This window comes from Anser cygnoides, chromosome Z, assembly GCF_040182565.1.
Source record: "Anser cygnoides isolate HZ-2024a breed goose chromosome Z, Taihu_goose_T2T_genome, whole genome shotgun sequence".
Lineage (NCBI taxonomy): Eukaryota > Metazoa > Chordata > Aves > Anseriformes > Anatidae > Anser > Anser cygnoides.
In genome coordinates, this window is record NC_089912.1 from 11412019 (window position 1) to 11634984 (window position 222966).

A 222966-nucleotide genomic window follows, 5' to 3' on the forward strand; every position below is an offset into this window, starting at 1 on the left:
TGTCAGAATTGCCAGTTGCTCAGACTACAGTTAGTGTATGTTAATAAAATCTTGTGGGTACCAACAGTAACACATACATCAGAAGAACCCACTGGACCTTTTCCTCAAATCAGTCTGTCCTTCTGTGAGGTACCTGTAGAGTTTATTTCCTATATGTTAATAACTTTTTTTTTTTCTTAGACAAATTGAACCCTTTGCCTTTAGATTTTATAGACCAACATAAACTGGAGTCACTGGTGTTTACCAAGATCTGTTAAAGATCACAATTTGGAAAATGTTTTACTTAACATTTACAGTTTCAGTGATACTACACTTCAGTAAACAATGGAGGGCAGTTTTTCAGTAATCTTTCATGGTACTTTCATGTCAGTCCAAAACAAAGCCACCCTCTGTGCTCAGTCAGGTGTGGAACAAGAAACCAAACAGATGACTAACTAAAGTCAGAAGAAAGTTAGTGTAAAGATGCCCACAGACCCAAAGATATTTTGAAACATGAGATTCCTAGATTAAACACTGTTATATTCAGCCCAGTCTCACACCTGCTCCAGCAGTGACCAGCATTCATTGTTTCTGAGGAGGGAATAAACACCTGGCTGGTGTGGAAACACTTAATGGAAGGTGAAAGGTGAAGGAAAGAGGGATAATCTGTCATTATTGGTGTATGTGAGGCTTGCTGACCACAACATTTCCTTTCACCACCACTGTCTGCTGGACGGACAGTTAGCCAGGTGCAGCGGAAATGCCATCAGCACAGCCCTGCAGCAGGCCGTTTGACATGGACATGTGCTGAGTGCAGCTAAGCTCTGATCCTGATCCATACATCAGAGCTTCTGTCTTGTTAGAAGAACAGAGCTCTCCTCTGAGTCACCACTGCTACTATAAAGCTTCGAAGTATTTAATTACAGAGCTTTACTCACTACATCTCCATAAAAATTACATTTTGCAAGGCTTATTCTTTAAAGATCCTTCCCTATATCTAAGGACTTCACAGTTCCAGAGCGCAAACCAAATAGCCTTTAGTGTGCTGCCTGTTGTATTAAGCCACAGGCCTCACAAAAATCTGCATTTGTTTTGGATTATAAAGTCCAAGAGAGGTTGTCAACACCTCATCATTCTGGAAGCGTTCAGTGTATATCTAAGCCTATTGAAAAGAATTCACAACAGGCTGCTAGTCCTCAGATCACGACGTGAGTCACTGCTATGCTGCCCACTGTAGTATCAAATGGGACACTTACTCCATTTACAGAGGATTTCACACAGCAGTTGCTCCATTCTTCAGCCTGTCCAGTTAAGAAAAGGTAACCCAGATATTGAGTTCTAGGTTTGCACTGACCACATGAAGATCTGTTGAATACCTTTTCTGGCTAATACTAGATGCATTCATGCAACTGAAGAAGGCCCTCCTTCTGGATAGATGTATACAACATCCATCCAACGTTCAAAGCCTCCTTCTGCTTGTCTCCTCCTGCCTCTGTTTCTGAAGAACATCAGTGTTTCCAGCTTCCTGGCCACTCTGTTCTTTGGGAGTGAATTTTCAGGACATCACATTCTCCTGAGCCAACTGCTCCCCTCATTCCTTACAGCTTTGCTCTATTTGTTCAAGGTCATCCATCCTAATGATCACAGGAGGCTGCTGACTCCTTTTGCAGAGGGAAAGATCACTCTCCTGTGCTTTTGTTTGTTTGTTTGTTTTCTCATTATTATCCAAAGGACTTGATGGAGAACAGCAGGGGATCTTCGCAGCAGAGATGGGGTTATTCAATATTCAAACTAACTCATTCTGCTCACCGATTTGTAAGTCATTCCAAACCACAATGGAAATTTCTAAGATGATACCTGAATTACAGTGCTGTTGCAAAGCTGGCAGTAATATGTTTTTCTTGTCTTCTGAGGTGGATGAAGATAATACCTGTCAAACCCAGCACACTGCAGAACGTCAAACAGTTGGCTTCATTTCAGATCAGATCAGAAGTTGAGTCTGACTGTGGTAAGAAAGCATACTGAGGAACTGTCAAAAGTCTCTGACAGCCCCATCTATCAAGGGAAACTGCTCAGCCATAATTACAAAAGCCTATTAAGTTCAGACACTGGCTAGATACACTGGTGTTTCTCTTCCTCAAAGAACAGAAATATCTTTCTCTGGTTCCTGCACAGACAAAATTGTTATCTCTTTTCCATGATGGAATGCACATCTCTATCATTCAAGCCACTTAGAGAAGACTACAGCAGGTCAGGAGATATATGAAAACTTCATCTGGTACAGTATGATGCTTCCCACCACTGTTAGCGTCTCCTTGTCTCTGTTACAGTTTTCCGTCCTGGTGAATGTAGCTTGCCATGCATAACTGAAGTGGTACTGTGACAAAATACTAAACAATGGCTACGTTCAGCTAGAAAAGATCTCAATACATAAGCCTCACAAATAGAAAGGATCATATATAAACCAAGCAAACAGACTTTTACTAAGCCTTTACATTAGAATGCAATAGTTCATAATTTATGTAAGCCACACAGGTTTGCCTCAGCATCTTATTTGCACCCTTATCTATCAAAGGTAAATACTGAAATGACTTTCAGAGGGACTTCATGTTTTTGCTTTGGCAGAGAGATGTATAATAAATATATCAAAAATTATTTTACATTACAATTGATCTTTTTGGCTGTATTACTCTAAACTTGTTCTCTTGCTAGTTGTGGAAAGCCTGGCCACATCAGCAATTAATATTGTGGCCAGTGCTGAAGCACTTAGCTGCTCCACACCCAGCTCCCGAGACAGCTGAGACTGGCAGCCCAGGATGGATGAGCAATTTCATCCAATCGCAGACACATCCAGAAGAGGCAGTATTCAAGCTATTCACAAATATCCACTGAAGCCAAGAGAACAAAAACTGCAGCTAAGTAACCTCAGGTCAATATTAAAGCTGGCTTATCAGAGAGCTGTTGCCTAAAAGATCCTGGCAAAAGCTTCAGAGGCTGCTTTGATGACATTGAAGACAGGGATGGCAGCATAACAACAGCAAGCCAATATGATGAGGCAGATATGGGTGTTGAATTGACACTGTTTCTGATGGCAGATGCTCTCTGCAGAATGGTCTTTCTAAGCCAGAAATGCAACCTAGAACTGCTGAGAGTATCAGCTTCATCTAACCTTACACTTTGCACGTCTGAGTTAGGAGATAGCTTTGACAGCTACGAGGAAGAGTGACACTCCTCCCCAGGACTATTCAGAATACTGAAATACAGAGCATACTTCCGTCATTGACTAGTGAGCCCAGCTCTAAATACATGGAATTAAATTATATATGTGTCACCCTTGTAATTGAGAATGGATGATGACCACTGGCAAGACCATAATTTGGTAACTTTCATACCTTTGCAGCACAACAGGGGCTTGTCATTCCTATTCTGCTGCTTTGACTTCAGATTCAGATTAACATCGCTGACCTTACATGTCCTGGCATTGTCTGGTACATCAAATATTGCTGTAGTTGTTCAAAAGAAGAAAATGAAAAGGTATCCCAGGTTTCTTCATTTTTCTTCCTGGTCTGTATAGCTGTGACAAAGATAGAACTTTTTTTTTCCCTCAGAAAAATGCTAGTATACTAGTACCTTGTTCTTAGTCACCACACTCCTGCCTGAACTGAATAAAATGTCTTTTCAAATAATTTATACTGAAGCAAGCAAGCAATAGAGAACATAGCAACAATGACTAAACTCCCCCCCTTTTTTTTAAGCTGCTGAAAAATTACAAGCTATTAAGATGCTCCAGACACTTAGTTGAAATCGTACTTAGATTATCTCTTACCATGTTAGAACTATTTTTTGTGTCTGTGACAGAATAATAACTGTGAATAGAGAGAATTGCCATTGAAATTAAATTCTTAGTGAGGAAAACCTCATACAGGCTAGGGTGATGACTGACTGAAAAGTGGTTTTCCATCAGACCTCCAAAGTGGACAGAAAGGGGAGATCAACGAATAATTGTCTACTATATTAATCACAGCATGTCCTAACACATGAGCAGTTTGGGATGCTAGTGAGCATTTCCAAATAAAGTTTTATGGCAACTTATACTTTGCCTGGGATATGGCAGCAAGACTTAAGATTTTAAAATCAAATATGTGCACATGAAGGGAAGATACTGTTGTAAAGATTACTTGTAAACAGCTGGTCTGATTTTTTTCTCCGTATACTGTTTGAACACCATTTTGAATAGGATGATCCAAAGAGGAGTGCTATAGAAAAAATCTCTCAACATGAAAGCTTAAAGCCCACCCAAAATTTATAACAAAGTTGACACTGCTTGTATTACCTGCCTGAGGTACTGAGGCTTCTGCAGCATCTCCAGTGTAGGAATGCTCCTGTTTTGGGTGTCCTGTTGAGTCACAAGAGAGAACAATCGCATAAATTAAGGCTAAGCTCTTTCCTAAGACCATATGATTTCTTAAACTCCATGCCTTCCTCTTCTAAGGTTTACAGTACCCTCGCAAGCTGTCACATGAAGATACATACCCGTGCCAGCTCCACAGATATGAAGAGTAAACAATGTCCCATGAGCTATCACAAGAAGGCTGCAAAACAATCACAGTTTTCATACCAATGTCTTTATGGCAAAAACAGATGCTTCAGAATTGCCCTTCAGTTCCAAGATTAAAATTGTTAATTAAAATTGTTAATACACTCACCGTGTACTGCATGTGTATGGCAACAGAATGAAATTAAACTTTGATGGAAAAAAGACCAGTGAAGGCAAAGGGTAAAAGTATGTATCAGAGGCAACACACCCCAAAAGCCAAGAGATGCATAAAAAGTCTATGAAATAGAGCTTTGCCAGAGAGAGAGAGAACACCAGTTTATAAGGTGGTCTTTGAACTGTGGGAGAAGCATCTCTGAAGCTGTTCGTGGTGTCTTTTGTGTTTCATAAGTTAGCTCAGTGAACAAACTGAAGTATTTAAGTAACGACCAACCTTATCTGCAAATTTTAAAAGTTCAACCTGTTCCTCCCATATGATCTCACTGAGAATTTCAAACAAATCCAGCTCTTTTCCCCTGAGGCTTTCTCTGAAACCACATTTATGTCAGCAGAAAGACTTAGTCTCACTTAGCAAAAATGTAAATATTCTCTGAGGTAGTGCTTTACTTTCTCACAAAGTTTCCATAGTTAATATAACTGTGGCATGTTACAATACCTCATCACCATCCCACAGAAAGTCCTAGTTCAGTTTGTAAAATGAACCATAATAAAACTCCAATTTTAAAGAAATCAGTGGATTAAAACCTCTTCTTTCATATTGCTAATGATTTTATGTGTCTCCAGGGACGTCTGGATTTAGCAAATCTTCATAGGTTTAGTGACTTTCCAGTGGGTCTCCTCCACCATGTAGATGGCTCAGGACTGGCGTCATCCTCTGTTAGTATATGATGAAGTTTACAGACATACTTCAGAAAGCATTTTTAGTATTAGAGTGACGGTATTCAATTATTTGAACTTCTTTCAGGGCTTAGTTGAGACACCCATGACAGAATTATTTTTTGTACCAAAAGAATTATTTAAAAATATTACATGATACTTTCTCCTCAATAATCTGCAAAAACAAAGCAAAAATCTTTAGTGTTATATGTGAACAACCACATATCCTACAGACAGTTTTTCACAGATGACACTAGTTTGCAGTACTCATAAAATGTAACAACAAAAATGTTGAAGTTCACAAAGATTTTGTCGCAGCAACAATGATCTAGTTGTCGTTGATGTCCATTTCTTTCTGATTTGGAAGCAAATACCTCAAACAGCAAAGAAAATATGTAGGAACCCCATAAAGGCATTGCACTTATATTTCAGGGAATCTGGCCAAAGCAGATTCCCCTTTGGAGCTTCCTCCGTTCTGACAGAGGAGCTGTTTTGTTAGGTCAGTGGAAAGATCCCTTGCTTGGGAGGCACCTGGAGGGCTGAGGCTCTTCTGTTTCACTCCCTGTGGTGTTTTTCTGCCTACACTTTGTTCTTGCAAGTGGAAGCTGTGCACCTAGATGTGTGACAATAACAGCCCCTAGTGGAGCACAATTACTTCCACAGCAGCTTTTCACAAAACCTCTTCAGCAAACACTGCAGAATTTGCTTTACTTGGACGTGTATTTTTCTACAAATCCTGCTGGTGAATGAATACAACCACAAAGTTTCTTCATTTTTCATCCACTCTAACTTGATAACAGCTTCAACGTCCCGCTTCATCAAGTTTTTTTGTATTTTCCTCCATTTATCATTTCTAGACTTACCAATTATTTTACCATTACTCTTTTCCTGAAGTTAAAGTGAATATAGAGTTTTATTGCTTTTCTCATTATTCTGATTCATAAATAAAAACATTATTTAGCATTTGTTCTTACTTGCGGTAGCACAGCACTACTACTTACTACCAGATATATTTAATATCTTCTGTTTTCCTGTGCCGTCTTCATGTATCTTGCCTGAAAGCAGGATTTTTGTGTTTCTCTCCCTCATGAAACTGTTTGCCAATGTCAAGTGATTTCCTGCCAATATGCAGGAACTTCATGTAAAGGCTACTATTATCACTGTTATGATGAAATTAGGCTATTCTGGGTGAGATGTTATGACAAGAGGCAGTCTCTTAGTGACTAAAACAAGCTAACGCATGATAAGATCAACTCTGATATTATCTATTTCAAAGTACCTATTACAAAGTAAACACTGAAATAAATTATAGGTGTGAGCCATGTTGCAAAATGAAGGCCAATTTAACAATCCATAACAAATTTTAAAATAGAGAATACGATTACTAGTGAGATAAACATAATCTCATTGAGATGTATTTGTTCACACAGAGGCATTCATTTTAGAGGTCCATTACATAGCTGTTGCAACTAGAGTAGGTGAGACTGTAAAAATCCAAAGACTCCACAGTTCTTGTTCATCACTTAAACTCTTCCCATTTCCTCAGTGAATCACAACTCTGAAATAATCTAAGTTTCTCTAGGAGCAAGGAGATTCAATGCTTAAAATCACTGTTCTTTTTGTTTGGGCAATGATTTACAGTGGTGGTTTTCCAGAGCCAAATATTTCATCATTAGGGAAATGACACCACAGCCTTGTACAAACCAGACCACCAACTTAATCAGTTCTCCAGTCACAATGGATCATTTTTAAGCTTTTTGATCCTTGCTAACTTTAAAATAAAATGTATCTAGTACTAAGTTTGACCAACCCTTTTCATGTCTCTTCTCCCTACTCTTCAAAGGAGAATGCCATAAATACACAGGCTAACATACAGACATACAATAATATATCTTAGAAAAGAAGAGGATAAACTGGTTCATTTTCATAATTGGATGAATTGTGTAGTATGCATTCTGTGAGGAAGGACATATCATTCCTTGTTTTATCTTTATCTTTTAAACTAATTGCAAATAAGCCTCAAGTAAAAAGAAAAGTAAAACGTATGCTGAAATGTAGTTACCATGCCATCATGGTGCCTCCATTAGCATTATAACAACATCTGTATACCTATAAATCAGAAGGGAAACTGCAGAAAAGAACTAAGTATAATCAGTGTAAAATCAGAAGGAAAGGACTATCAGCTGAATAACAAGTTATTGAAAGACAGCATGCCTCTGAGATGACAAGTCCAGGAAATGCAGTAGTCAGTCTTTAGAGGTGCTGAAGGCCTATGAAAAGCCATTCTTGAGCGACCTCCAGAGGGGGCAAGTATAAAGAGATTGAAGTATTCTGGATAGACAGATTTTTGTGCTGCAATGACTACATCAATTGGTTTAATTTGAAACCTAGCATTTTTATTGAAAGATGCTTGGATACCAACACCTAGATTCATTCACCCCCTTGTGCTTATAGTTGTATTCCAAACTTCTAATACATCTGTAATATATGACATGGATAATTATTTTTTTTAATTTGTTAGACTATACATCAACTACAAAGCCCCCTCAGAGTTGTGCATTATATAGCAGGCCCACTGTAACTCAGCTGTTAAAAGCTAAGTATTGCAAAAATAAGTCACTGAGACAGGAAAGGTGTCAGATTTATGTGATGTCCTAATCTCTGACTGCCAGCTGACTTGAAGGCTTATGTGTTAAATAGGCATTTTAGCATATTCTATTGACTGCCAGAATTTTGCGTATGTGGTAGTAGTGAAGTAGGACTACCAGCAGTGGACATTGCCTAGGCAACTGCTAAAATAAGCCTAACAAAAGGCAAAAATGGCAAGAGATTTCAGAATAACAAAGAACTATTCTTCTAAGATAAAAGACTGCAGTAGAGGCAGGCATATACATTTACTAAATGACAGGGGAAAAAAAGGCAAAAATCCTTTCCACTGAGATTGTTAAGAAAAACCCCATTGCCTTCTAGAATGCCACTTCACCATATGCATTTATATGGATTTTGTTTCTACCTGGAGAATACTTTGATTGATCAAGGTTGTCTTGCTGAGATTAGTACTTCAGGGTTAGCTTCTGCTGCCAGTATCTTCTAGCTGAGAGGCAAAATACCTGAGTTACATTTTTAAGCAAAAATATCAGGAGTGGGATAGTTTTTCAGAGATGTCAATTACGAAAGCAGATCACTGGCAAGTCTTCAGACCATCAGCTGGGTAAGACTGCTTCAGCATGCTGACCTAGAATTGTGACAGACAATTTTCCCTGTTTTATGTTTTTTCAATCTAAGAGTGCTAGCCATTACCAGCTAAACATATATCCATCATGCCAGCAACAGAAAACTTGAGCTATGTGATTAAATTGTGGAAGACCACCTGGCTTTATTTCTTCTAAAAAAATTAATGAATGGGCAGCTGGATAAGTGCTCTAAGAATCATATTTATCCTCTGGACAGCTTTTTCCACACAATTATCTTTACCTCCAGGTGGTTAGGGCAAACCAACAACTGTAAATATTAACCAAAGAAGCAGTATTCAGAAACCATTGCGATGAAGAGAAAGGGTCTCATTTTCATGTACTCTTTCCTCGCAACCTGTATCTGCAAGCTTGATTTGTAAAGACTTTAAGCATGAAAATAAATATTTAATGACTGTTGGGTATATGCTAAATATTAACAAAAAGTGCCCTTTTTCTGATAAAAATGACGGCCAGTTAAATAATGTAGTGTAACATAAAACACAATACAACTGTGGTTAAGTTAATAAATGCACACAGTGAGATTCTCATTTGGGAAAGAAAGATTGGAAAGTTTGTATGGCCTTACCAGTTTGACCATTTAAGTGGGTAACAACATACGTAGAAATCAATGTGCTTGTTCTGGTGGAAATTTTATCTAATGTCTTTTCTTCCCCAAAATATGTATTTAATTAGTATGTAACTTATCAAGCTGGCAATGTGCATAAAGATCTGAATTTAATATTAATGTGGTTTAGGTTAAATAAAATTAGGCACATTAGGCGCCTCACTACTGAGGTGATCAAAAAATACAGCAAGTGAATGAGTGTTACTTGGTAAACACGTGCAATGAAATGCAGTGAAATGCAAAGACAGCTCTTGCCGTCAACAGAGTCTGTGGAAGACAGAGAAAGGTTTCTTCTCTCCGGTTTCTTCAGCTACCATAGAACAGTGAGCAGCTCCTAGAAAACTAAGGAGTTCAAAGAGCAGAATTACTTTTTCTGTTACGAATAATAAATTGAGACTAGGTATGAATAGTACTAGTTCTGATACTTTGAAGAACTTAGTAATTGTAGAAGATCAATTCACAATAAGTCCCTTATTTTAACATGTAAACATCAAATGATAAGTTATTTTGCATGAAAAAAAATGCAAAAATAGCTCTTGTACAATTTATTGAAATTCAGTCTTAACCAAAATAGACACTGAGATAACAAGAAAATCTGAGTCACACATTTTAACAAGTATTGCTTACTATTTCTAAACAAAATAAACTAGATCCAAGTGAAGAATCTAAACAAGATCACTCAAATCTATTTACTTAAATAATGTCCCTATAAATGTTTTCTACTAGCTGGGAAAAGGGAATACCAAGCATAGTAAACTAACTGTGTTTAGTTGGAAATGAACTGGAAAAAAATAATAATGGCCAATAAAGATCAACTTTTCTTTTTTAAAAGATCATGTTTAAAATTGGAAGAAAAACTATTTAATTGTTAGTAGAAGAAGAAACAAGGTGCAGGTAATGCTGTCTGCCTTATGCACATTTTGAAGAGAGCTCCAAATACTCCCTCATTTAATGCTTTGCCTTTAGCTCCCTGACCCTGTTAGTCTTGCCCCATTGGGATCTGTTTTTTTGTTGTTTTTTTTTTTTTAAGTACAGTGTTTCTCGTTTCTGTCATTTTTTAAGTAGTCATCTTGTCACAGTGTCCACTGGTGAAGGATGGCCAGCTGCATATGTATTATTACCCTTTTTATATCTGTAATGACCTGTAATTTCTCATATTCTCAGCTTTTTCACAGAGCCAAAGCAAAGGGATGGCCACCTGCATATCTCACCATGATTTAGTTTATTTTAATTCTGTTTTCTTGTTAGCTGATTTAACTCTCAATCAAAACTGATTAGCAATCACTTCAATGCTTTACTCTAACCTGCATGTCTACTTTATGATTTGTACCATATGCTGTTTAATTCCATTTTTATAGAATCACAGCAGAAGACCTATAAATACCTTGTTTTCTGATGCATTCCCTACAGCATTTGAAAAAAATAGTATCACAGTTTGCTGTTAGGATATCTGCTCCAAATTCTTCCCATTAATTCTGTGAATTTTCAAAGCAGCTACAGGCCTTGAACCAAACAGCATTTAAAATTCAGTAGGAACACTGATTTTGCTGACTTTTTGAAAGCAGACCTGCAAAAGCAACTGTGACACCGTACGCATATATTAAAGCTGTGAGTGACTTTGCATTCAGACACTCATCTGTGATGAATTCAGGTTCCCTTAAGTGGAACTGAATACACATCGGCACCATTTTCTCCCTTAGTAGTCCAGTAATGGAGTCATACACAGCTCAGATGTATTTACCACAGACAGAAACCCTTAACTCACATGAATCAACTGATTCAAACTCACTGATCTCACTGATGCAAACAGTTTTGCACAGTCACAAGGCAGTGAGGCTACACACAGGGACTGCTCACGCAGTCATGGGTCAGGTGGTGCAGCACTCTTACTCACCCTGCTGTTGAGGAAGAAAGGCACTTCCACTGAAGTCAGTGGGGTTTGCAAGATGAGTGAAAGAAAAACAGCAGGATGTCAGGGCTGAGGCTCTGAGCAGGTTTCATTCTGAAACAGATGTTTACCCACGATTCTCACCACTTTCAAAATGCTGTGACATGGACCGCTTGGTAATGATTCTAAGGTCTCCTCCTTTTCTCCTTCATTCCTCCTCCTGAACAGAGCGGTGTTTTACCTTACAATTAATTTAATTGCTGCACTCACAAGGAAACATACAGCTCAGCAAGGACTCAGTTGTATAATTTACAGAGCCAGTCCTAAGTCGGATGTGGGAGGCAATTAGACCACTACAGAGACATTTGAAGGAGCTGCATCTGTTCATTCATATCAGTTGTTTTTCCTGCCTATTTTTCTTCTGCTAGATGAGCATATATATACATAAACAAGATTTTCCCAGGTGCTGTTCCACCTCTAAAAACTTACACAACTGATCATATTTATATAACTATATGTACAAGTATGAGACAGAATGATTCTACCAACAACACTCATGATCTTGCAACGGATAGCCTAAGAACAGAGCCAACAATGGTTAGGAATAAGTTGGTTTAAAAGTTTCCTAGGTCAAGAGGAGACAGTAGTCATTTATTAGTCTTCACAAGTCTGCATAATTATTTGATTTGATAGCCGTTGGGGGAAAAAACAAAACTAAACAAAACAAACTGACCATTTGCTTGTCCTCTTCTTTTACAACACTGCTCAGAAAGAATTTGACATAAGTGGATGTTGATGCTTCTCTGTTGTGAAAAGAAACAAAACAAACCAACAAACCAAAAGTCTGGATCTGTAGTTTGAAAAGGAGAGCTTTAGTTTGAATGGGTGAATAAAAAGATGGGTAAAAATTCCTTGGATGATCAGACTCGGAAGGTGGTGGTTAATTGGTCATATTCAGCCTGGAGGCAGGTAACAAGTTTGGTACCCCAAGGATCTGTGCTGCAAGCCATGCTGTCTAAGACCTCTGTCAGTGACCTGAACAAGGCAAGGGGGTGCAATCACCCCACATGTGAAGATGACACCAAGTTATGGGGACCAGTCAATACCCACAAGGGCTGGTTTGCTGTCCAGAGGGGTCTGAGAAAGCGGGTGGAGTGGTCTGACATCAACCCCAGGAGATGCTGCCAGGACAAAAGCCCATGGAGCAGCTCCTGAGACGCAGCAGGTGGTGAGCTGAGCAGGGGCCAGCAACACACGGGGTAGAAACAGGAGGCATAGGCTCAAACAGCAGAGGTTCAGACTGCAGGGAAGGAAAAGTGTTTGCCTGCAAAGACAGCCAGGCAATGGAGCCAGAACACAGTAAGGTTATCCCACCTCCATCCCTGGAGATTTCCAAACCTCCACTGGGTAAATCCCTGAGCAAGCTCACCTGATCTCACATCTGAGCCTGCTAGAGCAGAGTGTTAGTCTAGAGACCTCCTGGTGTCCCTTCCAGTTAGATTATCCTGTGATCCTATAACGCTTTCCTCATTAACAAACTATGTATTGAATGCACAAAAATCAAAGCTGTCACTTCCAACTATCAGACCTGAAACATCTTATTTTATATATGCCCTCAGCATAATTTAAAACAAGTTGTCTAGATTTCCTTACTCTGACTCTTCTTTTTCTTCCCCACATTCTACAATAGAATGAAAGAATTCTTCCAGACCCTGAGCAGCCACCTGGAAGGCTAAGAAGGCTAACTCATCCACAGCCTCTACATCCAACCACATTTACACAAAATGCAAGGCAAATGAAACAGCAATATATTCTGTTCAGTTTCTTATATCTCTGTCTTTTCAGTATCTGAGCATCACAGGTGAAGTAGAAGCCAACGCAGGACCCAAGGACACACTACACAGCTGCACTGCCGGTCCCCATACTTTTCTCTCTGAAACTGTTTTCTCGCATCCTTCACAGAATTTTCCAGCCTTCCACTCAAGGCTGAGGCAGAAAAGCATGTCTCTTTCAACACTCATTTTCCATATGGATATAATTACATGTCACAATGCAGTCACTGATACAAAGCAGCAACTTGATTAGAAGACATTATACGAAGCTAGGCTTCTGAATTGATGACTGTGGTACACTTAAGTATTTTATTAACTATACTGTGTAGCTATCCTTTTTCTCTGTGTCTCGTGTCTCTGGATGCCTGATCTCATTATGCTGTCTTCAAACTGTACTCTACATTTGTTTTGTTCATTTAAGCTGGCTTATAAAAATTCTTGATGAATAAAATGGAAAATATTTGTACCATTTACATCTCTATGGAGGTTTTGAACAACTCACACTGGAGGAATACAAATTCTGAGAGAACAAATCAGGCCATTATGTGTTACCTGATGAGATAAATCCTCTGAAAGAGAGTGAATTGATCCCTCTAGTAAAAATAAAATTAAAAAAAAATAAAACAAAGCACATATTCATACATATTCAATATTTTATGTTTTCAAAGCAATACATAGCAAAGTATTTATTTTCTGCAAATCACAAGTAGTTCTTTATATGTTTACTTCTTTCTTTCCTTCGTGATATTTTTACATTCAGTTGTGATTTTTATGACTAGTACAGAATGAAATGAGACAAGAAAAGAAGACATAAAGGTACACAGCCAAATTCTCAATTAAAATGAGTTGGTGCAGCTTATATAATATAACAGTGAATGGCACCAGCTATGATCCAGCTCATGATGGACTATTTTCTGAAGAACAATGAACTATAGTCAAGATTATGACTTCATTCACAGTAATCTTGTGCCCAACCCTCCAGTATCTATTAAAAAAGGTCTTTCTGGAGTTCAATAAACACTTTTATGGGTGCTGAGGAGAGAGCACAGCAGCAGACTCCATAGCACAGTTGAGAACTAAAATTAAACATCTCATGACCATTTCTTGCAATACAAAAAAATAGCCCTGCTGACAAAGATGAGGATGAGAAACACAAGCACCGGATATATTTCATCTTTATTCTCCCCACAATCCTTACCCAGATCAACTGCTAGCTGGCATCTATCTCTTCCATGGAATTCTCAGCAGCCCTCACAAGGGATCAAACTAAGATGCAGGATGTAGTTTTATCAGGAAAAATGTGTTTGCCCAGTGAGTGCCCAGGCTATCACTTTGATTTCACATATTCCCTGAAGTCCTCCTTCACGGACGAAGGCTTTTTCCGGGTTAGATAGTGAGCTGGAAAGGCTTCTTCCACTATTGATCTCACTCATATCAGTACTAGTATTCCTAGTATGCCACTTACTGGATTTTATCAGCCAAACAGTCTCCAACCACCTGTTTAAAAGTTGTTTGTACAGACACACAGATCTATGGGTTTATAGAGTCAAGGAGATAAGTTTCAACTGCTGGCACTCTTCTTCTGCAGGATGTGTACACCAGTAACTCTTCAATCTGATGAAGAAAATCTGTAGATAGCATAGTCTTCATGGGACATCCTTACCTCCACATGCACATGCATCCACCTGCATCTTTACCTCCTCACAGTATGTGCTGTTGCCTTGTTTCTTGGAGTAGATGCAGACCATATATTATGCAGTGGCATACTGTATGTAATTTGGCAAGTGTGTGCTTGGCTGATGTAGCTGCCAAGCCTTTATCCATCGTATTTGAAAAGACCTGTCAGTCAGGTGAAGCTCCGGTGACTGGAAAAAGGGAAATATCACTCCTATTTTTAAAAAGAGTAGGAAGGGAACTACAGACCAGTAAGCCTCACCTCTGTGTCTGGCAAGATCATGGAAAAAATCCTCCTGGAAGCAATATCAAGGCACATGCAGGACAAGGAGGGGATCCAGGACAGCCAGCATGGCTTCACCAAGGGCAAATTGTGCCTGACCAGTCTGGTGGCCTTCTACAATGCAGTGACTGCACCATTTGACAGAGGAAGACAGACTGATGTCATCTACCTGGACTTCTGCAAAGCCTTCAACACGGTCCCATATGACAATCTAGTCTACGAATTGGGGAGAGATGGACTTGATGGCTGGACCATTCAGTGGATGAAGAATTGGCTTGAAGGTCACACCCAGAGAGTGGTGGTCAATGGCTCTATGTCCAAGCAGAGGCCGGTGACTAGTGGTGTCCCTCACGGGTCTGTCCTGGGACCGGTACTATTTAATATCTTTACCAACGACATAGACAGTGGGATCAAGTGCACCCTCAGCAAGTTAGCAGATGACACCAAGCTGAGTGGTGCAGTCACACAACAGAAGGAAGGGATGCCATCCAGAGGGACCTGGACAGGCTGGAGAAGTGGGTGAAGGGAATGAGGTTCAACAAGTCCAAGTGCAAGGTGCTGCACCTGGGCCAGGGCAATCCCAGCCAGGTCGAGGGAGGTGATTGTCCCCTTCTGCTCTGCTGTCATGAGCCCCCACCTGGAGTGCTGTGTCCAGGTCTGGGGCTCCCAGCACAAGAAGGATGTGGGGCTGTTAGAACAAGTCCATAGGAGGGCCATGAAGATGACCAGAGGGCTGGAGCACCTCTCCTATGAAGAAAGGCTGAGAGAGCTGGGGCTGTTCAGCCTGGAGAAGAGAGGACTCTGGGGTCACCTTATTGCAGCTTTTCAATATGTAAAGGGGGCTTATAAAAAAGATGGAGAGCAACTTTTTGCTTGGTTTTAAACTAAAAGAGGGGAGATTTAGATTAAAAGTTAGGAGGAAATTCTTCAGTCAGAGGGTGGTGAGGCACTGGAAAGGTTGCCCAGAGAAGCTGTGGATGCCCCATCGCTGGAGGTGTTAAAGGTCAGGTTGGACAAGGCCCTGAGCAGCCTGATCTAGGGAGTGACAGCCCTGCCTATGGCAGTGTGGTTGGAACTAGATGAACTTAAAAGTCCCTTCCAACCTCAGCCATTCTGCAATTCTATGATTAGGCAGTACTTGATCTAACTACTGACTGTCATTACTTTTACATTTTCCAGGTACTTCAAGGGCTTTGCTGCTGAGGGGCATTTCTCTGCAGTAATATGCTGTTCAATTACCCATTTCTCTGCAAGTTAGAATCAAAATATTCCATAAATAATTTTGGCTTAAACTGTAATCTTCAGAAGTCTCCAGAGCTACATGTGATGACAGAGTTCTTGATTTAACAGTATAAGAATAATATACTGTTCTTTCATTTCCTGGTCTGGGGTAAAAACATGTATTTATCTGTATTCCAGCTGGGAGAGCAGCACTTCTGAAATATATTTTTTTGAAGTTCCTGTATTTTGTGTATTATCCCTACAGGGCCCAAGGATTTCTCTGAAAAACGTCTTCTGGCATACTAGAATATAAAAATATTCTAAAAAATATGAATACTCAGATATCAATCAAGTACTACCATCTGCACTTTTCATAGGACCTACTCTGGATAGAGGCTATAGAGTACTCTCCCCTTCCATCTCCAGCAGGACCATGTAACTGCAACAGCTAGAAGACTCCAACTGTATTCACTCTATCCATTACTTTGCAGGCCTCACAGCAGTTTTCCAAAGGCAGTAATTTTCTGATGAAGGAGCCATTACTCCTTAAGGAGCCATGTGCTCTTTGCACTACAGTTGCTGTGAATGGAAGAACCAACTTGGGAAATATCTGCAATGTACCTGCATTTTGAAAAACTCTATGTGAATGCTAGGCTAAACCCATGGTCTCAGGTGGAAAAAAAAAAAAAAAAAAAACAGTATTTCTTAGTGATAAAGACATCATCTGTCCATATAATTTTTACTTAACTTTTTTGCTTTTTCTGAAGTACAAAAGCTAGTATAGCTCTTAAAACCAGAGTGATAAGTGTCAGATTTATTTTCCCCAAAAAGATCTATCCCCACAAAGCACTAAACCTTTACGGAGTTTTTGGAGGAACCATGTTTCCTGGACTCCCTGAGTAGTGTAATGGCATCTGCTGCAGCATTACTGGAGTTTCTGCACTTGTGGCGCACCTCCACTTCTCAGGTAACAGGAGGAGGCAAGGACATGCAACGTCACAGCCCTGCTGGTGACAACCATGGTAAGAAGTCACCATTCCAGCAAGCAGATAATTGCAGCTGGGACTTGTGAAAAATATGGGAGGTGAGGGGGCAATGGGGTGATTCTTGCAGCAAGCCTTCAGCTTTCTGCCAATCCAGGGAATTGTCTGAGCCCAGACCACAAGAGACATTAAATGCTCAACTGGCTGCTGTGAAACTCAATTTGTTCAACAGATGTCAGCCTGAAGGCTGCAGAGCAATTTAGGCAGCCAATTAAAAGCAAAAAGAAAGCCTTTCCCTCAAAGTTGACAGCTATTTGTAGAAACTCATATTTCACATGCTTGCTGAGCATATGAAATGGAAGCATTTCTGGATATTAAATTCCGACTTCCTACTGTTTCTATTCCCAAGGCAACAGACAGTAGATCAGCAGAAGTGTAAATTTACATAATATCACTTTAAACACTAACATTATTATTTTTGTTTGTTTCCTTAGGTTCTTCTCCCATACAAGCTGCTACCAGCAGACATAAGATGAAACTTACTTAGTTATATTTATCACATTCAAAGTATTTACATCTCTGCTTTTTAAGACCACAAGTTTTCCAATCTGCTCCTCCCAAGAACATGAATCAGAAGCTTTTCTTTCACATAGATTAGGGACAGCCTGCTTCTGACCCCTTGGAGCAACAGATGCACGGGTTCTTTGGATTGCCAGTGATAAATTCACTCTCTGCAAAGCACATGCAAACACCAAAAGTATGAGTAATACAGCCTGGCGATAAATGTGTTAAAATGTATAAAGCAACTCTATAGAGATTTCTAGGTTTCGTGGGGAGGCACTTGGCATAACCAAGTGTCCAAATCTTACCCAAAGGTGTCCCAATGTGGGGGAAGAGAGGCTCAGCCCATTGACTGATCCCAGAATTCAGAAAGTATCTTTTATTACATGATGGTATCATCCCTAACATCCTCTCTCCCTTAAGCTAATTTATATTATTTTCTATCTTTTAGGTGGAGCTTGAGTGACTCTAATCATTCATATCTTTGTTACATTTGGTGTGATATTTTCTCACTTTGCTTTTAGAAGTATTGACTAGAAAAAAATTAAAGTGTAAGCTCAATGAGGTATGCTTACACTTTGGAGGTGAGTACCCTTTGGGATGGAGGTATGTTTTGATATTATCATGATATTATAACAGGCAAAGTTCACCAAAAGGACAGCATTTTGTCAAAACCATGACAGGCCATTGGCTCGGGGTAGTAAATGTGAAGCTTATCAGTTCCAGTGTGCACAAGAACAATTAAGTTCCCATCTTATCACAGAGCCTGTCCACAGTGTCTCCACTCCGCCCCACCCTCCGTACAGTTCCTCACAGAGTCATCACTCTAAGTTCCCCCGGTGTGGCCAACATCTAAGGTTGGAGGCCTAGGGAACTTCTACGGAGCACAGCTACAATCCACCCTGGAAGCTTCTTCAATGCTGTACCTTTTCTGTAAAATACGAATATAAGCTTAATTTCCAAGCCACCTCGGGCAATTATTCAATAAGAGGGGAGGTGGTGAACTGCTTTGTAGTGCTGTTAAAAGGGTTAAACCACAGCAGCCTTTTTGGTGCCCAGCATAGGGTACAAAGGTTGAGATGACAAGTGCTGAGTAGTGTGTGCAGTTTTGGGTGCCACAGTATAAGAAAGATGTAAAACTGTTAGAAAGTGTCCAAAGGTGGGCAAAAAATATGGTAAAGGGTCTTGGGGGGAAGACCTATTAGGAGTGGCTGAGGTCCCTGGGTTTGCTCAGCCCAGAGCAGAGCAGGCCGAGGGGAGGCCTCATGGCGGCCTGCAGCTCCCTCACGAGGGGAGCGGAGGGGCAGGCGCTGAGCTCTGCTCTCTGGGGACAGCGACAGGACCCGAGGGAACGGCATGGAGCTGGGACAGGGGAGGGTCAGGCTGGGGGTTAGGGAAAGGTTCTGCACCCAGAGGTGGTCGGGCACTGGGACAGGCTCCCCAGGGCAGTGGGCACGGCACCGAGCTGCCAGAGATCAAGATGTGTTTGGACAGCGCTGTCAGACATTTGGGTCAGATTTTTTAATTTATTATTTTATTTTTGGTGGTCCTTTGGGTACCCAGGAGTTGGACTCGATAATCCCTATGGGTCCCTTCCAGTTTCGATTTCCTATCATTCAGCCCTCCCCTCAGCGCCCCCCCCCCAGCGCCCGCCCCCCTCAGCCCGCCCCCAGCGCCGGCGCGGGCACGCGCCCCGCCGCACGTAGGCACGGCCGCGAGGGCAGACCGTTGGCGGCCGGGGGGGCGGGGCCTCCCCGCCAGCAGCCAATCAGAGGCGCGGAGCGCGCTTCCCGCGCGGCAGAGGCCGGGGCTCCACCTCAGCCCGCCCGCGCTGGCGCCCAGGGGCGAACCCTGAGGGGATCCGTGAGGGGAAGGGAGGGCGATGCAGGGTTGTGTTCTCCTACAGTGTTATTATTTCTCTTTGAAATCTTACGAGGTTTTAAATAAGTTTAGAGCTCCTCGTTCCCTCACAGACTAAGCCCTGCTTTATCTGGTTAAATTGGTGACTACAGCATACCCGATTGAGATGGTTATGATGTTGGTTGTTTGGCACACCCTTAAGCCAGTCATAACTAAAGTGGCTGTTAAGCGCTCTCCTACTTTGCAGCATTAATTCACAGGCAGTGCAAGTGATAGTCGTAATCCTATGGCTTAGTATTTAGTTGATGCACAGTTACATTGCTACAGAGAATTCTTAGTAAACAATACACGTTAGTACCCAAAGCTGCACTTCCACTGCGTGTCCTTCTGCTGTTAGTATTAAGGTACAAATCTGTCCCCCCCTTCAAGTTCATTCCCTCTCACTTCACCCGCCCACACCAAGTCTTTTGGACTTGATGGAGGGTCCAGCAGGCTGTCTGGAGGTTTCCTCAGCATCTCCAAGGTTTTGGTACACTGGTCTGCTTTCCACTGTCTCTGGGCATCCATTTTCCTTCCACCAGAAGATTCCCCTCTGCTTCCTCTCACATCTGATTTTATGCCTTATTCCTTGTTTGTGTTGTGTGTGTTTTTTTTCCTTCTCCTGAAACCAGCCTTTTGCCTTCCCTGCACTTCTTTTCACTGTCCTGACTGCTTTCAAGTAAGCAGCCAGCCCTTAATTACTTTTCCTCATTGCTCCCAATTCTGTTACATCCATACCCAAATTTGCTCTTTCTGACACCATTATTGAGGCAATTTTAGCCTAATACCATATCTACTGGCAACCTTGCATCCCAGGTCTCCCTTATGGCCTTACAATTCATGTTTGTTATGTTTCATTTACATCATTCACTTTTTGGATAGACTTATCTTACTTTACCCTTAACTCTGCTACCTAATTTTAATTTAGAACACATACTCTTACCTAATAAACACCTGAGCACTCACAGCATATCTGCGTCTTGGTGTAGTTTTCATCTGACTCCTGGCTGCCATCAGAAGCATTGGTTAATCTAGAGCCCTGCTGTTCTGTCAGGACCTCTTGCTCACAGCTAGCCCATATGATGAGCACTTGTAAAACTGAAGGAGAGAAAAACAGTCCCCTCATATCTACAGGAATCAGTGAAAAGTTAGCAATTTAGATAGGTGAACTACATTCTTTTAATTAAAATCCACAAAAATTTCATAGAATCATTTCAGTTCTCATAATTGTTGGCTAGGGGAGAGAATCTTTATTGGTGACATTCACTTGAAGGGTTGTAAGGTTTTCTGTGAAATGCACACACAGCAAGAGGTATAGCTTAAAAGAAAAAAAAAAAAAAGCCCAGCTTCTTTGGATTAAAATCAAGTGTCTTTGGAAGTGTCAAGGAAGCTATTCTTGTTGAACCTTAATTCCAACATTCTCTTTCAACACTTTGGTATAAGAACTTTTTAACCCATCTTCTATATTTGTTTTAGACAACTGAAGTGCTGAAAGCATCACAAAACAAGAAAGATGTTCACAGCTTTAAAGTATCACTCAACAGACTATTTATATGAGGTACATTTTTACTATTTCTCTTAATATTTTGAAAGAAAAAGAGCAGTAATCGAAGAAAAGATTTAATATACATTAAAAATGTAGAGAACTAACTTCTTAGAAATTGTGTTTCAGTGAAGTTGTTTTACTGCATTGTTACTGGAATAACAGTGATTACAGTTTTTTAATAGAAATTTAAAGTACAATTTTGCCAAAACTGAAAAGAATCAATTTTTTGATTGTCTGTTGCATTTACAGTTGTGTTTCCTAGCCAGTTTTCCTGCTCAGAGCTTTCTTTGCAGCGCACACTGTGCTTTTAATGCATTAAATTAAATTAATTACCTTTTGGGGAGCTAATCCAGTTTTTCAGCTACTTTAATATGCATTAGGGTAATGCTACAAAACACTGTGTTTCCTACTGATGGTAGGGAAGAGTATTTCTTTGTAATGTTTTAGATTAAATTTAAATTTCATGGAAAGCAGATGTTTTTGACATATGCAATGAATCTTTTGGCTATAAAAACATTGATTCTTTAATAACATACAAGCATTATGAAGTGCTGTTTTCCTTCCTGTCTACATCCATGCGGTGTTACCAAGTGCTTATCAATTGGTGCAATGTCTTACCTAATTGAGTTTTTACTTATTTACATTTTCAAAGAAAAGATATGTGCCCTTTTAAAGATGTCTCCAGCAGAGTGGTGCTTTGCCTGGAGGGGATATTTCTAGTGTGTGAGAAGAATGAAGTAGCAAGACATGATGTCTTCAAGCGTTCAGGGAGAGTGCAACTACATTCACAAGTAGTCCTTGCACATAGCTGGAGAAATGCAACCCAGAATTGGTCCGGGATACTATTTGTGGGTAAACTGAGATCCATGTTATGAAATACCTTGCCCACATCCCTTTTCACAGAGTGCAGAAACTGTTCCATATAGTACCTCTGCACGTTCTTAGTGTTTTCTTAGGATGTAGCATCTGTCTTTCAACATTTGTGTGAAAACCTTCCTGCAGTAGTTCCATTCAGTTTGAACTTAAGGTGTTTCTGTGGTATATGTAACTATAAAAAGGAGGTATGTTAGCAAAACGTGTAAAAGACCATTGTGGAAAACAGAAGAATTAGATTCATGCCTTTTCTTGCCTGAATTTTGAGGAGTCAGGCAGTGCAGACAGCAGGACAAGTGAGAAGAGGTAGAAGATAAATGTTTAGTGACCTGCTGAATGGCTGCTAGCTCTTTAATACCACCAGAAGGGGTTAATGGTTGTGGTCATACTTTTTGAGGTATTAAGGATCTGACTGCGCAAGGGCTGTGATGTGTTAAAACTGCAGCTTCTCGTTCCACTCTTGTACTTAGCTTCTCCCGTCCTCCTAGAGGGTACCTGATAGTTAAATGGACTTTTCAGACATCTGTTACATGAAGTGCAGTTGCCTAATGGTTCCAATTTTAGGAAATGCTGGAATTTGATAGGAGTATCAAACTGATTGCTGCACATGTTTAGCTGAGCTGGGTGTGGAGTCCTGCTCTTAATATTATTGTTGCACATTTTTATAAATCCCGGACAAACTTTTTCCAACCGCCCAGTTTAAATATTTTTTTGAAGAAATAGGTTGTTTCTGGAAGGGGTCTCAGGCTGGGTGTTAGGAAAAGGTTCTTCACCGAGAGGGTGGTCAGGCACTGGGACAGGCTCCCCAGGGCAGTGGTCACAGCACCAGGCCTGCTGGAGCTGAATAAGCCTTTGGACAGTGCTGTCAGATATATGGTCTTGTTTTTGGGTGGTCCTGTTTGAGGCCTGGGTTTGGACTCAAGGATCCTTGTGTTTCTCTCCCAACTCGGGATATTCTGTGATTTTCAGTCATTACAGGCACAAGGGTTAGATTCCTCATGCTGCTGAGTTTTGTAGGTGTAATTACAAAGTAATTTAGCAGTTCAGCATTCCCTTGTGTCTTAAACTGACAGTATAGGCAAACCGAATGGAACTATAAAAATGCACATATTGTCTTTTGGTAAAACAGAAATTTACAGGGAACTGTACATTAAGAAATATGAATAAATACACATTGATTAAATGATATATCCATTAATGCTGTCTTTTAAAAGCACTTTTATATATTTAAGACAGGCAAGAAAAGCTAAGTAGTAGCAGAATCTATAAAGGAAACTAATTCAGGTTAACCTTTACACTCAGAACATTCATTTAACATATTCCGTAAAATGCACAGTTTGCATGTTACAAGGCCACCATCTGTGAAGATAGCCCTAGGATATACTTGTTTTACTTACCAAACATCAGTGAGTGAAAACAAACTTAATTATAGGCTATTAAGTTAAAGTTATCCTCAGTAAAACTACACACTGGTCTTTACAATTTCTTTCTAATCCCCATCATTTATTGCTTGCATTTACTTGTTTAGTAATTTCTACTTAAACTCCAGCAGCTGATTTTTCTATAACCTCAGAGTTCTTCGGAAGCTGTTGTGTCACAATCCTTATAGCTTGTTTTGATGAAGAGGAAGGTTATCATCAGCTCTGTTCTGTGATCTGTGGCAGGAACTGCATTAGCTGTACTTTATTTGACAACAAAGGCAGTTTTAGCAGTAACTTCAATACATATTATTCAAGATGGTGTATGGCCACTGGCATGTAGCATGTAGGTCCAATTGTCTGGTTCTGTTTTCTTCATTCAGAATTAGTAGAGGAGATCCCTAAATTAACATCACCTTTTGCCTTAAGCAAAAGGGAATACACTGGATGAATATGGTTTTCATTGAATTTTTACAATAGCCTTCTAAAGAAAAGATAGTATAATGGCAGTGGGTTTTTGCCTTTTTGTTAAAATTAATTGCCATTAACAGTTCTGGGAACTGTAAGTATCCCACAGATGATTAAACTGAAAAGGAAAAAGGGTTGGTAATGCTGACCTTTGACAGAAGTGACTTGAGTTTGTTCATGTTGCTTCCCAGGCCTTTTTTGTTTTGTTTTGTTTTGTTTTTCCACTTACTCTCTAACTATGCAAAAAGGTTTCAGAAAGTGTGGCTGAGAGCACAGTTCTTCTGACAGTAATCCAAGTCAGTGAACTATCTTTAGTTTATCATCTGAAACGTCTGACTGTACAAACTGTAACTGGCTTGGCAGCATATGCTGAAGTGGGTGGACATCTCTACGACTGAAGCAACACAGCTAAAGTCAGGCTGTGGACTTAGAAGTAGAGAGGGGCTTCTAGTCTCACTCATGACACTCTACATGCTTCTACAGCTATTTATCTTTTCCAATATGCCCTTATACCCCAGAATTTTGGACACTACTTATTCCTAAACAATATACTTAATAAATTCAACCCCCTATATAAGAATTATTTTTCTCTGCTTCCTAAACTCACTGATTATTCTGGAACTCAGTGTTATTCATACAGTACTGCACGTGGGCATTTGTGACAAAAGAACTGTTGGTCGGTTTATTGAAGGTGGTGTGGAATGAAAAGTCACTGAAATTGCCGTGTTGACTATTTAATTCTAGAATTCAGCTAATTACTGCCAAGTTCCCCTGTTATTTTTAATGAAGATAAAATGATTTGTATAGGCCTTTTTTTACTTGATAATGTCACATGAAAACTGAGAGGCTTTAGAATACTTGAGCACTTACACCAGCAATAGTAGGAGTCACTGTAAATTGGTGCTAGCCAGCTTACACACATGTGCCTGTTCAGGAGGCCAATACAAGTGTGATGATAAGCACCTGTAACTGCACAAGATATGTTTAGGTAAGTGTAGCTAAACTTATGCCAAGTTTTGCATGTGCAGAAGTGTAGATTAAAAGTTAAATATCAGGTCTGGTAAATGTTAATATCTTCTCTTAGTTTGGACTGTATGTCAGTTTTACCAAAAAAAAAAGAACTTAAATATAAAATGTTATGTTTTAGTAGTAAACACTTGGATACAGTGGGACTAAAGAGCAAGTGCACCAAAAGAAGAATAGAAGTATGTTTCATAATCTTACCACATGCCTTCTTTTTGTGCAGAGCATGGCAAGGCAGAAGTTTTCCATCTGTAGATTATCACTATGCTTTCCTCCCTGTTTGCAACAACATGAAAAGTGTCATCTGACTGGACTCTTTGCTGATGATAAGTATAGGAAGCCATGGACTAGAGGTATGTTATATAATTTTTAGTTTAAATTCTCTGTGGATTAGAAAAAATCTTGTGTTTGGGCATAATATGCTGAAGTCTGGTAGGAGGAAAATATACTTCCAGACATATCAGTATACCAGGTCACATAACATTTGAAGGTAGCATTCGTTAGTTGTCTAAGTAGGAACAGATGGGTATTGGATATTTATTTGTGTATGGTACCATAAATGAGGGTAATGTTTGTTTAGTTTGTGGGAATATCTGTAAAGCTGCTGAATTAATCAAATACAGTATAGCATGTCATGGGACAGGCTGTTATGGAAGAAAAATATTGCTTGTAGATAAGTAACTAAAATCCGATTGATTGGGAGAAGCTCGAAAGATGATGTTGAAATTTCAAGATACGGGAAAAGGTGGGGATTTCCAAGCACAGAGGGAAAGATGTATGATTATAGACTTAAGTACTTGCATCTTTCTGGCTTATTTTCATTTACTGTTGCTAATGAAAAATATTGTTTCTTCTGTGCATAGGAGCTATAGTTTAGCCATTCCAATCTATATGTATAGATAAAAAAATAATATTTTGTGTGATTTTTTTCTCTGTTTATGTCTCAGTTACATCAACACAGAACACAATTGCTATTTCAGTGCTGGATCAGTGGAAGAAAAGTTTATCTGTGGAGGATTTCCTGGAAAAGTCAGTAACCTTAACTTGCAAAGATATATGACTCCTTTGATGTCATTCAGGTGCTTTGTGAATCATAAGCTAATGAGGATAATAGAATATGAAAATGTTTTCTAATGGTAGCAAGCGAATAGCGCACTGAAGCTCTGTTAACAGACAGCTTAAAGATATCTTTTTCGCTAAAAGTAGTACTATATTTTTATGGAGTTCTGTGCTTCCTTGTCTCATTTTTGTAATTGCTTTGTAACCTATTTCTGACATTGAAGAAAGTCCCTGAAGTCTGTGTATGACCGTGAAAGTAAACCACGAGGACATTTTCCACACCCCTGCTTGAAGAAGGCAGGTATCTCTCATAAATGGAGATAGAGCTATCCAAAGAACACTATTTATAGACTTTTGAAAAGAAGCAAAAAGCAACAGAAAAAAATCCAGCTTATATCATACCAATAAAAGATAGAAGATAGAATAGAAATAGAGTTCATTTTGAAAACAGGTTTCCAACGTGGCGTGTACAGCATACATAAGACATGAAAGAAAATATTTTTTCTGTGAAACCAGTAAATTGTGTATAGTTCTGCTCGCAAATGTTTGTCAATATGAAAGACATAGAGAAATTACACTAGCGGTTTTACAGGCCAATCTAAAATCTATGTTATCTTCAAGTCTGTAGATAAATAAAGAAAGGGAAAAAAAAAGGTGTGAAGAAAAGTTGTGGTTACGTAATTAAGCAATCATATATACAGACAAAATGCTAGCACCAGGCTTGCCAGTACCTTACAGTGTCATTTTCTGTGATTTCACTATGTTACAGTCTTCAATTGTATTGCTACATACTATTTTTATTTTATTTTTTGTACGTAAACCTCTGCTTATTCACAGTACAGAAATGATCATGCTCACAGAATGCATCAGGGCTGTACATTGGTTTATGTGGTTGTCTATGCAATTCTGCCTCTGTTGCAGCAATGGAGAGATGCTTTTTGTAGATGTGGTACTATCTGAAGGGGAAGTTCATAGTTTTTTAAAACAATAGTTACTACAAGAGAAGAAAACTAGAATAAAGAGCACATACATGGGAGGTTTTCTGGGAAAAAAAAATATCTTTACCCCTAATTTAAAAGGGCAGTTAACTGCCTTAGTGTTTATCTGTATAATCCTTAAATCATTTGTTAATGATCATAAAAGACTGGATATTTTCCCAATAATGTAATTTCTCATGTAATTCATGGACCTTGGTTAAAGAAATCAAATGCTGCCTAGGGAACTGATTCTATTTTTGCTGTTGCCAAAAAATCAGTGTGATTTTGGGCAAGGCACTCGAACTAAGAAGTCTGCAGTTACCCATTGAATGTGCTTCTCTTACTTTCTTGCAGACCTAAAGAAGATGATGGGTGCTCATAAGATGGTTGGAGAGTACTAGTGCTTGAACAATGTAAAAATGCCAAATAGCTTCCAAGACTAGGGAGTTTAATATCTTAAATTGACACCTAGCATGAGTGTCTTGGTTCTGTTCTAGAGAACTGAGCTTTTATTGCCATTTTTGTGGGAATCTCATAAATATTAATTACTTTCTGTTTTTCTTACAATGCTATTGGAAATATCCAAAATAGCATAACTGTATTAATTTGGATTTTGTTAAAGGGCCTACAGCTATATGCTGAATAGCGAAGATAATAGCATTGAACAATTTTCATTATTCAGTCAGCCACTTCAGAAATGTTAGCGCTATCAGTCAGAGTCATTTATTGTTCAATCAATTCATATGGATAATGGAGCATTAACAGGGGCATATTTTAAATAGCAGTTACACATATTTTATCCAAATGTATAATTAGCATAGAACAACGACTTTCTGTTGTCAAATAATTTTGCTATTTATTTGGTAACCTTTTTTCTCCCTGACAGATAGCAGTAATAATGAAATTGGTGTGAAAAGTGACAGGAAAATGAAATGGTTTTGTTTCTTCATTTATCCCATATTTCACCTCCTGCAGTTCCTACTATGCTTGCAATTTCTGCATGTGAAACATGAATATACTTTTAACGCATCAGATTCTTGGTCATAAGTGTTATGACATCAATAGGTTTGATGATTTATTTTTCAAACATTACCCTTTGTTCAGTTCCACGCTGAGGGTGAATTTAAAGGGCTTTTTCTTGTGGAAGTTTTAAAACTAATTTGAGAGTAGAGAGGTTGAACTTTGGATTTATATTTCAGTAGTGGTAATAACTTGTAATTTCCAATCTTTCTCACCAAATACAGTGACTATCAAAATTCTTAGAGTATATTTCTGAGTGCCATCGATTCACTTGGGAAGCAAGGAAGTTATGAAAGTGTTCTTACAGCAGCTCAAGTATCAGATTTTTTTCTTCTTTTTAGGAAACCTATCACTTCTCTGGAGTTCCATAGTAATAATGAATTGATAGAAGTTATTCCAAGTTCAAATCCCTTCTCTCAGACTGACACAGAAGAACTTTATTTACTCAATAAGAATATCTGTATGGAAGAATCAACTCAAGACAAATATTTGAAGGCTGACTGTGCCTCTGAACTTAAAGAACAATGGCAAGGTAAAGTATTTGATTCACTGTCTTATAACTGTTTACAGAGTAAGCCTGTTAACTTCTAAAAGTTTTTTGTGTGTTTCGCATTTTGTTCATTTGAAGAGATCATTTGAGTGATCACATTCTTTGCCATTTAATAGAGATTTATTTGCTAGAGAAGCAGGGCTTAACAGTTCAAGATAGATACAAGCCAAAAGAAGTTTCAGGCCGATCAAGCATATGGCAAAAGTTGTACCAAAAGTATCACAACAAACAGATCCTGTTAGGCATTGGTCAAAATGCTAATGATCCTTTGTACTTCAATAAAATTATATTCCTGAGGCATGTTCTTTTGCCATAGCAAGAAGAGAAAGAAGTAAGCAGTTTCTGCTTTGTTGCTTGGATGAAGGTGTTTCAAACTGGATAGTGTTCCTTAGTGTTTTTGACTATTTTCTGGTTGGTAGTGCCCAAATAGATACACTATGAACTATCCGGGTTTATTTTACATAGTTTGTCCACCACTAATTAGATTTGTTTAGGAAAAGAAAGTAACTTAATCAATTACTAAGGCCTTTGCTCCACAGTGGCACAGAGGATGCAAGTGGTTCTTAATGCAATATTGTACAAGATAACATTTACTTTGAACACAGTATCAATAATGAATCTGTATTGCAGTTAATAATTGAAACTAATCTTAGTTCATCTCATTAAGCAATTACCTGATTTTTTTCCAGAGCTAGGTGGTATATTACAAAATATTTTCATAATTAATAAAGCTGTCTATATTATGTGTTTACAAAGAGAATAAAAAGAATTCAGATGCTTTCCCATGTCTTAGCTCTTGCTTTTTAGAAACAACCTCAAGAGAGCTAAATTTCCATGGACTGAAAGAAAAAAATAAGAAAATTCATAAAACTTTTTTTTCTCTGAGGTTACAGATCATTATTTTGTTTAAGAAAAAGTAGGCAAAATAAAGAGAGTAGATTTTCCTTTTATAAGAGAACATCAAGCTATTCACTATTCTGTTGACAGGTTTATTAAATTAACAGTTCAATAATAATCTATCAGTGTAACCACTGCATTACCGCAACCCATTTTTCTAACTTACTGTTGCATTAAAGAAGGAAATGGTAGCAAAAGGCTCATCTTTGTGGAAAATGTTTATTCTAACATTTTTTAAAGCCATGATTTTGAAAGGTTTCAAAGCTATTTTGGGTCACTGAGAATCTGTTAGTTAATGCTAACTAGTCTGCTGACAGCATAAAACTAGCTAATTTTCAGTAAAGGCATGAAGTGAATACTAAACATACAGTGAATACTAAAACATAGGAATTTACTGATAGGTAAAAGTTATTAGAAGTGGAATATTATGTGTGATGTGACATACCTTCTTGACAACCTGTAATGAAAAAAGAGGATAATATCAACTTAATAAAGAACATGATACAAAATTTGAAATGATAATTTAAAATATGTATTTCCTAGAGATAGGTAATATTTTAATTCAAAATAGCTTCTTTTATTAGTGCAAGGTGGTATTTTTTTCTACCAGCCTGTGCATATTAAAGTGTTTCATAGTTATTCCTGTTAATGTTAAATTCAAAATAAATTGAGTTCCATAATTTCATCTTTCTTGAAATCATAATCATTTATATTTTTGTCTGTTTCTTTTTTCAATAAATTTATCATTGTTGCAGAACTAGAGAATCCACATTCGCATTTAGATGTCTATGAAGAGACTGCTTCACTGCGTTTTGAAATATATGAACCTGTCCAGAATTTCTCTGAATTAAGTTACTCAGCCAAAACCTACCTTAAAAGTTCCTTTATAATACTTGGTAGTGCAAACAAGAAAATGAAAAGAATGTAGCTTTTCTTTTTAACAGGTGTTACATAAAACAAAAGAAAAAAAAATAAAGAAAACCAAAGCTTATCAGGTGAACAAATGGAAATCTAAACTGGGTTCCATATAAAACTTAAAAATCCTAAAATATTTGAACTGAGAAATAGTTATTGTTTTGCTAATATTTATAGCATTTGGACAGCTGCTTCACAGTTCTGTTTATTCTGATCATTGTAATTATTTTTATACTGTTTGACAATGTATTTTTTCTTTTTTTTTTTTCTTCAGATTTACATGTTGGAGACGAACTTATTTTTGTTGATAATCTTGAAAACTACCATAAAAAGCTTCCACATTCATCTGCACTTCTGGACAGACTAAAATTTTTTTTAGTGAGAGATCCTCTTTCAGATTCTGAAGGTCAGAATTTAAGAGAAGAGAACATTTTTAGGTATCTACAAATTATATAATATTAAACATAACTAATAGCTTGTGAGTTAGCAGTTTAACACCTCATATGCTTTTTAACTAATTTAACAATTAAAGACTTCAGCTTTTCTTCTTTCATAGGAAAAAATGAATAGGATAGCATTTATATGTACTATTTAAGAAAAGTGAATAAATGAAATAAAGTCATTTTTATATTCTGCAAGTATTAAATATGCTCAGGATTTTAGTTTTGGAATTCTGAAAAAATGTCTGTCTTTAGGAGACCTGGTACTCACTGACTGATTTCCTGTCAGTAAAATGGCACTAAATTTACTTGGGCCAGGATTTTACACATGCTTCTGTGTTCCTTTTTCTCCTCCTCTCTGTTGTGCAGTCAGTAAATCCATTCTTTTAGCCCACTGTTCTTCAAGGTCAAATATTAATTATTTTTCTGTCTTTCCTTATTTTCATATTGTCAGTTTGATTGAATTTAATTGAATGGCGTCTTACGTCAGGGATTTGAACAAAATGGATCATCAAAATATATGTCATATTCAGAATGTACCCAGTATTTTGTAATACATTAATCTGTGTATATATATTCATAAAGTCTGGCTAAATTTTCTGCTGATTTACTCCATGTCTGGATGACTTGTATAACTTCCTTTGCACTTGACAGGGTTGCATGATTCACAAGCAAGGCAAAACAGAATTCAAATGACTTAACTGTACCTACATAATAATAGAACAAGGAGGACTGTGACTATTTTCCTGTTTTTTTTTTTTTTCAAACATGAGCTTTGATCTTCCAGTGAGTTCTGATCATAAGACTCTGCGCACATGTAGAGTTTCGTAAATGTCATAGAATCATATAGGTTGGAAAAGACCTCTAAGATCATCTAGTCTAACCTGTATATATATATCCTACGAAGAGAACATGCTTCAAATTCCACAATAACTTTTAAGAAATACCAATCAATGTGAGAAAAAATGCTAGTGTGGACTTTGACAGAAATAGATGTGATCTGCTGATGCACAGCCAGCAAAGCCACCAGACCTCTTATGGTGGGAGCCTAAATCACCTACAGAGCACACAGGGAGATGCATATACACAAAGGGATACAATTAGACAAATTTCTATTGAATATAAAGTCTTAGATTTCAGTCTTAGATTTGAAGTAATCACTTGCTTTGTTTTCTGATCTTCTAAAGGGAACTCTTGACTTTTCACAATGAAATGGAGATGCAGGAGAGTAAAAAAGAATTGCAGGCAATTAAAGAGACCTTCTGTACAATAACTTTAAATGATAAAGAGGTATCATGATGTTGTTTCTTGCCAATTATTGTGTTAGCGGTCAGTTTGTGTGTCATCTGCAAGTCATTTCACTAATTTTTTTTTTCATACTTGCTAAATATTTGAACCTCACCTGTTTCTGAGATTAGAAAAACACTAGTATTATTTGTATATTTTTAACTTTTGAATACCATTGTTAAGAATCTCCACTCTAATCATCTGTTTCTACTGGAACCTGATGTGTTGATAGTTTTATGTAGGCAATGCTACACTAAGAATAAAAAGGAACCAGAACAGAATGCCACAATATGCCCATAGAAAATGGGAAGTTCTAATATGTGTTTTGGGATTTGGCTTCTTTTTTAAAAAAAAAAAAAATTCTCCATTTTACAACATTCTATCAAAATAATCTTTCAATTAAATAAATGAGGATTTTACTTGATTTGTAACTGTAAGTTTAGATCTACTCTTCTTATTCCACTGGCTCTTTTTGAAATTCTGTATGCTATCATTTTTCTGTATATTGAGCAAAGCTTTGTGTATGCTGTATACATGTCATATGACTTCCTTCCTGAAAGCTCTTAGATCAGGCTAGAAATAATTTAATTTAATTAACTATTTCAAGATTTTTAAAAAGTTTAGACTGTACAATAATATCAAAAGAAACTTAAAATTTACTTAGCATTTTATGGTGATTAATATTTTTCAGTATTTCATGTTGCCTGTTGAGTTAGAATTCTGCAAAAACAGCAACAGCAGATCAGATTCCATTAAGACTCCATCGTATTTGGAACTGAAAGAGCTGTTAAATGTAGCTCCAGAAACTGTGGCTGATGAAGGCATGTGTGAAGAGGTGATCAAAGAAGGTGAGTACTGGTTTTCTTATATGCTCGACCCAATTTTCCTATTGTTTTCACAGATTTAATACAATATAGCTCTTTTACAATCAGTTCACTTAGAATTTATTTATTAATTTATTTTAATTTATTTATTGGAGTGTATCAGATGAGAATTTTGATACATGAAATCATGAACTGTGCTATATGCATATTTCAAAGTATTAGAAATGTTTTCTCAAATAGCCAAGGGGAAATGACCTATTTGCCCTTAGGTTCAATCGTCGGTTATGTGGCAATCTTGGAAATAAATGTAAAATGAGCCATGATATCTGTTCCTCCATGATTACGGTAATTTAATGTTACGTTTTATTATCTGTAACTAAATTTGATTTCAGAGACATCCCCAAGAGATTATATGTAGTATGTTCATTCCATATACATTCTTTGTATTACGTTGTAATTGCATATGCAAAAGCAGATTTCTGGAAAAAAAAAAAAAGGGTTAAATACGCCCATGGCCAACAGAAATATTCTAAATAGCAGTAGTAACTTCTCCAAAGGAATTTAATAAAAGTTACCATATTCTTTTACACTGCAGATAAGTACAACTTTAAAGACAGTTATTAGCCTGGATTGATGCCTGTGAAAGTATTCTGTATAGCTAAGAGAAGACAGTGTCTGATACTTTTAATTTTGATTTAAAAAAAAAAAAAGTTTGCATTGTTTTTGGCAAACAAGCGAGGAAAACTACTTCTTTGTTGGGGCAAAAAGTTAAGAGTAATCTTAACTTAAAGAGTAAAGCTTAAAAAATTACTTGTATATTTAACATGGACAGTTCCATGTTCATTCCTCTGATACATATAGTACATCACAACATATATGCCATGTTTATAGTACCAAGCTGAATGACACAGCCTCCACTACAGAGGTTTGAGGATTTTGTACATAACTGTTGGTCTATTCTTTTTTATTCTGTTTTAGTGCTCTTTAGTTGCAAGAAAACCTACATACAAAGATACTTAGTAAACTACATTGATGCTACCTACTTGTTCCAGACATCACATCACTGTGGTCACAAGAATGTTGAGTAGTTCAGATGCTGACTACCCTACCCTGCAATTTTTTTTTGTCACCTTTAAGAGTCAAGACTGGGCACTGCTCTGATCAGTCACAACATTTGGTGTTACTAAGCGTAACTTTAATTTTTCATAATGATAAATTTTGGAGATCCACTAAGTATTTTTTTTAATTGCTTTGACAGTAAAAAGAAATAAATGGTTTATTTATGGCACCTTTTAAAATCTGTTTTCAGATCTTAAAGCAGAAATTTCAAACAAAATTGAAGTTTCCAAATACTGTCCTATACCAGGAGAGCTTTGCTCCAGTAACAGCACAAGTATGTTGGAATCCTGTGAGTCAGGTAGGAAGACCTACACCCGGTGCTGATACTTAAAATAATTTTTCAAGCGATTGTCCCCAAATTCTGTTCTTCACACTTCGTATCAACTCAAAGTGTCTGTGTTATGGTGGTTTTGTCTTGAGCTTTTGCGTTGTTCCACCTAAACAAAGTTGTATCTAGTTTCCATCTGGAGATTTTTTCCTTGCAGGATTAACTTTAGTCTGAACCTATTCAGCTAGCTGCCTGCTCTTTACTTCTAATGCTTCTGATATGCAGGAGGAGCTCAAGCGCAGTAGGTTTGGACAGCTTGGGACTCGCCTGTATAGAGAAGTAACAAGTTGGCCATGGGCATGTCTAGGATCTTGTCCATTCTTTCAGTGTAGATGAGTGCTCAAACCATCTTGAACTGTTTTTACAATAACGTAAGAGCATTAATCTTTGTTTCCAGTTTGCTGGCTTAGCTCCGCTATTGGATCAGGCAAGATTCAGTCACCGGGGCACAAGCAGCTACTATATCTGTAGGACAGAGACCTGCAAAACTGGATGTTCATTGCTAAGACTCTTTTCTAATAGAAGTTAATGCAGGCATCACGTGTCAAATTTCAACAAAGATACCTTGCAGTCTTCTCCTCCTTCTTAATTTTGATATCTATGAGTTACCAGAAGTGCAATATGTTTGCCTGGACTCAGAGAATAAACAGTAATAAAATAATGGCATTTTTGATAAACGTTTCATTGTTTACCTACCTTTCCTGCTAGCTATGGAGATTGTTTATTGAAAAAGGAGCTGAGGCACAAGAGAAATCACTCAGTCTTTTTTGTTTTAAAGAGGGGAATGGCACCTTTAGTGCAGGCAGAGTTTAGCTGATGTAGTAGGTCAGAACAGTCCAGTCTCAAAGGCAAAATAACTAGATGAAAACAAATATGAGCAGTATTGCTAAAAAAGAAATAATTGTTCTTTTTAGTTGTGGAAGGAATTTTTCCATCCTGAGATCAGCTCCTGTTCTGTTCAAATAAAAATGCTAAATTTTTCTCACCACAAAAATTAAAATAAAATAAAAATAAAATAAAATGTGAAACTGCAGCTGAAGTTCACTAAGCATCTTTTGTTTCTAAGTGAATGGGAAAGAAATTACATTGATTGGAAGTCTGTTTCTTTCTTTTGTAACAGCTGTAGTTTCTTTTGTTTTCGATGTGTAGTATATATTATTTGGCTTACTAACACTGTCTTGTATCCTTCCTGCCATACAATCTGCTTGTTAAGTTGGCAAGGAGCAGCTGTAAGCAGCTGGGCAGGTAGCTAATTCACAGCCTGCTGTGTGCCAGTTGGCCAAACAATGTGCATATGGTCATTGCAGCTGCTTACTGCCTGTTGGAATGAGTAGGGAATTTGTTACAAGTGTGTTTTTTTTTTCCCTATGGGAGCACTAATTTACTTCAATTTTTTCTGGCTGTTAGCTTTCCCAGAACATAGAGAAAATGTTTGTTTGTGACCTTTACTTTATGGTCAAACATAACTAGCAATATTATTAGAAGAATGCCAGAGAGGCAATCATGTAAATATATAAATACCAAGGCAATCGTGTAAACTCCCAATTTTTATCGAATGACAGCAAAAATCCACCAATTCACGATTTCCATATTAGATTTTAATCAAAAGATACAATCCATTAAAATATCCACATTTAATATGATTAGCAATAAAAGGGTTAATGAAAGTGACTTGCAGGTACTTGTAACGTGCCAGATAATACTGTGTTTTAAAAATGGTGTTGTGATTCATTTCAGTGGTCACACCTATAAATTACAATGAGGACTAATTCTACATGAAAGAGTAATTGCATCTTCAAAACCTTGAACTGTTTCTAAATGTCCTGGGTCTATTCAGCTGCATGTGTGCTGTTACAGCCACCACAAGGCTGTCTGAAGTATCTCTAACATCTAAGTAGCTTAGTGGGAACTAGCTAAGGATGCCAACAATGGTCATTGCTTAATACAAAACCTTAGCTGCAATACCTGGTGATTTAATCATAAAAATCGTCTTACATGGGAAGAGTAAGTAGTCAGAATTACATCACAGAAGGAGTAAGGAAATGAAATATACATATTATTATCCCCAAACTGTCAGGAAATTAGATGTGAAGTATGTCAGTTTGGTTTTTATTGCTGAAGTAGTGAATTGTCCCATTAAAATATTTTGGATTGTAATGCAATCTTTGCTAGTGTAAAATTTCTGAGTATGTGTGTTTCATTCACATGTAGCTTTGTGAACTGTACTAGATTTTTGTTTGTTTTGGGTGGGGCTTTATGCATTTCCTAGCTACACACGTTTCATATCTGCAAGATGAAATGGAAATACCTTTAACTCCTCTGTGCAGACAACAAAGATCACAGGTGAACTGTATGTGTGTAGGACTTCAAGAAGAACCTATTCCTCTTTCTGGTAACAGGTAATGAAAACTTTGTAGTGATAAATCCTATCATAGATCCTCTAAATCATATATCCTCAAAATCAGTGCAAAAATAGCTTTAGTCTGTTTGTGAATTGGCAGTCATGTGCTTTGAGACAGCTGCGTATATTTTCTGTTTTGTCTTAAAGAGTAAACAGAGCAAAGGATCCATATCTTATGTCCAAAGAACGGCAACAAAGCTGGTGAGAGGTCTAGAGAACAAGTCTTAGGAGGAGCAGCTGAGGGAGCTGGGGTTGTTTGGCCTGGAGAAAAGGAGGCTCAGGGAAGACCTCATTGTACTTTACTACTGCCTTAAAGGAGGTTGTAGTGAGGTGGGGGATTGGGCTCTTCTCCCAAGCATCAAGTGATAAGATGAGGGGAAATGGCCTCAGGTTGCACCAGGGGAGGTTCAGGTTGGATATGAGGAGAAATTACCTTACTGAAAGGGTCGTGCGGCATTGGAACGGGCTGCCCAGGGAAGTGGTTGAGTCACCATCCCTGGAGGTCTTCAAGAAATGTGTAGATGTGGAGCTTAGCAGCAGGGTTTAGTGGTAGACTTGTCAGTACTAGGTTAAAGGTTGGGCTAGATGATCTTTGAGGTCTTTTCCAACCTGAATGAGTCTATGACTCTGTATTTGTGGCCTTTTCCAGAGAGCCTGAGAGAGGAAACCGCAGTTTCTGTTATAGACATCTTTCTCCTGGGATACTTGATAGCCTGAAAATCCAATCTCATTTTTGGAACAGGCAACAGTTTATATTTAGCAAGTATGTGTGGGTGTTGATATGTATATTTATACAAATAATAAGTATATATGTTTATTAAGTATCACCTATGTAAATCTCCAGAAGAGATTCTAGAGGAAGTAAGAAAGTATTGTCTTTGTTCTGGGGATACCCCAAAACAGAGGAATTTCATGCTGACATAGAATCAGGGTTGCTTCATCCTTTCCTTCTCATCTCGTTTGCAAGACTAGCATGTTTTTTTTATCTCACTGCCTCTCTTGCATACACAGGAAGTATTTAAATACCTTTCTGGGGAGGGAATCACAGTCTAGAGAGAATTCTTGTTCAGTGCCACTTAGTTCATGAAGCAGTCTTGATGGTTCTCTCACTCCCTCCTTCTTAGAGTGGTGTTGCATTAAGTGACCTTGTATATGCACGAGAAAAAAATGCAGTGAATGAATGAATGAATGAATGAACATGAAATTTGGAGAGAAGGTGGATCTTTAAAAACTTTTCTATAAATCAAATAGTTTCAGAATTCAACAGATAATGCTGTTAAACTTCACAACCTCAAGTCTTGTTCTATGTTCTTAGCATTTTTATTACAGAGTCCTCTAGGGAATACTTAGAATGCCTGGTATGGCAATCAGAGAAATACCGGGACAATGTGAGCTCTCTTTTGCTTGTCGGTAAGGACGTATTGAATTTCTAATTGATGTTGAAGAGTTCCACGTATGTATGGAGAAAATACAGTGAAAAAGATAATGTTACCTTACAGAGCACATCTTTTGAGCCCCTGGAGTTTACCCTGTTAATGTAACTCTGTTTTGGTTTATTTGATTTTTTTATTCTTTTTTTAGAACATGTAAAAAATGACATAGAATTACATGTGGCAACATAAAAGTTAGTATTTTATCTTCTATGGAGGTAATTTGAATGAAGTAGGAGTTTTATTTCATCATAAAAATGAAATATTTAAATAATAAAATATAAATAATAATAAAGCAATGAAATATTTAAATAAAATAAATTGAATATTTGTATATAAATTATAAAAATATCAATTATATTTAATGAAGGTAGTAATTTAATATAGTAATAAAATTTGTTGAAGTAACTCTTTTCTTGGTGCTGTTTTTCCTTAAATAATGTTTCAAAATGTGTATCAAGCAATCAAAGAATACTGTTAATGTAAAATAATGTTACAATTTGACCAGAGTAGAGTTCATGTTAGGGGGCAAAACACACATAACCAAAATAAGCTGCAGGTGATTTCTGACAGCATCAGATTACTTGTTACCAATGTTCTTTCATTTCTTTTACTTTTCTTTATTTTGCAAGTCTCAGGATTGAGCAAAAACCTGTTATGTTGTCCAGTTCATTTATACATTCATTTTTGGTTGACAGTTACTTATAGTGGGCTCATTGTTATTTAATCTCATTATTTTTTCCTGTTAAAGATTAAATTACATCTTTGTAAGCATGACAGATAAATTCACATGTAATTGGGTCATCTGTAACTTTAGTGATGTAGCTACACATTAATAGAGCTGAACAAATTTACACCACCCACCCCCAGCTAAAAAGCACACTTGCTCTTACAGTTCTAGCTACTTTGCTTTTCAGCCTATCAATGGATACTGTGTTGCAAAGTAAAATACAAGCAAGGGGTATGTGTAGTAGGTCATGAGTTCCTGGGATTTTTCTTTTCCAAAGTGACATTCTGTTTTCAAGTTTCTTGATTATTAATATTACTTGTTGATTTCTGCTTTTGTAGAACATCAGACCTTTAAACTTGCATATCAGCATCATTCGCTCGCGGAACTGAAGAAAGTGCTATCAATTGATATAGAAGCACCGATGCTTATCTCACTGGAGGAGGACTGGTGGATTCATATGGGATTAAGTCCAGCCTGTGTTGATACGTTGGAGCAATTAAATATCGATTCCAGTAATACAAACAGTTTGCTTCCTACAGAAGTAGAAACATTCACACAATTTAAATCGTATCAACTAGAAAGTAAGTATCTTCCTTAAAAAAAGAAAATGGTAAAAAGGCAAAGATAGGTACCTTAACAGAGAATCACTCAGGGACAGTTACATACCTCCATCAGGGAAGGAAATGGAAGATTTCTTGTTCTAAAGAACAAAATATTTTGCACTATGAAGCAGAAAAATGACCATAGTATAGATGTACGTGCACAAACTCTCAGTAACAAGTTTTTAACTACACAGTTATTTTTTCTAATAATGTGCAAATGAAAAGTAGCCTTTACCAGCGATAGTACTTTTTAATAAAATAGTTTAATGCAGGAGAATTTCTTTGGAAATAGTAATTTTGGACTGGATTATTTTGGTAAAGCAGAGATCATATAATCCTTTCTGCACAATATCAGTGGGAGGGTATGTTACAGTGAAAATTCTTTTTTGTGATGTTATTCGGAAAACTTTTTTTATTCTGACTATGGCTTCAAACACGCTGCTGATAAATACTAGAATTTCTAACAGAGCACTTTGCATACTTAGAATCAAACAGAAAATGCAAAAAGTTATTTAGAATTATGTATATAACCATGGCCTGACTTCAGGGCTGTCAGTGTGGTTGTAGAACACCAAAGAATGCTAGAAACATAACATGTTGTGATACAAATAGGCACAACTCATGAAGAAGTGTTGTCACTTAACTTCTTTTTAGATATTGGAAAGTATTTAGTTACTGTGTTTAACGTGGATGTGCTGCAGCAATGCAAAAATTACAGTTCTAGTGAAGCACTTCTTTCAGAAGGTGGTAATTACCTGCTTTATTTCTTTTTTTCCTCATATAAAGAATTCTGTTAAGCTTTTGATCTTTTTTCCTAATCAAATGTGTTGCATCCCACTTTTTAGAAATCTAACACCAGGAAGCACCATGCAGATGATGATAACTTAATAAGACAGTAGCACAGCCTTCTGTTTCTCAGCATTATACCTTTTGAGTAAAGACTAATCAGTACAGATTTCCTAAAATCAGATTCTAACAATATGGGAATGCAGAGGGATAAAATACAAAAATGCTTTCTCTATAATTAAACCAAAACAGTTTACATCAACCAGGAGGAAGAAAAAAACATTCTGCATTACAGTGGAGAAATCAAATCTTATTTTTTAGGATGGCTTGAAGAGAAGAATTCCATGACAAATCAGGAGCTGTTTTCTGCCAAAAGACATCAGTTGGACCAAGTAACTAATGGGACCCTGCCTACAAATGCTGCATCTTCTGTCAAAATTGACAGTACAACTACCTTTGTAGAAGAGTTTGATGGAAGAAGCATACAAAAGAGTAAGGTAGAAGAGAAGATTTATTTCTTAAACCAAGGAAAGAAGACACCTAAATCACTTGATTCAGTCAGCCCTAAAGATGTATCTTTTAAAGAAGACAACTCTTCTGAGGCTCAGAAGCCTGCATCATTCACACCTGCTACAAAATGGGACAATGATGATTCTGATCTGAGCAACTTTATCATGCTGAGATCTAAACACACGGTCACCCAAAGAGAGGAAGAGAATGACATAGATAGTCCTGAAAAAGGTATGTGAACCAATTTATTGTGCCATTATTCCAGGTTTAGTTTTGCTTTCTAATACCAGTTACAATAGATGCTGGTAGTTCACATTGGTAACATTTTTAAGATCTTTAATGTAGTTAAATTTTCATCTAAGGTTATTGAGTTTATTATTCTTTAGATATCTTTGGGTTGGTTTTGTTATGTTTGCTTGTTTTTTAATAAAATATATATGACTTTAATCCTATTCTGACAAGTAACTTTAAATGGTACTTACTCCAGAAGATCTGAACACCAGGAAGCACTTCTTTACCGTGTGGGTGATGGAGCAGTGTCAGAGGTTGCCCACAGGGGTGGTGGAGTGTCCTCCTTGGAGATCTTCAAAAGCTGCCTGGACATGGGCCTGGGCAGCCTGCTATGGATGTCCCTGCTTGAGCAGGGGTTGGACCAGGTGACCTCCAGAGGTACCTTCCAACGTCAGCCGTTCTGTGGTTCTGTTTTGTCTGTATGTCCTGAATCAGATCTCCTGGCCTCTGTGGATAAATCATTAGAATTAGCATAGCCTAGACAATAAACAAGAGTTAAAGTTCTGCTCACAAAGCAGCTGTTGGAGCCAGTTACCTTGATGCAAATCCCAGAAAACAATGAGGCAGATCAGAAGTTAGGGAAAACAGACAGTTATTGACAGCCCTGTTCTCTCTGATGATAGCACTTATGAGACAAGCTCAGGCTCAAGGGTGAGCATTGCAGGAATGGAATATAGGAGAGAGGGAAAAGAAGTAGAAGAAAGTCCTTGTGAGTTTTTTTTGTTGTTGTTCATGTTTTGTTTTAAGGTACGCTGGGAGACAGTGACATATTTCCAAACTCACTTTTCATTATAAAACTGTATTAAAAAAAGAATATTTTTCATTGTTTGGACCTGTATAATGGAGTCCTGACAACAACTTTTATCTGTGTTTCAGTTATATGTCCCAACATTTTAAAAAATAATCGGTAAATAAAACCTTTAAGCAATAATTCCTATAGAAGCAAATCCGTACATTTACTTAACCATCAGTTTATATAATCTTATGGAGCAAATTATTTCTCAGTCAAATTCATTGGTAGCTTTTTCTGGTAGATGTGCAAAAACCCATTTTCATACCATCAGAAAGGAACAATCCCACCTTTAAAAGTTCTAGAGCAGGGTATCTAACAGGAGACTTCTGCTACCATCTAGTGAACTCTGACTAGAACTACATCTCCTAAGAAGATAAATGCAAAAGTTTTGAAAAGCAAACCGTCTATGTTGTACTTTCAAGCAGGGAGCAGTAAGCCTGCAGAGGTTTAAGTTAAATGCCATGTAGAAACATATAAGTTTACAGGTAGACCACAGTATAGTAGATCTGTTATGTCTGATAAAACAAGAACATGTTAAAATATATAATCTTAGCACATTGATATAGAAAACATGTAAATTATTGTACTCTTTCTGTGCAGATTAATGTCTTACTAAAGGTCATTCTAAATTTAGCTGAAGATAAGAAATGCTAGCACTGCTCGTAGGGCTGTTTCTCTTTTGGTTTTCTTGGTTAGCTTATTTATTAAAGATGCCACTGTGTATAGTATTTAGGTTAGAAAATACACAAGAGGAAAGTAGTAGAATAAATTTATTGATCCAATTTTGAGCCCTGTATTGCTTTTCAAAACCAGAAGACTTTTTAAACTTAACTAGAGAAGTAGGTTTTTTAATCTTTTCTTTTTATCTCTATATGATCAGTTTGCTTTTTGAGGAAACTGAAATTCTTAACTAAAAATAATCAGCACTATTTAGGAAACACCTATCCAGCCAGAATCCCTTTCAGAAGTAGATAGACCTGTCAAAGGAAGTTTTGTGTGCAGAAGTACATGTAGCTCATGTATTAGTATTTATCAGGAACAAAGGAAGGAGACTTTAAAATGATAACAACTTGCAATAGATTGCTGTAAGATATGGGGAAAAGTCATTTTCAATAAGCAGTTTTTCTTTCATTTTTCTTCTGCCATTTGCAGCTTCCACATTCTTTCTGGGTCACTTATGTTATCTAACCCTTTCTAATCACACTCACTCTGTTACCTAAGGTTTTCCACACTGGCTGAGGTATTTTTTGTTGTTGGAGCTACTTACGGTCAGCAGCTTCTTTGCTCTCATGCATGTTTTTTCTCCATACAAATTTATATGAGCTTTGCTATAGAATTATATTATTACAGAACCATAATAAAAGCTCCTGATTTTTCCCAACACTGCATTTCTGCCCTAAGGAAAAGGAACCTGATAGAACCTGACTTCATGGGAAGTGCAGGCTGACAGTGCCACATCTCACTCTGTCTCGAAGCTTTGTCCATAGTATACGAGTCCATGAAAAGAAAAAAGATGTTTGTGAAAATAAAAAGTTGTATGTGTCATACACACTACTTAATCTGAAAATTTATTTATATGTAGAATCACTTACAAAAAGTTTTCTTCATCACTGAGATGGTCGCGTGATATTCATATCTACATCTTTTCTGTGGTTTGATGATTTAGTGCTACAACCCAAAGAACAGCACTTGCCTGATCACAAAGAGGACAGTTCTGTGTGTGAGTCTGTAACAGCAGAGAAAGAAGAGAATGAGAGCAGCATCACAGTCAAAATTCAAGCATCAGGTTTAGTATTTTGGGATATGCTTTATTTTATATAGCATTGCAATATAATATCTCACACTGAATAGTGCCACTCAGACAAACGTGAAAATTCTTAGGCTTATTATCTCCTGATTGTGCCTGAGAGCATTCCGAATAGATGGATATTTATGTGGACACAGGTGTGAGAGCAAGCAGTGGAATTCTGTCTTATGACTTAGGCAAATCTCACGCAAACTGAAACATACAAGTTATGAGTTATGTCAGATATAAGTCAGCTGACATGAAATTTCTTCATGCTAATCAGTACTCTCAAACTACAAATCTGCATTTTTCTTCTGACAGGGTAAGTGGGAGAGAACTGGAGGCAGAATGGATTAGCAATACTTTTGTAGGAGATGTCTGTAGCAAAAGTACAGTCTAACAAAGTAACTGTGCTGCTTTAACGCAGTAGCAATCCACCATAGGCTTAGGGTTTATCTGATAAATTATTGAGCCTTACTCAGTGAACTCATGCTGTTGTACTTTTCAAGACATTAATCAAAGAACACGCACTGAGAACAATTTCTTCATACAGTAGAAATGGTGGGGAAGAACTACCATTTGTCTGGAAGTGTATATAGATATGTATATATATAATATAGATTATATAGAGATACTATATTTTTATAAATACTATAAGGATATTTACCCTTATATATCTAAGATTATAGATATATTTAGATAAAGATATTTTTCCAAGATATTTTACAGCCTCAAAGCAAACACACCCAACCCCATCTGAGATGGGTTTATGAAGTATCAGGTATTAGCTTTAAGCTTATTTTTAATGCTTTTTTTTTTTTTGTATATAACTTTGGAACAAGATTTCTTAATATACTCAGAAAAAAAATCTCTTCAACAGTTAAAAAAATATATATATCATTTTGCAGCCTGGAACTGAATGTCTTGTTACAGTCCTTGAAATGCAGTGTGTATTAAACCATGGTTCAATAAGGCCAAGTGCAAGGCGCTGCATGGATTGAGAGCAGCCCTGCAGAGAAGGACTGGGGGATACTGGTGGGTGAAAAATTAGACATGAGCTGGAAATGTGTGCTTGCATCCCAGAAGGCCATCCATGTCCCAGGCCGCATCAAAAGGAACGTGGCCAGCAGGGCAAGGGAGTTGATTGTCCCCCTCTACTCCACCTTTGTGAGACCCCATTTGGAGCACCACATCCTGCTCTGGGGCCCCCTGCACAAGAAAGTGAAGATCTATTAGAGCGGCTCCAGAGGAGGGCCACGAGGATGATCAAGGGGCTGGAGCACCTCTCCTATGAAGACAGGCTGAGGGAGTTGGGGTTGTTCAGCCTGCAGAAGAGAAGGCTCCAGGGTGACTTTACAGCGGCCTTCCAGTACCTAAAGGGGGCCTGCATGAAAGCTGGGGAGGGACTCTTTGTCAGGGAGTGTAGTGGTAGGACAAGGGGGAATGGTCTTAATCTAAAAGAGGGGAGATTTAGATTAGATATATGGAAGAAGTTCTTCACTCAGAGGGTGGTGAGGCCCTGGCACAGGCTGCCCAGAGAAGCTGTGGGTGCCCCATCCCTGGAGATGTTCAAGGCCGGGCTGGATGGGGCTTTGGGCAACCTGGTCTGGTGGGAGGTGTCCCTGCCCATGGCAGGGGGCCTGGACAAGGTGATCTCTAAAGGTCCCTTCCAAACCCAAGCCATTCTATGGTGGCCTTGCACGTGAAGGAAAGGAATCTTTCTCAAAAACAAGCTATAGTCAAAACATAGATTAGAAAAATTCACACAAACATTTTCCTAAACAGTGGAACAGTGATGAGACGTGACTAGAAATATGTTTTAAAAAGAAAATGACACATAACTGCAGGAATGTCTGAATTAAATCAAACAATGTGCATCCAAAATACCACAGTATCTGACCTATATCCATACAGGATGAAGAACCGGTCATAATAATATACCTTTCTTTTAGAATGCTTAAAAATATGAGGTTGTTAACTGTTGGGAGATAATGAACTGTACAGATAAACTTAAGTCAACTGCTAGTCAAATCAGATTATTCATATAGGTCAGTTGAAAATATTTTTGAAAAATAATAATAAATCCTTGAAAGTGAAGACTCACAGAAATCTCATCTTGTTGACAAGGTAAACTCAACTGTAATGATGAACATGTTAAAAACGGATAGTAAAGAATTTCAACTTCTTCCCCATGGAAAAGATCGACCTTTTGACGCATTGAGCATTTAGCAGCTCATCCTGCATTCTAATAGAAAAGAACTTGGTTGTAATTCAGAGGGAATTATAGCATAGCCACAGAGAACCCATGAAATTATGAAGGCACTGAGAGATTGACCTGTTTAGGTTTGCTAGACAAAGACATCTGAAGTTAAATGCCAAGAAAGGAGAAGGTCTGTTTAAGTTGCAGTTGTAGTAACAAATGGATATACATGGACTAAGTCTAAGTTCAGACTACTGAGTGGAAGAAGGTAGCTAAACAATGGAGCAGTAGCAGTGGAGTCGCAAAATTCCTATCCATCATGGAGTTTGATCACTTTGCAAAGCGGATGGAATAATACAGTTATTATTCCTCCTGCTGGGAGGAGCAACTTAATTCTGCGACCCAGCAGATATGCTCAGCACCATGCTGAGCATTTGCTTTTCTATTAATGTTACAGCTTTCATGGAGAAGACAGTGTTCTTTGTGCTTTACTAGGTCTCTTGAATATTCTTGTCCAGTATATGAAACCAAGCTTTATTACTGTTTTCTTTATTATCCAGAAAGCCAATACCAGGCATACCGTCTGTTGGAAGGAGCAGCCACCCCTATTTTAAAGGATTTGGCACATCTAGGTGTTCTTGCTTCTATAAGTTGGAGCTTTGACAGCATAAAATTTGATCATACAAGGTTTTTCTTAAAGCAGCAGGAGAAAGTGATATGTGATCATTTTAAAGAAGGTATGTCTTTAAAAAGTCAATGTTTTTCATCTGCAATACTAATATGGGCATAATTGATGACACACAGTTCAAGGTGTTTGATAAATTAATGATCAAACTTTCAGCAGTTTATCTCATATGGTTACTATAGTTGATTTCCTTGTTTATTTACAAAATGGTATCATAGTTTTTCATCATCACATTTATCAACATAAATATTGTAATACAAGAAGTATTTTAATTGAATTTAATTTTAAAATGTGTTGTGTTCATAAGTATTCTTTTTCCTTCCTAAGCATTTAACTTGTGTATTTGAACTAAAAGCTATGTTGACCCTAGTACACAGAACTAGCTAATTATTTCCCTCAACCTTTTTTTTAGTATCTTTAAGTCTGCTTTTCATTCATTAGTCCACTTACTCTGCAACACTCACATCTTTCCTTTCTTGAGATAATGAACTACACTGCTTCCTGTGTGCAATTCTCAAAAACGCATTCCTTCTTTTAGACTATTAATTCCTCCCTGTTCAGTTTTATTGAAGATTTATTCAAAGTGGGTATAGAATACAGAATATGTATCCCATAAATCGTTTGATTTACTCTGTGGGTTGAAAAAGATGTCCTCCAAACCATAACCATTTTTTAAGGAGTCTTATCAGGAAAGGTTAATTAGATGTGGATAAGGTAATATCAGGAGTTTAGACTCTAAATGGATCTTTACTGGAAGTCAGTGGGAACTTTTCTTATGATATATGCGATGACTTGCAGGGTGATAATAATTTCTCATAAAGAATGTGACTTTTATGGTCTAGGATTTGTTGAAAGGGTTCTATGAAATGCTCAATTTGAGGTTATCACTGATTTAAAATTGTTTATTGATTAATGGATAATCTGTCATTTTGATTTCTTGGAAAAAGTTCCAAAATGTTTGGAAAATGAATTAGATGGAGTTATAGTTGTATTGAAAATTTTAGTAATTTGACTAGTCAGATGAGGAAATAGTAAGATCAATACCTGTGCTTGTATGAAGGAACAAAAGATAGGGAATTTATTAGTTTCTGTGTGCGTTTGAAGATTGCCTGCATAAAATCAGCAAGGCAGTGTGAATCTGATGGCAGACCTGGGGGAACTGTTATACCCTCCTCCAGCAAACACCATCTATGCCTACACAGCCTTCAAAAATCACAGCTTCCGTGTGTGCCACTTGCTTTTGATCAGATGTCATGGGAAAAATTATGCTGTGCCATATCTATTTCAATCACCATTATTAGCCTTTCAAGGTTATGTCAGTTCAATTGTTTTTAATGAAAATTCTGAGATATTGAGATCTTTTAAATTATTTTCATACATATAGTGTGATTTCTGAAATGTAATATAGACCACACCTATGTCTTCTATTTGTAAAGGTAAAGTAGATGAGAAAGAGATCACACTGTTCAGACACGCTGCTCTGGTGCATCTATTGGTGACAGTTCGAGACCTTCTATTAACATGTGGCTTGGACACAGCGCTAGGTTTGTTTTAAATAGTGAACCATGATACCCAGAATCCCTATGTTCTGCATGTATTCTGCAGTCCTTTCTTCATGTCTGTAAGTTGTGCGAGTTCACCATCAGTAAACCTCCACCATAGCTTCAATGTCATTTTCGTCTCCCTTTGCTTCCTTATTTCTGTTCCATCATGAGTTATGAATTCACAACAGATTGGACTTTGGTGGTGTGTATGCACTGCTTATATTATTACATGGATTTGCCTAAGAAACTTTTGTATGAAATTTCACATACATAATGTGTTTACTGGTCTCTCAGAATGACAATTTTTCTTTGGAATCTCTGTGTGGAAACTGAGGGACATGCAAAAATGACAGATCCTGTGTTGTTTACAATCCACCTTCTGAGAAGGTGGAATGATTTCCGTTTAGAAATATTCTTAGGCTCATGGAAAATGAGGTACTTCAAACCGGGTGCATTTTAAGCAAAATCTTAAATACTATCTAACAAGCATATAACAAAGCAGGAAGTTTGAAGTTACAGTCCAGTTCTTAGCACTGGACTCAGGCTGCTTTTTGTGCTTTTCTGCTATTATGCTATTTCAGTTTGGAATATGAAAATTCTTAGTAACCTAATTTTATGTCTGAAGTCATAATGTTATGCTTTTCAAGTTCCCATAGCTGTGTATTGTGAATTTTCAGAAAGATCTGTCAGGGTAGATTCATAAGTGGCCTTTTGAATGCCCTAATGTCAGCCTCCCTGTTTATTGAAGGAGATAAACAGTTCAGAGTTTCTAACTTAAGTTACTCAGAATTATCCATTAACGGTGGGTTTTCCTTAAAATTGACTTAAAATGAAAACATCAGCTATAAATTGAGCTGCTGGGAAAATAAATGATTTTGTATTTGCTTACATACTTCTTAGCCCTAAAAAAGCGGGAAGAAAATACAGAATGAATACATGAGTTCTAAGAAGTTATTTTCTGTGTTTATTACAATCAAAAGGAGGAGGAGGAGGGAAACGGGAGGATTAGCAGAAGCACTCATACATGGCATTTCAGAATTACACAGTACCTGACCATCCAGAGCCCAGTAACACCTGCCACAGGAAACTGCACAAGTAAAACAGATCTTAGAAAATTGAGACATGTACTAAATAGGCCCTGTGGTTCTCAGTACTGTTGTGATCTGGTGCTGTGATGTCTGATTCATCACATAGGTTTCTTAGATCTATTTTTTCTTTATGCATTTTCGAATAAGCCTGGTGTTGTTCACGATTTATATGCAAAGGGCATCATTCAGGGATGAGAAGTAATTGTGATAACACAAACAGAGTGATGAAAACATGGGAGAAGTAAAGCTTTAGAGAGTGGGAGTTTTTTAGTATAAACCATACAGACTGATTAAATGTAACGAGACAGTTCTGGTATTTGCAGCTATAGAATGCTGTGTTCTTTAGCTGAAATCATATAGAAGACATTATGGGATGATTAGCAGATCTATAAAGGGCACTTATATACCCGATTAGTCAGAATAGTATTCTTCCATATTGGTCAGCCATTAAATTTTCAGCATTTTTGTGCAAGGAAGGTACCATCATATTTTAAACATATGTGTAGATTAAATGCAAACCTTGGCAAATATCTTTTGTCTCTTTCTTTTCAATTACATTCCTTCTTGGTTTAGGATATTTGTCTAAAGCAAAGGATATCTATAAAAACATCTTAGAATCCTGTTTGGATAATATCTGGAGGCAGCTGAAGGTTGTACAGTACAGCAGCCAGAAAAAGCATGAAATCAGTCCCAGAATAACAGAACTTCAGCGTCAAATGTTAAATTGGATGCAAAGTTATGGAGAGGAACGCAGTGCTAAGGTTAGCAATGTAAATGACCTCTCTACACAAATGAAACTGGTTAAAATATATTAACTGTTATAAAACCATCTTTCAATGAGAGTTGATTTATGGAAGGAAGTCTTATACATTTTACCTTTCCAATTCACGGTATCTGCTAAGTAAGGATAACATAAAGTTTAAGACCTCTATCAGAAGCAGTGCAGATTTGTGTTTCACCAGATCTCCCCTTGCTGCAAGAGTGAAATAACATGCATGGAAGTTTTCATATTGGATGGGCTTCATTTTATTGCAGGTGGTTTTGTTCCTCTGGTAAATACATGTATTACATCACTTACTGAAAATTGCGTTATAACTTTTTATTTGACAGCTCCAATCTTCTTCTGGTGCAGACAGTCACATCACAAGTAAGAATGGGGTACTTGTACAGTGATGTTCAGAGCACAGGTACCCTGCAGTGTATGGATATTGTTATCCACAGCCTCTGCTTGACCCCTGTATCAGGCCAGTCTCCTGGGATTGTATTTACATGAGCCAAATATCTATATGGCACAGTTATTGCATTGAGGATGGAGTTGTGCAAAAAGTTCAAGTTATCCAGAGATATTTTTTTTTCTAAATGTGAATATTTTGGGTGATACCATGCAGGGTATACCCTCTTTTAGTTTGAAACCATGACTCCTTGTCCTATCACTCCACTCCCTGACAAAGAGTCCCTCCCTATCTTTCCTGTCGGTCCCCTTTAGGTAATGGAAGGCCACAATAAGGTGGCTTAAGAGAACCTTCTCTTCTCCAGACTGAAACAACATCAGATCTCTCCTCTTTTCTTCACGGGAGAGGTGCTCCAGCCCTCTGATCGTCTTCGTGGCCCTCCTCTGGACCCTCTCAAACAGACCCACAACCTTCTTGTGCTGGGGGCCCCAGAGCTGAATGTGGTGCTCTATGTGGGGTCTCACAAGGGCAGAGCAGAAGGGGACAATCCCCTCCCTCACCCTGCTGGCCATGCTTCTTTTAATGTAGCCCAGGACACAATTGCCTTTCTGAGCTGCAAGCCTGCGCTGCTGGCTTGTGCTCAGTTTTTCATCCACCAACACCACCAAGTCCTTCTCCGCAGGGCTGCCCTCATCCATTCATCTCCCCACCTGTTTTTGTCATTGGGATTGCCCCTCACACAGGTGCATTCCAAAGGGGTGTGCAATAAGCTGTTGCAATGGAATGTAAAGTGGAAATGAAACAACCAAAACATCAACAACATTGATTGTCTCGATGCCTGTCATTCAGTATTCCCTCTAAGCTGATTTCAGCATCATTTTCTTGTTCGTAATAGTAACGCACTTTGCTTTCTGGTAGTAGGATTACGCTGTACTAGGAGACGTTTCACAACTTCTTCATCTTAGTGTCAGCTCAGTGACGATTTTGACTTTCTTCTGAACTCCACTAGATGTGATTTTTAAATATAACTCTCCCGAGTGTTGACTTGCTTGCTTGACTTCAACTTGAGGTTGTGCATATGGACCTGTGAAATTTAAGGGTATATATGATTTTATTCACAATTATAAGATGCATACATTAATGCATACGTTATTCACTGACATTCAGTGTCAGTCAAACAGAATAGGAGGAGTATTCCAGCTTTAATGAGAAATGAAAGCTCTATTACATAAACCATTTCCTCCTCTGTCACATGACATCAGCGTCAGTTAATACGATGTGAAATATGATAATTGGTTATTCTTTTATTAAAGAAAATTATTATTGATACAGGATTATAATACAAAATTTTCTTTGTAAGCAAGAAGTTGGTAACAAAATAGAAGAAACTAATTTGAAATGAGCTTCTGATCTGTTTGTTTCATTTTGTTTCGTGTCCATATAGGATATCACTAACAATGTCATGTAGCTCACAACAAGATGTGATGTTATTGGGTGGTGTAGGAAAAAAAAAAAACAAAAGAACAGGCCATCATTTTAAAATGTAGCTGTCCAAAACTGCTTCAAAACAGGCCAGTGTGTTGTCAGGTGACTGCACCAACATGTGGAAACAGATGTCTACTTAAAGCTTGTCAGGCAGACTGATATCTTTTCTGACAAGATCTATCACAGTGTCAACATTTACATATGTAATTACCTTGTGCCTTTAGGTCTTAGAGTCGGATGTGCCATGTGTCTTCTTAAAAGTCTTATCTTGTGTATACCGTGAAAAGTGCCTATAAAATGACATTCTCATTTAGAGATGATGCTACGTGAAGCTCAAAGTCTTGTATGTGTGTACACGTTCTTCTTTAAATACTTTGATTGTGTAACACAAGTTCAGTCTGTATCATTTGAAATAGTGGACAAAGTAAAGCACCTTTTCCAGTAGTGATTTTTTAAAAAATATGGCAGTTTGGTAGATTGTAATCCTTATCAGTGTTTTCATCCTCAGCAGTATTTAATGAGTCTCACACATAAGGTATCTTTGGCAGGAAGACTTCAATACACTCTGTTTTCAGTCTGAAAAATCTTTCTAACTAGTTCAGCAGTACATCCAGTGCCTCCCAGTACATCACCACCTTGCAGGCTGAATTCTAAATATCTTCAGTTTAAGTCCATAAGATGTGACAGTATGTAGTCCTCTAATGTGACAGTAATAATCTGTCTAGTGCAACAGTAATATTGTGGCATAATGTCTTTAAATAATATCATTAAATAGCATTTCTACTTTGAATTACAAGTTGATGGTTGAGATTTCTACTAGAAGAGCTTGGTTTGTAAAACTGAATTATGGTCTTCTGTAGGATAATTTCTCCAACTCTTCTAATAATATGCATGTACACTCATCATTCTGGAAAATTCTGAGGTTTCCATCTGTTTCACCTGCCTAGTCAATCTCATGGGTTATGTGCAAAGGAGAAAGGAAGATGTATGTAGGCAGAAAGCACATTTTTACAGTACCAGAACTACTTTTATTTGTCTTCTTCCAGATACTAATCATAACAAGAATGGACTCTGAGAGAGAAAAAGCTGCTCTCGTTCACACTTTATCTAGAGTAGAAGGTAAATAGTTATCATAATCTATTTTTGAAAGAAAAAAAGGCTGTTGCTCTGTGCTTAATTACTTTTCTTTTTGTGTGCCTTGTTTTTTTTTATGTCTCCTTTTTTCTCCTCATCAGGGACCTTTCGATATACTTTTCTCACTGTTTTCTGTTTCCAAACTCTTCTGTAAACCTTTTTTTTCTTTCTTGTCATTGTATTTTCCCCTGATTAAGTGTTCTCTTGTGATGTTTTTTGTTGCAAGAGAATGAGAGCTCCTCTGTCAAGTCAAAGATTTGTTTAACAGAACACAAAGGAGATGTGGGCACCCCATTTCCTAATAATAATTGTATCAATTGTCTCAGTCAAATTGTCTCTGTTTTTATCTGATCGAGGGACAGAAGTTTTCCTCCTTGCATGTCTCTTAAGAGTAGTTTAAGGACAATTTACAAGTCTTAGCTAAGCTCCCTAATGTAAAACTTCAAATGAGTATTTAGGTGATTCCCTTTCACCACCTTTTTGCTGCCTTGTTTGTTAATTTGTTAAATATATGGGCATAAGCTGTAGCAAACTATTACAGTCAAGAAAAAAGTATTTGTTTTCTATTTCCAAGCCCCCCTGATACAAGTAGCACTGTCATTATTTTACCCATGAGTAATTTTTGTACGAGCTCTTTCAACATCAGAGATTCAACTGGTAAAACAAATCTGTTTCAGGAAGATTGTTATTTGAGCCTGTACTTATGTTTAGGGCAAGCCACTGATTCCTTTCATATTGCTTTTTAAAACTCACTTTTGTAATTCCTTCTTGCTTGAACCTTATCAACAGTGTCATGTATTGTATTGTTCTTTTGCCTTTCAAAATAAAGTTAAGTTTCCTGTGCTCTTAAAAGAAGAAAGCCTATCTTTTATAATGTTTTGAAAGGGAGGAGGCATGTTCACGATGCTTTTACTAATTATAATGATATTTAATGGAAAGTATTTGATTTGTTTTAACATGTTAAAGCTTGGTTGCAAACACAAGTCAATCCAGCTAGGTAAACTTTTCAAGAGAAGCATTTATGTTATACAAATATCCATTTTTAGCTACATCTTCCAGTCATATCTGCAAGATTTGAAGCATACAGAATGCATAAAGGAGTTTAAAAGCTAAATGGACAAAAAATGTTGCCTTTTATACTAGCTCTTAATTTTTCATTTGAAAGTAATCAGAAATAATACTTCAGTTATGAGACAGAATCTAGTTCACATTACTTCTGCTTTCAGTTCAAAAATGGAAGCCTCCAAATGATTATATTTACCACTGCAATACAAACCGAAATTATGTAGGACTTAATGAAGACAGACAATGTAATACAAAAATGTTAATAGCCTGTGTTGTTCCACTTTACTGCTTTGCTTACTGCTGTGCATACCAGCAGAAGCTCATTTATTTGATTAAGGCTTTAACTCTTTCTATGCAGGTTTAAAAGCTGTCGATTTGAATTACAAGAAAAATGGAACCTTCCTAGGTTGTAAAGATGTAGTAAGCAAGTAAGTTAAATTCTGGATGTTTAAGAGCGTAGCCTGAACTCCCTACTCAGGACTAGCTTTAGTGAAACCTTTGTTCGTTTTTACGGAAGTATCCTGTCAGGGTAAAAAAATTCAGAATATGGATCTACAGCTTCATTCTGAGAGGAGAGAAGTTTGCCAAAACTCTAGTAAAATGCTTAGTTGTAAGACTCAGAGGAATTTCCCCTGCAATTGCTAACGAGTGTTTTAGGAAAATCTCTTCAGTGGGTGGAAAAAAAAAAGCATAATGTTCAAATATGACAAATTATGAAGTTGGAAAATATAAATAATTTAGGCAAGTAATTGGAGGGGGGTGTAGTCTTTAATTTTAAAATGAATTTTTGAAAAATTACAGTTTTTAAATTCAGGAAGGGTAAGATCTTTTTGTAAACAAACTTTAACCAACCATAATTCTTCAAAGTAAAAATGTGTTTATTTTGTTCTGAGTGTAGTTCTACCTGAACAAATTTTTAATATTTGTCGTTGTTGTGTTTTCTTAAGCCTCAGTAGATATTCCTGTGTTATTGTACAAAATCAGCAAATTGGAGCTGACTTCCCTTGGACTCACTTCTCATTAGTGATAGAATATGATTATTCTGAAAATTCTTGCTGGAAAAATCGGTGTGAAAATCTAAATATCAATTACATGACTTTTAAAACCACCCTCCCTGAAACAAGACAAATGGGTAAGCACTCTCCGGACTTATAGTAAACAATTGGGCTGGCATATTAAAGGAAAGCATTTTCAGTTCTCAGAAATACTGCATTCAGGTGTTTGTGGAAGAGAACAAGTCATAAGTTATGAAGAGTAAAGCTAAGCAAATAGTGCTGGTTTATCTGTACAGAAGGTTAGGAAGGTGTTTGTCTTAGGATGTGAGCTTAGTTTTGGTCAGGATGTGGTAGTAAATGTTGATCTCTTATAAAAGACTTCTGCCAAGTTTACAAGTTGTTTACTGTTGATACAAGCTGTATCCACCCTTCCTCATCCTAAGGGAATGTTGCTGTAGATCTAAAAGAATATAAGCTACAGATTAATTTGAAAGGGATTCAGAAGAGTTTAATTTTTGAGAAAGAAGAAAAAGCATATAATGGAAGTATTTTAATGGGGATGAATAAAAGCAGCATTTTTAAAAGATACATCCATTTAAATAATGAAACGTTTTTTTTTTTAGTTATGAAACTATTTTCTTATGTATGCGAACTGTTTCAGGAAATCACTGTGGTTCCCTTCTTCTGGAAGTACAGATTCCCTATGTGTTTCTCACAACTGAAGGTCTTCTTAATATGCCTGATTTTCTTCAGCTGTTGGAATCCAAGTGAGTGAAAATGACTTATTTACTAATGACTAATTACTTTCAGTTTTCCAGGATATATATAATCTACATAGCTATAAAGCATATACTACTGCAGTTAGTGAATTAGCACTGCAAGAGACAAAAAGGTAAGTTTTCTGCTGAAGCCCATGCCTTAATTCTGTATATTCACACAGATGTCAACCAGAGCAAAATTGGCTGATTTGTTAATTTTAATGATGAGCTGGAACTTTTGATCAAAACAACTTTTTAAGTTGTCTGCTTTTCCCTGAAAGTCATGCTGTTATCCCAAAACATTTTTTGCTTCTCTACTTCTTTGTGCTTTAAAGAGTTTGTATTTAATTCTCCATAAAAACTGCATTGGGATTTTGTGGGGAGCTAAGTACCAGAGCTATAAAAAAAGTAAAACGTTCATTTTCTGATGTATCACAGTTTTTGGAACAAATTAAGTTTTAAAAAAGTATTTGTAAAAATTAAGACTTAATATTCGCTAAATCTTGAGTAACCTGTGCAAAAATTTGCATGCATTGTTCTCTTGGACATAATTTTCTTGTGTTTTGCTTTTCTCATAAAAAGTACCTATTAAAAGTATCTTCTATCGTGAGGGGGGAAAAAAAAAAGAAGGAAGAAAGAAATAAGAGACATAGCAGTGTCAACTCTTAAACCAAGTGCCAGAGATACAGATGATTTCACCTTGCTGCTGAAGAGTCTTGCCAGTTTGGATCCTAGAGTCAGCTGTGAAGGCATTTTAGAGCTCTAATTGCAGTTCAACAGGCAAAGAATAATAAAATAAAATGTTTGATATTTAAAATTTGAATATTCAATGTGACATACGCTTTTTGACGTACACTGACCTATTCAAATTCACTGTTCAGCCTGACCATAAGCTAATAGTAAGAGCTGCTATTCAGTATTTCCCCACTAGATCTTCTTAGCACCAGTGAAGTAATTAAACAGAATTAAACAAAGATCTATGTAGTTTCAGAGATGCTTACAGGTCACTTCTTTTGTTGTTGTTCGGGACTGAATACACTGTCCATACAAGTCTCTAGGAGACTTACTGCTGGCAGATTCAAGTTTAGGTCCCTTGTGTTTCCCAGGGATGAGACCAAGTAGTGTGGCTATTGTTCTCAACTTCTCCCTTAGTCAGCCAAGACTCTTCTAAAGCTCTAAGCATGTGATACTAATTCAGTGAGTCTCTCCAAGCACAGCTGATGAAAGGATGCTGTGCTGCTGGCAGTTTCACTTAGAAAAAAGTAGGATAATTCAAATGGCAGTCAGGGATCTTTCATTTAGTGTGCTTTCCCTGTGCTGCACAATTGTGGAAGAAAGAAAAGAAAAGCGATATACACTTAATTACTCCAAAAGAAGATAAGGAGTTTTTAATTGTTATTCCAGAAACTTCAATGTAAGTATATTTGCTTGTTTTTTTTTTTATCTTAGTTTCTGTATTATATAGTTCTTGACAAATTCAAGGTCTTTGTATTAAGGTCGTATTCCGTGCAGTTAACAATGCAATTGAATTAATCTAGTAGTATTTCAATATGTCACTGCTACATTTATTCTTTGAATGTGTCTCAAAGTTAACTTGAGCATATCAAAAAGGTCATGGTATGTAAAAAAAAAAAAACCACATAATTATAAAAAATTGTACTAATAAATTTATGTTATTCATTTCCTTTAAGAAAATCTCATTATTTTACTTAACCAAGATTTAACAACAGATTTTGACTTACTCAGTTACAGCATTACCTTTGTTGAAAGAAGCTGCAGTCACTCCTTAAGGCTATTTGGAGACACAGATCGATACGTTGTGTTGACAATAGATGAATGCACTGCTATCTTTTTGCAGGTACAAAAGGAAACTAATATGTCCAAATTCTTTAATGTGCTATATTGCTTCTAGGCCATGTCTGCACCTTTCTCAAATATACTTTGTTCCTCTTAATCATATCAAATTCATGCATTGTCTCATGACACAAGTTACTTCCCATTTCATTAACTCCAAAATTCTGTGTGTGCCAGTCTGACTGGTTTAAAATGTTCCCGTCTGTACCTACGTTTTTTCTTTCTTTATTTTTTTTTTCCACAGAAGTGTCACACTACACCTCAGATTGGATTGTACTAGATAGGGTTAAAAGATACATAGTTCATAATAAGGTTGTATACAGGAATATTGTAACAACCAATTAAATATATCTGTGTGACTTTATCCTCCTACCACATTGCATGTTAATTTCTCCCATTTCGAATAGTTATCTGAATGAGTCTAATTTGCTCTACTTTTTATAAAAAAAGAAATAGTTTAGATGACAGCACAGTAAGTACATCAATTCTATTACATAGAAAGACAGGTGACTTTACAGGTAGAAGAACTGTTAGTGATAAAGAATAAAATAATCAAAATGGACTCCAAGCACAATACAGATAGACGTTCCTACATGCTACTACTGCAAATGCTTCTGTAACTAGCAATGCTGTACCATATAAATTAAGTGCAGGTATAATATGATTTATATAGGTCAAGTAAGTATCTCAGTGGTTTATGACAGTATTTTGCAAGTTTTGTATTTGCAGCTTTGTTAAAACTCCCAAAAATCTTAGAACACCCTAAAAAATTAGTAGTAGTGTCTCCTTTTTACAGGAGGGAAATAAGGCATGAAGCAGTGAATCAGCTTTTCAAACACAAAATGAAAGCTGGGAATATAACCTAGTTTTTTTGACTGACAGATATGTCATTGATACTTATATTATTTACCTGTAACCATGTTTGATTTCACTTCTGCATAATATAGCAATGCATACTAAAAGCTTGTGACAGCCATGGTAGTGTGTTTGTTTATGTTTTACTTTTTATGTTAATTTTATGGTAGAATATGGATGAATTAAATTACGAGAAATCCTGTGACAATATAATATTGAAGCTGACGGCGTTATCACTCCAATATACATGCTGCTGGGTTGTTTTCTATTCCAGAGAAAGACTGAGTTTAGAGTAAGTTAATACATTATTTTGCTATCTTGGTATCTTTAAAAGAAAGTTATCATTAAAGAAAGGTGAATACTAGAACAAGCTAGCAATCTTTGTTTTTGAATTAGTCTGTGGGGACACCCTTCTCTTAAGAGAATATGAATATTTTAAGTTTGTATTTCTAATGTGCTTTAGTTGCTTTGTTACAGTGTTGTCATGCTCTCTAGTAAAAAGCTCAGTAGAGGCCCTAAAAAAGTCAGCAAAGATGGTTCTTCATATGTTGTTTTTAGTCCTACACAAGAGGTAAAGAAATTGAAGAAATGTTTGTAATAAAATAAGAGATTTTGATGCAGGTAATGCTAACATGAAGCCTTATTTTAATAAATATTTAAAATCAATAGGTCCAAAAATTTCACAGGATTAAGGATATTTGAATACTGGAACTATTCTTTTTAAGTGTTTGAAGTAAATTAATACCTATAAGTACATCACTTCCAACAGGGAGACATTCTTCAGATGTACTTCCAATCCATCAGTAGCTTTTTTGCTCTGGAAGCGCTACTTTTATCAATATAGTTCATAAGCGGTCCTTCATTAACTATTGTGAGACTTTTTCTTTGAGCACGTGGTAAATTTTCCTTGCATCACCTTTCCTCTCTGTATGATTTTTCTCTGGCGACTGACCCTGGTTCAGTTCTTTGCTTCAGGCCAGGCTTTCTTTTCTGTAAGCTGACTCTGTTTTTTATCTTACAACGCATCCTTCAGTACTCAGTCATTTAATATGTCCTAGTTATCTTTTCACAGATAATGTTCAAGGAACTGTACTCTGAATTCCAGGAAATGAGACATTTATTAACACAGCAAACAAATATTTTGCAGCTATTACATGTGCATATTAAATATTAATGGTCCAATTAACTGTTTTTACAGGTACAGTTTCAGGGGAGATACTCTGCTTAACCTGGTAATAATTTATGCCACTCTGATTGAATTAACACAGAAGTCAGAAGACTTTGAAGTGAAGGTATTTTTTCTGGTAGCAACTCCTCTATTTTAATTTTCACTGTGTGATATTTCCAAAGTGTTTAGCAAAGTATGCATTCTACATCAAAAGCATATAATAATTCAATATTAAGAAAATAATATAGAGGAGTTTATTTCAGTACTCCTGAAGTCAGTGAAAAAAACACTCTGATTGACTCCAGTAAAAGCTGAATCACATTCAAATAGAATCTGGATAGTATTTTTACTGCTAGGAGTGAAGAAGTAAAGTTGTAACTTTAATTTTATGAATATTTAGAATGTTTATTAGTCCTGTTTATGCCTTAATTTGAAGTTTCAGATTAATGTTTTTATTAATGTAGTAGAAAAGAAAGCTTTCATTTATACTGCTGTGTCAGCTTTCTTGCCTCTTTTCTCTATTATGTGACAATATCAATTACCTTTTTTTTTCTTTATGGATCAAAAAATGAAGTATCTGGAATAATTCACATTTTTTAAAAATGTGGCAAAAGTTTCATGTCATACCAAGTTGTTGTCTGTAACCTGATTCTTTTGCACGAAATAACATCGTCTTTGATAATTTTTTAGAATGTGTTTGCATATTAATGTTAGTTTCAAAATTATCTGGTTAAATGAAAGTTCAAGGGAAGACAAAACTTCTTTCAATCCATGTACAGTAATACAGAATACAGTTCATTTGAAAATTAGATACACCTTCAAAAGGTTGTATACCCCTATCTTCTTAAACTATTTTAAGCATCTCAAAATTACCTGTTTTATTAGGAACTTGTACCCATAAATGTAATAACGTATAATATACTTACAGAGGTAACTAAAGAAGTAATAGAGACCTAGAGAAGTAACTAAATCTCACTTACATAGGATTTGTAAGTGTAGTTTGGAACCGGGTTTGTGGTCAGAGGTTGAACTTCCACCATGTGATGAGCATGGATCAGGTTTCATTACTCCACATTACATTACATTACATTATTAGCTATTGTGCTGAGGGTCACCTTTAAACTTTCCCATTTGCTAACTGTTGTCGTCAATTAAGACATTTGGAGTTTCTCAGTACAAGTTTTAACCAAAAATATTATGTATCATTTCTAGGTGTGTCTTACGCCAGGGATTGAAGAGGCAGCATTGTTAATTCGTCTGATTGCTGACCACGTTTTAATGGCATCTAGTGTCAGTCCTCTTGAGTGGTTGGACAAATCCTGGCTTTCTGTTTTGCCTTCTGAGGTTTGCTTATCTTTCTGTTAAACTACACAGTTTTCTTCCTGTTTTTCAGACTAATTTCTAGGTGGGATTTTTGTGTTGTTTTGTTAAAATACATTATTAAAATAAGCATTTTATGTTATGTATCTATGTATATGCATTGTCGATAGATGGATAGACACACTATTTATTTATGTATGTAATGTTTCAGTCATCCTTGTCAGCACAATTACAGGGAAACTTGGACTTTCCCTGTGCCTTCGTAATTAACCATTGGAGATGTTTACCTTCCACATCTGTAGATTAATGTGTACAGCTGTACAGCTCAAGGCACTAAATTTGAAAAACTACCCAAACTGTGAAAGATGATGATACAGTGGCTCGCTTGGACAGGAGGCCATATTCATCAATGCTGTCCTTTACTGACATCAGTGAAGTTGCTTCAGACTTGCTTTAGCACAAGATAGTAGAAATATGCTTAATTTATTCTGCAGTAGTTGATTTAAATAATTATACAGTAAATGCTGGACCATGTCCATTGATCACATTTAAATACTGATGTTCTTTAACATGTATATTAAGGTTTTCAAATTAATTAGTTTGGCTAAATAGATTTAGCCATTTTATATGGAAGCTTTGAACTCAAGATACTTTTAGCTTTTGAAAAAATCTGAAGCATTTTGAATCAGGTATTGACATGGCCTTTCAAGTGTTTAATAAAAAAAAAAAACTAAGAGGAGTCATTTATTATATTTCATCTCTCTTAAAGGCATTAGATCCTGATCTGTTGAGTGTAGAGCTTTACAAATGTCAGAAACTGGAAGCTGACATTCTTAAAATGTTACAGCTTTCAATTTTCTGCCCTGAGTGTCACATTCAACCTCCACCTAGTAATTCCTGCTTTTGGCACCTGCCTCATTGCTCTTTACAAATGTATCTTTTGTAGAAAACAAAATCTTTGTCACTTTATTTTGACCCAAGTAATAGTCTTCAAAACAGAATAAACAGTAAATCTGATAATGTGTTTTGAAATGTAGTTTACATTATTCAGTGGTTTCATCTTAATTATAGAAACATCTTTTGACTGTTCTTCCTTTTTATCAATCTCCTGTGCAAAACTTAACTCTTTTACAAGAATTATACACTGTTATATCTATAGAAAAAATAATAAAAATCATGTAGTAGGTGTTAAACACCTATCTAAAATTGCACTGGTTCAGAGCTCTAGTTCTGTGATACACCGTATGACCTATTCACAGGGATGTTATTCTGTAAAGACAGAAAAAAAATTAAAAAGTTTGAGATATTAATCTGACAAAATTATTTCCATTTTCAGATGGAGAAATGCCTGCTTACTTTTCCATGTATCAACCCTCTGGTTGCTCAGTTTATGTTAAAGAAGGGATCTTCTTTGAGAAGGCTGTTTCTTGCAAGTTTTGTTCAACTTCAGGAGCTCCTGCCAGAGGTTCCAAAAAAAGTTTTAAAGGTTAGTCAAAATTAATGTATGTATTAGCTCAGTCTATTTTCACTGTTAAAATACCTTTTTTTTTTTAACCTGAAGCTACATGCCTATTTGCTGGTTTTATTTAAAAATTAATGAAATAGCATTTTATTACTCTCACAACTTTAGTGTATTGCTTATATCTAAATTGTCACATCTGCAAATTCTCAGCAGATTTTGTTGAGTCATGTTAGTGTGAAGACTATTAGAACTGGAAAAATTCCTTAACTGAAAAAGTACTCTGGAAAATAAAGTGGAAAAAAATTAATCCACTTTCTTTCTAAGCTTTCTCATATCAAGTATCCTGTGAGCATAAAAGCCTATATGTTTCCCTAAAATAAGAAATGTTTTCCAATTAAGTGTTTTCAGGACAGTTTTCCTTCCTTCCTCCCTTCCTCAGTTGGAATTGTTTATTCCTACTGTTTCAGTTGGGCCAAGTCTAGAAGAATTATAGAACAGCTATAGTCAGCTAATTAGATTAGAAATGCACAGCTTTTATCCGTCAAGAAAAAGGGAGGACAGGCTTGCTTCCTGAATCAGGAACATTCAGTTAAGGTGAAAGAGCAGGCAAACAGATATTTGGGCACTGAATATCAACTTACGCATGTTACTGTAATAACAGTGTATGTGTAAAGCAGTGTTTCCTGACTGAAAAACTTCTTGTCAGTTTAATTTTGTCCATGATGTATGATAGGCAGCAATCCATCGCAGACAATACCTCTTGCAGTCCTGGACTGATGAAAGAGAGTACAGTATACTAAGATATTGATTTTGTTGTGTTTCAAGTGACATGCTGTTTATTACTTAGTCTGTTTATAGATTTAAGATTGGTGGCTCATTGTTTGCCTTAAGTGCCTTTCCTTCTGTACTCGAGTCTTTTTTCTTTCTTTCCAGTAAACAACACATTATACATAAACCTTAGAATCCTGACAACAGATTTGTGTGTGTGTTTTTTTCCCCATATTTGACAGTGTGGACATGCACTATAAACACTACTTGAATATCTTTTTTTTTCATTTCAGCATTTTAGTGACATGACATCTATGTACAGCCTAAATGCTGCTGGTCCACTAAAAACAGCAGTGAAAGGTGCATCACCCCCAGAAAACTGGAACAACATTAACAGACTCTATCCAGATTGTAAGCAAAATTATCAGTCTTTAGAGCTGCTGGCTAAGGCACAAACTAGCACAGGTAACATCTTGAATTCCTACCAAGATGTATCATACTTGAAACCAAGTGAATGTCTAGGTATATTAAAATTTTTATATTCTAACTACTGAATGGTGAGTTGTTCTGAGAAGACAGACTGTATTTTAATGCTCAATGGATTCATATTTTTCTGAAAAATTCAGAGAGGTAAGCTAATTTTTCATTTCTTTCCACTAGGACCACCTCATGTGAATTCTGAAGCCGTAGTTCCTCCACCAAACCATCATCATGGTCTTATTGACTCTGACCTTTCAAGCTATATGCAAAAGAAACCATGTTCTTCTGAAGTAGTTACAGGGAGAAAACAGAATTCCTTTGTTGTGCCAAAGGACTGTGAAGGTTTTACTCATCCAGGTGCTATGAATTCTTTATTTGTTCAAAGACAGCCCTGCAGGATTAACTGCAGCTCTGATCATTCCTCAAAAAAACCTGAACAAGAGGATTTCTTTGCAACTTTCATTGACTGTGCACCTCAGAAGAACTCTAAGGGCCTTCTAGAAGAATTTAGAGAAATGACATTTAAGAGCCCAGAAATTGTGATTGATGAGACCCCATGGAATGGCTTTTCATCTACCTGCACATATGATTCATTTGCACCTAATTCTTTTCTCTCTGATTCCCTTGCTGATCCAGATGAGCCTCAAAGTCTGCATTTTCATCAGCTAGGTAGAGAATCTTCAGGAAAGAGAAAGCAAAGTCCACCATACTTATGGACAAAAGGAAAAACATTAACAGGTATGGACAAAGCAAGCAAAATGTGATGAAATTCTGTTTGAAACTTGACTGGAAACGAGTATCAGTAAAACTGATCGTATTTTCTTTAAATGGTTATTACATCCAATCTAGCATTGATGTGTTTCCTTTACTAAAAAACAACTTAGTAGCACATATATTTTTGAGTAATAAAACATCTCTAAACATTTCTGTTCAGTTTTGAGCATTAAGAAATGAAAAGATAGAATCATAGACTGGTTTGGGTTGGAAGGAACCTTAAAGAGCACCTAATTCCAGCCCTCCCCTGCCATTGGCAGGGACCCCTCCCACCAGACCAGGCTACCCAAAGCCCCATCCAGCCTGGCCTTGGGCACCTCCAGGGATGGGGCAGCCACAGCTCCTCTGGGCAGCCTGTGCTAGGGCCTCACCACCCTCTGAGTGAAGAACTTCCGTATATCTAATCTAAATCTGTCTTCTTTCTGTTTAAAACCACTACCCCTTTTCCTATTGCTACATGCCCTTGTAAGGAGTCTCTCTCCATCTTTCCTGTAAGCCCCCTGATAAAACTGAGAGGCCTCAATAAGGTCTCCCTGGCGTCTTCTCTTCTTCAGGTGAAACAACCCCAGATCTCTCCACCTTTCTTCATAGGAGAGATGCTCCAGCCCTCTGGTCATCCTCGTGGCCCTCTTCTGGACGCGCTCTAGCAGATCCTCATCTTTCTTGTGCTTGATGCCCCAGAGCTGGATGTGAAGCTCCATGTGGGGTCTCACAAAGGTGGAGCAGAGGGGGACAATCACCTCCCTTGCCCTGCTGGCCACACTTTTGATTCCACCCAGGAGTCAATTGACTTTCTGGGCTGCAGGTGCATGTATTTAATTGTGTCACTGCCACTAATTTTTCTTGGTAAAATACTGAAAATTGTAATTCTGCAATTTTGTATGCTTCAGATTCTTCTGTCTTTGAAAGTGTCTGAAATGTGCATAATAACCTTACTATAGTAATTTTAAAAGATATAGGAATTATTCTGTAAAAATAGTTTTGGACAAAAGGGAAAAAAAAGACTAGTATTTTCTCACAGGGACAAAATTAGATTTAGACATTTGGATACTACTAAAGGCTGTGTTTTGCTTTTGGCTTTACTCTGGCACTCTTCTAAGCTTGTTGCATGCAATTACCTTATTCTTGGAATTATTTTTCACAGCTAATGTCTCCAGGGCTCTACTCTCTATCCTGAAATCTTTACCAAGCATATTTCTTCAGACAGATAGTTTAGTGTGTACTTCTAAACTTTGTTTACCCTGAGGGCGTGTACACTCCTTACATGCAAAATTCAGTTGGTGGGTTTTTTCTTTGCTGTTTTCTTTTGTTTGGGGTGGGGGTTTGGTTTTCCTTTTCTTTTCTCATCTTTGGCTTGTGTTCTCAAATATAGCTAGCCTGGAATATTTTGGATAAGGTATAGTATATATCTATGGAGCTTTAAAAGTAAGAAACCATCATTAGTCCCTATCATACTGAGTGTTTGTTTGTTTATATATATATATATATATATATATTAGTTCTTTTTAAAATTCTGCTGCTTCTTTAAAGGTGAGATGCTATATGTCTCAGAAATATAAAGTTAAGTTTCTTAAACAAAGCGTCTAACGCATAGTGCAGGTAATTTAATCTATGTTTTCTCTGTTGCTGCCTTAAGTTAAATTTCTTGGTGGTAGAGCAGTATCAGTGCAGTACTAAATACTTTCACTGGTTAGATGAGATCATTCATGAAAGCAGAAGTAACTAATCAGTACCACTATGTTTCATGGCTGCTTACAGCATTTCTGGTAGTAAACAGAGGAAAAGTCAATTGGATATGGTGAACTGGTTTTAATTTTCAGCCTATGAAAATTAAATACTCATACAGAAATTGCGAACAGACCTGTTGCCTCTCCCTTGGGATGAAAACTGTGACCTGAAGTGTTGCTAGATAGTTAGTAATCTGTAAATGGCACTCAAAACTGAAAATTCTAATTACAATAGTTTCAGCAGAGATCAGAACAGGCTCTTCTGGCACCATGTTACAGTATTCTGAAAACACTGGGTTCTCTGACTGATTCATTTTCTGTAATACTCTCACCTGATAGAGCAAATATATATTTAACATTGAATCAAATCAAAAAAGGGTAAGTGGTTTTTAAATTAGCTTTTGGGAGTAGTGTTTTACTTTACTATTCATTAACCAAGAGAAATATAGGAATGCTAATTAGCCGTGCATGGTGATGCAAAAAAACCACCTCAATACAATGAAAGCTTTCTGAAATCCAAAATTTAAGAAATGTGTGCCGAGTCAAGTTAAGAAAGATACATTGGGAATTGTCAGGGATTTATGTAGGCTTCAAATAAAGTGTTTATTATACCACAAACAATTAATACCAGTATGCTAAGCCAGTATTTCCACTAAAGCAGATGAAATTCTTAGATCAGTGCTAAAGTTTTCTTGCAATACTTTTTGCAAAGGCTAAACAGAATTTTCTTCCATTAATTTATTTTGAATACGTAACTTTCTAAATATTTTATTATAAAAAATACTTGAATCTTAAGAATGTAGGAAGCTTTCTTAAACTAACTTAGAAACAGGAATAATTTCTATCTCTGGTTAAAAAGAATTAACTTTTACTATTACTGGATAGGACTGGGTGTCATATTAGTGAAATAGAAGTAAGTATGAAAATCTGTACTGAAATAGTGTGGTTAAGCATAGTGCAGGTTGATTTTGTATAAGTGGTCCTGTATTACCATGACAGGATAATATGCATTAAATTGGTCAGTAATAGTAAGCAGTAGTTAATATTACTCCACATGTATTTAATTTGATATTTGATATTTTTTTCCTACGAAAAAAAGTCTGTTACTGCTTCTGAAAAACAGTTAAGTTTGCATAACTGTTGTATTCATAGCTTATCATACCTGTACTTTCTTTCCACTTCTTTACCAGATTCAGGATTTGAAGAAGTACCAGGGATCAAGAAAAGGAAATTGATGTATGAAAGAGTCCCTGGAAGAAGTGATGGACAAACACGTCTTAAATTCTTTTGACTGGAGTAGGGAATTGTGTACTACACCTGGTTTTTCAAATTTGTAAACTCTTTGAAGAGAAATAGATTAAATTCATTTTGTTGTCGTTGTCATTTTTAGAGAGAAATTAGGGTTTAGGAATCTTTACTAATTAAAGAATTTTTTCTATGCTTTTTTAAGTCTTAGACAAACTAGCTCCCTGAACCTGGAGAATTACTGCTTCTCTGCTTGTTTATATAAATCTTATAAAGGTACTTTAACGTTATTTATACAAAAATTAAGAATGAAAACAAACAGATGCTGAAGAACACAGACTTTTCAAGGGACTTATGTTTGTTTCCTGAACATGTAGGCTTCCACACTTACAGCTGGACTAGACCTGCCAGAATCTCAAAACTGCTCATGAAATTTTAAAGCTTCCTTGCACATAAAGCAGGGACTCTGTATTTGTCCTTTGGGTTCATGTTCCACTTTTTTCCTTCTGACAGCTCCTCTGGAGCCATGTGATGTTACAAGTTCCTTTGTAGCCTGAGAATGGCTATAGTTGTAACCAAGCTTCAGAAATAACGCACTTGTTTTATGGCCTGCACATGAAAGATACGTTGAAATTTATGATTCTCATAATTCAATTCAGAGAACAACTCTGTGACCCTAGTGCCTGGTGGAGGCCATTTGTTGGCATACATGTTTCTCGGTCTGCTACAGCGCATCTGTGAGTAGGGAGAAGAGAATCCTCTGTGTCAGAAATTGTAGGCTACAACTAGAAGGGGTAAGAGATTACAAAAAGTCATCTCATTTGCAAGCTATAGAAGACAGAGGGTAAAAAGAGCACTCAGCCCCTCACTTTCCATCAAAAGATTTCACAATGAAACTGGAAATATGTGTGGGAGCAGTAGAAGAAAGTATCTCTGTGGTGCTGCAGGAATGCATACACGGTTCACAGAGGAATGTCTGCTAGCTCCAGAATGTCACTGTCTGTTCAGTGGCTCTCAGTTCCGATGATTCAGTTTTCAAGTTTCCATGATTCAAATTCACATGCTGTTTGTGTGTTTTTTTTAAGTTTTAATTCAGTAAAAGAATATATATATATATATATTTGTGGTTTAGGCTTGCAGTAAAATACTTCCTTGATACAGAGTTTTCATTAAGTGCATATTCACTCTTCGAATAAATACAGCCAGATGTTAGGGGAGCAGCTTTGACTTATCAGAGAAAAGGGGGTGCTGGTTGCTAACTGAGAACTAAAAGCTATGATGACAGCACTAGGAGCAATTGTCGTTCGGAGTAATATCCCCAAATTAATTGTATCCAAGCTGTTTACAAGGTCTTAAAAAACATCTTTCATGTGTAGCATAAAGACCTTTCTGTAGAATTGCAAACAAGCCAGTTTCCCTATTTGCCCAGAATAAGAGAAAGACTTAAATAAAAGTTGCAGTTTGCTCACTATTTCTGGCCCGTTTTTGTGGTCACTTGACCTAACCATTTTCTGTCTCTTTCCATCATGGATTTGGCTCTGTTTTTCAGAACTGTCTCCCAGATTGCCAGGCCCAGGAATCTGTTCTTTTAAGAGTGCAGCTCTGCAAAAATCTCAGTCATGGATGACCACAGTGGAGAAAATTATAGCAGCCACTCCCTAGCTGTGTATTTATGTCCTCCTTTCACATAGACAGAGGCTGACACCAGAACTTCAATGTGAATGTTCATTACAGGCTTGCTCAGATAATCTGTGGATCATTTCAAAAACAAAGGTAAACTGTGTGCTGCCTACATTTGATTAGTGAAGAAAATTCAAGTGCTATCTGCAATCAGTTTCCATCAGGTAGCAAAGCGTTATTGAACACTTAGATACTAACAATATTGTGGAAAATAAGGAAAAGGGCTTGCAATGGCCATTTGGTTTGTATTGTGTTTGTGACTCTCAGTCATTCACAGATTATGTACACGGTGACAGATTTGTCACGTGTAAGGTGTGTCCCCCTCCCCCCTGCCCAGTCCAATTTGTTTCATGTAGAGGAAAAATGGTATTGTACTACATAAATGCTCTTTTTTTTTTTTTTTCCCCTAAAACATATGTAACTGAGAGATCCACATTAATGGAGTATCAAGAGAATTTCATCCTGGAAAGTGAGATGGTGGTGACAAACCAGATTGACTGTTGTTCTTATTTTCCCAGTTGGCAGTGGGAGGGGAACATTACAGAATTTTTGTGTTGCAGCTTTTTGCCTGAGAATGAGTGATTTCCTAATCACCAGTCCTCCATGAGCAGTAGGTATGCTCATTGCCTGGGTCAAATTGTGAATGGCTTGTTAACCTGGCAGGTGTCACCTCAAGAGGGAGAAGAGCCTTGCTGATGGGCCGTGAGGGATGAGGATGAGAAACCATGGCCTTATGGCTCATGTTAGGCCCTGCATAGCACAGATCTGTGCATTCGCTTAATTTGCTTTATTGTGGGCATCCTGTGCATCCTCCTTCAGCTGTGAGACAGCTATGAAGGCCTTCACGCAGCGTGTGGAGAGCTGAGACCGTCTTGGCTGGTGTTAGAGGAAGCTGCTGTTGTCCACCCCGCTGCAGATGATGCCTGTTACAGCCAGGGAAGAAAAACACAACGCATGGCCTTGTCTGAGCTGTGTATCATGCTCAGCAGAGCAGTGCAGACCTCTGGACGCCTGCAGCTGGAGACAAGGCTCTGTTGACCAAGGAGCTCAGAGATGCCCTGTTCTGCTGCCCACAGCAGCAGGCAGCTGCCTGGGCTCCTCTAAGCTTCCTTGGCTGCCTCAAAAAGAAGCTTGGCACACACCAAACACCTGCTCCTCCATCACAGGCTGGCACCAACACAAATGTTGGTGCTGGGGGTACGTTTTATTGCGGGGGGTAAAAGAAACCAGAGGGGTTTCTTTCATCCCACTCATCTCTCTCCCCCCAAGCTGAGTGTTTTGACCCCAGCCTGAGCCTCTGGTCACCTCTCTGCAAATGAGAATAGCAATATTTCCTCCAGCTTTCCGCAGTACATGCCTGTGTCAAGTGCGAAAAGAAAAACTGCCAGCCACGGTCAAATAGCCTGCAATGAGAAGGAAGCCAGAGCGAAAAAAGGCACTCGAGGAAGGACACTTGCTTCTGTTCTTGGAGGCACAATTCATATTGGCAGTGTTCCTACTCTCATTTCAGCATGTCCCTGCCAGACAGTAAGTCTGAGAGTCTTTCATCAAAGACTGAACTGCCAGGAGGGAATGGGTTGTCCCACTTCTGTTAGTATTAATGAAAATTAAATGCTCGGATCACTTAAAGCCCCATTCATCTTCTTCCTTACAGCTTCAAAATGTGTAAGTGGGCCTGATAATGTAGTTACTATTTACCACAAAAATTATAAATAGGTATAAATTCGATTTTTCTAATAACAAGGCACATTTCCTAAAATTCCAGAAGTGACTTTCTCCTCCCCAAAACGCTAATAGCCTGAAGCCTCCCCTCCCACTGCAAAATCCAAGTGTCCTCTTCAAAGTTCACTAGAGAATTTGGTATCCCTTGCAATTAAACAATGAGATCAAAGCCAGTAGGGAAAGGAATTTTATTTCCAAACTTCTAGAAGATTAATACAAACAATAGAAAGTAAACAAAATGAAAAACCTAGTAAAAAAATTAGTTGTCCTTGTAAAAGTGCTCTATAAAAACCAAAGGCAGATGACCAAGCGTATTTTACTTGCTGAACTTGGTAATTTTGTGTACTTCAAAACTTGAAAATTAGGCATGCAACTGTCTTTGGATACTAATGTGCTTTTAGGGTTAGTTTGGCTACATTTTAAACATGTCAATGAGATTCCAGCAAGGCAGTATGTTTATGAATACAAGTTATGAGAAGTACCAAACACATCAGGACTTTTACGAGATCCACAGCTTAGAAATCAAGCCTGCACCACATACTGTGTTAAGCAGTTCCTAAGAGGTGACATTTATGGACTTAGATGCACTTGAAGGAAAACAGCTGATCTCAGGTCTTGGTAATTAAAAATTCCATCTGAGAGCATTTCTTTAACACTGGCGGCATTTACTCTTACGTTTTAACAGTTCATTTTTTTTGATGTTTGATTTTGGAAAATACAAATAGTTTTTTACCATCACTGCAGCATAAGAACCTACCAAGACAGAAATAAGAAATTTGGTAAAAATTCACGTTTGTCTTTTTTGAAATGTAAACTTCTCAAGTAATATTTGTATAGTTAGTATAGTGTAGTAACAACGGTGACTTTTACGAAAAGAATGCTAGTTACATTAAAAAACTGTAAAAACATTAGCAAAAGGTAGTGAGGTACGGGTGCACAAGAACAAACATAAATATGTAAGAGATTGTTTTAACCACACAAAAGTAAGGGCACGGAGATACTTTTCTTGAGAAGGAAAGGCAGTTATTCATGTCATGCTTGAAGGCAGCTCTCCGATGACCTTCCCTATAAAAGGAAAAAGGGTTTATTAAATGCTGTCTTCCTAATCTGATGCACCTCTCTTAGAGATTATAACATGATAGCTTCTTTGCACTGAGAGAAAAAGAATAACCACTTTCCTTCGTTGGGTGTTGGCATCCTTGAATATTATAAAATTTCTGCATTGGCTTTTTCAATTTTGTTCTCTTTGTTAGGATCCTAATGTAACTAAATTCCTACCTAGACTTTTGATCAATTAGCAGAAAAGGATAAAGTGGTATCTTGGGCTCAGCTATCCATTTCTAAAACCAGCATAAATCAACCATCAACGTCAAACTTGAGAAAGTATGTCATATCCTGCCTGGATGATGCAATCAAAATTGAACCCTAGAAATTACCAAAAATAAGAAATAAAATAAATAATAAAGTAGAAAGGCTGCTTTAACAACAGATGAAGATGTGCAACAGTCACCATCAACTTTATCTCATTTGCAGGAGGAATTAAGGGCAGCACCTAAATTAAGGATATCTGCTTGTGCTTTTTCCTTCTCCAGTTTTTCTGCAAGAATAGTTCATGCTCAGTTGCTCCCTTTCTTCCGGTCCGCTTCTGCTTTATCAAAGCTATGTAGCAACAATCAAAACCATGCTATTAATGAGGCCAAAAGCAACTGCACGCTCAGGAACCCTGGCAGTGGGAAGGGAAACATCCTACAAGTACTCTGCATTCTAGTTCATATTCTGATGTTAGAGAAAACATTCAATTTCACTTTGATAGCATTCTTAAAGAAATAACAGCATTCAGTGTTTTTTCCTCTCCCAGTAGCTTTTTCAGCTCTTTAGGAGGACCTGTTTTAATTTTAAAGAGGAGCACCCCCTTCTGAATATCCTACTGCCACACTTGTTTGCCATGCGGAACAACGGAAGTCACGATGTGATCCTGCCCAAGACTACTAGCACACACAACATTTCTTCCTCCCGTGATCACCACATCCCTGTGTCAGACAGGAGAGACAAGAGAGAGAACTGCAGAGCTGGAAACCAAAAGGGTGCAGGTGTTGGAAGGTCACCCACCCTTCGGTTGTTGCGCAGGCACAAGCAATGCAGAGCACTAAGGCAGACAGAGTGCCAGGAGTACCTTATCTTTTAGACCTGCGCTGAAAATGGTTACAAAGAACACAATTACGGATTGTCTGAGCTCCCCTCTGCTTCCAGCAGCTTTGGTGCTGCATCAACAACAGCAACAGAAGAAGCCTAAGGACAGACACAACCAAAGGAAGTGCGGTACGACACAGGAGACCAAATGTATTTTTAATGAGGCTCTTGCCTACGCTATCACCTTGTCATCACAGCACATGAAAGTAGCACAGCTCTGTCTTACTTCTCCAAGCTAGGTGCGGGACTGTTTTTCTGTCTGGCTATGTCGGACACACATGGGCAGTTTTTATTATTTTGGATGCTGCTAATGACCCTAGAGATGCTCAAATGAAAAAAAAAATAAAAAATAAAAAATTGAAATTTCTGGAACCTGACACTGAAACAACTCCCACGATGCCCCTTTGTCACTGCTGGGGCTTGAATTTCCAATCAGAGCCGTGGTGGCACCGCGATGCTGTTACCTGGTCTCAGAGCAGGGCGCAGGACCGGGGCTCCCGGAAGGGATTGCTCCCCGCAGGCACCCCCACCAGCAGGGCGTCCTTGCAGGCGTTCTGCATGCAGTACTGCTGGAGCTCTGCAGCTGCCTGGGAGACCTGTGCGGAGGGAAAGAAAAAAAAAAAAAACAAATAACAAAAAAACAACAATCCGGAGAGGAAACTAATTTGTTCGCAAGCATCTATTAGGCATTTCCTCTCAAAGAAACACTGTCAAGCGGAGCTGGGGAGCAGCCAAGTCAGCACTTGAATTCTAAAACACTGAATAAATCAGCACAGACATCTACAACGCTCTGATGAAACACGCACGAAATGCCGTGTCCGTCCTGAGCCAGGGGAGTACACAGGGCTGAGGTGCCTGTGCCGTGGAGTTCATCCTCATTGTAAAAAACAGGACCGTGGCCGCAGGATTTTCCATTCCATCGTACAGCTTTGGGTTTATGTTTCAACTCTTACAACCTCAGATCATTTATTAAAATGACTTTTGTTTCCAAACTGTTAAGCAGCACAGAGCATAATAAGAAAGGAAGAAGACGAGGATGAAAAGCTTTTGGTGCAAATCGTCACCTTCCCCTGGCAGTGAGGTCAGGCCTCTGAACCCACCCAGGGGGCAGCCGGGGGTGCAGAGCAAGCCCAGGGACCTGACGGCAGGGCGGCTGCTCTCCCTGAGAGCACCCACGCCAACTGCTGCTGCACGGATGATGCACGGCAGAGCTGCCACCCGCCGGCACTGCCCAGGCCAGGGCTGCACAGAGCTTTTTTTTTTTTTTTTTTCCTGGGAAAATGGGCAGAGAGTTGTTCGGGGCACAGAGCAGGGATCACAGCTCCTTGCTGCATCTCCTCGCACCTCACTGCCACAACGTGCACCCAGCTCAAGGTGCCCTGCTGCTCCCGGAAAGATGCAAACCTGGCATCCGTGTCAGAACAGGACAGCTCTGCCCACCCTTTGGTGTGCGTGCCCCTGCTCACACGTACGGTGCGAGGGTTTCTGCCACATTTCGTCACGGGGGAGCAGCCTCCCGCATGCAAGGCGTGTGGGGGCACTTCTTTCCTACACGGTTTCCTCTTTCTGAAAATACTGTTCCTGTCTGCTTTTTTAGCTGTCAGGGTAAACAAAATCACCATTGGAACTGGATGGGATGTATTTTTAAAACTCCTTTCATATTCAGCTTCCTTCTGAAAGCGCATTGTGTATTCAAAGCAGCCAAAACAATGTTTTCTCCCACCGCAGAGGCTGCTGAAACCGATCCATGCGGCTTGGGCCAGCTGAGTGTATTCCTCCCTGTTTTTACTCTGCGCACCAAGAAACCCAGATGACGCATTTTTGACCACGCATCATTTCGTCCGTGGCTGTAAGAAGACACAGGCAGGTCCACAGAGCAGAGCGAGATGTGAGGAAGAGGAGACGGGCACCTCACCAAGGCCAGGCCGCCCCGCAGCACAAGCAAACCCACAATAAACACCTAACCCTGAGGAGCCCGACTCCGAAGTATCAGGTACCTACACAGAGTAACCCCGGATAAAGTACAAACTGTCTGACCCCCTCAAGGCAGGGGGGCATGTTGTGCCTCAGAAGGAGCAGCAACAGAGACAGAGGGTATTGCTCGTGGTATAAAGCGACACAAGCGTTCAGTCAGTCATTTCTGCTTGGGACAATACCCCTCTTGCCACAGAGAGACTGCATTTCTATTCGGCATTGTGTCACTTCTCATGGATTCCTGCGCATCGCTGCAACGATAAGCCACGCTCTCTTAGTGCATCAAACACCTGCCAGCTCAGTGTTCCCCAATAAAATTTACCAACACCAATAAATCGCTCAGGACGACGTCCAAAACCCACAGCGGTCCCACCTTGCAACGGGCACTCTGAATTTTGACCAGCCCAGAGGAGCAGCGCTGAGAAAAGACACGATAAAACCATCCGTAAACCCACCGGCCAAGCTCCCGCGGCCCCAGCCCGAGGAAGCCAGCCTTCTGCGACCGGCTGGAGAAAAATGGCGAGTGCACCGGGCGATGGGAGAGGAGGGGAGCCGAGGATGCACATTAATTTCGCCTTTGCCACTTCCACAGCCCGTGCTGGATTTCGTGCGGGGCTGCCCGGGGGAGCATCACCGCGGTGGGTTGCGCTCCCCTCCACCTGCCGGGGGCCTCGGCGGGGCTGCTCGGGTGGGTTTGGATGGGAAAATTGAAAATATATATATATATATAGAAAAATAAGAGCCCAGGAGGTGGTGGCGGGGCTGCCTGTCTTTGTCTGGGAGCGTGCGGGCAGGAGCAGGCCCCCCTACAACCCAACCGGGGCAGCCCCGGGTCCCCGAGGGCCGGGGAGGGGTCTCAGGGGGTCTCAGCCCCCCCCCCCCAAATCCCCCCCCCAAACCCTCCGGACCCCCCCCTGCCCTGCTCACCTTGATCCTCTCCACGGCAGCCTCCAGCTTCAGCTGCTCCACCAGGCGCTGCATGCTGCTCAGGCTGCCGGCCGACGACATGCCGCGGGGGGTGAGGACGGCTCGGCACGGCTCGGATCTGCTCGGCACGGCTCGGATCCGCCTGGCACGGCTCGGATCCGCTCGGATCAGCCCGGCTCGGCCCTGCCAGGCTCCGCGGGAGCCGCCCCGAGGAGGGGCCGCGGCCGGGGCCGCTCCGCCCCCCCGGTTGGAGAGCCCCAGCTGGCGGCCGCCGTCTTGGTAGCGGCGCCAAAAGTCATCTTAATTTATTCCGTTTTTCTTTTTATTTATTTATTTTTTAGGTATTGTAGCCCGGTGCAGGCGGCACGGGAAGGTGATACCCGGAGGAGGGTGCGATGGACACAGGAACATCCAGCCCTGAGCTGGGTCTGGTCCCTCCAGCACTGAGCATCCCCGGGCTCTGCAGTCCTGCAGCAGCAGGCAACGCCTCGGTGCTGTCATTTGGAAGGCTTGGCATGACTGTGAGAGGCCCTGACTCTGAGCATCTCTTGCATATTGAGTAATTGCACATTTTACCTTATATATATATATATATGTATAAGCATTTTACCTTATATATATATATATATATAAGAACATATGTGCTATAAACCACATCTAGTTCTTCAGGGGAAAAAAAAATGGTTTATAGGAGACGTGAGGTGAGGTGTTTCTTCTTCAAGATCCCATTACAACAGTCTCTGCTCCCTGGTCACTGATGGCAGGACACACAGGAACAGCACAGAGCTGGGCCAGGGGAGGCTCAGGCTGGGCATCAGGGAAGATTTCTTCACCGTGAGGGTGGTCGGGCACTGGGACAGGTTCCCTGGAGAGGTGGTTGGTGCCGCAAGCCTGTCAGTGTTCAAGAGGCATTTGGCTGATGCCCTCAACCAAAAGCTGCCCATGGCAAGCCCACAGCTTTTGGGACATACACATGTTTTTTCTAGCCTTCTGTGACTGCAGCATAGCCCAGCAAATTCTGCCTGCAGCCCATGAGCTAATAATGCCGATGTCGGTATTTTCAAGGGGCTTGTGTGTCAGGAAAAGTGGAAACTGAGTCAAGGCTGTAGAACAGCTCATTTCCACCCAGAGCAAAGTACCTGCTGATTTTCCCTTCTGCACCTGCTATCAGGCCGTTGTTCCACAAAGACAAGACACCACCGCTGCTGAAAGACACAGCTCCATGCTCCCCACGGACTGCCCTATTTGTTGCTACAGAGTCAGGTCAGGAAACTAATCTTGATCAAAACTAACCCAAAAAAAGGGGAAGACAGATGCGTGGCTTGGGTCTTGCCTGCTTATTTGTACAACCTAGCTTATCACACAAATTCAGGAGGGGAAGGATGGTACAAAACGAGGCACTGGTGCAAACTTTTAGCTGTTAGCCTATGAAACTGTGGCCACAGATACAATCGCTCTTGCATGCACTTCTCTGCTTCTTTTCTAGATATTACTGCCCTACCTAATTTCTAGATATAACAACCCTGCTTAGTAAGCAACACTATTTTATTCATCCTTACCCTTATTCCCTGCATATCTGCTGCAGAAACTTCTGTTTTCCCCCCTCCGCTCTTGCTGGAAGATGTGTTTTGGTGGATGAGGAAGCAATACACCCAAGCTGTGAAGGTGTCTCACCTCACAAACATCTTTGCGGTGTCCCTGGATCATCACTACAAGGTCACAGAATCACAGGACGGTTTGGGTTGGAAGGGACCTTGAGGATCACCCAGTTCCAACCCCCTGCCATGGGCTGGGACACCTCCCACCAGATCAGGTCCATAAGATTACTTCTTGAAAATAAGCACAACTTATTCTAGATATGTTCTTTAACACATTTTAGATCTGATTTGACCTTTAAATCGAAAGTGAATTAAGTTTATAGCAGCACTACAGAGCAGCAGGGATTAATGACAAATCTAGCAGCTCCTCCTGAATTTTAGAAAAGCACACAGAAGTTAGCCATCCAGTATAATACTTCCAACATACCTTTGAATATGTGTTAATTATTTCCAACAGAAAACTGAGATCACTTTCTAAGAGCTACTGAAAGCTAAACTAACAAAAGAGGCATAGAGAACTGAAGCTGTTCCTCAAAGAATGATACAGGACAACTGAGTAAGTTTGCAGATGACACAAAGTGGGGTGCAAGCGTTGACCTGCTTGAGGGTTGGAAGACTCTGCAGAGGGACCTGGACAGGCTTGATCAATGAGCCAAGTCCAACCACACAGCATTCAACAGGGTCTCAGCTAAGTGCTGGGTGCTGCACTTGCGTCACAGCAACCCCATGCAGCGATACAGGCTCAGGGAAGAATGGCTGTAAAGTTGCCCACCAGAAAAGGACCTGGGGGTGCTGGTTGACAGCTGGCTGAACATGAGCCGGCAGTGTGCCCAGGTGGCCAAGAAGGCCAACAGCATCCTGGCTTGTGTCAGGAACAGTGCAGCCAGCAGGACCAGGGAGGTGATCGTCCCCCTGTACTCTGCTCTGGTGAGGCCGCACCTCGAGTGCTGTGTTCAGCTTTGGGCCCCTCACTACAAGAAGGACACCAAGGCCCTTGAGCATGTCCAGAGAAGGGCAATAAAGATGGTGAAGGGACTAGAAACTGTGGCTAAGGGGAGACCTCATTGCCCTCTACAACTACCGAAAGGAAGCTGTAGTGAGGAGGACATCCCTCTCTTTTCTCGGGCGGCAACAGGACTCAGGGAATCAGACTCAAGGTGCACCACACAACATTTAGATTGGACATTAGGAAGAATTTCTACAAGCATTGAAACAGATTGCTTAGGGAAGTAGTTGAGTCACCATCCCTGGAGGTATTCAAGGACATGTAGACTTGGCTCTAAGAAACATCGTTTACTGGTGGGACTCAGTAGGTAAGGCTGATGGTTGGACTTAAAGAAGGTCTTTTCCAACACAGATGATTTTATGATAGGTCACTTTTGCAGTATCATAAACGTCTTACTTCAAACATTAATAGAAGCATTTCAGAACTAGCTATTACATGCTTTAGAAGCAGCAAATTTAAGAGAGTCTCTCCCAGAACCAATCTGTACAGATGCAGACCTTTACAGATGTGAAGAGACAGAAGCACCCCAATCTAGATACAGTCCCCCCATAAAATTCCTAAACAAATACAGAAATCATAAATTGAGGAAAACTCTGACCTGGCCAGAATTACAGATGAAACTAGAGGGTTCTGTTGTGTTGTAAGTACTCTGATCAGAAAAATCAGAAGGGATAAGCATAAAAAAAAAAACCTTTAGATTTAGAATTTAAAACAAATTCAGGATATATATTATATAAACTTTTATTTACATAAGGCATCAAGATTGCCCTTTTAAACAAAAGGGTCGTTTTCCCTTTACCAATACTTTGGTGAAAAAAGTATCACATTTAGTAGACTAATATTCACTGGTACGCTTGTTCTGAACAGCTAGGTACAGTCCAACGTACAAGATTAAAAAACAAACATAAGAGACTTAAGTATGCTATTTCATGAACCACTCTGTAGAACAAAGAATTAAGGCTTGTTTGCACCAAAACGGTGATCAATCATGCATCATTTATTCCCACAAAGAATAAAATTCATTTCCAATTGGAGCGGGAATAGCAAAAGTAGTAGTCCTGTATAATCCCCATATTGTCTACATCAAAAAACATTTTGGCATTTCAGAAATTAAGTTGAAAAGTAGTTGGAAGGAGAGAAGAGGAAAGCAGGAGATGGCCCTTGCTGTAGAGTCCTTTGTAAGCATTTCCAAATTTCCAGTGTCCGCTTGCAGGAACCCTTCACTTTAAAAAGGAAAACAGAGACTTTCAAGGACAGATCTAGAAACCGTTTTGAGAAAGATTAAAGTTATGATTCCATCGATCACAAGTAGGAAATATTTCGAGAAAATACATTATTTGAAATAATGAATTCCACATTAAGATCCCCATGTATGTCAGATATATACATTGAGCTAAGCCTGTTGAATAAGTCTGACTTATAAAAACGGTAAACCTGTATTATTTTTCGGCCTGACTTAATAATTCCTGAGTTTTAGATCACTGCCGAGCCACAGCAGATAAAACTCTGAATGATGTAGTGAAAAGTTCTGCAGATCACTGTTGACACTAGCACTCATTTTGTTCAGTAACTTTCAATCATCAATAAAAGTCAGTCTTCCAGGTCCTTCATTTCTCATCCACCTCCGATACCTCTTCCATCGGGGATCCAAGGCCATCTTCTTCTTTAACTCCTCCTCTTGTTCTTGTTTATAGACCTGATAGACAAAAAAGAAAAAGTGTTTAATAAGGCTGAAGAAACAGCTTAAGTGAATCCAAAGCAGGAGGTAATAGGGATGGTGGTATGTGTATGTAAGTGTTAGCAATTCAACCATCTGTCAAGTTATTGATTGTAAAGATACCCAAATTGCAACATAGCAGAAGACCTTGACTAACATACAGAGTAAGAGCCTTCAGCCAAGGAGCCTTCGAGCTGTAGTTGAAATGCTTTGAATTTCTGCTGACAGCAAAACTACATCATTGAAAGATGGTGTGCTATAAGCAACTATACTTCTTTACTTTTATTCTGTTGACTGCATGAGCAAAGAACTACTCAAAAAGCTAAATTTTGAGCCCCTATTCAGCACACATACCATTCAACACAGTTTAGCTTCTTACTTCTGTTGTTTTCATATTTTGAAGTTATTCTATAGACAGAGGACTGATCCCCTTCAGCTACACAGCAGTGGATCTTTTTATTCCTCGTTTAATTTTCAACTAAGTCAATATACCTACATTAAGTATAGGTAGTGCCAAATGGCAAGTAATTACAATATGGCAAGAAATGGTATCATCAGTGATTTCAATAAAAGCCATGTATCTACGAAAAGCAACAGAATCAACACTTTTATTCTGGAAGGCTATTTACGTAGATGGACAGTGTATATCTCAACACCGTACAGGTTTATGTCATCTGAATTCTTCCTGTAAGGAAATTAAATTTAAGGTTCTGAACAAGCATCAGAAAGATTTAAAAAATATTCTAGATGGGTTTATAGATAAACCCGCTCAAGGTTCAGTGATCCTACAAGCTTCAAAAATTACTAGGAAAGTAACAGAAGAAATAAAACATTGTTATTTATCTCCATGGTATGGCAATATATTGAATCCTTAGTCATTCTTAGAAGGACACTGGAAAAACTACATGATATGCAGATAGGCAACCTCAGTGACCAAAGTAGTAGATACTTCAGCGTTTCTTTTTGTGAGAAACAGGAAAGCATATTTTTCAGCCTAGAAAAGACATGATTGAGTTTCAAGTAAGGCTATAGTAGTGGTACAGACGAGCACAGCTACCATGAGAAAAGGGAACAAGGCACGATTAATCTCCATTTCCAATAAAATAACCATCAGTAGGTGTCTGCGTGACTTAAAAAAAAACAAGAGCCATCCTCTGCACTTCCTGCTGAACTCACAACCAGATGGTTCTGTAGTCACTGACGGTTTTAATACATTCAAGAAGTGGCTAGACATGTTTATTAAAAAAACTAATTACAGTTGTTACCAACAAAGACACCATTTCCTGTTCAGGATGCTCCAAGACTGCGTATTGCACTGAATAAATATCGCTATGTAAGTGTAGCTTTCTTGTATTCTTCACTAATTATCAGCTGCTGGCCACCACAGATGACTTTGGGCTAAGCAGGCTTCACCCCTGACAAATACAGCTTTTTTATATTCAGTGAACAGAACAATACCAGTTAGAAACAGCACGCAAGGTTTTTCTGCCATGGAATATCCATCCTACCGTGCATTTTACTTATGCCATCTGCTTTGACTACTAACATAACCACCTCTTTGGACTTCCAGATTGCTTTCAAGCAAACCCACCTTAATTCAATGTGTACGGCTCATCTGTTGGCTAATCCTTTCCTTACTAAAATTGAAGTTAATGTATTTTCCCCTTCAAGTTTCTACATTGATCCAACTCTGACTGTTTTTAGGGAAGTATTCTCTTATCTTTGGTGCACACCACCAGCAGCAAAGGCAGTTCTGCCATCTTTTCGCAGAACAAGCAGAGCTGCAGCATCACCCCTTTTAAGCAGGCCAAGTTCCTCTCCTCCATTTCTCTTCTGGAAACTTCCCACCCAGATGGCCCACAGATGATCTCTGATACAATACGAGCATTTTATCAATTCTCCCCACCTCCTGGCATCCCAAAACGTCTGTACTGCAAATTTCATGCTGTGGCTAATGTTCTTTCACTACTCTCACAGAAAATTTGAGAAAAATTACGCACTGGCTGTTTAGTAACTGGCTATCCCTGGCAAGAATAGCAGTTGTGCCCACTACTTCATAGCCCATTTTCAGTCGAGCAGGACACAGCATGAAAAGAACAGCCCCAGACTCAGTGAAGGCAAAAGAACTATCAAGCGACAGTTATCAGCTGTCAGCTTCTATCAGCTAAAACAAGCCATGAATTAATGGCTAAGGAGACTAATAAAAGAAGAGTTTCAGGTCGTCCAGGTAACCCTCATTACAAAATTGTCATTGTTTGGAGAACGCATGGTCTTCAACCTACTGTAAGAACTCTGTTACACTACATTTTTACAGGACAGCCTGTCATCAGATACAATTACTTTTTGTATCCACAGATTCCTTAACAATCACGGGTAGACGACCCCTGACCAAGAAATCCCTTCTTACATCCATGGGCCTGTTCAGGAGATGCTATCAGCACATAAGCATAAGATGATGAAGAAAGCACACGAAGTGGTTCTCTAGCAGTTTTCAATTCAGGCAGCAATAGCTAGCTAGAATTGAAGCAGTGCTTCCCACACCACTGTGCCAAACACCTTCACAAAACACCTGCTCTCACTCTATGAACTCTGGATAACCAACATTAGCTTCTCCACCACAGCTACCCACCTCATAGTTTTCTCGTATCCACAGCTGCCGTTCAAGAAAGGTCTCTTTTTGATGGTCTTCCAGGCTGTCAAACTGAGACTGAGACATTTTCATGTATCTTCGTATGATATACAGCTTCTCTTCCACACCGTATTCTTGCCCTTTAATACTGAAACAATAAATCCACCAACAGTACCAAATTACGTATTTGCACAAGTAAAAGGGAGCGAGAAGGATCTGAAATAGAAGGATATCGTATATCTTGGGCTTCTGGTAACCGCCTTTTATATCTATTTTATTTTTAATAATGTCTTTGATAATTTCTTCCTCTTCTTCACGGATTTCTTCTTTAGACCGCTTGTTCTTGCCTTTTTCTCTAGTCTTATTGAGTAAACCTTGTTGCTTGGCAATCTCAGTAGCTTGTATACGGTATTTTGGCACTGTAGCTAGGTAGTTGATAGCTTCATTGTAACTACTCCACCAGCTGAAGAACTGTAATTTAACAACAGTAAAAGTTAAAAACTAAAACCAGAACCAAACCAAACAAAAAGCAAGACAAACAAACAAAGAAAAAAACCACCACGTTTTTATACAGACACATTTCTACTTAGAGCTTTGCCAGGAAAAACAAAATAATGCTGTCATATACCTTTAACTATTATTTTATTACAGCAAGGGTAAAAACTGAAAGTAACAGCACAACTTCTACAATATTAAAGAAGCTGTAACTATTCGTCCAAATGTGATAAGGCACCTGGGAAACAGCAGTATGTATTTATATTGCTGTGCGAGCAGTATACACAGCGACACACAGTGATGAAGAAGGACAAGCAGAGGGTAAAGGCACTGTTCAATTTGTGTTTGTTCACGAGAAGATGGTTATCTCACACGGCCTTAGGTGAAGCTTCTGTTAGGCTTTGGTGTCCATTCTCAGAAGTCCCCTCAGCTTTATAAATAAAGTAGCTGGTATACGCACATTTCATTATAAAATTATTACCCACTTTACATAGTTAATTAAATGTGGCTTAAGTACGCCACAATCTCATTAGTCTGACAGGATTGACTTTACAAGATGCAATATCCTACTCTAATCTCCAGTTACCCTCTGAATTTCAATTGGGGAGAAAAAAAAAAAAGGACAGTGGCTGGAGTGAGTGTGACATATTGTGCTGAATTTTTACACAGGCAGCACACCCACTTGTGAAGACAGAAGGGCACCCAGGTACACACTATATAATTGTATCAAAGGCAGAGAAATAGAAACACCAGAAAGCAAGAGAAAGGTAAATCAGTTTGCTAATTCTCTGTAAACTTGCATTTAATCATCTGGAAGCTGGACTGCAGGCAAAGTGAGCGTCTCCACTTATAGCCAAAATAACAGCTGAAATGGAACACTGCATTTACAAGCAAGTCTGATGAGAAATTAAGTATCTGGCTCTGTATTGCACTGGAATTTATTATTCCAAGCTCTCAAATCCTGATCAACATATTTTTGTTTTCCCTTGCAATATCCAGCTAAAAAGAGTTATCTGTACTAAAGACGAAGCTGTACTTTTACCTCCTAGATATCACCTTTTTTGTTTTTTTTTGTGTGTTTTTTTTTTTAAAGGAATTTTTGAACTAATAATCTAATGGATGCTAAAGCAAAAAGTTATATACCTCCTTCCAGTAAGTAATTGTCAGCAAGAGCACAAGTATTCTCATCTAAACCACAGACTGTTTTCTTGAACTTGGAACTACCACTGTCAGTGAAGAAAACTTCACTGAACTGCTTTTTAAGATAAACTATAATATAAGACACGCATGTTAGCAAACCCCACTCCTGATGTTTAGTACTGCTATCTGAGTTTCTTTAATTTAGTTTGCAAGTAGTTTATCTTCTTAAAAAAAAAAATATTTGTGAAGCTTGAAAAACTGACACATGTTTATCTAGAGCACTACTCCCGTCTGTGCTCAGGAACAGACTGTTCTCAGCCTGCCACGAAAAACTAAGTAACTTCTTTGGGAGAGCTGCGCTTGTCTGTATGAAATATTCTTCTGTTACAGGAAACCGATCACTAATCACACCATCTGTGCTTTTGTCCAAGGTACCAAGCGCAGTCAAAATCTGCTCAGTACATCCTGACTTCAAATTTGTCATGGACACTACACAGCAGTTTACCACAGCAGATAAAAAAAAAAAAAGACCTCCTCGCTGAGGCTGTTTAAAGCCTGGTATGTTACAAGATCTGCAGATACTTCTCCTGCAATTCCGAAATTCATTGAGCATTGTCAAGTAAGCATGAAATTTTACCTGAAACACAGAGATGGCGCACACCGTAACCAGAATCACGATTCTGACATCCACTTTAGGGGCCAATCTCCTGCTGTAGTAGTGATAATAGTGCCTGTAATACTCTTCAGGATGATCCAACATGTAGTCATAATCTTTCCGTGTTTCTTCATCCTGTAGGATGAGGGATGAAAAATATGCAAATGTTCAGGACCCTGTTTTCACTTAATCTGTTGCATTTGTGCTTTACAGCTCATGAATGACCATGCTGTTAAAAAATTTGCAATAACCCGACCAACTATGAAGCAAAGAGGAAAATCTTTGGTCCTACCCTTATACACTAAATTGATCTGTTCTCGCACTCACCAACCCCCCCCCCCGCACCTGATATACATAGTCTTAAATACATAATACGCGCTATAGGAAGACTTGATTTAATACTGAAATAAAAACAGGCAACTGAAATTCACAAAATGAGTTAATTTCCGAATCAGAAGTCCAGATGGACTAGAGTTGATAGGTATTGCTCAGGAAGAGACTTACAGATGAACAAACCACTAAGACTACTGTTTTTCAGATCTTTTAGAATTAGCTTACAGGGCTGTGAACTCTATCCAATGCGAGGCCATTCCAAAACCTCATTTTCTTGAAGTTTTTCTCATATTCACCCATGTAATAAAGAAATGAGAAATTTAACTTTGTCAGTCTCAGCTGCATCCCTTTTCTACCCAGAAAGAGTTCCAGTTCTTTTTTTTTTTCCCCCCCATCAACCTTAAAACATGTACAGGTTTCTTTCTTCCACTCCTTGGTCGTGTCTTGCCCACGCCACGGATTTTTTGCTTTCCTTACAGTCCCATCTACCACTCAATTCAATGATTACCATTACTTTTAAAGATGTGCTTGCACAATAAGGGTCTAGTCTGTTTATTTTGAATCCACAGGGCTTTTCAAGAGCACTCTGTCTTCTCCTCACTCTCGGGCTGGCTATTGAAGAAGGTTTTGGTGTTGTGTTTTTTTTTCCTTCCTCCTTCACGGCTGGTGGGAAGCAAGCTGGCTGAGCCCACGCGAAGGAACACAAAACTGATTCCGCACAATCTGCTGTGAAACACGGGTTGTGTGGGACCAAAAGATCTGATTTCCCCCTTCCACTGAGGAAAGGCAGACCTGCGGGAGCCTCGCGCTGCGAGCTAGCGAAGTCAGAGCGACCCCCAGTTAGCTGACGGGTGCTTCGGGTCCGGACGAGGGGACGCGAGGAGCAGGGTGTGGAGGGCACCGTGCATCTCCTGGCACTTCCAAGCCACGGCTCTCCTCCCCGCTTCGCTCCACCACCCGACAGCGAGAGGGATACCCGGCAGGGATCCCCTCAGGGAGCCCCTGACCGCGGGCGGCCCCGCTCACCTCTCACCTTGAGGGTCTCGTAGGCGGTGGCGATCAGCAGGAACTTCTCGTGGGCCGCCTGCGGGCCGCCGCCCCCTCCGCCCGGCTCGCCGCGGTAGCGGTCGGGGTGGTACTTGCGGGCCAGCTGCCGGTAGGCGCGGGCGATCTCGGCCTTGCTGGCCTGCCGGCTGACGCCCAGCACCTCGTAGCACACGCGGCGGCCGCAGTACAGGCCCTCGGTCAGGCCCCGAGCCGCCCGCGGCAGCAGCGCCGCCGACAGCCACAGGCAGAGCAGCCAGCGCCGCCCGCCGCCCGCCGCCGCCATCTCGCAGCGCCGCCACGGCCGGGGCCGGGGCCGGGGCCGCGCCTGCGCTCTTCGGGCGGCAGGGCGGGGCCCTGGGCGCACAGATAATTGCCACCCCTAATTACGAGCTCTAATTACAGACCCCCTATCGCCTCCGAGCGGGCTAGGGTGCCCAAAGCCCCGTCCAGCGTGGCTCCGGGCGCTTCAGGGATGGGGCAGCCGCAGCTCCTCTGGGCAGCCTGTGCCGCCGCCTCACCCTCTGAGGGACGAATTTCTTCCTCGTACCCAACTTTCTCCTCACCCACAGCCTAGCCACACCAATTAACGTTCCCTTTCCAAATCAGAATGAACAGAAACTTCACTTTGAATGTCACTTTTTTATTGGTGTATTGTTCCCCTACTCAAAAATCCCATCGGGGTGGTATGTGAGCGTGTCATCCCTTGTCTGCGAGCTCATCTGCTTTTACCGCTATCATTCCAAACCCAGCCAAGGAATCTCCTCTTCTGTTGGGGAGGTATTTCGGTATCCCCTGCTTACCACGTCCTTACGTGATGCAGCCTCTAGGGGCAGGTTGGACGTGGCGCTTAGGGACATGGTTTAGTGGGTGACACTGGTGGCAGGGTGGTGGTTGGACCAGGTGATCTTGGAGGTCTCTTCCAACCCTCCACCAGTTTCCCTCCGAATGAATTTAACAACGAAACCCAGGCAGAAACAATTCGGTTTGCCTCAGAAATCCCAACCGGCGGGGGCAGCCCGGCCCTGGGCGGAGCCGGGGGGGCCGCAGCCCAGCCCCCGGCCGTGCAGGAGCCGCGGCCGCAGCTAGGGGGAGGCGAGGCTCCGCCGTCCCTCCTCCTCCTCCTCCTCTTCCTCCTCTTCCTCCTCCTCCACCACCCGTGTACCCGCGCCGGCATGGAGGTCAGCATGGACTCGGGTCAGTGAGGCGGCGGCGGCGGCGGGGGGGGGGGTGCGGGCGGGGACGATGGCTCAGCTCTTTCTAAATATAAAGCGGGAGGGCGGGGGCCGGCTGCCCCTCGTGGGGAGAGCCGCGGGGAGGAGGAGGAGGAGGAAGGGAAGGAGGAGGAGGAGGAGGAGGAGGAGGCGGCAGAGGAGGAGGAGGAAGAGGAGGAGGAGGAGGCGGAGGCGGGACGGGGCTCGGGCGGCCTCCGGGCGGACCGCGGCTCGCCTCTCACCGCCCTCCCTCTTTCCCTCCCTCCGCAGCCGGCACAGCACAACATGGCCGCGGCCGCCGCGGCTGCCCAGGACGAGCTCAGTAAGCGCCGCCGGGGACCGGGGGGGAGAGATCGGGGGGAGCCGCCCGGAGCCCCCCGGCCCGGGGCAGCCCCTCGGCGGGCGTGGGCGCGGCTGGTGGCGGGGCTGGGGGGGCCGGGGCCGCCCCCGGGGCCGGCTGGGAAATGTAGTCCCGGGCGGTGCCGGCCTGCCCCGCTCCGTGCCCGGCCTGCTCTTGGGGGGAGCCGGGGGCGGCCCCGGGACCCGGCGTGGAGCCCCCCGGCAGACCGAGGGGTGCCCGGTTTGGGGTGCCCCCGGGGCTCGGGGGGGCCCGTGCCGTGCCCCTGCCCCCCTCCAGGCCCGACCTCTGCTCCAGAGGCCAGCCTGCTGTTCGCAGAAGCGCACGGAACTTTAAAAAAATATATATCTTCTCCTTTCCCTGCTTTTCCTGACGTGTAAAAGAGCTGGTTTTTGTATGAGAATTAATAAACAGATAGCGTATGACTCAGCGGAGTGAAAGGGCCGCTGGTTGTTCTGGAATGGTGTGTTTGGCAGCCGCCAGGGATGAAGGGCAGCAGAAATACTTTGGGCATATTTCTGCGGTTGGATTTCAGGTCTGAGGCGTTTCTGGTTTTTTTTTTGTCTGTTTATTTGTTTTTTTTTGTGATTTTGTCGTTGTTGGTCTCTCTGTGTGTTTCTGCGGAGGTGATGCCTTTGTTCTGCTCTTTGTTAGATGTTACTGGAGCCAAGTTGAGTGGCAGCGGTGGTGGGGATGTCCTTTATGTAACCAGAGAGCCAGGACCCCGTGGTGGAGTGAGAAGGATCTTCAGGTTACACTGATCCTTGAATCAGAGGGCACAAATGCCAGGCTATTTATTCCATTGACAACTGGGATAAATTGTGACAGTGACAGACCTGCCTGCCACTGCCATCCGAGAGATTCTTCTGTCGCTTTTATGCTGCTGATGTGATGCTGCTTGCTGAAACCAGACAGCATGAGCTGTCTGGCTTGCAGCTCCTTGGCTTTCATCTGTGTAGAAGCCGGCTTTCTGGCCTCCAGATGCTGACCCTGCAAAAAATTAGTCCTCAGCCATGTATCAGGTGCTAAACGGCTCCTTGTGTTAATCACTGTGAGAGGACGAATATCCTTACAGCGAGCTTCATGCCGGTGATTATATGACGTAATTCGGGTTGCTGGTCCGCTGCATCCCGCAGCGGTTGTATACAGGTTGTATTGGGTGGTTGGAAACCTTCCTTGGCCCAGTGGGGAAGGAAAGAGTGTTGGCTTTTGTTTGTTCTTCCCTAGTTCCTCATCTGTCGCTGAATAGGAAGTACTGCAGTCTTACTTAAATCTCTCTTTTTCCATTAGCTTTTATTTTTAAGGTAAAGGAGCAGGAAACTGAACAACCTCCGTGTGGGCTTTCCGTCTTTTGATGCATTTAAATAGTCAAATTTCAGGGTATTTGGAAAGAAATCTGTTTTTTTTTTTAGGATGACGATAAGTCCCAAAATAACAAGCATAATTATTACTAGTTTTAGACTGGAAAATCAATTTTCCTTGCTTTACATATGTATAGCTATAGGAAACTTCGATCTACAGCACCAGTCAAACACAAGACCTCTTGCTATTTGCTTAGGTTGTGTATGAGAGTACTTACCATTCTAGAGGACTAGTTATTTGAAGGCAGCATAAGAGTGAAGATATGCCGGTTAAAAATCAATGCAAAGCCATTAAACTGGTCCTGAAGCTTTAAGAGTTCAGGTGCAAGAGAAGGAACAGTTAATTTTGAGGAAGAGTAGACAGCTGATTGAATGGACAGCCTAAACCTGGCATATTAAAAATATTTGGATTTTGGCATGTCAGTCAAGCCATTTATAAAAGATTTTCTATTAAATGGAAGAACAGGATGGACAAAAGAGAAAACATTCCCTCACCCCCAGGCCTTCCCACCCTTTTCCAGTCAGAGCTTGTAAAATAACGCAGTGATGAGCCCAGCTCTGCAAATGCTCCCTTAAGTGATTTGCCTGTAGGCACATAATGGGTTACTGGTAGAGCCAGGAATAGCACCAGCAAATCCTGACTCACTGTTTGCTACTATAATCATACCAGATATATTTTCTCCCAGAGTCTAATACCATCTGAACAAGAATTTGACTTCTATTCTAGTAGCGGCACAGTGGACGGGAGCTGGTTTGATTCCCTGACTGCATGCAGAATAGCACAGAAACAAACAGCTTTTGCTTGTAGCCGCTGTTTGTGCTGAAAACTACCCATTGTCCAGGCAGGGAAGTCGAAACCCACCCGTGTCCAGTAGTCTTTACGTGCTGTAGGGCCTTTTGGAGAGAGGGTTGGGGGACACTAAGTGCAGCATAGTGGTTCTACAGAGCTCACATAACTGAGGTTTTTTGTTTGTTTGCTTCAGTGAAACGCGCTTGTAGAAATACTTTAATGTGGCAGTCCCGGTAATTCATCTAATAGACTGTATTTTTCAGGAAAGCGAAGACAAATTCCAGCTTTACGCACGGAACTTTGCTTTTCTACTGCCTTTTGCAGAGGACGCAAGACTCTATTTGGGGCTACTAGGGTAGTTAAATTATTAAGTATCATTACCTTGACATGACCTGGTGTCAGTAGTTTCTTGAGTCTGTTTTCATACAAAGAAGGGTGTTTCTGGTGCTTGACACTCAATTATACCAACATATGTTGCTGAGAGGTGTGTGCAGAATGGCCGACGTGCTGCATGTAATAGCAATAAATGCCAGAGGGAGCTAATTCTTTATCTTGCGTAAGGACAGGGAGGAGAACCTGGGCACATGAAATGGAACTGAGCTCAGCTGAAACGAGAGGTGACTTCTTCGATAAAAAGATGGATAAACAGTGAGCTAGCTACCTTAGGAAGGCCAAGCATTCGAAGTATGTGATTTTAACTAGGAAAAAAATAAAATAAAAGGAAGTAGGTAGGGAAACGCCCTTCTGAAAGGGTGGAAAATATTAGGCTGTTTATTTATTTACTGTATCCTTTCTGTGTCTTTCTGCTGTTCCCTTTGGCAAGCTACCACATAGCAGAACTGGCAGAGGGGGCGTGTTGTTTCAGTAGCAGGCTGGAGGTTTGCTCTTGGCTTGAGTGACTGCAGGATCAGTTCTGAAGTAGGAAGGCTGAGAAATAGCTCTGACTCTGTTACGGCCCGTGTCACAGGGTTTGGAAGCCTATAAAGCACGAGTCAGAGCCTTGCTGTTAACGTGACTTTCTTGTAAAACTTGTATGCTATATGTTATCCGTGTTTTGAAATCTATTCCTTTGCTTTTTGCAAGAGGTGTGGTCTTGAGTACTGAACCCTATATTTCCTGCCGTAATTTTAAATGGAGACTGGAAAGAACCAGAAGTGAAACATGCACATTTTCTCACAAATCAGTAACTGCATTGCCATGGTAACTTGAGGATTTCACATTCCAAATACACCATGTCTGTAGACACAAATTGGACACTGCTGCTGGAAGCGGGGATACAAAGATTTATCTTGTTTTCTTGCCACTTTGTTCTTTCACATACAGTGAAATGGAAGGTCTCTGCATATACAGTGCCTGTTGTTAAATTCTCCTTGTTTATGTTCCTCCTTTTCTAGATTTTTTTTTTCCAAGAAAACACTGGTAAAGATGAAATGTTGTATGAAAATGTGACACAGCAGCTAGGAAAGAGGTTGCACTTATGCCAAAATACATGAATGTCTATTACAAACTTTGCATGGACTTAATTGTATGGGTTTTGAAAATAAAACCATCTGGTATTCATTCTTTTACTCATGCAGTTCATTCTTGGCTGTTTATTTTAATCCCCAGCAAAAGGTCATCATCATAGCTGTGGCACACACAATATTTCTAAGAATACATAATAACCCAGACATGATTTCTCATGTGCTTGCTGATGTAGTGGATAAGTTTGACTGGGACTGTGGCTGTCACATACCTCATAACCAGATTCTGGGTGGTGTAGCGGTCATCTCTCTTTAAATAAATGGTTGCTAGCTTTCATGTTTCTTTATAAAGGGAAACTTTTTAACGAAAATAATGAAATCAGTGATGCACTGAATGACAGTAGTGAATTAATCTTATTTGGGTTGCTCCTTCCGAAGCTCGCTTGTGGAGCAAGGGGCTCTCTGTTGTGGAGCGAACCCAGAAGCTCACAGTGGTCCAGGTGTGCCCTGCTCTTCTCCGTTGGTCTGAAGGTGCTGAAATGCAAGTTTGTTCTTGGAGTGATTTATTTAGGTCCTGGCATGTCTGGGCACTGCGTTTTCCAGTTGTCGTTCCAGCGAAGCCTGCTTCCTTTCCTCCTTTCTCCCTTTCATTTCGACTTTCTCAACAGATGTTTTTCTTAAGTCCTCTGGACTGTATTAAAAAGTGGTCCTTTGTCTCTGACAGTCTTCCCCTATCCGCATGCTCAGCAGACTTGCAGTAGATTGACTATGCAGTAATTTTATAAACATTATAATTAGCTAATAGAGAGGGTGCTAGAGCTTGCGACCAATAGCAAGGGAATATTACAGACCTAAATTTTAGGTGAGAGTGTAATGTGAGATTTATGAAGGAGAAGCCTTTGCACAATCCATTTTCTTGAATAGCAGCTTTTAAGATGGGAATATAGTTCTATTTTATGAAACATCATCTCCCCTTTGTTTATTTCTTGCAGTTCTTCCAAAAACTTCACAAATTATCTTTGTTAACGATATCAATCAGCTTGTGAAAGGAGAAATTATAGGAGGTGTTTTGCTGGATGGATTTCAAGTTCAGTTTGGGCTAGCAATGATAAAGACTGGCAAAGGCAACTTGCAGTAAGATTGCTCTAGCAGTTAATTTTAGTTGCTAATGTTTATTCAAAGTGCTCTTGTGCCATCTTTTTTCCTTTTTTTTTTTCTCCTGCGGTATGTAGCAAAGCAAGTTAGACCTCTCGCTTTAATGTATTTTTATCGTAATAAAACCTAGTGGCCCCCTGTTGGAATTAACAGCCCTGCAGTTTTACAGTCCCCAGTGGGGGCCATAAAACTGGATGGGGGAGGGTTTTGGCTCCCTTCTTAGAGTGTGAAGTGCGTGGGGTAGGAATGCGAGGTGGGTTGGGAGCAAACCCTTTGTCAGATGCTGCAGGAAGAGGGGAAGGACCTTGCCCGGAGCCAGGCATGGAGGTCAGATGTGAGATGTGGGATGGTCCTAACAGTCAACGGAGCTAAAACTGGGAATAAAATGGTCGCTGGGCAGAACGTGTGAGGGTTCGTGGCTCTACAGCCACGTTCCTTTTCTTTGTTTCCCTGCCCTGCTGCTATGGATACGCCTGCATCAGTGCGCAGGAGTGAGACTCGCCTGTGATCTGACAAACCCCTGGACGGCTTCTTGACTGCGGCCAGCAGACTGGTCCCCATGAATCTGCTGGAGAGTCCTGTCATGCTTGCATTTAGGGGAAGGATACTCGACTGCAGCATTAGGGCTTGACCTACTAGACCAGAAGGATATGGGAAAAGTAATAAACTTACCTCGTGGGCATGGTGAACAAGGGGATAGCTCTTTTCTTCCTTATTTCTCCTGTTCTGTTAGTACAATTCTGGTTGCTGAATAACACCAAAATAATAGGGAAAGCTGGAAATAATGTAGGTGCTCACGATTCAGTGCGTGGCTTTGCTTCCTGCAGACTCGTACGAAGAGGCCTCTGTGCCTTTTGGGAGGTGTGTGCAGTCCAGTGGCTCGGGAAACAACTTCGCTTGTATTTCGTTACAGTCGAGTGTGATCTGTAGCCGCGTGAGGGAGCTTGTAGCTGGGAGGCTCCTCAGTCAGCTGCCGTGAGGATGGTGGATCTGCAGTGGTAACCTGGAGGTCCAGCTCCAAGGGAAAAGGTTGGATGATTCCTGTAGTGCCTTGAGCCATTTCACCTGCCTGGGGTGTCCCAAGCAGTCCCCGGGCACTGGCCAGGTTTGATCTCTGGGAGGTGATTCAGGGTGGTGGAATATGACACAAAAAGGAAGACAAAAAGATAAATATTGTTGTGATTAAAAAAGAGAGAGAGGAATACCCAAAAGTTGTTGACTAGCTGACAGCCTAAATGTTCCCTGAAATCTGTCTGAAATGAGATCAGTTTGCCAGTCAGCTTGCATGGTAGGTGCTGCAGAGTTCTGGCTTGTAATTCCCCTGACCGTAAAATTTCGTAGCCCTCTGTCTTTTCAGCACCCCGTCATATTTGCTCAGCAGAAGATAAAATGTTGGAGGTGTTTAATCCACAGCTGGCAGAGGAGGGATCATGCTGTAAGGAGTCTTAGTGCAGGGACAGGACAGATTAAAAACAGGACAGTAAAGGATTCTGCAGGTACATCATGAGAGGTTTCCTGGCTAGAGCTGTGTTTGAATTTGAGCATCCTTTTTGTTTGCTTTACTTCCAGACATACGCAGTCACCTCAGTCCTCCACAGCCTGCCTGGTGATCCTTCTCTGCTGAAGGAGAGTTCTCCTTGCTCACCCTTTAATCTCGGCTTGTAGCAGATCACTTCAGATTAGTCCTTGGGCAAATGGTTTCCTCCGTGTGGGATGTCTTGAGACCTGCAGTCCCTTTGAAAGCACTGACTGGGTCCCCTTGCTGCCTGTGGACATGGCTGCTAAGGAGGGAGAAGTCCCTAATGCTGCATGCCTCGGGAGCGCCGCTGCGCCAGGCAGCTTTGCTTTGCTTCTGGTGTAGCTGTCAGGGCAGCTGCGTGCCAGTGCTTAAAATAGTGACTCCTCCATTCTCCTTGCAAAGACAGATGGTCCTCAGGCCTTGTGCTTGAGCTGCTGACAGAGGACTTCGGTCTCATCTGTTTCCTTGAAGTGATCTACTAGCTCACCGAGAAAATGCTTCGTGCATTTTTTCCCCTCTTGGTCTTGTAGGAGTTGCAACTTGTACGTCTTTGTTGGAGTTAATTTGTTGTTTTCCTTCTTGTTCTAGCAGCAGGTCTCCTCCCCAGAGGAAAATGGATTTGTTACAACTCTCCAGCAGCTTCACAGTGCGATTTTGGGAACTTTGTGTTTTAAGTTACAGCAACATATCCTGTGTTTCACACTTGTGATCTTATTCCTGATGATAATGCTGTCTGTTGTGGAAAAAAAGGTTAACAAATTTTTACAAACCACTAACTGATTCAGACAGTATCTGTACAGGTTCATAAAGCTGATCGATCCAGCTTTTGTAGACCTGTGTGGCTTAACATAAGGCCACAGGCAGAACAAGTGAACCTGTGTCAATATGCCCTATGAATTCTCCCTTCAGTATCACCCTTGAGCAGTAGTCTCAAGCTCTTTCACAACTATTTCACTTTACAGCTTGTTTCTTGTGCTTTCAGGTACACAGCCTGCTAATTCATTCACAGCTGTGATGATGTGGCTTGTCCCAAGCTTTTACTTGGTGCTTTGCCTAGACTTTTTTTTTTTGGCTGTAATATGTCTTGAGTCCTGTTTTACATGGTTAACATTTTGTTCTGTTTACTTAGCATCTGCAGTGGGATCCCTGTGCACAACCAGAACCCTAAGTTTAGCAAGAATAACAACAAGAATTGGACAAATCTTTTTGCCCTCTGATTATCTAGCAGAGATATTGAACACCATGGTCTGAATGCAGGTCACAGCAAGCACACTTTTAAAAGTTTGCAGCTTTACAGCTGCACAACTTGGCTGTCAAAGCAGAAAGGGCAAGGAGTGACTTAGAGATGCTAACCTTTCTTATCACCGTTGGATACATTCCAGATTTTATTTGAAACACAGCATGAAGCAATGTCAAGGAAGTCTGAATTGCTTTTGTCTTTGATAGGAGTGGTCTGTATGTGATTGTGGAGGCTAGTACTGGAAGCCATTGGGCTGGTTTGCTCAGTATCGGCAGTTCACAGATTCACAGGGGTTGGACGGGACCTTTGGAGGTCATTGAGTCCAGCTCCCCTGTTAAAAGCAGGTTCCCTGTAGGAGGTTGGGCAGGAAAGTGTCAAGTTAGGTCTTGAGTATCTCCAGAGAAGAAGACCCCACATCCTCCCTGTTACAGTGCTCTGTGATCCTCACTGTAAAAAGTTTCTTACGCATGTTTGTGTGGAACTTCTTGTGTTCCAGTTTTTGGTCTTTGTCCCTTGTCCTATTGCTGCACACCACTGGAAAGTGCCTGGCTCTGTCCATTTACCTCCTGCACTTTAGATATTTATACATTTGGTTTAAAATAAGATATTTAACAGTTTGGTCGGTTAGTGTTAAAAGTAGAAGATGGATCTGTGTTGAGTATTGTATTGAATCCTGTATTGAGACAGAATTACTTTGAGAACTGTGTGTGGCATCTCTTAGAGGCCCATAAAGGTAATTTCAGAAAAAGTTCTTTTCTTCTTACAGAAATTTTGAGTTTCAACAGGTTTCTCTCTTTTCCTCTGCAGATCAACTTGAACGTGTGTTCTTGCGTCTTGGCCACGCGGAAACGGATGAGCAGTTACAGAATATTATTTCCAAATTCCTACCCCCCGTTCTCCTCAAGCTGTCCAGCACACAGGAAGGAGTGCGTAAAAAGGTAAGAGTGCAGTTTACTGTAGTGGTATGTTGTCTTCATCATGCAGAAGTAGATGCTTTTGAATGGTGCTTTACTGCTCTTGGATGTTCTCTGTGAAGAAATTTACTCTCTCAGGAAATGTTGTCATGAGCCTGATAAGAAGAATGGGTTTATTACAGCTGTCAGGGCTTAGAGAAAACACTCATTGCCTGTATAAGCAGAGGCTTTTGGCAGATGTGTGGCTTTTGCAGATGTGTGGAGACTGTATTTGTTTCCACTTGAAGCCAGCTAACTAACTATGAGTTAGCCTGGGACAGAGACTTACTGCCACGGAGGCAACTGGCACAACTTCGAGGTGAGGGCTGTTTTGCATCAGCTGGCTGGACACACAACACATGTGGAGCAAGCCTGCTTCTGTGTGCAAAAGGCTGTGAAGAGATGCTCATGGGTCTCATTCACTAACCTGGTGACAGAATTAGGAGTGAGGACCAAATAGCTTTTAAGATGCAATTTAATTTCTGTCTGAAAGAATTTGGCTCCCTGCTACAGATGGCAGCTTTATCACAGAGTTTATTCAGGTGCACATTAAATTCCACCTGACAAATGGTTTGGTGCTTGTCTAGTTACAGGAATAGGAGTAAGGAACAAACCAATTCGGAGGCAGAATTCAGTATGTACCTAAGGAATTCAGTTCACTGTGTTAGGTTACATGACAAAAACTCATCTGTACACCCACAGAATGGCACATAAGCATAATAGCAAGGGGGGAACCCATGTAACACCCTACCCCAGCTACTCCCAGCCCATTATGGGAACCTCTGGCCCATCAGCTTGTGGAGCTCCGTTGCCTACAAGCCTAGAGGAGCACAGGGGCACAATGGCAGGTGGCAACCCCAATTATGGACACAGAGGAAGGGATATCCTGTCCAGAATCCTCTCAGGGCTGCCCCACGAGAGTCTCAACCCCACTGTCCAGGCATGAAAACCATCAAGATGAGCCGGTGTTAAAGCACTACTTGGACTGAGGGGGTGCTGCCTAGTGGTAACGGACACAATGAGGTGCAGTGGAAGAACATTTTGGGATTGTACAAGCTTTATTGTGTGATGGCTAGAGGAGAAACTAAAGGTGGGGAAAGGGGTGGATCTAGGTAATTTGGGGAGAAGCAATTGTGGTAGAGTAGAGGAAAGAATGGATAAAAAGGGCCAGTGGCATGTAAACAATTCACTGATTGGTTTGCTTGTCTGTCCTTGTCCTGCACCTGGTCAGCACAGTCTGTCCTGTTTTCTTGTTAAATTCCATTTTTAGCTCTTTTTCTGCGTAAGGGACTCTGTGTTGGGGGCAGGGGGAAGGTATCTGGGTGCCAGCAGTTGGAGAGACCATAGTCTGTAAGGATGAGAACATTGGAGAAGCTGGCTCTCAGAGTGACCAGGGGAATCTTGGTCAGATGCTGGAGAGGAGGAAGGATATGAGGGTCCCTTGGGGTGAGACCTAGTGGTGAATGTCTGTCTCCTAAGGATGAAACTGGGACGGACTGGCTAATGGAGACCAGGAGTGCTGTCTGGGCTGGGCATGTGAGTGCCTTTGTATCTCTGCAAGTGAGACCACCCTTTGTGGTGTGGCGGCAGGACCAGGGGAGACCTGGCCTCCTCTGTGTGCGTGGATGTGTGTGATGGTCTGCTGCAGCAGCTGGAGTGGGGCTGCAGCTTTACGGGTGTGTATGTCTACGTGCCAGCAACTGGGGAGACTGGGACCCAGGGGCAGCCACTGGGTAGGCTGAGGGTCAGAGCTCAGCGGCTGGGGAGGTTCGTGCTGTACACAGGTATGTGCATATTCTCACTCGCAGATTGGCATCGTGAGCTGCCGAAACTGGCTCAAATATTGGGTAATAACAGTTGTGTGATTGTGTGAGTGGATTGCTAAACTCACAGTTAAAGGCAGAAGAGACCTGGCCTGGATTCTGACAGAGGAACACCTGCCTGTGTTTACTGCTCCTTGTTTTTACAGGAGAACGTGACCAGGAGAGGCAGCTGAGTATAAGAGACCGGAGTAGTTAGATTAGAAAGCAAAGGATGAATTCTTTGTCTCTGCAGTTTTTCATCAGAAGGAGCTGCCTGGTGACAGAACTGGACCAGAGTCTTTCCAAAAAGTTTTTTTTTTTTTTTTTAAGATTCCCCTCTTTGTCTTGAAGAAATAGGGAAATGATTGTGCCTTCACTTGAACTTTGCAGTAAATCAGAACCTGCAAATAACTAGAGCACAGATTTTACACAAAGCACGGTCCTGGCCATGATCACATGAAAGTGAATCCATAGACATAAAAACCATTCCAAGATGCTGAAGGACAAATGTTGAGACTCAGAAGGAGGGTTCTTCAGAATACAAGCCTATGTGCTCTTAAAACTGTGAAGAAAAGCATCCAACTAACTATTGTGAAATTTCTTAGGGTATTTTTATATGATATTTTTCATAGAATCTCAATGCTTTGTATCTTATAGTTTTAACTTCCTTGTCACGGACAGAGATACCATTTTTTCCACTTATAAACTGGAAAGTGTTGTCTGTTTTCACTGGAGTGATGCGAGATTCAGGAAAGAGGGAGGACTACTTTGAAAATTAGATTTTGAGAGGTCTCTCAAAGTCACACATCATTCTTATGATGTAGTGTAGTTTTTGTGTTAGAATGAATAATGAAATAAAATTTGTTTCCTCTTCCCCCTTTTATATACTTAAGCTATAGATTATTATCTGTACGAGATGATGATGGTATCATAAGAACATAAGAGTGCTTTCTGGTATTTGTCAAATTCACTGCAGTCAAGGAAATGACCCTGGATTCTGCTCTTGCCATTATCACTGAAGGGAAGTTGACTCTCTCAGTATTCTGTTTCTGATACAAATTCAAAACATAACAAAAAGTTTTTGTATTTGTTTTTGATTTTTTTGTTTGTTTCTGTACATAGGCATCAAAATATTTTATCAGTGATATGGAGAGAAGGGGAAAACATTTTTAGTTTTTAATTCGAATGAGCACTAACACTGAGTAACCTACAGATAAATCTGTTTAAAGTGCACCTTCTTCTGCTACTTATGTCAGAAGTAAGCTTTTCAATTTGGTACTTGGTCTTATTTTTCTACTAAGCTGGTGGAAAGTGTCTAAAATGTCTGGTCTATTTTCAAATGCTAGTGGCTTCTAAACACTAATACCTAGTTTTCCTGTGCTAATCTTGCCTGGTGGACAGCAAAGAATGTGCCTATTACTCAAGTCTGGCCTCAAAATCATGTTAAGGCAATGGAAGTAAGGCAAATATGGCTTTCTACATGAACACTCATTACATTAGAAAATAAAGGCAAAAAAGTAGATGGGGTAGAGAAAAGAGAAGCACAAACTTTGTTCACCCAGTGACTGACTATAGGCGAAGTGACAAAACTCCGCTGTCTCATGTCAGGTGTCTCCTGCAACTATTGTAGCATTAGTATTACGTATTGCTATTATCAAAGAACCATAGAATGATGCAAAATAGAATCATAGCCACTCTGGGCTGCCAGGGCAAGCTGCGGACTCACATTCAACTTGCTGTTGACCAGAAACCATTCTGTGGGACTGCTCTCCAGCCTCTTGTCCTCCAGTCCGTATGCATATTAAGTATTGCCCTGTCCCAGGTGCAGAATCTAGCACTTGCTCTTGCTAAATGCCATGCAGTTGGTGATTGCCCAGCTCACTAATTTGTCAAGATGTCACTGCAAGTCCTCTCTACCCTTAAGGGAGGCATCGGCTCCTCCTTATTTAGTGTCGTCTGCAAACTTGCTCAGTATGTGTTTGAGTCCTGCATCCAACTCATTTATGAAAAAGTTGAAAAGAACTCCCTAAAATGGAGCTTATGGAGCCCCAGTAGTGGCTGGTCTCCAGCTTAATGTAACCCCCATTTACTACATCCCTTTGAGTCCGATCTGTCAGCCAATTGTTCCCCCATTGCATTATGTTCTTGTCTAGCTCTGTGCTGGACATTTTGTCCGGAAGGATACTGTGTGGGATAGTACTGAAAGCTTTACTGAAATCCAAAAATATCTACTGGCTTTCCTTGGTCAACTAGGTGGGTAACCTTGTAAAAGGTTCGTGCACCTAGGAAGGAATAACCCCAAGCACTAGAACAGGCTGGGGGCTGACCTGCTGGAGAGCAGCTCTGCAGATGGGAGTCCTGGTGGACAGCAGGATGACCATGAGTCAGCAGCATGCCTTTGTGGCCAAGAAGGCCAGCGGTACCTGAGGGTGCACTGGAAGAGTGTTGCCAGCAGGGAAGGGATCCTCTACTCAGCCCTGGTGAGGCCACACCTGGCTCCCTGGGGAGTTCTGGGCTCCCCAGTACAGCAGGGGCATGGAGCTACTGGAGTGAGTTCAGAGGAGGGCTACAAAGATGATGAGAGGACTGGACCACCTGTCGTACCTGGACAGGCTGAGAGAGTTGGGCCTGTTTAGCCTGGAGAAGAGAAGGCTGAGGGGAGACCTCATCAATGTGTACAAATATCTGAGGGAAGGGTGTTGAGAGGATGGAGCCGGTCTCTTTTAGTTGTTCCCAGCGACAGGACGAGAGGCAACGGGCACAAACTGAAGCACAGGAGGTTCTGGCTCAATATGAGGGGACACTTCTTTACTGTGAGAGTGACAGAGCACTGGGACAGGCTGCCCAGGGAGGTTGTGGAGTCTCCTTCTCTGGAGATATTCAACACCCACCTAGATGCCGTCATGTGCAGTGTGCTCTCGGTGATCCTGCTCAGCAGGGGGATTGGACTGGATGATCTTCAGAGGTCCCTGCCAACCTCGGCCATTCGGGGATTCTGAAATTATCATTAAGTAGAACTTTCCCTTGTGAACCTGTGTTGATTATGATCAACGGCAGCATTGTCTTTAAGTGTTTTACAGTACATAATAAACACTTTTCAGGTGTATTATAGTATATAATATAATTTGTTATTAAAAAAAAGATAATGTAGCTTTTGATAAGATATGTATATGAACAAAAAAATATCATCTCTGTGTTGCCAGTATGCTGCTGAAGTATAGGCCAATACAGAGTCTCAGGACTTGCCTTCACCCAGCTTTAGAAGTACGGAGTAGCTTGTTCATGTGGTGGGTCGACCTTGGCTGGTCACTGGGGTTCCCACCCAGTCACTCTCTCAGTCCCTCTCCTCATCGTAACAGTGACAAAGCAAGGAGAAACAACTCCTGGGTGGAAAGGAGGACAGAGAGATTGCTCACCAATTACCATCGCAGGCAAAACAGACTCTGCTTGAGAAAGATTAATTTAATTTATTTTCAATTAACAACAGCGTAAGATAGTGAGAACTAAAAGCAAAGTAAAAACACCTTCCTCCCACCACTTTCTTCCCAGGCTCAGCTTCTGTTTCAATTCATCTAACTCCTGCCCCAAGCGATGCAGGTGGATGAGCAGCAGGGGTTGTGGTCAGTCCATAACGCTTTCTCTGCTGCTGTTCAAGAACAGCTCAAGCATGCATCCTTCCCACAGGGTGCAGTCCTTCAGGAATGGACTGCTCTGGTATGGGCTGGTCTCTACAGGCTGCAGGTTCTTCCAGGAGCCCGCTCCACTGGGCAGTCCTCCGTGGTCTGCAGCATGGATATCTGCTCTGGAAAACCTCCTGCCCTCCTTCTGCACTGACTGTGGTGTCTGCAGGTTGTCTCTCTCATATCTTCTCATTTCTCGCTCTCAGCTGTTGTTGCCAGTATTTTTTTCCCCTTTTTAAAACATGCTCGCCCAGTTTTGGCTCTGACTAGCAGCAGGTCCCTTTTGGAGCAGCTGGAGCTGGCTCAGCTCTGACATGGAGCAGCTGCTGGTCACTGCTCACAGAGATCACCCCTACAGCCCCCCTGCTGCCAAAACCTTGCCATGCAAACCCAATAAGGTTCAATACAGCAGATGGATTGATTAGACTGTAATTTTACTCTGAACCTCCAGGCTGACTTTCTCCTCAACCTTATGCTGTTAGAATGGAAGGGGAAAAAAAAAAATTTTCTTTCCGTCCTGCTGCCTTAATACATTGCTTTGTTTGGTTTTACCCTGTCCTTAATTTTGTGAATGTCATATCAATATTATTTGTTGTTTAATAATTTGAACTCTTTGTCCTCATACATTTTCAGGTCTAGGATACAGTCTAGGTATGCGAATAAGCTTGCAATGCATGTGTCCTCTTAAGCAATTTGATCTGAAAAGGTAATCTAATCCCTCTTCAAGCCACAGTTTGACAGGTGACTTAAATTCAGCTCTAGGATGTCTTTTACTGAAGCAGTTATCCACCCAGCATCTGTCACATGCACAACTAATCCAGTGCAAGTTCACTCAGCTCCAAGGAGTTCTGATACACTGGCAGTATTTGTGCCATTTTGGATAGTATCTCTCTGCATGCTGCATGATGCCAACATAAAAGCATACAAAGCACTCATGCTCAGAAGTGCAAGGTGTTTGATTCAGATCAGATAAGTACTGCTGGTTGAGATCATTAGTGCACTGATTCGATGTTAATGATTAGAGAAGCAGGGCATGAGCTAAACCTTCACACATAACCAAATCCAACCAATTTTTTCAACAGCTGTCAAGGACAATACGAACAGTTTCCTCAAATTTACAATGTCACGTGCATGCTTCTCTTCTTCTCAGTAAGTGTGTGCAGACAGTTTTTTTTTCCCCTCTAAATTAAAGGGAATTTTTATCAATATCAAAAGTTGATAGCTTTCAGCTTTACTTACTTTGTCAGCTTATCTCTGGTTGCAATCCTATTGCTTGTGGTCAGCTGTGCCATTTCTCTGGATTATATCTGGACATTGTTATTTTGTTTGATATCTAGTTGTGAAGTGGGTGCAAAGACGGTGTCTTAGATGATAGGCAGGTCAGAATGGATATGAATCTGATGTTTCCATCACCAACTTCAGTGACAGATATTTATCTGCTTTTTTCACCACACCTTTACTAAGGTAATGAGCCATCAACAGCTCAGGACAGCGTGCTCCCTGGCTCCTTGACCTGAATTGCTTGAAGTCACCATGCATCTGTGACTTTCTGGAACTGTCAGTCTGGTTTTACTGAAGCTGAGCTGACTCCATTTTGTGTCACTGATATTTTTGCACCACCTTGCATGAGAGTCTGGTAGGGTTTATGTGGTAGTTGCAGGTGCTCTATGTGATTTCTCTGAAACCATTGCTCCAGATACTGGAGATTACTGTAGTTTCTTAAGTTCCTCCATTCAGTTACAGTATCCAATTTAGAAGATTTACAAACAACACTGCTCCTCCTGACTGAAGAATTACAGTTCTGTCTTATTCAGCACCAAACATTAGTTTTCATACAGTTATTTGATAACTTTCATATGAATGGGTTTTGTGTGTTTTTGTTTTTTGTTCTGTGTTGTGAGTTGGTGTTACTCTGCAGCCAAAAGATAGATCTCAGACAGCAGCGATGCAAATTTCCAAGCCTGGCTCAGTTTTGGGGGATAGCAGCTAAATGTGTAGAAAGAACCAATCGTTTTCAGTAATCACTCCCTCTTCACATTTCTACTTAGTGGTGGTGTTGGTTGTGGCATGCATGGTTTGAGATGTTTGATGTGTTTGATAGTGACTTTAGACATGTCAGAGTGGCTTCAAGATAGCACAGTTAATAGTGGACGCTGTTTTCTCAGAGACTAAATAACCAGGAAGCTCCATCCCAACTTGTGTACGATATACCTTCCTAGTGCACTGGGGATGTGTGGAGTCCAATGTAGTAAAATCACTGGTGGTTCTTACAAGATTTCTTGTTTTCTTCCTCTCAGGTCATGGAGTTGCTTGTTCATCTGAATAAGCGAATCAAAAGTCGCCCAAAAATCCAGCTTCCAGTAGAGACGTTGCTGGTTCAATATCAAGATCCTTCTGCAGTGTCTTTTGTCACTGTAAGTATTTGTTCTAACTGTTAACTGTTCTTAGAACAGTTGTCGATTTACTTGTAACAAGCAGAATATTCTTTAAAACTCCTGCTTTATTTCTGTCAGTTCTCTTTAACAAGTGTCTTACTGTAATGAGGTTGATGTTTTAAGCAATTCTTTTAAACTAAACTTTATAGTCTGGTGTGGGTGAAAATTAGGTTCATAAAACAGCTACTCTATTGACTTTGTTAAAATACTGGTAATCACTCTTGATCTTTCATGAATCCATGACATGTCATTGCCTGTGTTATAGAAGGCCTATTGTTGAGGTCCCATTTTGCAAGCCACTGCCAATCCTTCCTGACGTGCAGGATTAGCGTCTTGATTAAAGCATCTGCATTTCTCTGAACACGAGAACACATTTTTGTGTGTTTTTAGGGTCAGGACATTAGCTGAGCAAGAGAAGATGAAAGATGTTTTATAGATTAAGTGTCATTCAGTGTAGCTGGTAAAGCAAAAATAGCTTTAAAATGTTTTGTTGTACTAATGAAGATAATTTTCATTTCAGCTGTGGTAGATCTATTGCAAATCCTCACCACGAAAAAGCAATAAAATCAGAGGGAAACCTTTTGTCCATCTTATCTGGTTACCAATTCATATGCAGTATAAAGGGAAAATGCGATGCCTCAGAAACAGAAGGAAAAATATTGCAACTTTTAAACTGCAGTCATGTAGAAGTATTCTCAGACTGTAAGCAAGTAGGATTATCCAGAGTTCTCCTTTTGGGAGTGACTGAGGGCTTCTAGTCTGCCAGTGTTCTGTAGAGCAGTAGAAGAACCATCTTGTATGAAGACAAATGTGACATAAACTGTGCTTTTTGGCAGCGCACATGAGAAGTCTGTATTCACTGATGTATCTGAGTGATGCGTATTGTTCTATGCAGTGAATTAGTGGGCTTCATAAAATTTTAGGAAGTCGCATCTACAAAGAAGCGTAATTCTTCCATCTTCAACACTTTGTAGGTCTGTTTCGGTGTTTGAAGCTTTTCCTGCTGTGAATTGCAGCTTATAGTTTGTTGCCAAATAAATGGCACCAAGGGAGGTACACAGCTGAGGTCTGCACTGCTTTGGACTGTGGTGGTGTACTGTGGCTGCCAGCCCTCTCCCTGAATGTACACGTCCCCGGCCTCCTCCTCCTTACTCAACCCTTTGACAAGCTGAACTTAGTATTTATTTCGATCACAGAGTGGTACTTGGGATCAGCAGATGATGTCTGGATCGTAACTAGGGCTCACATTTTGTCAGAGCAAGCCAGAAAAAAAGACCTTACACAATCACCAGCACCATTCTGTAATTATCTTTTGTTAATGTGGTATTTTCTCAATTAATTTTCATTCAGAGGAACTATCAGAATGAACTAAAGACTAGAAAAGGCCCTTCTGTCTTCAGCTCTTCATCTTCAGTAGCTTTTAACCTCTTAGTAGTTCTTTAAAAAAAATACTTTTTTTAAACTGAATTTGCGTACTTATTTCAAGCAGGTCATTGAATACATAATCTCTGCAGTTCTGAGCTGTGTTTGAATCAACGTGGTAGCAATTAAAGATAGTCTAATATTCAGTACTGCTCTGCTATGCTGTGCTGTCATTGGACTCTGGATTGCATTCACAGTTTTTAAGTATGGTGATATAAAAACACATTTCAAGAGAAAACTTGCTATGTTGGTGACTCTGTATTTATTTAATAATGCCTACTATTTTTATTATATGTATAACTAAGTGAAAACATTGCATTTTATTTCCTTGAAGCTATGGCTTAGGTAAAGCTCCTTTTGGTGAAACTGACAGTGAGTAGGAGAAGCTAGAGGGAGATTTTTGCATTGATGTTCTTCAACGCCTTGTAAACAAGTCTTGCTGAACTTCCCCTTTAAAAGCTGTCAATCCAGTGAGCCTTGGAATTAAAAAAAATCGGTCTTCCAAAACGTAATTTGTTTCCAACAGCCATTTACATAACAGCATACAAGAAGAGCTTAAAACATGGATATTTCTTTTGTGCTGTTGTAATACTGTGTGCTTTTTCTACTCCTGTAGAATTTTACCATAATTTATGTTAAGATGGGATACCCCCGTTTGCCTGTGGAAAGACAATGTGAATTGGCTCCAACTCTTCTCACTGCAATGGAAGGGAAACCTCAACCACAGCAAGATAGGTATGAATACACATTCTTGGAGTATATTCTGCTTGTGTCATTTTAGTAAAATCATTTGTATCATTTCCTCATTTTTTTTCCTGTGGTGATGACATCACCACAGAAGTGGTGAGCTGCTGTATACTAAGCACTTGTAGAAAAATATTAATTATGATCCTGCAGCTTACCTACATTGAGATGCGTTTCCACCAGGATGGCACTGGAAATTGTCATTAAAATCATATCTTCATTTTTTCTACAGCACTGTGGCAGTATAGAGGTATTTTCAAAATGATCTTACTGAAAGGTCTTGCAGTAAAATCTTGATTCTGTTCTTGAGATCAGTGTAAAAAAATTGTTTTCTTTGGGAGCATGTTTTTTACCTGTCCAAAAATCAAGTACGTAGGCAAAGAGACTTTTGGAAAAATTGGCTATAGTGGTGTATAATAAATACATTGTCTGTGTACGTGCTTATCTTCTGCCTTCCATTGTTAAGTACATTGGGTGTAAAATAGAGGCTGCTGGATTGTGAATCATTGAAAGTTCTGTTAAGTTGGTTTTTTTTGCTGTTAAGGAATAGGTATGTTCGTAAAGATTTCTCTTTAATGTTAAGAATAAACAGATGTGTTTTTTTTAAATGGTTGCAGTAAATGTAATTGTTTTTCAGCCTAATGCATCTTCTAATACCAACCCTTTTTCACATGAAATATCCTGCTGAACCACTGAAAGCAGCAGCTTCTCCATTTAATCTTGCTGAAAAACCAAAGACTGTACAGCTGCTTTTGGACTTTATGTTGGATGTTCTTCTTATGCCTTATGGGTAAGTACGAGTTAATATCAGTCTTATCTGGTAATCCTGTGCTCTTGATGTGTGAAACATCACAAACCACACCCATGGAAGCTCATTCAAAGTATGCTGTTATTTCCTACCTCAAATGCAGTCAGTTACATGTTACAGTAGGGTCCTAACTGTACGGATGGGATCGATACATTCTTTATTTAACAAAACATCTATTTTCTACTTAATTAGGTGTTATGTTGTCCTCTCCTTGACCTCTTCTGAGATCAAAGGGAAGCTATGAGACATATGGGCTATCTTTTAAACAACCAAACCTTTAAAACAGAAAGCAAATCAAAATGTGTGCTCATACTTTTGCTGTTGAGTTTGAGGCTTGATCTTCCAATGTCATAAGTAAGCATAGTCTCTGAATGTTTGTGCTTCTCGGAACCAAACCTTTCTCTTGCATCTGTCTTTGGATGAAGAGTATTTTAACTGTGATGGAGTTGTCTTGGTGTGAGCACTGTTTCTGAAAGCAAGAACGATTTATGGAGCAACTTGAATTTACTGCTCATTGCTTGTTAGGAACCTTCGGGTGTCTAAAAGCAGTTCTTTATCTGAATCTATTTTCTATACGTTTTTAATGTCTTCTTATCACTTGGGAAACTTCAAGGAAAGTAGAAATAATTTTATCACTAGAACATATTTCTTCCTCTAATAGTTCATTGATTGCAGTAGGATTTTTTGAGCACCTTACTCAAGTGGATTAACCTAAAAAACAATTACTTTTAAAATAGTGAGCACCAGATGTTTCTCTACATAGTTCTGTTGGAAGCCGTGCTCCTGTCAGATGTTTTCGGGGGCCATGTCCTTACCATTCAAGTGTTGGTGTTTATAGTTTAAAACACCCAACCTACCCCTCTGTTCACAGCTCACACCTGTCAGTTTGCCTAGGTGAATGCTGCTAACTTCACCCCAACACTACTGTGGCTGTAGCTTCAGGAGATGAAGTCCTGCGGCATTTCATTGAGACTTCAGTTCCTTACGTGCTTTTGTACACTGGCAGAGCATGACAACTAATTTTGAAATGCCAGAGGGTAGGGGGAAAGGAGTAGGGGTCTGTGCTTTTCTAGCTTCGTTTTCTTTCCAGAAGGTGCTCAGAGAGTGTCTTCAGCTCACCTGTGGCACTGGTTGACTCTCTCTTCAAGTCTTGCTCCCTGGGGTGAGACTTTGTTGCTGTTGACAGCTAAGTTATGCTTGGTAGAACTTGCTCAGTCATTGCCTGGTTGTGAATGAACCTTGCCAGTTTGCATGCAGTAAAACAACCAGAAAGCCTAACTTTAGGGCTTAAAGCTCAAAATCAAGTAAGTGTTTAAAGTTTTGGCTCATCAAAAATTAATCTTGGAGACTTGGGATGAACATCTATTCTCATTGTTGAGACTGTTTACTTTCTTTTTTTCTCTGTGTGCTCAATGCAGAACAGAGAATGGCTGGCTGGAGCAAAACAGTTCTTCATAGAATCATAGAATGGCTGAGGTTGGAAGGGGCCTAAAAGATCATCAAGTTCCAACCCCCCCTGCCATAGGCAGGGATGCCACCCACTAGATCAGTTTTTTCAGGACCCCATCCAAGCTGACCACCCTCCAGGGATGGGGCATCCACAGCTTCTCTGGGCAACCTTTCCAGTGCTTCACCATCCTCTGACTGAAGAATTTCCTCCTAACATCTAATCCAAATCTCCTCTCTTAGTTTAAACCCCGTTTTCCATTCATTATTTGCCCGAGCAAGAAGGTGGTCTCCATCTCTTTTGATAAGCTCCCTTTAGGTATTGAAAGGCTGCAGTGAGGTCACCCCAGAGACTTTTTTTCTGTAGGCTGAACATTCCCAGCTCTCTCAGCCTTTCTTCACAGAGGAGGTGCTCCAGCCCTCTGATCATCTTTGTATCCCTTCTCTGGACCCGCTCTAACAGCCCCACATCCCTCTTGTGCTGGGGGCCCCAGCCCTGGACGCAGCACTCCAGGTGGGGCCTCACAAGGGCAGAGCAGAGGGGGAGAATTACCTCCCTCTACCTGCTGGCCACCCCTCTGGTGATGCAGCCCAGGACGCAGTTGGCCTTCTGGGCTGCAGGCACCCACTGCTGGCTCATGTCGAGCTTTTCGTCCACCAGAACCCCCAAGTCCTTCTCCGCAGGGCTGCTCTCAAGGAGTTCTTCTCCCAGTCTGTGCTCCTCTCTGGGATTGCCCTGGCCCAGGTGCAGCACCTTGCACTGGGACTCGTTGAACCTCATTAGGTTCACATGGGCCCGCTTCTCCAGCCTGTCCAGGTCCCTCTGGATGGCATCCCTTCCTTCTGTTGTGTGACTGCACCACTCAGCTTGGTGTCATCTGCTAACTTGCTGAGGGCACAGCTGATTCCACTGTCTATGTTGTTTATAAAGATCACAGAATCACAGAATTGTAGGGGTTGGAAGGGACCTCAAAAGATCATCGGGTCCAACCCCCCTGCCGAAGCAGGCTCCTTAGAGCGGGCTGCCCAGGTAGGCATCCAGATGGGCCTTGAATATCTCCAGAGGAGACTCCACAACTTCCGTGGGCAGCCTGTTCCAGTGCTCCGTCTCCCTCAGAGTGAAGAAGTTCTTTCGCATGTTGGTGCGGAACTTCTGTGATCCATCTTGTGGCCATTGCCCCTTGTCCTGTCCCCACAAACCACTGAGAAGAGGCTGGCCAAATCCTTCTGTCTCCCACATATCCCTCTGTCTCCCACAAAAGATATTAAACAGTAAAAAGATATTAAACAGTACTGGTCCCAAGACAGACCCCTGAGGGACACCGCTTGTCACCAGCCACAAGACATAGAGCCATTGACCACCACTCTCTGGGTGCGGCCATCCTTCCAATTCTTTATCCATTGAATGCTCCACCCTTCAAGTCCATATCTCTCGAATTTGGAGATCAGGATGTCATGCAGGACAGTGTCAAAGGCCTTACAGAAGTTCAGATAGGTTTGTCTCTTCTAAAATTATGATCCATTCTTGTATTGAGTGAGCTACCAAACATCCAGGGAGAGTTAAGAGTAGCTTTTTGAGGGTATGTAAGTATGCTCAGGGTGGCTAGACTTGCAAGCCTACAAAAAGACTGTAAGCTTAATCTTTATGGTTTTGTTTTCCTTCCCTGCCCAGCACTGAAACTGCTGTTTTCAAGATATTTTTAGTTTGTTTTTTTATTTTTTGATAGCAGGGATTGCTTCTGACACTTTGTGTTGAATATGGTTCACTATTTCCCTTATTAGGCTTGAAGTCTTTCATAGAAATCATACAAATGTTGCTAAAGCTTTTAATATAACCTTGTCACATCTAGTGTTAGCTATGTATTGACTTCTACTATAGCAGAGAACAGTCTTTTTGGTTTGTAACCTGAGATAACTCTCTTCAGAAACATCAATGGATCCTTCCTTCTCTTAACCAAGGGGTTTTGTAGTTGCTGTTTTTTGCAAACAGCTATAGTGAGATAGCTACAGCTCCTGTGGAATATGCTGGGGTAACTGGTAGCTGAGTCTCAAATGAGTAAAATTCTGTCTTATGTCAAAGTCGTGGGATTAACTGAAGAATATAGGTTATGTGTATTCCAACATATAATCCAACTGGCAATGTGAAGTGGTAAAGCCTCTAATGAAACTCCATTTCCATCTGTTTAGGTACGTACTGAATGAATCTCAGAGTCGGCAAAACATGCCCGCAGCACAGGGCTCTTCGTCAAGTAGCGCGGGAGGTCCAGGAATCCCTCAGCCGCCTCCAGGGATGAGCTTTTATGCAGCCAAGAGGGTAATTGGAGATAGCCCATGGACACCAGAGCTGCTGGAGCAGGTATTCGCACTGACGGGCTGATTTCAGGGGACTGGGGGTGGTAGCAAGGATGGCTGCAAACAGAGGAAGGGAAGGCTAGAGGGAAAATGTGAAGCTGCCTGAGAGAATGCCTTGGAGGACTTGGGCATGATGCCTTAAAGAACTTTCCAACAGTGAGATGGGGGTGGGAGGTGCCTCCCTCAATCTGCCAGCAGCTCTCTGAGCTGGTTAGGAAGCAGACACATCCGCAGCCTCCTCTTGCATCTTCCTCCTGGAGATAGTGAGGCTGCAAAACTATCCAGTGTTAGTGAAACTGCCCCTTTCAGCCAAGAAGCAGCAGGGTGTTCCTGATCAATATGCCCATACTCTGCTGCAAGTGGCTGCTTCAAAAGGAGACAAGAGGAGACTGCTAAAGAGGTGGGGAGAACATATGAACTTCAGCTTAGCAAGCAAAAGCCAGCGTTTCAGACAGTTGAGCTGCTGTGGTTATTTTAACACACACTTTCTTGTCAGTAATACTGCCCTTACTTTCCACGTTGTCGAATAGTGCAAGCTGGGGATAGTGAAGTTCATCGAAGCGGAGCAGGTGCCAGAGCTTGAAGCTGTTGTACATCTGGTTGTAGCCTCCAGTGACACAAGGCACAGTGTTGCCACTGCAGCTGACCTTGAACTGAAGAGCAAACAAAGGTACAAATATGGGTTTTGAGAAAAGATGATGCTAGTGTTTCTAGCAACGCTCACTACTGCTAACGTAGTGCTCCACAGAGACTGTGCTCTGAAGGGAAGCCCGATACAGCCCCTCACGTATCTGCCACACGTTCACACGGGGCTGGGTTTTGGAACAGTGCTTGTAGCCTCACAGCTGGAAAAATCACCAGGCTCTGGAGCTGAAATTGTATGCTGTAAGCATTTGCAGTCATCTTTGCTATAGCTTTCGAGCCATTTTGGTGCTTCTCAATTTCCAAATTGTCTGGTGTGGATCTGTAAAGCCTTGCTACGTGATTCACAGCAGGCAACTCAGTATCATAGAATCACAGAATTGGAAATACATACTTTCATTTAATTTAGCTAGGAAGTAAAGGCAGTGTAATTGTGAGGCAGACCATAGTCTAGAAAGCTTAGCAGCTGCTGGTGTCTGCGTTATAAAAGCTTTTTGCTTGTCTGCAGCCCAGCTTTCATGATCTAATGGTAATATTCTCTCTTTAACTCCTTATGAGGCCAGAGTAGTTGCTGTTAGTACTGTTTGCTGAGTCATTGACCATGTGAAGTTTGTTGGCTCACATTAGAAGATTAGGAGATAGGCCTGTCAGTGGAATATGTGGGTGGCTTCTGTATTACTAGAAGTACAGGGCTACTTAACTTGGAGTCAGATATGTAATGTGAAACCTTCTCCATTCAAGTCTCTTCATGTGTCTCAATTGTGGTGGAAGGGGTGATTCTACCAAGTGAGCACAGTCTGGTGAAGGAAGGCAGTCTGTCCTTTACTGCTGGTCTCATCTTTCCCTTTGTTTTGGTGTTCTGTGCTTGGAGAGCAAAATACATGTTTGGACAAAATGCGTGTTAGTACAAAACGTTAAATGTCTTTTATGAGAAATATATTGTACTTAACAGGAAATCAATTTCTTTACTGATAGAATGAGATCGTTCTGTATCCCCCAGTTCTTTGAAGCATACATGCTTACATTTTTGTATTCAGTGTGGTTTTTGTATGTCTGTGTGTTCCAAACAGTCTCTTCAATAGCTAGCATCAGATAATTTGAGACATTCAGTGAAAAGTCTCAACCCAGAGATTCAGACACCATTAGGTTTGAAAGGACTGTGTTCTGATTTGCTAGCTGCTATGTTCTGCATGTACAGTGGATTTAGTCTTAATTAGTTTTCTCCCTAAATAGACTTCCACTGGTAGATTCATGGTGGATGAAAAACTGAACATGAGCTAGCAGTGCATGCTTGCAGCCCAGAAAGCCAACGGTGTCCTGGGCTGCAGGAAAAGAAGCAGTTCAAGGCGGGTGATTCTCCCTCTCTGTTCTGCCCTCATGATACCCCACGTGGAGCACTGCATCCAGCTGTGGGTCCCCCAGCACAAGAAAGATGTGGACCTGTTAGAGTGGGTCCAGAGGGAGAGCCACAAGTATGATCCGAGGACTGGAGCACCTCTCTTACTAAGAGAGTCTGAGAAAGCTGGGGTTGCATAGCCTGGAGAAGAGGAGGCACCAGGGAGATGTCATTGCAGACTTTCAGTACTTAAGTGGTGCCTACAGGAAAGATAGGGAGGGAACTTAGTGATAGTAAAAAGGTCAATGGCTTTAAACTAAAAGAGCGTAGATTTAGATTAGATATATGGAAGAAGTTCTTCACTCAGAGGGAGGTGAGGCACTGGCACAGGTTGCCTGGAGAAGCTGTGGTTGCCCCATCACTGGAGGTGTTCAAGGCCAGGCTGGATGGGGCTTTGGACAATCTGGTCCACTGGGAGGTGTCCCTGCCCGTGGGGGGGGGGTTGGAACTAGGTGGTCTTTGAGGTCCTTTCCAACCCAAACCATTCTGTGATTCTATGGCAATGGCTATCATGTGCGTAGACAGGTTTGTCTGAGAGAGCAGGATGAAATAGTCCTAGAAATATAAACATCCTATTCTCCAGTGAAATATCAAAGCACTGCAGTTGAAGATTATGGAGACATTTATTAAAGAACAGCCATTCTGTTTTCAGTCAGTCGTCTACCATGGTTTGTCTTATTTTGGTGGGAGAGCAGTGAGCGTGTAGGTTTCTCATGAGTTATTTGGAGTAAAATTGTTGCATTGTGTAGGTGAGATCTGTAATCACTTCACATTCCTCCTGATAACATACTATGTGGTTGTGGGAGTAGTGATTAGAAGTCAAATCAGATCTGATAATACTTAGGTAAGAGTATGAATAAGATTCAAAATGCTGTAAAATATGTATGTTTCAAAAAGTAACCAAAGGTGAGAATCATAACGGGTTGGTGATCAGTGTGTGTTTTTCTTTAGCTTAATTGACTGGAACAATCCTGCTATCATCAACAAAATGTATAAAGTGTATCTTGGGGATATACCATTGAAAACCAAGGAGGTAAGATTACTTTCTGAGTTGCATACATGCAAACTTTTTGAAACTGTAGTTTGAGTTTTCTTATTTGTTTGTTGATCTAGGCATATATATTTCTTAAATCTATCACTTCCTTTGATCTCTGCTTTCAGTGAACACTTTTGCTGTTGAGTGTTTTTTTCCCTGTCCCAGTGCATTCTGATTTGCAGAACGTAATTTAGTAAAGTTAGAAGTACTGCTATGCAAAGATGCACTACATTGTTTTAACTCTTTTTCTGACAGGGATCTGTTCTGAAACCAGAAATGAAACGAGAGTCGGTCAGCACCCGTGTTAAATTAAAAATTGTTCCTCATCTTCTGCGATCCAGGCAAGCTGCAGAAACATTCCCGGCTAACATTCAGGTAACACATACATTCCTAAACTGCACTTCCTAATGAGTTTGGTCATGATGGTGCTTGAAAAAGAAGGGGAGTTAGAGAACCTCTGAATGTGAGGCCAGACACTCTCTGATCTGCTCCTTATTCTCTTTTGCCAGGTGGTTTATGATGGACTCTTTGGTGCAAACACAAATGCAAAACTGAGAAGTCTGTCCTTGCAGTTTGTGCATCATATTTGTATCATGTAAGTAATCAAGAATGAGCACAGTGTTTTAGCCAAATAGGTACAAGCCACCCTATTTACTCAATGTATAAGTGAACTAAGGACAAAAAATACTACTGTAACTACTAGAAGGTAGTTTTTCCTCCCTTAATCTTGAAAATAACTGGGGAGGGGGGTTGTGCTTGTACTTGCACATGTTAAGCTGTAATTTCTCAGCTTAGCAAAGCTGAAAAGAGAAGTGAGACTGACAGAGTATATTTTTAAGGGATGGAAACATTAAATGCTCTTTGTTGGTGTTTCTAATTCCAGTTGCCCAGAAAGTAAAATAAAGCCGTTAGGCCCAATGCTACTAAATGGACTTACAAAGCTGATCAATGAATACAAAGAGGTAAGCTGAAAGGTTCTTTGTGTAAAGAACTGTAATTTTTCACACAAAACAAGCAAAAGACAAATGTATTTACAATGGGAACTGATAAATCTCTTTACCTGTAGTTTGCTGAGGTGACTGTCCAAGGATATTTTCTAAGAATTTTTTTTGGAAGAGAAGAAGACAATATTTTAAAAGGCTGTTACAGGAAATATATTTTATTTGTATAACAGGTCTGGTTAAGTGCTCGGTCACTAGTTGCAAAGTCTCAGGAAATAATAGCGTTGGTAACCTAAAGAGTGAAGCAAGAGTAGCATCCACCTGCTATTCCTCGTTACTTTGGAGTGCACAGAGGCCTCAGCTCCATGCATGCACCCCATTGTGCTAGACACATATAATATTGAACTGCTGGTAATACGTTCCTTCCTGTTATCCAGTGACAGTATTGCTATGGAAAGGGTGTTACAAACAGAACTGCAAATGCCAGTCTGGCCCAGAGAGTATTTGATCCTTCCAGTGCAATTTCAGAAGGCAGATTCCCGAAGATACTCCCTCACATATCTTACGCAGAGCTGATTTTGCAGACCTTCTCTTGTGCAGCTTTGATCCTTTTGCTGGTACATTTGAACCACTGGATGTGACTTTTGGCCTGAGCTGGAGTTTGGAGGTGTGAGCCTCCTATGGTATTGTGAACGGCATGAAAAAGAAGTGTTCAGGAGGGAGTGAGTCCATATTCAAATATGTGTCATTGATCATCTGCCAGATTCATTGCACAAACAGCTTCCTTTTTATAAAGGTGGTGCTCAGGGTCAGTGAAAGGTCTCTGTCTCACTTAGCTACTGTTTTTTACATTTGCCAGATCTTCTTAGCTTCTCCCCTTGAAATAACGTATAATTAATTGAGACCAGAAGGGAGATTTACATTTTGTCACTGCTTGTAATTTTCTGATTCTTTTGGAAAAGCATGCACCCTCAGTTCCTATCTGATGCTTTTATTCTTGGGTATGGTTATGTTCCAGGATTCTTTGTCCATGAAAGCCTATTTGAGCACTTTGGAGACAAGATATAAAATAAATGTTTAATTATAAAAGATAGGTATGTTTTTATATAGTCCTGTTTTTGCTGAATTATATTTGTTTTATCATTTAAGGATCCAAAATTGCTGTCAATGGCTTATTCAGCGGTTGGAAAACTCTCCAGGTAACAGAAACGCCATTTAAGTAACGGGTCATTGAATAGTTTTTTCCAGAGTAATCTGTTAATTTATCAGCAGCAAACCTTGAATCTCCTGCAAGTTTTGCAATGGGGTGTACAGTGCAGAGATAAGCATTGTTGTAACATCTCTGGGGATGTAAAATGAACTATTCATTTGGCTAATAGCTTTTCTAGCAGTGATTAATGACAGGTCTTGAATTATGCATAGAGTTTAAAAAATGGTTCCACTTTGTGGATTGCCAGCAACATAAATTTAAGCAATATTCAGCAAAGGTTAGAGGGCATGTAGCTAGACAAGTGGTATGTTCGGTGGTTTGCTGGTGATCTAATTTCTTGTCCCAAGAATATCTTAATCTCCAAACTGTGTTGAGGGGCATTCTGTTATGTGGTGGAAACGGATAAGATAGAGCAGACTTTCTGTGTTGGCTCTTTTGTTTGACAGTTAAAATGTGAGGTGAGGGGAAAACCAATGAAAAGTGAAACATCTCAATTTAAAAAACTCAAATGTTCATGAACAAAAATATCTTGTTTCAGCCGAATGCCTCAGCTCTTTACCAAGGATATAGCACTCGTACAGCAGTTTTTTGAAGCTTTATGTAAGGTGGGTGCTGATGGGGTTTTGGGAAATCATTAATATTTTGCGCTGGTTTTGCTTAGTACTTGTCACTGTACACTTTAAAGTGACAGAAAACTCTTATTTTTGTACAGCAGGAAGATGCTGATACAAGGCTTGCCATTCAGGAGGCTTTGTCTATGATGGTTGGAGCATACAGTAACTTGGAAGGAGCCCAGCGTACTCTGATGGAAGCTCTTGTAGCTTCTTATCTAATAAAGGTATTTTCATTGAAGTCAAAATTAGGTACCTTAAAAGAAGAGCTATTCAGTCTTCTGTTTCTTGGCACTTCTTGGCCTGGGTTTTCAGAATGAGAGGCTTTTGTATACTACATGTTTGCATGGGTACTTAGGGTTACTGCAGAGGTATGTGTATTTCTGGTGGTTGCACTAATAGCTGTGTAAGAGACTATTTTCATGGTGATGACTCTTGCCTATGTGCTACAGTGATCTAGGACTCCAAGCAATACCATTTTAAGACTAATAGAAGCCACCAGAGAGAATGACCTCCCTGAGTTAATATTTCTGGTTGTGCTGCTCCTAAGCACAGTTTTGTTTTCTGTGGGTAGATTGTGTGTCATTCTTCATTTCAAAACGGCTTTGGTGGGGCAGTTCAGATGTGTAAAAATTAGTGATAACCCCTATTTGTAATTCCCCAGATCGTGCATGTATTTAATTTAGCATTTAATTGTCCAGTTGGGTTTATATGAGAAGCTACCTTTTCTTTTCACCATTCCCTGCTGTTTGAGGAGTTAGCAAGAACAGTGTCTCAAAATGTACAAACTCTTTGAGTTATGTTGGTACAGAAGGACAAAACAGATGACTGATGAGTGAAGGTTACTAGAATGTTCATTTAAAACTCAGCTGTATGTTTGTGTCTGTTCTCTTTAAGCCTGAAGTTCAAGTACGTCAAGTGGCTGTGAAATTTGCTAGCACAGTATTTCCTCCAGATCACATCCCTTCCAGATATTTACTGCTGTTAGCTGCAGGAGACCCGTAAGTCTTTTTTTTTTCCCCTTTAAATTATTTTCATCCAAATATATATATAACCCAAATATGTATTTACAAGATGCAGTATATATTTGGATTAAATATGTATTCGTGCATATAGATGGATGAAGTATATTTGTAAAAAATAAATGAAAATCAAGTATGGTAATTTGGAAGCTGGCCTTTCCATATTAGCAATGTTGGTCGAGCTGTGGACAGCTGTTACTATGTCTTACACCACTTTTGGCTTGGATTCTTTTTCTTGTTTCCAGTGAACTGCGTTGTTCAGGCTGGATGGAGTATTAAGCAACATGGTCTAGTGGGAGGTGTCCCTGCCCATGGCAGGGGGTTGGAATTAGATGGGCTTTAAGGTCCTTTCCGACCCAAACCATTCTGCAATTCTGTGCTAATGATCAATTGCAAAGTAAAATGCATTGCAGTAAATCTGGCCACCTTTACAGTGGTTAGAAATTCTTTTTTCCTGGCAAATTGTTGCAGTCTATTTTTAGCTTGGATTGCAAAGAGTCAGGACTGTGCCTGTGTGAAAGTTGCCGTTTGCTGCTGAGGAGCAGGTGACTCATTAAATTTGAGTAATCATTTCATTCACAGTTATCTGTTCTTGCCACTTATGTGTTGGTTTTTTTCCAACTTATTTAATTGCTCGGTTTTTGATGTGCATAGCTGTTGTATAACTGAGAGGTTAAACAGACAGACTGCTTTGTCATAGCAGTGTCAGCACTGTTTTAGGAGTTGATCTTCAGGTAGGTAGGGAGCGATAAGCGATAAGGTGTTAGCTGAAGCTTGTAGATAAGAAGTGATGAGGTGAATTGGAAAACAAGGATGTGGGAACCAGAAAGTGGTAGTGAACACTAGTAGGGTGTAAAATCAGCAGAAATGGGCTGGTCCACACTGCTCTGTGGGGGCCACTTGTCACTACCTTTTTCTTCCTGCCTCTGTATAATAAACAAATCATTGGAAGTCCCAATAAATGTTTGACTTTTTTTTCTTCCTTACAGAAAGCCACTTCTCATTTTAAAATTGTTCGCTCTTACCCAGTTTCCTAAGATCTCATTGGTCATTAGAGACTATTTGTTCTGTGCAAATAATGTCTTTCTTGTCTTTTCTTCTGAAAGGCGAGAGGAGGTACACGGAGAAGCACAGCGGGTGCTGAGAACGTTTCCCGGTAAAAATGAAAAGGAGAGTTCTGGGAAGCAGATGCCTTCCTTTCCTGAAATGGTCCATTATATTCAAGACAAGGTACAGTGCTTCTGTCCCAGTAAATGACAAGACTGATGCTTATGTATGTAGTAAGGGTGGTCTTCCCATCCTAGTCTCCATTTCTTTCACCTCCTTCAAGGAACAGAGTTAGCTAAGATCAGAAGGAAGACCACACATAATATCACAAGAACCACATTGCCAAGGTTAGCACTCATAGTTAAATTCCTGCTGGCAGTAATCGCAAGAGGTCCAAGTGTTAAGTGACACGGATCAGTAGAGCTTATCCTTTAAAAAAGGGATTATTTTGCAGTGATGCTGCTTGTGCAGAAGATGTGTGACACAGGGAAGCCAGTGTTCAGGGCTGACAATCCAGTATGTTTGACAAACGTTCTTGGCAGGGATAAGAAGGTTACTTTCTGGTAAGGCCAGAGAAAAATAAAGCTGTGCATAAAATAGAAAAAGGGTTCTGGGATGAGAAAGGAAGATACTGGAACAAACGAAGAAGTCTGGTTTGTTCACTTAAAGGCTTGGTTATTCATCTTCTTTGCAATCAGTAAAAATAATGGCCATGTAAGTAACCTTTCATGATCTTTCATGAGTCTAGTGGAATGATGTAACAAAACCAATACCAATGAGTTTATCCTGTTTACACTGAGAGATTTCCTGGAGAGCTGTTAAAAATCTAGTCTGCATTACACACTTCTGCGTATAGTAGCTATGTAAGACTTGCAAGCTATAAAGATGATGTGAAGTGTCACTGACAATGCTTCCTTTTTCCTCTAATTTGTCTAATTGTTTTTTTTTTTTACAAATCTAAGAATTATAATGTCAAAGTTTCTCTGGTTTTGCAAGAGATCTGTGACAGCAAAACTCCTACAGATATTTCTTGTGAAATGCTATACTGTGCAGGTGTTTAAAGTATGTGGAGCTTTAGGAAAAACTTGCTTTTATCCAAACTACTGGTTGCTCATATAGACAAAAAATTAAGAAACCAAGGTTGAGTTTTACTACTAATAAATGCCTGTCCCTACGTAGGTAATTTTTTCAAATTTCTTTGAGTTTTGTAATGTCACTCAATGAGTATGCATAGCTTGGCACAATAGGCCAAGACACAAAATGGCTTTCCTGCATGAGTTACCGTCCTTCTCTTCCTTCACAAGAAAGTTTATTTTAAAGAGTAGGGCATGATCTGCTGAGTGTGGAAAGGAACCCACTCCTCAAGGAAGTCATCTTCTGGTTCACTAAGCCATGCTTTCACTGATGGTTCTGGATGTCACTGAGGTTCCAGTGCAACAAAAGATCTGAGCACGTTAAGAGATGAGGATCTGTTGACTTCAATATGACTAACTCATGTGCAAAGCTTCCTTACTGAATCCAACCCTTGCACCGAAGTGCATACTGACTAGAAAATACTGACATACCTTTCTGGAGCATTGGTAGTAGATATTGCTGGAAACCTTCTGTTTGGATGTTTTTCTGCTGGAGTATTCTTCCTTGTCAAAGCTAACATTTTCATGGAAATGAATTGCTTGCTTGCTGCACCAGCATCCTACTAAGCAGGTAGCAGGGTCTTAGAGACCCCCCGGTCCTGGTTGGCGCAGCACAGGGTGCTCACCTCCCAGTACTGGGGAAGCCTAGTTTCTCTGAAGCCTCCCCAGTTAGAGCTACAGTCTTCAAAGCTCCTTGCTGACTGGCAGTTTGGGAGCCTCTGAGTTTGGAAGTTAGAGGTATTTTGTTTTTGAATTCTAAAGCACTTTCTGTTTTTCCCGGGGGGTGGGGGGGAAGAATGTTGTCCCTCCACCAGCCTCCCCTGCAGCTCTCTCTCATGAATTCAGAATTTCCACTTTCTCATTTCTGATAGGGAGGAAAAGCTGATGGACCCAAAGTATATTTTAGGACTCCTTATCAAATGCACTGTGCCTTTTTTATTCTGCTGTACATTTTCAGTTGCTAAGTGGAGGATAAACACATCAAAATTTCACTGACCTTTCCAACATCTCTGCTGCCCATGGATCTGAACGTCCTCCTCTTAATATACTCTGTTGTTTAGGCCTCTCACCGAATGAAAACTCCAGCTAAATACATGACGGGGACTGCAGCCTTGCCTTTCAATCCTGCCACATTTGGAGAGGTAATCATCTTTATTAACTTTCTTCGATGTGTTTACCATTATTTATTTAGAGGACAATATAAGAAGGTAACGGTTATGCTAAGAGTCAGCACATTCCAGAATTCCTTGTATAAACAGATACTGGGATTAACTCTCTTCATGTTATTCCTCTGTCCTTAAAAAGAGGTCTAAAGAGAATTTGCACAAAGGTTTGGGAGGGGTGATTCTAGTAGGGCTGCTCCACTGCTTTCTGAAGCAGACCTAATGTAATACCTTCTTAAAGGAAGGAACTGGCAATCTTCTACGTAAGTCCCATTATGCTCCTTGAGGCTGTTCTTTTCATGGCAGATTCCCTGGCTTCATTGAGCTGGAGACAGAAATTCAGATGTGATGCAAGATCTGTGTTAGTAATGCATTGAGTTGCATTGGATGCATGCCAGATTGGTATAGAGTACACGCTGAACAGCCTGCAAGCAGATTGCATCAGCTTATGATAAACCAAAACTTTGTTTATGGTTTAATCTTTTGAATGTGATTCAGGCACTGTAGGATTGTCTGCTTACACAAGCATACTGCAGGAACTGATCCTAAATTTTCTTGCACTTTGTTGCTGCTGACTTTTCTGTCTTGAGTTGGTTAAAGAAGGAACCGTCTTGTTTTGATTATGTTAAATACAGCATATTCCTTGCTCTTTTTCTTTATCCCCTCCATGGTTTCCCAAGTGCTCTTGTATTCACAAGAATCCTATGTTTTTCTCTTTTCTTAGATTGTTCTTTACCTGCGGATGTGTCTTGCTCACAGTGCAGGCGTGGTACCAACCTCACAGAGCTTGGCAGATATGCAAGATCATGCCCCAGCCATTGGACGTTACATAAGAAACCTCATGTCTGGCAACCACATATCTTTTTCTTCCTCCTCTTCTTCCAAAAGCGTAGAAACCAACCCTGTACAGATCTATATTGGCCTTCTTCAGCAGCTGTTAGCTGGTGTTGGAGGTAAGAAACTGTGTGGGGCAGCATCTTTACAAAGTCATTTATTAGGAATGAGTTGCCACACCCAGTACTTTGAACTTGGCTTCAGCAATCACACAGTTGCAACACAGACTGTATAGTCTTCATTGTAAACTTGTTCTCTTCTATGCTGCTGCGTAGGTTAGAGGAAGTGGGACAGTAAAATTGCAGCATCAGTTGACATAGTTTGTTAAAATTGTGAAGCCAATGTCTACAGCAGTTTCCTCAACAGTGAATGTTCTTTGTCATTCTCATAACCACATACCTGTAAGTGTAGTCTTGAAGTGCTTGAATACCTTTAGAAAAAATTGTTACCCAAATGTTTGCTCCTATGAGTTTACCTAATATCTCAAAGAAACAGAATAACCTATTTTTATGTATTATTTGGTATCCCTGGTGAATTGCATATGGATACTTTGAAATGGCTGGTATTTCTTACTTCTTTTTATTACTGATTGTTTGATGGTTTTAAATACTGCTATTTTTAATAACCTGTTTTGTTTTTTTTTAATAACTGTTTAGGTTTGCCAGTCATGTATTGTCTTCTGGAAGTTGTTTCAGTGTATCCAGAAAAGCTAGCCACCAGGTTTGTAGACAAAATGGATTGGATAAAGGTATGTTGAAAACCTTTTTCTTACTTTTTTTTTTTCTTTTCTCTCTCTCCTTTATGTTTTGGGGTTGGGGTTAGAGGAGGTTTAGCATGAGCAAAATCTGGCATTTTCCTATGATGTAAAGTATGCGCTTACTTTAAAGTCTGGTGTTTCTACATACAGTCAACACCTGATGAGGTGTTACATGGAGCAGGGTAGAAAGAAGTATTTTTTTGCTTCTTTGATGTTAGTGCTTTTGTTCATCGACCTACATGTTCCAGGTAATCTACGTCATTAATCCTCTTGGAATAGTCAGTCAATTTTTATCTTGATTGGAAGATCTGTTAAAACAGCAAAAGAAAACTGAAAAAAAAAATCTGGAAATTTTTGTAGAAATAGTTTATAAATAGGTGTATTCCAGTTGGAAGATATGACAGTCCTCTCAGAAAATGAGATGAATTAGGTTCCTTATTGTATTAGAGCGCTTCTTATGGAATTTTTTGTTGTTCTTTTTTATTAGCCCAATACAAAAAGCTGATAAACAGGAGCCTGCTGGGGAATAAACGAAAGGGAATTCGCCTTTGTTTGGATTCTTTTTCTTGGAAAGTTTCTTTGGAACTTTTCTTTTAATGATTCAGTTTAATCAGGCTTTGCTAAACTCTTACAGATGGCCTTTGCTTCTATTTGGGGAATCTGTCAGCAAAAAATACTTGGTCAGCCTAAAAAAAATATAAAATAAAATTAGAATGTATTATAATAATTTCTCCTTCTGATACCTGCAATTTACTGCATCTCTTTTCAAGTGCAAGTATGAGTTTCAGAGAAGAGGACTTAAAAAATAAAACAAAAAAAAATCAAAAAAAAATTATCTTTTTCAGTATTGCTCCTCATTTGCAGGAAACCCTTCATTTTCTTTGGCCTTATATCCACTAGCAAGCTTTTAGGGATGGTAATTGATACTACCTAGTTTCCAGTTATAAATCATCTTTTGTGTGATTTCACTTTGCCAAGTGGAAGGAGTGGTTCCAGGGGCTTGTTAGAAGTGAGCAACATGATCTGATACAAGTTCAGAGTTGAAATTAGAGTTGTATTTTAAGAGCTTGACAGGTCTCATATCTTGTTTTTTCACTTGGCTCATTTTTGTATTATTTCTGATAACCCAAGTAATTTAAAGCTTAGCGTATGAATTTTGGATGCGAGTGTGTTGCATTGTACCTCAAATTAATGGCAGAGGTAAGATTATATCTTAACAAATGGCCTGAGGCTTCCAAAATTCAACTTTTTAGCAATTTAAATAATAAAATATCTCCAATATGAAATAGATAGATTTGTATTGAGGGCTGTGATTTCCTGAACACTTCTTCTTTCTTTTTGGTCATCATTGCATTTAGGTGGTTTAACCTCTACAGGTGTTTTTTTCCCCTTTGATTAATAGAAAGGAAATGGAAGCTTATGGTAGCTTGGGAAAAAATTGTGTCTTTGCAGTTCCATAGGGTTTCTAAGCTCCACCTAGATGTGAAATGTGGAAACTTTTCTTTGAAAACAAAATTCAGCAAAGCATTCAGTCAATATATTTGACTGAGAGCTGGTGAGTAGCCCTCCTGTGGCTAGTGGTAATCTTCCTGCTAAAAGTCAAGTGTGTAATGAATGCTTTGCTCAATTTAATGCTTTGATTCTTACTAAGCGATAGTACTCTCAGTTTAAAGAATGAAATACTATTTATGCCGCTGCATGATGATTGTGGCTGTAAGTTTGGACCTCTGCATGAACAGACTGATTAAGAAGTTACTGTTTCTTATTAACAACTCCCACAGAGCCTGATGAACACGAACAAAGAAGAAATGCGTGAGCTTGCTGCCCTGTTTTATTCTGTAGTGCTGTCTACAATGTCTGGAAATGAGCTTAGGGCCTCTGTGGAGCAGCTGATCAAGATGACAAAAGACAATCATGTAACTACCTTCCTTTGTCTGCTTCCTGCTGGGCTTTTTAGTGTCATGTCGCTGGTGGGAAATCTGAACCTCTCACAGTGTTTCCAGGATGTATTAGCCTTAATCTGAGTGTAAAATTAACTAGCTGGCTTCTAGTTGGGTGGTTGGAAGGGATTTTTGATGTAGGTGAGGGGGACAGATCTTTAAATAAATTAATCCCTGAAGCTGCTGTTCACGTTAGTAAGAGGGTTTCTTGAAGACACTTCTTGTAAGCAGAGCCAGTGCAGTCAGTGTATTCACCAGTTTTAGCCCCCTAGATATTCATAGTATTTTTGAAAGGTAATAGATTATACTACTTACATCCACCACATTCCTGATTCTGTATTTGTGGGCAATTAAAGGCACCCACAGAACTAAGAAAATGCCTGTTTTTTTTACTTATGTCCCTCCCCTAGCTAAGCCGTAGTGCCCTATGGCATCACATCACCTGAGGGCATCCCACTGCTGCAGGGCTTGCCCTGCTCAGTGTCCTTGACTGGGTGAGGCCTGGCTGCTTCCAGCCCCAACGGGGATTGATCAACAGACCCCCACCTGCTGTAGCTGTGTCCCCCACCCACGAGGTGGGTTTTCTTCCCTCCTCAAGGAGCTCCCCCCGCCTCGCCTTATTTTTACCTCTAGATTTTGCCACTACTAGAATAGGGAAAGAGCTCTGAAAACTCCTGGGGGTGAAAAAAAAAGGCAGATTTCTCTGCCAGTGTGTCTTGAATCCTGAAAGTAAGGGAAGGTATCAGCATTTTTTGTCACATTTCCCCAAAACTTTCTCAGTCTCTCTGAAGGACTTATTGTGACTATTTTACATTTCAGGTAACAGACACAGATGCTGATCGTTTTACATATTAACTGACAGATCTGGTTTTATTTTGAGTCCATGAAAGATGTGCCCGTTGAAAGCCGAGTCATTGCTCAGTCGTAGACAAGGTGCAGCTTCTGCAGTAGCAAAGCTAGCTGCTTTCTGCCTCAGTGGTCCTGCTTACCAGTAGGCCATGGAGCCGTGGCTGACCTTTTACAGAACCTGGCTTACAGTGAAGAGGAATGTGAACCATGGAATAACATCCGTTTTTGCATGTTTGTGTCAGTTAGCATTGTTTTACTGCAAATGCAGAAAATACTCAACAGAAGTTGAATCAGTACTAGTAGGGGTGGCAGAGATCTCCAGTGGCTCAGTAAGGACCTGCAGTGTAGATGGATAGTTAAGCAAGGTTTTGAGGATCCTGTCCTGGCAGCAGAGTTAAGCCGTCACCTCTCCTTTTTTTTCTTTTTCTTAGTTAAGGTAGCAATTAAGTCTCACAGCCTTATTTCTGAAAAAAAAAAAAAAAAATCCTTTTATAAGAATTCACCTGCGGGAGAAAGCACTGCCATTAGATAGTCTCAGCACCAAATCAGAACTGGAAAAATTAATGTGCTTGACATCTAATTGTAATAATTAGTTATCACAGTTTGTTGTGTACCAAACTGTGTAGGGGTGTTGCCTTCAGTATTAGTAGGCCAAGTATACTCTCAGTGTCAGCAATGCAAATCTAAAGTAATTCCCCTTTATTACTTATTACGAAAAAATACATTTTGTGTTCATAATCTCTGCGTGTCCTGTTTTTAAATAGAGAGTATAGCATTGTCTAAATTCGCCTTGCTAAGTCTGTACTTAAAAATCATGAATTATTACTTTTCTTTTTTTCCTAACCACCAAGGGGAAGGCTTTAGGAATGTGAGTTCTGGTGATAAATTCTAAATCTGTCCTCCTAAATCTCTTCTGAGTTTTGTTAATTCATCCTAAAGGACTCCATCAGAGAACATGAGCAGTATTAAGTGCTCTGTTGTTGTATTGTATGTTAGAACTCCACATTCTTCAGGGTGCCTCCCCAGCTGGCTTGTCCATATGCGTTTTTAAATCAGTGCTGTGTGCAAAGTGTTGCTTACTTTGAAAATGAGATTTTCTGCACTGTTGGTGTTGTCTGTAGAGCCCGGAGGTCCAACATGGATCCTTGTTGGCTTTGGGATTTACAGTAGGAAGGTACTTGGCCAAAGGGAAAATCAGAGCAATGGAGCTACATGACGTAGAACAACCAAACACTGCAGTCATGCCGGAACAAGAACAGCTCATAAAGTCGACGACAGAGACAATAGGTAACTTCCCACCTAAGACTTTGCTGCATGTAACAGTTGTTTTTCAGGCACCCCAGGCTGAGGACTTTTCTAAGATATTCAGCTCATACTATTACCGTGAGTTCATTATGTGTTCCAGAACTTACAGCCTGTAAATTTACCATATGATGAAATGTATAGACATAACCCTTTTCAGCAAGAAATAGGTGGACTCTTGGCTCATTGACCAACATAGCACAATTAGGAGCAGTACAACTGTCTAGGCTCCTCCCAGTTTCTCCTCTCACTTTGATTGAGTTCTTGCATAATGCTTCCTACCAGCTGTAGAGGAGATAAACACCTTGCTTCTTGCCTGGTAAAATATAAGTGCCTGCCTGCCCACTGCTAAATAATAAAACAAGATCAAAGTCATCCTGTTTACTTTTTTGTGTAGGTTCTTTCCTGGACAGCACCTCTCCCTTCCTTGTGGTGGCTGCTTGCACGGCTCTTGGGGAGATTGGCAGGAATGGCCCCTTGCCAATCCCCAGCGAAGGCACAGGGTTTACAAAGCTGCAACTTGTTGAAAGCTTATTGGCCCGAATCCCTTCCAGCAAGGAAACAAACAAGGTATGATTTTGTAATGTTATGATTCTTGTTCATTTCTGGAATGCTCCATCCTCAGGTTTATATTAACGCCAAACTCAGCCTTGAATTTTAAAGAAGTTCTTACTGAACCTTGTTAGACTAAGTGTTGGCTTTAGTGAGTCAAACTTAGAGTAAGAGTTTTCAGAAAATCTAGCATTGTCTAGCAGTTGACTGAATGTGCTTTCCGTATCTGTAAGTAGGAGCTCATGGGATGAAAATTGTGAAAGGGGATAATTTTAATTCAAGAAAAATGGCAATACGTTCTGGAGAATAATACTAGAAGGTAACACGAGATTTGTTTTGGTCTGTGTCGTATGGAAAAGCTGTGTTTTGGAAGAGAGGAGCAATTGACCTAGTAAGTCTCTAGCAAGTCTAACTTGAGGTACCTTAAGTGAAACTTCAGAAAGAAGGAGAGGGAGAGGGATGAAAGAGTATCTTCTGGACTTACAGGAAAATAATGTGATTGTTATTCTTGTTTTGTTTGTATTTAAGATGAAGGAACGAGCAATACAAACATTAGGTTACTTTCCTGTGGGAGATGAAGATTTTCCTCACCAGAAATTACTGCTGCAAGGTTTAATGGATTCTGTGGAGGTGAGGAACTAGCAATGTATTATTCTTTATACTGCAATGAGTTTTTCCATTTGAATGCTTTCAGCATACTCTGGAGCAAGGTTTACAAGGGCAGCTGTCTTCTCATAATACTGTCTCTTACTGTTTTGAAGCCGGTTTGAAATAAAGAGCAGAGGTAGGTTTGGAGATTGTAAAATTATAAAATGTTCTATGCCACAGTTTAAAAATTTGCAGTTGAGGTTTCTGCCCCAATCTCTGAGATGAGTAAGTGCTCCCATTCAGGAGGACTACCAATATGCATAAAATGTTAAGCGCTTGTAGCAATGAAGCCTTAGGTCTGTATTTTGGCCTTCAAAACACCCTAAAAGTTCCCTTCACATTCCTTTTCATCAGAAGTACGTCAGCTGTTGTTATTCCCTTGAATTAGAAGCTTTCTTTATAGTAAGATCTTTTGTCAGTCCAATCCACATGCATTTTTAGTGCAGTGCATTTTTTCACAGTACTGCAGAGCTGCTATACATTCTGCAATGTGCCAGACAGCAAAATCAAATAGGAAGTGTGCTCTTCTTTATAGCTTGTTTTTATCTTTCTTCCTTGTTCATGCTCACATAGGAACTGTAGAAACATCTATTGAGTATGAAACAGGCTGGCTTTGCTGAGTCCTCCAGTCTGATGTGATCGAACAAGCAAGAATAGTAAGAACACTGTGTACACATCTACCAAATTATGGTTTTGAGTGCTGTGTTTATCTCCTGGAACTGCTTGGAGACATTACAACTTTCTTTATAAAATGTGTACTTCGGAAAAAAAAAAAAAATCTTAGACTGCAGGAAGCTAAGGACCTATTTGTCCAAATGCCTGAGCATTTTGGACTTCCAGAGAGTAAGGCTAGCAATCTAGAAGGTACACAGCAGGTTTGGAAAAAAGTTCTTAGAACAAAAGATTCATCGTAAATAGTGACAAAAAATTGGCAGAGTTCTGCACATTCTGTTCCTGAGAGCTTAGGAAAATAGTGGAAAGAGGACAGAAAAGCAAAGCAAAATAATGGCTTTTTTTATGTGAAAGACAAATTTGTTCCTCTCTTAGAGTCACAGTAATTTTTGTTAATGTCTGATGATCTTGTTCTAACAGAGCGTTACTTCAAACCTGTATCTCCAATTTTCTGTTCACTGATTTAAGCTTGTGCAGACCGTCAAGTGCTTTGTAGGATGCATGTTGTAAAAATAAGTGTGGAAATCCAGGTGTGATAATTTTGGCTCTTACCATTTGTTTTGGAGACTTCTACATTGGCACAGTTTACATCAGTTTCAAGGTATCTGAGTCACCAGCTGGTCTTAGAAGTTCAACAAAAGTGTGGTCTTATTGTAAATTGGTGCTGAGAATTGAAGTTGGGGAAAAGGCTGTGCTTTTGTAGAAAAAATGCCACAAATTTTTTGGTGGTTGTTTAATTGGTAGTCAGTGAGGCTCTGTTGTGTTTTTCAGGCTAAACAAATAGAACTGCAGTTCACTGTTGGTGAAGCTATTACCAGTGCTGCTGTAGGAACTAGCTCAGTGGCTGCACGTGATGCATGGACAGTAACAGAGGAGGAATACATACCCCCTCCAGGTAGGCTTTCCTAACACAGGGGACTGGGTTGAGAAACATGAAATCTCACAGTTCTGGCCTAACACTGACTTTATCTCTGTGGTGTTTCATTTATAATGGTAAGAAGTAAGAGACATTTTCCCCTGCACTTTGCATAATGCACTGTTCTGTGTTGTGCAGTGCTGAGTTATAAACAAGTCATTTCTGCCCATCTACTCAAAGGGTGGGAGACTTTATTTCACATGCTTTTTAAGTAGCATCTTGATGAAATCTAATTAATTGTCACTTGACACTGCATTTATTTTTTTCATTTTGGTTTTTCATGTTGAGTTAGCTTCAGGTTTAACATACACAAATCTTTAAAAATAGCATTTTGAAGACTGCATTGGAAAATAGGATTATAAGATTAAATTGCAAGTTCTTTTCCAACGACTTGGACCAACACTTGGATTAAGTGACAGATACAGTAGATGGAGCAGCTTAAGGACTGAGATTCTGTGTCAGTTGAAATACGAGCGTGACAAAATGCTAGCTCTGAAACAGACAGCTGTAAATATCAGCCTCAGACCTGCAAACAGGGTATTAATGTTGGGAGAGTGGTCTTAGATCTCAAGTGTACACAAAGCTGAGCGTGTGGAAACCAAACCCTGCCTTTGCTCCAGGATTTTGGAGTTATAACGTGTGCACGCACTCACGCATACGAAAGTAGTGCACTGAATCTCATGCAGTATGAGGGGTACCTCTTCTTAGCCACAGGCTCTGAAACACTTTCATGAAGGGTTAGGAGAAGTCTATTCAGTGTTTCTTTTAGGAGAAATACTTTCACAGAGACTATACTGAAGGTTTTTCTTGAGTGAGCAGAGATCACTGTGTCACCTAAGTACTCGTATGCTGACAGGTTTTCCGTTGCTGCTGCACGTTACATGGAAACTGAAAACAAGTGTGGCCAATTCTGAAGTCTCCCTCCTTCCCCTCCATCTTTCTTTTTCTCAAATAGATTTGAAGGTGAATGACGTGGTTCCCTGGGTCCTAGACCTTATTTTGAACAAGCACATTATCAGCCCCAACCCACATGTTAGGCAAGCAGCTTGCATCTGGCTTCTATCAATGGTGAAGAAGCTGAGCACACACAAAGCAATTAAGGTAAGGACTATGCCCTTTTCCTAGCACTTGCTCCTTATCCGTATTTTTCTGTTCACCTCCTTTCTGTCCTTTCCTTCCCCTTCACTTCCATTGCCTCTTTCTTCCCAGTGCTGCTGCAGTTATTACTGAGGTCTTTTTAAGTCATGGCTTGTCTTTTGTTAGTAGGGGAGCATACTAGCTGGCAGCTGAACAAGGCAGTTTGGACCTTTGCAAACATCTGACTTGCACTCAGGTCAGAGTGAGCATGATGCAAATACCTTTTATAAGATAAAGTGTCAGTACATCTTCCATTAGGAAGAATAGGTGGGTATCAGTAGAGTTTTTAGGATTTCTTTTTGGAAAATATTAAAAGGAGGTATAAGAGGGGGAAGAAATTGGAAAACTAGGTTGAATTCCTGGACTTGTTTGTTTCACAGAGTTCACCACAACTTTGTTACCTAGCAGAAGTTATATGCTTAATGTACTTAATATTTGTGGTGTACTTTGATGAAAATCTTGTATTTAGCGGGTTTGTCTGTTATGACAGTCCCAAAATGTGAAAGATCCTATGCAAGGAAAGACTTAATAAAGCATTCCCAACAAAAACATCCTCTCTTCACACAGAGGTGCTATAGGCTGTGATGATACCAGGTAACCACTTTGTTCTCTGTAGGCAATTGATAAGGAGCTTTGGGAGACAAGATGCTTTGCTAATTTAAGCTGCTACTTTTAAAACCTTGCCATGTATTATACTCATCTAACAGTGAAACTTGTGGGAGGTGGCAAAATCCTCTGGTTTGGAGATGAAGGAAAGCTGTCCCTTGCACAGAGGACAGTCCTGTCTGGCTGCAAGTCAGAGTTATGATATGCTACTGCTATGTATTAGACAAGGAAAGTAAAGTATGTGGTTTACTAATGACATGATAACTATAAAAAAGCTCTGGTCAAATTACTGTTATGTTCTGTGAATGTCAATCAGGCTGTTGCTTACCAGTCTGAAAAGACAGCAGTTTTTGTCATAGTTGTAGCTCAGATAGACAACTCTATTGATACGGTAACTTCTGTTTATCTGTTAGGGGCTGTCTTGAGACCAGAGAAAGGATACTAAACCTGAAATAAAAGTAATGTCCTTCTTTCTCATCTTTCAGTCTCACCTCAAGGATATCCAAAGTGCATTTGTTTCAATTCTGTCAGATAGTGATGGTAAGTACTATTACGACAGTTTTATCTTGTAGTGGGGTCTTAACAGATGGAGGGAATCTTTAACAGGCAGAAAGTCACCTACACCCTCTTTGTCAGCCAGAATTAAACGATGACTAGAAACATCCATTTCTGAAGTAGTACAAGTGATTATCTTTCCTAGGTGTTACATGCAGAAATATACAGAGCTTCCTTCTGTGCTTTGCTAACGAAGCACAAATCTTCTGCATTTTCTCCTGCAGACTGTAATAACAGAAACTATTCAGTCTGCCATGCTCTGAGCAGAAACATAAGTATCACAGAGTTCTGCATGGACAGCGACTCTGAGACCTCTTTCAACTAACAATATTTTGGCTTGTATGTCCACCCATGGCAGCTAGTGGGAAGGATGGCATCCAGTGGCCTAACCAGAGCTCACTGAAGTTAAAGAAGAAAGTGTTACTATTACCTTTGCTGAACTTCAGTGCAGGGGCCAGCAGCATGCAAGAATATTGGCAGCTCTTAGAATGCTCTCGGCTATCTCAAAACCACTAGTGACAATACTAACAAGAAGATGTCAGTTTTCTGGGGGGTTTGCCTTTGGAACTGACTGCTGCTTCAGAATCCAAAACTTCTGTCGTGCCATACTAGCTCTGCTGTGAAATGGAGAGCTGTGAACTACAGCACAGAGCTTCTGTTCCTTAATCATGATTTTGGTTGGATCTGGTTATTGAAATTTGTTTGTTACTAATCACATGCTTATCTTCGATTTCACTTTGTAAAATCTCTTGCAGAGCTTAGTCAAGATGTTGCTTCAAAAGGTCTTGGGCTGATATATGAACTAGGAAGTGAACAGGATCAGCAAGAGCTAGTCACCACACTTGTTGATACCCTTATGACTGGGAAAAGGTACAGTGTGCTTAGAACAAAGTGAGAGAGTACCCTGAGCTATGTGTCTGATGGGAACAAAAATGTGCCTTTCTTTTGGGTGGAGAGATGTTTTGTGGCCAAGGGGAAGCCGTTACCCTCATACTGCAGGGGAGTCAAACTGGGACATTTCTTAGTTCAGCTTAGAGTTTATTTTGAGTGAAGTTGTTCCAGTTTTGTTCCATTCTGAATTTAACAAAGCTTCCAAATAATGATTCAGTCCTGATTCAGGCAGTTCAAATCAGTTTGTGTTTGGTTAGATTTCCTACTTGCTGCATTGTGTAATTGCAAAGGACAATGACCTCCTGCAGCAAGTCTGAACAATATGAATGTTGCAGAAGTGGAGACTTGCCTGTGTCTGAAACACACTTTTTGTTGAGGAGGATTGTTAATGTCACTTCTGTGCTTTAGTGCAAAAACTGACAATCCTACGGGACTCCTGGCTGATAATCATGTTGAATCAGTGCTGGAAATGCTCTTCAACAGCCTAATCCTGTCTAACCTGGTGTGAGTGTGGCCACTGTGAATGACAAAAGGCCAGTCTTGGAGTTTGGGTGATCCGGTGGTGGTGAGCAGGAAGATGAATGGAAAATGGATTTTTTCATTCTGAAGTAGTCATGTGCTCTTCAGGGTGTGGGTTGTGTCTGGTCTGAAATAAAAAGCCATCATTCAGTGTTTTGACCCTTAGCTTCTGACTACACAGCGAAATCCTAACGTTCTGAAGCTTCTCATTAACATTACACATGACACAGGTTAATCAGATTACTTGTAGTGTGTTTACCTTTGTGCATCTGTACACTGTGTTTTTGTTGATGTTTTTGGTTTTCTTTTTCTTGCGGGACTGGAAGTGGGAAGGTACTGACTAAATAGAGCAAAACAAATTCACTTGTTCTGTAGCGTGCAGTCCGATAGAACCTGCTAAGGTTAATACTGAACCTCTTTTCCACCAGAGCCAAACATGAGATGACAGGAGAAACTGTGGTGTTTCAGGGTGGCCTGAGCAAAACCCCAGATGGGTAAGTTTAATGAAAGACACACAGTCAATGCTGAAATGGTATTCACTTGCCTATAAAGCTGCTTCCTGTGTTTTTCATTCCTTCTTGTTCTTTAAGTTACTGTAACTATTTTCATGTAATACTGATAGGGTATTTACTTCTCTCTGCTTTAGGCTGTGATATGACTATTGTGGTATTTCTGTAGCTAAAAATAGTAATCCCCCTAAAAGTAACTGATTTCCCTTCTGCTTTCCAAAGTCAAGGTCTTTCTACCTACAAGGAGCTTTGTTCACTGGCCAGTGATCTCAATCAGCCAGACCTGGTATACAAATTCATGAATCTGGCCAACCATCATGCCATGTGGAATTCTCGGAAGGTAATTTACTGCTTTCATACCACTTTCATTCCCTCTGTGAGCTCTGGAAACAGTAACTGCATTTCTCTAACTCGGTTATATGATCCTTCTATAACCACATGTGGAGGCCACGTGTTGGTGCTTTGGTGTCAAGTTCAATGCAAATTCAGCAGTTAGAAAAGCAAATTTAGGATTACTTCTTACAACAAAACATTGGTATCACACAATTTATATCATCTTGCATTCCACTCTGAATCAGCCGTGATCCTTTTATTTTTGAGAGCATTTAGAGGCCAGGTCTTGATATGTTCAGGCAGTGAGTTAATATTTTCAAAACTGAATGAATTTTCACCTGCCAGAGAAAAAGAGCTTTGTTACATAACAAGTTACAGCAAAAACTATTCAGCAACAAGATGCTAGAAACCAGGTTGAAAATGCACTGGTTTAACCACTGTTGCCAAAATAGTGTCCTTTTTTAGCTTACCAAAAGCTAAACTTGGTATTTTAAAGCTACTGGGACCCTTAGCAAAGTCAGAAGACTACTAGATCCACTTCCTGGGGGTTAAAAAAAAAAAAGCGCAATAAATTTTAAGATCTAAGTAAACTTTTCAGAGCCCTAACTTGGAAGCTGTTTCTCTGGTTTTACCTACACATGGAAGAACTTGTTTTGTCCCTAGGAGCATGCAGTCGTCTTTTATGCAGAAGACCCAAGTGGGCTGTGTCTTCTGTAGTGCACTTTTCATGCTCTTTTGTGCTTGCTACCTGAGGTTTTGAGTCTCTGGCAGCTAGCATCTGGCCACTCAATGCAAAAAAACAAGCTCCAACATTAGCTCTCTCTGTCCTGGGACTCCAGGAGGCATAGGAGCATAGTTAGGTTCATCATCTTTGTGGAATTTTGCCAGTCACGGTAACTGAAAGAAAATCTACTCAGCAACTGCATGTGGAGCTCTGGCATTTGAGGAAACTGCAGTCATTTAAATTGAAGGGGACATCTGGAAGTCCATGCTCCATCCTTGCCAAGCTGTGCAGGGCCTCGCTAGATGATGCCTCTATTTTCCTTACATCCTGGTCTTCACAGCAGTGGTCCTAACTGGGAGTTTGTCTTTTCTAGACTGTGACCCAAACAGTATATCCTTTGAAATCCCTTAAGTGAGGTTTTGAGTGGAAGCTTTTGACACAGCAAGTCAGGAAGCAGAGATGAAAGTCACTGGAGGTAGTCTGTACTGCCTGTACTGAGTATCTTCTCTTTGGGCTATCCTGGCAAACCCCATGGTACCTCATGAGTGAGAATCAGTTCCACTGTGTTATAGTTGACAGTGGTGCTCTGCTGGAAAAGGAAAAGAGTATGAAAGAATGAGCTTGAAGTAAATAAGGACACAGGCAAACTAGTCATTCCTGTCAATTGCAGATTGTAAGGTTAAGAAAGCTTTGTTTTATTTTTATTTTTTCAGTGCCTAAGTTATGCTAGGTCTTCTAAATGCAGCAAAGTTGTAAGGAAGCAGTGGCCCACCCTGAGGAAGAAACCGTTTCGGAAAAACGTTCTCAAATCCTTATAGTTTTAATTCTCTACCAGAACTTTGGCAAAGGGTGTCAGATGATATCTCGAAATGAAGGAGGAGGTTTTGAAGTAGTGTATTGTCTCCTGAGTGTGGTTATATGCTTGAGATGACTGTGGTACTGTAGCACTGATAAGGGCTAATACTGGTACCATTGTAGTCCTCTTAACTTGGTGTCTAATCTGTGTCAGTTAGCTTTGCCACTGACTGTGGTGTGCCCAGGAGCAATAACTGAGTGGGTGAGCAGTTTGTTTCATCATTCTTTTGTTACCATTTCAGGGAGCAGCTTTTGGTTTCAATGTGATAGCTGCCAAGGCTGGAGAGCAGCTGGCTCCGTTTTTGCCCCAGCTTCTTCCCCGGCTCTACCGCTACCAGTTTGACCCCAACCTAGGCATTCGACAGGCAATGACCAGCATTTGGAATGCCTTGGTCACCGACAAGTCAATGGTGAGTGAGCTGTAAAATACAGAGTGGTGGGTTTCTGCTAACCCAGGAGCATCTCAAAGATCCTTATGGAATAGCTGTATCTTGTGAAAGGCTGTGCAGGAAGAGGTGAGATGTTGTTCTAAAGAAAGAGTTGGTTAAATCTGTGAATGAGGTGGAGAATGCACAGAGCTTTTGTGCTGCCTCTTACATGTGAAAGGATATTGCAGACTTTGTGTGGCCAATCTTAAAAGTTTGACTGACTAGATACTTAAAGTACGGTCTTTCATCTCTGTGATGTGGCTTTGATATTGTTTATGAGAAGCTTTTCAGAAACCCTTGTAGCTGAAGATGCATTTCTAGAGCAAGAGCATCTGAATATGGTTCCTCAGTTCTGAAATGGGAAGAAGCCCATGCAAAGATGATGTTCCATCAGTTTGAGAATAATTCTGCCCTGGCAAGTCTCAGGAATAAGTGAATTTCATGATGTACCCTTATTTTATATCCAAAAGGCCTGGAACTGGGTTTGCAAATCCTTTTTTCCTAGCAAGGCTGATCTTTGTGTGAAGTCATTGACTCTGATCCTTCAACAAAGGGCAACTGCTTCTCCTGTAAATACGCGTTTGGTGCTGCATCTAAACAGTTCTGTTGGTAGAGGACTGTCACAGTGCTAAGCCCTGAAGCAGTGCAGAGAAAGGCACTTCTAAAGCAAAGTCAAAATAAGCTTGCACAGTCAGCTCTGGTGAGCATTAGTTTATCTGTTGTGGCTACAAGCAGGTTGTATTGTCCAAAAGGATCTTGTTTTCAGACAGCAGGATGGATGCATGCTCCTTGTTTGTTTCATGTATGATCTTTTCTGTTTAATTGTAGGTTGATAAGTATATGAAGGAAATTCTTGAGGATTTGATCAGTAACCTAACCAGCAGTCTCTGGAGAATCAGGGAATCCAGGTATTGCTAGGAAAAGTAACAGACTTTTCTTTGAACTCTCTTCTTCACCATAAACCTTTTAACCAAAAGAAGTCTGTGGAGAGGAAGATGTGCCCTTTCAACAGCATAGACCCAAACTGTGGAGTCTGCACTTGAAGTGTGATACAGTCTTAAAGCTATCTGCTTCATTGAGCCTGAAAATTTGTATTGCATGCATCCTGACATGATACTAAAAAATGTTCTCCAGAAGAAAAGCTTTCTGGTCAGTTATTGGCTATCCTTTGACCTGAAGTATTGCATAATGTTAGAAAATACTGACAGTCTGGCTACATATGTGCTTGGCAGGAGGGTGCCATTTGGTATAGCATTTTTAATAAACTCTTACTTATATTGGTTTGTGGTTATGCTGTACTGAAAACTTCCATTTTAATTTCAGTTACAGACTTAAGACCATTGTAGTTTTTTTCCCTTATCCTGTACTAGGATAAAAGAAATCTGAAATGATAACCCAACTGGAATGTTTGTAATAGCAGTTTTCACCACAGCAGCCTTTCTTGCATGCTGTCACCTGTTTCAGATTTCACCTGTCTAGCTGAATGCTTTTTTCCTTCTGCTAAGGGAGACTTTCTTACAACAGAGTAGATTAAGGGTTTTGAGAAAATAAGGAAAGTAAAACAGTTTTTTTCATTAAGCCATTTACTTATTTAGTTATATCCATATCAAATAAATATACCGTGTGATTGAAATGAAATTCCTCATTTGCAGCTGTCTAGCACTGAATGACTTATTAAGAGGAAGGCCTTTGGATGACATTATAGACAAGCTTCCAGAGATCTGGGAAATCCTATTTAGAGTGCAAGATGACATTAAGGTAATGGAACTGATAACTGAAAAGAATCTTTCACAAAAAGTACAGTGATCAGACTCTGAGGTGTTTAAAAGGAGATTCTTTGAGAAATTGAGTTGAAGCTAATGGGATTTCTGTGTTAAGTACACTACTACAAGTTCAGGCCCTTTACAGTTAAAATTTCCGTGCTCTTGTATATTCACTGTGTATTTTTCCTCTTGTTTTTAAGGATTAGTTTTCATTCCTGCTGTGCTTATTCTTGAAGGTTCAGCACTTTTCCTGGATATAAAAGAATTCCTAAGTATATGCTTAATTCTCAAGTATAGAAAAGTTTATTTTGCACTGCATGTGTGCTTAAATGCCTTGCAGATATGAAGTCAGAATCCTCATGTTCTTCCAGGTTTGTCCCATGTTTTCTCTGGATCCAGATTTTCCTGCTGAAGCAGGGCTGGGCTGTTTCCCGAACTGTGCCATGTACCAGGAAATTGGTTTCATACTAGTAAATGCAGTGTGTTCAGAAATGTTCCTGGGCATTCACACCAACTGGCAGAATGTTCTGCTTTTGTGCTAATAAAGTACGTTAGCCTCCAAAAAAGAGCAGCTGCCTTGCCTGCAAGCTGCCTTTTGGGAAGGGTCCATAGGGCACACTAATTCCGGAATTTTACTTGGAAATAGCTTGGGAAAGTCTGTTTGTGACAGGCCATAATTCTTGTGAGAACGTTCAGGGAATTTATCAGTGTATAGAATCATAGAATATCCCGAGTTGGAAGGGACCCATAAGGATCATTGAGTCCAACTCCATGTAGGTGATTGTGTTTCATTACCCGGGAGTATATTGCTCAAAACTTGTTAATTCATCAATGCAGGTAAAGTTAGAGTCTACTTGGTAATGGTGTCTGGTGCTACCAGAGCCATGCTGATTTTACTGTTTGCTTTTAGTCCATCTTTCTATAGCCCTAGACAAATTTATTTTAAAATTATTAAGTATTAGTGATGAATATAGTCTTGACAGTGTTAATGATAACTTATCAATGAATATGAGTCATTATATAGAAGTTTTAAAAAATAGTAAAAATGTTGTTGTTCTGTTTTTTAGGAATCTGTGCGAAAGGCAGCAGAACTAGCCCTAAAAACTTTAAGCAAGGTAAAAATCTAATCTTGTCGTTTGCTCATGGACACATTTTTCTTTTTTTGATTTCAGATAATCATTAATTTTCATCTCTCCAGGAGTGTCCTTTTTGCTATAGACTGTTGTCTTGAAAAGATGTCTCGTAACTGATACAATGATGAACAGAACAGCCACCTGAAAGGCAATCTTAATAATTTTGGCCACATACCCTTCTGTACTTCCATTAACATTGGTGGAGTTCTGGTGCTTGAGGCTAATGCAATGTCAAGTTATGAAAAGCCCCAGGAGGGAGATACTGATTTATTATTTTTTTTTTTTACCTTTTTTTTTTCCCACTTGGGGATGAGATTTAAGGAAATGTTTTGTAACTGCAGCAGGTCATAGCTGACCAAGCCCAACGGAACCTGGCATGAAATAAAGTAATCCAGTCTGAACTTTACTGTTTGGTGCTGTTGCTGACACAAGATGGGTATAATACACAACATGACTTAATGTTTTGTTTGATATTCTTCTAAAAGGTCAAATCCTTGGAAATGGGAACAGCTTATAAGAGCCATGTTTGAAATCATAACTTTCACAATGCATGCAGCATGAAATTTCAATGGCAAAAGCATGGTGACCTGGTCCCAACACATTGTCGTTACCATTGCAGAATCTGTTCTGATCTGAGACTTGGTGCTCTGCCATGTGGAACAGTTGAATCCATGTAACTGAGACAGGCTGTCTCTGGGCTGAGAGGTCTTTTGGTTCATCTCTTCATCCACACATGGATCTTAGGTGTTAGCTCTGAATTTGCCTTTTCTGGAAACTGACTGTAGCTGAAACTTCTTTAGGAATGTGGCTTAGGATCTTAAGTGCTTCCTGGAGAGAAGAATGAACGTGTAATAGAGCCTGGGTTTGTTTGTAAGCAGCTGTAGTTGCTGTTGGCTTCTTCTGTCTGACTGAGAAGGTGCTTTAATGAAATATGAGCAGGAGGTTTTTGTGTGCTTGCAACACCAATTCTCATCTGTTCCCAGGTTTGTGTGAAAATGTGTGATCCCTCTAAAGGAGCTGCAGGTCAGAAGACAGTAGCTGTATTGCTTCCTTGCCTCCTAGACAAAGGAATAGTAAGCACAGTTGCTGAAGTCCGATCTCTCAGGTTAGTTTTGCATCACATACGTTCACTGGGGGTGAGGGCACAGAGACCCAGCTTATTCACCTGAATTGCAGAATGTTCTTTGTATTTGAAGTCACAAGTTTCTCCCCAAATCAGCCTTCATACTGAACCATTCTCTCACTGAACTCAAACTGGGAACTGCGTGTATCTTTTGGGGACCTCCTGTTTAAACAAGTGACAAAGGTGACTGCATTTGATCATATTGTTCAAATATATTTTATGCTGTTTAATGTTTCAATGTCTCTTGAAATGTAGGGAATTCACATACTTGTCACTTTGTAACCTTATTTATTCTTTAATTTACTTTATGTACAGAAAAACAGGAAAATTCAGACCTGGAGTGTAGTTGGTCTTCCCCGAAACAATTTTCTTTTATTGAACATGATTATCCAGGAAGGTTAGAAAGCTCCGAACAGATTACAGTCAATATTTCTTAAATTTTTTCATCCTTTTTGAAGTGTTAAAAACCCTCTGACACAATGCAGCCAGAGAAATCTGGTCAGTCTAAAACTGACAAATGGGATTTGAACAAATCACTGTAATTTGTTTTTCTTGGGCAGAGACAATTGATTTCTCTGGGCTGACTTTGCCCAGAGCTTTTTTCGAAACATGACGATGTGTTATTTCTTCCTGCATCTGTCTGTAGTACTGTCTCTTTGCCCATTCCCTTTGTGATACCCTGGCCAATCTAAGCAATCTCTGTGCAAAGCATAGCACCAGTTGTAGGCTCAGAGCTAGGGTCTGATCCTACTTAATCAGAACAATATACAGATTACTGTTTACAGGTAGATTTATATTGGCATACCTGAGACTTGGAATGGCCTTTTTGTTGATACTGAATGACAGTAGACCGGAGATTTTTTGACTAAGTCTGTATGTTGCGGTTTTGACTTTCCCTTTGATCTTTTTCCAGCATTAACACTCTTGTGAAGATCAGTAAAAGTGCTGGATCTATGCTGAAACCTCATGCACCGAAACTTATCCCAGCCCTGCTGGAGTCCTTGAGTGTGCTGGAGCCTCAGGTCCTCAATTATTTGAGTCTTTGTGCAACAGATCAGGAGAAAGTAAGTATCAACAGAGCAGAAGTTTGGAAGATATGAGCTTCATTTGTTCTGTCGGTGAACAGAAAAATAGAAGATTTGGTTGAGAGATGAAGGAGAAGTGGAATAGCTAAATAGCTGGAATATACTAAATCTACTAGATATACTAAAATAAATGTACTCACTGGAATATGGATGGACATGTTTTTTTGGAGGGGGAGATGGAAGTGTGGGGATTTTTTATGTCATTCACTAGACTTCCACATATTTCAGAAAGTTAAGAACCTTAATAAGAACTGTGTCGCTATATGTCACTTCAGCTCCATGTACAAGAGTGAAACAGGCAAAGAGAAAGTCAGTGACAGTTATCTGGAATTCATCTGTACTGCCAAACATAGGTGATATTTTTCCAAGGGGGTTAACTGCAAGGCTACTACTTCTTCTAACATTAATTAGGAGGTATGCCACAGCAATATGGGCAAGAGCTGGGTGCTGTCAGTACTGTGTCGTTTAATCTCTCTCAAAGAACCATATTAATTAGTAGCAGTGTTATGGGAAAGTAAATTAAACCCTATTGTTCCAGAGCAAATTGAGCTAATTTTATTGTGGGGAGGAAGAGGGAGCAAACTCTGCCCTTTGCCAACAAGAAGGGAGTAAACAATAGGGCACAGTAGGTCTCTTCCTTTTTTTTTTTCTTCTTTTGTGTCTTTATTTCACCATGTCAGAAGTGTATTGTGTAGCTCCTGTACTTCATCTAGAACATCCAGCTGCCTCTGCCTTTGAAAGAGGAGCATTCACAGGCTGAAGATGTTACTATTTCTTGCCTGGATGCATCTGAAATAGATTTTGGTTTCTGTTTGTGAGGTAGGGTTACTGTTGATGTTGGCTTTTCCACTGTTTTCGGGTTGAATTAATGTTTTCTTTTTTTCCCCTCTTTTTTCTTTAGACTGCAATGGACAGTGCCAGACTTAGTGCTGTCAAGTCATCTCCCATGATGGAAACTATTAACATGGTAAGTACTTGATTCAGAAGGCTTCCAGCTTAAGGTATTTTGTAGGAGAAAAATAGGAATCAAACTGGGAGCTTTATGGAATTCAGGCATCATTTTTATTATCTACATGTGAATGTCTGTCCACCTTCTCTTTTACATACAGACTTGTATCATCCTGTGGTCACAGTTTGCTCCTCACTTTCTTACTAGCTCCTTGCTTGTAAATGGCCCCATTGTGGCTCCGTTTGGAGTCAGAGGGATTGTTTTTCCACCTGAGAACCTACCTTCCTTGACAAAGTACTTTTCCTTAGATGGGGTTCAGCTCATTCTGCATTGTTCTGCTTGCCATTTCTCTTCGTCTCTGGCCTGCAATTCCACCAAAGCTTCTCATCTGGCCCTCCAATTGATGACAGTCATTGTTCTTAAGACACGAATGCTGTCGGATCCGTGCCTTGTGGTGCCTTAGATATCCTTATCTGGACAGTGCTTTAGATGGCAGAGATATTTAGAGAAGACGATGATGTTATTGAAAGCACTGCCAGCAGCTAGTGTTTGGCACTGCAGTTTACTGCTGCTGGAGCAGCTGCAGATGCCCAGACACTTTGCTGTAGGGGTCTTGGTGGACCTCCCTGCCCTCTCTTAGAACCTGACCCTTTCTAAAGAGAAGGACCTAATTTTTCTGCTTGGGTACTTCATGCAGCCAGGGGCACGAGAGCAGACAGGGTGTGTGAGCGTTGAGCAAGTTTTAAGAGAAGTACAGCAACCAGAGCTATCCTGTGCACTTACACAAAAGTAACAACAGCAAGCTCTCCTGTAGGTAACAGCATTTGGAGCTGCTGGCTCCAGCACAGAGGGAGCTGTGTTTTGGTGTCATGTAGAGTGCTCTCTATTTATAGCATGTAAAGTGTATGGGGATAAAAGACTCCATGAAAAACTGTACTCACAGGCAGCCTGCAGGCTGGAGCAGCTGCTGCTGTCCTTCCTCCTGCCCATGCCTCTCCCCCTTCCAGCCAGGAGTGAGGACAGTTGTGCTGTCCCCATCAGCACTTGAGATTTCTTAGGGAAGAGGTGAGATAGCATGGTTTCCCTGGAGTAGCACAAAGATGTTCTGGTTTGTGAGCAACCCCTCAATTCCTGTATGTTCTGGGTTTGGCTGGGAGATGGTAGGTTGTCTCCTTGGTTGTGATACAGTGGGTTTCTGTTTTGCTTACTAACATCTTATGCACAGGAGATTAGAAAATTATACCAATAATACCTCTCAAAACTTGAAGTTACTTTTTCCGCTTGTGTACCTTGACCTGCTTAAAAACTGACTATTGTCATTTCATTGTCTGGTTTGGAGATGTTACTGCTTTGGGATTTCAGACAATCAGAAGAATGTTGGGTTTTGTCCTAAAATAGGCACTCCTTTTCATCTCTTCTTTCCCTCCGCAAAAGACATTCTTGCTAGTGTGTTAGTTTCAGTTTTCTAGGAAACTGGAGTGCAGGAATTCATGGATTCTAGCAACTGATAATTTCAGCAGGGTCACCTCACCACAGAACTGGGACAAGATAGTATGTATGTGGTATAAGATATGTCATGGTGCCCTTTTCACTTCATGCACCAAACTCTTACAGTTCAGCAAAAGACCAGTGTGAAGAACTGTGGCAGGCCTTTTAATTAATAAATTTGATTAATAAACTTTAATTAATTTTTTTAAATTTTAATTAATAAATTTAATTTAATTTAAATGTAATTACTTAATTTATTTGGTCCCTTGCCTTTCTCTAGAGCTTGCAGTACTTGGATGTGTCCATCCTGGGTGAGCTGGTACCTCGTCTCTGTGAACTGATCAAAAGCGGAGTAGGCCTTGGCACAAAGGTATGCCTGTGTTTTAATAGATCGTTTGGAAATGGAAAAGGGAGCGCAGTGAAGTGTCAGTTTAAATTTGTGGGGTTTTTTGGCTTTTTCTTTTGAAGTGACAGCCTGGGTTCATTCATACCATAGTTGTTTTACATCTGAGTCTCAGTCCACGTACATTACTTGTGATTTTCTGCATGTGTGCTGCATTAATCTCCCCTGGACTACATGGCTGTTGTATTCCATGACAATTGAGTGCCAAATGTAGTCCTTGATACCTGTAAATCTTCAGGTCCATCCATCCTGAGTGTGGGTCCGGGTAACTTTCTTTCTTCCTAATTCAGTTCTTGTCATTCATTTGCTACAAACAGTTTCTGTTTCTGGCATCGGCTCCCAGTTGATGGAGCAGAGGCTCGGTGAGCCTAGGTCATATTGTACAGCACCACAGCAAGTATTAACAGTAATAACCAGAGGCTAATTTTTTTTATCTTACCCTTATTTTCCCTTGCAATCTTCCAGGGAGGCTGTGCCAGTGTAATTGTCTCGTTAACCACACAGTGTCCCCAGGACCTAACACCTTATTCAGGTAGGGTTTTTTTCTAGTGTCAAGTTTTATGTGCTTTTTGTTGCTGCTTTGTAGGTGTCATTTCTTCCCTATTCAAAGGAATTATTTTTATTTTTTGTTTTGTTTTCTTCAGGGAGTTATTTGAAGTTGCCTTGTGCATCAGATAGACATACTGCAGTTAGGTCCTTGGGATGTTAAATGCATCTCCAAGTTGGAAGAGGCTGAGAGAAGAGTTGAGCAAATTCCTTAGTGCTCAGGAGGAACAGGTGGAAATCTCTCTCTAGACTTTTTGGAGCAGGCTGACAATGCCTGTGTTAGTGTAGTGCTGTAAGTAAGCACTTGTTCCTTTGCTTTGAGCTACAGGAGGACCATAAACAGGAACTTGGGTTCTGTGTATCTTAGTCTTCTCTTTACACAGAGACTTTATTTGGGATGGCAGTACGAAGAAGGCTTCCTTTCTGTTGCAGAGTAGGAAAGCAACTGAATGCACGATCAGCTGGGGTGCTCACGTCACAGGAACATTCACAGTCGAGGTGTGCAGGCTGAGGGTGGCAAAGCACTAGCATTTGCTGGGCTTTGCTGCCACTGAGAGCTATGTTATGCTGTGCACTTGTTTAAACATAACGACCAGGCAGATATATAGGCCAGCAAACATGTGAAGAGTGAGAATGCGTAAGTGCAGGTGATCTAATGAAACATAGGCTGTTGTAATTCTTGCCACGGCAATAACATGATCCATCTGACAAAGTGAAGTCTCTTCCAACAGGCAAACTTATGAGTGCTTTACTTAGTGGCCTGACTGATCGCAACAGTGTGGTGCAGAAGTCTTTTGCCTTTGCTATGGGCCATCTAGTCCGGGTGAGTAGAGGTTTGAGGTGGTTTTAGCTTTTTATTTATTTGTTTGTTTGCTTGGTGTTTTTTGCTTTTTTCTTTCCTTTTTTTTTTTTTTTTTTCCCCCCCAAGTGTTTGAGCAGTCTGATGAGTGGTCTGAGTCTCTTCTCTGTTACAGACTTCTCGGGACAGTAGCACTGAAAAGCTGCTGCACAAACTCAGCAGTTGGTACATGGAAAAGGAAGGTATGTTGCTTCTTGGATATTCCATTACAGAATATAGTGCATAAAAGGGTTCTTGATGCTGGCAGAAGCTGGTAAAGAAACGTTTCTGTACTGTGACACTTGTTTTCTGTTGTGGTTTAATCCTGTCGGGCAGCTAAGCACCACCCAGCTGCTCACTCACTCTCCCCAGGTGGGATGGGGGAGAGAATCAGAAAGGTAGAATTGTGAGAACTCATGGGTTGAGATAAAAACAGTTTACTAAGTAATGCGAAAGCTGCGCACACAGCAAAGCAAAACAAGGAATTCAGCTGCTGCTTTCTAAAATCATTGGTGTGTTATCACCACTATTTTCATCAAAGATCCAAAATGCAGCATCATACAAGCCCCTAGGAAAAAAAAAATTAACTCATCCCGGATAAAACCAGAACGCCTTCACCAGCGGGATAATTCCCATGCATCATCATGTGATGGCATTCCTCTGTTTCCCAAGAGGCAGACCGAAAGCTGTCAAAGGAAAAAACCTACCTCACAGTGGTAATGTGATTGTTTTGCTTCTTCAGAACCAGTGTACAGGACAGGCTGTGCTTTAACTGTACATGCTATGGGACGCTACAGTCCAGACGTAGTGAAGAACCACGCCAAACAGGTGTTGCCATTGGCTTTTCTTGGTATGCATGAGGTTCCCGATGAAGAGAAAGGAGAGAGAGAGGATTCTACTTTGTGGGCTGAAGTTTGGCAGGAAAATGTACCTGGTAAGTTGCATTAAGAGTGGTAAAAGCTTTCTGTGATGCATGAGCCACAAAATATCATGCTTTCTGGAAATCCATTTTGAAAATAGGGCGTTCTCATACCAAACAATGTGGGAAGCTTGTTTTCATTTTCTTCCTTGCTCAAGATGTCCTGTAAGAGTTTGAGCAGGTTAGCTTCTCTGAGCCTATCTGAAATAATTACAGAGCTGTCGATAGCTGAAGATACACAAACTCAGTCAGGATGAACAGTTTATGATTGTGAGGCACTTAATGCCACTGTAATGCAGCCCTTATAGTGCTGCAGGTAGCTGAACATCTTTGGAAATTTCAGTGCCACGTTTAGGAGCTGCTGCACGCCCTAAACTTAAAGGGAACTTCAGCCCCTCTCTGGGGCTGGAGATCTCATCTGTTCCTCTAGTGATGCCTGTGGTTTTAACTTCAGTAAATGAATCTACAATATTAGAAGGGCTATTCTGCTATGCTTTCTGTCTGTAAAGGAAGATCTGTATGCATGGTGGAATGGTTTTGCTGGTTTCTTCTGTGACCTGGTTTCAGATCTGGTCCCTCAGTCAGTAGAATACATTTCTGGAGTTTGGAAAAGGAACTGCAAAAGGGTTTTCCAGTGACTTGTTCATTTCCTAGAAACTAGCTAACACAGTGTATAGTGTCTGCCATGTGGAAAGAGTGAGATGAGCTCTGTCTCTAGATAAAACAAATCTAAAGATGTTATTTGGAAGCACCTGGAAAACAGAACCTATCTTCAGTCAGCCTGTGAAGAATTCTTTGCTGTTTTGCCTGAAGTCTCATAAAAATCCAGAAATCTCTAATAGCCCCCTTCTCGTTTGTTTTTTTAGTAAGATCAAATATTTGTTCTCTTTGTGGCAAAATTACAACTTTCCTCTGTTCCTCTGTTTCCTCTGTGCAGGTACTCAGGGTGGCATCAGGCTGTATATGCAGGAGTTGATAGCGATTACACAGAAGGCCTTGCAGTCACAATCCTGGAAGATGAAAGCCCAGGGAGCGGCTGCCATGGCATCAGTTGCCAAACAGACTGGCTCCCTTGTACCTCCGCATCTGGGAATAGTGCTCTCTGCACTGCTGCAGGGTCTGCCAGGGAGAACGTGGACTGGGAAGGTAAAAATGGAACTGGTACCCTGTGGATTGCTGTGAGCATTTGTCCAGCACTTGTCCCTTGAGGCAGGAAATGCGATGTTCTTCATTGCAGAGGACCACATGCATGACCTCTGGCTTGGGGAGCTTGATGTTGGCCCTGCGCCTGTCATACATAAGTGCCAGGGGAGATGAACAGAGGTGGAGTTAGATTGCTTTTGGAGCTGGGTTTCCCCATAGACTATGATATAATATAATCATACAACATCCTGATTTGGAAGGGTCCCACGCAAGTCCTTGAGTCCAACTCCTGGCTCCACACAGGACCACCCAAAAATCTGACCCAGATGTCTGACAGTGCTGCCCAAATGCTTCCTGATCTCTGGCAGCTCGGTGCCGTGCCCACTGCCCTGGGGAGCCTGTCCCAGTGCCCGACCCCCCTCTGGGTGCAGAACCGTTCCCTAACCCCCAGCCTGACCCTCCCCTGTCCCAGCTCCATGCCGTTCCCTCGGGTCCTGTCGCTGTCCCCAGAGAGCAGAGCTCAGCGCCTGCCCCTCCGCTCCCCTCGTGAGGGAGCTGCAGGCCGCCATGAGGCCTCCCCTCGGCCTGCTCTGCTCTGGGCTGAGCGAACCCAGGGACCTCAGCCGCTGTACGTGTGTCTGCCACTCCAGACTCCTTCACCATCTTTGTAGCCCTCCTTAGGAAGCTGCCTAATGGTTTCATGTCCTTCTTATATTGTGGTGCCCGGAACTGCCCACAGTGCTCGAGGTGAGGCCGCACCAGCGCAGAGCAGAGCAGGACAGTCTGTTTCCTTGACCCGTGGCAGTGCTGGGCCTGACGCACCCCAGCCCTCCTGGCTGCCAGGGCACACTGCTGGCTCGGGTTCAGCTGGCTGTCAACCCGAACCCCCAGATGCCTTTACGTGGGGCTGCTCTCCAGCGTCTCATCCCCCAGTCTGTATGTGTATTCAGTGTTGCCCTGTCCCAGGTGCAGAATCCAGCTCTTGCTGTTGTTAAACTTCATGTTGTTGGTGATTGCCCAGCTCTCCAATCTGTCAAGATCTCTCTGCAAGGCCTTTCTACCCTCAAAGGAGTCAACAGCTCTTCATTTAGTGTCATCTGCAAACTCACTTAGTTCCGGTGTACTGTATTCAAGCCTTGAAGGGGAGACTAGCTTGTGCTCAGAGGTGCTGCAAGACCCCTTTACACTGCTGTTCAGTGCAGATGGAAAGTCAAGGCTTCTGCGGCCTTGGCAGCAGCCTAGGAGAAGTGTCAGGAGCAAAACATTGCTTCTCTTGGCTGGTGTCTTGGATTTATTTCCCTTGTACCTCTATCAGTGGAGTGCAAAGGACTCCCTTGTGCAGCAGGACCCTGCTGTTTGTTTGTGGAGCATATCTCAGTGGTATCTGTCTTACTCATTGCAGGAGGAGCTGTTAAAGGCCATTGCCAGTGTCATCTCTGCATGCAGGTAAGTGTCTTGAAAAAGGTGGCACCCTCAGGGTCTGGGAACTCAAATAGGAGGTTGTTGCACGGGGTTGCTGCCTGGCTGGTGAACGGGAGACTACCTCCTCCTGCTTTTCTGCAAGAAGAGGTAGAAAGTTCTGAACGCCATTTTGATCTCCCATCAGGTTGTGAGGAGTCTCTCTCCAATCCTTATGTCAGCGTGTGGGTCGCTGGTGAGGGCTGGGAGGGACAGGCAATGCTTCAGAGGGATGTTCAGAGCTAAGCAGTTGATTTAGGGCAAGGAGGAGGAAGTTGAAAGGCCAGAGTTGCTAATAAGAAAGAGTAGATTAAGGGGAAGGATCAACACTTTGAAGGGGAGAAGGGAGAAAGAGGAAGAAGTAGTGAGGGAGGAAAAGTGCATTGAAACTGCATGAGGAAAGACTGGAAAGAAAATCATGGAGAATGGACAAGGTAAGAGCGAAGAAGAGCACAAGAGTGTAGATGCAGTTGCAGCGTCGGTTGGCAGTCCTACGTCTGAACATGGGTATTGTTTGTGATCTGTGGGAAAAGCAGTTTTTGGAGGGGGGCTGATGTGGGCCTGATAAGTCTCTGTGTGCTTCACGTTGCAGTGCAGAGCTGCAGAATTCGGTGCCTGGCCAGCCGAGCATCAGCGATGTTGTCCAGGCTGTCCTGAAGGAGTGTCGGAAGGAGAACCTGAAGTACAAGATGGTGGCGCTGCGCTGCGCGGCTGGAGTGCTGCAGGCAACAAAGGAGGACCGGTTCCAGGAGCTGGCAGATATCATCTTCCCCATGATAAAGAAGGTGACGGTTCAGTGTCTTGGGTTTTCCCTCTTTTCTGTGGTGCCTAGCATCACCCCAGCTAAAAGTTAAATCCTGGCTGCTCTACAGGCAGCAGGAGATTCCTAGGAAGCTGTGTAGAGCGCTTGTATCGAGTGCCTGCAGTGCTTTGCAGCTCTGCACTTCAGACTCTCACAGCACAGAGAGCTGTTTGGATGCAAGGCCAGGGTGGGTCATGCTGATCTGTACTGGTTGGGTGCGAGGACTGGTGTGAGCAAATTGCAAGGAGACACTGAATTGAGCTAAGTGTGTGTCTGGTCTGCCCTCATCCCCTGCTGATCACACCTTCCCCACGTGGCCTCTGCAGAACTCTCTCGAGAGCACAGGCACGGGTTTACCGAAGCACGACGAAGAGGACGAGGACATGAGGGAGAAGGAGATGCAGATGGAGTCCCTGATCTGTGCCTTCGAGACCCTGGGCAAAGCATGGCCAAGGAGCCCGGAGACACAGCGTAAGTCATCTAACAGTGAAAATCAAACGGACAGGGCGAGGAGGGAGGGACCTAGAGACCATGTTGGGTATGGGAAGACTTATGGGGAGGTCCATGGATATGCTGGAAAAAAAAGGATGTCTTTATTAGCAGGCCAAAACGTACCAAGTAGCTCCTTATCAGGATTCAGTGATTAAGAATCACTGAAAGTGATTCTTAATGAGCGTTGTCCTACCTTGATTGGTAAAGATTTTTGGTGCCGTTTCTTACAGGATGTTGATTTGGTTGTATACCATGAGTCTAGCTTGATGTCACTTGGAGCACAGCGCGAGGAACATTTGAGAGACAGGACAGGAAGCGTTTAATTCTGCCTCTCCCTGTGGTAACATAAGGGTAACACAAATCCTTCATTTTCTCTAGGTTGCTATCGACAAGAGTTTTGTAAGTTAATGTGTGACCGTCTGAAACTCAGTACGTGGAAAGTGCAGCTTGGAGTGCTACAAGCCATGAATGCCTACTTTCAAGGGTAATTCTCCTTTCTGCCCTCCTCTTTGATGTTTCTTTTCTTGTTGCTTCAAACTGTTCAATGAAATGACGGAAAGCATGCAGTGATACGGCAGTGATGTTTACTGGATTTTCAGAGGAAGCAGAACAGACTTCTGTCCCAGTGATACAGGGTGTCTGTTTTTGCATTTGACAGGCTAGCGCTGTTTGAGGAGGAACACTCAGACCCTGGGGCTTTGACAGAAATACTGTTGGAAACCTGTTCATCTATCACCCATTCTTTAGGTAAATGGATGTTTTCCAGTTTGTGTTGATAATGAATTGCTTGTTAATACATTTCCTCTTCGGGTGTTGGCTGGTTCAGAAAATGCAGAACAAGCACAGACTGTCAGATAGGACACATCCTGCCTTGCGCTGCAGTAGCTGTTCATCAGGACAGTATTGTGCAGGGTGCTGTGCTCAGAAAGGTAAATCCCTCAGGTGCGAGAGAGCTTCAAAAAGAGAAGTACAGGAGGAGAGACGCTCCTGTGATACCTCTCCAGAGCGGAAGATGAACCCCACCCAGTCAATCTATTACTGATTTAATGAAACCCAAGTTTTTTTCCTTCCCCAGATCAGTCCTTTTGGATACACATGCATTGGAGGTGCCCAGAATTTGCTGAGGCAGCTAGTGCATGAAGCTCCAAGGCTTTGAGGCAGTTTGTGCTCTCCCTCGGGAGGGCAACCACAGAAATACAAGTGATACCTATGTAAATTGGACAGTCCAGGGCTGGTTATTACTTGGGTGGTGTTGCCACTTGCCCTGTGGCTGTAACAGTGCCCAGTCCCCTCGCACCCACATGCAGCTCGTGTTTCTGGTGAGCTGCTTTGGAGAAGTTAGTACAGTCCAGTTTCTTTTAACTGTTAAACCTCAGCGGAGGCTTTAAGGAGATTTTAGTTCAGGAGACTAAGTATTTTCATGTGACAATCTTGTGTTTGACAGCATAGGGTTTGTGTACCTGTACTTAATACTGCTCTTTAAAACCTGGATGATTTATAGCCATTACAACTTAGAAAAATAAAAGTCCATGATGCGCACAGAAGTTGTTTGTGGTCACATTGCAGTTATGTGAACTTTATTCCAATTCAACATGTGTGAGGAACAGTACTGCGGTAAAAGGACAGGTGATACACAAGGCTTGGTGGACCTGTTAGCCGCTATTTGGTCACTTTCTGCCATTTGGATATATCTAATTGGGTACCATTGCAGACTGGCAGCATAAATTAGCTCATTTAGCTGTGCTAAGAGTAGTCTGCAGACCACAGTGGTAACTGCTGTTTGTACAATTAGTGTGCCTTTGGTTCTGAATCTGTTTTGTTGTTGTTGCTGTTTTCAAATCCCTTAGAAAACAAAAGCTACACGTCCATAAGAACAGAAGCTTTGTCTGTGATACAACTGCTCTTCACCAAACTGCAAGGTGAGTCTTTTTGCTTGCCACATGGGAGAGTTGCTGTTTGGTATAGAAGGTACGTGGCTATGCGGCCTGGGAAGGTGGAGAGATGGCATTACGTTCTGATTGCAGCACTGGGTGCTTTAGGGGTGGCTTGGGACTTGGATTTTTGTGCTTGGTGACTGGGAGAACTTGGAGGGGGTGGAAGCAGTTGTGGATGAAGTCCAGGTCTAAAGTGCAGTTGGATGCTCCTTGGTAAAATGTCCAGCAGGGAGGGAGCAAGGACTGTGTATAATGCATTCTTCTTGCATTACGTGCAGCAGTTTTGAAGTGGGAAATGTGGTTCTTCAGGCCCTTGCAGTCCTATAGTGCAGGCCGAGACAATCAAGTTCAGCCTGGTCTGAATCGGCACGGCTACCTGTGCAGCAGGTAGCACATGCACTGAGTGTCCAGCTGAATTTTCCTCCTCAGCAGCTCTTCCCCTGGAAGAGCCGCGAGATGTGAGGTGGTCACTTTCAGCCTGTGCAGGGATGGAGACTATTTGTTGTGTTTTTTTTTCTGACAGACTGGTATTTACCGTGGTGTCTGTCTGTTTGTCTTCACAGAAACTAAACAGTGGGAAAGCCTGACAGCAGAAAGCAGAGAGCACCTCATTCATTCGTTATCTACAATGGCATCAGATAGCAGACCCGAGCTACAGGAAAAAGCATTTATATTGAAGAAAACACTTGAAAATCTTAACTAAATTGTAAAACACAAACTATGAAGTGCCATGTAAAACAACAAAAAAAGTGCAGTGGTCTGAAAACCAAATGGGAAAATGAAGATTACTCTGTAGCATGCATAATTCCTGGCCAAAATAAAATGCCTTAAATTCTGTTCCCCATTAATGTTACTTTTACTCTTTTAAGCTGATGATTAGTTATTGTTTTGTCAGTAAATACCTCTAATGATCTGCCCTAGAATGTTTATAAGTGTGCATTATAGAAAATGTTGAGGGCAAGATGCTTTTTTTTTTTCTTTAGATCGGCAAAAGAATGTTTCTCAGATCCCCTTTGTCCTTCAAAGCAATTATTGAAAAACCACCAGCACAGGAAGTGAAAAGCGTATTTGATTTTCACTGATACCACGCGGAGATCTGTTACCTGGTGTCTAAACAGTGGATCTTTGGGACTCTGCAGTAGAGCTAGTGTGTGTTACCTGTAACGAATGAAATGCTGCCTCTGATGAAGTCTGTGTTAGACTTCTGAGGCTTCCCAGGGGCAGGGTTTCATCTGACATCCACCTCTGCTTCTCCTGTTTGCTCCTCCTTTGCAGCCTGTTGTCTGTGAGTTATGAAAGGCAGAGTACTGTTAACTTCTCTCGTTCCTTCTTCTCTGACCTCAGAATGGATTGACCGAGACTATGCCTTCCCCAGCTAGTAACCTCGGCCTCCCAAACTTTAAATGAGAACTTTTTTCCTCAAAGGATGCACAAGAGAGCACTTTACTGAGCTGTGTGGGATAAAATAGGGCCTAGTTGGTGCCCAGATGGAACACTGCTCTTCTCAAAATTGTTTTGCATGGACACTCCTCAGCTGCAGAAAAAAAAAAAAGGAAAACAGTCTTTTCTAGATATGTTTTTGAAGAGTGTTCGAAGTTTGCAATGATACTTTTTTTTTTTAATAGTGGTAATGTTTTTTCCCCCTTCATGTCCGTAACCCTGTTCTTGCTTTGGAAACCTGTAATGATTTAGAATTGTCAATATTTGTAAGAAACTGAATCGTATGTCATTTCTCAGCAGCCCAAGTCATGCTGGTTTCTAGCAGATACTTTTTAATTTGCACTTAAGAAGAAAGATTATATCTGCATTAACGTGGAGTAAAATTGCTATTTGATGATGTGGCCATGCTACCTGTCCCCTTGTTGCCCTCCTCAGATAAAAGACAAACCTGACCACTATAGCAACAGACTTTTCATAGCATAAAGTTAGCACTGCACCATAACCTGACCAGGAGCAAGTGTACAGTTTTTTGGGGATAAATGCTTTGCTGATGGTGAAATAAAATCATTAGTGTGGGCGATATCATGTCCATGGCTTTCAGCACAGGGACGTTCGTTTCTTTTCATGCGGTCTGCAGCTCCTTTCAGATGCAATCTACGAGGGAGAGAGTTGTTCAGATAACGTCACCTTTCCTCCATGCCCATTTATTCAGAATCAGGTATACAGTACCTACTTTTCCCTCAGGTGCCATTTCCCATTCAGTGTTTTCTGGTACTGTAACAATCTAGTTGTCTGACTTTATCCATGGGAAGGGAGGAATTTAATTCATACCCACCCGGTGAGAAAATATCTGCAGAAATGGGCAGAGCTGTCCCACTGTGGCTCTTCTGTAGCAGAAACCTCAGCGAGCACTAATGCATTGTACACTTGGAACTGGTCAGTGGGCAACTTCTTGGTGCTGGGAGCTGGTGCTATAACGTTTTGATTTACACCTTGTTGCAGGGAGCTGCTCTTTGTTTACGTGTAGTTTGAACTTATTGAGCACAGTGTATATTTTAAAATTTTACTGGGCAAATCACTTTACGATATCTTTCAAAACTTGCTTACCATGACATGTAGTGTCATGAGTGCTCTTTTTTTTTTTTTTTTTTTTGTATTAGATGAATATTACCAGTGATGCTTTGCTGTAGCAGTTCATTGTCTGACTTGGGTTTTTTCGTATTGGTTGGAGTGACAGTTACAGAAAAGCAAAGAGTCTCCAAGTCTCTGGTAATCTGATTTTTTTCACTGTGGACTGGAGTATTCAGAGGCAACGCCTCACGTGGTCGAAAGACTGTAAGTAGAATAACTGTAATCATTGACAATAGCAACCTGAATTTCTTTATTGGGGATTTACACTAGAGGGAAGAGCATATTCTAGGAACTCTAAAAACAGCTGGATTAACAACTCTGGCCAAGAGTGTTAGGAAAGTTAGAGATGGCATAAATGCTTTCTGAATCACAAAGCAATATGTCTTTCTTGTGATTCCAGAACAGATTCAGAGCTCCTCTCTAAAGCACGTGCCTATACACAAAACCTACCTGTACAACAGTTAATTCAGTCGGAGGTTTGATTTCTACCCCCCTCTCATTTGTAAACTTGACAGGATTGAAAAATAAACAAATAGATGTGGCCTTTCCTAGAGTTTTTCCTCTAAAAGTGATTGCACTATGTAAAACACACTGTACTTTGCCCAGTGTGGGCATTTCTTGTGCTGCTGCAATGCTGCTTTGTATACCAGGAGTGCAGTGTGCAGATTGGACACTAGCACTCGTTCTGACCTACAAGCTGTTGCTTAAATGGATGTATATTGAGAAAAGTTTTCTAATGTTGCAAGATCTCCATCAAATTCACTGCAATCTGTACTGTCGGAGTATGTAAATGGACTGACTGAAAGAAAACCCTGTTGCTTACCAAAAAGGTAAAATTAAATAAAAAATGCATGACCTCGTCTCGGAAGTAACTGGTAATTTCCACTCCCACACACACACGCAAGTATTTGGTGCTGTTCTCTTGTCCCAAATTCAAAGCGCCTTTGTGTGTTCTGCTCTGAGCTGACCGGCCTGGTGGTGGTGGTGGTGCTCTGTGCTGTGCTGAAGGAGTGCCTCGGGCTGCTTACCTTGCTTGGTCTGAGGCTTTCGCCACCTAGAAGGCGGGTGGCTGCGCAACAGGAGGGAAAGGAGCGAGGATATGAGCTTGTTTGTGAGGCAGCAACTTGGCCTTGCACCCCCAGTGGGGCTAGCGGGTGAGGCTAACCTCATAGCCAGGCTGGTTGCCTTACCTTGCAGCGTGACTGGCTACCCCATGGCTTCCACGGGAGCTATGTGAAATGAGACAGCATCCACCAAAGGAATGAATTTTGGATTTATGAGCCTTGCCTGAAGCGTGAGCGCGTTAGGCTCCTTTTCCAGCCCTAGCTATCCCCCTTTGTGCTCTGGGGCCCAGCTGCTGGATTTCATTTGACTAGAGGCCAGGCAGCCTGTGGTGACACCACCCCCCAACCACTTTCGGAAACAGTTTGTGGTGGTCCCTCCTTGCATCAGCTTCTGGGATGAAACAGGGCCCTTGCGAAGTCCAGTAGCCTCACTGAGAATAATGACCAATGCATGAGAAGCAAAAATGAAACAGAAGCTTAGAGAAAACAAACAAAAGGTAATAACATGGTGGTTTATTTTCAGAAGTACAACCACATATGGGACTGCTAAAGATGCAGACAGGTGACAAGTTTATCCAAATAGTGACAGTTTTAAGTCTCTGTATAAAACAAAGCACTGCTGGTGTACCATCAAGGATGAAAAGTACTATGTTAGAGGGTTAAATTTTAAGTTTGCTCTGTGTTCACAAGGAACACAGATACTTGTTCAGTTACTTGAAAACATTTATTGATTAAATAAATCAGTACGGCAAATTATAAAAAAAACTTAGTTAAAATTGTTCCTGCCCTTGCTTCTTAAAAACCATTACAGTTGCATAAGTATTAGTACATCTCTTTCCTTGGGCGTTTAACAACAGGAAATAAAAACAGCATTTAAATTGCAACAGGTTTTCTGAACGTCATGAACACTGCAAGCTGCATCACACTTTCCTAACACAAAGCCTCCAGTTGCTCCTGTTCAGCTCACAACGCAAGCTACTACTTACATACATTTATTTGTACGTGCTTGAAGAGTGAGGACTGCAATTGTCTATGGGATACTAAAAGAATTAAAAGCAGCTTAGCTAAAAGTACAGGCAGTCGTCTCCTATGAATTTAAATTGTTAAAAGCTGAGACCATTAACTTTTAAAAGAATCAAGGTTAAAAACGTTAAAATCAGCAAGTTTAAAACAGTTGTTTTAGGTCTTTCTGTAGACCAAGGACACACAACACCTGAGCAGCCATTACTGCAGCTGGTGTGTCACTCACTTTCCTCGTTCACCTGCTTCCCGTTTGTCAAAGTCCTATTGGCTTTGTGTGCAGGTCCATTATTTCTGTTCTGCTGCTGGCTGTATCTTGCAACTGTGGATACACCATCAATAAACTTGGTCTTATAGAGGACATTGGCGTTGTTAAACATTCCATCCTTCAAGGACACCACAATAAACTAAAACAAAACAGAAAGCTTAAAATAAATGCTCCTATCCAAATATAGAGTTAAAAAAAAAAAGATTAGAAAATGCTTCAAAAAAAATTTACTTTACTTTACTTGGATAATATCTTAGTACTAATTCTTAAAAAAGTAAATCTAAACATAACTGAAGCTCAACGGAATGTGCGAGGCAGGTTAACAAACACCCACAGGTCGGGCATTTTCTGTAGCTACGAGCTCTGGCTGTGGTCAATCCCAGTGCTTGGTCTCTTCAGCCCGTGATGTCAGTACCAGTACAATGCAATACGACCTTTCCTGGTGCATCGACCACTGGAAAAATGTTGCCATGTTGTAAAAATGCAGGTTCCTTTATAATCTAAAGCTATAACTCAAATTATTTGACAGTACTGGTAACGAATGATCCCCTCTTCTCTAATTTAGAAAGGTCGTATCTACCGCCAAATAGATCACACTTCTCAGTCAGAGGGGTTTCTTCAATACTACAGCTTTTACATATGTAGGCCGCAGTGATCCAACGAGTCTTTCCAGTAATGCCAGGGCCAAAAATGAAATACTTCTAAGTTCAGGTTAAAGAACTCTAGCAAAAAAAAAAAAATGACATGGGTCATGCCTCAAACTGATCGTATCACAGATACTCTTCCCTATTACTGCCCACTTTTTTTTAGCCACTGCAACAATTGCTTATGTTAAAAGGTAATGCTTAGAAGAGGTAATGCTTAGAAGTTTCAGTTGCCACATCATAAGGGTCACATCCAGCTAAAATGACTTAGCGATAAAAAAAACAACACTGGCATAAAAAAATAGTTGAGAATTTGTAGGAGCAGATTGCCTCTGAAAATAAGAAAGTGAATAAATTAGTTTCACGGTCATACCTGGGAGTGCTGGAAATGCATACTGAGCATCTGTCCAATATTCTGGGTATGAGAGAGATCAAGCGCTGCATCCACTTCATCCAAGATGTAAATTGGGGCAGGTTTGAAAAGAAGCATGGCTAAGATGAAGGACAAGGCCACCAGGGATCTAATACACAGAACAAGGACGATATGTTTTATGCCCGTTTGAGAGACACCTTTCACTTATTGAAGCGATTGTTTGGTAGTAATGAAATGCTCCCTCAAAAGCAGATTCAGGGGTTAAGTTCTGGAGAGACAGAGTAACGGTTTCTGCCACAACTTCTGCCTGGCCCCCTGACTTGGAGGATCATGACTGGGCGAGCAGTGACTTTCCATCTGTGGTCACCAAAATCCAAAGGGAACAACTGTATCGGCTCGTTGTCCCTAAGTCCACGGGGCTTAATGGGATTCACCCCGTAGTGCTGGAGGAGTTGGCAGATGCTACAGCCGGACCCCTCTCCACAGGTTACTCGAGGTCCTGGGAGTCCGGGTGCGGTCCCGGCTGACTGAAGGTAACCCATCTAACGCCTGTCTACAAAAAGGGCACAAAAGACCCAGGAAACTACAGACCCCTGTAGTTGGAGATGATTCTCCTGTGTGCTACTGAAAGGCCTTTGAAGAACAAAGCCGTTATCAGGCATAGTCTGCATGGGTTCATGAAGGGACAGGGTGCAGAGCCAGGAGTTGGATGCGATGGTCCTCAAGGGTCCCTCCCAGCTTGGGACAGCCTAATATCAGTCCATGATCTCCTTGCAGAGCTCTGGGGGATTCGCAGCAGCACCAAGTTCCACACAGTAGGTGCTGGGTGCTGCCCCAGGACAGGCAGGGCTGGGAGATGAGGCTGGGGAGCAGCCCTGCAGGGAGGGACCTGGGAGTGCCAGTGCCAACAGGCTCAGCACCAGCATTGTGCTCCCCGAAATGCAGGTGGGATACACTGAGCACAGCACAGCCAGAGGAGGAGGTGACCCCACCACAGCTGGCATCTGTGCAGCTTTTTTTTATTGTGTGCAGCTCCGGGCTACACAGCATACAAAGGACGCTAAGACAGTTGAAGCCTTTTCAAAGGGTTATATAAATGGGGTTACACCAGGCTGGCAGCCAGTCACAACTGGGTTTCCCCAGAGCTCCGGTCTGGCACCAGGTCTCTTCGATGTTTCTGCAGATCAGCTGGATGCAGGACTTGAATGTATGCTAAGTTTGCAGGTGATACTAAATTAGGAGGGGCTGTTCATGGAAGCATAAAATGGGTTGGGTTGGAAGAGACCTTACAGGTCATTTAGTGTGTTTGTGCTTGGGATTGCCCCAGCCCAGGTGCAGGACCTTGCACTTGGCCTTCTTGAACCTCATGAGGTTCGCACAGGCCCACCTCAGGCCTGCCCAGGTCCCTCTGGATGGCAGCCCTTCCCTCCTGCGTGTCGGCTGCGCCACACGGCTCAGTGTCATCACCAAACTCACTGAAGATGCCCTCGATCCCACTGTCTGTGTCACAGACAAAGATGTTAAACAGCACTGGTCCCAGTACTGAGCCCAGAGGAAGACCACTGGTTACTGATCTCCAGCTGGACATTGAGCCACTGACCACAACATTTTGATTGCAACAATTCTGACAATTCCTTACCACCAAGTGCTCCATCCATCACATCCATGTCTCTCCAGTTTAGAGACAAGGATATCATGGGGGACAGCGTCAAATGCTTTGCACAGTCCAGGTAGATGAGATCAGTTGCTCTTCCCCTACCCACCACTGCTGTAACCCCAACGTGGAAGGCCACCAGATTTGCCAGGCACTATCTGCCCTTAGTGAAGCCGTGTTGGCTGTCCCCAGTCACCTCCTTATTTTCCATGTGCCAGTTTCCAGGAGGATCTGCTCCATGATCCTGCCAGGCACAGAGGTGAGACTGACGGGCCTGCAGTTCCCTGGGTCTTTCTTTTCTCCCTTTTTAAACATGTTTCCCCTCTGCCAGCCAGTGGGAACTTCACTGGACTGCCACAGCTTCTCAAATATCATGTGGCAGTGGCTTGTCAACTACTGCCAGTTCCCTCAGGAGCCACAGCTGTATCTCATCAGGTCCCATGGATCTGTGCACAGTCACATTCCTTAGATGGTCTCAGATCTGACCTCCTACAGCAAGCAGTTCTTCATTCTCCCAGCCTCTGCCTTTGCCTTCTGCAACTTGGGCAGTGCGGCTAGAACACTTGCTGGTGAAGACCGAGGCAAAAACAGTCTTTGAGTACCTGTCTCCATATCCCAGGTAACCAGGACTACTGTTTCCTGGTGGAGAGGGCCCACTTTTCCCTAGTCTTCTGTTGTAATTATAAAAACCATTCTTATTGTCCTTTGACATGTCTGGCCCTATTCAATTCCATCTGGGCTTTAGCCTTCCTAACGTGATCCCTGGCTGCTCAGACAGTATCTCTGTATTCCTCCCAGGTTACCCATCCCTGCTTCCACCCTCTGTAAGCTTCCATTTGTGCTTGAGCTTGCTGACTCCCCCTGTAAGATGCCTTGCAGAGAGATCTTGACAGATTGGAGAGCTGGGCAATCACCAACAACATGAAGTTTAACAACAGCAAGAGCTGGATTCTGCACCTGGGACAGGGCAACACTGAATACACATACAGACTGGGGGATGAGACGCTGGAGAGCAGCCCCACGTAAAGGCATCTGGGGGTTCGGGTTGACAGCCAGCTGAACCCGAGCCAGCAGTGTGCCCTGGCAGCCAGGAGGGCTGGGGTGCGTCAGGCCCAGCACTGCCACGGGTCAAGGAAACAGACTGTCCTGCTCTGCTCTGCGCTGGTGCGGCCTCACCTCGAGCACTGTGGGCAGTTCCGGGCACCACAATATAAGAAGGACATGAAACCATTAGGCAGCTTCCTAAGGAGGGCTACAAAGATGGTGAAGGAGTCTGGAGTGGCAGACACACGTACAGCGGCTGAGGTCCCTGGGTTCGCTCAGCCCAGAGCAGAGCAGGCCGAGGGGAGGCCTCATGGCGGCCTGCAGCTCCCTCACGAGGGGAGCGGAGGGGCAGGCACTGAGCTCTGCTCTCTGGGGACAGCGACAGGACCCGAGGGAACGGCATGGAGCTGGGACAGGGGAGGGTCAGGCTGGGGGTTAGGGAACGGTTCTGCACCCAGAGGGGGGTCGGGCACTGGGACAGGCTCCCCAGGGCAGTGGGCATGGCCCCGAGCTGCCAGAGATCAGGAAGCATTTGGGCAGCACTGTCAGACATCTGGGTCAGATTTTTGGGTGGTCCTGTGTGCAGCCAGAAGTTGGGGACTCGATGATTGGTGTGAGTCCCTTCCAAGTCAGGATATTCTGTGATTCTATGAATGCACCCAGAGCAGGGCAACAGAACTGGTGAAAGGGCTGGCCGGCATGTACTACAAGGAGAGGCTAAGGATACTGTTGTTGTCTAGCTTAAAAAGAGAAGGCTGAGAGGCCACCTCATTTCTCTCTACAACTTCCTGAGGAGGTGAAATGGAGATGGAGGTACTGATCTTAGCTCCCTGGTCACTGGTAACAGGACATGCAGAAACTGCACACAGCTGTGCCAGGGAGGGTAAAAAAAATAGGAAAATTAAGAAAAAAATTAAATACTGTTGTCATAGAGTTAATTTTCTTCACCGAGGCTCACATGATGCTGTGTTCTGGATTTTTTTTTTTTATGTAAATAGTGGTGATAACACACTGATGAATTTGGTTGCTGCCGAGCAGTGCTTACACAGAGCCAATGACTTTCCAGCTTCTCGTGTTGCCCTGCCAGCAAGGAGGCTGGGGGTGCACAAGGAGCCAAGAGGGGATGGCACAAGAACAGTTGATCCAGACTGACCAAAAAGACATTCCATGCTCTATGATGCCATGCTCAGCAATAAAAGCTGGACTAAAGGAGGAAGAAGGGGAGGGATGTTCAGAGTGGCAGCACCTGTTGTCCCAAGAAACTGTTAGATGTGATGAGCGCTGCTTTCCTGCCAATGGGAACCAGTGAATGAAGCCCCTGTTTTGTTTTGCTTGCACACACAACTTCTGCTTTATCCATCGAACTGCCTTTGTCTCAACTAGTAAGCTCTCATGCTTTTACCTTTCTGATTCTCTCCCCTGTCCCAGCTGGGGAGAATGAGTGAGATGCTGTGTGGTGCTCATCAGCCACCTGGGGTTAAGCTACGGCTGAGGGTGCTCAAATGCTGTAGCAGGCTTCCAAAAGAGGTGGTTAATGCCCCAAGACTGTCAGTGTTCAAGAGGCAGTTGGACAATGCCCTCAATAACATGCTTTTGGTTTGGTTAGCATGAAGTGGTAAGGCAGTTAGGCTTGACGATTTTTGTAGGTCCCTTCCAAATGAACTATTATTTTAAGATCATGCTGTTGCTTTAGCTATTCTCAATTCTGAGTTTTGCAATGCTGTTTTTCAACTTGCAGTTCTTGAAAAGCTCTGGATTTTTCTCTATCCTTCAAGAAGTCCTATGCCTCTATTTCACCTCTCCCTAAATTCTGTTTCTGTTTTTTAACTTGGTAGATTTTTCCTCAGAAGTTGCAAAGAAGCACATGCCCTACACACCAGCAGATCACTGGAGAAGAAAACTTTGTCACCATGACACCGCTTTGAATCCAGGGCAGAACTTGTCTATGCTGATTTTTGAGGTTACAACTCAAAGACTGGAGTACTTAGTGTCGACTGTACATCACTATTACCTAGTTACTGCAGTTTTTGCATGACTCATTTTCCTTTTTGTTGTTTTGTCCACTTCTCCACAGAGTAAAATTTTGCTATTACATGCCAAGCACTGCATTCTTCTAAGTCAGGTTCCTTCTTGAGCTGAACTGAATTTAAAGTACCTTGAATATGAAGCCAAGATGGAAGAAGACAGAGCCCTTGACTTGACCGGGGAAAAGATTAATTTCTTACATTAGTTCTAAACTCTGATTGGCTAGACATATCAACTATATGCGCAACTACAGTGGAATAAAACAAATCTCAAAACACCCACAAAATTTACTAACCTTTGGCCTCCACTAAGTTCTATTAAGTTTTCCTTCCAGGTATTTCCTAAGGCAACTCTGAACTCCAGGCCATCCAAGACATTTCCAGTTTTAGAGGCTGTTAACATCGCTTTGGCTCCTGGTAGAAGCATTGAGAAGATTGAACCAAAGTCTTTGTTCACCTAGAAGACCATGAAAGATGTATGAGCAAGCTTTGAATCAAAAGCGCAAACTGCTACAGAAACTTAGCAGTGAATTCTCGTGCCTTAAATTTAGAACATATGGTGAGAAAATATTAGTACAGCATCTTTTATTTCTGCTGCACTGAAAATGAAGCAAGACCTAGGAAGGTATATAGGACATCTCAGACTGAGCATTGTAGAATCACCAAAAAAAATCCTCCAGTATTTCTTTCATGTGCTGTCAGCCAGGAAAATGGTTATGCCCTGCCTCAGATTTACATTTTTTTCTTTTTTCTTTTTTTTTTCTTTTTTACCAGATTTATCAAGGGTCAATTAAAGTCCTGATTAAAGGACTATTAAAAGTGTAAGCACCTCATAAGAAGCACACGTGGGCATCCTCACCATTCTACTTCCTCCAGGACTACTTAAAAAATGTGCGCATATTGAGTAGGATGCAACTGTAAGCCTAGAATAAAAGCTCTCAGGTCAAGGAAAGAATCTGAGAATACACTTGTTCCACCACCCATGATGCTTTTAAACATAATTCACAACTTTTTGTCAACCAAGATTTTGCAACAAAAAAGTACAGTGGTATCTTGAGTATGGGCAGTAATAATTAAAGCCAATAGTTAATTTGTGAGCATATTAAGTTATTTGACTAGATATAACCAATTTTCTGAAAGGCCAAGAAGTACAAATTCTCCAGGTACAGCAAAAAGTGTCAAGAGCTTTACAGGTAGGAAGGGAAAAGGAAAATTTTACACCTTTTGTTTTTATAGTTCATAACATGAGAGAACTAGCAAGAAAGCAGAGTACTTACACAACAGAAACCTAAACCAACTGTTTCTACCTCCCAGTATTACCTAGCCAGTCAGGGACAGGAACAGTCGTCCAGGTCCACAGCACCGCTTTGTACGGGGCTGTTTCACAGAGCCAGAATTATTTTAATTCTGGTCAAACGTCTAAAGAGCAATTCCTTTCAGTACATAAAGGGGTACTACAAGAAAGCCAGAGAGGGACTCTTTATCAGAGAATGTAGTGACAGGACACAGGGGAATGGTTTTAAACTGTGGCTGCCCCATCCCTGGAAGTGCCCAAGGCCAGGCTGGATGGGGCTCTGGGCAACCTGGTCTGGTGGGAGGTGTCCCTGCCCATGGCGGGGGGGTTGGAGCTGGGTGATCTTTAAGGTCCCTTCCAACCCAAACCATTTTATGATTTCAGAGATACAGTCTATGTAAAAGGCAATGACTTCAGGATGCAAGTAGCTTAACTTTCATTTTATTTTTGTGGGCACCAAAAGAGAATGGTAAAGTAGTTTGCAGTTTTGAGTGTATCTCCACAATTTTCAGAGAATTCATGTTTTATCGTCAAATGTGAGATGAAACAGGAGAAATGGAAGTGGCTGCTTTGTAATTTAAATACTAGGCAACAGAGATTAGTTCTGGAAAGATTTTTTTCATGGAAACGTGCAAGAGTAATCTAAGATGAATCTGATTCTGAAGAAAAAATACGTGCTAAAATGTGAAAATTGCTTTTCAAGTGACATACCTTTTGCCAAGCAATCTGTAAAGCTTCATTTTTCTTCTGGTCAAGCTCTTCAATAGCCGCAAGAATTTTTTTCTTGTCATTCTCTACAATTCTTTTTTTCTTCATCAAGTCGTTGTACTTATGCAACAAGAAGAGAAGATTGATTTCAATGAACTTTACCATAAAATGAATTTGATCACAATCTTTCAAAAAAAAACAAAACAGTAAAACTGTAACTGTGAAACAGCAATTATCCACAAGATTGAAATCCAAAGCATTTATTTAGCTGTATGTGGGACTTACGTTTTAGGATATTATTTACAAATTAAAGCATTAGAATTTTCAACAGTCAGCAAAGGGGAAAACCAACGTTATTCAAGAATTTGCGCTTTGTTTTCAAGTTAATCATGCTTCATTTGCCTTTCTCAGCAAAAGTATGCAGATAGGAAAAACAGACCTATTCTAATCAAGGAACAGTATTAGAAGTTCAGTGAGTCAGTCAGCGGATGGTTTTGAGACAAAACTGGAATAACCTCAAGATACAGGTGAATTTAAGACAACTCTGGAACATCTTTAAGCTATCTTCTTTAAGATGAGAAGGTTTTTGATCTGCAGCCTTTGATGAAGTATGTCTTTCTCTTATGCTGTAAGAGGTATCACCAAAGCTTGCCTAATGGCAACTTAGAATGGACTGTGTTGTGGAGGAATTATTCTTTTGACTATTCTAAATCAAGATAATCCATGACCTGGCTTACTGGTGCACTATCAAATAGTTCAAAAATATAAAGTGCGTATCAAAGATCTAATGAAGGTTCTCTGCTAACTCATGAAACCTAGCTTTATTTTTGGTGTATTCAGAAATATAGTATATGAAAATATAAAGCTACATTACCCACAATGTGATATACCCAACCTGCCCAATCTTTAAAGGTTAATACACAGAACACTTACCCTTTCTTCTGCCTCAGAAAGCATATTCATAGCTGTCACGTTCACATTCTTCTCCAGCTGCTGGTTTTTTTCCTGGAGGTTCTGCAGCTTCTCTCTTGCTTCATCAGGATCGTTGGCTTTAAAGTCATAGTTTGTGTTTGGCTGACCAAAAAGATGTTTCTCAGAACCTATCCACTCATACTGCTTCAACATTTTGTTTACCTGTATACAAGATAACATGTTGAGGCTATTTTTTTAATCCCGAATTAAAATAAAAACAAAACAAACAAGAAAAACTACCACCACCCTAAAATTACTCCAAAGCATTGATTATTCTATCCAACACAACATAGGTGGATAGGCTCATGTGATTTCTATGACAAACCAAGATTTCGAAGGTGCTTTTATATATGCTTTTCACACGTTACTTGGAACATGTTTTTTTTCTGTATCTGGACTAAGCCATAGTCAATGAGTATCTGGATCAATTTCTTTAACTGGTTACACAATTTGCTCCTAAGATCAGAACATTCTTTTCATTGATCACCTTCTCTGTGATCTAGTTTCTATGAATCCTTGCTGATAAGCTATGCTACAATTTTTAGTTTCTTCTCCTCAAGACAAAAACTTTTCACATTAAGAGCTGCAAATAGAACAGTGCTCGTCATGAAGAAAGGCTATTTCCTTTTCATGTGGCAAGGAAAATAAACACTCTTGGTCACTAGATGCAAGGAAAAGCATGGTTTTTAAATACCTTACCTTGGCAGTGGCATCAGCAGCCTCTTGTTGATGCTTGCTGATGCTGTGCTCTAACGCTTTAACATTAAGCTGCAATTCATTAGTTTGTTCTTTGTATTTTACTGCCTCTTCAACTTTGGCTTCAATCTTTTTATTCTGTACTGAAATGACTTCTTTCTGCTTGGCCAGCTCCTTCTGGACTTTCTCTACAGATTCCTGAAAAGAAATTCAGACAGCTTCTTATAAACATTAACTTCTTATAAAAGGAGAAGTTAGTCAGTTGTTAGAAGAGAAGGACAGAGCAAAGTAGAGGAAAAAATTAACACGTGGCAATACAGCCAAAAAAATAACTACCTAGGCTAAACATAAATGGGTGATGGCAAGAAAATCCAAACAACAAAAAAAATACACCGTACAATTTAAGCTTTAGGGGATCGTATCTCCAGTAACTTGAAAACTGGTAATGAGACTCGGTATTCACTTTTACCTTGGACTTGGATGCCTCAGCTTCCATAGCGTTAACTTCCTCTTGGTAGGATTTGATTGTTTTCTCTGCAGCCTCAATTTGTTGCTTAAAGTTGGCCTCGTCACGTTTTAGCTCTTCAAGTTCCAGAAGCAATGCTTCAACTTCCTAGACAGATGTTTTCAGATGTATTAAGGTATGCTTAAGTGGAAAGAATTAACAGTCAGTTTGATGTATTAAACGAGGGAGAAGATAACAGAACAATTGTTCTTTGGCAAGGGGACAGTGTTGCAAAAGAAGCATCAGCAATTTCTACATGTTAGTGACTACAAAGTAGCATATTAAGTTCTGAAGCTGTCAGGATTAAAATTTTAGGAGAATCAAAGTTTCCGAGTACTAGAACCTCTTCTGACATTGAGAAAATTACCAACAACCTTTGGGCTGCCAACAACTCTTTCATCATAAATGATTTTATGATAACAAAAGTAAGTTTTACCTGCTGCTTTTCTTTTGTTTTTTTGCTTGAATCATCAGCCTTTTTCTTACTGTCATCTAGCTTCTGCTGGACATTCTTTAGCTCTTTTTCACGTTCTGCTTCTGCATTTTTCAATTTATTCTCCAATACCTTGTATTTTTCTTCTGCTTTCTTTTGACTCTCTTCAGTTTTCTTTAATGTCTCTTCACACTCCGCTGAATCAAGAAATATAGTACTAAGATTGAACAGTGTTCTTATTGTTAAGCTTAAACCCTAACCTCCAACAGAAATAAGTGTATCTTTGCCTCTACTAGAAAAAACAGTTGTACATTTGCTAGTTAGTGGTCGGCTATTTCAGTGATTCCTTTAAGGCACCAAACAGAAAAACGTTTGTTAAAAAGAAAACGGGGCAAATATATGCCAAATCTGTTGAACAAGCAAGTTATTAAACAGCTACCCAACAAGTTACCTCATCCGTAGTGTACTATGTCCAAGTTATCATTTCTGTCCATTTTTTTCTACACTTGATTCATTTTACATTTTTCCTCAGAAATATCAACAGTACTTCTTTCCACTGCTTTCCTGTCATTCAAACTGTTTGTTTTGCTAACCTTAAATGTGCACTGAAACAGATAGCTTGGAAAAAAAGCCACAAAATTACTCAAATATGGAATTAAATCCATTAAAAATGTCCCTGCAAAGTCATTTTTCTTTTTATTTTTAAGAACATAAAACCCCTAATAAGGATATAAGCTTTACTACAAAGCTTACCTGAAGAAACCTAGTCCCAATCCCACCTATGCTTGTCAGCTGTGATTCTGTATCTGTTATATACTCCAAAAGTATAAAGCTAATTTTCAAAGCTATTTTTTTCCCTTAAGCAAAGATTCTGCTACTTAAGCAGCCAAACAACCATCTCATTCTCAGCAATTAGTCTTCAGTTACAAGATTAAAAACGTATTTGTCTCACCAATGGTTTTTTTCAGAGCAAGCAGCTCTTCCTCTTGCTTGTGATAAGCGCTTTGCTGAAGCTTCATTTGCAGTAGCTCTGCTTCTTCAGACTTCATCTCCCACTCCTGCTTCAGTTGCTGGTACCTTTGAAGACAGACGTGATATGCTGTTAAAAAGAGGGGTACCCACCACTTCAGCTTCGAAGTTGAAATAAATACTTCTATACTTCCCGTTCCAATGAGAGGTACAATGAATATAATACAAATAAACTTACATTTATAGAAGACCAGTATATCTTTATAAAGATAAATAAACATATAAGTATAAATATCTTTTTAAGTAATTGTGAATTTTGTAGGTAAGTTATTATACACGTAATTCATTCTTGTGTAGCCCTGATAAGGTACATTAAAAACAAACAAATCCAACACATGGAGTTTGGAAACAATTCAGAGCTCATGTTTTTCCAGCCAGTGGTATGACAGGTGCTAGACAGAATCAGCAAAGAAAAAAAATATTTAAATGCAAAACTCATTCCTTCTTTTGGTCATATTTCCAGAACCTATTATGACTTAAAACAATCTGAAAAATAAATGCAGCTGGTAGATAGCATATTGCACAACACTACTTTCTTATGGGATTTTTATAGAATTGACTAAATATGTATTTTTATATTCCATCTTTTAAAAACATCTCCAGTAATTAAGTAGCTCAAAATTCAAATATAGTTAAAATCATTTAACTTAAATCCTTATAGCAGTATAACTCAAAGAGTCATTTCCCTTTAGAACCTTTATACTTGCTTTGGAGAACAGTAAGAGCTATCACAAACTTAAATTCTGGATGTGTGTTACAAAATACAACTGAAACCATTCTTGAGTGCATTTCATGACAACTCCGGAAAACTTCAGGTGATCTCAAGTAAATATTTTTGTATGCCAAAATATTATGGTTTCTTTTTCTTCTGCATTACACCAAATAAAATTTTCTTGAAAGAGTTCTCCAAAACTAAATTTGCCTGTTGACTGCTATACTTACAAATTAAATTATGCAAGGGAAGGTGGTGAGAATCATTCTTTTCTGCATGTTAAATTCACAACAGGCCCTACCCCCTCCAAAAAGCATTTATTTGTATTAGATTTATTCATAGTCACATAAGAAAAATAACAGACAATTTTATAGGGCAAACCTTACTTTTCAGAGGCATTATGTAAGCTCGCCAGCTCTCTCTCTATAGTGACAAGTTGAGACATCTTTACTTTGAGACTGACTTCAGCTTCTCTCTTTTCTTGAACTTTTGACAATATTGGTACAGTGTGTGTGCCTGCACCTATTCAGTGAAGAAAACACAAAGTTAATCCAATTAGAATTAGATTCAGCCCTGGCAAGTGGTGAATTGTAGATGTTGATTATGATGCTGGGTCATGCTTTGTTGTCGTTAGAGAATAGAAAAACAGGTGGGCTGAAATTACAACAGCTTTCAATGGGGAGAGACTACAAACGAATTTTGTGATATCAAGCAACTTTAAATGTCATCTATGAAATCACCTCAAATTAATTATGAATTACCTCAGAAAGTTTTTGAATTCATAGCATTTCTCTAACTATCTTCCAAGAGGTTTCAATAGCTAAAAAAAGGTTTAAGTATTTAAAATAAAAAGCTAGTTATGCAAATAGTTTGTCATTTTTTTCCTAGTCTACTAGTAATTTTACTTAAGCGTATGACCACCAAATCTTTGCTCAAAAAGCATTATTACCAGCATGAGCCTCAATAAAAACATCTCTATTCATTTTTCGAAAAAATTATGCAGAGCAGTAAAGAAATCAACAAGAATACAATATTATATGAAAAAAACAGTAATTGCCTCCACTAAGGGTGCCCTGGGGATCAAATATATCTCCTTCAAGCGTAACACTTCTTTTCAAGATCCTTCTGTCGAAGGTCACTTTCTTTGCATTATCCATGCCTTTACAGACCAGCGTTGTTCCAAAGACATATTCCATTGCCTTCTGTAGTTCAAAATTATACCCGATTAAAGAAATGGCTAAATGCACATCATCAAAATGACTGACCTAGAAATAAAATTAAATGTAATTAGCATACCTTAAGATATAAGAATTTTCAAATTTCATTTGTCTTCTCTTGATAAAAATACTTTCCAAAAATATCATTACATTTTAAAACATAACTTCAATTAAAAGACAATTAAAACCAGTTTAAACACTGCATAGCTCAAACTATACAAAAGGAAAAAAAATAAGATACCCTCAAACCCTGTAGAAATTCTTTTTAGTATGGCTATTACAAAGCCTATATTTTTAGCAATAAAAAAAAGGCAGCACACAAGTGAATTTATTTACATACCAAGCTTTTGGCCAGACTGACAATTTCTTGTGCAATACACTTGGCTGAAATTTTGTTTAGTGGAATGATGGTGTATCGATGCTTTAGTTGACCCTTTTCTAAAAGCTTTTGGCCAGTAGCCTAGAATGAGAAGAGTTACAAGTCAGAGCATACCTAAATATATAAATGATTTGAAAATTAAGATAGTATGGCATTGCAATTGGATTACATTGTTGACAATAACTACGCATTACCCTTTTGAATTAATCTGAACATGTACGCAGGTCCAAGCCACCTCTTAAGCATACAGTCATTATGCCCATGCTTGCTAACCTTGAATCACATGACCTAATCTCAGTATTCAGCGCTTTGTATTAAAGTAATATATGTACCTCTGTATCCACAACAATGTGATAGAGTTTTCCTCCACCCACCACTTCTAGGGCTTTTGCTGTGGCTGCATCTTTCAGGGTCACGAGAGTTACAACAAGGCCTTTCACAAGGTTTGGATCCCAATTCTTTTCTGGATGTCTTAAAAACAAACAGTTATGATAACCACACATTCTGTTCTCTCCTCCACATCTTTAAAAACTATATTAAAAACTCTTACTGTTTACTATGGTATAAGAAATAACGCAAAATCATAGAAAATGAGCAGCAAAAGGTTAAACTAACTACTTTACAGCAAGAGACTTCCCAAAAAAAAGTCATTTACAAAGGCAATACAAGAATGTTCTTCCTGATTTTGGTATGATTTGTCCACAGGTTTTTCATTTGATTTTACTCTAGGTCCTATTATTATTATTAGCACAGCTACAGGAATATGTTCAGAGTGATTTTTACATAAGCAAATAAATCTGGGGATACATATATTTGATTGGTGGAGACAGACACAATATTGACTTCCACAGAGCAAGTTTATTCACAGTCCTCAAAGAGAACTCTAAAAATAAATGGTAATTAATTTTACAGACTGTTGGATACTATAGTTTCAGCTACGGAACTCGACTTAAAGCTTACAAACACCATGTCACTAAACTTCTATCTTTAAATGATTTTGATAAGCCTGTATTTTAAGAATGACTGCATCCCCTTCCCTGCCGCCCATTAATTCAGCTAACATTTCCTGACTTTACTCACCCCTCCACTTGTATCAGATAAGATAATCATTATTCACTGACAGTAAAAGAAAGACAACAGCTAAGGAATCGATAATTCTCTTAAGACCATACATAAAATGCACCAAAACCCACTTTTAAATGCATTTCAGGATAACACTGAGATCTTACTTGTATTCAAAGTGTAGGTGAGGAAACTTTGCTACTAAGCTGTCATATAACTGTCTCAGCTGACCGATGTCATGAGTCAATTGCTTCTTTTTTTCTAAAAGGTCTCCTTGTTTTGCATCTTAAGAGTTGAACACAAGACACATTCAGAGCACAGAAATAAGTAGCTTAAAAATTGGTATGCTGCACTGCTTATATAAATATTTATATAAATAGAGAATAGATAACCTTTAAAATTATTTTTAAATTTTCAGCTTAGACAAATTAGCACTTTAACAAGATTAAACGTGCAAAGAGCAAAAAGTCTGATCTCCTTCCATGAATGTGAGTTGAAATTGATTCAGCAATATCAATTTATACTTTTGCATATCTTCCGTGACAATTGTTACCTGGAATAAGAAACAATAAGACAAGTTTTATGCAGGAAAAAATGGAAAGAAACAGGGAGATTGGTCATTTTTTTCCTTTTAAGTTTAAGCTCAAGCTTTAAAAGTGTTGTCCTACAGTATATCAAATTAAGTTAATTCAAACTACTTTCTGTGGAAGGCAAGAGCTGTTGAGCTTTGACCAGACAGGCTGCCTTGCACGTGAAAGCAGTATACTTCTTTTTTTCTGCTCCTTCTATATTCCTTGCCAGATTCCCCCCAGATAATTCACCAGAGGTCTATATGAACCTTTACAGCTCAGTTTTTCCATTAGATTCTCCAGGTTTTCTTTTGCTTTTTTGACAGCTTCAAAGGCTTCTTGGTCTTTTTTGTAGCTCCCATCCATCTTTTTAACTTCGGTTTGTTTTGTCTTTAATTCCTGCTGTGTATATTTCAACTTCATTTGGGCCTATAAGGAATAAGAAAGTATGGAACCAGCAGATCTTTAAGGAGAATCTTTGAGTATGCATTTAGGACACCAGTACTATTTCAGTCCTCCCTTAATTTTCTTTAAAAAATTCCTACTGTTTGTAACAATGGCAAATAGCAGCCCTGGCCTTTAAAATTAAGGGCACTGGTGATTTGTAAATAAAAGCGCAAATCATGTATCTGAGTAGGTTTTTGGGCTGTGACCCTCTTGAGCAGTGTGTATGAAGGCGTTGGCCAGCAGGCGACCGGTGTCATGAGAGGGCAAGGCAGGAGTTGGTGCTGCTAGCCAACCCCACAGCCAGTTTAAAATGGCATGAATACGTATATAAACCCACGCCTGGGGAGCACCATGGACCAGGAGGACTGCAAACATGGACAAAAAAGTCTGTGCGGCAGTTCGTGCAGGAAGGGGAACAAACTCAGTCAGCAGGTGGCCTGCTCGCCCTGCCTCCTCTGCTCACCAGCAGCCCTGTCAGCCTCCCCAGCCAACGACATCGCTTAAAATTACAGAATCATTCAGGTTGGAAAAGACCTCTTTAAAGCATTATCAGCTGGGGAGAGAGATACCATTAGGAACACTGAGGTTATGCCAAGGGATGGTGTGGCACTGTCTGAGGGTGGCAGGGATAACAGGAGAATCTGTGCTGCTCCAAGGAGGTCTGTGGGGTTCAGGAGGACATCTGGAATGCCCAAATAGCAATGCACGCAGTGTGAGGAACAAACGGGAAGAACTGAAAGCTTCGGTCCTTTCCCAGAGCTGTGATACCATTGGTGTTAGTGAGACTTGGTGGGACGAGGCCCATGACTGGAGTGGTGGGGATGGAGGGCAATTGGCTGTTCAGGAGGGATAGGCAGGGTAGGCAAGATAGAGGTCCTTGTCCTTATGGGCAATTTCAACTTAAACATAACATAACATAAACATAAACTGGAAATAGCATACTGACATGACAAGCAAGCCTCAGAAACTCCTAAAGCATATTGAAGATAACTTCCTGTCACGAGTATTGAGTGAGCCAAATAGAAAAGGTGCCCTTCTAGCTCCATTGTTTTAGAATAGCGAGTGCCTTGTGGGACAGGTGATGTTAGGTGGCTCTCTTGGCCACAGTGCAACTGCAACTTTCTTAGGAGGGGAGGTCCCGGTCTTTTCTCCATGTTAACTGATGACAGGGTGCATGGGAACAGCACAAAGCTGTACCAGGGGAAGTTCTGATGAGATATTAGCAAACATTTATTTACCATGAGGGTGGTCAGACACTGAACAGGCTTTCCTGGAGGTGGTTGGTGCCCCAAGCCTGTCAGTGTTTAAGAGGCATTGGGACATTGCCCTCAGTAACACGCTTTAACTTTTGGTAGCCCTGGAGTGGTCAGGGTAGTTGGACTAGATGATCTCTCAAGGTTCCTGCCGACTGAGTTATTCTATTCCAAGTATTTGGATACAGTAATATATATTAGCACATGAAAAGTGTTCAAGAAAGGGAAGAAAAAAGGTAAAATAATGTGGGGGAAAGACACCCTTATTTTTTGTGAAAGAATTTTTTTTTAAATGAGACAAGGAAGGTGCACTTTTAACTCGGAAAATTTATATTCCATCATAAGAACCACAACAGCAGAAGTTTGCTATCTTAAGACAAAAGATGTGACATCTGTTTCAGTTGTGTTGTTGGCACACAATGTAACTAAGGTGAAAACTGAGGAGTTATTTCTGAACTATCCACTCACACTCGTTTATTTTGATTCCACTAGTTTTAATATAGAAATAATTTAATTCCTACAGTGTATGTGTATATCATAGGTAGCTATCTTAATTTCTTCCTATTCAATACTATTAGTCATCTGAGTCCTGCTTTATGTCTCAAAAGCCAGTTTCTGTACTTCCTCATGGCCATGTTGTAGCTTTTCCCTAAATCAGCACAAGATTATTACTTTCTAAATAACCTGTTTAAGTCAAAGTTACCTTAATACTTATGCCAACCTACAAAATATCTTGCATAGATATTCTACAAATCTTCTTCATAAACCTTCCAAGGTTTGACTCTTACCTGTTTAGCTTCTGTTACAGCTTTGCTAATTTCATTTTTGCAGGTCATCATCTGGTCTGCAAGAGTAGCTTCTTCACCATCACCATTCTTAGACAGGCCAGCATACACAGCATTGAAATTCTGTTGGGCTGCGGCTAAAGCGTCTGCGTCTTTTTTACTTTCTTCCTGTAAAGCATTTAGTCCTTCCTGTATCTTCTTTAATTCTTTCTGCTTTGACGTGTATGCCTTAGAATCCTTTAGCAAAGAAAAAGAAACAAACAAAAAAAAGGAACAGAGAACCTAAGTCCCATTAACTTCAAATACATGTTTACATGTTGTTCAGATGCGTAGCTATGAGTACTTTCTTTCACCAACTAAATTTCTGTAACCCTTTGTCAGATTTTCTGGTTTTGCAATCCGTCTTTGCATGTTTCAAATGTGTAATTGGCCTGTGAGTGCACTGAAGATCTACAGAAAGATGGAAGACAGGAAGAGGTAACAACTGCACAAGAACTAGCAAAAAAAAAATAGCCATCCCTAAAGTATTCTTTATTCTTTGAGTGTTCCTCTTTCATGAAAACATAATTAGATGTCAAGAATATGAAACTAATTTTTTTCCTTTAAGAGTACCAGGCCTCCAGAGTGCAGAATATTTTTGAAACAATTGGAATACCCTCCTGAGATTAAAAGAAAGTTGCCAACAGTAGAAAGCTCCACTTTCTTCATCATCACGTCTCTTTTTAATAGGAGCCTACTACCTATGCCATGTAAATCAAATAATGCCCTTACTTGTTGCTGCCTTCCTGGTGACTTTCTTGCCAATCAGCTTTGGAGAGGTAAGAAAACAGTGCTGTCCCCACTCAGTCTGAACTACTCTAGCACTTAAAAAGAAAATCATGTACAAAGGTCTTACCTCCTGCATGCATTTTACCAGTTCCTTGTGCTTATTCTCTTCACTTTTTAAGTTCTGCTTCTTGAGATCAATAGCACTTCTTGCCTTAGCATCAAGTCTTTGAAGCTCTGAAAGAGTATCTTCCAGTGACTTGAGCATATCACCGATTTCCTACAATCAGAAACAACAGAAATTTAATGTAATGATACAGTATCTGTAATATTTCACCTGTTCACAGATATGCACAGAAGATGAATGAGGCAGACAGACTCCAATGCAAACAGGCTAGAACTTGTATTCCCTCAGAAATCCAAACTGATTTGAAGCCACTAGAGCTCAACACTAATTATGATGGGATACTGCCCCCATACAAAAGCTGCATTTAGGCATCCAAACACCCTGTGGGCTCTATCCTGCATCTAACCAATTTTGCCGCCCCCATAGCTGAGGTTACTGGTGACTTGTTGAACGTGTTTCCTGTTTGAAGTGTATTTCTTTTGAGACACCAACAAAAAGTGAAAAAAAAAAATCCTGGCAAAGTTTACCATTGAATGCACAATGGAAACAAGCAGAAAACCTTGTCTTCTTCAGTTGTTACTAATTTACAGCAATTGGTAATAAAGCCTTTCAGACATGAAAATCTTAAATTGACATCATTTAGACAGTGGCTATGAATGATAACGAGCAGAATATGAGCTAAACAATGCGCAACAGGAAGATAACAATCAAAGGGTGTATTATCTAGAAAAATAATTTCCTGCTCATATAATTCCTTCTATTAATACTTTCAGACAAGCACATCTCACTTACCTTATTCCTTTCCTTTTCCAACTCTGCTATTTGTTTCTGAAGTTCCTTCACCTTCTTCTCATTCTCAGCCATTGATTCTTGAACCGTATCTCTCTTTATGTATGCTTCCTTTAACATAACAGCAGAGCGTGCTTTTGTCTCTTCGGCCAGAACAAACTGATGGGCTAGGCAGATGTGCCTTAAATGCTCCATTTCTTGCATTACTTTTTGGTACTCTAGATAGCACAATCGTTCCTGAAAAGAAAAGATACCAATTAGAAGAAAAAAACACTAGAATTTGGTAGAAAAATGTTATTAAGTCGGACCGTTATAGAAAACTTCTAAGTATTTCTAAAATTACTGATATTATATGTTGATAAGAGGAAGGATCCTCCATGTTAAGAAATATTCAGTATTGTACATTGCAAATCTGTTTAAGAAAATCCTAGACAAATATACACTTGTAGCTGATTCTACAGCAGGAACTCCACTTGACACCAGATTTTTAAGAACTAAGATAGAAACTTAACTGCTATTTTTATTACTTCTCTTGTTTAATACTTTCTAGCTACATTTCCCTTCAGGATTTCTTGCAAGTACTGCATGTCACATTGTCTGTATTTGGACAAAAGATAAATTTTGTATCTCCTAAAAGATTCTACAAAGCCTGAAAACACCATAAGTCTTACCTACCACACATTAGTTCAGAGCAGCTGAAAGTATTCAGTACTTTAAGACCTCTACCTCTCTTCTAATTATTACTTACCTGTTTCAGTTTCTCTAAAGTTGGAGTGATCTCTTCATCTAAGACCTGAAACACAAACCAGAACATTTGTATTCAGATTTTTAAAACTCCGAGTGTTCATAGCTAGTTCCACACACAGAAATGAAATACTGTACGAGTTAAAAGACACACTGCGCTAGTTACTCAGTATCCCGAACAACTATAAGAAAGTACACTTTCCAACATATAGTACCGTTTGAATTTCTCTCAGTTTGGCTTCCTTCTTCGCTATGGTTTTCTGGACAGATATTTTCTTGCATTCATACATCCTAGTACCAGCTGCTTCTTCAACCATAGACAAAATCTAAAATAAAACATCGAAATTCTGACGTTACTTCTTTGTACAACGTCAAATAGATTTGACTTGGAACTGAGCTCAACGTCATATATCCCTACATTTTGTTGTTGTTGTTTTTTCACCCAAAATACTGATTCTTGTCATTCAAAATAAACCCGTAAAATTCCAGAAAAAAACTCCCACAGTTTTCTTACCTCTGGTGGCTTCATATTTAGGACTTTGGTAATTCGTCCCTGGTTAGAGAAAGATAAATCAAAAATGACGATTGTTTACCATGCTATAGTAGTAAAAATAAAATTAAAAGTCACACGTTAATTTTATATGCTATACTGCACGCTAAAACGCTTTTTTTTTTTTTCCTGTAAGGATAATCTAGTTTTATACAATTGCTTTATTCTGGAAAGTTCACAGAAATACATAAGTAAATTCTTCATGCAGCACACTTGAAATGGCCCTTTTAACCTCCAGACGCATCTTCCACATTATTGCTTGTATCCATATAAAGCAGTACTGTGCTTATTTTGTACTGTTAGTCTTACTGACTTGCAAATCTTAAATAACTTCTTCATTATAGGTTGGCTGTTTGGTCATTTAGCTCATATGTAACGAGGGGAAGCAGAATGGGTGCAATACTGACTTTTTAAAAATAAATAAATAAATAAGCAGGAAATTGGGACAATTCCATTTGAAACAGTAAAGCCTGCTACGTTTTATTATTCCATGCAAATATTTCAAAAATTTATTTAGTCCTTGTGTTAAAGTTTGTCAGGGTCTTTTCACTTGATCAACTTTGCTCTTCTCAACTGGTCTATCAACTTCATACAAAATACTGACTAAGATAGAATTTACCAAACAGGAAAAAAAGCTCTTTTTTTTAATGCAGTAATAGAGGAAAAACTCATCTGTTAAAGAGACAAAAAGGAAAACAAAATGGGTATATGTTTTACAAAAAGCCTGCAATAAGGCATATGAGAAGAAAGAGTAAGGGCTGAAAATTATGTTTCCGCTGGAAACCTTAGCTACATGACAGATACTTGACTCGTTCAAGCTGCTTTTCTCTAATTAAGAAATTAAGTGTTCTTCCACTACCTGTTCAGCCACAAACTTAGTGACACTTCTATACTTTTTGGATTTTAGAAAGATGCACACAATACCTGCATAATGAGGAAGTGAGGGTTATTGACATTGAGTCCAACAGAACAGAAGAGATCCTGTACAGAAGTGTTGGTAGCATTCACACCATTGATGAGATACTTATTTTTACCTCCAACGATGACCTAGGCAAGAAAGAGAAGCACAAGAAACTTCACATGATTTAAAAGTGGCTTGATTGTGGGAATACAAGCTAATGACCTAAAGGGATCAAAAATCTGAGCAAGTCCCATGTTATATAGCCTTGCATACGCATATGGAACATCAAAACAGATCTTACAGATATTTCAGATGTCTTTTTAGTGCTAACATAAAACGATCAGTAACAGAGGGCAACATTTTTGTCCTAGATTTACAAGAAGACTTCCAGACTCTGCAGGTTTTCTTATCAAGGTTCCTATGCTCTTGGAGACAAAATTTAACACACAGTTCAGAAATTAAGTAGAAAAGAAAGCCACAAAATAGAAAATCAGAACTTGTTTTATAAGCACAATACCACTGCTATTATGTTTCTGTGCAACTCAGTAGAAAACACTATGGATATACTACATTCATTTATATAGAAAACATTATTAATACACTACATTTAATTACGTTAAACTTATTTCCCAAGTAATTCAAAATTGTAAGCTAGTACACTGGTTCCACTTCTACAGTCTGTTACTAACCGCACTGTAGAAACATTGCCTCACTTGCAAAAACTCAAGGACTGTAAAAATTAAGTTGTTGGTTTTTTTTTCCCTTTAAGAGTCACTCTGTTGAGCATGGTAAAAACGTACGCAGATTTCTGCACAAATACATACATTAAGAACCCACCTGCCTGGTGATGGTGATCTCATCACTGCTTTCAAATCCCAGGGGACTCTGTTTCTTGTCAGAATTGTCAAAGGTGATAGATACAGTTGCTTTATTAACTCCTGCTTGCCCGTTTTTATAAACTAGATCTTGCAAGTTGGCAGCTCGCACCTAAATACGTGGAATAAGTTTTTTTAGAGTTTGAAGGAATTTCAAAGTGTGTCAACGTGAAGAATTTCAGAATTTGTAAAACCACAGGCAGAGCATTCAAATTAGAGTGAGTTAGCTAGTTGCTCCTGCATGAGATTCCTGACAAAAACTGGATGGCTGTTTAAAAGAATAAAAAGCTAGATGACTAGTTCATCACTAGTATCTGTATTTTAAAAATACTTATTCCCTATGCAGTTCAGAAGAAAGCAAAACAGAAAAAGTGTTCCTTGGAAGTCTATTCAATTGCCCTAGAATTACCGCGGGGAAAACAATATCACGTGAGAACAAAGACTCAACTTGATATCAGCACACACACAATCTTTACATAATACATGCTTAATGCAAGCATACGTATTTTCTTTTAAACAGCAGTCATTGTGAGAAAACAGCTTTTTGCTTCTTCTGATGAAACAGCTGGTCAAATTTTGGCAATCTGATCGAGAAGTGCAGAAAATTAATACAAATAAGCAAGTTTTGCCTTTACTCACAAAAGAACTCCAGCCTCAGAGGCTGCTGCCTCTGAAGTGGTATCTTCAGTCTAATGTTCTAAGCTGCATACTTTGCACTACCACGGTATATTGATAAAACTGTGGTTCGGTCTTAATACAACGAACAAGAAAGACAGAAATGCAGCTTTGCACACTGAAGAATCCGAATATTTTCTGACAGAAGCACCACTTCGGGTCTTCCACCAGAGATCACTCAAGAGACAAAAACAAAACGCTGCTGACAAAAGAGACCTGTTAAATTCTCCTTACCTGGGACAGGTTGGTGATGCCCAGCAGGAAGCAGATGGAGTCCAAGATGTTGGACTTGCCGCTGCCATTCAAGCCGGTGATGGCGTTGAACAGCGGGTCGAACCCGTTGATCTCCGTCCTCTGCGCGTACGACTTGAACCCATCGAGTATGATAGACTTGATGTACATCTTCCCAAGGGACCGGGCCAGGTACTCCTTCCAGGGCTACGGAGAAACTGCTCTTGGTTGTAACTCCCTATTTTCAGGGAAAAATTTAAAAAAAAAAAAAAATCGCACTTCGTGTCAGGCACAGCTGAATGTCAACGGAAACGGGACGAGAACGCGGCTTTAGAACAAAAGCAGCATGAATTTTTACACAGACGCCTACTCAGGACCTCAGACCGAGGAAAAAAAGCTACTTAATACCTCAGACGGAGGGGAAATAATTGGAAATAGACCCCAGAGCCCCATCCCGCCCCGCCCCGCCCCGCTCCTCACAGACAGCGCCGCTCGCCGTGTAACCGACGCCTGAATTTTGGCGCCCACAGCCAGCGGCCGCTGCCCGGCAGCGCCCTCTCCGTGGCTGTCCAACGCGCTGCCTGCCTCCGCTGGCGTACCTCGCACCGTTTCTCCTTTCTGGAGAGGGAGGGAGAGGCTGCAGGAAACCGTTTCTTGTTGGCAATAACAAATAGAGCGGGAGTGAAGAAAGCGGACCTCGGCCGGAGGGGTTGGCCTCAAGATCGGGTTAGGCGACGGAGTCCGGCAGGCGCTGCCGCCGAAGGCTCCCTCAAGCCCGGACAGACCGAGAGGGGCCGTGGGGGCCTCAGCGGGCTGAGGCGGGAAGGGGCGGAAAATGGCGAGCGACCCGCCCTGAGGGAGGGGGGAGGGGCCAGCTGAGGCGGGAGCAGGGGGCGGGGCGGGAGCGAAGCCGTTTGGAACCAAAATGTTTAATTTTAACGCTTTTGAGGCCGTAGGGAGGTTCCTGAAGGAAAGTACATCCCGAGGGCAGGGATGAGGCGATGTGAAAAACTTCTTTTGTCTCCCTGCGCGGTGATTCACAACGGGAAGAAGGGCCGTTAGCTGGTGTGTCACCGGCTGCGAAAAAGGAAGGCGGGAAAATAAACGAACTACTGTTGCATTAGAGTTGATTTTTTTTTTCCTACCTTTCTGTTTAGATTGTTAGGGCTTGGATGTGGCTCCCTGTAAAGGAAGGCATTGGTAAAATTCCCAGAGCTGCAGCACAAAGCTAATGCTGGAGTACGCTAGTTGTGACGACAGAGTAACTAGGATTGTTATAGGACTACCAAAATGAAGAAAATTTGATTTTATTCTTAAAAACAGACAGAAAAAAGCTTCCCCCACCCCACCCCACCCCTGTATATACACACGCATATATATTTAAAGGAAAAACATCTGCTTAATTCTCTGTGGCTGTTTACCTGCTGTGACTTACAGAGGTGATTCTATTTAAAAATAATAAAGACAAGATTCAAAGCTTGTAAATGTGTTTCCTTGCAAGAACAGTAGGTGCCTGGTGTTGCACTGGTCAACACGGATAAGTAGTTAAATCAGCTGAGCACGTTTTCCTTTCCTGAAACTGGTGTTACTGTATGAAAACAGACCTGTGTTTTGCAGAGGGACTTCTGTGTTACCACGTCAGCTGGAGCTCGCTGTTACCATTGAGATCTAGGTGCTGCGGTAATAAACTGATAGCACTAAATTACCTAGATCAGTCAGATGTTTTAAGCATTTGAAATAATTCAAACTACAGGCCTTTGTTAAAGGGAACCATATACATGTATGTATATATATCTCTGCTTGCTTCAGGAATTAGATCTGATGCAGCTTGATCATTGCATCTGGTTAAGGTATTATTATGACAGTGTTGTTTCTAGTAGCTCTGTAACCACGAAGCATTTAATGACGTCCTGCCAGCTGCTAACACCTGGACACCGCACTGAGAAAAAGTATTTTGAAGTACTGGGAAGAACCACTCTGAACCAATGTGCCTGTGCAGTCACAATAAATACCAGTTTTATTTGCAAATCATTTATATATAAGGAAAAAAAAAATTGTCAAGCATGCTTGAGTGTTTGTTGCCTGAAGACCAGATCCTGATTAGTTTCTGTGAGACGCAGTTGCTTGGGCCAGGGTGCAGGCAGCACCTGCTTGCTCATCAAAGGGCCAGAGCGGCTGCTGAGCGGTGGTGAATCATGCTGGGGGCTGTAAGCCCCTGGTGTAGCTGCTCCAGCAGTTCTTTCTCCTCCCTAACTGAAACCTGAGTAAGAAAATGGAAATAAGGAGGAACCGCTTCTGGGATGAGAAGCTTCTGATTGTAAAGATAACCATGTATGTTCTCTGTTTGCAGGTGACATGTGCAGGAGGGATAGCTTTATCCTTTCTTAAGTGTAAAAGTAAGCCCTAAAAGTTGAGTACTTTATTTGGTGTCACGGTAAAATGTTTTAATGACAATATTCAATTTTAAGGAAAAAATGCAGCTATTTAATGTGCAGTTAGCTTGTTGATATGGATATAGCGTGTAGTCTGAGGAAAGAAATTACGTTTATAGCAGCTGTTTATTTTTGAGAATTTCCAGTTCTATTATACGATTATGTATTATACCAAACATATAGCAGATACCTTTCCTAACTCTGAAGTCACAACTAGATATTCTGGCAAGGCAAACATACGGTATAGCTTCATTTCTGTAAAACAGGATTATCTTAGGAATTAGGAAGGGGGTTTATTTTATTAAGTACATGATAGTATATCACAAGTTAATGATACAACCAGCCCAGAAAGCAGATTTTTGTTTTGTTTTTGTTTGTTTTTTAACTCACTATGCCTCACTCACTGCCAGTACGCTGGCAGTTGATGAATGTAAAGATTGAAAGCATGTTACAGTAGATACATAAAAGGCAGCATTTTATTTTGGTACTGCAATGCCTGTTTTTTTATTTCATGAGATGAAGCACTAAGTCTTTTGTGTGGACAAATATAATTGTAAGGGTTTGGGGTTTCTTTGCAAATCATACTATGATGCTATTGATAGCTTGGCACCGTGGGTTCCTCATGGTCTTTCCAGGTCATTACTGCCAAGGAGTTGGCATATGATGATGGTGCACTCCGTACAAACTTCCGCCACATGGGTGGTGTACATTTGACTTCATCTGGATCTTTGGATAGCCGGTCATTGTCTAGGTCATCATAAACCACATCCCGTACAGCTAATTCCCTCGGGTACTGGATTCCCTTCTCCATGGTGGTCCATTTTCCTGGCTGACATACAAGATCTTCCTTGAAGGGGTACCTTTCCTTCACACCTGACAGGAGACGCCTCCAGAGGGTGAAGCTTTGTGCTCCGTTTCCAATTGCTTTGTCGATGCCTGCGTCTCTAGCAAGGGATTCCAGCTGCCCGGCTTCCCTGCCGTCTAATTCCAGACTATTGGCTGCGGTGTCCCAGCACTGGAGCAGCCAGGTGACAAGGTGTTCGCCTGGACAACAACCAAATTTCTTTCGCGTATCTCGTAGCTCACGCTGGGAGAGGCCTCGGGTAGGTATTGATGCTTTTATGATACCTTCCTCTTCATCTTCCCGTTTGTTTGATGGCCCAGCCACTGCGGAATAGCCCATCTCATCGTCATCTTACTCCCCAGTCTGAGCAGGAGTTCCTCTGCATTCTAAACGACCTGACTTTCTCATCCATTGTTGCGTCTTGGGTTACAGGGGCAACTTGCACTGCTACAGTCTGTTTCCCTGACCCAAACGCAGGGCCTGTGACAGGGGTTGGAACGACCGCAGGACAGTAACAAAGTGCCCAAGGCCTATATCATACATTACCACAAAACCACAGACACAAATCCCACAAAACACGTTCATTGTTCATTCCGTGCAGGCTTTGCTTTTTCAGCAACACCTGCCATGGTGGCACGTCCTTGGGCCCACCACCGCCTCCAGAACGCCCCAACTCTCCGACTGTTGTGACCTGTGGAGAGGGGGAGCACATGTAAGTGGGGCACAGTCTGCCTTCTGCGCGCAAAGTCTGGCTCTGGGAGGTGCGCTCAGGCTCCAGGGGGCAGGATCTTACCAGAGGAAGGCTTCTCCTTTGCTGCTGGCACTTCCCGCAACCTGCAAAAGACAACAGCCATCAGCAATGTCCCCCACTCTTGCACGGCCTCACGCAATGCTTCACGCTCCTTCAACCCCTCTCCTGGCTGAATGGCCCCACCCACTCACCTATCGCCCTTCCTGTGGCAGACCAACTTCTTCTGCTCCGTGGCGCTGGTCACCTGGGCATCCTGGTCGCTGCTTACATGCTCTGCACAAGTTTGCTCTGGAATGACCTGGCAGAGGAAACCAAAGCGGGACACAAGTTTAGGGCCTGCTAGGACCAGTCCTTGCTGGCCGGAGGTCCCCCAGTGTCAGACCTCACCTCTGGGGTGCTGGCAGCAGGCGAGGTCTCATCGGTTTCTGAAGATGGTGATGCTTTGTCCATGGACAGAATGCGGGTTCTCGCGTCCTCCTCTTCTACTTCTGATGTAGAGGAGGCCTCCTCTGCGCATGTGTTGAGCAGACCAGGCGCCCTGGGCGTGTAGAGCATGTGCGCCAGCAGAGCCCAGCAGAGGAAGAAGCCCTCAGAAGCAGGGCCAGGACATAACTGAAGATATACCCTGCGGCCTGTGTGGAAACAGAGCGCCAGACGTTTCTCGGAGAAGTCGTGCACAGCCAGATTTACGCACCGCAGTGGAAGCAGCCTGGAGGAAAATCTAGTTACTGGGGTACTCCCAGTGGTGGGCCCCCCAGTGTCAGGGTACATACCGCGTGGGCAGACACACCACCTCTTGGGCTGCCCCACATCACGGAAGGGAGAGTAGGGAAGGCTGACGACGGGGATAGGTGGTACCTGGTTAGTTCCAGTCCCTCAGCTGGAGGGGCCGCCGGGGCAGCCAGTAACAAGGTGTCGGGCATCCCTGCGCTGGGATCAGTGCAGGCCACGCCCATGGTAATGACGTGGACGCGTTTCGTTACGTGAAGCATCTCCCCCTGGCAGCCAACCTGCATGGGTGGAATCCATTAGCTTAGGACCCTGCTTCTGAGGCAGGATATCTAACCTCCGCCCTTCCCTACCCCAGTCACCTGGAAGAAGTCGCTCTCAAACAACGGTGCGTTTTGCAGGATGCCAAACTCCCCTGCCCACAGCAGGCGTTTCAGGGGGCCTGGGGACATGGCTCTCTCAGCACACTGCACCTCTAAGAAGCACGTGTGGGTTTCTTCTGGCCTTGGCGCGTGGATCACTTCTCCGTCACAACACTCCTGGGCTTCAGCCTTAACCTTTTCTACCCACACAGCTGCCACCCTGCTTGGGACTGATGCCTCAGTGCTGCGCGACAGCTTTTCGTATCAGTGACATCAACTCTGACATCAGCGATCTCTGTGACATCAGTGCTCTGTCACATCCAAAAGAGGTGACACCGCGACACCTCATAGAGTGTCCAGAGTGACATCCACGCTGCACAACTGCAACACCTACAAAGGCAGACAGCACTATCAACAACACAGCAACACGGTGGCCATGATGAGTACATCTCCCTCATTGAAACCTCCCAACCTTCTGCCCGCTCTCCCCTACCAAACACCACCAAGATTGCACTTAAAGAGAGTAAGCATTGTTATTCCTAGTTCTTTTACATGTTTTCTCTCATTTGGGGATGGAGGAGGGGCCAAGCCCCCACAGAGGCATAATTTAGGGGCGGTCTTTCTGCCCCCCCCCAAGCCATACTGGTCACCTCAGGTCTCAGAGATGACAGGCAAGGTTGCCTTCCTGCTCACCTCACAAAAGAGCTGAAGCAATATATATAAATATTTACATATTGATATATATAAACAATAAAATAATTTCATTTGGGGGAGTGGTTTTGTGTCCTGCAGCTCTCAGCAATGTCCCCTTTCAGCCTTCCCGCAGCAGCCCAGCTTCCTCAGTTCCCTGGCACTGGCCACCAGGGCACCCAGCTTCCTACTGAGGTGCTCACTACTTCCACCAGCTGTATGGTCTGTGCGAGTCTGCTTGGGAATATCTTGGGGCAAGCAGGCAGGGTGGGGCGCAAGTTTAGGGCCTGCTAGGAACAGTCCTTGCCAGCCTGGGGGCCCCCGGTGTCAGGCCTCAGCTCTGGTTAACCTCTGCTGTGGTTTAACCCGGCAGGCAGCTCAGCACCACGCGGCCTTCTGTTTGCTCCCCCTCAGGAAGATGGGGAAAAGAACTGGAAAAAAACGGTAAAACTCTTGGGCTGAGATAAAGACGGCTTAATGACGGGAAATGACAGAAAATGAAGGGAAAATAATGATAACAGAATAAACAAAACAAGCGATGCGCAACGCAGTTACTCACCACCTGCCAAACAATGCTCGGCCAGTCCCTGAGCAGCAGCTGCCCCCCGGCCAACCCCCTCAGTTTTATTGTCCCACACAACACTTTGGGGTATGGGACATCCCTTTGGCCATCTGAGGTCAGCTGTCCCCTCCCTGGCAGGGCAGTGCTGGAAAGTCCTTGGCTCTGTGTAAGCACTGCTCTGCAACAACTACAACGTTGGTGTGCTATCAGCATTGTTTTTCTCCCAAATCCAAAACAGCACTGTAGGAGCCACTATGAAGAAAAGGAACTCTCTCCCGGCCAAGACCAGGACAGCCTCTCAGAAATCACACACAAGATTAAAATATTAAAAACTATACCCGATAGGAAAGAGTAACTTAGAAGCCCACAGATAAGAGCAAAGCAAGGCTATCGCAGGTGACCTGGACTGACAAACCGTGCCAATGGTCCTCAGCCATGACTTCCTGGGGACCAAAGGGTATTCCAGAGCTTCCTTATAGAACTTTCTCTACTCTCCCTTGACACAGTCCAAACACACGCTGCAACATCACGAATTGCAAAACTTCATCAGAGCTATTGAGACATACTGCGGCACAAGTCCATCAACAGTTCAGCTTCCTTCATTTGCAGGGACATGCCTGTTGCTGCACCACAAAGAAATGTTTCCTTTGCTTGATTTTACAGCTGCCAAAGCGAACTTTTTCTTTTTTTTAAAGTTACATTCACCTTAGATTTCAACAAGTCTCCATTTAATCGAAACCCTAAACTTGACTACATCGAACAAGGTATTCCGTTTCAGAGGAGAAGGATAGAGGCTTGTATTTGATGTTGTAGTTACTGCAAAACTTCAAGGCTAACTAAACCCAACAGGTGAGGGCTCCTTCCCTCATTTCTCTTGTCCGTTACTTACCTCTACAAAGTAGAAGCGCCCCAGACCCTTGTAGTGCCCTAATGAGACAACTCTGGCCCTTTCTGCTGTACTGCTCTGAGTACACATCAGGGAATTTACACACATTCTTACATGTGCCTGCAACTCCTCTGATGCCACGCTCTGAATTTCGGTAATATTACAAGTGCAGATTCATCTTTGAATGAGTTCCTGCTCGTGATACACGCAGCCAGCTTCAAGAAGGAAACTCACTGCTCCAGCCTACTTGAGACACATCTGTTATCTGCAGGTCTGCACATTAGAAAAATTCATTACCATTGCAATATATCTGTATTAAGAAGACTGAAACAGATACATGGAACAGAGTAAAGGATAAGAGAGAAAAATAAAATGGGGAGGGGGTCAATGAGAGTCTAAGGAATGACAGCGGAACCTGTGAAAGTACGCAACAGTGATCAGCACCTGTTGTGTCACTATTTACTATGCACAGCTTTGGACTGCAGACAGCATCCGACAAAAATGGTCTCCCTGCTCCCCCGGTATACACAGAGCAGTGCAAGGCAGTACTTCACTATCATGTTGTGAAGAGTGAGAACAGCAGCATCCTTGGATAAAGCCATCCTAGGCCTCCCAGATGCCACAAAAGACAAGCCATTCCCCTGTTGATGCTTGCTGCTGACAGATTTGTCTCTGACAGCTGATCGTCACTGGCTATTTGAGTGAACTCTGAGACATTTCCTACAACCTTTCAATCTTTAGATTCATCAACTGCCAGCGTACTGGCAGTGAGTGAGGCATAGTGAGTTAAAAAACCCACGGTGGACGAATTGGCTAAACAACTCCGGCAGAACGAAGAAAGTCTCTCCTCTTCCCTACAGGCCTGCGTCTTGGCTGTGGAAAATCTGAAGAGTTCCACCAACTAAAAGAGAATACTTTGGAGAAACTTTCTGAAGTTTCCAACCCACTTAGAGAGAATTCACTGGGAAGACCCCTTCTGGGTCTTAGTTTCCCATGCAAGCTTATTCAGCAGAGCAGCTGAACCTCTCAGATCGACAGCCTTGCAGCAGAGTGCACTGTCGCATAGTCTTTTTCCTGTGCAATGACTTCTCACCTTCAGTCTTTGACCTTCTTCTAGGGCTCAATAGCTCTGCATAAAGAAGGGAAGTTGCAGCTTTGTTTCACAATGCAGCGTCATGCTTGCTCAGAGTGATCTCTTCATCTAAGACCTGAAGCACAAACCAGAACATTTGTATTCAGATTTTTAAAACTCCGAGTGTTCATAGCTAGTTCCACACACAGAAATGAAATACTGTACGAGTTAAAAGACACACTGCGCTAGTTACTCAGTATCCCGAACAACTATAAGAAAGTACACTTTCCAACATATAGTACCGTTTGAATTTCTCTCAGTTTGGCTTCCTTCTTCGCTATGGTTTTCTGGACAGATATTTTCTTGCATTCATACATCCTAGTACCAGCTGCTTCTTCAACCATAGACAAAATCTAAAATAAAACATCGAAATTCTGACGTTACTTCTTTGTACAACGTCAAATAGATTTGACTTAGAACTGAGCTCAACGTCATATATCCCTACATTTTGTTGTTGTTGTTTTTTCACCCAAAATACTGATTCTTGTCATTCAAAATAAACCTGTAAAATTCCAGAAAAAAACTCCCACAGTTTTCTTACCTCTGGTGGCTTCATATTTAGGACTTTGGTAATTCGTCCCTGGTTAGAGAAAGATAAATCAAAAATGACGATTGTTTACCATGCTATAGTAGTGAAAATAAAATTAAAAGTCACACGTTAATTTTATATGCTATACTGCACGCTAAAACGCTTTTTTTTTTTCCTGTAAGGATAATCTAGTTTTATACAATTGCTTTATTCTGGAAAGTTCACAGAAATACATAAGTAAATTCTTCATGCAGCACACTTGAAATGGCCCTTTTAACCTCCAGACGCATCTTCCACATTATTGCTTGTATCCATATAAAGCAGTACTCTGTTTATTTTGTACTGTTAGTCTTACTGACTTGCAAATCTTAAATAACTTCTTCATTATAGGTTGGCTGTTTGGTCATTTAGCTCATATGTAACGAGGGGAAGCAGAATGGGTGCAATACTGACTTTTTAAAAATAAATAAATAAATAAGCAGGAAATTGGGACAATTCCATTTGAAACAGTAAAGCCTGCTACGTTTTATTATTCCGTGCAAATATTTCAAAAATTTATTTAGTCCTTGTGTTAAAGTTTGTCAGGGTCTTTTCACTTGATCAACTTTGCTCTTCTCAACTGGTCTATCAACTTCATACAAAATACTGACTAAGATAGAATTTACCAAACAGGAAAAAAAGCTCTTTTCTTTTAATGCAGTAATAGAGGAAAAACTCATCTGTTAAAGAGACAAAAAGGAAAACAAAATGGGTATATGTTTTACAAAAAGCCTGCAATAAGGCATATGAGAAGAAAGAGTAAGGGCTGAAAATTATGTTTCTGCTGGAAACCTTAGCTACATGACAGATACTTGACTCGTTCAAGCTGCTTTTCTCTAATTAAGAAATTAAGTGTTCTTCCACTACCTGTTCAGCCACAAACTTAGTGACACTTCTATACTTTTTGGATTTTAGAAAGATGCACACAATACCTGCATAATGAGGAAGTGAGGGTTATTGACATTGAGTCCAACAGAACAGAAGAGATCCTGTACAGAAGTGTTGGTAGCATTCACACCATTGATGAGATACTTATTTTTACCTCCAACGATGACCTAGGCAAGAAAGAGAAGCACAAGAAACTTCACATGATTTAAAAGTGGCTTGATTGTGGGAATACAAGCTAATGACCTAAAGGGATCAAAAATCTGAGCAAGTCCCATGTTATATAGCCTTGCATACGCATATGGAACATCAAAACAGATCTTACAGATATTTCAGATGTCTTTTTAGTGCTAACATAAAACGATCAGTAACAGAGGGCAACATTTTTGTCCTAGATTTACAAGAAGACTTCCAGACTCTGCAGGTTTTCTTATCAAGGTTCCTATGCTCTTGGAGACAAAATTTAACACACAGTTCAGAAATTAAGTAGAAAAGAAAGCCACAAAATAGAAAATCAGAACTTGTTTTATGAGCACAATACCACTGCTATTATGTTTCTGTGCAACTCTGTAGAAAACACTATGGATATACTACATTCATTTATATAGAAAACATTATTAATACACTACATTTAATTACGTTAAACTTATTTCCCAAGTAATTCAAAATTGTAAGCTAGTACACTGGTTCCACTTGTACAGTCTGTTTTACAGTCTGTTTTGCCTTTAGTCAGAAAAGAACTCCAGCCTCAGAGGCTGCTGCCTCTGACTGACAAACCGTGCGAATGGTCCTCAGCCATGACTTCCTGGGGACCAAAAGGTATTCCAGAGCTTCTTTATAGAACTTTCTCTACTCTCCCTTGATACCTTTCTGCAGCTGATTATATACTGATATATATACTATAGCTGATTTATACCTTTCTGCAGCTACTTAGTAAAGTGCGTATAGAGAAAATGGAAACCAACCCATCTGAGGGGAGTGCACAGCAACAGGGTAAGAGATGATGGGCGTAGTTTGCAAACGGGATTTTCCGATGAGATGCAGAAAGTTTTGGTTGTTCCTTCCCCCCAAACCATGAAGTGATCAAGTATTGGAACAGGATGCCTGATGAGACTGTGGAATCTCCGCCTTTTGAAATATTCACAACTTGACAGGCCTGTGAACCCTCTGATCTGTTTGGTCTGGTTTTGACCATGTGCTCAGACTGAAAGACTCTCAGAAATTCCTACCAAACTAAATTATTCTATGAATACATAATGGCAACTTGCACTCACAAATAATTAACTCACAACTCATAATTAGCTTCCTGTACAACAAGGAGTGTTTACTTGGTATAAACAACCACAAGCATTAACACCCAATGAACTAAAGTTAATAAGAAATTATAACTTTCCTTGCCCCTAATATTTATTTTGCTTGGTTTTGCTTATTATTTAGCACAGGTTTCACATGACACTCTTCAAAACAGCTGAAGAAACAGAAAAATTTCATGGGAGATTTACTCTGCTTGTACACACCCTGATGTCTTTCACCAGAACCGAGTCCTCAGAAAGAAAAACAATTATCTCCTCCAAGCTATCAATAGCATCATAGTATGATTTGCAAAGAAACCCCAAACCCTTACAATTATATTTGTCCACACAAAAGACTTAGTGCTTCATCTCATGAAATAAAAAAACAGGCATTGCAGTACCAAAATAAAATGCTGCCTTTTATGTATCTACTGTAACATGCTTTCAATCTTTACATTCATCAACTGCCAGCGTACTGGCAGTGAGTGAGGCATAGTGAGTTAAAAAACAAATAAAGACAAAAACAAAACAAAACAAAAATCTGCTTTCTGGGCTGGTTGTATCATTAACTTGTGATATACTATCATGTACTTAATAAAATAAACCCCCTTCCTAATTCCTAAGATAATCCTGTTTTACAGAAATGAAGCTATACCGTATGTTTGCCTTGCCAGAATATCTAGTTGTGACTTCAGAGTTAGGAAAGGTATCTGCTATATGTTTGGTATAATACCTAATCGTGTAATAGAACTGGAAATTCTCAAAAATAAACAGCTGCTATAAACGTAATTTCTTTCCTCAGACTACACGCTATATCCATATCAACAAGCTAACTGCACATTAAATAGCTGCATTTTTTCCTTAAAATTGAATATTGTCATTAAAACATTTTACCGTGACACCAAATAAAGTACTCAACTTTTAGGGCTTACTTTTACACTTAAGAAAGGATAAAGCTATCCCTCCTGCACATGTCACCTGCAAACAGAGAACATACATGGTTATCTTTACAATCAGAAGCTTCTCATCCCAGAAGCGGTTCCTCCTTATTTCCATTTTCTTACTCAGGTTTCAGTTAGGGAGGAGAAAGAACTGCTGGAGCAGCTACACCAGGGGCTTACAGCCCCCAGCATGATTCACCACCGCTCAGCAGCCGCTCTGGCCCTTTGATGAGCAAGCAGGTGCTGCCTGCACCCTGGCCCAAGCAACTGCGTCTCACAGAAACTAATCAGGATCTGGTCTTCAGGCAACAAACACTCAAGCATGCTTGACAATTTTTTTTTTCCTTATATATAAATGATTTGCAAATAAAACTGGTATTTATTGTGACTGCACAGGCACATTGGTTCAGAGTGGTTCTTCCCAGTACTTCAAAATACTTTTTCTCAGTGCGGTGTCCAGGTGTTAGCAGCTGGCAGGACGTCATTAAATGCTTCGTGGTTACAGAGCTACTAGAAACAACACTGTCATAATAATACCTTAACCAGATGCAATGATCAAGCTGCATCAGATCTAATTCCTGAAGCAAGCAGAGATATATATACATACATGTATATGGTTCCCTTTAACAAAGGCCTGTAGTTTGAATTATTTCAAATGCTTAAAACATCTGACTGATCTAGGTAATTTAGTGCTATCAGTTTATTACCGCAGCACCTAGATCTCAATGGTAACAGCGAGCTCCAGCTGACGTGGTAACACAGAAGTCCCTCTGCAAAACACAGGTCTGTTTTCATACAGTAACACCAGTTTCAGGAAAGGAAAACGTGCTCAGCTGATTTAACTACTTATCCGTGTTGACCAGTGCAACACCAGGCACCTACTGTTCTTGCAAGGAAACACATTTACAAGCTTTGAATCTTGTCTTTATTATTTTTAAATAGAATCACCTCTGTAAGTCACAGCAGGTAAACAGCCACAGAGAATTAAGCAGATGTTTTTCCTTTAAATATATATGCGTGTGTATATACAGGGGTGGGGTGGGGTGGGGGAAGCTTTTTTCTGTCTGTTTTTAAGAATAAAATCAAATTTTCTTCATTTTGGTAGTCCTATAACAATCCTAGTTACTCTGTCGTCACAACTAGCGTACTCCAGCATTAGCTTTGTGCTGCAGCTCTGGGAATTTTACCAATGCCTTCCTTTACAGGGAGCCACATCCAAGCCCTAACAATCTAAACAGAAAGGTAGGAAAAAAAAAATCAACTCTAATGCAACAGTAGTTCGTTTATTTTCCCGCCTTCCTTTTTCGCAGCCGGTGACACACCAGCTAACGGCCCTTCTTCCCGTTGTGAATCACCGCGCAGGGAGACAAAAGAAGTTTTTCACATCGCCTCATCCCTGCCCTCGGGATGTACTTTCCTTCAGGAACCTCCCTACGGCCTCAAAAGCGTTAAAATTAAACATTTTGGTTCCAAACGGCTTCGCTCCCGCCCCGCCCCCTGCTCCCGCCTCAGCTGGCCCCTCCCCCCTCCCTCAGGGCGGGTCGCTCGCCATTTTCCGCCCCTTCCCGCCTCAGCCCGCTGAGGCCCCCACGGCCCCTCTCGGTCTGTCCGGGCTTGAGGGGGCCTTCGGCGGCAGCGCCTGCCGGACTCCGTCGCCTAACCCGATCTTGAGGCCAACCCCTCCGGCCGAGGTCCGCTTTCTTCACTCCCGCTCTATTTGTTATTGCCAACAAGAAACGGTTTCCTGCAGCCTCTCCCTCCCTCTCCAGAAAGGAGAAACGGTGCGAGGTACGCCAGCGGAGGCAGGCAGCGCGTTGGACAGCCACGGAGAGGGCGCTGCCGGGCAGCGGCCGCTGGCTGTGGGCGCCAAAATTCAGGCGTCGGTTACACGGCGAGCGGCGCTGTCTGTGAGGAGCGGGGCGGGGCGGGGCGGGATGGGGCTCTGGGGTCTATTTCCAATTATTTCCCCTCCGTCTGAGGTATTAAGTAGCTTTTTTTCCTCGGTCTGAGGTCCTGAGTAGGCGTCTGTGTAAAAATTCATGCTGCTTTTGTTCTAAAGCCGCGTTCTCGTCCCGTTTCCGTTGACATTCAGCTGTGCCTGACACGAAGTGCGATTTTTTTTTTTTTTTAAATTTTTCCCTGAAAATAGGGAGTTACAACCAAGAGCAGTTTCTCCGTAGCCCTGGAAGGAGTACCTGGCCCGGTCCCTTGGGAAGATGTACATCAAGTCTATCATACTCGATGGGTTCAAGTCGTACGCGCAGAGGACGGAGATCAACGGGTTCGACCCGCTGTTCAACGCCATCACCGGCTTGAATGGCAGCGGCAAGTCCAACATCTTGGACTCCATCTGCTTCCTGCTGGGCATCACCAACCTGTCCCAGGTAAGGAGAATTTAACAGGTCTCTTTTGTCAGCAGCGTTTTGTTTTTGTCTCTTGAGTGATCTCTGGTGGAAGACCCGAAGTGGTGCTTCTGTCAGAAAATATTCGGATTCTTCAGTGTGCAAAGCTGCATTTCTGTCTTTCTTGTTCGTTGTATTAAGACCGAACCACAGTTTTATCAATATACCGTGGTAGTGCAAAGTATGCAGCTTAGAACATTAGACTGAAGATACCACTTCAGAGGCAGCAGCCTCTGAGGCTGGAGTTCTTTTGTGAGTAAAGGCAAAACTTGCTTATTTGTATTAATTTTCTGCACTTCTCGATCAGATTGCCAAAATTTGACCAGCTGTTTCATCAGAAGAAGCAAAAAGCTGTTTTCTCACAATGACTGCTGTTTAAAAGAAAATACGTATGCTTGCATTAAGCATGTATTATGTAAAGATTGTGCGTGTGCTGATATCAAGTTGAGTCTTTGTTCTCACGTGATATTGTTTTCCCCGCGGTAATTCTAGGGCAATTGAATAGACTTCCAAGGAACACTTTTTCTGTTTTGCTTTCTTCTGAACTGCATAGGGAATAAGTATTTTTAAAATACAGATACTAGTGATGAACTAGTCATCTAGCTTTTTATTCTTTTAAACAGCCATCCAGTTTTTGTCAGGAATCTCATGCAGGAGCAACTAGCTAACTCACTCTAATTTGAATGCTCTGCCTGTGGTTTTACAAATTCTGAAATTCTTCACGTTGACACACTTTGAAATTCCTTCAAACTCTAAAAAAACTTATTCCACGTATTTAGGTGCGAGCTGCCAACTTGCAAGATCTAGTTTATAAAAACGGGCAAGCAGGAGTTAATAAAGCAACTGTATCTATCACCTTTGACAATTCTGACAAGAAACAGAGTCCCCTGGGATTTGAAAGCAGTGATGAGATCACCATCACCAGGCAGGTGGGTTCTTAATGTATGTATTTGTGCAGAAATCTGCGTACGTTTTTACCATGCTCAACAGAGTGACTCTTAAAGGGAAAAAAAAACCAACAACTTAATTTTTACAGTCCTTGAGTTTTTGCAAGTGAGGCAATGTTTCTACAGTGCGGTTGGTAACAGACTGTAGAAGTGGAACCAGTGTACTAGCTTACAATTTTGAATTACTTGGGAAATAAGTTTAACGTAATTAAATGTAGTGTATTAATAATGTTTTCTATATAAATGAATGTAGTATATCCATAGTGTTTTCTACTGAGTTGCACAGAAACATAATAGCAGTGGTATTGTGCTCATAAAACAAGTTCTGATTTTCTATTTTGTGGCTTTCTTTTCTACTTAATTTCTGAACTGTGTGTTAAATTTTGTCTCCAAGAGCATAGGAACCTTGATAAGAAAACCTGCAGAGTCTGGAAGTCTTCTTGTAAATCTAGGACAAAAATGTTGCCCTCTGTTACTGATCGTTTTATGTTAGCACTAAAAAGACATCTGAAATATCTGTAAGATCTGTTTTGATGTTCCATATGCGTATGCAAGGCTATATAACATGGGACTTGCTCAGATTTTTGATCCCTTTAGGTCATTAGCTTGTATTCCCACAATCAAGCCACTTTTAAATCATGTGAAGTTTCTTGTGCTTCTCTTTCTTGCCTAGGTCATCGTTGGAGGTAAAAATAAGTATCTCATCAATGGTGTGAATGCTACCAACACTTCTGTACAGGATCTCTTCTGTTCTGTTGGACTCAATGTCAATAACCCTCACTTCCTCATTATGCAGGTATTGTGTGCATCTTTCTAAAATCCAAAAAGTATAGAAGTGTCACTAAGTTTGTGGCTGAACAGGTAGTGGAAGAACACTTAATTTCTTAATTAGAGAAAAGCAGCTTGAACGAGTCAAGTATCTGTCATGTAGCTAAGGTTTCCAGCGGAAACATAATTTTCAGCCCTTACTCTTTCTTCTCATATGCCTTATTGCAGGCTTTTTGTAAAACATATACCCATTTTGTTTTCCTTTTTGTCTCTTTAACAGATGAGTTTTTCCTCTATTACTGCATTAAAAGAAAAGAGCTTTTTTTCCTGTTTGGTAAATTCTATCTTAGTCAGTATTTTGTATGAAGTTGATAGACCAGTTGAGAAGAGCAAAGTTGATCAAGTGAAAAGACCCTGACAAACTTTAACACAAGGACTAAATAAATTTTTGAAATATTTGCACGGAATAATAAAACGTAGCAGGCTTTACTGTTTCAAATGGAATTGTCCCAATTTCCTGCTTATTTATTTATTTATTTTTAAAAAGTCAGTATTGCACCCATTCTGCTTCCCCTCGTTACATATGAGCTAAATGACCAAACAGCCAACCTATAATGAAGAAGCTATTTAAGATTTGCAAGTCAGTAAGACTAACAGTACAAAATAAGCACAGTACTGCTTTATATGGATACAAGCAATAATGTGGAAGATGCGTCTGGAGGTTAAAAGGGCCATTTCAAGTGTGCTGCATGAAGAATTTACTTATGTATTTCTGTGAACTTTCCAGAATAAAGCAATTGTATAAAACTAGATTATCCTTACAGGAAAAAAAAAAAAAGCGTTTTAGCGTGCAGTATAGCATATAAAATTAACGTGTGACTTTTAATTTTATTTTTACTACTATAGCATGGTAAACAATCGTCATTTTTGATTTATCTTTCTCTAACCAGGGACGAATTACCAAAGTCCTAAATATGAAGCCACCAGAGGTAAGAAAACTGTGGGAGTTTTTTTCTGGAATTTTACGGGTTTATTTTGAATGACAAGAATCAGTATTTTGGGTGAAAAAACAACAACAACAAAATGTAGGGATATATGACGTTGAGCTCAGTTCTAAGTCAAATCTATTTGACGTTGTACAAAGAAGTAACGTCAGAATTTCGATGTTTTATTTTAGATTTTGTCTATGGTTGAAGAAGCAGCTGGTACTAGGATGTATGAATGCAAGAAAATATCTGTCCAGAAAACCATAGCGAAGAAGGAAGCCAAACTGAGAGAAATTCAAACGGTACTATATGTTGGAAAGTGTACTTTCTTATAGTTGTTCGGGATACTGAGTAACTAGCGCAGTGTGTCTTTTAACTCGTACAGTATTTCATTTCTGTGTGTGGAACTAGCTATGAACACTCGGAGTTTTAAAAATCTGAATACAAATGTTCTGGTTTGTGCTTCAGGTCTTAGATGAAGAGATCACTCTGAGCAAGCATGACGCTGCATTGTGAAACAAAGCTGCAACTTCCCTTCTTTATGCAGAGCTATTGAGCCCTAGAAGAAGGTCAAAGACTGAAGGTGAGAAGTCATTGCACAGGAAAAAGACTATGCGACAGTGCACTCTGCCGCAAGGCTGTCGATCTGAGAGGTTCAGCTGCTCTGCTGAATAAGCTTGCATGGGAAACTAAGACCCAGAAGGGGTCTTCCCAGTGAATTCTCTCTAAGTGGGTTGGAAACTTCAGAAAGTTTCTCCAAAGTATTCTCTTTTAGTTGGTGGAACTCTTCAGATTTTCCACAGCCAAGACGCAGGCCTGTAGGGAAGAGGAGAGACTTTCTTCGTTCTGCCGGAGTTGTTTAGCCAATTCCTCCACCCTGGGTTCCTCATGGTCTTTCCAGGTCATTACTGCCAAGGAGTTGGCATATGATGATGGTGCACTCCGTACAAACTTCCGCCACATGGGTGGTGTACATTTGACTTCATCTGGATCTTTGGATAGCCGGTCATTGTCTAGGTCATCATAAACCACATCCCGTACAGCTAATTCCCTCGGGTACTGGATTCCCTTCTCCATGGTGGTCCATTTTCCTGGCTGACATACAAGATCTTCCTTGAAGGGGTACCTTTCCTTCACACCTGACAGGAGACGCCTCCAGAGGGTGAAGCTTTGTGCTCCGTTTCCAATTGCTTTGTCGATGCCTGCGTCTCTAGCAAGGGATTCCAGCTGCCCGGCTTCCCTGCCGTCTAATTCCAGACTATTGGCTGCGGTGTCCCAGCACTGGAGCAGCCAGGTGACAAGGTGTTCGCCTGGACAACAACCAAATTTCTTTCGCGTATCTCGTAGCTCACGCTGGGAGAGGCCTCGGGTAGGTATTGATGCTTTTATGATACCTTCCTCTTCATTTTCCCGTTTGTTTGATGGCCCAGCCACTGCGGAGTAGCCCATCTCATCGTCATCTTACTCCCCAGTCTGAGCAGGAGTTCCTCTGCATTCTAAACGACCTGACTTTCTCATCCATTGTTGCGTCTTGGGTTACAGGGGCAACTTGCACTGCTACAGTCTGTTTCCCTGACCCAAACGCAGGGCCTGTGACAGGGGTTGGAACGACCGCAGGACAGTAACAAAGTGCCCAAGGCCTATATCATACATTACCACAAAACCACAGACACAAATCCCACAAAACACGTTTATTGTTCATTCCGTGCAGGCTTTGCTTTTTCAGCAACACCTGCCATGGTGGCACGTCCTTGGGCCCACCACCGCCTCCAGAATGCCCCAACTCTCCGACTGTTGTGACCTGTGGAGAGGGGGAGCACATGTAAGTGGGGCACAGTCTGCCTTCTGCGCGCAAAGTCTGGCTCTGGGAGGTGCGCTCAGGCTCCAGGGGGCAGGATCTTACCAGAGGAAGGCTTCTTCTTTGCTGCTGGCACTTCCCGCAACCTGCAAAAGACAACAGCCATCAGCAATGTCCCCCACTCTTGCATGGCCTCACGCAATGCTTCACGCTCCTTCAACCCCTCTCCTGGCTGAATGGCCCCACCCACTCACCTATCGCCCTTCCTGTGGCAGACCAACTTCTTCTGCTCCGTGGCGCTGGTCACCAGGGCATCCTGGTCGCTGCTTACATGCTCTGCACAAGTTTGCTCTGGAATGACCTGGCAGAGGAAACCAAAGCGGGACACAAGTTTAGGGCCTGCTAGGACCAGTCCTTGCTGGCCGGAGGTCCCCCAGTGTCAGACCTCACCTCGGGTGCTGGCAGCAGGCGAGGTCTCATCGGTTTCTGAAGATGGTGATGCTTTGTCCGTGGACAGAATGCGGGTTCTCGCGTCCTCCTCTTCTACTTCTGATGTAGAGGAGGCCTCCTCTGCGCATGTGTTGAGCAGACCAGGCGCCCTGGGCGTGTAGAGCATGTGCGCCAGCAGAGCCCAGCAGAGGAAGAAGCCCTCAGAAGCAGGGCCAGGACATAACTGAAGATATACCCTGCGGCCTGTGTGGAAACAGAGCGCCAGACGTTTCTCGGAGAAGTCGTGCACAGCCAGATTTACGCACCGCAGTGGAAGCAGCCTGGAGGAAAATCTAGTTACTGGGGTACTCCCAGTGGTGGGCCCCCCAGTGTCAGGGTACATACCGCGTGGGCAGACACACCACCTCTTGGGCTGCCCCACATCACGGAAGGGAGAGTAGGGAAGGCTGACGACGGGGATAGGTGGTACCTGGTTAGTTCCAGTCCCTCAGCTGGAGGGGCCGCCGGGGCAGCCAGTAACAAGGTGTCGGGCATCCCTGCGCTGGGATCAGTGCAGGCCACGCCCATGGTAATGACGTGGACGCGTTTCGTTACGTGAAGCATCTCCCCCTGGCAGCCAACCTGCATGGGTGGAATCCATTAGCTTAGGACCCTGCTTCTGAGGCAGGATATCTAACCTCTGCCCTTCCCTACCCCAGTCACCTGGAAGAAGTCGCTCTCAAACAACGGTGCGTTTTGCAGGATGCCAAACTCCCCTGCCCGCAGCAGGCGTTTCAGGGGGCCTGGGGACATGGCTCTCTCAGCACACTGCACCTCTAAGAAGCACGTGTGGGTTTCTTCTGGCCTTGGCGCGTGGATCACTTCTCTGTCACAACACTCCTGGGCTTCAGCCTTAACCTTTTCTACCCACACAGCTGCCACCCTGCTTGGGACTGATGCCTCAGTGCTGCGCGACAGCTTTTCGTATCAGTGACATCAACTCTGACATCAGCGATCTCTGTGACATCAGTGCTCTGTCACATCCAAAAGAGGTGACACCGCGACACCTCATAGAGTGTCCAGAGTGACATCCACGCTGCACAACTGCAACACCTACAAAGGCAGACAGCACTATCAACAACACAGCAACACGGTGGCCATGATGAGTACATCTCCCTCATTGAAACCTCCCAACCTTCTGCCCGCTCTCCCCTACCAAACACCACCAAGATTGCACTTAAAGAGAGTAAGCATTGTTATTCCTAGTTCTTTTACATGTTTTCTCTCATTTGGGGATGGAGGAGGGGCCAAGCCCCCACAGAGGCATAATTTAGGGGCGGTCTTTCTGCCCCCCCCCCAAGCCATACTGGTCACCTCAGGTCTCAGAGATGACAGGCAAGGTTGCCTTCCTGCTCACCTCACAAAAGAGCTGAAGCAATATATATAAATATTTACATATTGATATATATAAACAATAAAATAATTTCATTTGGGGGAGTGGTTTTGTGTCCTGCAGCTCTCAGCAATGTCCCCTTTCAGCCTTCCCGCAGCAGCCCAGCTTCCTCAGTTCCCTGGCACTGGCCACCAGGGCACCCAGCTTCCTACTGAGGTGCTCACTACTTCCACCAGCTGTATGGTCTGTGCGAGTCTGCTTGGGAATATCTTGGGGCAAGCAGGCAGGGTGGGGCGCAAGTTTAGGGCCTGCTAGGAACAGTCCTTGCCAGCCTGGGGGCCCCCGGTGTCAGGCCTCAGCTCTGGTTAACCTCTGCTGTGGTTCAACCCGGCAGGCAGCTCAGCACCACGCGGCCTTCTGTTTGCTCCCCCTCAGGGAGATGGGGAAAAGAACTGGAAAAAAACGGTAAAACTCTTGGGCTGAGATAAAGACGGCTTAATGACGGGAAATGACAGAAAATGAAGGGAAAATAATGATAACAGAATAAACAAAACAAGCGATGCGCAACGCAGTTACTCACCACCTGCCAAACAATGCTCGGCCAGTCCCTGAGCAGCAGCTGCCCCCCGGCCAACCCCCTCAGTTTTATTGTCCCACACAACACTTTGGGGTATGGGACATCCCTTTGGCCATCTGAGGTCAGCTGTCCCCTCCCTGGCAGGGCAGTGCTGGAAAGTCCTTGGCTCTGTGTAAGCACTGCTCTGCAACAACTACAACGTTGGTGTGCTATCAGCATTGTTTTTCTCCCAAATCCAAAACAGCACTGTAGGAGCCACTATGAAGAAAAGGAACTCTCTCCCGGCCAAGACCAGGACAGCCTCTCAGAAATCACACACAAGATTAAAATATTAAAAACTATACCCGATAGGAAAGAGTAACTTAGAAGCCCACAGATAAGAGCGAAGCAAGGCTATCGCAGGTGACCTGGACTGACAAACCGTGCCAATGGTCCTCAGCCATGACTTCCTGGGGACCAAAGGGTATTCCAGAGCTTCCTTATAGAACTTTCTCTACTCTCCCTTGACACAGTCCAAACACACGCTGCAACATCACGAATTGCAAAACTTCATCAGAGCTATTGAGACATACTGCGGCACAAGTCCATCAACAGTTCAGCTTCCTTCATTTGCAGGGACATGCCTGTTGCTGCACCACAAAGAAATGTTTCCTTTGCTTGATTTTACAGCTGCCAAAGCGAACTTTTTCTTTTTTTTAAAGTTACATTCACCTTAGATTTCAACAAGTCTCCATTTAATCGAAACCCTAAACTTGACTACATCGAACAAGGTATTCCGTTTCAGAGGAGAAGGATAGAGGCTTGTATTTGATGTTGTAGTTACTGCAAAACTTCAAGGCTAACTAAACCCAACAGGTGAGGGCTCCTTCCCTCATTTCTCTTGTCCGTTACTTACCTCTACAAAGTAGAAGCGCCCCAGACCCTTGTAGTGCCCTAATGAGACAACTCTGGCCCTTTCTGCTGTACTGCTCTGAGTACGCATCAGGGAATTTACACACATTCTTACATGTGCCTGCAACTCCTCTGATGCCACGCTCTGAATTTCGGTAATATTACAAGTGCAGATTCATCTTTGAATGAGTTCCTGCTCGTGATACACGCAGCCAGCTTCAAGAAGGAAACTCACTGCTCCAGCCTACTTGAGACACATCTGTTATCTGCAGGTCTGCACATTAGAAAAATTCATTACCATTGCAATATATCTGTATTAAGAAGACTGAAACAGATACATGGAACAGAGTAAAGGATAAGAGAGAAAAATAAAATGGGGAGGGGGTCAATGAGAGTCTAAGGAATGACAGCGGAACCTGTGAAAGTACGCAACAGTGATCAGCACCTGTTGTGTCACTATTTACTATGCACAGCTTTGGACTGCAGACAGCATCCGACAAAAATGGTCTCCCTGCTCCCCCGGTATACACAGAGCAGTGCAAGGCAGTACTTCACTATCATGTTGTGAAGAGTGAGAACAGCAGCATCCTTGGATAAAGCCATCCTAGGCCTCCCAGATGCCACAAAAGACAAGCCATTCCCCTGTTGATGCTTGCTGCTGACAGATTTGTCTCTGACAGCTGATCGTCACTGGCTATTTGAGTGAACTCTGAGACATTTCCTACAACCTTTCAATCTTTAGATTCATCAACTGCCAGCGTACTGGCAGTGAGTGAGGCATAGTGAGTTAAAAAACCCACGGTGGACGAATTGGCTAAACAACTCCGGCAGAACGAAGAAAGTCTCTCCTCTTCCCTACAGGCCTGCGTCTTGGCTGTGGAAAATCTGAAGAGTTCCACCAACTAAAAGAGAATACTTTGGAGAAACTTTCTGAAGTTTCCAACCCACTTAGAGAGAATTCACTGGGAAGACCCCTTCTGGGTCTTAGTTTCCCATGCAAGCTTATTCAGCAGCGCAGCTGAACCTCTCAGATCGACAGCCTTGCGGCAGAGTGCACTGTCGCATAGTCTTTTTCCTGTGCAATGACTTCTCACCTTCAGTCTTTGACCTTCTTCTAGGGCTCAATAGCTCTGCATAAAGAAGCGAAGTTGCAGCTTTGTTTCACAATGCAGCGTCATGCTTGCTCAGATGTTTGCAGCATAGTGCCTGCAAACGTAGCATGGGAGTGGTTTGGCTTTACCTCATTTTTTTTACCACAGGGGAAAAAAAAAAAATCTGACAAAGAATTGTAATAGCTAAGCCAGAGAGGATGAACAGGTGATTTTTGCTCAGACTTATTGGCACTTACAGTTAGAGGCTGTATGCACTCCCAGGTAATTGGGAATCCTGTAATATACAGGGAATCCCAAAGTAACCTCTGAATTATGACTGCCTTGACAGGCTTTACTGCCAGGAATTTACTGCCAATAAGTGCTTTTGAAGGAAAGTGCATATTTAAGTATTTAGGAAGTTTCTTATGCTGATGCCTGGCAGATTCCTTTGAAATGCTGCAGAAAACTGCCTGAGGTGGATCTGTAAGAGGGGACTGGATCGGATGCTGGTTTCCTGAACAACTTTGTTGTCGGGGTGGTTGGTGTCATTGACCTACAGACTGTTTCTGAGAGGTGTCCCACTTGGCTTTTAGGCATACCCCTGTCTTTCAGTGCAGACGTTTAGCTGTTCCTGGTCTAAGTGGAAATAAAGGAAGTAACTACCACAGCCACATCTGCATATTAATTGTGACTGGCAGCAAGATGAACTGTTAGCCTAACCCCAAATTTGCATTGAACTTGCTTGCTACTGACAGGCTTCTAAGACAATTTTGTACTAAGTTGGCAAGCACAGGCTAGGAAACTATACCCTGCAAGACACAAATGTTTGAGGTTATTTAGGGAAATTTGATGTCTTTACTGTAGCTTTACTAGTATAATTTGTGCTCCCTGGACTTTACTCCAGGGAGTGAAGGTTCTCAGGTTGAGTTCAGGAATCACCACCAGCTCTTCAGCCTCCAGTATAACACGATTTTCTCAAACTTGTCTGTCCTCTTTTTTATTCCTGACCTCTCTTCCAGTTGCTAGCATCTACAATGGGATCCAAGTTTCCACCTCTCCTTATTTTCTTCTCCCATTTTCCACTGAGTGGTGAATCTCCTTCCCCATTCTGATTCTGGAGACTGAGGTGTGATTCCCTCCCCAAAGGTGCAGTATCTGCACACAGGCTGGATCTTGGCTTTCTTACGTACGTGGTTAGTACACAAGGCTGAGATTCCCCAATCTATTCTTTCTCTGCTAGCTGCTTGATTTTATGGAAAAAGTTGAGATAGTTTAATGTAAAACTTTACTCGTTCATAACTTGATGGATAACCATAACCAGAGGATAAGGAGGATTTGAAGGACATCAGAATAAATGTCATCTTGGATTTCAATTTCACTAAAAACTTTAATGGTTCTTTTTCAAGACTATCAGGCAAAAATGCTTTTTTTTTTTTTTTTCCCCTGGAACTTGTTAGGAATGAGTTAAGTAGTCGTCTTTTTGTAGGTCTCATGGACTCTCCCTTTTCAGATTTTTATTATGGCTGGTTCTTTAGAGAAATGATTGTAATAGTTTATGCAGCACGTTATACAGAGAGTGCAGAAAGTAAATGTATTATTGAAACCCATAGGGACTGACAACAAAGACAACAAAGTCGTTTCACAGTACAGTGGCTGCTGGTCTTAAAGCTGAGATAGTGGCTATGACAAGTTCAGTTCACTAATGGTTTTACTGAACCACCAGAAAATGTTGCATCATTGCCATTTATCCTTTAGTGTCCTCTAATCAGAGTTGGGCAACTTCCTTCTTATCAATTTATGTCTAAGCACAGAAGAATCAAGCTATCAAGAAATAATGGTGGGAAGGTAAAGAACAGGGCTGGAGCCTTGAGGCACATAAAGAAAAGACAAAAAGCAGAGAGTAAGTCGTTAATGACTCATCAGGGTGGGACAGGATGTGGAGATGGCATTTCTGTGTGGCTGTGAGGTTTGTATGCACGTGTGGCTGCTGGCTGAGCCAGCACCACTGACACAGAGAGTCCCTGGCTGGAGTGCTATGGGATGTGTGCCTGGGTACAGGACACACTGCTAGGAAAAACACATCTTGGTGCTTGTGAACATGGGAGTGAAATCAGCTTTGTGTTAATGCAAACTCACCTTTTCCTCCAGTGAGCCCTTCTACTGGGTTCACTGCGTTGTTGCTGTGGCATTGCAGCATGATTTCTTGCTGACGGGGACAGGTGAGCACGGCTGGTACCAAAGTCAGAGCAGCAACGGATGGAAAGGACAGGGAGTGCTGCCTGCACTCCTAATAACAATAATAAAAGAATGTAGGCCAAATGCAACAGCTGCCGGTAAGTTTCCTCTGACCTTTGTGCTGTACGCGGGGTCTGGGCGCTGCTTTCGGCCTTGCTCCTTAGCACGGAGTGCTTTGGCACGGAGCCCCGACACCCCGAGCACCCACCCTTTGCATTGTGCAGGATTATTTGCACAGGGAAGCGAGGAGCAGGAGGCAGTGGAGCTTTGGGACAAAGCATCACTGCAAGCTGGGGCAGGATGTGTTTTGTTTTGTTTTGTTTTGTTTTTTTTCCGGGGTCGGTGGGGATCCATGCAGGAGGAGCGTGAATCGCGGCGGGTGCGCCAGGCTGCACAAGGTTGGCTCTGGGCCCTGGGCGAGTGGACCGAGGGTGGTGCTCCCTCTGCTGATAAAAGCCATGAGAGACACTGACTTTGCCTTCCAGGACGCGTGTCGAGGAGCCCAGACCCCGACAGCACCAGCTACAGAAGCATAGGACCGAGGGTTGGCAGCAGAAGACAATTTTCCAGCCGCCTCTTCCAAGTACGAGCTCCTCTTCCTCTGCGTTTGTGCATGTGCTCGCTTACAGGCAGGATAAAGGGAACGAGAGGGTAAAACGAATGCAAGCTGTGTGTTTGCTTCCAAGTTGCATGGAAAACGCTGGTGAGGATGTGCTCCCAGCTGCAAGCCCTGAACTTGGCAGCCACAGAAGCTGTTGATTTAGATGTGTGGGGCGTCACCAACAGGCTTAGAATTGAAGGAGTTTTTTCTTGCCTTCATGTTCCTGGCTTGCAGTTTGTTTCAAGCTTGTACAGGTCCAGGTTCACCACTCATCTCATGTGACCAGGGCAAAAGAGCAAGTTTAGCTGTTTGGTTGTTTTTTTTTTCCCCCCTCTCATTTTTTTTTTCCTTAAATCAGTGGTTTTTCCCTCTTCATTTTCTTTAGTGTGGGAGCTGTGCCTCCTGCTGGGGCTGACTTCCCCTGCCTGGCTTGCTGCCAGCCAGGCTGCTTGGCAGTGAGCATGCTTTTCAGAGATGTGCTGGGGCAGATGCTGCTGCCGCAGGGTGCAAGCAGAAGCCTCCTTGTGTGACAGCAGGCAGTAAAGCTTGGGCTTTTGTGTTCCCCAAAATCACAAGCAGCCCCAGCTAGTGGCTTGACACTATTTGGTGTTTCTTTGGCAGGCGCTCACTGACTGTGCTGTTTGTTTTGCAGAATGGTGACTGCCAAGGTGTGGGTGCTGAAGAAGCATTTTGAGGGTTTCCCCAAGCCCAGCGACTTTGACCTGAAAAAGATAGAGCTGCCAAGCCTAAAGGATGGAGGTAAGTGGAGCCCCATCAGCTTTTGCCTGGAGGTTGTTGTGTTGCTGACGTATGGCTGTGCATTTGTAGAACTGTCCATGTGTCTCTCTAGCTCAGATTTTCACAAAAAGGCTTGGCACGGCTTGTGGCAAACCATGTGCCTCTGCAGAGCAGAGCAATTGCTCAAGGACATGTATACTGATGGGTTTAGTGCATTTTCAGACGTGCTGGCATCTGATGATACACATAGAATTAGGAGGCTGAACTTTAGCTCCATCATGTGGTGGCTCTGGCATGCCTTTCGAAGTCCCACAGCACTTAATCACACGTGGTGCCTCATGAGAGAGGTTTTCGACTCTGTTTGCAAATAAGCCTTGCTGGAGAAAATTGCTGAAGTGATACACCCTCAACACCAACCGTTGTAAGGAAGTGGCATTTGTTTAATTTAGGAGGAGAAAGAGAAGTGAACCTTGGCCACAGCAAGTGATGCAATTCTAGTAATACACAAACATGCTTTACTGTTGTAAAATTGTCATCTGCTTTACCTTGCAAAATCCTTTGCAGGAAGCTGGAGAAGATGGTAACCTCTGGCAGTGGGTTTTCAAAGAATCTTTTAATAGAATCACAGAATGGTTTGGGTTGGAAGGGACCTTAAAGATCACCCAGTTCCAACCCCCTGCCATGGGCAGGGACACCTCCCACTAGGCCACTAAGGCCCCATCCAGCCTGGCCTTGAGCACCTCCAGGGATAGGGCATCCACAGCGTCTCTGGGCAGCCTGTGCCACTGCCTCACCACCCTTATAATGGAGAATTTCTTCCTAATGTCTAAGCTAAATCTATCCTCTTTTAGTTGAAAACCATTCCCCCCGTCCTGTCATTATCTACCCGAGTAAAGGGTCCCTCTCCATCCTTTTTATAAGACCCCATTAAGTATTAAAAGGCCACAATGAGGTCTCCCCGGAGCCTTCTCTTCTCCAGGCTGAACATCCCTAGCTCTCTTGGTCTCTCTTCATAGGAGAATGAAGGAGAATTCATAGGAGAATTTTACTTGGATTTTTTTAGTATGGACAGATAGTAATGGGGGACTCCCACTGCAGTGAGAGTGAGGCCGTAACTGGGAGTAGTTAAGGCTGGAGTCAACTGGGGCTGGTCTTTCATTTAAAGAAGTAACAAGGGAAGACTTCTGGGAAGATTCTGCCTGCATTCAAAATCTGCTTTTTAACAATGCTTACCTATGATTTTTGACCATTGTAACAGCATGAGAATATGAATAAAAAGAGAAAAAAAATACACAGGCTTTACTTATGTGTTTAAGTTTTGAAAACGGTGGAGACTATAATAACTTATTTAATGCTGGAAATGTTGATAAAAGAATGAACCTTGATTTTTGGCTTCACATGTACATCCATACCATGCTGTTCCTCACTCCACTGTTTGTCCTTTATGAAATTTACTCCAGTTTAGCAGGTGTGTCAAAGAAAACTCATTGAAGTGCTAGTAGTACTATTTAGGTTTACAAGCTGAAGGTTCGAAATATGATCTCTCTTGTAGGTACTTTAAAGCAATTTTATAGCATGCGTAGTTCTGTAGAGTTCATACACATTTAAGCAAAAAGTGATGCATACAGGTATTTACATGACATGGAGTCATTTTAAAGAGGCAGTCTTTCCTATGTTACACAGTTTTCTTCCTGCTCACTCTGAGCTGTGGAGGAATATTTGTGTCCAAATATATTTCTAGCTTATGTTAACTTGGCTGCTGCAGCATGGGCAATAGAAAGCATTATTAGGTGGACGTGAACAGCTAATGCAGATTAAGCTACCTAGAAAACATGTGCTTTCTGTTCAAGGGAGCAAAGTGGTGTTTATATATGACATGTGCCAAGGTCTCTTACCACCATCTGTTGGATGAATCCTGAGAAGGCTTTTTATATATATAGGTCAAAAAAATTCGTGTTTTGCTCAGGGGTTCTGGCCTACTGAGTCTTCTGCAGAGAGAGGAGGCAGATAAAGAAAAACAGGACAGAAAAGAAGCTAACTTTCTAGAGAGACATTTCTGAAAGTGTCTTGTAAGAGCACAGTGGTAATCCAGACAAAGCTACTGAATGTCATAGCTTCTTTTGGGTAGTTTTTTTATGCTAATATATGGGGTTTTTGAACTTTTGGGAGTTCTTAAGGTTTTTGTTAAAAGACTGGCTTGTGGAACCTATGCTTTATTGTACTGCTGATGCCCAGGAATTTGCTTTGTCTTTTGTTTCAGAGTTGCTGCTTGAATCAGTGTTTCTTAGTGTTGATCCTTACATGAGGTATGTCTTCTTCCCCTTGTTTTCTTTTTTCCTCCCTTTAAGTTGCTCGCTAACTCACTTGAGCTCCCAACTGAACCTTAAAAGAACATGTACTGGGAGTGTCCCACATTGCCAGAGTCCCAGATTTTAGCAAGCTTGTTCTTAAGGATACATATTCTAAATAGTCAGTTGCTGATATGCCTGTGTTAATAGTCAGTAATTCAAGCAGAAGGAGACTGGGAAAATTTACCCAGAGCTATGAGGATGTCTGGTAGACTCTAGTCTCAGAAATAATTCTTTGGAGTCCCAAACTTTTCGTAGTGGTGGACCATGCAGGGAAGATTAACACTATCCAGTCCCGGACACTTTAGCTCAGTGTTCAGTCAGGGTGGTATGCTTGAGTAGGTGTCCATGGAAGACATCCAATTACGTCATTACCGTGACAAGCTCTTTGTGGTCTGTTTGGCTGCACTGCTTATTACTGTTTCTGGGTCAGGCAGTAGATACTACTTAGTATACTTGGAAGATCATTGAAGTTGCTTACAATAAGCTGTGTCTCTGCCTGTGTTACAGACCTTACAGTCAAAGGGACATGAAGGAAGGAGACATAATGATAGGCACAGAGGTTGCCAGGTAAGATGTTCAGTTCTTTTTTTTCCATCCATGCGGCAGATGTCGAAGAAATGTACTGACACTTGGAACATTGTAGCCTATGTCATGTTTTTTTGCCTTCTTGGAGAACAACTAGGCCTCTGTTGCAAACTACATGTTATTTCTGGAGACGATATTACAAGGAGAGGCACAAAGGGCCAACTTTTGTACATGGCATGAAGGGTCAACTTCACGTTTTAAAATCTGATGTGCAGAAATTGCAAGCCCCAAACCATGCATGCTTACAATTCCAGCTGTGACTATCTCAGTGTCACCTAAGATGCAACTCTAGATGTAGCCAAAAGGCTATCTGATCTTAAGTATATCCTTTTCTAATCTTGTGGTAATGATTTAGCTATACAGATGGTTCCCTTTGTCTGCTTGCTCCTGCTGCGCTGCCTCTAAGTAGCCATCTGAGAACATCTGTAGCCTCTTACTCTTGTGGTTCTCTGCAGGAACACTGAGGGCTGGGATATTTTCAGTATTTCAAGGGTGCTTACCTACTCCTTCCCAAGCTAATCTTCCCGTTGGGATGAGAAAGTGGAATTTCCATTTTGCGTAGAGATATCCTAAGTGTGAACTTCTGTTATTAGATACTGCCTTCCATCTGTTCCTAAGGAGCATTTTGTTACCACAAGAGGTTCCCTCTTCAGGATCTTCAACTTTTAAATGAGGTGCAGGTTTTCTGAAAAGGTAACTGCTTGTCGTAGCCTGTTTGTGATTCAGCTTCTCGCTTTTCCATCCTTTAATCCTAGCATCCTCTTTCCTACCTTTGAGCTCATAGGAACCCAGTCTGAATTCATACCAGACTGATGTTAGTCGTTTGTCATGGGTCAGGCTGAGTTTAGAATCCTCATGCCCAGTTTTCCTATGCTGATAAGAGACAGTAGCCATTTCAGGGAAGGCATCAGAAGCCTACAGCATCAGTAGGGTATGGACTAAATGTCCTGACATGAAATATTTCTTTTCTTCTGCATCAAAGGGCAACAGGAATAGAAGAGGAAAGAGACAGTTAAGATTTTCTCTCTGACAGGATATTCACTTTTTTTAAAATCTTTTTTCTTTGCTTGAACAGGATTGTAGAAAGCAAGAATCCAGCTTTTGCGGTTGGGGCCTTTGTTGTGGCTAACAGTGGCTGGAGAAGTCACTTCATCTCTGATGGGAAAGGCCTCCATCTCCTTCCTTCAAGCTGGCCAGAATCACTCCCCAAATCTCTGGCTCTTGGGACAGTTGGCATGCCAGGGTGAGTATTATGATTCAAAGGAAGCTGTCCTCTGGATTTTGCTATGCAGGGTGTTTCTGATTTTTTTTCCATTGTATTTTTCTACTACTATACTGTCTGGTCACTCTGCTTTAAAAAAGAAAAAGAAAAAAAAAAAACACAAAAAACATGTATGTATCAGGACGCCCTCACCCTACAGAGGGTCTGAAGTTTGGTCCATCCTTTTGATCAGAGACTTGCCTTGGAGATTTTGGTGCCTGTCCTTGAGGATTTGTGGTAAGGCAGGAAGAGGATCCAGGAGGGATTGCAAAGAATCAAGTCTGGATTAACCTGAGTGGATTATTATTTAATTTATTTAATATTTTTAATTAATTAATTCATTATTAACTATTATTTAATTAACTGAGTGGATCAAATTTCAGTGGTTTATTGGCCATTCTGCTTCTGCCTATTATGCTCTTCTGCTATCGCTGTATTTCCAGAATTGTTGCCAAAATGGCAAGAGACAGCTGTTGTAAGGTGGAAGAAAATAGCAGTCCTTTAAATCACACTGCTGCAGACAGAGCTATTATGCAGGGGAAGCCATAATCACACGATTGCTTTCTCTCAGAATCCTGCTCATATTTCTTATCTCCTTCTGCGTAGTTTTTACAGGAGCTCAGGACTCCATGAGTCTTGCTGACACAGAAGGCTTTAAAAATTGTAGGAGTATTCCAAGTGATGCAGAACTCCTCAGATTTCATTCTGACATCACTCTAGATGCATCTTTTTCTAGACAGCAGCAATTCACCCTTTCAGTTAGGAACAAGTGGGAAGGAGGCTCTATACCTGAAGTTAGAAGAAATTAAAGAGAAACTTCTTGGGATTCTGGGCCAATTGATCTCATTACTTCTTACTCCTTCAACTTGTGAGCCCAAGGAAAGCTGTTTTCACATAAGGCAGACTTCTACCACACCATCCAGCTTCCCAGTAGTGTGTCTTATTTTTCTGGAGTGGCTGTAGCCTTATAATGGAAGTAAATGTGCTTACAAGCCAATTTAGAAAGTTGCACCTTTTTTCTTTTTTAATAGTATTTTTTAAGGAATGAGGAAAACTAAATCTTGTTCTGGTTGTGATGATATTTTGCCTTATTGTGGTCAATTCAGACCTCTGTGTCTGTTTTCTTTTATTGCTTGTTGAGCATCTTTCTTTTTCTTCACAGCCTTACTGCATATTTTGGTCTGTTCGAGGTCTGCAAGATGAAGCCAGGAGAGACAGTGCTGGTTAATGCTGCAGCGGGCGCTGTGGGCTCTGTGGTGGGGCAGCTTGCTAAAATTGGGGTGAGTGGCATGAACTGCTTGTCCTTTCACCTCAGAAGGCTGACCTGGCCTTCTGAGACCATGAATGGTCAAGGCCATGAATGATCAGGAGGGCAGGCATTGCTGAAGGCATGCCTGTAGTAAGCTCTTGAGATGGAACAAGCTGCTGAAGAGGTAGCAATGCTAGCTTTGGTTTGCTAGAGCTCAGGAACTCCTATGGTCGCAACAAGTGAATTTAAGGGAGAGCCCTCCACCCAACACTCTGACTGACATCCCGTGTTGTGAGGGCGTTTAGAAATGTTTTTCTTTCTTTCCTTGCAGGGTTGCAAAGTGGTTGGCTGTGCTGGCTCAGATGACAAGGTTGCTTATCTGAAAAAAATAGGCTTTGATGAAGCCTTTAACTACAAGACTGTTACATCTTTGGATGAAGCACTGCGTAAAGCCTCTCCCGATGGCTATGACTGTTTCTTTGACAATGTGAGTTCAGAAAGAGGGCCCGGACCTGAACAGACTATTATTTTCCTTAGACTATAGCAGAAACTCAGTATGGAGTTTCATCTAAGTGATACGTAGGTTCTGTAAGAGCTTACTGTTTCCCTGTTCCCTTCCCAGATTTTTCTGCAGCTGCTGTGGGTGGTAACAGACAGAACAAACATTGAAACGCGAAGTTGGATTGTTAGTGCTAATTGAGGCTGAACAGAGAGGAACAGGTCTATTCCTGGCCCCACCTTGGAACACGCAGTCCTCTGCTGTTTCTGGAAACGGAGGGAGGATCAGTGGTCCCATGTTAAGTGGTCCAAGTGGCTACAAGGGTACCAGTAAACAAAGCAGTTGCAAGGCAAGCTTGTAAAAATTCCTAGAGTAGTCTGTCTACAGTTTCTGACCTCTCGCTGGTAGAACAGGTTTTAACAGGCAATGTGGACTGGTCTCAGTAGGCTGCTTGAATGTGAACGTCTTGTTCTATAGGCTGGGAGAGTTTAAGAGTATGGATGCAGTCAAACCATGTCAGTTCACCCTCAAGCCAGAGAATGAGCCCACTTTTTTTTTTTTTTTCATTTCCTAGTATACCTGGTGTATGCATTATACCGAGCTTTGTGAAGCAGATACAGAGTTAAAACTGGTTCCCTCTGTTCACAGATAATTTTTAGAAAGGTGATGTAGTCCTTGTAGGCGTTGGCTAAGAGTAAGGGTTGCTGCAGCCAGTCTTTGGAGGAATGGAGGTCAACTTCCCACCCTTGATTGAACCTGTTCTTTTCAGCACAACATCTCAATGCTGGCAAGTTTTTGGCAAACAATGCCAAAGAGTGGGTTTTCTCTAATGCTGCACATCCTCTGCTTTGTGTAGGTGGGTGGAGAATTCTCCAGTATTGCCATCAACCACATGAAGAAATACGGAAGGATTGCAGTCTGTGGAGCCATCTCTCAGTACAATGACTCCGTGCCCCAGAAAGGTGTGTGCCTACTTCCATGTCTCTAAGTTTAGTTACTATTTGGTGACGGCAGAGTGGGACATAGTGGGAAATTCCTGAGATTTTGCTGGTTGTTTCAGCGTGCTAGTTGAGTCTGTGTGTGCGTATATATTCAGATAACAAACCACTGCTCTGGGGCAGCTGTTGTGTGACCACACTTACGTGTACACGCAGTCATACTCCTTAGTACACACTCATATCAGATGGAGAACATCAGCTGATTAGAAATGAAGGAGAGACTGTGAAATAAGAATCCCCAGGGCTCTGAGCAGATACAGATCAGTGGAAGGCAGCAGGTGTGGTGGAACGATGGCATTTACACAACGCATACTTTCAGATGAGAAAATGGATTTCCCTCAGGTTTTTAGATGAAACAGTTGGTTTTAATTTGTTTGTGTGTTCTTGTTTCTTTCTTCGCCCATCTCATCAGTGCTAATGTTTCAGTTAGGGGTGAAATTGTTGGGAAATATGTCTGAAATTAATATTCAATAGCATTAAATTTTCCAAATTTGCATTCTAGAAGAAATGAATGTTCTTAGGAACTACATTCTTTTTGACTTTAGACTCTCAAATCACTTTAAAAATGGGACAGGCTTTTTCAAGTGGGGAGATTATCACACATTTTTATTACTGAGGGAACTTTTTTTTATGTATGTAACTTTTTTTGAGCCTTAGCCAAGAGCACCAGAGCTCGGCAGGCTATCTAATAATCAGTGAAAACAGTACTTTGAGGATTAAGCTGAAGCCCCTCGGCAAAGGCCATTTTACTTCTGAATGAAACTTTTCACAAGTGCTGGGTGTTCAGCCTCACACAGCTTTAACAGCTCAGGGCTTTGTTTTCCAGGATGGCTCTGTCCCTGAACCCATGATCTTATTATTCTGGAAATTCTTTTTGGAAAGAATTGAAGTTGCCTCTGGCTGGAACAATGTGATTCAGTGTCCTTTACTGGCTAAAAGCTCTCTTTATGCATTGGGTCTCATTTCAAATGAGACTGGCATTACAGGCAGCTTGAGGGTTGGTTTCTTTCTCCTGCAGGACCTTATGTTCAGATTCCAATGATCTTCAAGGAGCTTCATATGGAAGGGTTTATTGTCACTCGCTGGAATAACCGCCGGGAGGAAGGTCAGAAGGCACTGCTGAAATGGGTCCTGGAGGTAAGAAAGGCAGGGGTAATTTTCTTTAAAAGGTGTACTTGCTTACCTCTTTGCAAGGGCGGGTCTCTTGTCATAGCTGGTGAACTGAGGTCCTGGTATGATTTTCTTCTACCTGACGTGATCTTTGAGCCTTTTGAGGACACTCAAACCATGCTGAATATGCCTGATGCCTTCCACTTCACTGAGACTTGCGATATTAGCCTGTGGTCTTAGATTAGAATCCCAGAAAACATATAAACTTTGGAAGAGGATCCTTCCAGAACCATTCTATACAATTCTCTGGCAATGAAGAGTTTCTTATTTAGAGTAATTCCTCTATTTCTCCTTCAGAAATCTCCTCTCATTTGTAGTATGAGCAAGCATTTCCACTGTACTGTTGTGCTGGAATTACTGGCAAAAATCAGTGCCCTTATGGAACCGGGAGCTGGGCTCTAAAGGGAGTTACCAGGATTTTTTTTTCTTTAATTTTATTTTTCTAAATGGAGGCTGAGTTTAAAACTTGATTCATGGCTGTGAAAAATATGTGAGCGTGAACATTGAAGGCTACAAGGCTTTTATCTTTTACAAATTGAGGATTGGGGAGGGTCATCATTTTGATTTGTAATTCCATGCTTCACTACAGATAGAAACAGGCCTGGCTTTGAGGAAACAATCTACTTGCCCATTGTTTGGGGACTGAGAAGCACTAAATCTGTCCTGGTGATTTTTTTCAGCAGTGACTGTTGCTCCCTCTTCTGACTGCAAGGGGGGGAATCGTGCTACAAAAGCAGATTCTTTTATGGAATCACTATACCCAAACCTAGTTTTGCAAAGTTACCCTGTTGTGCACCAGCTTGCATGTTTCAGATGGAGCATACAAGCTGGAGAAAATTCATTGGTGGCAATTTAGTCTCATGAAGACTGTGAAAACTAAGCAGCTGATGAATGATCACTCAGCAGTTTCCTTTCCTCCTTTTGACAGGGAAAAGTGAAGTACCATGAACAAGTCACTGAAGGATTTGAGAACATGCCAGCAGCTTTCATTGGAATGTTAAAGGGAGAAAATCTTGGAAAAGCTATTGTAAAAGTCTGAAGGCCACACATTCCTCGGGAGGCAGGCAAAGGAGAATGTTTCTGTTCAGCTTTGTGCTTCTAACTCACTGTTCAAAAGGTATATTTCAATATTTTTGGTGGAAGTTGGTGAAGATAACCTCTTAATAACTGGTCATATAACTGTAAGTGTATGCCAGTGGGTTTGCTCTTGAAGAACTTGAGACCTGCTTCCCGAAGCTAAACAAAAAAGCCTTAAAACTGTTTAACCTCATCAGAAGTGTAACTGATTTAATAGTAGTTCGAACAAATCTAAGTTGACTCGTAGAAAGAAAAAGGCCATTCTGAAAGGTTTTCCAGCTGATGGCACATCTGATGACTAATGTTTACCTATTGATTTGGTCCAGAACTCAGCAAGAGGGAATTTAATTTTGTAAACAATATTAGGGAGCAAAGATCAGGCAAACTGTTCAGGGGTTCCCAGTTTCCTCAAAAGGCTGGCAATTTTTTTAAAAAAATATCAGGAAATACAGGCATCTTAGTTATTCTGGGCCTATGGAAAGAAAAAAAAATAAACCTATAACGGATACTTCAACTGTGTCACAGTTCTCTTTGTGGAATGCCCTGCTCTTCACTTCCTTGCACTTAACACACATGCTTGCAATATTTTAGCCACCCTATTTCTCCCAGCAGATCCCACAATACGGGTGGTATGGCTAGGTCACGTATTTCCTTGAGTAATGCGGGGATTGGTGTGTAACCTTAAAGCTGGGCTTGCCGTGCTGTTCACCCTGGCTGTCCCTGAAGATGACATCCGTATGCTGGCCCTATCTGTGCTACATTCATGTGCAGGACCTGCATGGTGCTGAGTGAAGGAGACTCAGATTAGCAACAATAAACATCTTAGACATATTGAAAGAGCTGAACAAGAACACTGTTAGCTACAGGCTACAGTTAGGTTACAGAAGGTGATGATGTTCCATCTCCAAGTGAAGAATAAACACAGATATAGAATTCTTGGTTAATTTTTGTTTTCTTGTTATTGATCTCTGAAGAGAGATTGCAAAAGGCCCTAGTGTCTTTACAGGGGCAGAATTAGATGATCTGTCTGTCAACAGGAAGAGATCATTTAAGATTTAGAGCAACTACTAGAGGAGAGGTGCTTGTTGCTTTATAGGGGTTTCTGAAGGGAAAGGAGCACCAGCCTGTGTTAGCTCCAATGCTGTGGTTTTCAATTGGCCTCTGAGAAAATTAATACCACTGCACAGTGTGGAAAAACATAAAAAAGAAAAGGGAGTTTGTTGCCAGTAGGTTTCCATTCTCCTATGTAGAGGCTTGCTTTTGTTTCACCTTTCTTTAATGAGAAATTTTCAGAAGACTTGCAAATCCTAAAATACTGAATTGTTTTAAGGTCACTAATTTCACGATCTTTTGTTTCAAGTAAAGCTGTGATTTGTAGCCAACTAAAAACAATCACCGGGGGTTCCTGTGAACTACCTGCAAGGTAGTTCTACTACAAAAACAACTTTATTTGTAAAACAACAACACCTTTCATTGTCAGGTATCGAGATATCGCCTTGAGTTCTCCCCGTAGTTTCTCCACTGGTTGTCCTTGTAGTTTTTTTTTTCCAGTGTGTTGAAAATAAAGAGTATGAAAACCAAAAGTTTTCCTGACTGTCATGGGACCGAGAGTGTCAGTGGCACAAGAGTAAAGATAGGTTAAAATTCACAAAAACTTTGTATTTTTCTACCCTTGGTCTATTTCTCCCTGTGAAGCACACAGACTAACCTTGTGAGTACAGCTGGCATAAAGAATTTAACAAGGTGCCAGGGTCCCCTGGAGAGCAAAGGTACAGCTGTGCAGTGCTGGGATAGGCCCTGTCTGCCAATAAATGACTTGTGTGCTTTTAGGCAGAGCACTAGTAGTATCACTGCTGTCCAGCCTGTCTTCCATCCAATTGCACAAGGACTGTGAGCAGGCAAACACACTGGTGGCTGTCACCCTTTGTCTAACGCTAACACTCTGAAACTGAAGAGAGAAGCTTCCTGGGAAAGGAAAAAGGAGTTCTGGAGTTTCTAGAAGTTCCAGAAGGCCCCATGCTCTCCTCTAGCCCATTACCTAGAGCTACCACCACCCCCGTGCACAAAGGAAAAGGCACAAGGCATTCCCAGAGTGCCTGCATAAAAAAAAATGTACAGAAACAGTCACTGCCGCCTTGTGGAGACTTGCATGGCACAAACGTGTTTTCTCAGGCAGCTGCAAGTGGGAGCAAGTCCTCATGCAGCTCTCACGCTATTGCACCCCGTTTACCAGCCTGGACCATCTCTAGAGCGGAGGAAAAATTTCACTTGGATTGTCACCACACAGCTTTTTCAAAGTTCCCTCAACTCTTCTACATGATCCTTACCAAATCTGCAGGCATCTGAGTGGGTATAATTCTTACCTGCAGGAAACATCCACTGAAAAAGAGGAGGCCAAAAATAAGGATGCCACAGCATGGTTCCACCTCTGCTCAGCTTACGGAGCTCACCACCTACTAGTCCCACACAACGAGGGAACGAAGGCCAGCAGCTGCATCCCACGCACAGCTCCTAATCAGACTTCTCCTCCTCCTCGCTATAGCTTTGTGTTTGGTATCCTTATCAAGACCTACAGGCAGATGTTTTGAAAACTAGGGTAGACTTGCTACACCCTGTTAACCACTTAAGATGAGCTGACTCCATGCCATGGCCAGGCCCCTGGTCCTCCCTCAGGCCTGCACTGCCTCCTGTCAGCACGTCAGCCTTTCCCACCCCTCACAAAGGGTCAGGGCCACAGGCTTTGGTCTAGCTAGGATTTCACAAACAGTCCTCAAACAGCTGAAATCTGCATGCACTGGAGCTTGGCACAGAGGAACTGCCATGCCGCACTTCACTAACTGCAACAGTAGAAGGAATCTGCTCCCTACGCATATCCCAGTGCTTAGAAACTTGGCCCAGTTGCTCCTGCTACTACTACATGTGTTTTGTTTCTATAATCAGTTAAAAAAGACAACAGAACTAATGGACTACAAAATTGCTGGGAATGTGTCTGCTATGAAGTTGATATCAGGCAAGTTTTGAACACCATGTACCTTGATAAGGTATTAAAAGCTGTTTTTTGTCCCTGCTACAGCCAGTTAGCTATGATGAATGAACACCAAGAAATCAGAACTATTTCAAATGCTATTCTATCAAATCCAAGCCTAACATAATTCAGGTCTGGGAAAGAACAAAAAGGTAACAGTCAGCTGGAGCTGAAGTTCGGCTGAGCACTAGTGATGTGGAAGTGATGTGCTGGTGCTTAAGAATAATTTCCCCCAGTGTATTACAGCAGTCTTGGAGCATGGCTGGAATTAAGGAGCACAGCTATTTCACCTCAGTCTAACCCTGCATTTTTCCCTTGTCCACTCACTGTAACGCCTTTGTCTTGGCCTTTCCTTTCACAATTCTCTGGTAAAGCCTAGTCATCCCAGCCACTCATTCAATTTCTGTGCACGAGGAAGTATTTCTCTTCCTGTCAGCCAGTCCACTCTGAGGCTGGAAGCTACGTAACAGGCACCTGGAGAAAAACTTCTTGCTCTACTGGTTTGACAGCAAGGCACAGATCTCAGCCATTTTATAGCCAAATAAAATAAGACTGCAGTCATTACCTGAGGGGAGGATAACTCCTTCCCTAAAGGAACCCTTGCTCCCAGAAGTAGCCTTTATATGTTTTCTCCACCAAATATGTAAGAAATGTGGTGTACGTTCAAGTCAGTCAGTCGTCTACTGTTTCCCCTTTAAAGGCATTTTCTCAGATCACAGGATCAAAGCAGGTCACATCCCTGCTTCTCACCAGAGCTAAATGATTTCAAGGAAAGCAACTCAGCTGCTTTACGTTCTGAAATATGGTAATACTGGTCTCTCTCCTTCAAGCGAAGGACAACTCCATTCAGCAAGCAAAAACCACACTCGTTGAGTTCTCCAGCATATTACTTAATACCTGTGTCTGGGCATATGCCCCAAGTTTTCAGCGAGGTTACTTGGAACCACTGCATTTGGGTGGTGTGGTTTAACCCAGCAGGCAGCTCAGCAGCACACAGCTGTTCCCAAACCACACTCCCTCCCCCTCACTATCCCTCTGTGGGAGGGAAAAGAGAACCAGAAAACAGGTAAAATCTGTGGGCTGAGATAAAGACCACTTAATAGGACAGAAAGGGAAAACAATGACAAGAGAATAAAAGCAAGTGATGCACAAAGCAATTGCTCACCACCCACCAAAACCAATCCCATCCCCTATCAGCAGCATCCCGCAGTGCTTCTGTCCCACATGACGCCTTATGCTATGGGACCTCCCTTTGGCCAGCTGGGGTCAGCTGTTCCTGGCTGTGTCCCCTCCCAGCTCCCTGCGCACCCCCCAGCCTCCTCCTGCTGGGGCAGCATGAGAACCTGGACAGGCCTTGGCTACATGTGAGCACTGCTCTGCAACAGCTAAACATCAGCGTGCTGTCAGCATTGTTCTCATCTTATATCTAAAACACAGCACCATACCACCTACTTGGAATAAAATTAACTATTCTAGTCCAAATTATGACACTAGGGCAAAATATACATTTTTAGCAGGCTGAAGCCCATGTTCCTGCCTGTAGAAACTGAAAATACTGCAACAGAGGGAGCTGAAAACTTGCTGTCCTTGCAAGAGCTACTTTGCAGCCTTCTGAGCAGAGGACTTATTTCAACCTTTCTGATCCTGCCCCATTCCTAAGCGAATTTGCAGTCACTTCTGTATCACCTAAATATTTCAGAGCTCCATCCTGTTAAACACAGCATTACCTCAAATTTAACATGAGCATTATTTTCTAATAAGTTCTTTTGCCTGCTCTTAACAGGTAAGAACCTGGTCCTGCCTCACCTCAGCAGAAACACTGTAGGTTACACTTAGGTTACTGCTTCCTTAAAGGATGAAGGGGTTCCTGCCACACTCTGCAGCTGCATTTGTCAGTAAAACAGCCAGAGCAGCAGGGAAAATAATTCTGCTCCTCATTGTATCAGCGCAACCCAGAGCTTACATCCAAGAAGATTCTTGATGGCTCATCCTCAGCCAGAGGGTGTGGTCACTTCTTGGGAATGGAAAAATCGTTTGGACAGGGAGCATAGGCAAAGTGCTGAAGGCTCCCAGCCCTCCTGTCCACCAGGAAATTCATGCATGCCTCTGATGTGAGTGTGATCTGAGTCACACATGAGCTGCTTACCACAAAGAGGCTCACTGATTCCACATTTGTGGACAGATGTAGCAGGAAGTCTTGCGTTTTCATCAGTGACAGTCCATGAGCAACGCAGCTCGCCTAGCCCCAAAACCACCGCGTTAGGTGTAGCTGCTAGCTACAGCCCCGCTTCCTTGTTTACTGAGCCTTATCCAGGAGACAACACCAAGGCCAGCAAGAAAGCCATTTTGATATGGAGGGGACAAGGCAGTTCTCCTCAGTAACTCTGCAAACAGCAGTTAAACAGCATGCAGAGGCTGGCAGGTTAATTAATCTAGACAAATGACAGGTCTGGAGGACTGTCGAGTCCAGTTTACTGTCTAGCACAAGGTGTATCCAGCATGGTGTAGGAATGCAGTAGATCAGTTAAGTGAAGACAAGAACATACAAATTTAAAATATCTCAGGCTTAAGACATGATGAGTTTTGCCTCTTTAGCCCTGTGCCTAGGCAGTAATCTGGAACAACCAAGGAGCCCAACCCAGAGGCTATATGCACACCACTGCCAGCAGAACCAGATCATACCCCAGTGGCAAGGGAAAACTGAAAAGGCAAGAAGGCAGCAGCCCCAAATCCTACCTTACTTCCCTGGCAGATTTTGTAGTATGTTCAGGTACTTGTACTATGTTTAATAAACACGTCGCCTTATCTTCTAAGCCTAAAATAA

General features: G+C 41.2%; 9 protein-coding genes and 1 long non-coding RNA gene across 30 annotated transcripts; 4 read left to right on the forward strand and 6 right to left on the reverse strand.

Annotated features, from left to right (window-relative positions):
* Nucleotides 1-19519: 19519 nt before the first annotated feature.
* SHOC1 (shortage in chiasmata 1) lies at nucleotides 19520-68932 on the forward strand. Of its 12 annotated transcripts, none has more exons than XM_013192307.3 (29): nucleotides 19524-19974; nucleotides 21086-21167; nucleotides 25161-25290; nucleotides 25885-25966; nucleotides 28335-28525; nucleotides 30630-30792; nucleotides 31983-32085; nucleotides 32774-32930; nucleotides 34216-34323; nucleotides 36623-36752; nucleotides 38070-38164; nucleotides 39253-39495; nucleotides 40624-41043; nucleotides 43563-43682; nucleotides 46443-46619; nucleotides 48004-48111; nucleotides 49773-49960; nucleotides 52903-52975; nucleotides 54414-54483; nucleotides 55003-55187; nucleotides 55712-55817; nucleotides 57555-57666; nucleotides 58688-58809; nucleotides 59716-59809; nucleotides 60898-61029; nucleotides 62342-62491; nucleotides 63529-63700; nucleotides 63896-64453; nucleotides 67407-68932. In XM_013192307.3, the coding sequence occupies exons 2-29, from the start codon at nucleotides 21123-21125 to the stop codon at nucleotides 67505-67507; spliced, it is 4335 nt and encodes a 1444-aa protein (XP_013047761.3). In that variant the 5' UTR covers nucleotides 19524-19974; nucleotides 21086-21122; the 3' UTR covers nucleotides 67508-68932. The 12 variants fall into 12 exon arrangements, with proteins under 12 accessions (XP_066844214.1, XP_066844210.1, XP_047907355.2 ...); XM_066988106.1 differs by having other exon boundaries at nucleotides 19534-19599; XM_066988113.1 differs by lacking the exon at nucleotides 67407-68932 and having other exon boundaries at nucleotides 19520-19974; nucleotides 63529-63646; nucleotides 63896-64028.
* Nucleotides 68933-71032: 2100 nt separating this feature from the next.
* On the reverse strand, nucleotides 71033-76163 carry GNG10 (G protein subunit gamma 10). The gene is made up of 3 exons (XM_048051407.2): nucleotides 75955-76163; nucleotides 73518-73649; nucleotides 71033-71928 (listed from the first exon to the last, which is right to left on the reverse strand). Exons 1-2 carry the CDS (start codon nucleotides 76033-76035, stop codon nucleotides 73524-73526), a joined length of 207 nt encoding a protein of 68 aa, XP_047907364.1. The 5' UTR covers nucleotides 76036-76163; the 3' UTR covers nucleotides 71033-71928; nucleotides 73518-73523.
* A 3120-nt stretch (nucleotides 76164-79283) lies between these two features.
* DNAJC25 (DnaJ heat shock protein family (Hsp40) member C25) lies at nucleotides 79284-86895 on the reverse strand. Its single transcript, XM_048051406.2, has 4 exons — nucleotides 86561-86895; nucleotides 85177-85329; nucleotides 82905-83375; nucleotides 79284-80254 (listed from the first exon to the last, which is right to left on the reverse strand). The coding sequence occupies exons 1-4, from the start codon at nucleotides 86855-86857 to the stop codon at nucleotides 80132-80134; spliced, it is 1044 nt and encodes a 347-aa protein (XP_047907363.1). The 5' UTR covers nucleotides 86858-86895; the 3' UTR covers nucleotides 79284-80131.
* Nucleotides 86896-87750: 855 nt separating this feature from the next.
* ECPAS (Ecm29 proteasome adaptor and scaffold) lies at nucleotides 87751-156049 on the forward strand. Of its 4 annotated transcripts, XM_066988105.1 has the most exons (50): nucleotides 87751-87768; nucleotides 88056-88107; nucleotides 96479-96609; nucleotides 104404-104520; nucleotides 106580-106698; nucleotides 107345-107497; nucleotides 111149-111317; nucleotides 111844-111983; nucleotides 114303-114384; nucleotides 114643-114762; nucleotides 114897-114982; nucleotides 115271-115349; nucleotides 116478-116527; nucleotides 117077-117143; nucleotides 117251-117376; nucleotides 118047-118150; nucleotides 119278-119401; nucleotides 121413-121493; nucleotides 122239-122467; nucleotides 123005-123096; nucleotides 124887-125021; nucleotides 127016-127181; nucleotides 127594-127766; nucleotides 128277-128378; nucleotides 129840-129963; nucleotides 130940-131085; nucleotides 132213-132267; nucleotides 133038-133152; nucleotides 134121-134186; nucleotides 134424-134541; nucleotides 136356-136523; nucleotides 137370-137449; nucleotides 138194-138299; nucleotides 139372-139419; nucleotides 140421-140542; nucleotides 141474-141624; nucleotides 142547-142612; nucleotides 144363-144452; nucleotides 144951-145017; nucleotides 145763-145854; nucleotides 146006-146072; nucleotides 146612-146803; nucleotides 147726-147934; nucleotides 149334-149377; nucleotides 149982-150174; nucleotides 150518-150662; nucleotides 151062-151167; nucleotides 151342-151430; nucleotides 152531-152602; nucleotides 153181-156049. In XM_066988105.1, the coding sequence occupies exons 2-50, from the start codon at nucleotides 88071-88073 to the stop codon at nucleotides 153318-153320; spliced, it is 5553 nt and encodes a 1850-aa protein (XP_066844206.1). In that variant the 5' UTR covers nucleotides 87751-87768; nucleotides 88056-88070; the 3' UTR covers nucleotides 153321-156049. The 4 variants fall into 4 exon arrangements, with proteins under 4 accessions (XP_066844206.1, XP_047907342.2, XP_047907343.2 ...); XM_048051385.2 differs by lacking the exon at nucleotides 87751-87768 and having other exon boundaries at nucleotides 87964-88107; XM_048051386.2 differs by lacking the exon at nucleotides 87751-87768 and having other exon boundaries at nucleotides 87964-88107; nucleotides 117254-117376.
* A 696-nt stretch (nucleotides 156050-156745) lies between these two features.
* On the reverse strand, nucleotides 156746-181752 carry SMC2 (structural maintenance of chromosomes 2). Of its 3 annotated transcripts, none has more exons than XM_048051403.2 (25): nucleotides 181597-181751; nucleotides 181001-181235; nucleotides 180054-180203; nucleotides 179240-179362; nucleotides 178280-178318; nucleotides 177981-178091; nucleotides 177770-177814; nucleotides 177025-177258; nucleotides 176236-176385; nucleotides 175344-175577; nucleotides 173125-173284; nucleotides 172454-172571; nucleotides 171557-171695; nucleotides 171186-171305; nucleotides 170686-170893; nucleotides 170015-170150; nucleotides 168840-168964; nucleotides 167891-168084; nucleotides 167419-167562; nucleotides 166953-167147; nucleotides 166215-166415; nucleotides 165285-165401; nucleotides 163576-163736; nucleotides 158558-158705; nucleotides 156746-157679 (listed from the first exon to the last, which is right to left on the reverse strand). In XM_048051403.2, exons 2-25 carry the CDS (start codon nucleotides 181166-181168, stop codon nucleotides 157494-157496), a joined length of 3606 nt encoding a protein of 1201 aa, XP_047907360.1. In that variant the 5' UTR covers nucleotides 181169-181235; nucleotides 181597-181751; the 3' UTR covers nucleotides 156746-157493. The 3 variants fall into 3 exon arrangements, with proteins under 3 accessions (XP_047907360.1, XP_047907361.1, XP_047907362.1); XM_048051404.2 differs by lacking the exon at nucleotides 181597-181751 and adding an exon at nucleotides 181478-181569; XM_048051405.2 differs by lacking the exon at nucleotides 158558-158705 and having other exon boundaries at nucleotides 157554-157679; nucleotides 181597-181752.
* A 906-nt stretch (nucleotides 181753-182658) lies between these two features.
* On the reverse strand, nucleotides 182659-191500 carry LOC136788954 (uncharacterized). 2 transcript variants are annotated; one of them, XR_010827608.1, is made up of 5 exons: nucleotides 190886-191500; nucleotides 189927-189965; nucleotides 189628-189738; nucleotides 189347-189461; nucleotides 182659-183257 (listed from the first exon to the last, which is right to left on the reverse strand). It is a non-coding gene; the product is annotated as an uncharacterized lncRNA (long non-coding RNA). The 2 variants fall into 2 exon arrangements; XR_010827607.1 differs by lacking the exon at nucleotides 182659-183257 and having other exon boundaries at nucleotides 186767-189461; nucleotides 190886-191459.
* On the reverse strand, nucleotides 184821-186371 carry LOC136788953 (Golgi-associated RAB2 interactor protein 6-like). Its single transcript, XM_066988119.1, has 6 exons — nucleotides 186116-186371; nucleotides 185883-186034; nucleotides 185412-185733; nucleotides 185216-185322; nucleotides 185067-185107; nucleotides 184821-184964 (listed from the first exon to the last, which is right to left on the reverse strand). The coding sequence occupies exons 1-6, from the start codon at nucleotides 186203-186205 to the stop codon at nucleotides 184855-184857; spliced, it is 822 nt and encodes a 273-aa protein (XP_066844220.1). The 5' UTR covers nucleotides 186206-186371; the 3' UTR covers nucleotides 184821-184854.
* A 3121-nt stretch (nucleotides 191501-194621) lies between the features above and the next one.
* LOC136788952 (structural maintenance of chromosomes protein 2-like) lies at nucleotides 194622-198781 on the forward strand. The gene is made up of 7 exons (XM_066988118.1): nucleotides 194622-194859; nucleotides 195221-195455; nucleotides 196253-196402; nucleotides 197094-197216; nucleotides 198139-198177; nucleotides 198366-198476; nucleotides 198643-198781. Exons 2-7 carry the CDS (start codon nucleotides 195288-195290, stop codon nucleotides 198688-198690), a joined length of 639 nt encoding a protein of 212 aa, XP_066844219.1. The 5' UTR covers nucleotides 194622-194859; nucleotides 195221-195287; the 3' UTR covers nucleotides 198691-198781.
* A 1069-nt stretch (nucleotides 198782-199850) lies between these two features.
* Nucleotides 199851-201256, reverse strand: LOC136788951 (Golgi-associated RAB2 interactor protein 6-like). Of its 2 annotated transcripts, XM_066988116.1 has the most exons (6): nucleotides 201125-201256; nucleotides 200892-201043; nucleotides 200423-200742; nucleotides 200227-200333; nucleotides 200078-200118; nucleotides 199851-199975 (listed from the first exon to the last, which is right to left on the reverse strand). In XM_066988116.1, the coding sequence occupies exons 1-4, from the start codon at nucleotides 201212-201214 to the stop codon at nucleotides 200227-200229; spliced, it is 669 nt and encodes a 222-aa protein (XP_066844217.1). In that variant the 5' UTR covers nucleotides 201215-201256; the 3' UTR covers nucleotides 199851-199975; nucleotides 200078-200118. The 2 variants fall into 2 exon arrangements, with proteins under 2 accessions (XP_066844217.1, XP_066844218.1); XM_066988117.1 differs by lacking the exons at nucleotides 200892-201043; nucleotides 201125-201256 and having other exon boundaries at nucleotides 200423-200559.
* Nucleotides 201257-201507: 251 nt separating this feature from the next.
* On the forward strand, nucleotides 201508-217631 carry PTGR1 (prostaglandin reductase 1). Of its 3 annotated transcripts, none has more exons than XM_066988115.1 (11): nucleotides 201508-201647; nucleotides 207074-207171; nucleotides 207842-207948; nucleotides 210188-210233; nucleotides 210786-210845; nucleotides 211939-212106; nucleotides 213287-213404; nucleotides 213705-213860; nucleotides 214729-214834; nucleotides 215889-216007; nucleotides 216969-217631. In XM_066988115.1, the coding sequence occupies exons 3-11, from the start codon at nucleotides 207843-207845 to the stop codon at nucleotides 217077-217079; spliced, it is 990 nt and encodes a 329-aa protein (XP_066844216.1). In that variant the 5' UTR covers nucleotides 201508-201647; nucleotides 207074-207171; nucleotide 207842; the 3' UTR covers nucleotides 217080-217631. The 3 variants fall into 3 exon arrangements, with proteins under 3 accessions (XP_066844216.1, XP_013047754.3, XP_013047753.3); XM_013192300.3 differs by lacking the exon at nucleotides 201508-201647 and adding an exon at nucleotides 204746-206986; XM_013192299.3 differs by lacking the exon at nucleotides 201508-201647 and adding an exon at nucleotides 204746-206686.
* Nucleotides 217632-222966: the final 5335 nt, after the last annotated feature.

Excerpts from the sequence above, each read along its gene's own strand:
- SHOC1 (XM_013192307.3), top strand. The coding sequence starts at position 21,123 with ATGTTCACAGCTTTAAAGTATCACTCAACAGACTATTTATATGAG. Across the intron at positions 48,112-49,772 it reads TGGCTTGGACACAGCGCTAG|GATATTTGTCTAAAGCAAAG; the intron begins GTTTGTTTTAAA and ends TTCTTGGTTTAG. Across the intron at positions 57,667-58,687 it reads GCACTGCTATCTTTTTGCAG|AATATGGATGAATTAAATTA; the intron begins GTACAAAAGGAA and ends ATTTTATGGTAG.
- GNG10 (XM_048051407.2), bottom strand. The coding sequence starts at position 76,035 with ATGTCGTCGGCCGGCAGCCTGAGCAGCATGCAGCGCCTGGTGGAGCAG. Across the intron at positions 73,650-75,954 it reads CTGCCGTGGAGAGGATCAAG|GTCTCCCAGGCAGCTGCAGA; the intron begins GTGAGCAGGGCA and ends CCCTCCGCACAG.
- DNAJC25 (XM_048051406.2), bottom strand. The coding sequence starts at position 86,857 with ATGGCGGCGGCGGGCGGCGGGCGGCGCTGGCTGCTCTGCCTGTGGCTG. Across the intron at positions 85,330-86,560 it reads CCGCCTACGAGACCCTCAAG|GATGAAGAAACACGGAAAGA; the intron begins GTGAGAGGTGAG and ends CTCATCCTACAG. Across the intron at positions 83,376-85,176 it reads GCGCCATCTCTGTGTTTCAG|TTCTTCAGCTGGTGGAGTAG; the intron begins GTAAAATTTCAT and ends GTTAAATTACAG.
- ECPAS (XM_066988105.1), top strand. The coding sequence starts at position 88,071 with ATGGCCGCGGCCGCCGCGGCTGCCCAGGACGAGCTCA. Across the intron at positions 111,984-114,302 it reads GAACTGAAGAGCAAACAAAG|CTTAATTGACTGGAACAATC; the intron begins GTACAAATATGG and ends GTTTTTCTTTAG. Across the intron at positions 145,855-146,005 it reads CTATGGGCCATCTAGTCCGG|ACTTCTCGGGACAGTAGCAC; the intron begins GTGAGTAGAGGT and ends TCTCTGTTACAG.
- SMC2 (XM_048051403.2), bottom strand. The coding sequence starts at position 181,168 with ATGTACATCAAGTCTATCATACTCGATGGGTTCAAGTCGTACGCGCAG. Across the intron at positions 178,319-179,239 it reads CTCACTTCCTCATTATGCAG|GGACGAATTACCAAAGTCCT; the intron begins GTATTGTGTGCA and ends TTCTCTAACCAG. Across the intron at positions 176,386-177,024 it reads TGGAAAAGGAAAGGAATAAG|GAAATCGGTGATATGCTCAA; the intron begins GTAAGTGAGATG and ends TTCTGATTGTAG.
- LOC136788953 (XM_066988119.1), bottom strand. The coding sequence starts at position 186,205 with ATGTCCCCAGGCCCCCTGAAACGCCTGCTGTGGGCAGGGGAGTTTGGC. Across the intron at positions 185,323-185,411 it reads CTGCTGCCAGCACCCCAGAG|GTCATTCCAGAGCAAACTTG; the intron begins GTGAGGTCTGAC and ends TTCCTCTGCCAG. Across the intron at positions 185,108-185,215 it reads TGCCACAGGAAGGGCGATAG|GTTGCGGGAAGTGCCAGCAG; the intron begins GTGAGTGGGTGG and ends TGTCTTTTGCAG.
- LOC136788952 (XM_066988118.1), top strand. The coding sequence starts at position 195,288 with ATGTACATCAAGTCTATCATACTCGATGGGTTCAAGTCGTACGCGCAG. Across the intron at positions 196,403-197,093 it reads AGATCACCATCACCAGGCAG|GTCATCGTTGGAGGTAAAAA; the intron begins GTGGGTTCTTAA and ends TTTCTTGCCTAG. Across the intron at positions 198,477-198,642 it reads AACTGAGAGAAATTCAAACG|GTCTTAGATGAAGAGATCAC; the intron begins GTACTATATGTT and ends TTTGTGCTTCAG.
- LOC136788951 (XM_066988116.1), bottom strand. The coding sequence starts at position 201,214 with ATGTCCCCAGGCCCCCTGAAACGCCTGCTGCGGGCAGGGGAGTTTGGC. Across the intron at positions 201,044-201,124 it reads TTGAGAGCGACTTCTTCCAG|GTTGGCTGCCAGGGGGAGAT; the intron begins GTGACTGGGGTA and ends CCACCCATGCAG. Across the intron at positions 200,334-200,422 it reads GCCTGCTGCCAGCACCCGAG|GTCATTCCAGAGCAAACTTG; the intron begins GTGAGGTCTGAC and ends TTCCTCTGCCAG.
- PTGR1 (XM_066988115.1), top strand. The coding sequence starts at position 207,843 with ATGGTGACTGCCAAGGTGTGGGTGCTGAAGAAGCATTTTGAGGGTTTC. Across the intron at positions 210,234-210,785 it reads AGTGTTGATCCTTACATGAG|ACCTTACAGTCAAAGGGACA; the intron begins GTATGTCTTCTT and ends CCTGTGTTACAG. Across the intron at positions 212,107-213,286 it reads GGGACAGTTGGCATGCCAGG|CCTTACTGCATATTTTGGTC; the intron begins GTGAGTATTATG and ends TTTTCTTCACAG.